The sequence below is a fragment of the Hyperoodon ampullatus genome (assembly GCF_949752795.1).
Source record: "Hyperoodon ampullatus genome assembly, chromosome: 18".
Classification (NCBI taxonomy): Eukaryota; Metazoa; Chordata; class Mammalia; order Artiodactyla; family Ziphiidae; genus Hyperoodon; species Hyperoodon ampullatus.
In genome coordinates this window covers 15,131,501-15,419,858 of record NC_136931.1, presented here as the reverse complement: position 1 = coordinate 15,419,858, position 288,358 = coordinate 15,131,501, and the positions used below count along the sequence as shown (strand labels likewise).

Sequence of the window (288,358 nt, the reverse complement as noted above, 5' to 3'; positions counted from 1 at the left end):
CTTTTACATGTCCCTGTCCAGTTTTCCCAGCACCACTTATTGAAGAGGCTGTCCTTTCTCCACTGTACATTCCTGCCTCCTTTATCAAAGAGAAGTTGGCCATATGTGCGTGGGTTTATCTCTGGGCTTTCTATCCTGATCCACTGATCTATCTTTCTGTTTTTATGCCAGTACCACACTGTCTTAATTACTGTAGCTTTGTAGTATAGTCTGAAGTCAGGCAGCCTGATTCCTCCAGCTCCGTTTTTCGTTCTCAAGATTGCTTTGGCTATTCGGGGTCTTTTGTTTTTCCAAACAAATTTTGAAATTTTTTGTTCTACTTCTGTGAAAAATGCCAGTGGTAGTTTGATAGGGATTGCATTGAATCTGTAGATTGCTTTGGGTAGTAGAGTCATTTTCACAATATTGATTCTTCCAATCCAGGAGCATGGTATATCTCTCCATCTATTTATATCATCTTTAATTTCTTTCATCAGTGTCTTATAATTTTCTGCATACAGGTCTTTTGTCTCCTTAGGTAGGTTTATTCCTAGATATTTTATTCTTTTTGTTGCAATGGTAAATGGGAGTGTTTTCTTGATTTCATTTTCAGATTTTTCATCATTAGTGTACAGGAATGCCAGAGATTTCTGTGCATTAATTTTGTATCCTGCTACTTTACCAAATTCATTGATTAGCTCTAGTAGTTTTTCGGTAGCATCTTTAGGATTCTCTATGTATAGTATCATGTCATCTGCAAACAGTGACAGCTTTACTTCTTCTTTTCCAATTTGGATTCCTTTTATTTCCTTTTCTTCTCTGATTGCTGTGGCTAAAACTTCCAAAACTATGTTGAATAAGAGTGGTGAGAGTGGGCAGCCTTGTCTTGTTCCTGATCTTAGTGGAAATGGTTTCAGTTTTTCACCATTGAGGACAATGTTGGCTGTGGGTTTGTCATATATGGCCTTTATTATGTTGAGGAAAGTTCCCTCTATGCCTACTTTCTGCAGGGTTTTTATCATAAATGGGTGTTGAATTTTGTCGAAAGCTTTCTCTGCATCTATTGAGATGATCATATGGTTTTTCTCCTTCAACTTGTTAATATGGTGTATCACACTGATTGATTTGCGTATATTGAAGAATCCTTGCATTCCTGGAATAAACCCCACTTGATCATGGTGTATGATCCTTTTAATGTGCTGTTGGATTCTGTTTGCTAGTATTTTGTTGAGGATTTTTGCATCTATGTTCATCAGTGATATTGGCCTGTAGTTTTCTTTCTTTGTGACATCCTTGCCTGGTTTTGGTATCAAGGTGATGGTGGCCTCGTAGAATGAGTTTGGGAGTGTTCCTTCCTCTGATATTGTTTGGAAGAGTTTGAGAAGGATGGGTGTTAGCTCTTCTCTAAATGTTTGATAGAATTCGCCTGTGAAGCCATCTGGTCCTGGGCTTTTGTTTGATGGAAGATTTTTAATCACAGTTTCAATTTCAGTGCTTGTGATTGGTCTATTCATATTTTCTATTTCTTCCTGAGTCAGTCTTGGTAGGTTGTGCATTTCTAAGAATTTGTCCATTTCTTCCAGGTTGTCCATTTTATTGGCATAGAGTTGCTTATAGTAATCTCTCATGATCTTTTGTATTTCTGCAGTGTCAGTTGTTACTTCTCCTTTTTCATTTCTAATTCTACTGATTTGAGTCTTCTCCCTTCTTTTCTTGATGAGTCTGGCTAATGGTTTGTCAATTTTGTTTATCTTCTCAAAGAACCAGCTTTTAGTTTGGTTGATCTTTGCTATCATTTCTTTCATTTCTTTTTCATTTATTTCTGATCTGATCTTTATGATTTCTTTCCTTCTGCTAACTTTGGGGGTTTTTTGTTCTTCTTTCTCTAATTGCTTTAGGTGCAGGGTCAGGTTGTTTACTCGAAATGTTTCCTGTTTCTTAAGGTGGGATTGTATTGCTATAAACTTCCCCCTTAGAACTGCTTTTGCTGCGTCCCATAGGTTTTGGGTCGTCGTGTCTCCATTGTCATTTGTTTCTAGGTATTTCTTAATTTCCTCTTTGATTTCTTCAGTGATCACTTCGTTATTGAATAGTGTATTGTTTAGCCTCCATGTGTTTGTATTTTTTACAGATCTTTTCCTGTAATTGATGTCTAGTCTCATAGCATTGTGGTCGGAAAAGATACTTGATACAATTTCAATTTTCTTAAATTTACCAAGGCTTGATTTGTGACCCAAGATATGATCTATCCTGGAGAATGTTCCATGAGCACTTGAGAAAAATGTGTATTCTGTTGTTTTTGGGTGGAATGTCCTATAAATATCAATTAAGTCCATCTTGTTTAATGTATCATTTAAAGCTTGTGTTTCCTTATTTATTTTCATTTTGGATGATCTGTCCATTGGTGAAAGTGGGGTGTTAAAGTCCCCTACTATGATTGTGTTACTGTCGATTTCCCCTTTTATGGCTGTTAGTATTTGCCTTATGTATTGAGGTGCTCCTACGTTGGGTGCATAAATATTTACAATTGTTATATCTTCTTCTTGGATCGATCCCTTTATCGTTATGTAGTGTCCTTCTTTGTCTCTTCTAATAGTCTTTATTTTAAAGTCTATTTTGTCTGATATAAGAATTGCTACTCCAGCTTTCTTTTGATTTCCATTTGCATGGAATATCTTTTTCCATCCCCTTACTTTCAATCTGTATGTGTCTCTAGGTCTGAAGTGGGTCTCTTGTAGACAGCATATATATGGGTCTTGTTTTTGTATCCATTCAGCCACTCTGTGTCTTTTGGTGGGAGCATTTAGTCCATTTACATTTAAGGTAATTATTGATATGTATGTTCCTATTCCCATTTCCTTAATGGCTTTGGGTTCGTTATTGTAGGTATAGTCCTTCTGTTGTGTTTCTTGCCTAGAGAAGTTCCTTTAGCATTTGTTGTAAAGCTGGGTTGGTGGTGCTGAACTCTCTCAACTTTTGCTTGTCTGTAAACGTTTTAATTTCTCCATCAAATCTGAATGAGATCCTTGCTGGGTAGAGTAATCTTGGTTGCAGGTTTCTCTCCTTCATCACTTTAATTATGTCCTGCCACTCCCTTCTGGCTTGTAGAGTTTCTGCTGAGAGATCAGCTGTTAACCTGATGGGGATTCCCTTGTGTGTTATTTGTTGTTTTTCCCTTGCTGCTTTTAATATGATTTCTTTGTGTTTAATTTTTGACAGTTTGATTAATATGTGTCTTGGCGTATTTCTTCTTGGATTTATTCTGTATGGGACTCTCTGTGCCTCCTGGACTTGATTAACTATTTCCTTTCCCATATTAGGGAAGTTTTCAACTATAATCTCTTCAAATATTTTCTCAGTCCCTTTCTTTTTCTCTTCTTCTTCTGGAACCCCTATAATTCGAATGTTGGTGCGTTTAATGTTGTCCCAGAGGTCTCTGAGACTGTCCTCTGTTCTTTTCATTCTTTTTTCTTTATTTTTCTCTGCATCAGTTATTTCCATTATTTTATCTTCCACCTCACTTATCCGTTCTTCTGCCTCAGTTATTCTGCTATTGATCCCATCTAGAGTATTTTTCATTTCATTTATTGTGTTTTTAATCGATGCTTGATTCATCTTTAGTTCTTCTAGGTCCTTGTTAACTGTTTCTTGCATATTGTCTATTCTATTTCCAAGATTTTGGATCTGGGAAATAGAATCTTGGATCAGCTTTACTATCATTATTCTGAATTCTTTTTCAGGTAGACTGCCTATTACGTCTTCATTTGTTAGGTCTGGTAGGTTTTTATCTTGCTCCTTCACCTGCTGTGTGTTTTTCTGCTTTCTCATTTTGCTTATGTTACTGTGTTTGGGGTCTCCTTTTTGCAGGGTGCAGATTCGTAGTTCCCGTTGTTTTTGGTGTCTGTCCCCCGTGGCTAAGGTTGTTTCAGTAAGTTGTGTAGGCTTCCTGGTGGGGGGGACTAATGCCTGTGTTCCGGTGGTTGAAGCTCGATCTTGTCTTTCTGGTGGACAGGTCCACGTCTGGTGGTGTGTTTTGGGGTGCCTGTGGCCTTATTATGTTTTTAGGTAGCCTCTCTGCTAATGGGTGGGGTTGTGTTCCTGCCTTGCTAGTTGCTTGGCATAGGGTGACCAGCACTGTAGCTTGCTGGTCGTTGACTGAAGCTGGGTGCTGGTGTTGAGATGGAGATCCCTGGGAGATTTTCGCTGCTTGATATTATGTGGAGCTGGGAGGTCTCTTGTGGACCCGTGTCCTGAAGTTGGCTCTCCCACTTCAGAGGCACAGCACTAACTCCTGGCTGCAGCACCAAGAGCCTTTCATCCACCCGGCTCAGAATAACAGTGAGAAAAAGTAGAGAGAAATAATTAGTAGAAGAAAGAAAGAGAGATTGAAAGAAAGGAAGAAGGGAAGAAAGGAAGGAAGAAAGAAAGAAAGGAGGGAGGGAGGAAGGATGGAAAGAAAGAAGGAAAGAAAGGAGGGAGGGAGGGAGGAATGAAAGCAAAAGGAAGAGTGAATGGAAGAAGAGAGGGAGGGAGGGAGGAAGGAAAGAAAGAAAGAAAGACAGGAGGGAGGGAGGGAGAGAGGAAGGAAAGAAAAAGAAAGTGGAAAGAAGAAGGGTGGGAGGGAGGGAGGGATGGAGGAAAGAAAAAGAAAGAAGGAAAGGAGGAGCGGAGGGAGGGAGGGAGGAAGGGAAGGGAGGAAAAAAAGAAAGAGCAGGTAAAGTAAAATAGAATAAAGTATGAAATATAGTAGCGTTATTAAAATTAAAAAGTAATTATTGAAAAAAAACACGGACCGATAGAACCCTGGGACATATGGTGGAAGCAAAGCTATACAGAGAGAATCTTACACAGATTACACATACACATTCACAAAAAGAGAGCAGGGGGAAAAATCAAAAATCTTGCTCTCCAAGTCCACCTCCTCGATTTGGGATAATTCGTTGTAAAAAGAGGAAAAGGGCGAAAAGTCTGAAATCTTGCTAAGTCCACCTCCTTAATTTGAGATAATTCGTTGTAAAAAGAGGAAAAAAAAGGGGGGGAAAGTCTTAAATCTTGTCCTCAAGGTCCACTTCCTCAATTTGGGATGATTCGCTGTCCATTCATGCACTCCACAGACGCAGGGCACATCAAATGGACCGTGGAGCTTTAATCCGCTGCCTCGGAGGCTGCACAGAGAGATTTCCCTGTCTCTGCTCTCACAGCTCCCGGGTCTCAGCCTTGGACCTGGCCCCGCCTCTGCGCGTAGGTCGCCGGAGGGCGTCCGTTCTTCGCTCAGACAGGACGGGTTTAAAGGGGCCGCTGATTCGGGGGCTCTGGCTCACTCAGGCAGAGGGGAGGGAGGGGAATGCCCTCTCCTCGCGCACCAGGCAACAAAAGGGAAAAAAGTCTCTTGCCTCTCCGGTAGCTCCAGACCCTTTCCCCGGACTCCCTCCGGGCTAGCACTAACCCCTTCAGGGTCTCTTCCTGCCGCCAGCCCCAGACCTCTCCCTGCGCTCCGACTGAAAGCCGATACCCGAGCCTCAGCTCCCAGCCCCGCCCGCCCTGGCGGCCGAGCAGACAAGTCTCTCGGGCTGGTGTGTGCCTGAGGGCACCGATCCTCTGTGCCAAAATCTCTCTGCTTTGCCCTCCGCACCCCTGTTGCTGTGCTCTCCTCCGCTACTCCGAAGCTTTCCCCCTCCGCCACCTGCAGTCTCCGCCCGCGAAGGGGCTTGTAGTGTGTAGAAACCTTCCCTCCTTCACGGCTCCCTCCCACTGGTGCAGGTCCCGTCCATATCCTATTGTCTCTGTTTATTCTTTTTTTCTTTTGACCTACCCAGGTATGTGGGGAGTTTCTTGCCTTTTGGGGGGTCTGAGGTCTTCTGTCAGCGTTCAGTAGGTGTTCTGTTGGAGTTGTTCCACGTGTAGATGAATTTCTGATGTATCTGTGGGGAGGAAGGTGATCTCCGTGTCTTACTCTTCCGCCATCTTCCTCCGGCTCCCACCTAGTCTTTTGGATAAGTACATAGACACCCCAATAAAATTATGGTTCTGTTACATGAACGATTAAAAGTATGGATATTGGAACAGGCAACTGACAGCCTCTGTGAAAAGTACCAAAAGAGATAGCCATGGGGAGAGATTTTCACCTGCAGCAGTGAGTCTGATAAATCCTGGGACCCCTTCTCTTGCTCCTTCTAGACAATTATTTCTTCTGCCATTCCAGAGTCTCCTTTAGGAAGACCCAACGGGCCCTGCTTCCTCTCCAGAAAAGCCTCAGTCCTGGGGTTGGACTATGACCCAGTCAGTAACCTTGGTATCAGGTTCCTATCACTAAGTTATGGTGCAGAGCCCCAAACCCTGGCAAAACCATCCCCTCCTACCACCTCCCCCATCAGATATGCACTACATGACCAGGGACTTTTTTCTTTTTGAACTGGATTTGGATCCAAAGAAGTAGATTGTTCATGCCAGGCCTCCACACAGTATGGCTCTGTCCATGCATTCTTGGCAGAAGTAATTTATTGTACAAGGAGCATCCTGTCAATTCATGGTGTTCACACATTTTTAAATGGAAGAAACATTGAACATCCTTTCATCATTTCAATAATTAAGACCCCTAGGACTCATCACCCTTTTCTCATTGGTAGGAGATGGAACATTGGAGAAAAATCTAAAACCTAGCAAAAGTAAAGAAAGACTCATGGCTAAGTGTAAGTAAACCTGTTATTTTGATTAATCCCCAAGGATAGCTTTAACTTTAAACTAAATAGCATCTCTTTCTGTGAAAACATAGAAACATGTTTTAGATGAGAAAAATAGGTCCTTGATATTCTTCCGTCTAGGTCATGAAGGAAAAGGAACAGATGGTGTGGCTTTAAGGCCAGTAGTCCCTCCACATACCCAAGCAGTTACCAGTTCCTTGGGGAGAGAGCTAGCATCAGTAATCTGTGATGATGGCATTTGTGTAACCTAACGAAGGTGAATGGTGTATGAAGTACTAACATGTGTTTCCCATCCTGCCCCTGTTCAACCTGTGTTTCACTGAACTGTTCACTTGTACTTTTTTCCTTCTTCCCCCACAAATAAACAAAGTCTCTCTGAGTTAAGAAAGGGGAGGGAGAGACGTCCCTGGTGGCACAGTGGTTAAGAATCCGCCTGCCAATACTGGGGACATGGGTTCAATCCCTGGTCGGGGAAGGTCCCACATGCCACAGAGCAACTAAGCCCATGCGCCACAACTACTGAGCCTGTGCTCTACAGCCCGCGAACCACAACTACTGAGCCTGCGTGCCACAGCTACTGAAGCCCGCGCGCCTAGAGCCCGTGCTCCGCAGCGAGAGAAGCCACCGCAGTGAGAAGCCCGCACCACAACAAAGAGTAGCCCCCACTCGCTGCAACTAGAGAAAGCCCACGTGCAGCAACGAAGACCCAACGCAGCCAAAAATAAAAATAAAAGAAAGAAAGGGAAAAAAAAGAGGAAGAAGAGAATTTGAACATAAGTAAGAGAATTTGACCCTGGTGAAATCAATGAAATGGGCACAAATGGGGAAAACAATAGGACCCCAGGTAGGTTTAGCAATCCAGGGGCAGAAAGGACTTTTGACAAATACCAGGAGTGGGGGACAGAGAAGTAAACAGAATCTTAAGATCCTATCCCCTTCCTCTCAACACCTTTCTAGAGAATGGTGGAAATGATGGTAGGTACAATGATGGTAGAGCAGGTCCAAGAGGAGAGGGCCTGAGACCAACCTCACGTGTGTGTGTGTCTCTCTCTCTCCTTCTGCATTAGGAGCTTCCTCAGAGGATGAAAAAGGGCCAGAAGACCCAAAGCCTACAGTAAGATGAAGATGCAATCTATGCAGCCTGATGACCAGGACACAGACATCTCAGCACACTTCAGCTGGGAGAGGTGCCCATGACTGTGGACCAGGAGCCACCCCTGATGCCAGGTTGCATCCTAGGACCTCAGAAATGAGGCACACTCTGGATAGACCTACATAGGTGGAAGGAATCATGAACTGCTTCATTTTTAACCTAAAAATGATGGACTTTTCTCAGAAATAACTAAGATTCTGTTTTCTGCCATTTGGGGGAAATGGGGTTTAACAAAGAGGTTGAGTAATAGAAAAATAGTTACCTTTTCTTTGCACACCTGAGTTCATACCTGCTACACTAGTCACCCATGTGAGATGCAGTGTTAGGTGTTTCTCAGGAATCTGTAAAGTGCTCTATGTGGGGGCTGAGGCCAACTTCAGGGGCACAAAACATCACTAGATCCCCTGACCAAGTTTTTGTTTTCACTACAGTTTTTTTTTTTTTTCCTGCTCACAACTTTCACCAAGAAAAAGCCTGCTAGAAAGGCAGATGGCAGAACTTTCGAATAAAAAAAGAGTAGTTTCCTGGGCGGTTGCAACAGAATTGGAGATGCTGGTGGAGGAGATGAGGCACAAGGATGTGAAGGTCTCAACAGTGATGCAGGAGACAGCAGCACAGAAGATGTAGAATCAGAGTTTGAGAAGAGAGAAGACATTCAAGTCCTGGGCCCAGAGATCAGTATCCACTGATCAGGTAGGGGGCCCCTCCCTCTGTGATGAGTTCTCTCCTCTACAAAATATTTGTCCAGCCACATTCCTCAGAGGGCATTGTGAAGGTTCCCGTGTTCATTTTATGAAGCATTTGAGGCTCCCTCAAAGCACTCTTCCTTATCCATCTGGCAAACATTACTGTCAAATGCTTCGAAAATTTATCATATAACCCTTCCCTTTTTTTCATTATAAACACTTCCAAATTGCCCACTGCTGTTGTTAATGACTCACAGGATTCCCATGTCTCCTTCATGGAACACAATTCAGCTCTCTATTTTTCCTCTGACTTATTTTACTTAGTAAATATATTTTCATGCAAATATGAGAGCCTGTGCCTGCCACTTTTCCTTCCAAATGCTCTTGGCCCTTGCAATGATAGCTGTGTAACTCCATAGTAGATGAAACCAGCACAAGTTAGACAATCATTTTTCTGTCTTTGAGACAAAATTTCATTTGATTTAAGAATCATTTCCTGACTATCCAGTAAGTCTACCTCTAGAGGAATATTGTTCTCAAGGATATGTTTACTCCATTCCAACTTTTGTGTGATGCTTGGGTTAAGTTCACGATTCCTATTAAAGAAGAATGTCCATCAAGGTAGAACCTGAACCAGTAAACTTTAGAGCTAAGAAAGAAAACAGTCATTTAGTACAGCTCCTCAGTTTACAGAGGGAGAAACAAAGGCTTGGAGAGGTAAGTGCCTTTCCAAAGGCTACTCCTTGACCTAGGTGCTGGGTCAGGATTAGCAGTTTACTGGCCTAGAGACCTATTCAGTGTTCTTTTAGGCCATGCTATTTTTAATCTTCTCATTTGCCTTACACTGTAGAGTAAATGTTTGCGTCCCCTCAAAATTCATGTGTTGAAATCCTAACCGCCAAGGTGGTAGTGTTAGAAGGTCGGGTCTTTGGGAGGTGCTTAGGTCATGCGGATGAAGCCATCATGAAAGAGATTAGTGCCCTTATAAAAGAGACCCCAGAGTTCTCCCTTATCCCTTCCACCATGTGAATTTACAGCAAAAAAAGAAACAACCATCTCTGAAGTGGGTCCTCACCAAACACCTAATCTGCTGGCACCTTGATCGTGAACTTCTCAACCTCCAGAACTGTGAGACAAAATTTTTTCTGTTGTTTATAACATATGCAGTCTGTGATATTTTGTTGCAGCAGCCCAACCAGCTAAGACACCTTGCATGGAAATGATTTGTAACATTCACCAATATTTCCTCTTGGGGGTAAAGGAAGAAGGTAGGCATAGCCATATGACTTGTTTTGGCCAGTGAAATGTGAGCAGAAGTGAAGTGTGTCACTTCTACTTTAAGAACCTGTATGTGATTCACCTAGTTCCCTTTCTGCTGGAATGGCAACAGGCAACATACTAGATGACAGAGGTTCTACTATCTGAGGACAATAAAGAGCAGAGCCCCAGCTGACTCATAAATGACATGTAGCACAAATGAAAAATAAACCTTCATGGTTTTAAGTCACTGAGATTTGTGGATTGTTTGTTACTGCAACATCACCTAGACTCTCTCTACTGGGTAAGCCCAAGCTACATCACCATTCCCATGATGCATCTCTCTGCATGAAGACATAAGAGGGTAAACAATGCAGATCAGAATACAACCCCATAAAACATTCCAAATTCTCACTGGCATTCTTTCTTCCTCTTGGCTTACATTAGGGATGGGGTATGTGGTTCATTACAAAGAATGAGTATTTTGATAGCTTCTCATTCTTGGAACTATTCTGCAGGTAAGTGCTTGGTGGAAACTTCCTCTGGTCTTAGAGTTTAAAACATAATGAATTAGATTGTTTTAGTAAGTTCAGTGCATTATGACCTCAAAGGCATCATCCTATACTTACACATATACATGTGCACAAATCTCTGGTTTTCCTTGAGGCTTTTTATTTAGATAATTCTCAGCACTTTACAAGTTTCCTAACTTTACAAGCACCAACATTACAGTAACTTGATGCTGCAAAAAATCACATTATCAGATATTTCCAAATTAATAGTTAGAAATTAATGGAAGGGAAGCTCCCCATGGAGTAGTAAGAGAGCCTGCCTGGCCTTGGGTAAGTCACTTAGCCTCTCTGGGCTTCAGTTTCCTCCTCTGTAAAATGGGGACAGTAATAGTATCTACCTACGAGGGTTATCATGAGAATGAAGTTGGTGTGCACATCCCATTTGATTCCTAATTAGTAATTAACTATATTTGAGCCATTGAATACTTAGAAATCTAGAAAGTAAAATAATTTCAGACCTTTTACTTTCCAAGAAGGATGTGTTCAGAAACTATTTAGCCTACCAAGTGGTGATTTTTTGGAAAAGATGTAAAACCACGGTCCTGTCTTCCTAGCAAAAGCTTTAACACACTTTTGAAAACACAAACAGATGGGTAGGCAAGTAGGTATTGCTAACAGTTCGGAAATTTTTCCAAACTCCCTGCTCAGAGCACACATCCAGGTGGGAAAATCTTTAAAGGGCCAGACTCATTTATGCTTTTTCCATCTTAAATTCTTGGACTTTTTCAGGTTTATAACAAAGCTCAGGAAATGCTAAAGCTTAAAGGAGAATTGAGAGATACCCAGGAAATGAAAGATGAGGTAAGCATCCTCACTCCTCTATGTACGTAGAGTTGAAACTTTGCTACAAGGGACATCTTTTCCAGTTTCATGATTCAAAATTCCAATAACAACATCCCAAAATGTCACAGACAGAGGTGGGCAGCAAAGCATAACATTTAAGAGCCCAGACTTGAGCTAGGTGAGTCTGGGTCCATACCTAATAGCGGTGTGATATTGGGCATGTTACTTACTCTCCGAGCTTCCTTTGCCTTACCTAGAAAATATGAATAATGAGCACCTATTTCAAAGGCTTGCTGTGAGGATTAAGTAAGATACTGCATGTAAAACACCAGTGCTTGGGACTTAAGCACTTATTAAATATTGTTGCTGACATTTTCTCTTTATCTGGAATGATATGGAAACGGAGTGCTCTGATGAGTCTATTATTTTGGTCAAACTGTGTTTATGTATTCCCTGACTTTTTCCAGAAAGGGCTTAAAGGGGATGTTTTGGTTAGTATAGGGTTGTCCCACATGACATATGCTTTTTAACAGACCTCCTACCAAGAGGTCAGCAGCTTCTAAAAGAGGTGTTTCAGCTCCTTTCCTGCTGGATTACTAGTGGGAGCCATTGAGGATTCACTGAAAGTTCTGCAGGGAACGAGGATCTGGTATGGATTTTCTAGAAGGGCATTTCTTCATTCAGCTGATATCTTTGGGGCACCTTCACTGTGCCAGGCATTGTTCTAGGGCCTGGGGATAAATCAGTGGACAAAATCGACATAGATCCCTGTTCTTGTGGAGGTTACTTTCTAGTGAAATAATTTCTCCAAGGATATGATGGAGAAAAGTATGTGGCAGTTGCCCAAGTACCAACAAGAATTGGCCCATATTCCAAAGGTGGTGGACCGCCTGCCATATGCCATGTGTATCCTAAGCCATATACTTTGTACAGTGTGCCAATTTTTAAAGAATTTAGAACACAGTGAAATATACTCAGTCTTCACTATATGAACATAATTGGCTCCAAAATTTTTGCTCACAGGCAAAACCTCATGTAAGTGCCCATTAATTCCCATCATAAGTAAACAAAAACTGTAATGTTTTTATAGATGGAAAAGTAAGCTCAGGAATCAAGTTAGTAATATCAATAACAATGTTTGAATTTACTGTAGATAACTTTAAACTCTTATTACACAAGTAAACTGTAAAAATTCCTGTAGCAATGTTCATTTTTAAGATTTCCTGCTCTTAATGTAAAATAGATAGCTAATGGGAAGCAGCCACATAGCACAGGGAGATCATCTTGGTGCTTTGTGACCACCTAGAGGGGTGGGATAGGGAGGGTGGGAGGGAGACGCAAGAGGGAGGAGATATGAGGATATATGTATATGTATAGCTGATTCACTTTTTTATAAAGCAGAAACTAACACACCATTGTAAAGCAATTATACTCCAATAAAGATGTTAAAAATAAATAAATTAAAAAACTAAAATTGTTGGTAGAACAAAGAAAAAAAAGATTTCCTGCTTTTTCTTTTTTTTAATTTACTTATTTATTTTTGGCCGCGTTGGGTCTTTGTTGCTGTGCACGGGCTTTCTCTAGTTGCGGCGAGAGGGGGCTACTCTTCGTTTCGGTGCATGGGCTTCTCACTGTCGTGGCTTCTCTTGTTCCGGAGCACGGGCTGTAGGCACACAGGCTTCAGTAGTTGTGGCTTGCGGGCTCCAGAGCACAGGCTCAGTAGTTGTGGTGCTCGGGCTCAGCTGCTCCACGGCATGTGGTATCTTCCTGGACCAGGGATCGAACCCGTGTCCCCTAGAAGTGGCAGGTGGATTCTTAACCACTGTGCCATGAGGGAAGCCCAGATTTCCTGCTTTTTAAAACATAAATCTCACTAGAAACTGATATATTTTGAATAGTAGTCATGGCTAAAAGTGGTTTTCCATTGTTTATTGAAGATTTGTCCTTATCCTCACAAAGGTAATTTCCCAAAGGTGATGAATTTTATGGGATTGTTGGTGGACTCCAGTATTACTCTTGAAAGTGCCACCAAGCTTTCTTGTTCAAGTGCCAAATCCTGGGAAATGCTGCCATCTTGAATCTTTGTAGTGCTCCTAGGGCCTGAGAGTGCTACTGAGTCACAAGCTTCAGTTTAACATCAGCTCCCCACAAGAAGAAGCATGAGACTATCAGTACTTTGAAGACTAGAGCAAAATTTCTTCCTGTCTTTTGAAATACATGTTCGAGAAGGCATGCTCTTTGAAAAAAGACCCTTTAATCAATACAGAAAATTTGCTTCAGTAAATAACCTATTTTCCAATCACTATCATGCATCTGGTAGCAACTGCAGCCTCAGCACTCACCATTTTGCCTGTGGTTGGTAGCTGCTGCAGAGGTTACGTGCCTTCAAATAAAGTGACCAGGTTCCAACCCCATATAAGCAAAACTGGGTACAGGCACACTTCATTGTATTGAGCTTCACTTTATTGCACTCCACAAATATTACGCTTTTTACAAATTGAAGATTTGTGGCAACCCTATGTCGAGCAAGTCTATCGACGCCATTTTCTTTTTTTTTTTTTTTTAACATCTTTATTGGAGTATAATTGCTTTACAATGGTGTGTTAGTTTCTGCTGTATAACAAAGTGAATCAGTTATACATATACATATGTTCCCATATCTCTTCCCTCTTGCGTCTCCCTCCCTCCCACCCTCCCTATCCCACCCCTCTAGGTGGTCACAGAGCACCCAGCTGATCTCCCTGTGCTATGTGGCTGCTTCCCACTAGCTATCTATTTTATGTTTGGTAGTGTATATATGTATTGACGCCATTTTCAATAGCATTTGCTCACTTTGTGTCTCTATGCCACATTTTAGTAATTCTTGCACCACTTCAAACTTTTTCATTATTATATTTGTTATGGTGATCTGTGATCAGTGACCTTTTTAAAATTTTTATTGGAGTATAGTTGCTTTACAATGTTGTTAATCAGTGATCTTTGATGTTACTTTTGCAAAAAGATTGCAACTCACTAAAGGTTCAGATGATGGTTACCATTTTTTAGCAATAAAGTATTTTTAAATTAAGGTATGTAATTTTTTAGCTATAATGCTTTTGCAAACTTAATAGACTACAGTATAGTGAAAACATAACTTCTATATGCACTGGGAAACCAGAAAATTTGTGTGACTTGATTTACTGTGATATTTGCTTTATCTCAGTGGTCTGGAAGCACACCCACAACATGGTCGAGGTATGCCTGTATCTAAGTGCACAGCTTATGTAAGTGAAACTCACCTAGCAGTGGAGGCTTGTGATTTCGGCCGTTGTTGAAGACTTCAGATCTAGGACAGGATCAGATGGTGCCTGAGGGTCAGCATTAGACTCTCAGTTCTTCTCATGCCCCAGTACTGGTTACAGAGCTTTGAATGATGAAATGTCAGATTAAATCAATTCCTACTGCATATTGATACTCAAAAGGCATCTGCCTGGAATTTAGCATTCATAAAGTACATAAGATTAGAAATAGTGTACACTGACCTCTGTGCACAATATTAGCAAGAAATTAAGTTTACTGGAACCTCAGAAACACTTGCCTTTATGGAGTTCTGAGGTGAGCACAGCCTCTTCTTACAACTACCTACAGTAAAAATAATACATGGTTCATGGAAATCACCTTATTACTCTCCCAGGATTTTCATTCTGTTCTGATGAATAAAAACCCTTGTGTAATTTGGCCTTCAGGAGTGAATGGTTAGGTTCTGCTTTCAAAAGCAAATTTCATTTGACATCCAGCAAAATACATTTGTTATTCAACTGGTTTAGGGCATCCTCAAAGAAAGGATTATTTATTCCAAACCTCAAAGAAATTGCCTCAGAGACTCTGAGTCAATGCTAATGTCCAAATTAGATGAGATCATCTACATTAAAGATCCAATCCTGAAACCCTAGTGGTGCAACAATATTGGGCTAGCAGGCCTTCTGCTCAGAGGACATCTAAAACTAGAAGGAGTAGGGTTTCTTTTAATTGGCCTGAGAGAGAGGGCATTGAGCTTTTAACATAGAGAGGCTCAAGTTGTATATCACTGGTACTTTGTTAATAAGTCCTCAGTGTGCCAGGCTTCATATGCAACAATCTGGTGACATGGCCCTCACCTTAGGATGCATATATTCAGCATCAAGGCAAGAGTATAGGGCATTTGACACTTCCATAGAGTAGGCATTGTATTGTCACCTAATCTGCTCATAGATGCGAAAGACAGTCCTGTGGCAAGCGGGGAGGGGATCCCTAGGGCCCCGCTCCCCAGTGAGTCTCCATACTCTATTCCCAGTATGGCAGCTATGAGAAAAGGGATTTAAAGCACTAGAATCAAACTGCTGCTCCTTGTCAGGTCAAGGATTTTGTTTTCTATTTAGAGAACAGTGTCTGTACACCATTTTTTAGCCGCTCTACACATATTCTCTTAAGAGAGTCCCTGGTAATTGTCTTAATGGTAATTACATGCTTGGGGCAGTTGACATGCACTGTTACTTTTCAGAAAGTGGGGAACAAGGGACAGGAGCAGGAGAGGAAGAGGGAGAGTTTTGAGATAATGAAATGCTTTTAATGACAGAGCCACACCGTTAACCTAATTAAACTGTAAAGTGGTTTTTTAAAAATCCAGGTACTAAATGGAAATGAAGGCATAAATCAGCTGAGACAGCGGCACTTCTGGGAAACCTTCTGAATTCCGAATACTCTGACATTGCCATGTCGGATTCTCGTGGTTATTCTCTGTCCAGCCCCCTCCCCGGCCTTGTGCAGAGGTCTCTTAAACTGACCTGTCCAGTAGGCTTGATTTATGATGTCCATATCAGGTCTCCGGCTCCCCCTGGGAGTGTGCGTTATACCACTCGTATATTTAAGAAGCCAGTGCAGTCAGTGGGACATGGTGGCAGAGCACTGGCTGCAGGGTCAGGACAGCAGAGCTCTCCTCATTCCGCTGCTAACCACCTGTGGGACTTTGGACACTGTCACTCGGATCACTTTGCCATTTCTGTGCACTCATGGCTTCTGTGTGCTTTTGCTCCTGCAACTCTCTTAGAAGAATTGCCCTTGGGCTTTTGGGTTCACTTTGCTCATAAGAGCAGAAAGCTGGAAGTCCTTGGGAGCTTACATCCCATGAGGCAGCCCTTAGCCATTGACTGGCTGACAGCCCAGCTTTCATTGCGTCTAATCAGGACAGACTCTGAGGTGTAACTTACACTCTGGAGTTTCTTGTGGAATTAGGCTGAAGCCACTCCCACAAAACTTTGTCTGAAATCGTGCCCTTGCTCAGTTTCTTCCCCTTCCCTGGCCTGCTTCCCCCACCTCCTTGATGATTTCTCTTGGGAGTGTTTCTTTAATAGATGCCATGAATCCTCACCAAAGAGCCTGCTCTGGGTAATTTAACATAAGCAAGCACCTACTATAAAAGCACCAGCCTCAGTTCCAATATCTAAAACTTGGAGGTGGTAGTGCTTGTCCTCAAGAGTCTTACAGAAGGTTTGCACAGTGATAGGACTAAAGCACTGGACAGGTTCACAGAGGGCTTCTTGCTAATTTCTTTTTACACCGTTGTCACCCACAACACTGGGAGTGGAAGGTGGCGTCCTCTATGACAGGGCACCCCCCCCTTCCCACAGCTGTACACCCTCAGCCCCACCCAAGCTGCTATGCTCCCCATTCTCTATTTTGATCTTGATCACTAATTTCCATGTGACCTAGCAGTAATTAACAAATCTTTTTCTCTCATAATCAAAGACAGGGATCTTATGCAATCAGCCCAGGGATTTTACTTGTATTCCCATTGGTGTACATCTCCAAAGAAAAGCACTAGGTTTATAGGTGAGGGAGGCCTTTGGTTTAGTGGGTAGAAGGGAAACTTAAGAGACTTTTCAGAAGCCACATCAACTCCATCACTGATTGACAGTAGTCTTGACAAGTCCATTTGACATCTCACTATGTTCATCTCATCAGTGACAGAGCATTAATATTTATAGACAGTCCACTAGGAACCTGAAATTATTCTAGGCACTGACTTTCTCTTGAAAAGCAGGGGAAGTGTCTATGATGCACCCACAGTAGTGGGTGAAGATTAATTAATGTAAATAAGTAATTGTCTGAATAATGCAGAACACCCAGACACCTCACAAATGGATACTGTGTAAACATTACACCGGATGAGTAATGACAGCTAAGGGTTGATGGACAAGTTTCCAGCAAATTTAAAGTAAATGAAAGGAAGCATTTTCTTGATAGTTCATAATTGATGCTTTTGTTTTTCTGACTGCTGAGGCGGGGGAGAGAGACAGAGAAGTGAGCAGCGTGAAGAGCGAGCTCTTGAGCCTGCAAGCTGACATCAAGAATCTACACGATGTCTGCAAGAGACAGGGGAAGACCTTGCAGGAGAATCAGCTCTGTGTGGAGGAGGAGATGATGAACAGCAGCCAGGTAAGGGATTCAACATCCGTTTCCCACCTCTGCCCCCTTGGGCAGGACCAATAATAGAAAGTTCTTCCACTGGTCATTCAAGAGCATTTATTGAGCAAGCAATGAGAAAGAATTAAACACATACACCCTAACACACACACACACACATACACACACACACACACACCCTAACACACACACACACAAGTGCCATCCCTGCCCTCAGGATTTTTCAATCTAGCTATCTCCAAGGTCATCTACATCTGAGCCTCTGTCTTTTCCTTATCTGGCCTTTCACACCTGGATTTGCAGCATCTGAGGCCCATTGCCCTGAAAAGACCAGATCATAGTTATATAAAGAGAGTAGCATCTCCTAATGGATTTTAGACAGACTTCTAAATCACCCATGAAAATAACAACCATCCCACTTGCTCCAAGGTGTCACTTCCTGTCAGTGCAGCAGGAGCTCTTTATTGCCACACCTGCAACTCTCTGCCTACAAGCTTTTCTTCTGGATGCAGGAACCCAATCGTAGGACAAGCTGAAGTACAGAAGAGTTAATACCCCTAGAAACAGCCCTCAACCAATGACTGATGGGGAGATGGTTGATTACATAACCTATCTCCCTTGCCCTATCTCACTGGAGATAACTCCATGCATGCTCTTTGCTCTGTCCCAGAGTTCCTCAGTGGGGCCCAGCATCAGTTGCCCAACAGTGGTAACTAGGTTGGTAACATTGGTAACACACCCTTTCACAGTTTCCTTCCCTGCCTTGTTCATTTCCCCGCTCCCCCTACCTGAGTTTCCCAAAATCACCTTCCACATAAACCACTACTTGACATCTGGTTCCTTGCCATAGGACTTGCTTCCAGAGGTGCCCAAGCCAAGATACTCAGTAACACCTGTCCTGAACAGGAGGACCTCCTGGCATGATCACCTTTCTTGAGACTGTGATTTTGAGCTAATACTTATCCATAGCCTAGGCAGTTCATCAGCTGAGGCAACTTCATTTCACCCTGAGGTTTTCTCCCTTGGAAACTCTAGCTCTAAGCTCTTTAATCCAGCCTCTAAATTTATCCACACAAGCTGGGGAGCCAGCTGGGAGATATTTTCCCATAGCTCTGTAAACACTTTGGGTTGCCAAGAACTCCTAACTTGCAGTCTTCATTTCTGCTTAGGGACTTGAGTCCTTGGCAAACATAAGGCAGGTACTTGTTACACAGACCTGTTGTTAGACCTCCAAGTTAGCCTCTTAGGTGCTGTGTAAACAATCACCATAATCTTCAACACTTGCAGTCAAGGACCTGGTCTCTCTTAATTGTGTCTGTTAGAGTTCTCCCAGGACTTACCACCTCCCTATAAGAACCACAGATTGTTCCTCTGCAATGCCCTAAAAATGCTAACAACAAAGTAATTCTACCTTGTCTTACTGAGTGAGCACTACTGTCCTTTCTGTAGGAAGTCACAAATATAGAAAAATCCATTGGTTTTCCTAAATGGATCCCAGGAAGAATATTACCATAATTTATTTTCTTTCAACGTTTTAAGATATTTTCACCATTGCTGTTGCAAGTTTATTTATTCCCCCAGTCAGGAAAAGCCAAGTGGCAAATAAATGTACCTGGCAACTTGGAGGGAGAAAGGTATCATCACATTTTTATTCTAATTGCCCAGAAGAAGGTCGAACAGCTTGAAGCAAGCTTTAAAACATGCTCTTTTTTCCCCAGCACTTAGTGCAGAATTTAAATTGCAGACTATGAATACAAATACATAATTAGATGTAGACTTAACACTCATCTACTCAGAAAATCATGCAAGATCTGCCTTCCACAAGGAATTATAATATGGGAACAAAGGGGGAACCCAAGACTTTCTGAAATTTTGACCAATATCTGACAAGGAGCTGGAGAAATAAGCAGGAGGTCATAGTTCAGGACACAGTTGTGTGAAAAAAATCAAAATATTATATCAGATGTTATGTGTAACTAAAGGAGTGGCAGGCAGAGGGTAGGTGACCTTGTAAATCAAGAATACGTTGTGCTCCAAATCCCACAAACAGAGAGAGCTGTGCCTAGGGAAAACCAAGTGAGGTGCCTAGGGTGCAAAAAGTGCCAAACCTGTACTTGCTCAACCCTGAGACTGAATGCCTCCTTTAAGTTTGCACATCACTTGCCTCACTCTAGTCCCAACCCTGCTCACGTATCAAAAGTGCCTCCATTAAAGTGAAAGGAGAAAAGGACAACAGAGATATCATAGTAAAACGATGATCAAACCAGAAAAAGAGCAGTTTCCCAGGCTCCTTTGGCCCTGGTGGTGGCATGGAGAGAATACCCTGATATTCAGTAGAGTTTGGATTGCCAAACTCATCTTTGCAGTGGACTGAGGAATTATTTTTAGCATAAAACTGTAAGAGGGCTTCCCTGGTGGCGCAGTGGTTGGGAGTCCGCCTGCCGATGCAGGGGATGCAGGTTCGTGACCCGGTCTGGGAGGATCCTGCATGCCGCGGGGCGGCTGGGCCTGTGGGCCATGGCCGCTGAGCCTGTGCTCCGCAACGGGAGAGGCCGCAGCAGTGAGAAGCCCACGTACTACAAAAAAAAAAAAAAAAAAAAAACTGTAAGAAATTTGATTTCTGCAGATAAAAGTAATTCATTGGATATATAAAGATTAATACACTCGATGGAAATTATCACACAAAGATATCATTTTGAATCATTGGGAATAAAAAAAATTTAAGAGAAATTGCTAAATGCAATGTGGGATCTAGGATTGGCTCCTGGAACAGAAAAAAAAAAATAGTAGAAGAACTGATAAAATCCAAATAAAGTATGTAGTATAGGTAATAGCAATTTACCAATGTTAACTTCCTAGTTGGACAAATGTACCATGGTTATGTAAAATGTTAACATTAGGGGAAGGTGAATGAAGAATATATGGGAACATTCTGTACTACTTTTGGAATTTTTCTGTAAATCTAAAATTATTCCAAAATAAAGAGGTTTTTTTTTTTTAAGTGAATATCTGGTAAATAGAGATCACTGATAAGAAAAATGTCTAAACCATGAAGATGTGTCCAAAAGAAATGGATGTCACTGAAACACATAGTTCTACACTCTACCAATATAAGAAAGTACAAGAAATGCAATTTGTAGAAGATATAAAAAGTAATAGGTGAACCTATCTAGTGATATAAGGCTAAACCAGGCTTACATGGGAAATATCTCACTTCCTACCTCAAAAATAGAGAAAGAAGTTCTGACAATGACTGGGAAAAGATGGGGCTTTTCCTCTTAAATGAAGAAAAATAAAAATTATCAGGGATTCAGTTTTCAGAGCAATGCTAACCTGAGCAGAAGAGTCAGCACAAGCTAGGAGAGAGAATAAAATGGTTTAAAAGTATTTTGAAAAGCCGGCTTTAGGTAAAGCAGCAGGGCCTGATGACATACTTTGAAGAGAAGCAGCCGCATAGCACAGGGAGATCAGCTAGGTGGTTTGTGACCACCTAGAGGGGTGGGATAGGGAGGGTGCGAGGGAGGGAGACGCAAGAGGGAAGAGATATGGGAACATATGTATATGTATAACTGATTCACTTTGTTATACAGCAGAAACTAACACACCATTGTAAAGCAATTATACTCCAATAAAGATGTTAAAAAAAAAAAGACCCAACGCAGCCCAAATAAATAAATAAATAAATAAATAAAGAGTACTTAAGGAATTGGCAGGTGTTATTACATAGCTGCTAGTGATTATTTTTGAGAACTCAAGGGAATAAAGAAAGTCCCTGTAGACTGAAAAAGGGTAAATGCAGTGCTCGTCTTTTTAAAAAGGGAAAAAGGACAATCCCAGTAATTATAGACCTGTCAGCTTAACTTCAATATCAGGGAAAATATAGAACTTAACATCAATCAATTAGCATCAACTTGAAAAGCACAAAGTATTGGGTGGAAACCAACATGACTTTTCAAACAGCGAATCATGCCAGGCCAATTAATTTCCTTCTGTGATCAAGTGGCCACATAGGCAAGGAGGGAGCAGTAGCTATAATCTCTTTGACCATAAGTAGGGCTGAAAAGTAGTCTAAATATGGCAACAGGTTCCTACAGGTGGCCAAGTCCTCTATCTTTTAAGACATCTGAGGCCTGGACAGAAATCTATGTGAGAAACACTGGTAGACCAGATGGCCTCCAGAATCATGTCCAACTCTGGATGGTCATTTTAGGAACTAATCTTACTTCCATGAGATTATTTCCAACTTGCTGATTTTCTCCAGATCTCAGTTTAAAGGTCAAAGCAGAATCTAGTAAAATATCTATGTCTTCACTCTAAAGAAATTTTTTTTTAAAAAAGAAGACAAAGAAGCAGTAGAAAATGCATTGATGCCTTTGTGACACTGCTTTTTGGTACAAATGTAAGTGAAATTCAGGCTTAATCCATAGTATGTCATTTTCTATTCATGTAGAATTAAGAAAAATAATCTTTTGAATACTTAAGGATAAATAAGTAGAAATTTAATAGGTCTCAGATAAGTCTAGGCATTTCTCCAAGTCTTTGAAATTTGATTCCTAAGCCCATAGGTATCTACAGTGTGCAAATGTTTAATTCTCATCCAAGAAAACTCTAGTTTCTCTGCAGGTATGAGCAGTTCTTGGATCTTTATAACCAGGCAAATTAGATCAGGTGCTACCTTTGCCCTGTACTGAAAGATTTTTGTGAATTCTCATCATCTGGTTGGTCTCTTATATTACCTCAAACCAAAATTAAAGCCAGAAGTTTTAACATGTCCTCTGAGGAAGAGATGATTAACAGTTCGCCAGTATCACTGCCAGGTTACTAAGCTTTATACTAGGAAAAGACATTCTTTACCCACAGGAGGCTTTAAAGTCAAAGAACAATTAGGAACACACCAAAGTATAGATGATGTACTTGGAGGGGAAGCCCTAAGGAAAGAGTTTGGCTTCTTTAAAAGAAGAGCATTTCTCTTATTCTTTTGGGTAATGAAGACACAGTGGGGACATGGAAATAAGGGGAAGCAGAGAAAGAATATAATGAGGAGACTAGTCAGTTTTCCACTGGGTCATACACATCCAGCAGTGGAGAGGCAGGTCAAAATCAATACTTGCACACAAGAACTAGAAGGACCAGGAATCCTGTTTCTTAATTTTCAGTGATCAAGTCACTGTCAATAAAGCCAAGAGAAACAGGATTGGAGCAAAATTTGGTAAGGATTTTATTGGGTATTAGCTTTACTAAAATAAGCCCTTCTGCAGTAACCATACACCAGATGTTCACTCTTTTTTTTTTTTTTTTTTTTTTTTTTTTTTTGCGTTACACGGGCTTCTCACTGCTGTGGCCTCTCCCATTGCGGAGCACAGGCTCCTGGATGCACAGGCTCAGCGGCCATGGCGCACGGACCCAGCCGCTCCGCGGCATGTGGGATCTTCCCAGACCGGGGCACGAACCCGCATCCCCTGCATCGGCAGGCGGACTCTCAACCACTGCGCCACCAGGGAAGCCCTCACTCTTTTGCTTGAGTTCTACCCACATTAAGTATTTATTCATGACCATGTCTTTTTCCAATTAGCTCCCCACCCCACAGTTTACCTGTATAGACAGAGGACTTGGGCTCTTGAGAACCTCCCCCATATATGTTTGTGTGTAGGCACACCTGAGCACACACACACACACACACCACTCCCAAGTCCCTTCTCTCTGAACCTCATTCACAGATGAGTTGTAAGAATAGCACAATTCTTATCTTGAAAAGAATGAAAGCACTTAGCTAAAAACATTTATTATAAATGTTGGCACTTGTAGCTACACAGAGTAAATACAAAATTCAGCTTTCTTGGGCCTAGGAAAGAATTCTCCCAGGCCAAGGGTTCAGCTTGTCTTTGCCTGGGATTTTTTTTGCCTGGTGACCATTGTGGTGCATTTTCTGTCTTCTCTTTCAGATTGAACTGACACAGTCAGCTGGTTGTCTTTCTGGCTCTGAACTGGGCTGAGCCTCCCTGATCTTATCTGTGCTGTCTCCACCCACTCTCACTACAGAAGATTTTCTCTCTTTTGGGTCCCAGCTCTTACTGAATTAATCTCTTTAACACTCCATCTCTCCAGTTACTCAGAGCAAAACCATGGAGTTATCCTGCCTTGTATGACCATTATCTCCCACCATCCCACATCTAATGCAGAAGCAAATCCTGTGGAGTCTACTTTCAAATATACATCTAAAATCCAGCCATTTCTCCCAACTCCTCCCTTGGTCCATGCCGCTGTCACTTCTCACCTGGATTCTTGCAGTAGCCTCCACGCTGGTCTCCCTGCTTCTATCTTTGGCTCCCTACAGTTCATTTTCAATCTAACAGCCAGTGTGTCCTTTGTGGCATCTACAGGAGATCACATCACTTCTCTGCTCAGTACACTCCAATGGCCTTTCACCTCCCTAAAAGGAAAAGTTAAATTTTTCAGAAAGGCCTACATGGTCCTAGAGGACCTCACCTCCCTTTCCTTTCTCACCTCATCTGGTACCATTCTCCCCCTTACTGTCTCTGCTCCAGCCAGAACAAAGTGGCTCCTCAAACACCGCCAGGCACCTCCCACCTCCAGGCCTTAGCGCCTGCTGTTACCTCTCACTGGAGTGTTCCTGTTGTAGATTCCCACCAGGCTCCTTCCCTGCCTCCTCCAAGTCTGGACTCAGATGTCACCTTCTCAAAGCGATCTTCCATGAGAACAAAATTAATTCAAAATTACTACTTCCTCCATCCTGGCATTCCTCATCTCCCTCCCCTGCTTTACTCTCCTCCACAGCACTTTTTCCTCTTAATAAACTATGTAATTTACTTCTGTAATTTGCTACCTCTCTCTCTCCTGTCATTCCCTCTCTCTGTCTCTCTCTCCCTCCACACACTCCCCCCAGTAGATGCAAAATTCTTGAAGGCAGAGATTCTGTTTTATATACTTCTGTATCCCCATTGCCTAGTAGAGTGCTTGGCACATAGCTGGTATTCCCTTAATATTTGCTAAACAAATTAACTAAATGAAAATATATTCACACAATAGCTACCATGTTAATGTTCATAGCAGCATTACTCATAATAGAAACCGAAACAATCCAGCTATCTATTAACTGGTGAACAGATAAACAAAATATGGTATATTCATACTATTCAGCAGTAAAAATCAGTATTCAGAACAGAATTCTGATTCTTGCTACAGCCTGGATGAACCTAAAAAACATTATGCTAAGTGAAAGAAGCCAGACACAAAATATGACATATTATACAATTCCACTTATATGAAATGTCTGGAAAGGGCAAATTCGTAGAGGCAGAAAGCAGATTAGTGGTTGCCTGGAGCTGGGGTAGAAATGGGAGTGACAAATGGGCATGAGGGAATTTTCAAGGTGATGGAAACATTCCAAAACTGGATTGCAATAATGGTTGCCCAACTCTATAAATTTGCTACAAATCATCGAATTGTACACTTACAGTAGTTGAATTTTATGATATATAGAGACTACTTCAATAAAACGATTAAAAAAAAGTTTATTTTAAAACAGTTTGGAATTACTCTGTTAATGAGGCCAAGGCCACAAGCTCAGATTCTTGGGAGCCAATGAGATTGCTTATTCTCTATTTAGTTTCTTTCTTTCCTTCAATACCTAGCTGTGTATGAATCTATAATCTAGGCCCTATAGGAGTAGACATAACCCCTGCCCTTTGGGAATTTATAATCTAATTAAAAGATAAGATGCACAGAGATCATTACAATGCAAGGCAGAATATGAAATGCCACATTAAGGACATGCCAGGAAAGTGTTAAGTAGGAAGACAATAAGCAGAGAAGGGAGCTAAGGAATGCCTACGGGCCACCCTCTTCACCCCCCCTCTTCCACATGTCACTATGTTACTGAAAGTGGGACCTGACTGCTCGCTACTCTAAAGCCAATACTCGAGAGGCAAGGTTGGTAAAAGGAAAGTTTGCTTTATTTCAGAGGCTGGCAACTGGGGAGGAGGGCAGACTCACATCCAAAGGCTGACTCCCCCCACTGACAATCAGTGGGCAAGAGCTTTTAAAGCGGAGTTTCAGGGGTGTATATGTGGAGGGAGGGGGTTGCATGCAGAAACAGCACAGTCAGCCCTGACAGTCATCTTGAAATTGGTCATCCGTGGGTCTGATCAGCGTCATCTTGATTGTTTTAAGTACAGTTAATCTTCAGTTCCAGGGTGGGTTTGTTCCCATTTCTTTGAGCTCATTTCTCAGAATTGTGGCAGCTTATGTCATGGCTACAGTCTGGTCATCATGTAATTAACTTCTTTCACATGGGGGTTTCAGTATCTACAAGACAGCTCAAGGGATATGGCTCAGAAGATTATCTATAGCCCTTGAGGAGGAACTAAAGGTCCTTGACTTTGTTTAATGACTAAACTATTATTAGTTGGTCTTGTTTGACTGCTTTACTTTGCTTCTGCATTTTCTCACTTCTCTGATTAAACTTATTCTTTGGCTAAAGTTTTTCTACAGACAAAAGGCAGGCAGAGCACGTGGAGGGGAGGACCATAGGGTCCTGCTCCATTTCAACCAGGAATATTGGGCAAGAAAATATAGAAGCATCAGTGCAAAGATCTCAATTGTACTAGAATAAACAACTCAGGGATGTGTCCTATTAGCAGAATACCTGATACAGTGTAGGTGTTCAACATATGCTTATTGAATGAATGAATGAAAATGTAGGTGGGGTGTGGCAGCATTTCAGGTTGATTGTAGACTGGCAGGGAGAGATCTCACACACACACATACACACGCACACACACACACACACTCAGCATCTGCAAGGTCACATCTGCCTTCAGAAGGAGACAGAGTCAGTGCCCAGATGTGCCTGAACAATATCTCTGCCTCCCGTTTCCCAGCATTCCAGAAAGCTATTTCCCCAAGAGTTTGTCCTTTTATCTGGGCATTTTTAATAATCAAGTTTAGTCCAAGAACCATAACCAGAAATTCATTCCCTTCCAGGTCAATTGTGTTATCTTTATACGTGAAGACAAAACATAAGCATATTATCGAGTGTATCTTTATACTACTCTCTAGGTTCTTTATGTGAATGTTTTTTCTTCTGACCTACATAATAGGAATGGTAGATCTAAATAGTAGGAAGGAACTATGGTTTTTTCCTTCTTTTAAATCCTTCCCATAGAGTGAAAGTGCAAAGTGTTGTTTAATTGTGAATAGAGTGAAATGTTTAATAAGTGCTCTGGAGATGAAAAGATAAATGGATGGATAGATGGATGTGAATGGTTGAACAAATGAAAAAAATCAAAGAATGAATGCCTGCTTGGTGACAATCTAAAGCCTTTCTTTATATTCGATCTCAATTACAGAATAAGAAGCAAGTGTCAGCATTTGAGGAGCCACACATGGAGTTTGAGCCGAATAAACAGTGTCATCTGAGACAACTCGAACAACCCAAGAAAAAGTTGCTGGCCATTCAGCAAGAACTGGAGTTTCACACCAAGGAGCTGCAGACTTCTTACTGTTCCCTCCTGCAGTGTCAGTCCATCCTGGAGAAGGAGACTTCCGACCTGGTTATTCTCCACCATCACTGCAAGATGAAAGAAGATGAGGTATAGATAAAGTAACTATGGAAATGTCCCATATGCCCATGTACCTACAGAAATCAGGCCAAAGCTACTAGAAAGCAGGCATTGGACTTAGAGAAGAGCTTCACAACATCTTGAGCAGGTTTTATCAACTTTCCCTCTTTAATTCTTGATTTTTTTTGAAGCTGCACAGAGGGAACTAAACAGAATGGCATAATTGGGTGAAAGCTCCAGTATTAATGCACATGGGGTATGTGTGTACATGTGTGGGAGGTGTGTGTGTGCACGCATATATATGTGTATATATATATATATATGTGTATGGTGTGCATGTAGGTTTATCATCTCCATTCTATTACCATGGCAGTTTAAATGCAAAAGACTCTGGTTCTCTGAGGGTTATGAAGAAGGTATAAGGTCCATTAAGTCAGTCATTTTTAGAAAAATCAGGTTTTGGTCATATATAAATTCCTGGCACTTGCACAGTTGATAAGATAACCAGACACTTAGTCTGAGTCAATCGCTGACAGTACCAGATCAGTCATGTTTTTCAGACTGGAGTTTTAGATCACGTAGACTTAGCTTAAGTACATTCTGGACATTCATTTCTATTCATGTCCGAGGATAGTATTTTTTTTTAAACCAGAGAGTATCATCCTTGTAGAATCCCAAGTAAATTCCAAAGAACAAAGCCATAGAAATAAAATCAGTTGGGAAGTGATAGCACTGGCAGTAGTAAAACCATGGGTTCAAAGGAATGGGACAGGGACTTCCCTGGTGGCACTATGGTTGAGAGTCCGCCTGCCGATGCAGGGGACATGGGTTCGTGCCCCAGTCCGGGAAGATCCCACATGCCGCTGAGTGGCTGGGCCCGTGAGCCATGGCCGCTGAGCCTGCGTGTCCGGAGCCTGTGCTCCGCAATGGGAGAGACCACAACAGTGAGAGGCCCCCATACCACAAAAAAATAAATAAAATAAATTAAAATTTAAAAATCAATAAAAAAAAGAAGATCACTGCTATGGGAAACTGGGGTTCAATCCCTCTGGAGAATTCTGGGAGATAATGTAGAACACACCTCAGATTGATCCCAGCCAACCACCCCAGTCATTGGTTGAGGGTTGCACCTGAGGGTATTAAACTCCCCAGTACTTGTCACTTGCCTTGTCTTGCTCCTCTGCTTGAGTGGACTCCTGGGGCCAGAGCAACGCTCAGGCAAAGAGTTGAAGATGCTTGTGGTTGGAATGGGGTTAGCATGCAAAGGGATGGTGAGTGTCAAGGGGATATGAGCTTCCGTTATAAACGTTTGAATATAAAATATTCCTTTCCTCTTTTCCTTACGAAATAAACACCTCAAACTAAATGATCTTTTCCCAAGATGAATCTCAAATGACAGGCAGCAAATATATTAGCTTAGACCAATAAAATGTGTTCTGTCTGAATTCTACTGAACTATTTGAACCCAAATGAAGCCTTCCTGATGACCCTCCTGCTCTTAACTTTTTCAGCACATATAATTCAAGCTATATAATTTAGCTCACTCAACAGTTGTTTGCTAATTTTAAATCGTATCTCTCCCCGATTTGTAAGAGTTTGTAAATTCTTTGAGGGAGGAGCCTATATTATATAGGTATACATACCCCTAAGCACCCAAAACAGTGCTCATGAGCATTCAATAAATATCTGTCAGTTGGTTGACTAATTAATTGATCAGGAAGAAAAAGAACCTAAATAAGGATGCTGCAAATCCCAGAGGAACTTCGGGTCATGTTTCCCCACTATTTCTAGGGAACTTTGCTGACATGGGCCTGTGTGCACGAGGGGCTCCACATTTTCTAAATTAGACCTCTAGAGAATACATAGGAAAGAAAGAATACTGGCATTTTAAGCCCTTAAAAAATGGAGCTATACATTCATTCTTATTAATCAACTAACAAGTCTTTATTGAATTAACTACATACCAGACAGAATGGGAAATAGATATGGTCCCTGGCTTTAAGAAGCTTACCATCTAAACAGGACAAACTTTAAAAAAAAATTTCTAATAATTAACATTCTGATTTTATGTATTGTAGTTTTTAGATCTGAGCTGGGCCTATTCTTTGCATCTGGGTTTCTAGTTAAGATATGAGGGGCTTCCCTGGTGGCACAGTGGTTGAGAGTCCGCCTGCCGATGCAGGGGACACGAGTTCATGCCCCCGTCTGGGAGGATCCCACATGCCACGGAGCGGCTGGGCCCGTGAGCCATGGCCGCTGAGCCTGCGCATCCGGAGCCTGTGCTCCGCGACGGGAGAGGCCACAACGGTGAGAGGCCCACGTACCGCTAAAAAAAAAAAAAAAAGATATGAGACTCCTCTGCAAGTGGTCTTATAGCAATATCCTTTCCTCGTTAGATGCTTCCACGGGTTCAGTGTTGTTTTTTCCTACACCAACAGGTGATTCTCTATGAGGAGGAAATGGGAAATCATGAGAACACAGGGGAGAAGCTCCGTTTGGCCCAGGAGCAACTCGCCTTGGCCGGGAACAAAATCCTCTCCCTAGAAAGGAGCTTAAACCTTTACGGGGATAAATACCAGACTTCCCTGAGCAACATCGAGTTACTGGAGTGCCAAGTGAAGATGTTGGAGGGGGAGCTCAGCAGGATCGTCAGTCAGGTAGGACTTAAACCAGACCACTCAGACCAGGAGCTCCCAGGTGGTCCCTGTAACAGTCCCAGCCTCTCTGCCAGAAACCCAAACCTTCAACCAGTTGTCATTCCTTCCCTTGAATTTTGTAGCCCTCAGCTTTGAACTTTCAGCCTTCACATCTCCTGTAAGATTGCTCCTTAGGAATTTTAAGGCTCCTTAATTAATTTAAGGAGCCACCACTTCAAATAAGGCAGAAAGTGAATTACCAAATGAGCTCTCAAATCTTCCATGTTGCCATGGGGGTCCAGCAGGGGGCTATTCCAGGTCACAGGACTCATGGAAACCATAGCTTCAGGATCAAATAGGAGGAGAAAGCCACAAAACATTGCAAAGAAGTGACTGAACTTGTTTCTTTTTTCTTTCAATTGCTTTTTAAAATTGCACAAGTAATACAACAATATAGGCTCTCTAGACAGAATTATGGAGGTTAAATGTAAAAGTCCACCTTCAGCCTTCTCCACCCCACTCTTCTCCCCCTAGGCAATTGCTCGAAATGTTCTGACAATCTTCCCCACCCTATTGCTATGTAAAAAGTTAGAGTTTTCTTTTTACATAAATGAGTCATTTTATAAATATGGTTCTACACTTTGCTTTTTAAATGTATAGCTTGATGATTTCTTCTAGTTACTACCTTGTGTTCTGTAGTATAACTGTACCCTGTACCATCTACTGACCTGTCTACTACAAACAAGCTGTAAATGAACATCCTTATCTCTACGGGGTTAATTCCTGAAGTGGGATTTTGCTGGGTCAAAGGAAATGCTTATTTTTAATGTTTAAAGATACTTCTAAATTGAACACCAAAAAGGTTCTACCAGTTTACACCTTTACCAACAATAATTTCCCTACACTCACAGGGTATGTTTTCAGTCTTTTTAAGTTGTGCTAAACTGATGGATGGGGAAAAAATAGATTTTCTCACTTTCTCAATTTTTATTTCCTTTAGTTCTAATAGCTGTGGGTTGGGTTCCCCAGGAAGCAGACTCTGAGACAGACTGGTATGCAGGACGTTTTTAGAGAAAGTTCTTGGCATCAACACCTGTGAAGGGGAAGGAAGCAGGGTTGGGCAGATGGAGAAGCTGGTCTCTGATGGTCCCAGCAAAGGCCTCAGCCAACCTCATGAGGAGCTCTGGGGCTGGAAGGACCTTTAGAGCGATTCTAAATTGGGAAGAAGGGAGCTGGCCTTTATAGCTCCATGTTGATCAGTGATTGGATGTGAGCTGTCTTCCTAGGGAGAGATATGACCTTGGACAAAAGCTTTCTTCAGCCCAGGCAATCCCCAAGAGGGCTTACAGCTGAGGCTATCTTAGGGCATCACCCCCAGCAGCTGGAGGAGTAAGTCCTTCACTGCTGAAGGGGATCTGGGAGGCCCATCACAGCGCCCACCTTGTGAATGAAGTAGTGAGCCTGTCATAAGTGTATCGGTCCTGTGGATTTCTGTTTTACGAATTGCTTTTAAATCCTTAACCAATTTTTTATTGGGTTGTTAGTCTTTTTTGTGTTGACTTATAGGAAGTTCTTGGGGCTTCCCTGGTGGCGCGGTGGTTGAGAGTCCGCCTGCCGATGCAGGGAACGCGGGTTCGTGCCGCGGTCCGGGAGGATCCCACATGCCACGGAGCGGCTGGGCCCGTGAGCCATGGCCGCTGAGCCTCCGCGTCCGGAGCCTGTGCTCCGCAACGGGAGAGGCCACAACAGTGAGAGGCCCACGTACCACAAAAAAAAAAAAAAAAAAAGAACTGAAACTGTATCTACTAAACACAAATTCTTCTTTAACACTCCATTTTTTAAAATGATACAGACTTCCTCAAGAAACAGAATCCACTTTCACCCACCATTTTGTATATCCTACCCAAAGCCTTCACATTATGTGAACATTCTATTCGGACTAGAACTACCCACATCACAGTTAGTGCCAGTCGTCCTCTCCTCCCTCAGCTGGCCTGGCACACACTGGGCCTTTGAATCGCTGTAGGGCCCACACCCAGGTCAGACGGTGATTGCCCTGCATTTCTCCAGCTGTCCCTCTGTCTTCATGCTGCAACCCTCCTTCATTGTCAACTGTGAAATCACATAACTATCTCCTCAGCATCCCCTGCTGCCCAGACAACTAGTCGTTCCTCCTTGGCCACATGTACATGTTCCTTCCTGCCTTCTCTGGTTACAGCCCCTTCCCCTCTCCTTCAGGGTAGAAGCCAAAGTTCTTGCTGAGGGACTAAGAGCCCTATGTGATGTGACTGCCCCCTAACTTCCTCACCTCCTCTCCTCCTCCTCCTCTCCCCATCACTCACTCCACTCTAACCACATGGCCTCCTCCATGTTCTCCCCCCAGGGCCTTGTCATCAGCTAGCACTGCCCCCTCCCCCATCTGCAGAGCTCGTCCCTCAGATACCTCAACTTGGCTCACGCCCTCACCTCCAGCAAGTGCCTGCTCAGAGGCCACCTTCTCAGTGAAGCCAACCCATCTATCCTATTTAAAACTGTAACCCACAGCCTCACCCCTGCCCGCCCCATACATCTCCATTCCCCTTTTGCCATTTTGTTTCTTCCATAGCACTTATCAACTTTTGTTTTCTGTAAGTCACTACTTTATGCTCTTTGCCTGTCTCATCCCACCAGAAGGTCAGCTCCCTGGGGTAAGAATTGGTGTCTGTGTTGTTTGCAGCACCTACGGTGCTGTACACAGTGCCTGGCACACTGTAGGTGCCTTATCCATGACACTGAGTGTTGCAGGGAGGAAGAGGTGGCTCCTTTTGTGCACATTCCATTCCGTGTGAGCATGAGAAGAAGTCTGCCATGTCCTTTCTTTTTTAACTCTCTTTTTACTTTTTTAAATTGAGATATAATTGACATACCAGAAAACTCACCATTTAAAGTGTACAATCAGAATGGACTTGAGGACAAGGGGAGGGGGAAGGGTAAGCTGGGACGAAGTGAGAGAGTGGCATGGACATATATACACTACCAAATGTAAAATAGATAGCTAGTGGGAAGCAGCCACAGAGCACAGGGAGATCAGCTCGGTGCTTTGTGACCACCTAGAGGGGTTGGATAGGGAGGGTGGGAGGGAGGCAGATGCAAGAGGGAAGAGATATGGGAACATATGTATATGTATAACTGATTCACTTTGTTATACAGCAGAAACTAACACACCATTGTAAAGCAATTATACTCCAATAAAGATGTTTTTAAAAATAAAATAAAATAAAAATAAAGTGTACAATCATTGGGTTTTAGTGTATTCACAAAGTTAGGCAACAGCACCACTAATTGCAAAACATTTTCATCACTCCAAAAAGAAACCCATATCCACGAGCAGTCACCCCCCCATCCTCCCTCCCCCAAACCCTGGCAACCACTATTCTACTTTCCGTCCCTACGAATTTGCCTGTTCTGGACACTCAGAATTCTATAACGCTTTCTTCCCTCATGTCCTCACCCTGCCCTGCTCTTCCATCTGCCCAGATACTGAAGCACCTGCAGGAGCAGAAAGACAGCCAGTGCTCGCATGTGGAGGAGTACCAGAACCTCGTGAAGGATTTGCGCACGGAGCTAGAAGCTGTGTCGGAACAGAAGAAAAACATCATGAAGGGTAAACCGCGGGCCAGCGGGCTGCGGCAGAGGGTAGGGAGCCAAGGAAGCCGGAGCCCCGCTCTGACAAGAAGCACTCTGTCTTGTCCCACTGCAGACATGTTGAAGCTGGAGTTGGACCTGCACGGGCTGCGGGAAGAGACATCTGCCCACGTGGAGAGGAAGGACAAGGAGGTCGGCATCCTGCAACAGCGACTGCAGGAGCTGCAGGTGCAGTTCACTGAGACCCAGAAGCTCGATTTGAAGAAAGACAAGGTAAGGCGAGGAGCTCCGTGGTTGGAACTGCCAGCAGGGCCCTGTGAGGCCAGGCCTCGGCAGGAGCGGGTTCTGTGGCCCTGCACTCGCTGTGATTGCTTGGGGAGCACCCACACATGCGCAGTGCTTCAGGCCCAGGGGCAATTCTGAGCTCTTCCTTGGAATTTCTCTTGGCACGTAATAAATAAACAAAACATCAGGGGCCTTAATAGAGATGTGGACTCTGTAAGAAAGGGGTTCTTCCCCAGCCCTGCAATAGTGAGTTTGGGACACACTCGTATTATTCCCTTATGCTTTTGTTTATGCCTGAGAGTAGAAAGAAATGCTATAAAATAATATGTAGCCTTATTCACAATTTCATGTGGATTTCAATTTTTTAATTACAAATAACTTACAAATATGCAAACCAGGCAGTTTGAAAATATTAGTGGAACTATGCCCTAGAAGATCTGTAGTTACCAACGTAAATCAAGCTCCTAGAAAAGCCTAAGAATGGAACCAAGGGCAGAAAGACTCTGAAACCAGCGCAAGTTTTTGTAGCCAGTACTGTTTCAACTCTAAACTTTTATCAGAGCTAGTAGAAATAATCCAATTGATTTGAGTGGCTGGTCATTCAAACTTCCTATTTCAAGGTCTGGAGGTGATTCACCAGTCAAAATGGAGGTATTTGGAGAGATGTTGAAGAAGAAGCAAGGAGTCTGGATAAGCAGCTTCGAGTCACTCATATATTCATCCAACGGATATTTTTGAGCTCCTATTATATGCCAAGCACTCTTCTAGGCATGAGAATATAATAAAACATGTGCTGTCCCTATTTTCATGGAGCTTACATTTCCAGTCTTTAGAGACAAACAAATAAAACTAATATACAATAAAATGTTAGGTACTAATGAATTCCTAAAACAGCTTGGTGGCTGTTTTCCCCAGAGTGGTCGGGGAAGGCCTCTTTGATAAGGTGACATTTGGGCAGACATTTGAATGAAGTAAGGGTGCCACCCAGGCCAAAGTCTTGAAGAATATTCCAGGCAGAGGCAACATCAAGGGCAAGGGCCCTCAGGTGGGAGTCAGCTCGGAAGCAGAGAGGGTGGGGCGGCAAGAGGTGAGGTCAGACTGGTAGCCAAGTACCAGATCATGAGCATCCCGGGACGTTGTTGTAAGGACTTTGGCCTTTTTCTAAGTGAGATGGACCCAGTAGAGGTTTTGAACAGAGACATAACAAGATCTGACTCGCATTTGTAAAATCCCATCTCTGACAGGGAGGCAGGGAGCCCAGGTGGAGGCTATTGCAACATCCAGGCGAGAGAAGATGGTGGCTGGAAGAGAATTCAATACAATCTCTAACTGACTTCGCCCTGCCGCTGCTCAGGCCTCTATCAGCATTAACACTTTGCTTTCCTCAGCTCCTCCAGGAGAAAGATGAGATGCTGCACAAGCTAGAGAAGGACCTGGCGCAGGTTAAGACCACCCTCGTAAAAAAGGAGATGGAGTTGGAGAAGCAGCAACACATGACAAGTGAACTCGAAATTGCCATCCAGGAGAGACAGGATAAGTGCAAGGCCAAGTATAGGCACCTGGGAGCTGAGATCAAGAAGCTGAAGGACTGTCTCAAAGATGCCAAACAGCAGCACAGGATGGCTGGTGAGGCCCCCGGGCAAGCACTGTCCCCACACACTCCAACCCATGGGGCCAGAGCAGCCCCTTCCTTTCCTCAAATGGCCGTGTCCCTCTCCCTCACCACTTTCTCACTCCGATCTCCTCATGATCTCATCTCATCTCACAGCAGTTAGGACCGCCCTCTAAGCTCCTTCCTTCACCCCAACCTTACCTTTTCTCTGAAGCCCCCATCACACAGCAGGTGCTCGGGTTGGGAAGGCAGACCGCTGCTCTCACACGTCCCCCATTTTCTCTGCAGCCTCAGCTGAAGGTCCTCTCCTTTCCTCACCACAGAGAGCACAGGGCTCTGTACCTTGCTTCTTTGCACCACATTCCTCTCCACCTTCTCTGGGACCTTTGTCACACCATTCATTTCTTCCTTCCCTGGTTTTTAACACTCTCCTTTTTTAGTCTCCACACACATTCTCTTGTAGTGTGGGTTGTGTCCTTGCTCCTCTGCCGAAAGTGCTTTCTCAGAGGTCACCAGTAACTTCTTGCCCTGGAAATGGGATTGCCTTTGAGTGATAAAAATGTCCTGGAATTAGATGTTGATGGTTGCACAACTTTGTGAGTCTACCAGAAACCACTGTACTGTACACTTTAAAAGGATAAATTTTATGTTATGTGAGTGATGTATCAATTTGGAAAAAAAAAAGAAGGTCCAAAGCACGTCTTCCTTCCTCACCCTCCTCTAACTCTCTGGGTGTCCACACTGTTGGTACCCCGCACCTCAACAGTTATTTATTAGCTTTGGAGACACAACAGGTCCCTTGTTCTTCCATAAATCTCACCATTGTTTCCTCTTTTCCCTCCTGCCCTGACAGTGGTCACCCGTCTCTAAGATTCTGCCCTCTCCTCTCCCTCTACACTCATTCCTTGATGAGCACCTCTGCTTCTTGTAGCTCATTTCTCTGCAGGTGACTCCAATGCCTAGAGCCCCACCCTGACTTGGCACCTGGTCAGTCTTGTCTTTAGAGACTAGCTCCACCTGACCAACCCCACTAACCCAATATTCCCAAAGCTGAACCTACTCTCTTCCCTATTAAAAAAAAATCCTCCTCCCTTCTTCCGGGTGTATAATTATTTCCGTAGTGAGACCATCTTTCTTCCAGTATCCCAAGCTTAAAAAAATGGAGAGAAAAGTGATATTTAAGTAGAAATGATAGGAGAAACTACAGGAAGTGGGGAGATATTTGGTGTAGAGAAACCCCAGTAAGCAACTTACTCCTTCATACCCAGTGGAGGCAAGGGCGTGGGCTAAAAGGATATTGTCAGAAGTCTTTCTCCAATTTTCCTAAAGCACTGTTTCCTTTATGGCAGAACCCACTAAATCATGTCTAAACATTTCTCTCAGGCTTTCAACGTCCTCCAAAACCCCCTCTAGCCCATGCACTTCCTCAATTCTGTCTCTCACCATTCCTTCCCACTTTCCTTTCCAGTTAAGCTGATATCTTCCCATCATCTTCCCACATGCCCTCCCCATTCCCTTCACTGTGCCCCCCACCCTGAGAATTCCCTTTCTTCTCCTTCTTCTAAGGCCCAGCTCAGCCTCTGTTCCTCCATAAGTCCATCTCCAACTGTACTTACCCACTTTGGCCTTGCTTCCTGAGTTCACAGTCAGTGTGAGTTTAACATTACTGTATTCTCCATGTCAGGTGAACCAATTACAGCTCTCTCACTAGACTCTAAACTCCATGAGGGTCAGGATTTGTCTGCAATGACAGGATGAGTCGCAGAAGAGATACCAAGCAATTTCGACCAATTTGTTTAATTTTAGTCAAGAAGGAGTTCACAGCTGGTGGGTAGTTGAAGACAGATAATTTATCAGAGCTCCTTAGGAGTGATAATGAAATAGAGAGAGATGAGGACAGACTGGAAATTGAAGTAAGCCACAGAATGAAGGAACAGACTTTTTTTTTTTTTTGGCTACATTGGGTCTTCGTTGCTTCACACAGGCTTTCTCTAGTTGCAGCGAGCGGGGGCTCCTCTTCGTTATGGTGCGCAGGCTTCTCACTGCAGTGGCTTCTCTTGTTGTGGAGCACGGGCTCTAGGTGCACAGGCTTCAGTAGTTGTGGCATGCAGGCTCAGTAGTTGTGGCACGCAGGCTCAGTAGTTGTGGCTCGCAGGCTCTAGAGCTCGGGCTCAGTAGTTGTGGTACACGGGCTTAGTTGCTCCACGGCATGTGGGATCTTCCCGGACCAGGGCTCAAACCCGTGTCCCCTACATTGGCAAGCAGATTCTTAACCACTGCACCACCAGGGAAGCCCCAAGGAACAGACTTTTTAACTGGTCTCATTTGAGAGTCTGATCTTCACACATAACTCCCTTCACACTTGGACATGCCCCGGGTTATCTCCTGTCTTCTGCAGCTCAGCAAGCGGCCCAATACAAAGAAGAGGCCATTCTGGCAAAGGGTAACCTGGAGGATTGCCATAGGAAACTGCAAAGCTGCGTTTGCCTGGAGAAGCAGAAGGCAGAGATCATCCAGGAGCTCCAGAGAGAACTTCAGAAGCTGCAGAAGGATTCCCTAATGGCTGAGGAGGAACTCGCACCCAGCAGGTACCACAGATTCCCCTCCAGACAGAGGCTCTGTCCCTCGTAAGCCAGTTGGGACCCTGTGGGCTGCTGCCCAGGAGTTGGGTAGCAAGCCCCGGGCAGCCAGCCCACAGTCCACCGACATGGACCCTGAAGTCCATCCACCTGTTTTTGCCATTTTGCTTTAGGAAACGGATAGAGGAGCTGACATCAGAATTATCTGAGTTTTCGAGAAAACTTGAAATTTCAGAGAAGGAAAAGAGGCAGCTTCAGAAGACAGTGACTGAGCAAGATGTAAAACTGAATGACCTGCTAGATCGTATAAATCACATTCAACACCAGGTATGGAGGGCAAGTAGGCAGCCAGCTCAAGCATTTGCTCTGTTTCAGATTAAATGCATTGCTCTTGGGAATTCCCTGGCGGTCCAGTGGTTAGGACTCCGAGCTCTCACTGCAAAGGGTCTGGGTCAATCCCTGGTCAGGAAACTAAAATCCCACAAGCTGAGCGGTGTGGCCAAAAAAAAAAAAAAAATTGCATTGCTCTTTATTTGGGAAGATGCCACCACCAATCCATTGCAAACTACTTGTCCAGAATTTGATTTAGAATGCTAAGCCAGCCAGTCAGCTCCAGTTCCCACAACCCATAATAGGCATTTTCAGGGGCTAAGCTTAAAAACAGTCAAAGGACAATATTATTTCTTTTTCTAGGACTCAAAAGCTATACTTCTCAGTTGATTTAAAGTTTTTTAACTTTGAATTATTCCTTTTGTGCTTTTCTAAGATTTTTTAAAATTTATTCAAAGAGTATTTTATGTGGAAAGACTTGGTAAGTAAGTGGGACCTAGATCTATAAATAAAATAAGTTGGTATTTCTAATTGAACAAAGAAAAACTGTTGCTGAACCTAAGAGGAAACTTTTTTATTAAACACGCTAAATAACCAAGGAGTTGTCCTCATATTTATTTCAGCCATCCCTGTGCACAGTTGTCTGGGCTGGGGTTTTTCTCCCCAAAAATATGGTGCCTGACTTTCAGTCCCGTGTTTGTTTTCTCAGAACAGGAAGCAAGCCTCCTCCAAATGCAGCCTAGAAGAACAGCTTCAGGAGGAAACCAGGTTGCTGGAGGAGAAACGGGAGCAGTTGAAAAAGAGTAAAGAGAAGGAGAAGGTACTGGAGCAAGAGCTCGAGATGTTCCGACAGGAAGAAAAAAAGAAAGAAAAGATGGTGAGGAGAATCTGGGAAGCCTCGGGAGTAAGAATCCAGGGCCAGACCTGAGCCCAGCTGGGCCTGGTGGGATACAGAGGCTGAGGGTGCTAAGACTTCAGGAGAGAAGGGAGGGAGAGTGAGAAAGACAAGTGAGGAGGGGAGAGAAGGCCTGAGATACATGGGGTGCAAAGTGGAGTTGTGCGTGAGGGCAGAAGGAGGGGCTTCTGCAGGAGTCTGAGATAACACCTCCGTCTGGGCTTTGTTTCCTTAATCGGGGAGCAGTCAAAGGAGAGTTTGAGAGAGTTGGAGGAGGAAAATGATCATCTCAAATCACAGTTAAAGCAATGTTCTGCACAACTGGATTCCTCTCTCTGCAAACAAAACAGCACCCAGCAGATCAACCAGGAGCTGACTCGTAAGGTGCGTAGACAGAAACCCCAAGGGGGTGAGAAATTTGAACCCTATGATCCTTGACCTGAAGTTGGCATCTAGCTCTCCTCCATCACAGAAATGCCACTAACTGCCCAGCCCATGTGCATTCTGGGGCACCAGAGCCCCCACTTCCCTCCTGAAGTGTCACCCACTTGCTGGCCGAGAAGTATTTCTTCCACATGTAGAAGGTCTTATTTAATATCTGGTGGAGCCCCAAACCATCTGGGCTTTGGCATCAAGTCTTCCAGAGTTGCATTTTAGACCAGAGTTGAGTGAGCCCATTGTTTGGGGCAATTTGCTAGGGAGCACTTCCAAAAATAGTCCCAAAGTACAAAAATGGGATGAAAGGGGACATGGTTACATTTCATTACACGAATAAAGACAAAAGGAGTAAATGGCATCTAATGTATGTGAGGCACTGTGCTCACATTCAGTCATCATTTATTGACTGTCTACTTAAGTCCTTGGCATGCCTTCCATCTGCTGGTTTACAGAGGAGAGAAAGGCTGAGGCTCAGACTGACTAATTGGTAAGTGATGGGATGGAGCAGTATTTAAACCTGGATCATCGGGCTCTTACACCTAACCTCTTTTCCCTTCATCATGAATGGCAATACTTGCCCCAAATGAATCCATTCCATATTTCTGGACAAGAAAAAAATACAGCATCTTGATTAGGTAGTCTCTTGAATTATAAATGAGAGACCAAGCAGCTCTGATTCCTTCATAATAAAGAGTTCATCTTAAAATACTATGACCATTCTAAGTGTAAGAATAGCACTACGCAATAGAACTCTCTGTGATGATGGAAAAGTTCTAAATTAGAGTTACCTGATACTATATGCACTAGCCACATATGGCTATTGAGTGCTCAAAATATGGCTTAGTATGACTAAGGAACTGAATTTATAAGTTTAATTTTAGTTTTATTGAAATGTAAATAATCTCATGTGGCTAGTGGCTGCCATATTAAACAGCAGAGGTCTGAGGCACTGATGTTTCTGGAGTTTTGTCACTCAGAGATATAAATCTCTCCTCTAGTGTGATCCAGAGCTGAGGTCTGAATCACTCAAATCCCCAAGGAACTGCTTTCAATATAAGGAATACTGCCTAAGTATTTAATATACGCCTGTTATCACATTTGCCAAAAGAAAGGTAGTTACGTAAATGTGCAACTAGAAGCACTAATTTCAGAATTCCTTTGATGGGAATCCAGAGGCTGGAGGAGTTTATGTGTGTGTAAGCATGTTCAATTTTTTAAAAGCATGCCCCACATATAACAGACTTTTTGAATCAGTGGAAACAGCCATTAGAAAGAGGCTTAGTTTTGCATTCTAAACTGCATTTCCTTTCATCAGTAGTCCATATTTCAATTTTAAACACACTCTGTCAGAACTATATGTCCAATTCATCCCTAGTATTGCCCAATGCACCATTTCATTCAGTCCAAGTAAATCATTTAGTATATTTAGTGAGCACCTATTATATGCCATGCTCTGAGCTACAGGTAGTGGGGATACAGCAATGAAGAAAGCACACACGGGCTTCCCTGGTGGCGCAGTGGTTGAGAGTCCGCCTGCCGATGCAGGGGACACGGGTTCATGCCCCGGTCTGGGAGGATCCCACATGCCGCGGAGCGGCTGGGCCCGTGAGCCATGGCTGCTGAGCCTGCGCGTGCGGAGCCTGTGCTCCACGATGGGAGAGGCCACAACAGTGAGAGGCCTGCGTACCGCAAAAAAAAAAAAAAAAAAAAAGAAACAGTCCTGCTTTCATGGTGCATCAAGTCTAGTGGATTATGTCAGGAGTTGAGGCATAATGCATACCACTGAAATGCTGCACCATATTTCCTAACCTAGAACTGGATTCCAGGTTAACACTAATCCTAACCCTAACCCTAACCATGAGACAGTTAACTATTAACAGAAACCATCCAGTTACAAATGTAGGACCCATGCTTGGCTGGCACACATCAAAGGCTGCGGAGTCTGTGAAAGGGACTTTTCGTGTATTTGACACATCATGGCCCAGTACTTCCAGTACTCTTTGTATTGGGAGGACATGCTATCTAGAAAGGAAGTAGAGGGGTGCAGAAGAACCTGGAAAGGCAGCTCTTCCTCTTCCAACAGTGAGGGGAAGTGGGCATTATCACAGGCTACTGGGCAGGTAGTTAGTGCAGAGAGGAGAGAGCCCAGTGCTTGTCCATCTTCTGTGGACACAGAGAATGCCTCTATGGCCATGAACTTTGACAGTGATGTTCCCCCTCCCTAAAGATAACCCTTCAGAAGGAGACCATGGCGAGTCTGCAGATTCAGCTGGACAAGGCTGCGGCAAAAGAGAAGCAATACCTCCAGACCACGGTCAGTAAAGAAGTCTATGAGGAGGTATGCCGGAAGTCAGCCTCCTGCCAAGACGACCTAACACAGGCCCTGGATAAGGTGGGCTACACCCTCTCATCTCCAGGGCTGTTTAATATCCAAGTTATCCCAGCAGCATGAAAGGTGAAGGAGTCGACTTCCTGCATAACTGGCTGTCACTAAGGCCATCTGCAAACCCTTGCATTGGCTGGGATGTCTGTCCAGAGAAGGCCTGCTTCTCCTTAGTGAGGCTTTGGGGAAGAGGGGGATAGAGGCTAAATCTGACAAGTCTTTTTGCCCATGGGTGACCCAGGGGCAAGGTTTGCCCAAGACCTGGATTTTTCAGGGAAATTCATGCCCCATCCCTGTGCTCATCATGCCTGGCTGATGAGCTCATAGCATTGGAAAGAGAGGAAACGGGAAAGGGGCAGAGGAGATGCAGAAGACTGACCGTTGTCACTTCTCACCCCTCCCTGGGACTCTAGGCGAGGTGACCAGGACCAGGTGTGTCTGTGCCACCCTGGGCAGAAGAGAGTAGGGGCTGTGGGACCGGTGGAACCCTTCTCCATTCAGGACTCAGCAGAGAGGCCCAAGCGCAATGACAGCCGTTCTCCCCCCAACCCTTTGTCTTTACCAAAGCTCAGTCATTCGACCTCAGAGACAAAGAGTCTTCACCAAAGTCTGACACAGGCCCAAGACAGGAAGATTCAGCTGGAAGAGGAAGTCATTGCTTACGAGGAGAGGATGAAAAAGCTGAATGTGGCGTTCAAAAAACTGCAGGGCCTCCAGCAGGAGAGTGAGCTAGAGGTGAGCGCCAGGGGCCCCGGCTGCTGTCCTGCCCAGGGCTCCGGCTGCCGCCCTGCCCAGGGCCCCAAGGCCTCTTCTTGCCCCACAGCTGTGTACTTCGCACTGAGCCAGTCCCTTCGGCTAACAGGTGCCCTCCCTTTTGCTGGGCTCTGGGAGCTTCAGGAAGGCGGCAACTATCAGAGCAGGGGCGCCCTCTGCTGGCCGCTGGAAATAAAACACGCCCTCATGAACCTCCCAGAGAAAGCGCCCTCCCGCCTTGTCATGGGTCCTCCAGGGTTAGGGTGGCAAGCCGGGGTCTCCCTCCTCACTGTGCGCTACCGAGCAGGTGCAGACCTTCAACGAAAAGCTGGAGATCATGAGCAACGAGGTGCTCCAGTGGCAGAAGCAGCACCAGAGCGACCTCAAGATGCTGGCCGCTAAAGAGGAGCAGCTCAGGGTGCTCCAGGAGGAAATGCGTGCCCTGAAGGAGAACCTCCTCGTGGACGAGAGGGAGGTGGGCACTCCTCAACTCCCAGTCGCTTCATCCCACTCCCCCCAGAACATCCCACGACCGTCTGGATGACAGACACCCTTTGGTGGGGGTAGGGGTGCCTGGGAACAAGGAAAGGGCATCCCCCTCTATTCAGTACAAAGCGGGGTCTGGGTGTTCCAGGCCCACAACGGCTGTCTCGACCCAGCCATCTTCCCGTGACTTAGTTGATAGAGATATTGAACAGAGCAAAGGTCCCAATCCAGAGGAGAGAGAATGCCATCTCCATGTCAGGTACACCAGCAGCCCAGACTTAGATAATCCACTGCTCAGTCACCCTCCAGAGCCCCTCCTGACACTTTCAATTACCCTGCAGTAGAATCGGCTAAGAGCTCTTAGGGTATGCCCAGCTCTCTGAGCAGTGAAGTTTGTAGCAGGAGGCTCCGGATATCCTTGGGGTGGCCACAGGGCCTTTGCCCAATTTAGAAAAAAAGTCCCCCCTTTCCACCAGATATTTTTTCTTTCAGCTGTTTTTAAAAAGGCTTAACATATTGCTGTTTTAGAATAGGTCACCTTGCTACCTTTGGCCTGAAAATCATTATTATAAATGTACAAACCTACTTTGTCTCTACTATAAGTGGTGTCTGCTCACAGATGTCACTTTTGTGATAATGCACTGCTGGAGGTGGAGGCCTGCAATGGCAATTCCAACTCTAGCCTCGGGGCTGGACAGCAGAGTCAATGTTTCTTCTCCCAGGAAGAGAGGAGACCTGGTTTAGGAGAAGGGAGGTGAAAGGCCTGTGCTCCCACCCCCTTACTATCTCATTTACTTCTTGTACCAAAGTCCTGTTGCCTGCACCAGTGGTCTGCGCCCAAAGATACCTGGAGGCTGCACCGAGAGAATGATCAGATTATGTCCAACTTGGAGCAATGGGCAAAAGAGCAGAAGTAAGTGCGGAAGAAAACAGTAAGGCGGGGTTCCAAGGGCTGGAATCACACATGTGCCAGAGAATAGTGTCATACACACACACACACAGCCCGCCAGGGAAACTGATCCAGTCGCAGCCCACACCCAGATGTTGGGAATAAGATGAAGGGGCCGCAACCCTTCAGGCAGGTTCAGAAAGCCCCACCCACTTGGAAATGGAGCAGCTTCCAGACAGAAGGGATGCTCCTGTGGGTCAGATTTCCTCTTCCCAGCCTGGTGTCGGGCTTCACTGCCTGGATCCCCTGAACTCACTTGGGATCACAGTGAGTTGGAGTGTAGAGAGTCCTCTTAATTGCCAGCTGCTAGGAGGGCTCTAGCTCTGGGGACTGGGGGATGAGCGGGGGGTCTGGGCCCAGAAGAGGCCTTGCCAAGAACACCCAATGTCCTTTTCAGCCAACTCATGCTCTTGCTCACAGGGGTCTGAGGAACTCTTTTCTTCTGTGAATTTTATTACAGGATCGCCAATGAGAAACTAAGAAACAAGCTCCATGAACAGGTCATATATATCGCCAAGCTGACTGGTGAAAAGGAGTAAGTCATCCCACGGCCCCCTGGCTGGAGCTTGGGCCCCGGGGAGAGGAGTCAGCCAGGAACCAGGGCTGGCTTTTTCACTGGATATGTGGAGAAAGACCCCGAGTCCCGAATCTGCATCTATGTGACCTTGGGCATACCACTTGACCTCTTTGGGCCTTAGTCCCCTCACCAACAATAAAAAAGGGGATTAATAGTCTCTATGTCCCTCTCCACTGTCACCTGCCACAGTTCTCAGAAGTCAGAATGCTGAGAAGGAAACAGGAACTGAAAAGCAGACTGTATTAGTTAGGGTAGTGGCTAAGCTGTGGTAACGGAGAGCTCTCCAAACAAAGGGACATAGAACATAGAAGGAACATCTCTATGAGGTGAGCAGTCAAGGTTGGTGGGGCCCTTCTGTCCCATGTGGTCATTTGGGTCCATCTACTGCTGTTCCATGTGGTCATTTGGGTCCATCTACTTGCAACCTTGGTTCACCCTCATGGTCAAACCTGGGTCAGCATAGAGTGTGGTACGGGAGGAGTGTTGGGAGTTTGGGAACAGAGGCAAAAGTATGGACGTCTAAAACTGAGATTTCAGAGGTGGCATAGTAGCAGGTAACGACACGCTCCAGGGCAGTGTTTCCCAACCTTTTGTCAGGGAACACTTAGAAAATGACCACCTTTTTTTGGCACACTGGGAGGGTCTTGGATGGGGTTGCTTATGGTAAAGGTGACCACCCAGCAGCTGTGCCAAACCCTGTTCCAAGGGCTGAGGTGTCGCAGCACACCTGGGACCTATTCATGCAGCCCCAGTTAGAAAGCTGTGTCCTGAGCTTGGACCATAGGAAAGCGTCTGGGTTGAAGGAGAGGAAACGATCACTGGAATAAGGAGGTCAAGGAACTGAGGGGCCAGGGCTTGGATGAAAAGTACAGGATGCTGAAAACATCAGGGATGCTGACAGGAGTGGGCCAGAGAGAGTGGCAGAGAGCCAGGGAATGAGGGCATTCGAGGACCCCACCTCCAGGCCCAGTGGCACAAGCAGCGTGGCAACAACGTGAAGAGCTACAAGGGAAGGGGTGTCTTCACTGCCAGCCAGATTTACACAGAGCAAGAGGGCAAAGAATACGCCCAGAGAAGCAGTTGAGGATGAATTCTCTATTTGATTTCCTCTAGAAAAGATCATAAAATATTTCACTAGGACAGAAACATTTTCTGAAAGGATTTAACTAAAGGAGAAATTGTCAGAATCTGAAGGTAGCCGGGCACCAGGCTTTTTCTTATATTGTGCCAAGTTCTGGCAAGGTTTTTGGTTTGTTTGTTTGTTTGTTTCACAAAGAACTCATTCTTGAGTTTGCTTGATCCTATTTGAAGGAACACCATCTTTTAATCATAATAACAAGAGCTCAACTAATATTTATTGCTTACGCATGAGGAGCACTGTTCCCAGTGCTTTACATGTGTTAACTTATTTAATCTTCATAAGGCCTCACACGTTCAGTGCACTTATAATCCCCATTTAAGGATGAAGAAAGGGAGAAACTCAGGCTACATAATTTGCCCATGGTCTCGTGACCAGTAAGTGGCAGAGTCAGAATACCAACTTGGGAAGCCTGGTTCCAGAGCCCACTGTCACTCACTTCTCTCAACACTGGTTTGGAGAAATAAGGCTGTTAGTGTTAACAGTTGCCATTTATTGAGCCACAGGAGGTATGCTCAGTTACCTTTCCCCTCACCTACATTGGAGCTGCCATTTCTTCCATAAAACAGGGACAAGTAACTTGCCCAAGCTCTCAACAGAGCCGGGATCCCCTGTGTTCTCAACCTTTCAGCAAAGGGAGGCAAAAGATCTTGGGCTTTGGCATCAGAACTGGATGTGAGTGTTTCCTAGGCATGGCTGTGAGAAACTGAGGACACGTGATCAGAGTTGTTCTGGCTCTTTGAATCAAATTTCTATCGTTTGTCAAACTGGATTTTTATATGAACCCCAGAAGGCAGATCAGACTCAATGGTCCCCATCTAACATATAAGAAAACTAGCCCAGAGCTGACATGACACAGTGGGTCAGGAGTGCTGATTCTGGGTCCACCCCAACCCCAGGCCTAGGCTTCTTCCCGGGGATGCACATAGGCCTCCATTTCCACAGAACATGTGTGAGAGCACCAGCTCTGGGAGGAACTGGGTGTCCATGGAACTGAAGCAGACCAAACACCCACCTGTCCTTCCTTCTCCTTCCCCAGCCACCTCCACAATGTAATGGTCCATCTGCAAAAGGAAAACAAGAAACTAAAGAATGAAATAGAGGAGAAGAAGCTGAAAGCTGGGCCCTCAAGCGTATATACCAAAGCCCTATGCCCAAGCAAAACAGACCCCACATCAAGGGGGAAAGTGTATGGCACCTTGGGCTGGAGGGGGATAACCCAAGATGTGAGCCAAAGAATGGACATCACCAAGTCTGTCGGGATGCCCCACTGCTCAGGTATGTCCACCATGTGACTTTTGCTACTTACTATGGTGCTGTCTTTCTTAGTCCATTGGGTCAAAAAAAAAAAAACATATTTTGAAGAGATCACTGGATTGGAAATTGAAATAGGTGAAAAAAACAAATCTTTTGCGTAGCTATTCTGGACCAGAGATCATTGTTTTCTCCTCTGTAAAGGGGGAGGCAAATGAATTAAGGCTCATCCTGATTTAAGAATCTTTGATGATACCCAAGTGCCTCCGATCTCAGACCTATCCCTTCCCCTGACCCAGTCCCTTTTAGGAGGTGTGAGGATAAGAAGGGAACAGGCAGAATAGGCATTTTTCTCCTCTAACGTGTTTTGGAAACCTCACAAGAATGCCCTGGTCTCCTCTACAGCCTGGGTCCAAGGCTACCTTTTCTGCCACCTGTAGACTCCATGGTACCCCCAAGGGAAGAAGTCACCTGCACCAGAGCTGCCTGGCCACGAGACTAGTCCTTGAGGAATCACTTCATTAATTTCTCCTCAAATCAAGATTGTCATTTCCTCCCTGTTCCCTCAGGTTCCTCATTTTGCTAGAATCAGCGCCTTGCCCTGAGCATCATTTCCATGCATGTTTTTCAGAGGGCAGTGAGTTCCTATTCGTCTCTCTTGACTTGGATCAGCTCTAACCGGAATATGTCAAGGTCCCAGCCTATTCTGCAAGATGCTAACATTTTATTGAGTTTTGTCTACTTCCTGCGGCAGAGTGAGCCTTGGAACCATACTACCATCTCTAGGCCCAAACTCTAAAATAAAGACATGAGCACAGCAGCCTCAGTGAGCTCGTGGCGTCTTGCAGACAATTCTGCCCCCTCAGGTCCCCAGCAATGTGTTCATCCCTATTTTCCCTAAATTCTAAAACATATAGTTCTCTTTGACATATATAGGGGAGCTGTAATTCCCAAAGCCAGCTTCTGGATTATCTGGATTAGTTTTTAAACCAACAAGAGATAATTAGTTCCTTTTTTATTCCTTCCATCTCTGTCTGGAATTTAAGAAGAAAAAGAAATATCTAAAAACCTCCAAAAGGAAAGTAATCCTGAGACCCAAAAGAGAGGAAGAGAAATAAATGATGCATTTTCCAAAGGCAGGAGGGAGAGATAGCCATCTGCTTTCTCCCTGGCTGCCATATTCCTTCTTTTAACAATTTTATTTTTCTCCCCAGCCAGCTCAGTACAAGAAAAATTCCATTATAACAAACTCCAAGGACAGCTAAACTATTTTATTGTGGCTGGATTTTGTTAAACTAAGTACATGTCTAGAATTTCTATTTCTAGTCTATAGAAAATTGAGAGAAATAGCTAAAGGTAAAGTAAGAGAAAGAAATGAAAGAGCTTGCATTTCTGGAAGAGGGGAAAGGAGAAGTGAAGGAAGAAACCCACTAGTTGATAGCAATTCTTAAATATCTTGCCTCCCTCCCCAGCCAAACAAAAGCCAAGGAAATTTTCTGCTAATAGCAGCAACGTGTTATATAGGATGCCCCTGCTAGGACTTGGGAAGGGCAAATTCTGGAAATGCAGTGTGAGGCAGGAGTGACGGGCATGTCTGGTGGTTTCTGTTGTGATGGTCATTGTCTGGTTTTTTATGCTCTTTTGACTGTGTTCCTTTATTTGGTTTAGAATAAGGATACGTCTTCTAGAGAAAACAAAGAATGAAGGGTCTGGTACTAATGAAATGGCTTCTAGTTCTAGCCTGTGGCCCATTTATTCAAGCAAAAGTTCAATGTCATTAAAATCCCCAGTACAGTCTACTAAAAAGGCATTTTGTCTCTTTAATTTACAAAAAGTTTTCATATATGTTGGCCAAAGGGACAATATCTGGGTACTTTGAAGGTTGTACTTTTTCCAACGTTGTCTTTCACTTCCTATGGGGTGATTACACCAGAGGAAAGCAGGGAGCACGCTATGGGGAGCAAAGGGGCAGCAGAGCCAGAACCATGTCAGTACATCACCCAGCCGTGTGGCCTTGCAAGCCCAGCCAGGTAGGAGACTCAGCTGAGTGGAGGGGCTGGGCTTGGAGAAATGCAGAAAGGTAGGAGAAAGGGCAGGGAGCCCGAATGTTGCCTGCCTCTAATGCTTTAAGAAATAACCAAAGAAGTGAGTTCTTTAAAAGTTGACATTAAAAAGACATGGTCTCTGTATGAAACTATAATGGTGGATGCATTTGTCCTAACCCATAGAATGTACAGACACCAAGGGTGACCCCTAATGTAAACTATGGACTTTAGGGGGTAATGATGTGTCAGCGCAGGCTCATCAGTTGTAACAGTTGAACCACTGCGGTGGGTGATGCGGGGAGGCTGTGCAGGTTTGGGGGCAGGGGAAGCAGGTATAGGAGAAATCTCTGTACCTCCTGCTCAATTTTGCTGTGCACCTAAAGCCACGCTAAAAAAAATAACAAAAAAGAAAAAAGAAACGATTATAAAGCTAGGACTTAGCCGAGGGGTTTATAAATAAAGTGCTTCAGCCACCGAGTCAGAGGGTGTCACTCAGATTCTGATACCTTGGGGGCCGCAGAATCCTTTGTGACAGATCCTCTTCTACCCACCTGGAGCATAATTCTTCTCCCCCTGAGCTAAAGGAACCCAGAACAAACCCCAGCCACTGCCTTACTAAAGGGAAGGGGGGGCTCCCTAGAACCACCATGTGGCCACGTACACCTGCCTTTGAGCCTCCTCTGCACAGCCCATATGAGGAAGCTTCCTGCCATAGGCAGGGGCCAGCAAGCTAGCCCTGGGATCCCCAGAATGAGCCCCCTATCTCAGCCTGAGACCCTCAACTGCTGATATTTCTAAGATGTCTAAAGTATCCTGTTCCTCTCAAGTAGGCATTAAAGGGTAGATGCACATGGCTGAGAGCAAGGCAGTGGACCCCTGTCCAGTTCAACAACCTTACTGTTCTCTCACACCAAATCTGAAAACCAGTCTCAGGAATCCACTTCCGGGTTGTTGCCAAGAAACGCTTTTGTACCTCTAGAAAAAGAATCAATTATCATCTGAGGAAGAGATGGTGAAAAGCAGAGTATTAAATCAGAATATTAAAGCTGGAAGGAACTTGAAGGTAGATCTGAATGGAAAGGGTCCATAGCTAAAAAGAAAGCATTGGAGACAGAAGTGCAGATTCTTGGGCAGAAGTCCAGAAGCCAAAACAGATTCGGGTACAGCTGCTGGGGGCGGGGAGCCTCCCCACTTATTTTGTGGCATCTGTGTATGCCACATGTGCCTCACTAGACGTCGCCTCAGCAGACTGTTGAGGCTGCTTAACAACAGAAAAGACTAGTGATTCTAGTGTAAGCATCATCTTTTACGTGAAAACCGATAAGCAACATTTTACACTATTTTCCATGAATACACAACACATAATGGTAGAAACTGGCCATTCTGAGCAATAGAGCAGCCAACCCGCCCACGGGAAAGGACAGAGGGTGCGCGGCTGCTCACCTTCCTCCCACTTCCCGGCCACCATGGCCAGCCTTGCCCCAGCCCTGCCAGGTGCTGGTGCCCCAGGCCATTCTCCTTCCCTGTCAGCTGAGTCCCACCCCATCAACCCTTCCTCTAAGAGGCACTGCCTGGAGAACAGAAATAAGGGCGAGGTAAGGTTCTAAAAGGATCCATCCAAGGAAAGTCAGCGTTCTGCCTGTTGTCTAATGTGTGATTTAGGGCAGTCAGGGGAAAAGAAGAGTCAGAAATACAATAACATTTTACAAACAATAAATTTATTTCCAAATCCTGAATTATAACCAAATTATAATTCCCCCTAGGTCTATTGTGCTGTTTTACACAAGAAATTTAAAAAACATAGTCACAGCCATGTCATTTATATATCAAGTGTCCCGGGGACAGTTTATTTGAATATGGTGGGTCCGGCCACCTCTCGTGGTCCTGGCAGCTGCTCTGCGGCCCCGCGCCTGCACCGAGAAACTCCCACCTCCTCCATGGCAGAGCCTGGCCTCAACAGGTGCCCCCAGGGCCATGATGTACACAAATGAAAGCACACAGATGAAACGGTTTTGTCGGCAGGCCTGGGCGCTCCAGCCACGGGGCTCAGGACTCAACACCTGGCCCCCTCCTCTCCAGGGACAGCCTCAGCTCAGAGGCCAAAGCGGGCTGGTGTGCGGCGAGGGGTCATGGGTTCCCCTTGCTCTTTCCGACCTGGGGTGTAGATCTTTGTAGACCTGGAGACACAGAAGAGGGGTTAGGAATCGCACTGCTGCTCACTCCGGCCAGGACACACAGGAGGATGAGCCTGAGGTCTTGCTGCTTCTGTGTGTGAGCAGGCTTTGGGGCTGCAGTGTCTCCTCCCCTAGCACACTTCCACTCCCCCTGCCTTCCCTATTTGTGATCGGGAGCAGGATGAGATAGCACCTCTTTCTGATATCCACTGAGGCAGGTTATGAGATTTTTTAACAATTCCATTCATATCCCCTAGGTGAGCTATGGAGGTAGTCTTCCTTCCACCTCACCAGGCCGCCACTCCAGCTGTGGCTGGGCTTTGTCCCCCGTTCCTGGAAGTATCTCTAGACCCTTGGAATTTCCCAAGGGACTGGAGTGTCTCTGTTATTCACAGTGGACCACATCTGATAGTTTATGCAAATGAGATGACTCAGGATGGTGGCTGCCCTGTGATTAGAGGGCTGTGCTTTGAGCCTCGTGCTATTAGCCGAGCCTCTGGGGAGGGAAAAGGGGTTGGAGACTAAGTCAACACATGGGTCCTGCCCAATAAAACTCTGGGCACCAAAGCTCGGGTGAGCTTCCCTGGTGACAATACTCTGTGTAATGTGCCAGGAGGGTAACATGACCCCAAGGACAATGGAAGACTTCACATCTAAGACCCTCTCAGACCTCACTTTATACATCTCTCCCTTTGGCTGGTTCTGTGTCCTTTTGCTATAATAAAACTGTAATATGTATAGTACTTTCCTGAGTTCTGTGAGGTGTTCTAGCAAATTATCAAACCTGAGGGAGCCCATGGGGATCCCCAAATTTGTAACAAGTTGGTGAGAAATGAGGGTGATCCTGGGTACCCCCCAACTTGCAGGTGGTGACTGAGGTGAGGGCAGTCTTGCAGGGACTGTGCCCTTCACCTGTGCGGTCTAACTCTAGGCACCAGGGCAGACGCAGGTGCCCAAGGCTCTCTCCGCCTTGCCTCTCCACTGTGGTGTCCAAGCCCTAGCCTGCTGGTAGAGCTGTGAGACCTACTCTGCCGCTCCAGCCCACCTTGGGCCCCATCACAACATAACAAACAATGACCAGGAGTTGCAGCTGTATTATCACCCCTTGAAAGTATGTCCGAAACCCCTCCCGTCTCCACGTGACCACAGTCAACTTGTCACCAATTCACCTCTGCACATTTAACCTCTCTTAAATTGCAACCCTGCCTCAGGGCCTGGTCAGTCCAGCTGGTGGGCTCCATCAGGACAAGAGTCCCGAGACCACAGCTCACCTGACACTACCCAGGGGGCTGCGCTTTTCCTGCTCCTGCCGGCGGGCCCGCAGCTGCTCCTCGGCCAGTGCCATCTCCTCCTCCATGGCAGAGGCTTCCTCTTTGGCCCGTCGGCGGTTCTCCTAGAGAAGGGAGAGGTACTGGGGTCACTGGGGATTGGCGGGTGAGGAGGGCCGGCCTGCACCCATCTCCCTGCTGCAAGCCAGGTGCTGGGTAGACCTTGCCAGCTCCCAAAGGCAGGGACACACAGCTCCCTGCCCCAGCACTGAGGCCTGCTTTTCTCACTGATCCAAGACAGACATTGGATGACTGAGTCCTCACCCTGTCATGCCTCAGCCTCCACTCAATTTTCTAAGTGCTTACATGCTCTAACCAAGTTCATAACCATGCCAGGAAGTAAGGGAAATAGAGAAGACATGACATCTGGCTGGAGGGGACGGACATAGGAAGATGTGTGCGGGCCCGGCGTGGGGAGGACTATGCTGAGAAGGGGGAAAGCTAAAGTCCACAGCATTCTGCAGCCCTACATCCAGCTGGTGGCCACCAGTGGACACCAAGAGTGTCAGGAGACCAAGAAGTAGGTAGAGAATTTATAACGGAGGGTCAGGTGGGACCACTGAGCAATCTTAGTGTCTTCGAAAGTGGCACCACCAGACCTTATGTGCCTCCTGACTGGATCTAGAAGGAGGTTCACAGCACCACATGCATTTATGCATCCTTACCCAAAACAGCTGAATCTGAATCTAACCAAGGCTTTAGATTAATGACTAGCTTACAGAAAGCACACGGGATAGAGGCAAAAGTTAAATACCTTGAGGAAGCAATCAGCTCAAAACAGAACGTGGAACATTCTACAAGATGACCAACCTGTTTTCTCCAATAAGTCAATGCCATAAAAAACAAGTGGGGGCAGAGCTTGTTCCAGAATAAAAGACTTAATATATATAATGACAAATTTCAACGCCTGGATCTGAATTCAAGCAAATCAATTATAAAAAATTATCTTCGGAATAAAAAAGGAAACATAAATAAGAACTGGAGACTTCAGCAACGTTAAGGATTAATTCTGTCGAGTAAGATTTGCATGGAGGTTATGTTTTAATTTTTGAAAGTCCTTTTAGAGACACACATATATTCAAGTATTTATGGGTGAAAAAATACAATGTCTGAGGTATGCTTTAAAATATTCCAGGAAAAAACTCAGTATGTATGGAGCGGGGTGGGAATAAGAGAAACAAGGTTGGGCAGAATGTTGATAATTATGGAAGCTAAGTGAGGAACTCGTGGCTCATTATACTGTTTTTGTCCACTTTTATGCGTATTTGGACTTTTCAATAATAAGTTGTCTTTTTTTTAAGGCTCAGCAGACTAAGCAAATGGAGTGGGTGGGGGGAGATCAGACAGACTCACCTGCCTGGATCACAACTTTTATGTTTGACAGAGAAGTGAAGGGAAGCCAGATGATGATGTGTCTTTAATACCAGGCTGAGGGGAAAGCGGATCCCAGAGACAAACATCCTCCATAGAAAAGCACAGGATCCTTACCTGCCGAGACTTTCCTGCCTGTTTCACGCTGTAGAACATGGGGCCCAGCTCTGCCAGCCACTCTCCATCCACAGCAGTCACACACTGCATGTACTCCTGCAGGCAGAAGGGCCACAAAGCGGTGGTCACAGAAGGACCAATGCTTTGAGCTGTCCCTCCCAGGGCAGTCCCACAATTAGGAGCTATGTGGAAAGGGGCTACCCCTAGCCCTGTGAGGCTGAAAAAGGCAAGGGAAAGCCACAGACACTGGGATTCTAATCCCTTCTCCCATCCAAATTCCTCCATGCTTGAGAAAAAGGCCCCTATTGTCCAACAGAAAAGGCCCAGCCCCTCAGAAAACCCTTCTAACAACACCAAAAGGGCTTGCTTGTCCCGGGCAGCAAGCAGGAAACAATCCTGCTGGCACAGCCGAGGCCACTGGAATCTAGAGGTTAACCGTGTATCTATATAAACTTCCCCAAACCCCCAACTGAAAACCAACCTCTATTTCCCTCCAAGCAACGCATGTAGCCTTAAGCCTCCCAAGCTCAAAACCCATCCCAGAAGGCGGCAAAGGGTTATTACAAAGGCCTGGCCCAGCCAAGTGGGCCTACAGTCACGCAAGCTGCCTTGGAAAAGACTCACCTTGGTGGTCATGACCAACTCATGATACACAATGTAGTCTGGGGTGTAGCCCATTCCAAAGAGGGAGCTGGTGGGGTGCAGGTGGCAGGGCATGCCTGTCCGGATATTCACATACTCCCCGATTCCCTAGGGAAGAGATGCAACAGGTGGCTACACAGCAAAACACTGCACATCTGGGCAGCTACCCAGTCCAATACTGTCTTGACACAGGCTTCTGGGGGAAGCCCAGATCTGCAGGACTGTACAATGAGACAGGAGACCTCTGCCCTCGAAAGAAGTATCAGGCTCAGAGGGGCCATAGCTCCACTGGGCTCACCTTGAGCTTGGCTGCCTGGTGGAAATAGGCAGCACAGATACACTTCCTGACAATGTCCCAGTCGGTGCCACACGAGGCCAGGCTCATCCGCTGCTGCACCATGATGTCCTTGAGCTGAGCCCGCACCTCCCGGACCTAGAGCAGGACACAGGTGGACAAGGACGGAGCCCTCCTTCCCTGCATCCCAACCCTCCTCCCAACATGCTGCTTGTCTCGGCCACCGCCCCCACCTTCCGCATGGCCTTGGCATGGATGAAATGATCGTTACACCAGATGGTAGAGTAATTGTTGTTCTTCCACTGCAGGTAGACGTTCAGGTAGGTCAGATGGTCACTCTCAGGGACTGCGAACTTCTCCCGGATTTGATCGCTCTCCTCCTCTCGGCCCTAGGAAGGAAAAGGGGAAGTCCAGGTCCAATGAGAGGAGCTATCTCACACTATCATCTACCCTCACCACACCTAAAAACACATCAACATAGTGCCCTGCCAATATAGGAAAAATAAATTAGTTTACAACAAAATATTTATTCTAAAATGTGAGGGCTCAGGCACAGCCATCCTAGAAAAAACTGCAAAACACTCCCTGAGAACCATGGATCTAGCCCATCCCTTCCCCTACCCCAACTGGCTTAACATAAAACAGCAAAACCACTCTTTGGAAACTGATTCCTGCCCCTCCCTCCACTCTGTCTTAACAACACAGAGAGAAACTACCCCCCTCCCTCAACCTTCCTTGAGCCCATAACCTCCCGAGATCCCTGGGAGGACAGGAGCCGGACAGCATCACCCACCTTGGGCCTGTAGAAGATGGCTGGGACCGAGAGCATGGACACGATGAGCAGGATCTCGGAGCTGCAGCCCATGTCACAGGACACGATGAGCATCTTGGACAGGGCCGGGTCCAGCGGGAACTCCACCATCAGCCGCCCGGTCGAGGTCAGACCGCCTGGGAGAGAGGAGTAAATCCGCACTGTCAGTGGACACAGTGCCGTAAGAGGGAGAACCCAGGCGCCAGAGCCCATGGGGCCCTGCCCGGCTCCCGGGGCCACAGCACCTGTGTTATCCAGGGCCCCGAGGATCCAGAGCTGATACATGGAGTTGAGCATGTTGTCCTCCGGGGGCGGGTCCATGAAGTGGAACTGCAGCAGGTCCTGCACCCCCAGGGACTTGAGCAGCAGCACCACGTTGGCCAGGTTGGTCCGCTGGATCTCAGGCACCGTGGTGGTCAAGAGCTCATTCTTGTAGGCGCTCTGGGTGTAGAGCCTGCGGGGGAGAAGACGCAGTCCTGCCGCACTTCCCACCATGCTGCCCGGCTGAGCCCCTCAAATATGCCGGGCTGTCTACACAGGGACCAACACTGGGCTTGTGCACCCAGAAGAGCCAGTGCAGATGAAAGCCACAGGTAAGGAGGAGAAGTCCTCATTTCTTCCCCCCACCTCCCCCTTTCCCTTACAATCACAAATCTCCACCTACTCAAAACTCAGTCCTGCCAATTCACCATTCTGCTGGAGTCTCCTATGTACTTGTTTCATTTCTGGAACCAATGAGCCTGGGACTAGAATTATGGCTGGGATTTTTTTTCTTTATATTTTTCTAGATTTTCTGAATTTCTATAGTTAATACATTATTTTTACAAATCGGAACAAAAAAGAGAGAGAGAGTAATTGGAGGAGGAAAAAAAGAACCGGTGCTGTAATTTGTTCACATTTATCTTCTGGGAGGAGGCCCACTGTAATCACTGGTCATCCACTGCAGATACCTTCAACACAGGTCCTCCTAAAACCCAAGGCTGCTCAGACTTCAGGGCTGACTGGGAAGGCAGCTTCTTCCACTCAGCAGCATGTGATGAGAGAACCAACAAGTGGCAGCCCCACCATTGGTTCCCGGCCTCAGGGATCACCTCTCTGAAGGATCACAGTCCAAGCCTTCCCACCCCAGCTGGGGCTCCACCCCAGAAAGCAGGCTAGCACAGGGCTCCTACCTGAAACACTGACCTGGGCCCGTCCTGCCGGCTCGCCCCGACCTCTGGTTGGCATTGGCCTGGCTGATGGGGTAGATCTGCAGAGCATCCATGCCAATCCTGGGGTTGAAGACCTAGGAGGGGACAGCAAAGACCTGACTAAGGACAGAGTGAGGGGGAAAAGGGAGGCAGGCTTGAGACAAACACAAACCCTGGTTGCTACACATCACAGAATGAAGCGATGTAAGCAGCTATCTTTCAGAACCAGGAACCTCAAGAAATTTCCCCTAAACACCAGCTCCGCAATCTCTATCGAGCTATGTAAACTGTCTACCTCGAGTTATCACAAGGATGGAATGAATCAAGCACATGGCAAAACCAGCACTCAATAAACACCACCACCACTTCCATGAGCAATCGTCGTTTGAGGGCCAAGGACCCAGGGCCTGCCTTCCCACCCCCTTGGCTGAGTCAGCTTTGGGTGAGGGCCCAGGGCCCCGGTGCCTGTGTCTCCTCTTACCTTTAATTTACAATAACCAGAATCGATAACAAACATGATGCCATCGACAGTCAGAGAGGTCTCAGCAATGTTGGTGGCGACAATACACTTCCGAACGCCATCCGGAGCCTGGAGCCGGACAGGACACTCATGGTGGGAAGGCTGTAGGCCTTCAGGTAGGAAAAACCCCACAAGGAGAAAAGTACACCCCACCCGTGCCAGAAAAGTAACACCCTCCCTCTTGCCCTCCTCTGGGGGAGTCTGGGGGAATCCCAAGGTGGGGACCAATCTCACCTTCTGGAAGATTTTGGCCTGGAGGTCAGAAGGCAGCTGGGAATAGATGGGCAGCACAGCCAAGGCGGGCGCGTTCTCCAGTTCTTCCAGATGCTCCACAATCTGGTCTGAGGTCACCTGAGGGCACAGAGAGGAGCTGTGAGACACCAGATCCCCCAGTTCTCACACGAAGGACACACCCGTTCATCCCAGTCATGACTGAGGCACGCACCTCGATGTCCTCTTGGCCAGGCATGAAGATAAGGATGTCCCCGGGGGCCCCCGACAGATGCACCTGCAGAGACTGCTTCACTGCAGCCTCCACATAATCCTCCTGGGGGGTCTGCAAACCAGTGAGGGACACCGTCAGAGGGAATGCAGGCCAAGCTCCCACTGGGAACTGGTGACCCAGTTCCTGGTCAGGGGCTAGAGCCGATGAACTCTCAGGGCTGCCGCACCTGCAGACGGGCCTGACGGCCCTCCCTGAGCCCTGCGCGTCCACTCCAAAGAAACAATCAAGCGAAACCTTCCCAGAGCACAGTCCTTCGCCTTCAAGCCCTATAGCTGCAGGCTCCCAGGGTCCCCACAAAACCTCTCCCGACTCAGTGTGCCACTCCACATCCCCCAACCAGCTCCTCATCAAAGGTCAGGTCAGTTCCAAAACAGGGCCTCAGTACCTTGCTGAAGAGGATGTCAACAGGGAAGGTACGACCAGGGATGTGGAAGATGGGGACATTCCCAAAAAAGGAAGCAAATTTCTCTGCATCCATGGTGGCCGATGTGACAATGAGCTTCAGGTCTGAGCGCCGAGCCACCACCTAATAGAAGAAGTCAGTCAGAGGCTTTCCCCACAGTTTTGGGACCCTTGGCTTCTGCCCTCTAGTCTCATCGGCATCACTACCAAATGAAACAGAAGTCAAAGCTGACGGATGGCTCATTAGATTCATAACAATCCTGAACTGAAGCCATGGAGCCACAGCCAGAACCATGAGTCACTCAGCTGAGCAAGAACAGAGTAAACCACCACCAGGTCTGAACCCGCAGCCAAGGGCCTCAGGGGCAACTCAGCCTGTCAAAGACCCCCTCAGCTTCCCCAGGCTAGACCCCAGCCCGCCTGGAGTGCCTCGCCACTAACTCCTGGCAGGGCGGTGGTCCAAGCCCCACAGGCACAGAGGCTGGGCCCGCAGCCCTCACCTCCCGGAGCAGCCCAAAGAGCACGTCGGTGTTGAGGGAGCGCTCGTGGGCCTCATCCATGATGATGGCGCTGTAGTGATCCAGGTCCGCTTCCCGGAGGGACTCTCGCAGCAGGATCCCATCAGTCATGTACTTGATCAAGGTGCTTTCTGAAGTGCAGTCTTCGAAACGGATGGCATAACCCACCTGGAGGCCAGAGAGACCACTCAGAAGCTCTGGGCGCCCAGTCGCCACTGCACACCCCGAGCTGGGTCCAGGCCTCAGCAGATCAGCCCAAATGACAGAAGCTACCGGGCAAGAACTACACAGCTCAGCCCTTGCGCCCACTCACCTCCTCACCAAGGTTGCCCCCCATCTCTTCACTGACTCTCTTGGCCACCGACATGGCAGCCACACGGCGGGGCTGGGTGCACCCGATCATCCCATAGTCCGTGTAACCGTCTTCGTGCAGGTACTGGGTCAGCTGAGTGGTCTTACCACTGCCTGTCTCCCCAACCACGATCACGATGCTATTATCTCTGCAAGGAAGAGAAGATAAAGGGTGAATCAGCCCGAGTGGAAGGCCACCTCCTACCCCCACCTGTGGCTATCCAAGGAGCGTGCCTGCGCAGGGAGGAGGATTTCCCTGGGAAAACGGTCTCATACTGAAACACCCTCTAAAAAGTCTGGAAGACAGTACGGTTTAAACAAATGAACTAAAACAAAACGATGCCATCTTGCTTACTTCAAGCAGGGTAGCCCAGGGCACCCAGGTGAAGGGAAAAAAATCCTTTCCCTTCTCCATCAGATGTCATACCCAAGAGAAAAAGAGCTACAGAGTACACACAGGAGAAAATGGGACACCTGATTCAACAGTGGAATCCCGACCCGGGGTGGACGCAGTTACCTGATAATCGTGAGCAGTTCCTGCTGCACAGCAAAGATGGGCAGGTACTGCCTCTGCTCCAGAATAGACTTCTTCTTTGCGAATTCACTGCTGGCTTCGCTCTTTTTCTTCATGTGGTCTGCAAACTTCTGCTCTGTCCTGAGGACACACAGCAGCCTAAGCGCCCTGCACCGTTTCCCACATTTTCTCTCCTGACTGGGTGACTGCCCCGCTTCCTACACCCAGAAGTGAGCACTGCTTCAAATATGCAGTATATCTGTGAGACGCTAGAGCTGCCAGGTGCTGCTCATCTCCTCTGGCCTAAGGGACCAGACTGCTGTCTGAGAATCCATCATCCAAAACCTGCTCAACGTCCCCAGGACAGACAGCTGCAGACGGCTCAGAGGAGCTACAGATTAGCCAGTGGCAAATCCTCTGCCCTGAAAGACTTCAGCCAGAAGAGGAGCTGAAATCCACAGGTCATTACCTTATATGGAACAACCCTGGGCAATGTCAGCACCACACTTAACAGGCTGAAAGGAGGAGTTGTGGTTACAGTCATGACCAAGGTCAGACTCCCTCCCACCTCTTGGTGGGACAGCAGAGTCCATAAGGCTTTATTTTTAAAGAACTGTGAGAACCATCCCACTTGATGTTTACCTACAGCTTCCACTGAAAGCGCTCAAGTATCCAACACAGGTACATCCCCAGGCTGCAGAGGGCAAAAGGAACCAGTCCTACCTTACCTACATTAGTCTACAGTCTCCACTCATCCCTTCCCCAAGAGACTTTTCCTCCAACAGATTGAGCCCACGCTCTGTCAAGCTTCCTGTTTCTAACATCCCAGTCACTCCCGGTCAGCTAACAATGAACACCTATGGGATTAAATTAACTAGAAACTAACAAGGGCTGATCAATAGCACCAACTTCTCACTTCTCACAGGGTTATAGAGAATTATTAACTCAGATGACAGTTTTGTAGGATTTCAGAGTGTTCACTGAGATTCAGAAGGGACATTTGAGTTCAGCCACCTACACAATGAGGAAAGCCCAATAAGCAGTTATCCAACATCTGCTTAAATACTTCTATGAGTGGGGAAGTCACTACCTGAGAAGACAACCCTTTCTACTTTCAAATCTCTGTTAAAAATAGTTCTTCCTTAGACTGAACTAAAATCTAAGGGTGCAAGGCACACTCTCCCACACTGAGCATCTGAAAGGCACTCTAGCAGAGTGGCTAAGAGTGTGGGCTCTGAAACGAGACTGTCTGGGTGCGATCCTCACTCCACCAGTTACTAGCTGGGTGACCTCAAACAAGTTACTTAACCTCCCTGGACCTCATCCTATGCACATGAAAAATGGGAAAGATTACACCTGTCCCATGGGACTGTCATGAGAATCCAATGACAATATCTGTTGAGTTCTGTGGTGCTGCCTGGCACAGAAGAAGCTCCTGCAGTATCAGGGGCGACAGTAGGAATGTTATCTCAGAAAAGTTGAAAAGACCAGGAGGAAGGGACCAGAGACTCAAAATGACATCATTTTCCTATTCGTGAGTGACGAATCCTATCGGACCCCTTGAGGCCCCATCTTCAGAGACACCCGCTGCTGGCGAGACTCCTACCTGTAGTCCACTTTACCGTCCTCTGTCAGAGCTTTATCCGGCTCTTCCTCTTTTTTGACACCCATTATATCTCCCAGTTTGGTTCCAGCCAGTTCCCAGTGTTTGTGTTGAGCCTGAAAAAGACACAAAAAGTCAACCTGCTCCATCCCGTGGCACAACTGTGGTCCACAGAAAATCAATCCCATCTGACAACAGGCTTCATCTAGCAGGCAGTAAGTTCCCACAAGGCAGCAGAGGCACCAAGCCGTGCCTCCCAATCTTATGCCTGAAGCTCCTGAGACACCAGGCCCCGGATTACCTTAACTGAGGCCCTGGAGGAGGAATGCAATACCCTCCCACAAGGGCTGTTTCTTGCTCTATGAGTTTCCTCTAACTGCCAATAGGAACCCTACCTGTGAGGTGGAACGTGATCTTTAAAAAGAAGAAAAACAAAAACAGAAAAATAGGCAGATACTCTCTGGTCCTAGAAGACGAGAAACCAACCTTCTTGCGTTCCTTTTGCTCCCTGTGCTTCCGCACTGTTTGACTGCCTTTTCTAGCGATAATGGCCAGGTCAGAAGTGGCGTCCTTGACTGGAATCACAGGCTCTGGCTGCAGGAGGTTGAGGAAAAAGAGAAATTCTGTGCCGACCATTAAACTCAACACAAAGGTCCACTTCGTACTGGCCCTAGTAAACGAAGGGTTGCTACCCTACCCCTATCATGATGGGGCTTTTTTCCTCTCCTTTCCTTTCCCTTTCTTTCTTTTCCCATTTCAGGCTTCTCTGAGCGTTCTTCTCTCTGACAACAGAGGACCCTCACCTGCTTGGTGAAGACGATGCGCCCGTCCAGAAAGGGAGGCACCAGGTTATGCACCATCAGATGGACCTTGGCTGCACTGTCCTCTTCAAAGTCGTCGTCCACCTCCAGCCGATGCACCACCCCGCTGGTGAGCATGCGGTTGGTCTCCCAGCGTTCGTTATCCTGTGAGGACACAGGGGAGGCCACGTTAAGGCTGCAACTGCAAGGCCATCCTGAAAGGTCCCAGGTGAGGCCACGCAGAGGGTCCTGACGGAAGGGCCAGAGGGGCTGCGGAGATGTCACGGGCCTCTCTACCCTGCAGCTCCTTAGACAGAAGAATCGCTGATCCCAAATCACCTGCAGTACTCTTCCCAGAAGCAACCCGTTATATCTAAGGCAGAACCTCTATATGGATACACAAACGGCGACTGTCTCTGGCCCCGCTCAGAGACACAAAGGACGCACCGCAGAGCCGGGGCCTGACCTCCCAGTTCCCATCAACAGCACCCCTCCAGGAACCACTGCAGAAGACGGAAGTCGTGATTTGGGTTGGGTTTTTCTTAAGTTACTGATAAGTTCGCTGCCCACCCCTCTGCCTCCAGAGGAATCGCTAAGTCTGTGACTTCAGCAGCGGGGAGACAAGCTGTGCCGTCGGCAGGTGCATGTGACCTGCCGCTTCTCCAGCTGAATCTGCTCCACCTGCTGTGGGCAGCCTCACCTCATTGATCTGCCTCCGCTGAGCCGAAATGCGCTTCTGCTTCTGTTTGTGCAGATGCTGCTCCCGCCTCCTCACGTAGTCCTCGGAGGAGTAGGCCAAGGGGTTGTGGAACTCATCATATCCCTCATCCATCATGTACCAGTCCCGGTCAGCTTGCTGCGGCACAAGAGACAAAGCAATAAGAACAAGGCGCAGATGGAGTTTCTGCGGAAGACGTGGCCAGAAGGGGAGGAGGTGTTTGGTGATAAGTCACTGGTGCAGCATAGCCATCCTTGGGAGAGGCGCAAGAGAGGCTGTAAGACGAGCCACCTAGAGAAGCACAGTTTACAGCGCAGCCCACCATGACAGCACTTCTTACATTTACCACACGGTGGCACCAGCACACAGCCGAAAAAGTTAAGTCTGACCTGCATTTGGTGAGAAGTTTCACCACAGAGCCTTTGCCTGGAGAGATATTCCAGGGTTTCGAGACTGAACGTGGCTCAACGTCCGGTTCCACTACAGTGTAACCCATGACGCTTGTGCTCAGACACCCCCGGTCACCCACTCACCGACAGATGGCCACCACCCCCCATTCAGTCCCTCGAAGATGTAGTTTTTACCCTCTGGTCATCCTCCCATTGCTGCCGCTCCTCTTCTGTGTCAAATGCAATTCCTTCTTCACCATCCTCACGTCTCCCTGCGGGAGAACACGTAGCAGGTCAGTCTGCACGGTCCCAGCTCATCCCCAGTGGCCTCACACAGACCTGCCAAGCAGCACAGCCCCAGCCTGGCTTTCTCCAGCCCCACCAGGAAGAGCGACCCTGCTTCCTGCTTCCCACTTCCACCCTGCCTTACCTCGGCCCCTGGACAGACGTGGGGTGGACCCCAGGTGTCTTCTGTCATCGGCCCACTCATTGTATTTGTAGGATGGGGTTGGCAGAGGTGTGTCGTCTGAGTACCTGCTCCTTACAGACCTGGGAAACAGTATAACCAGCCTCACTAAATAGTCACTAAGCTGAGATGTGTTCCCCAGCCACCATCTGCCCTCCCAGCCCCAATCACGCCCACCCTGTGCCGCCCACCCAGAGAACCTGGGCTGCTCCACCCAGGACGTCACCTGTCCCTATCTCGACTGGACAGCCGATGACTCCGCTCAGAATCCCGATAGGAAGGCGTTGGGGAGGGCGATTCCCACTGTGAGCGCTTGGAGGAGCCATAGCCACTGTCCTCTTCATCCCAGGTAGACCTCGAAGGGGTGGCTGCATCTGGGCCACAAAAGACACATCCACAGGAAACGTCTAAGACATGGCTATAGAGCCATTAGGTGAAAGTCAATTCACCAGATTTCTTTTACGATTTATAAACTTTGCACCTATTTGCAATGGATAAGATGGTTTTGACAGCTTTTAAAGATATCTGAATTCTAATGGTCCAGTTTTCATCTGTGCTCGTAACAGTTTAAGGAATGTCCCATGTATCTCTGCAAGCACATCCCTCTTGAACGTGCATATTTCTTTGTATTAAAACCTTCTTCTGCTCCTACCCCACCCACCCCCAGCTCCCTAGTCTTTCCTACCATTTGAAAAACTGGCCACTCAGCAAACTGGCAAATCATGTTAAGGGAGCATATCTGTCTCCACGGAGAAGTCCACGGCCTTCCCAACTGAATCAACTGACTCAGAACCAAGTATTCCCAGAAATTCATGGTGGAATCAGGAATTCCAACCCAGTTCCACTGAGGATGAGGGTCACTCACCCTGCCTCTCATACACTGGGCTCTCACAAACGACCACAAGCAACAGCTCAGACTACCTTTAGGCCGGTGTCGGGGGCTCTCGGGTTCGTTTCTTCTGCCGCCACGCTCTGACCCTCCATCTCGCTCCGACCTGCTGCCGTGCCTGTTTCTATCCCGCTCATCTGTGAGGAGTCACCGGCAGAGTTTAGAAAACAGGTGTCCCATCCTGACTTCCACCCATCTTCACCCTAGAGAAAGGACAGACCTCCCCACTCACTCACAGGTGCAACCTCACTGCTCTAATGCGATCCATGGGCTCCTGAAACTCACAAATCCCCATTCTTTCAAGGACAAAAATTAGTTACTGGCTAGAAAGTTTCAAACTCACAGTAACAGTTATTTTCCTGCAAGAATTCAAAAAAGAATAGTTACAAGTCTATAATCAATAGTTATTTAATAGTTACAAGCCTACCAGCTACAGAACTCAAACAACACTGAGGAAAGCCAGTACTGGATTTTATGTCTAGCTTTGCTCCACAGCACCGTCCTTTTTCTCTTGCCAACACTAGTGTCAACGGATTTCTCAAACATATTACCCATTTTCACCTTTATCACCAATTTTCAGGATAAAATGGGGACCACACACTCAAGCAAAGCAGCTATGTTGCAAGTAACAGCTCTTTTCTTAAACTGCCTGCTAATCCCAATACCAACAGGGTCAAAACCAACCAGGCTGACATGAAAATGGAGTTCCCTAATTAACGGGTGTTATAAAAACTCCCACAACAGGAAAAAGGCCGACGTGTTAATTCAGGTGCTTAGCAGGCACCAGGAACTCTGCTGGGCAGTTCACCTCTGTCTCTCCTGCGGTCACAGTCTCGATCCCTCGACCTCTCCTTCTTCCGATCCTTTTCTTCTTTGGACGAGGCGTAGACACCATGTTCCCGCCACTCCCGCTCTCTCTGCCGACTGCGTTCCCAAAACTCTTCACTCACACCACCAGGATGGGATGGAGTCTCTACCCGAGCAGATCGATAATGTCTGAAACAGGGAGGGTGGCTGGTAAAGGGCTTATCCATGGAAGAAAAACCTGCCCCAAACCTTTGGCCAGGCCAAACATGCGACCTGGCCTTTTCCACTTTATCTCCCTGGTACGGCAGGTTTGCATATGGCAACAACCATAAGCGCTTCTAATCTCCATCATCTACTCTTTAGGTGCCTTTGAGTCTTCCCCCAGATCTGAAGAAAATACCAATTCCTATCTAGCCTCAATGTTATAGAATCATAGTAAAATCATAAAGTCCTAAATGTCCAACAAGAAAACTGAGAGATAAACATGAGATGCTATTTTCTGGCCTCTGTTTTCATTCCCTCTGGGGCAGTCCACCCAAAGGCTCTTACCTGTCTTTTCGGCTACTGTGGCCAGCCTGGTCACTGCCCTCCTCCTCAGCATCCCTCTGGTCATCCTTGCTCTCTTCCCAGTCCTTATAGGAAGAGATTCTGGACTTCTTCTTGTCCTCCCCATCATCCTTCTCCTCTTTCTCCCTCCTTTTCAGGGAAGCCAACAAGTCTAGTCCCAGCAATGAAGGGCGGGGAGCAGGGGCCTTGAAGACATGCTGCTCACTAGATGCACTTTTGGTCCTGAAAATAAGACCGCCAACCTGGGAGTCCACATCAGTGCCTTCCAATCGATGGATCGAGGCATCCTCGCTGGTGTCCTCCATGACAGGCTCTGGGATTTCTCTGGAAGGAAAACAAACCATTTGATATCAGACATAAGAAGAGAAAAGGCTTGGCTCTGCTACATCCCAGAATAACTGTAGGTATATGGATCTCCGGGGGGTTGACCTCCCCCTCAAGATCAGAATTCCTTTAGTTACCTCTTACCAAGACCTGTCCATCAAGTCATCGACAATCTCAAAAGATCTTCCTACTTCCAGCCCAACACACGTCAGAAACAGATACACACACACACACCAGGATCCAAGAGGGTATCATCCAGGCAAGAACAGACCTCACTAAGGGACACTTACTAGAGCATTATGGCATCTATAAAGGGAGTTTAGGGAAAACACCACTAGATTTTAAATCAGAAACCTGTTAGAACCCAGGCTGTTGACATTTTCTACTTGTATGATTGTAAGCAAATAACTTAATCTTTGGTTAGGCATAATTTCTACACCTGCAAAATGGAAGTACTTTTTGCTCTATCTAATCCATGGAGTTACTGTGAGCATCAAACAAGAAAGTGTATGTGAAAGCACTCTGTAACCATGAAGAGTTACATAAATGTCATCGTTACATTATTTCACTTGCTGTGCTCCAAGGTACTGATTTGGGTCCCTCATTTTTTTACACAAGTTCTTCCTCCTCTCCCTTCCTTTAAACTACAGATATAGCAGAGTTGTTAATGTATAAGACTACCATCCATGTGATCCATACTTTAATGGATTGTGTTTTGTAGAAAACACTTCTCTCACAGCAGTCGAAATCTATTTAGTAACAATTCAAGTTAACCAAAAAAAAAAAAACAATTAATGAGAATCACCAGGATAGGAAATGATATTTCTGAAAAGTAGTTAACTGTAGGATTTTCTGGCACTCAACTTATAACAAATTCCTCTTTACCTCCCACTATACACAATCTACTTATAAACATATCCCATTCTGAGTGCTTGAATAATTTCCCTCATTCCAACAAGCCAGTAAAGCAAAGAACTGTCAAGGGATAGGGTACCACCAGAATCCAGAATGTTTCACCCAGCTCTAATTAACATATACAGTTCTATAGAAGAATATTGCTAAACAGACTGAACATATAGTATGAACAACAGTTGCATTTTTAAAAATTCCATCAGGCAGAAGAGAAAAGGGAAAGCTACCTATTGGTGACATCTATATTCATGTGAGGAAATCTAAACAGGAAGGTAGGATTTACATGCTCTGCTCAGTAGTCTGAACTAGAAAATATACTTCTAGAATGTCATTTTATGCAGGAGAGAGAACCTTGTCTGTCTTGTTGACTGCTTTGCCCAGTGCCTAGCAAAATAAACGTTTGAGGAATAAATGAATGAATGAGTTTAAACTGATTAAAGGAAACAGGGAGCCAGAAATTTCTAGGGACAACAAAGAAAGATGCCAGCAGCACAGGAAAAGGAGTCTGACAAACAGGACAACTAACAGCTGAGAAAAGTAAATAAGAAGCTAAGTGTTGGCTTGTGAAGAATAATTAGTGGCAAAGAAGCCACAAGAGGTACAAGAAAAATAATGAAGAAAAAACTTAATACATTCATTCAACAATTACTGAGAGCTTTCTGTGAGCCAATCGCTGTTCTGGGCATTAGAGATAAAGAAGAGAACAAATCAGACAAAAATCCCGAACTTTTTGGAGTTGATATTCTAGTAAAAGATATCACCTGGTAGAAATACCACTGTGAGAGAGAAGAGGAAAACAAAAGGAGCCCTGCTGGGGTCAGTGTCCGTCTGGGAGTGGGCTAATAGGAAGATCTAAGGAAGTGAGCAGGGTGACCCCCCGGGCAGCATCCCTGGACTTCTGCGAGGCCACGCCAGGAAGCTGGATCTGACCTGAGCAAGGAGAAAGGCCGGTCTTGCAGGACCTAGGCAGCATGCCTAAGGTGAGTAACGCAAGTTGGGTGACAGGGACAAGACTTTCCAAACCTGGGCCCGAACCTGAGCGAGGGGCCGAGATCTGCCGCTTGGAGCCGCCACGATTGGCGAAGAAAAGGTCGGAAAGGAAGAAGGGACACTCACCTCACCGAGACCGACTCTCGGGACCTTCTGTCCCGGATTCTGGGGCGCTGGCGCCGCCACTCCTCGCTCAGACTGCCTCAGAGAGCCAAAACCCGCACCTTGAAAGCGGCCATTCTTGTCCCATAAGACTTTGCGCGCCCCCCCTCTATCCGTCCAAAGATACCATCGAGAGCAGCCCGAAAAACGCCCGTTCCTAGTGCGGGATAGAAAGCTTACAAGGCTAGACTGTCTTTATCTGCGGCTCTGATCAGAGACACTTCCGAGTCTCCTGACGACCAATCACGCTTAGTCTAAGAGACGACGCCCCGCCTCTAGTTGGGATGTGGGAAGGAGAAGTTAAAGAGATCGGTCATATTTAATAAGGGCGGAAGTGACCCTAGGGCTTCCGGTCAGAGCCGGGGAAGGTGGGCGGTGACTACAATAGCCTCTTCCGCTTATTTGAGCGGGGCGTAATGCGAGTTCATCGCTGCGCCTGTGCGTGTTTTTCTGTTTCCGTCCCCTACAGTGGTCCGCCACAGTTGCTGGGCAACTCTAGCTCGTGGGTTACTTTTTGGGGTCGCAGCCGCGGTTGGGGAAGGAGGAAAGAGCCTCCCCAGTCGGCTTTTTGGAGAAAGGGTGGGGGTTGCCGACAACCCTGAAGTCGAAGAGAGGGAGCTGACGTGTACAAATAAGTAAGTATCGTTTTCTCTAGCAGTTGTGGGCCAGGAGTAGCCCAACCACTGGCATCATTAAAAGTATGTCGGACTTCCCTGGTGACGCAGTGGTTAAGAATCCGCCAGCCAATGCAGGGGACAAGGGTTCAAGCCCTGGTCCGGGAAGATCCCACATGCGCGGAGCAACTAAGCCCGTGCGCCACAACTACTGAGCCTGCGCTCTAGAGCCCGTGCTCCGCAACAAAAGAAGCCACCACCCCAAGGAGAAGCTCACACACCGCAACGAAGAATAGCCCCTGCGCGCCACAGTTAGAGAAAGCCCGCTCGCAGCAACGAAAACCCAACGCAGCCAAGAATAAATTTTTTTTAAAAGTATGTATGTCGGATATTTGGGGAAAATAAAGACGCGCACCCCAGTGCAAGTAAGTCACTCGTCTGTTCACACGCGGAGATAACCTCTGATGGTCTTTGGGGATATTCATTTCTAGTTATTTTTCTATGTGAATATGTACATGTGTATTATAGTTAGGTTTTGTACAAAAGTGGGACCACACTTTTTTTTTTTTTTTTTTTTTTTTTGCGGTACGCGCAGGCTCAGCGGCCATGGCTCACGGGCCCAGCCGCTCCGCGGCATGATCCTCCCGGACCAGGGCACGAACCCGTGTCCCCTGCATCGGCAGGCGGACTCTCAACCACTGCGCCACCAGGGAAGCCCGGGATCACACTTTATATACTGTTGTTTTATAACTTTTTTTATAACTTTTTTTATAACTTTTTTTTCCTTATCATGAGGATTTTTCAATTATTCATCTCTAACACGGTATATAATGACAGTGTGCTAGTACGTTGCAGTGGCTGTACTATCATTTATTTCCTCAGTCCCCTACTGATGGTTATTTAGGTTGTTTGCAGTTTTTCACCGTTATAAACGTACGTTGATCTTTGTGCATATGTCTATTTATTTACTAGGAATAAATTCTCAGAAGTGGAATTGTTGGTCAAAGAGTATTCAGGTTTCTTTCTAGAAAAGTTTTGCTTCTCTGCGTTCCAGCAGGGACTCTGAATGCCTGCCCCTTCACTCACACTTTTGCCGTTATCATTTAATCTTTGCCAAATTAATGGATTTGAAAATATATCGTTTAACTTGCTTTCCTTTGCTTACTGGTAAAGCTTAACTTTCCCAGTATATTTTTCCATTTTTACCTCTTCTTTTGTGAATTTTCTGTTGGTATCCTTTGCTGTGGACATTTTCTTAGGTGTGGTCTCAATTTCCCTCTCCTCTTTCCAACATTTATCCAGTCCCACCCTCTTACAGGCTTATCTCCCCACTCCCCGTTGACAGCTTTGCTCTCCCACCACTTCCTCCTCTTTATCAGTAACTTACAGAAGTTGCTGTTTGTTTGAATTCTAGTGGTGGGACAGATCCATCTTCTCTCTGACTTTCCTTTTCATCAGTAATTTGTTCTGCCACTCCGACTTGAAGAAGTCCCTTCTGGCAATCATCTTCTCTAAAGTATGACCTATTGGGACTTCCCTGGTGGCGCAGTGGTAACGAATCCACCTGCCAATGCAGGGGACACGGGTTTGAGCCCTGGTCTGGGAGGATTCCACATGCCGCAGAGCAACTAAGCCTGTGCGCCACAACTGCTGAGCCTGTGCTATAGAGCCCACAAGCCACAACTGCTGAAGCCTGCACACCTAGAACACGTGCTCCGCAACAAGAGAAGCCACTGCAATGAGAAGCCCGCACACCACAACGAAGAGTAGCCCCTGCTCGCCTCAACTAGAGAAAGCCCGCGTGCAGCAAGTGACCCAACACAGCCAAAAATTAATTAATTAATTAAAATAAATAAATTAAGTGTGACCTATTACTAGAACAATTTCATCTCCTATGTGAATTTTTAGTAATTCATATCTTAAAATGTGACTTGTCACCAAAAAAAGAGAGAGAGAGAAGGAAATCCTCCCTTTTCGTAGCATAAGACACATTTGGGACTGAATTCAAAATATTAAGTATCTCAATGGAGTCTCTCATGGATGGATCAAAAGTAAAGCTCCTTGATCATAGAGTTTCTCAATCATAAAAATAGGACTTATAGTAGAAGGAACACTGGACTAGAAATTTGATGGCGTGGATTCTAGTCCCTTTTTTTTGTAGCTAGAAGTGTAACTATGAGCAAACTAGTCTGAAAATGAGAGGCCCCTTCTATCTCAGTATTTTACTATTTGTTTTTTGTGTGTGTGTGTGTGTGGTTTTTACACACTCTTAATTGATCTGTTTGCCATGTGATGAGGTATACTCAGTAAGACATACACCAAGGATCTTTAAACCAGGACTCATGATAATAAAAATGTCCGTCAATAAAAGACTGTTTAAAAAAGGATGGAACGGGCATGAAATAGTATGGCATTGTGGCAAAAAATGGGTGAGTTTTCTACACAGAGATACGTGATGGTCTTCACATGTGAGGTAAAGTGCAAAGTGCAGAAGAGTGGGTAAAGTATGTGTGCTGGACGTCTGGCATTTACTCCAGCAATCTCAGCCACACGGTTCTGGTAGCTACTCCCTCCCATGGCTCCTTCAGGCCTGTGGGTGAGAACAGCGCCCTGTCCCGCTGCTACTAGCCCAGGGTCCTGCACTACACCCTGCTGTTTTCCTATACGTTTCCTTAATGAAAGTCTTCGGGTTACCAAATCTGAGGATGTCATCTCTTTCCTGCTGGAACACTGACTGAAAGAATACACTCTCTTGAGTAAAAAAGGGAGAAAACTTTGGAACGCATTTGTATATTCTTGTGAATGCATAACAAAACTCTGGAAGGTACGTGAGAAACTAATGAAAGTTGTTACCTTGTGACTACTTACAGGACACTGGGAACTAAGCCAGTTGAGGGGAGACAATATACCTTTCTATGTTGTTCCTTTTTAACTGGTGGACTTACTTGCCGCCAGTTTGTGCATTTAGTGTGTTCCTTTTACTTTGTTGTTACTGTGTTGTGTGAAACCTTTTTTCCTCTGGAAAAAAATATATATACACATTACCTACTACAAAAATTAAAAATGTTGTAAAATTAGGACTCATGCACTTAATGTCTTTAAACATTTCAACTTTCAGGACTGACAGTGAGGATTGATATTTGGATTATTTCAGCATGAGCTTCCTGTTACCCAAGCTGAGTAGCAAAAAAGAAGTGGACCAGGCGATAAAAAGTACTGCAGAGAAGGTGCTGGTTCTCAGGTTCGGGAGAGACGAGGATCCTGTCTGTCTGCAACTAGATGATATTGTAAGTGAATTTTTTAAGTAAATGGTTTTTATTAAAAAGCTATACATTCTCACTTCCACATCTGCAAAATGAATGAAAGGGAGCAGGCAGGGCCCGGGGATATAGCTGTTCATTTGTTAGCACACTTTCACTAAGAGCTAATCGTGTGCCTGCCCTGAGCTGAACCCCCAAAACTGTGATTGTGCTGAATCTGCCCTGGATGCCCTTCCCCAGTAGCAGCTGCCAAAGCTGTTTCACCAACAATTCAGTGGAAGACCAGGAACATTATTAACAAGAGTCTGTGAACATTGTCTTACTCAGTGCTCACAACACGGGGATAATTGCTATTACTGTTCCCAAGGGGGGAGATGAATGCCAGGAAGGTCAGGTGGTTTCCCACAGGCACAGCACCACTAAATTGCAGAGCTGGGATTTGAACTTTGTTTTCTCTGCCTGCAAATATGCTTTTCGAGTGTGCTGCCTCCAGTGTGTGCCTGTTGATAATCTCTGATTTCACAACAAATCTTCACAGTCTGATGAATAGGAAGGAGAGTATGGGACACAGTAAGTTTATCCTTGTCTCTGTTTATTGTGGAGAGAGACTTACCCAGGACTAAGACCTCACCCACCATTTCTACTGCTGCCACCCTCAGTGTGGATACAGTGTAGGAAACCCCACTTCTGTGGTTAAAAATGAGGGTGTGATGTGTTAATCTGGGGGGAAGGGGCCACAGCATTTTACCCTCAACTACAGAGGGTGTGGAATATCACAGAGGTCAAGAGTATAGACTCTGAAGCCAAGCTGTCCGAGTTCAAATCCTAACCTTACTGCGTACAGCCATGTGACCAGGGGCACATTACCTGCCCGTACCTCGGTTTCCTCGTCTGTGAAACGGTGACTGTAGCAGTGCATACCTCATAGGAATGTTGTAAAGATTAAAGGAGCCAACAAGTGTAAAGCACTTAGAACACGTAGCATATAACAAGTGCCATGTAAGTGTTTGCTATTTTTATCATAATTATCATCTATGGGGAGATTGGAAGGAAGAGATGTGGGGGAATTCCATTGTCTGTAGTACATATTTCTGAGTTGTTTTGTTTTTTATTTAAGTGAGTATGGATTTTATAAATCCATAAAAAGTTCATAAAAACTTTTTACAATCAAAAATAGAAGAAAAAAAAAAAGAAGAAACAGAAATATATTCACACAGTTTGCCTAGGGCCCTTTCATTACCCTGCCAACAGTGATTCAGACGCTGAATGATAAGGTTACACTGTATCTAACGTGGAACTCAAACAGGCTAGATTCTTGGCCCAGGAATTTTTTTCAAACAGAAAATTCTCTTCCAGTAAAAAGGTTCACAGGAGAAACGTTGCTGCCCTCAAGTTGTAACCCACATCTCTCTCTTCATTTGCAGCTTTCTAAGACCTCTTCTGACTTAAGTAAAATGGCTGCTATATATCTGGTAGACGTGGACCAAACCCCAGTTTATACACACTATTTTGACATCAGTTATATTCCATCTACTGTGTTTTTCTTCAATGGGCAGCATATGAAAGTGGATTATGGGTAAGTTATACTGACATGAAGTTATTATAGTCTTAAAAGTTTCTTTTATCTAGGCAGTTTCAGTAGCTCCCCTACTTGCATGTGATGGGGGCTTTGTGAGTCTTATGCTGGTACTGTTTCCTGAGTTGATGCACTCTCTAATTTTTTTATGTGGAACTTTGGTGCAAAATGAGAGTGTTTCCAGTATGAGTGGTGAATTTTAACTTACTAAGTGTGAGAGAATAGTACAGTTTGTGAAGCGCTCGCCATCTTTCAGTGTAGAAATACAGAACAGGTTTTTTAAAAGATTCCCAGGAATTTTATTTAGAACAAAGTAGGTCATTTGTTCTTAACCTTTTGAAACTCATAGGCTGCATCTATAAAAGAAGTAATCCTTCAGCAAATTAAGACATGCTTTTCTCTTGCCAAGTTTCCTGTCTTCTTGCACTCAGAGAATTTTGAAGTCATTCTTCAACAAAGTCTGTCAAGAATAAGTAACATGAGGGACTTCCCTGGTGGTCCAACGCAGGGGGTGCAGGTTCGATCCCTGGTCAGGGAGCTAAGATCCCACATGCCTCGAGGCCAAAAAACCAAAACATAAAACAGAAGCGATATTGTAACAAATTCAGTAAAGACTTTAAAAATGGTCCATATCAAAAAAAAAAAAACTTTAAAAAAAAAAGAATAACTAACATGAAATCTTTAATGCCTTCCCCTCCATCCAGTCGGCATCCCAATACTTATTAATTTTGAATGTATCCGTAATATTCCTATCATTTCTTACTGTGGTCAAGGAGTCCACTTGTCTAGATCTGTGTGCCTGCTTTGTCATCATTTATTTGAAAGTGTATTAAATATAATCTGTTTTAAGTGTTTTATAGCTATTTATTCTCCTAGAATACAGTTGATATATATATTAGTTTGGTGAATATTTTCAGAGGGTGATTTATGATACTACTTACCACCTTAAAATGTATACAATTTTTAACCCAGCAATTGCATTTCCAGGAATTTATCTGAAGGAAAATAGTCATGAAAGTGGCCAGAATTGGCTACATAGATGTTCATTCATCCCACCATTATTTAGAAGACAAAATACTTAGAAAGAAGCTAGATGTCCAGAGAAGGATACTAGAAATTAATTTAATATGGTATGGGAGATGCATGTTTAATGACTTTGAAAGAACTATGTTATATGTTCGTTGAAAAAAGCACCTTACAAGATAGTTTACATGACATGATTCCCGTGACTGTGAAAAAAAGAAATGCATACACACACACACACACACACACAAGCTTGAAAGGGTATATACCAAAATGTGCCGTCTGGCCTCTTTTTTTTTTTTCCTAAACTGTTTCTACAGTAAACATACTTGATACTTGAAAAGTAAAAAAAAAAAAAAAAAAAGGTAATATTGCACCTACCCCTCAGAAGTATAAGTGAGTAAAACTCAGAGACAACGACAAGTTAATGGACTTTGCACAGTGTCTAGTCAACAACAGCAACAACAAACTAAGCCCATGCTAACACCCAGGGAATACTACTTGATGATGAGTTGAGAAGTGATTAAATAGGTTTTGAAGCAGAAGCTTTGCACCTGGTAGGGCTTACATGCTCTCCCAGTGGCCCACAGCACTGGTTTTAGTCGTATATCAAATGGGGCCTGTAATCGCAAAGGGAAAATCAGTGTCAGGCTTTGTGTCTAAAGGCTCCCTGATCAGAAGAAAATAACAGAGCTGCTATTTATTTTGTTTATCCTGAAGATCTGACAAGTAATTATGAAAAGTTTTGAGCGAGGTTGTTTCTCTCCTATGCTATTTAGGTCTCCAGATCACACTAAGTTCGTGGGAAGTTTCAAAACCAAACAAGACTTCATAGATTTGATTGAAGTAATTTATCGAGGCGCAATGAGGGGAAAACTTATTGTTCAAAGTCCTATTGATCCCAAGAATATTCCCAAATATGACCTCCTCTATCAAGACATTTAGCACTTTCACTACTGTCAAAGTTGAAGAGACAGGCCCATCGTGAAACAGTGCCTGACTCCAGCTGGGCTGTTTTCCTGGGGTCTTTTGGAAATGTGGTCAGCATCCCGGCGGAGAAGAGGTTTGACGTGTATAGAAAATACCGGCCCCCAAGTAGAAGACCACACTGGTGCTGTGACAATTGGGAATGCCCAAGTGTCTACTCCCTGCAGACCTCAGAGCAGTCAAGTCAGCCATGGTCAATTTCCCCAGTGTGGTTATTTTAATTTCTCTTTATATTATAGTTTTCTTTATTTAAGATAATACAGAATCCTTCTAAACCTTGGCTAGTACAAGTTGATTTAACTATGTTTATTTGATACACAAGTAAAATAGAAAGTCAATTCCCATAAGAGCAAAAATACTCCTTTTCTACCCTATGTGTACACACCCACCCCTTCCATCTTCCTCAGCCTCGCCACTCCTCCACTCGTGTATTTATCTCGTGCTCAGCTATTATCCCAGTTCTTTTGGAATAAATCATTCTTTACTGAGAGCAGGCAAGTTTGTTTTATCTTCGAGCCTTCTGGCTCAGACTTTTAAAGGTATCCTGGCTTGCTCATTTTATCAGCTTTTCTATTATTAAATTGCCCAAGAAGTGAGAACTTGAACCTTTATCATCCAGCACCCAATTTGAGCTAAACAAAGAATTAACTATCCTTAGTAAGTAGGAGCTGATCTCTCCCAGAGCTCCATCTCTTTCTGAGGAGAAAACTGTACTTCAAGGACTCAAGACTGGAAAGAGGTCTCAGAATTGCTAGAAAGAAGTATCATGTTTATAGGACTTGCCTGTGTTAACAACGTTATGAAGAATTCCCCCAGGGTCCTCTGGCACAGCCTGCCACCACTTGGGCAAGTTCCTGCTCCTCTCAAAACCTCGTGGGGCTAAGGGTACTGACTTTCTAGAATAAGAGAATAGATGCAGAGCCAGAGGGCAGTGTGCCAGGCAGCACGTGACCTGCTTGGCAGCTTTTTGCCACCTTGATGACAGAAACCCAGTTCTGTGCAGGGCAGCACTGTCACTGCAAGTCTGTCCCCCTTTGCCAGGTGCTTCCTGTCCAAGCCTTTTCTGACAAATGTGGCATAAAAGGAAGGCTGCTGGGCACCTTTGTGGCCTTCATTGATAAAGGAGAGAGCCACTCCAGGAAGGAGACAACAAAACCCTTTCAGCACCACCTCCGTCTTCTCCTGGCCCCCACTTCGTGCTTTCATGGTGATCGTGATGCATGGAACTACAGCAGCTGTCTTAGGACCACGAGGCAACCAGCACTGGGATGAAAAATGAACATGCTGAGAAGACCGGTGAAGAGAGCCTGGGTCCCTGATAACGATACTGAGCTATTGAGTGGACTCTAGACGTGCCTCCCTTAAGACTACTTCTATGAAGGAATAAAATGTCTTCACTGCCTGTCAGTGTTAGTTGGATTTTCTGTCCCTCATAGCCTAAGTCACACAGCATTTGAGGTGTGGGAGGTGCTCAGATAACAGCAAAACTTCGGAACTTTCACGCGTAAGATTCTCATATCTTTCCTCCTGAGGGCTTTAGGGAATGCTTCTCTGAAGTCCTGGTTTATATTTTTGTTGCCATCTTGGTTGCTGTCCATTCCGCAAGTATTTATTAAGTACATACTGTGTGCCCCGTCCTGTGCCAGATGCTACATAAAAACGAATGACTCCTGGATGGAAGAAAGGCTGCTTAGAAGAGACAGTGCCTGAGCCTTAAAGGAGAGTAGGAGGTACTCATGGAGAAAGGGGAGGGCTTTTCAGGAGAGGGCACCGTGGGAGGAAGGCCCGGGGGCTGGAGACAGCACGCATGTTGAGAAGGCTCCATGGAGTCCATTGTCACTGGAACCCGAGGGGGAGGCCAGGCGGGTGAGAGGTGCCGCTGGGAGGAAGGCAGAGGAGGTAAGGGAATTGGGAAATTGCCAAAGGTTTTCTTTTATGTTCCTCCTGAGGGGTGAGCAGGAGCCACTTAATCAGATTGCTCTTCAAGAAAACTTAGTGCTGAAGGTACGATTAGAAGAAATAGGTGCTTCCTGAGAGGCATCATTTCATGTGTTGGTATTACTTTTCAGTTTCTAGCGATCATCTCTTCCACACGCTCTAGAATACAGGTCTAAGTCCTTCATTTGGCCTATGAGCTGTAACCTGTCGAAAATTATTGACGGATCTGGAGAGTGCATGTGAGGAGGACGTCACAGGGAAGGGCAGAACCCTAGTGAGGAACAGTGACATTTTAAGCCATGAGCAGGAGAGGCCCTATTTGGGGATGACAGGACGGTATATTGGTGAAGGGCCAGCATATTGAATAAAGGCTTATCGCTTACTTAGAACTTTTCTTCTTCAGTTAGAAGAGCTTCACGTGCTGGGTTCTAGAACCCTTTTTCTGGGAAACCCTTAATAACGAGACCCTTATCTTTGTGAAATGAAAGACTCAGATGGCTTGCGTTTGACTCCTGGTAAAGGGTGGGTTTCTTCCAAGTGGGAAAAGCAGCCCCTCCTAAGGAAGAGACTTGTAACTTTGCCCGGCCCCAGAATGTTATTACTGATGGACACTTCAGAGATGGTCTGGGTTAAGCCCCTCATAGGAGAGACCTGGGGACTCATGGGCAGGGAGCTTAAGGAACTTGGCAAATTTATCCTCGAGCTGTGATTTGGACCCAGCAAGTCCAGAAATCCTGCCTTTATACCATCTTACTTTGCCACCTGAAGCACTGTGTGTTGGAGCACAAACAATGAAGTACTGTCTGTGTTAAAGCACTTGTTTTCATGCCACTGTGAGCTAGTATCTTCCTCACCAGCCTCCACTCTTTCTCCTCCTTTACTCTGAAGAAGCAAAAGGATGCAGTGAAAAGAGCTCGGGCTTTGTATATAGACAGACCTAGGTTAAAGGTTCAGCTTCACTATTTGTAGCTATGTAACCTTAAGCAAATCACTTAACTTCTCTGAGTCTCTATTTCCTTGTCTGTAAAACAAGGATAACAGTGACCTCTCTGAGGCCTGCCGTTGGATAGGCGCTCATTCAGTGATCATGAGCCCCGCAGTGGGGCAGTTTGTACCACTTCAGGGATTTCCAGTTGCCCTGGGGGTTTTTCTGCCACACTCCCAGTAAACTCTAGAGCACTTGGCTGCTGCCTACTATAAATGAGAGAATTTTAAAAGGCCCAAGGCTAAAAACACAGAAATGAGTCAAAGGAAGCTCTTTATTGATCAACTCAGCAATGCAAGGCTGGAACCCATCAGCTTCATAGTTTTCCCTCGGCCTTTCAGGCAAAGGCTTCCAGCCAGCCTTGCATTAGTTGTCAGCTATGGTTTTCTGAACCCAGTCCAGAATGGAGGACATCTTCACATACACACCATACTCGGCAGTAGCACAGCTCTTGTCAAAGCTCAGGATCCCAGCCGCATACCAGGTGTCATCAGCCTCATCGTGAATGGCAAAGGCGCTGCCGGCATCGCCATAGCAGGTGTCTTCCTGATGCTTGGACAAGCCAGCACAGAAGGTGTGCTCATTCAGTATCGGCTGCACCCCTACAGGGCTCTTTGGTGTCTTCTTTTCGGGTACTGTGCTGCCTTCGTAGTGCTGTACACACTTGTCTTGGTCCGCCACTGGCAGCATGACGTACTTCAGATGCTCAGTAAAAATGAAGTTGGCATTTCGCCCCCAGCCAGACACATAACCCACACGCCCCACTTCCACATAATCTTTTGAAGGTAGGCAGATGGGCATTACTGTCTCATCAGTGGGCACCTTCTCTCTGAGTTTGATGAGCGCAATGTCTACCTCGGAGTAGTCAGGGTGGAGAAGCACCTTCTCAATCTCCACAAGCTGCGTTCTCCCCACATAGAGTCTTAAAGTAGGAGCAATGTCTTTTGCTTTTGTTTTATTGTCATGACCCAAGAAGAGATTTTTAGCTGTGGTCAGCAGCCATTGTTCATTGATCAGCGTGGCCCCCGAGGTGAGATTATTGTGGGAGACCATCTTAGCCTGCCAGGGAAAGCTGCCTTTGGCATCCAGTGAGCCACCAATGATCCTTTGCACCTGAACCACTGGATGCTTGGGCTTTCCGCATGCTGTTGAGGAGAGTAAGAAAATTATGAGCAGAATGTGACCACCTGCCAGTCTTTCCCAGGGAAGGATAAAAGGATCGACCCTTACTGCTGTCTGAACGGTCACTGTTCATTTCTTCAGAGCTGGAAATGTTTGCATGCTTTGCCCTTACCTCTGCTCCTCTTGTTCCCAGTGTTTACAGTTTAAAATGATTCTTTTTTTCTTTTTAATGTTTACGTCACTAAAGCAGAGTTCTATTTCCTGCTTTTCTAACTCACAAAGAAACAAGTAGCCCTGAAGTTTTCAAACTCTGGCTGCTGAACTCTATGTATATTTATAAACAGTCTATCACAGCAAGATGTCCACCGTTCCCTTGAATTCATTGTAAGGACAAGGAGCTACCATGATTCATTCTCTCTGAATAAAGAAGGATGTGATATTGCATTTAATAACAGGCAGGTTAGCAGTTTTGCATCCCTAGTAGCAGAAGACGGTAGGCAAGAGCCTCTTGTTCCAAGAGGGAAAAGGAGAGAGCGTCAGCTCTTCCTAGTAACAGCAGAGCCCTAACCCATCTCCAGCCTCTTGTATCATGTTCCTGCAGATTAAGGTTTTGTTGTGCCCTCCCTTGACCCGTTCTTCCTGGAGCTTGCTTTACTCTTGGCCCAGGGCTCTCTAGCTGGGCTATATGTACACACAGAGTTTCCTGATCCTCTGTGGGCAGTGCAGACAGTGGATTCAGTCAATGCCCCACAGGCCAAACGAACAAATCCTTAGTGAACTTCATGGGGAAGTATTACCTGCCTGTGCACTTCTCTGCCCAGCCACCTGTGGTTCTCCCTGGTCCCTCCCCTCGGCTCTTGTGTGCCCAGAGGAAACCACACAGGGAGGATATGCCTCTAGGACATTTCAATCCCTGCTGGTGCACCAACCCCTCAATACCCACTTTTCCGTCTGCTTCCCAGGGCCCGTGATTTCCTACCTGCTTCACACTCGGGGAGGTTCTCTCCAAGGTCCTTATTTATCCACTGCTTCTCCCCGTTTAAGGTGTACACTCCTGAAACAGAGAAAAAACATGAGCCAAAAGGGAAATTGTATCTGGACCTAGCGTGGGGAGAGAAGGTATTTAAAGAGCAGAATCAGAGAAGCAGGAAGGGGGAGGGCGGGGGAGAGGAGGAAGGGAGGAGCGCTGTGCTAGAAGCGAAGTGCTGGGGGCCGCAGTGCAGCCCAGCAGGGCAAAACAGTGGTCACGGTGACCGTGGCGATCACAGTGATCGTGGCAAGGCGGTACGGGGTCGGAATCGGCATTCAAATCCTGACTCTCCCTCTTACAGGCTACCTGAACTTGGGCAAATTACTCGACCTTTCTGTGCCTCAGTTTCAGCAGCAGCAAAGTGAGAGTAATAACAGTATCTCTTGGGAATCCCCTGGCGGTCCAGTGGTTAGGACTCCGCACGTCCAACGCAGGGAGCATGGGTTCGATCGCTGGTCGGGGAACTCAGGTCCCACAAGCAGTGCAGGGCGGCCAAAATAAATAATAGTATCTCTGCGGAGGGGTGTTGTGAGGACCTAGTGAGCAAGTCCATGTGAAGTACTTAGAACAGTTCCAGGAGTGCAGTGCTCGCTAGGTAAGGGCTCCCTGCCATCATCACCGTCACCGTCATTTTGTCCACGTAGATGTCACTCCTGAGAGGGTAGGCTACATGGCGTCACCTCCCTCCCCTTAACAAAGGAGAAAACTTGAGGCTGAGAAAAGTTAATTTGCCCAAAAGGCCACAGCTACTGGTGACAAAACCCTTGTTAGAATCTAAATCTCCTGGCTCCAGAGAACACGTGCACTTTCTGGACAGTCACCCTGGCTCCACCCCTTGTGGAAATGGTGGGACAGAGGAGGGCCCGGAGACATTCGTCCCGGCCTTACCATCTCCAGCGCGTAGTTTGTAGTTGGTTTTACACCGATAGCGAACCAAGTGTTCCAGGTAGCCATTGGCAATCTCGGGGGGCTTCAAGCAGCTGTCATCTGCAAAGAAAACCAGGGAGAGAAGGTTCGTAGTCAGAAGCTGCCCCTAGAGACCCAAAAAGTCAGAGGAGATGAAGCCGCTTTGCACATCAACCTCCGTCCACCCCAAATGGAAGCCCTGGGGAGGGCAATCTCCCCTTATTTCTGGCTGGCTCCCCAATTTTCTTCATGATACTGAAAGACCAGAGATTAGGGTGAGAAGGAGCAATTGGATCTTCCCCAGGAGAGGGTGCAGGTCTGATGGGGCAAAAGTGGATGCAGCAGTGCTGGGAGGTACAGCTCTTGTCCAAACACAGAGACCTACCTGTGGCAGTTATGCCGATTTCCACCGCGAAAAGCTGCCCGCAGAGCAGGAGGGCGACAACAGCTTGCAGGGCACTGCAGAGAAGATGGAAAGGGGTGCGCAGCTCGTCTGCCCGCCTCACCACACACACACACGCACACGCGCGCACACACACACACACACACACCCCACACCACCCCCACCCCCCCACCCCCCATTAGGCAGCCAGAAAAAATAGATACGGAAGTGCTAGGACCTAGAAGCCCTTCACCCACCCACATGCATGGTTTAGCAGCTTCCCAGTCACCCAGGTTCCAGCATGTTCTGTGCTGCAGGGAATTCTACAGAAGCTTCAGAGAAGAACAACCAAGATAGGAAGGCACATGGGGATTGGGCCTCAGTTTCTGGCAGCATTCAGGAAACATTAAATTGTTAATATATGAGCTCTCCAGCAAAGAGAAATCTCACTTGGGCACCCTAAGGTGCTGGGCTACAAGGATACTACTAATGAAATGTGGATAACTGGAAGATGGGGAAGTGGGGATTTATTATGCTCTTCTCTCTACTTTTTGAAATTTTCCATAATAAGAGGTTTTTTTAAATATATAATTTAAAACACTGATACAGTTTTTTCTATTATTTTATAATTTGACTTCAGGAAATGGTATAGCAAACCCCAGGATTCCAGCTTACCTGGAAGATAACTGGCTCCCTGAAAGATCGACTGTGCACATGGGCATCAATGCACAGGCCATACTCACCAGTTAACCATCTCCCTGAAAGATGTCAGCTACTCAAATATTGCTTGGTTAAGTTTCTAGTCTCGTTATTTCAACATTTCAAAAAAAATTTTTTTTATTTTTTTAAAATCTGAGTGCCTGAATTGTGTCACTCAAATGTGTCACTATTGATCTTTCTTATTATACATTTTTAAAAAGAAAAAAAAATCTGCTAATAGGCATATTCAAAATGCCAGGGGGAATTCCCTGGCGGTCCAGTGGTTAAAACTCAGCACTCTCATTACCAAGGGCCCAGGTTCAATCCCTGGTTGGGGAACTAAGATCCCACAAGCCGTGTGGCATGGCCCCAAAGAGAAAATGCCAGGAGGCCTACCACAGGAGCTGCTGGCATCCCGCATGAAAACTTCATAACCTCGAGGAAAAAAGCTATTCCTTAGGGGCTTCCCTGGTGGCGCAGTGGTTGAGAATCTGCCTGCCAGTGCAGGGGACACGGGTTCAAGCCCTGGTCTGGGAAGATCCCACATGCCGCGGAGCAACTAGGCCTGTGAGCCACAACTACTGAGCCTGCGCGTCTGGAGCCTGTGCTCCGCAACAAGAGAGGCCACTATAGTGAGAGGCCCGCGCACCATGATGAAGAGGGGCCCCCGCTTGCCGCAACTGGAGAAAGCCCTCGCACAGAAACGAAGACCCAACACAGCCAAAAATAATTAATTAATTAATTAATTAATCAATTAAAAATGAATATCTGCTTATAAAAAATTTGTTAAAAAAAAAAGCTATTCCTTAGAGAAAGTCACGTCTCATGGGAAAGATGGCACCATCTGAAAGCATTACCCTTTATGGACACGGAAAAGCAGAGGATTTAACACAGAAAACACTTTATTCACTATAATTTAGCCCATTTGCCTTATTCCTTTGTTATATTTTTGCACCTCTCCTGTAGGCCTCTCCTGTACCTGGGCTGTCATGTAGATAAAAGATATATACAAAGAAGGATGAAATAATCCAGAGGAAAGGGAGGACAGGGCTGAACTGTGGACTCACCTCATCTTTGGTGTGTCTGCCTCTGAAAGAGCAGTGCTGTGGGGCACCTTCTGATGCTTTTATGCCTCCGGTATCTCACTCCACCCCCTCCTTGATTTCATAATCCCTGTGTCTACACACTTTGGCCTTGCTAAGGTCACTCGCATTTTCCAGTAACAAAGCCACAAACAACATCTCTGTTAAGAGTCGAGCTCTTGCTTCACGCTTGAGTTTCCCAGGTGTTCTTCATGCTTGAGCCAGAGAAACCTGGCCACATCATGACCCCATGTAGCTGCCAAAGTGTTTCCCAAAATCAGCCACTGTGCAGGACTGGGGGAGGAACCATCAATCTGTGTCTCTTTGTTTTGGATGATTTTCAGCACTGAACAGAGCCTTTCTTGGGGTTATTTCAGATCCCTTAGAGACACTCCTGCAACCTGGCTGAGATAGGGCTCTAAAGTAAGCATGTCCTTTTCAGAATCATTTTCCACACTCTGTGTTGCCATCTCCTTATTGCTGCAAAGCTCTCCAACCTGAAATCAGTAAAATGTATTTATTGTGCCTTCTCTGATCTCTTTTTCCAAGAAATCACACAAAATCGTTAAAGCTGTAGTGTAGACGCAAACTATACTCAATGGCAATGGTTATCGTGGTTTTATAGTCCAGTAATCAATCCAAATAGGCAGGCGAGAAAAATAGATGTGCTTTAGTCAGATGCGTGCAGCTGTGTACCCCAAGTACTGTTCAACTGAAATTTAATATCAACTCATTTATAAAAAGCCAGTGGTTCTTAAATTAGAGTGTGCAGAAGAATCCCTTTGGGACGCTTAAGGTGGCACTGATGTAATAGCAAAATAACTGGAAACAGCACAAATGTCTATCACTAGGAGAATGGCTAAATAATGGTGGTATATTTGTATAACAGGACATTATACAGCCATGAGAATGAATGAACTATGAAAGAACATGGATAGCGTTATAAACATAATTTTTAAAGAGAACTTCAAGTTTCAGGAGATTATATTAAGAATGATACCACTTCTATAGAGCTCAAAATCAGACAAACTCAGTAATGGATTCTAAGATATGATACCAAAATCACAAGCAACGAAAGGAAAAATGGATAAATTGAGCTTCATCAAAATTAAAAACTTCTGTGCATCAAAGGATAGTATCAAGAAAGTGAAAAGATAATCTATGAATAGGAGAAAATATTTACAAATCATATATCTGATAAGGATTTAATATCCAGAATATATAAAGAACTCTTACAGCAACAAAATAAAAAACAAACAACCAATTAAACTTGGGCAAATGATGTGAATAAACATTTTTCCAAAGAAGATATACAAAAATGGTCAACAAGTACATGAAAAGATGATCAGCATTGCTGGAAAATGTCATTAGGGAAATGCAAGTCAAAACCGCAAGACATCACCTTACACCTACAAGTATGACTACAATTACAAGAAAAAATATATATAATAAGTCTTGGCAAGGATGTGGAGAAATTGGAACTCCCATACATTGCTGGTGGGAATGTAAAATGGAGTAGTGTCTGCAAAACAGTATGATGGTTCCTCATAAAGCTAAACTAGAATTGCCATATGACCCAGCAATTCCGCTTCTAGGTATTTAACCCATAATAATTGAAAAGGGACTCAAACAGATTCTTTTACTTTTTAATAAATTTATTTATTTACTTTTGGCTGTGTTGGGTCTTCGTTGCTGCGCATGCGGCCGTTCTCTAGTTGTGGCGAGCGGGGGCTACTCTTCGTTGTGGTGCATGGGCTTCTCATTGCAGTGGCTTCTCTTGTTGCAGAGCATGGGCTCAGTAGTTGTGGCGCACAGGCTTAGTTGCTCCACAGCATGTGGGATCTTCCTGGACCAGGGCTCAAACCTGTGTTCCCTGCATTGGCAGGTGGATTCTTAACCACTGTGCCACCAGGGAAGTCCTCAAACAGATTCTTGTACACCAATGTTCATTGCAGCATTATTCACAATACCCAAAGGTAGAAACAACCCAAATGTCCTTCAACAGATGAGTGGATAAAAATACATACAGTGGAATATTATTCACCTATAAGAAGTTCTGATACATGCTGCAACATGAAACTTAGAAAACATTATGCTAAGTGAAAGAAACCAGAAACAAAGAGACAAATATTATGTGGTTCCACTTGTATGAAATGTTTAGACAGAAAGTAGAATAGAGGCTCCCTGGGGCCGGGGGAAGGGAGGAAAGGGGAGTTATTGCTTAATGGGTGCAGAGTTTCTGCTTGGAATGATGAAAAAGTTTTGCAAACAGTGGTGATGGTTGCACAATATTGCAAATATAATTAATGTCACTGAGTTGTATACTTTAAAATTGTTAAAATCAGAAATTTCGTGTTATATATATTTTATCACAATAAAATAATTCAAAAAAAATAAACTTCTTTTTCTTAGCCAAAGAAAACTTCTTAAAAACAAGCAAGACTGAACAATATAATGTATAGGCATAGATGCCAAGAAGACAAAACCTTTATTTAAAAAAATTTTAATAGAACGGAAAACACAAAATGTAAAATGTTACCTCTCATAGGGAGGCAGAAGGCAGGCATGAGAGAGAAGCACATAGGTAAATATAAACATAAATAAATTATTGTTAATGATCCAACTTTTGGGCTGGGTAATAGGTTCATGAAAGTACACTTTATTGTGCTTTATTTTTAAAAAGACATCACACATATACATATATATATCAAATATAATATTTATAGGTATCAAATAACATTTAAAAATATGAAGGAGGGGGAAATCACGTGATAGACTTATTAAGAAGCAAAGCCCAGGCCCCTCCTTCCAGAGATTTTGATTCGATAGGTCTGTCAGGGTCTACAAATCTGCGTTTTAAATGACCATAACTTCTCCCAGCCCCGTACTGCACGACAGTGCAGCTCCATGGTCCTATGAAATGGAGGGGGAGGCTTTCTTTTTGGGCTGCAGCTACCCCTCCTAAGGGATCTAAAATGAAACATTTCTGGGGACATCTCTGGTGGCGCGGTGGTTAAGACTCCTCATTCCCAATGCAGGGGGCCAGGGTTCAATCCCTGATCAGGGAACTAGATCCCACATGCATGCTGCAACTAAGAGTTCGCATGCCACAACTAAGGAGCCCGCAAGCTGCAACTAAGACCCAGCGCAACTAAATAAATAAAAACTTTAAAAAAATAAAATAAAATGAAACATTTCTGACCACCACTATAGAATAAAAATTCAGGTGCACAAAAATTCGCATTTCTCTTTCCAGCATAACCTGAACTCTATTACACCAACCCCTGCTCTTGGGCAACAAGGGAAATTTACAGGCTCCCTGCCCTGGGCATCGTTTATTAGCTTGACAATACAATAAAGAGTGTCCAGCCCAAAGGCCTTCGCTCTTAATTGGGAATCACGATGGGTCAAGATGAGGAGCTGGAAAGTGAGAAGCCTCCGTGTAGCCGGCCATAGGAAGTAGTGAATACATTTTATAGGGAGAACAGAAAGCAGAAAAGTTTAAAAGATCAATAAGTCAGAACAGCAGTTAGTGGAGGAGCTCAAAGGGCAAAGTTTTGACTTTGGAAGAAAAAAATATTTTTAAAAGTTTGTTCTGTCAATATGGAAGTCTTAAAATTTTGTAAGCTACAGAAAAATAAAAATAAGAAAAAGTCCTCCCATTATTTCACCACCCCAAGACCCAAGACAGCCAGTAACTAACCACTATTAACACTTTAGTGTCACTTCCTTCCAGGCTTTTCTCTGTACACATTTTTACATAGTTTTGATAATTCTTTATACAGAATTTTTGCGTGGTGTGCCTCTTTCACCCAATGTTATAGGCATTTTCCACCTTGCAGCAAATCTCTCTGAACCATTTTTAATGCCATATTATATTTCCAACTTAAATATCCCCTCATTGTTGCAAATTTAAGGTGATTCTAATTTGTCTTTTATAAATATCTTCTATAAACACAGGGAAGTGAGGTAGGAGGCCAGGCTCACTTTATTCCATATGGACATACAATTGATTCCGGCATCATTTACTAAAAATCTTAAGTGTTCAGCTTGATGAATCTTTATATAACTCCTGTGTAATCAATACTCAGATCAAGATTTAGAATATTTCCAGCCCCCAAGAAGCCTACTTTGGGTTTCTTCCAGTCAACGCCCAACCCCCCAAAAGTAACCATTGTTCTGAGTTCTCTATCTTGATAGAATAAGTTTGCCTGTTCTTGAACTTCATATAAATAAAATCAAATAGTAGTCATTCTTTGTTTCTGGCTTCTTTTGCCCATCATTATGTCTGTGAGAATCATCCATGTTGTCATATTAGTTTACTTCTTTCTTTATTTTTCTTTCATTGCTGAGAAGTATTCCACTGTATGAATAAACCACAATTGATTTATCCATTCTCCTGTTTATGGATGTTTGAATTTATTCCAGTTCAGGGCTATTATAAATAAAGCTGCTTTGAACATTCTTGCATGTCTTTTGGTGGATGCACGCACTCATTTCTCTTGGATAAATACTTTGTTGTGTCAACGGTAGGCATATATTTAGCTTTGATAGATACTACCAAATGGTTCTCCAATATACACTCCCAGCAGCAATATGGCAAAGTTCCAGTTGATCCATATCCTCGCCAATGCATTATAATTTTAGCCATTCTGGTGCATATGCAGTAAAATATAATAATGACTTTAATTTGCATTTCCCAGACATCAAATGATATGTAGAACACTTTTTATATCCTGTTGGTCCATTTAGATATTCTATGAAATGTCTTTTCCTTGTTGATTTGTTAGGAGCTGGGTTTTTTTTTTTTTTAAGATATTTTGAACACTAATCTTTTGTTAGGTAAATGTATTGTCAACATCTCGCATTCTAAGGCTTGTCTTTCACTCTCTTAATCGTGTATTTTGATGAACAGAAGTACAGTATTTTTTATTTATTTATTTATTTTGTTTATTTTTTAGTTTTGGCTGCACTGGGTCTTCGTTGCTGCGCATGGGCTTTCTCTAGTTGCAGCGAGCGGGGGCTACTCTTCGTTGCGGTGCGCGGGCTTCTCATTGCCGTTGCTTCACTTGTTGTGGAGCACAGGCTCTAGGCGCGCAGGCTTCAGTAGCTGTGGTGCATGGGCCTAGTTGCTCCACGGCATGTGGGATCTTCCTGGACCAGGGCTCGAATCCATGTCCCCTGCGTTGACAGGCTGATTCTTAACCACTGCGCCACCAGGGAAGCCCTGAATTACAATAGTTCTGAATTTTAATGTCCTAATTTATCAGCTTTTTAAATCTTATGGTTAGTGTTTTTTGTCCTGATTAAGAAATCTTTGCCTATACGATTATGACAACATTCTCTTAAATTTTATTCTAGAATTCTATCTTCACATTTAGGTCTATGATCCATATGGAATTAGTGTTCATGTATGATGTGAGATAAAAGTCCAGGTTCATTGTCTTCCATAGAGATAAGCAGTTGCTCCAGTGTCATTTACTGCAGTGATCATCCTTTGCTCCTAATTTGCAGTGGTATCTTTGTCAGAAGTTAGATGACCATATATGTGTTGGTCTATTTCTGTATTCTTTATTCTGTTCCATGAATCTATTTGTTTAATCTTAGGCCAATGCCACAGTCTCAATAAGGAGTAGTTAATAGTAAATCTTGCTATCTGGTACTTCAGGTGTTCCAAATATATTCTTCTTCCTCAAGATTGGTCTGACTGACTACTCTAGGTCCTTTGCATTTCATCCTCATATAAATTTTATTTTTTAATTAATTTTATTGGAGTATAGTTGATTTACAGTGTTGTGTTATTTTCTGCTGTACAGCAAAGTGAATCAGTTATACATACACATATATCCACTCTTTTTTAGATTCTTTTCCCATATAGGCCATTACAGAGTATTGAGTAGAGTTCCCTGTGCTATACAGTAGGTCCTCATTAGTTATCTATTTTATATATAGTAGTGTGTATATTTCAGTCCCAATCTCCTAATTCATCCCTCCCACCCCTTACCCCCTGGTAACCATAAGTTTGTTTTCTACATCTGTAACTCTGTTTTTGTCTTGTAGGTAAGTTCATTTGTACCCTTTTTTTTAGATTCCACATATAAGCAATATCATATGATATTTGTCTTTCTCTGGCTTATTTCACTCAGTATGACAGTCTCTAGGTCCATGCATGTTGCTGCAAATGGCATTATTTCATTTTTTATGTCCGAGTAATATTCCATTGTGTGTGTGTATATATATGTCTATATATATATATATATATATACACCACATCTTCTTTATCCATTCCTCTGTTGATGGACATTTAGGTTGCTTCCATGTCCTGGCTGTTGTAAATAGTGCTGCAATAAACATTGGGGTGCATGTATCTTTTTGAATTATGGTTTTCTCTGGATATATGCCCAGGAGTGGGATTGCTGGATCATATGGTATCTCTGTTTTCAGTTTTTTAAGGAACCTCTATACTGTACCAACTTACATCCCCACCAACAGTGTAGAAGGGTTCCTTTTTCTCCGCATCCTTTCCAGCATTTATTGTTTCTAGATTTTTTGATGATGGCCATTCTGACTGGTGTGAGGTAATATTTCATTGTAGTTTTGATTTGCATTTCTCTAATAATTCATCATGTTGAACCTCTTTTCATGTGCCTCTTGGCCATCTGTATGTCTTCTTTGGAGAAATGTCTATTTAGATCTTCTGCCCATTTATTGATTGGGTTGTTTGTTTTGTTTTGTTTTGTTTTTTTGATATTGAGCTGCATGAGCTGTTTGTATATTTTAGAGATTAATCCTTTGTTGTTCTCTTTGTTTGCAAGTACTTTCTCCCATTCTGTGGGTTGTCTTTTCATTGTGTTTATGGTTTCCTTTGCTGTGCAAAAGTTTTAAGTTTAATTAGATCCCGTTTATTTTTGTTTTTATTTTCACTACTCTAGGAGATGGATCAAAAAAGATCTTGCTGCGATTTCTTGTAACTCTTTCATTAGATTTATTCCCAAGTATTTGATTTTTATGCTATTGTAAATGATATTTTAATTTAATGTGCTAATTGTTTATTACTAATATAAGAAAGTACAATTAATTTTCATATATTGACCTTGTATCCAGCAATCTTGGTAAATTCACTAACCAAATCTAATACTTTGATTAATGTTCTACATTTTTAGGTACACAGTCATGCCATTTGCAAATAATGGCTCTTTTACCTCTTCTTTTCCAGTCTTTAACTTTTATACCTTATTTCTTTTTCTCACTTTATTGCACTAACTAGGATTTTCATTACGGTGTTAAATGGAAGTAGGGAGTGGACATCCTTGTCTTGTTCCCAAACTCAAGAAGGCAGAAAACATTCAAAATTTAACTCTTAAGTTAGTTGTAGGCTTGTTTCATTTTGTGTTGTTTTGAGGTTTTTTTTTTTTTTTTTTTTAAGTATCCTTTATAAGATTAAGGAAGTTTCTTTCTATTCTTAGTTTGTTGAAGTTTTTTTTTTAACATAAAGAGATGTCAAATGCTTTTTCTTTATCCTCTAAAATTTTCTCTTTATTGTGTTAATGTGGTGAATTACATTGATTGATTTTTGAATGTTAAACCACCCTTGCAGTTCTGAAATTAACTTCAATTTCTCATAATGTAGTAGAATTTTTAAATATTGCTGGGTTTCATTTGCTGATTTTTCTAATGGATTTTTCCATCTGAGTTCATGGTAAATATTGGCCTATGATTTTCCTTTCTTGTAATGTCCTTATCAAGATTTCATATTAAGGTTATGTTGATCTCATAACACAAGTTGGGCAGTGTTCCTTATTTCTCTATTCCATGAAAGAGCTTATGTAGGATTGACACTATTTCTTCCTTAATTGTTTGGAGGAGTTTGCCAATGAAGGCCTACAGGCCTATAGTTTCCTGTGGGAAAACTTAAAATTTCAGATTGTTTCTTGAATAGATAAGGGACTGTTCAGAGTTTCTGTTTTTTCTAGTGGTAGGTTGTGTTTGTCTAGAAATTTACCCATTTCAGCAAAGTTGTCAAATTTATTGGCATAAAGCTGTTCCTAACATCACTCTATTATATTTGTAATATCAGTAGGATTAGTAGTGATGCCCTGTCCTGATATTGGTAATTTGTGGGGGCTTTTTCCCTTTTTTCTTGAAAAATCTTGCTAAGGATTTATCGATTTTATTAATCTTTTCAAAATTCAAACTTTTGCTTTAGTTGATTTTTTTCTATTGTTTGCCTCTTTTTCTTTCAATGATTCCCACTCTTAACTTTATTATTTCCTCTTTTTTTCTTACTTTAATTTTTTAATTTTCTTTTTTGAACTTCTTAAAGCAGAAACTTTTATCAATTTTAACTTTTCATTTCTAATGCATGTATTTAAAACGATAATATTTCCCCTACATGCTGCTTTACCTATATCCCATAAGTGGTTTTTTTGGGTTTTTTTGTTTTTTTTTGTTTTTTTTGCGGTACACGGGCGTCTCACTGTTGTGGCCTCTCCCACCGCAGAGCACAGGCTCCGGACGCGCAGGCTCAGCGGCCATGGCTCGTGGGCCCAGCCGCTCCGCGGCATGTGGGATCCTCCCGGACCGGGGCACGAACCCGTGTCCCCTGCATTGTCAGGCGGACTCTCAATCACTGCGCCACCTGGGAAGCCCTATCCCATAAGTTTTAATATAATTTTTATCAATCAGTTTTAAATATTTTCTAATTTCCATTTTATGTCTTGTTCATTCCATGATTATTTTAAAAAGTATGCTTTTAACTGGCAAACATTTGGAGATTTTAAAATTATTTTTCCACTGTTGATTTCTAGTTTAATTCCATAGTGGTCAGAGAATATACTCCATATGATTTTTTTTTAATTATTTATTTATTATTTATTTTTGGCTGTGTTGGGTCTTCGTTGCTGCACGCCGGCTTTCTCTAGTTGTGGCGAGCGGGGGCTACTCTTCATTGCAGTGTGCAGCTTCTCACTGCTGTGGCTTCTCTTGCTGCAGAGTACAGGTTCTAGGCACTCGGTAGTTGTGGCACGTGGGCTCAGTAGTTGTGACACTCGGGCTCAGTAGTTGTGGATCGTGGGCTTTAGAGCTCAGGCTCAGTAGTTGTGGTGCACGGGCTTAGTTGCTTCGCGGCATGTGGGATCTTCCCAGACCAGGGCTCGAACCCGTGTCCCCTGCATTGGCAGGCGGATTCTTAACCACTGCACCACCAGGGAAGTACCCTCCATATGATTTTGATCCTTTGAAATTTATTGAGACTTGCTTTATGGCCTAGCATATGACCTGTTTGGATAAATGTTCCATGTGTAGTTAAGAAGACAGCAGTTCTTGGGTATAGTGTTCTAAAAGTGTCAATTAGGTCAAGTTTGTTAATTGTGCTGTTCAAGTCTTCTATAGCCTCACTGAGTTGTTTCCTGCTTTTTGTGTTAGTTACTGAAAGAAAGATTATAAATTTGTCTATTTTTTCTTTAAGTTCTGTTATTAGGTACATACACATTTAGGTTTGTTATGTCTTCCTTTTTTTTTTTTTTTTTGCCTTATGCGGGCCTCTCACTGTTGTGGCCTCTCCCGCTGCGGAGCACAGGCTCCGGACGCACAGGCCCAGCGGCCATGGCTCACGGGCCCAGCCGCTCCGCGGCATGTGGGATCCTCCCAGACCGGGGCACGAACCCGTGTCCCCTGCATCGGCAGGCGGACTCTCAACCACTGTGCCACCAGGGAAGCCCCTATGTCTTCCTTTTAAGTTGACTTTTTTTTTTTTTTTGGCTGCATTGGGTCTTAGTTGTGGCGCACGGACTCTCTCGTTGAGGTGCACGAGCTCAGTAGTTGTGGCGCGTGGGCTTAGCTGCCCCGCCCCGCAGCATGTGGGAACCTAGTTCCCCAACCAGGGATTGAACCCATGTCCCCTGCATTGGAAGGCAGATTCTTTACCACTTCACCACCAGGGAAGTCCCTAAATTGACTCTTTATTGTTATGAAATGTCCTTGTTTATCTCTAGAATTTTTCTTGCCATAAAGTCTATTGATCTGATGTTACTAACTTTTGGTTAGTGTTTTCGTGGTATATTTTTTCTATCTATATGCCATATAATTGGTATTTGATTTTTTAATCAATTCTGACAATCTGCCTTTTAATTGGAATGTTTAGTTTATTTACCTTTAATGTAATTAATAGAATTGGTTTCATCTACCATCATGCTATTTTATATTTAATCCTTAAGTTCTTTTCTCTTTATTTCTCCTTTCCTGCCTTTCTTTTCTTTGTATTACTCAGTTTTAAAAAATATCCTCTATTAGCATATTTTGTTGTATATTCTTGTATTATTTTTCTAGTGGTTACCCCAAAGATTTCAAGGTATGCATCCTTGACTTACTATAATCTACTTTAAATTAATGCCTTTACCACTCCCCAAATAATACAAGAACTTTACAATTTAAATCTCTTTACCTTCTCCCATTCTTTATGCTACATATTATAACTCCCATATTCATTTTTTAAAAACAGTTGCTAGCAGGTAGATATGATATAATTTGAAATGTGAGTAAATAAAAGCCAAGAAGACAAATTCACTGTTGTGGAAATTAAAAGCAAGGGATAAAATCAAGAGAATTTTCAGAAAAACAAATTGTAAAACTCAGTGAGTGATCAAATATGGGGAGGGCAAAGGAAAGACAAGGCTTGAAAATGACTCAAGGTTATAACCTTGAGACTCAGGGTCTCAAGTGGATAGATACGGGAAGACTAGGACTGGGATTTTGGGGTGTGTATGGGAAGAGAGAACACTGAGCTCAAGTTTTGAAATGAACGTTATGGAAAATTGGGGTGTGAAACATGAAGCAGAGGACCAGGTTTGGAAATCATCTAAATAGATAACAATTTTACTAGAAATTGCGTGAGGAATGAGTTTATCAGGGCACCAAATATAAAAGGAGGCATATTTATTCATTCATTCATTCATTCATTCATCAAACATTTATCAAGTGTCTACAATGTGCCTACATGTCCTAAGTGCTGAGGACATAACAGAGAACAAATCAAACAAAACCCCTGCCCTCCTGGAGCTGACATTCTAATGGGAATATAATGGATGATTAGTGGTTGGAGTTAAAAATACATCATTAATTGAGACAGAGGAGTATGCAGTATATAAGCAGAATCTGTAAAGATGCTGTCCATGAAACCTAGGAGTTGAAGAAAAGCTTGAATAAGGCAGAAATACTGTACTTCAATGGCTCCCAAACTTTGCTGTACTTTAGAATCTCCTGGGGAGCTTTTAAAAATCCTGATGCCGGGGCTTCCCTGGTGGCGCAGTGTTTGAGAGTCTGCCTGCTGACACAGGGGACACCGGTTCGTGCCCCGGTCCGGGAAGATCCCACATGCCGCGGAGCGGCTGGGCCCGTGAGCCATGGCCACTGAGCCTGCACGTCCGGAGCCTGTGCTCCACAACGGGAGAGGCCACAACAGTGAGAGGCCCACGTACCGGAAAAAAAAAAAAAAAAATCCTGATGCCCAGGTCATACCCCATCCCTATTACATCTGAATGCATGGGGGTAGGTGCCAGGCACGAGCATTTTTTAAAGATAGCCAGGTGATTCCAAATGCAGCGAAGCTTGGGAACCACTGACATATTTCATCGAATTTAATATGCTATGAATTGTAAGAAAGAGAAAATTCTGCCAATTAAACTCTGACAAAATGCTTAAGATACCATCAATGCAAGATGCATCTCAATTTCAGAGGTGTTATGATGGAACAATAATCAGCATCTTAGAATTGATGAGACTCTCTGGTCACAAGTGCATGGTCAGCCATGGAATGAGACCATTGGATTTTCCCAGGAGTACACATGACCTTAGAACAGAATGACTAGTTGGGTGTTGAATTCAGAACAGCACATGTTGTTCAAAATTTCAGTTTGTCTTGATAAGAAAATTAAACAAAGACGTTCCTGCTATTATGCCTCTTTCTAAGTTATCTCCCTTTTCCTCAGGGACCAGGAACTACGAAATCCTAGTATGCCCAGAACATGGACATTGGTTCCCAGAGATACTTCCTTAGTGCCAGCAATTCTCTCTGCAAAAACTGGGCCACTGGCAGACATACAAACAGATATTTTAAGCCTTTTAAAAAGCTTCTTAAACTAGCACCAACCCTGACACTTTATAAATGAGGAACTTCCAAGTTTCAGACTTCTAAATCAAATATTATCCTCAGACCAGCTTCCTATCAGTAAAGACAGCCAACCAGAGGTGGTAAACCCACAGTCTGTCAAAACTTCAAACATAATCTGCCTTCCCCAGGATGAAATTGGTCAGAAGTCAGAGCGTAAGGATCTTAGGATAAGTTAAAAAAACTATATTCCAAAGAGTTCATATAAACTTTCCTCAGTTTCTGCAACTGCATTCGTAGGACAAAAAGCAAGGACTTCTAGGTCCCAGGAAACAGGTAGGGGCTAGGTTGGCATTTATTTTTCACCTTAATCACTACACCCAGCAGTGCCCGACACACACACACACACACACACACACACACACACACACACTCAGTTCAGTTTGCTGAATTGAACGGGTGATAAACAGAGCCTCTGCCCTCAAAGAGTTCAGAGTGGCAGAGAAATGAGTATACAGCATAATTAAATGCTGCCTGTCACATCAGCTTCTATCTGCAGTAACGAGCAGGCCCTCAGGGGCGTGAAAGCTCTTGGTAGAACCAGCCCTCCAAGTACCTCAGGAGAGTGGGCATCCACCTCATAACAATAACAGCTAACACTGTCAGAGTCCTTCCTGTGTGCCAGGCACTGTTGGGTGAGCTTTCTGTGTGTTTGTTCATTTAATTCTTCAACAGCACCTAAGCAATAGATCCTTTTATTATCTAATAACCCCATTTTTACAACTGGGTACAGAGAAGAGAAGGAACTTGCTCGAGGCAACACAGCTACCTTGAGGCAGTATTCAAACCTGGGCGGAGCCCTCGGCCACCTTAAGGTACTCCCTCCCCTACACGAGGGACCTTACTGGATTTTCAAGGCCCCTCACATATCCAGCCTTGAGTTCTCACAATTAGAGTCACTTTTAAGGGTCGACTAGGGACAAATCCTGTACTGAATTAAGACATTATTACCTGGAAGGGATAACAAACTTGCTAGCTAACCTCACTAGTCAGGGTAAGGATATCAGTTCTGAGTGGCTATCAAAGCCCATTAAGAACCGTGTGTATCATTAAAACCAGGACCCTGGCAGTGATACCCAGCAGAGAGGACAAGGAAGACCCTAAAACACTGGAACCCAAAGCTGGAGAAGCCTGATGCTGCAAAGAAGTGAGCCCCTGTCCAGGCCCTGAGAGCACCACAGCGGGGAAGCAGGAAGAACCACGTGGGCCTTGGCTGCAAAACGCATTAGGAAATAGACCAAGGAAACTGCCTGGCAAGGATTTGGGAACAGTCATCCCTGGGTGCCAGCCACATTCTGGGTGGAGTTGAGCCATCCACCCCAGTCCCATGACAGATCTCTCTAGATGGAACGTGGTTGAAATGGAGCTCTGCTTTTGAATCAGTTCAAGAAATCAGGAATTTGCGTAATTATGGCTCCAGGAAATAGTATGAAATTAGTCCTGGCCACAGAGAAGTCAGCGTAGCTGTAACCTGCTAAGCCCCCAGGTGGCCTCCTCTCTGCTGGGGAAGCCCTGGGCTCCTTCCTCTGTTGTTAGGTGTAACCCAGTGGATTCTGGCCAGTTGTGTTTTGTACAGTTGACCCTTGAATAAGGGTTTGAACAGTGTGGGTACACTTATATACAGATTTTTTTCAATAAACACGTACTACAGTACTGCACGATCTGTGGTTGGTCGAACCGGGGGCCATAACGTTATACACAGAGTTTTGACTGCACAGAGGTCAGTGCCCCAACCCCTGCATTGTTCAAGGGTCAACGGAATTTGTGTCTTCTGAGATTTGGAAAGGTGGTGGAAAACTCAGCTATCTTCATCCCCAACACATGACATGGCCACCAGCAGGAAGTAGGATCTCAATAAATGATTCTTGGAAGAATGAGTGAGTGAAAGAACAGATGAATAAGGGGCAGCTGTATTCACACACACATATGTGTATACATACATGTGTGTATGTGTGCATATAAATATATATTTGTGTGGTTGTGTGTTTGTTTTTTAATGGTTATGTTAGAGTCTCAACTGTCGTTGAAATTCTCATCTAACCAGAGTGAATTTTTTAGGATCCAAGACATGGATCCCACACTTTTTGCTCTGCTGAGGTAGGAAGGTGTCACTAGATCCAGTAACCCTACAAACTCCACATCCAATAGAATGGACGAAGCTCAGCAGGCTAGCCAGCTTCTCACATAACCAAGGGCTGAAATGGCAGCACCTCAGTTATAGCTTGCGCTTGTCTGGGCAGGAAAGGGGTTGTGCTGCCCCAGGAGGCCTTCTGACCCTCCAGGCACAGCTTTGTTCCTGGATCCAACCAAGTGGACCCTAGTGATTAAAGGGGTGGCAGGTGGTGCGGGCAGGTTGCCTTCACCTGCTGTAACTCTTTCTGTTTCCTGTGGGACACTTGCCAAATGTGGCTTTCAACACCCAGGAAACCTCTCCCTGGCTGGCAAGAATGTGGGGAGTTTTCGTGTTAATTGCATTTCCTCCCCAAAAGGCCCTGCCCCTCGGAGCCTGGCCCCTGTGTTGCTGCCCAGGTATTTCACAAACACCCCCTGCCTGCTGGTGCTGGGTCATTCCCACCCTGCCCCTGCACACACACCTCTCGGCCCTGCCCACCGGTGTCCTCTTAGCTGTGACAGCTACACTAACTTCATTTCCCACATTTACAACCACAAGTTTCTTAAAAAAAATTTCCCTGACTGCCAAGATTCCACAGGTAACATGATAGTCTGATTCCACAGGTAACATTCTCACACTGTGCTAACACCAGAGATCTGCACCTGGAGGAAAGAGAAATCTTGACATGGGTCTTAGCCAAGTAGAAAGCAGATAACATATCTTCCAGGTAAGTACAAGATTACAGTAAGTAGGGCTTCCCTGGTGGCGCAGTGGTTGAGAGTCTGCCTGCCGATGCAGGGGACACGGGTTTGTGCCCCGGTCCAGGAAGATCCCACATTCTGCGGAGCGGCTGGGCCCGTGAGCCATGGCCGCTGAGCCTGCGCGTCCGGAGCCTGTGCTCCACGACGGGAGAGGCCACAACAGTGAGAGGCCCGCGTACCGGAAAAAAAAAAAAAAAAAAAAAAAAGATTACAGTAAGTCTCAATCTGGCTTCTTTATTAGCTGGGATTAAATTTGGCTAAATATGAGGGAAAACCCCAACTGACAGTGGCTTAAGCACACAAGGTTTTATTTTCTCAAATAAATGAGGTAGGGAAATAAGCAGACAGAGCTGGTATGAAGCCCTTTCCAGCTTATGTCTCTGGGATGACCTTGATCCTCAGGTCTAAAAAGGCTGCCAAAGCTCCAGACATCATGATCCGGGCAGCGGCAGACTTCCCAGAAGTTGCACACAGTACTTTCATACGTATCTCACTGAGTAGCATATATCCACATGAAGCTACAGCAGAGATCAAAGGCTAAAGGAAATATAGCCTTTATTCTGGGAATCCAGAATGTAGAACCGTTTATAAGACAACTCGCCTGATGTCTTCAGAGGTGACGGATTTAGATTTTAAAAGACTAAAGAAACATACAGGTGAGCCTTGATTGACTCTAGAACTTATTTTTAGGGCAGTGGGGAAACTTGGAATATGGACTAAATGTTAGATGATATTAGGAAATCTTGGCTGTTTTCTTAGGTGAGATCATAGAGTTATGTTTTCATGGGAACATATCCTTATTTTTAGCAGATGCAGGCTATGAAGTACTTAGGAGTGAAGTGTCCTGACATCCACCGTTTCCTTCAGAATAGTTCATCAAAATACTGTATATAAATAGATTAAAAAGATTGATAAGAAAAGCATGGAAAAGATAGAAAGAATTAATGAGTCTAGGTGGAGGGTGTATAGATGTTTGTTACACTGTTTCAACTTTTCTTATGTCTAAATGTCTTATAATAAAAATTGGGGGAGAGTAATTTTTTACACTATTCTTTCAACTTTTCTTATGTCTAAATGCCTTATAATAAAAATTGGGGGAGAGTAATTCTCTATTTGGTTTGGCTGTTCCACAGTCTTTTTCACATAAGGTTGACTACCTCCTGATGAACAGGAATGCTGTTCCTGTCGGCACTCTGGAGCCAGTCAGTTCAGAGGGTCTGTGGGTAGTGGGTTGAATCCTGAGTCTTAGCCAGGGTGGATCTCAGAGTTTGTGGGTGTGGAGAGGGAAGATGGCATCTTGGCCCTCAGCTTCTCCAAGGGTATCCCCTATCCCCGAGATTGCAGCACAGCAGCAAGGATCCACAAGTCCCATCACCCATCTGAGATATCAAATAGATAGAAAATGAATCCAAGGCACCTTGTATAGCAGAGGGCGCAGTGGTGTATCAGGATACTCCTGCTGGACTTGAAATTAGGAGACTGTCCTCCCTCTGCCATTTCTGCCCGCATCATCTTGGGGCAGGCACTGAACTTCAGTCTCCTCATCTGTAAAATGCAGATCATAATCTCTACTTCACCTACCTCACACAAAGCTGTCTGAAGATCAAAGAAGACACTGTGTGTGATTTGCTGTAAATTTACCAATGTACAAGATAATTAGGAAGATGACCTTGCTTGTCTGAGAACTACTTCATCCTATTAGGCTGCCACGCAGTTACCACAGACACTAGGACCAAATGAACTTTTCAAAATTCTGCTCATGGTGGTTTAGAAATATCTCCACAAATTCTTTTGACATTCCTCCCTTCAAAAATGGAAACTAATTTCCCTCCCGTTGTATTGATATGTGTGCTGGACTTAGTGTCTTGCTTCTAACATAGAGTTGCCAGGTAAATTACATTATGCCCAGTTAAACTTGGATTTCAGAAAAACAACAAGTAAATTTTTGCCTAAGTATGTCTCAACTATTGCATGGAATGTACTTATACTTAAAAGCATATCCATTGTTTATCTGGAATTCAAATTTAACTGGGTATCCCGTTGTTTTTGTTTGTTTTACTAAAACTGGCAACTCTATTCTAATGAAGAGAACGAAAGTGACATAAGTAATGGTGTATGACCACCAAGACGAGGTTATAAAAGGCATCGGAGCTTCCACCCTGCTGTAGGTCACTGGCTCTGGGAGAAGCTGGGTGCCCTGGCATGAGGACACTCAGGCAGCCCTTCCAGCCAACAGCCAGCACCAGCTCCCAGGCCATCTTAGAAGTGGGTGCCCCAGCCCCAGTGAAGCCTTAGATGACTGCAGCCCTGGCCAACCTCCTGAGAGACCCTGAGCCAGAACCACCAACTAATTTGCTCCTGAATTCCTGACCCAACACTGTGTGGAAGAGTAAATGATTGTTGTTTCAAGCTGCTATGTTTTGGATCCTCAGGCTCAGCCCTGGTTGGCACTGTGATCCCTACAGAATGTCCCCCACTTCTACGGGGCTCTGAGCTTTGATCACTAGATCCCATTTGACCACCTTATTTCAGACCAATCAAGTGCCCAGGGCAAGTATCTATGAAAGCTTTTTTGTAAAAAGTAATTGCACACAGGAAGTCTATATGTTAAAAGAAGATGAACTTTTGAGGGAGAAGAGAAGGGAAAAGGGACTAATAATACTTTTCAGAGGTCCTGTAAGGACCTTTACCTTCATCAGAAGGAGATACTCAGGCCCTGGGGCCCAGTTCTGCTGATTCCCAGCTGCCTGGTTTAGGGAGGTTATTTAATCTCTCAAAGCCCTCATTTTATCTGTGAATACAAGCATAGTAATACCTACTTGCAGGACTTTTTTGATGATTAGAAACATTGAAAATATTGTTTATTAAGAGATTAGGATGTGCTGAGCCATATTGCCCTTAGTATTTAATCCTCAGAACAGCCCTTTGAGATGGGTCTGTCCTTCTCCCCATTTTACACATTAGGAGACTGAGGCCCACAAAAGTTACATGATGCCCACAGCAGGAGGAAAGACATGCAGGGTCGCCTGAAACAAGTGAGAATGGGTGAACCCAGGGAAAGCTACACCCCTTCTGTTACCCTTCCCTGCGGGTTTTGTTTTTTTTTTACATTTATTTATTTGGCTGCGTCGGGTCTTAGTTGCGACACGCGGGATCTAGTTACCTAACCAGGGATCGAACCCTGGCACCCTGCAGTGGGAGTGCGGAGTCTTAGCCACTGGACCACCAGGGAAGTGCCCCTGTGGGTCTTATTTGAAGTCGCTTCTCTCTCTCTCCCAGATACACAAACACACACACACAAATAGATGTGGCAATCACACTGGCTGCAGCCCAAAGTGGCTTGCTAAACCCACAATTCCTTTTTTCTTTTTCCACCAAGGAAGAGACATAATGGAAGCTATCTCCAGTGAGAAAGTGGAGAAGGAACAAGTTTATTCCAGGGTAGTACTTGAAAATTCCAGTGTGGAGCAGCCTAAGAGGAAAGGGGCCCTCTCTTACAAAGTTGTAGAGAAAGTATAAACTGAACAACCCCCTCTAATGGCAATCTAGCGGTAACTGTCAACATTTTAAGTGCACATAACCTTTGCCTGAGCGATACCATTTCTGGGAATCTATTCCACAGAAATTCTACTGGAAGAGCACAAAGATACATAAACCAAGAGACTCGCTGATGTACTGTTTGTGATGTGAAAAACAAACAGCCTACATGTCTAGCCATAAGCAAATACTGATATATCTGAGCTGCGGAAAATCAAAGAGCTGTTAGAAAGAGCAAGATAGATTGAAGGGATGGACATTGAAAGACTCCATGATTATATGGGGAAAAAAAGCAAGTTTGAAATAAGATTTAACTTACTACTTATATTTAACTAATGTGAAATTGGCAGGGGATGCACACAACACAAAATGCAAGAGTCAATAATGTAAATCATATTAGCAATTCTGCACACTAATCCACCCAACAATCCTGGGCCTCACGGGGAATTGGCAACCTGGGCCTCCTCCCACGTGTCTCCCAGCATTGAGCTTCTCTGGGCTGAGTGTAGTTTCCAGCGTTAAGAAAACAGGTACTCCTTACACCACAGGGCCCCTGAACGCAAGCCAACTACTTAGGCTGGTGCTCAAGAGAAACAGCAGTCCGTTAAAGCTGTGCTAAAAGAGAGATTATCAGTCTCCAACAGAGAATCTTCCAAAGGGTAACTCTTCCCCTTTCTTTCCCCCTTTCCCTGAACAGTCAGTCATAAAGCCATTAGTTGGCACAGAGCAAGGTAGGTGCCTGCAATGGCAGCAAAAGAGGAGCAAGGGGCTCACAGTAGAATATCAATACCCATACAGAACAAAGAGGGTGCCCACAAAGTGTGTGTGTGTGTGTGTAAGCATTTGGTGCGGAGCATCAGAGTCCTAGCTTATAAGGAAAGTGACCATGCAGGGGGACAGGCCAGCAAAAAAGTCAGAGCCTAAATGAGGTGAGGGGGATGTCTGCCCCCGGGAGCAGCCTGGAGCAGGTATCAGAGCTGTACAAAGTGAGGAGAGTGCCCAAGGGGTAAGGGATGGTGAAAGATGTCAGGACCCAAGCAAGAAAAAAGGATGCCAGCACATGGTAGGGGGTGGAAACCAGAGATTACTTACATATGAGAGGACTGATCAAATAAGAAAATAGAGTAAGTATAAAGGTAGTCAGGGTTTCCACAGAGAAGAGAGTTACAAGTATGGGAAGGGAAGAAACTAGAATGAAACTTATGGTTTGGGATTGGAATTGAAGGTATCAGTCTGAACTCATGGTTTTCAATACAGAGAGATATAGAAATATAGATGTATGTGTACATGTATATTCCCTAGCTCTGTCCCTGGTCAGGGCACTAAGATCCTGCAAGCTGCGCGGTGTGGCCAAAAAAAAAAAATAGTTCTTTGTACTATTCTTCTTGAAACACTTTTATATGTGTGTGTGATAGATTTTTTTAAAAAGACAGAATAGCTATGGGTATGTGCTTGCATATACAAAGAAAACTGACTGGAAAAATCTAGATGGATACAAAAGTTAACTGTGACTACCTCTGATATGTGGGATTGTTTGAGGGGGGAAGGAGGTAGACAACATTTATTTGGGGGCTATACTGTTTAATTCATGAGTAGGTATTATTTTCATACTAAGATTCTTTTTTTTAAGAGATTATTACCTCTATTTTTTATTATTTATTTATTTGTTTGTTTATTTATTTATTTATTTATGGTTGCACCAGGTCTTAGTTGCTGCACGTGGACTCCTTAGTTGCGGCTCCAGGGCTCTGTAGTTGTGGCTCACCAGCTCCTTAGTTGTGGCATGTGGGCTCCCTAGCTGCGGCACGTGGGCTCCTTAGTTGTGGCATGCAAACTCTTAGTTGCAGCATGCATGTGGAATCTAGTTCCCTGACCAGGGATCGAACCCGGGCCCCCTGCATTGGGAGCACAGAGTCTTATCCACTGCACCACGAAGGAAGTCCCTAAGATTCTTTTTTAAGAAACAGGAAAAAGATCTTTGTAAAAGACGGCAGGAGACTGACTGTTGGCTTCTTGGCAGAGACAGTGGGCAGAGGCTGAGGGCTGAGGCCGAGATTCAACGATGAGACAAGGACACATTACCTCTACAGCAGCTACAGGCCTCTCCACAGAGCTCCCAAGAAATTTAAAATCAAACCTGCACTGAGGTGAAGGGAATAAAGGTAATTTCCTGTTGGCTGCGAAGGCGTACTGACATCCACAGCACTTCTCAGCCGAGGTTTTCAACCTCCCATCACCATTTACTTTTCAGTTTTGAAACGGTTAGCGTTTCTGTTTCTTTAGTTAATGACTAGACCTCTTGAGCCTCTTTGTCTAGTGTCTTCAAGCTCCTCGAGAACCTGCCTGCCCAATGGCCCACACGTCACAGATTTTTAAAGCAGGGGGACAAGCCCATCTTCTGAACTCTGTCTCTCCCAAATTGCCATGTTGAAATCCAGCCTGGCAGTATCTCAAAATGTGACCTTGTTTGGAGACAGGGCCTTTACAGAAGTAATCAAGTTACAATGACCAGCATGACCAGTGTCCCTCTCCACACAGAGGGAAGACCATGTGCAGACACGGAGAGGACGGCCATCCACAGCCCTATTCTTGCAACTTTTATCTAAGTTTGAAATATTTTCAAAATACAGTTAAAATTTTAAATAAAAATAAAGATAGAATGAAAGAGAGTCAAGCTCCTGGGAAGCCCACTACAAATCCCGGGGGAGCAGAGGCCTGGAAGGACCTACAGGATCTGGGCAAGAGGGCTGAGATGTAAATCCAGTTTTTAAATGACTTTATTTTACCATGATTTTCCCTCCAAATGTCTAATGTCCTTGTAATATTAAAGGATCCTGGGATTTGAATCTAGAAAGAATCATGGATGCAGTTCCTGTCCAACAAGTGGTTGAACAAAGCCTTGCATTGCTTCTGGTGACCCTCATGCTTGGCTTTTACAGTCCAGCCAGTGGGGGGGCCCCTGTGGTTTGGGGATGTGGTCTCCTCTCTCCATCAGCCACAAAGGCTCGCTTGATTTAGCGGGACGGTTCCAGGTCAGGCTTCCCCCGTCCTCACCTCCGATGATCTGCTCCAGTGGCATCTGTGACTCTGGTAAAACCCTGCTCCCTAGAGAAAGAAAACAAAGCAATTTCAGCAAATGGTAAAGGCCTGGCTCTTACTGGAAGCCCACATTCAACCAGGCTCTGTCTAGTCCATAACTGCACCTGCCTCGCCCTCCCAAACGCATGCTCATGCCCTGTACAGTGTCTTCACCCTGGAATCTACCCAGGTCTTCAGGCCAGGGAGGGAATCAATTTTAAGTACTGACAGCTCCTGACATCAAGCCAGTGTTACTGGATTAACAGGAATGCCACCAGAACTCCTGGGGCCTATAAACACCATTGCTTTGGAAGTTAATCTTGAATTCCTTGGCACTGTTTGACCTTTGTCAAAAGAGCAACAGGGTAAGTTTCCCCTGCGTTTGGGGTGTACCCCTCAAATGCATTTTCAATGAAGAATAAAGACTGATGAATAGCATCCCCTTGATTTGAGTCATTCTGAGTTGATACCACATTAACTTTGCCTGGTTCAAGCCACAGGTGGCCCCACTCACTTCAAAAGGGCCTCCAGCTCCCGCTTGACTCTGCCCACCAGGGGCGGCCCCTGGTAGGTGAGGGCTGTGTACAGCTGCACCAGGGAGGCCCCCGCCCGGATCTTCTCCAGCGCGTCCTGCCCGCTGCTGACACCGCCAACCCCGATGATGGGAACTCTACCTGCAGAGAAGCACACAGCACACTGTGAGGAAGGCTGGGCGACAGGAGAGCCAGGAGCTGTTTGGCTGCAGCCCCGGCCCCCTGCTGAGTGCGGCAGTTCAGGAACCCCGACCGGGCGCCTGAGCCACAGATCTGAAGATAGGGACACCAAATTCTTGCCTTGGGTGAGTGCATACATCTCCCTGATGGTTTGCGTTGATAAATCTCGGAGGGGCTTCCCGCTCAGCCCTCCCATTTCAGAGCGCAGGGCCCCCTGGAGGCTGGCAGGGCGACTCACTGTGGTGTTCGTGACAATCAGTCCATCGATGCCCAACTGCAGTGTGAGACACAGAAAGAGCCCCTCAGTCAGGGCATGACGGACTTGGAGAAGCTTCCCTGGGGGTCTGAGAGAGCAGCCGGGCTGGGCACCCACACCTAAGGCCCCAGAAGCAAGAGCTAGACCAGGCCTCACTCACTATGCTTTCTGGGCAAGTATCAGAGTGAGCCTCAACATGATAGTAGCAGCCATCGCGTACCAACCACCCGTACGGTTCCCCCAGGACACGGTTTAATCCTTAGAACAACTCAATCTAGAGTGTCCTGTCCAAAGCCTCCAGGTAGTAAGTGGTGGAACCAGGATTTCAACCCCGGACTGCCGGGCTCAGTCTGTGTTTGCGCTACTCTCCTAGGACACAGAGACCCAGGGTTAGACTGGAGAAAGACAGAACACTGCAGTCTGACCAAGACTGAAGGATGCACAGCCTTAAAGCCCTTGCTGAAGGAAGAGGAGGGAAGAGGCAGGAGAAAAGGACCCATTCAAACATTTATTGAAACATTTACTTTTTATTTCAGGCATACCTCATTTTATTGCACTTCACTTTATTGTGCTTCACAGGTACTGGTTTTTTTTTTTTTTACAAGTTTCTGGCAACCCTGCACTGTCAGATGATGGTGAGCATATTTTCAGTAATAAAGTTTTTTTTTCAATCTGGATTATTATACCTCAAATGTTTTAATAAAACAGAAAATAAGAATAAAGTATTTTTAAATTAAGGTATGTACATTTTTTTTAGATGTAATGCTATTGTGCACTGAACAGACTACAGTATAGTGTAAACGTAACTTTTATTGCACTGGGAAACCAAAAAGTTCATGTGACTTGCTTTATTGCAGTGGTCTGGAACTGAACCTGCAATATCTCCAAGGTCTACCTGTATATGATAAATTACAACCCGACAGCCCTCGATATAACAGAAAGGAAACCACAAAGACCGCCGTCTGGGCTAACCCAGCTGGCCAGGTGGCCTCTACAGGCAATAAAGGCGTCCCCCAGGCACCGACCCTCACCTCTCTCACCACACTGGCAATATCCTCCTTGTCCTGGGCCGTGAGGTCAGGAGCGATCTTCACCAGCACGGCTGGCTTGTGCACTACCTTCAGGGCATCCCTCTGCTGCAGCACCTAGAGCAACATGGGGCCAGAGATCGGGACCCCCGAGACTGCAGTTGACAGTATAACCGTGACCTGCAGCCGCAGATCAGTGTGTTTTCACACTAGCTGTCAGAATAAAACACCAGCAATTTCTCCTTTTCAGGAAACACCGCTCTCAATTATGCAAAAGACCCCATCAAGTCAGAGCTGATTCCACTCTCTTGAACCAAGGGATCCCCAAGAGTGAGTCCTTAATGTCATTGGCATTGGCTAATATATCAAGGTTTATTTAGACTTTTGTTCCTAAAAGACACAGCAAATACTGTCACAAGCACGGTTTAATGAAAAGTCATTCTATCATTCATTCAATGTGCTAGATGCTAGGGACGGGGTGGTAAATGAGAGATGTGGTCCCTGCTCTCACCGGACGCTGTGGGTTAACAGCAGGGATAGATAACTGAGCAGCTGACTAATACTGAGCACAATCAGTGTTATATAGGGAATCAGAGGGAAGCAAGGGGTCCTAACTGGTCCAGGTCTTAAGGACAACTCCTCGATAGTGGATAGCAACGCTGAAGCTTTGCCGTAGAAGATGAGCAGGTAGGACAGGCTGGTGGAGCAGGATGTAATTGCCCACCTTGGTCAGCAGGCGGCGCAGCTCGGCCTTTCCCTGAAGGCTCCTCAGCCCAGCCGTGTTGGGACTGGACACATTGACTACCAGGTAGTCAGCCAAGGGGCCCAGGACTCGAACCCCCTCTGCGTAGTCCGAGGCAGCGTCCACCGAGGTCTTATTCTTCCCCAGGTTTATTCCCAGTGGCAGCCCATCTGTAAATATCACTGGTCAGGATTTTGTCCCCACTCACCGTTTCCTGTGCAACATTTTGAAGCCGTCCTTGACCGAGGAGCCCACGAACAGCCTCACAGGCTTTCCAACTCCAAATGTGACCTTTCCCGCGCCAGCTGACAAACGCTGACCTATGCACTGCGCTGTTGCCTGCGGGCCAAGAACCGCGCCCTCCACCTTCATCTGCGCAGCCGTGTTTGGGCAGCTCCTAGGATGTTTTACCGCTTTGTGCCCTTTTTCTTTTTAAAAATTTAATGGAAAATGGAGAAATTAGGAGTGCAAATACTAGTGTTTAAAAAGGTAGAGCTCGGGGCTTCCCTGGTGGCGCAGTGGTTGAGAGTCCGCCTGCCGATGCAGGGGACACGGGTTCGTGCCCCGGTCTGGGACGATTGCACATGCCGCGGAGCGGCTGGGCCCGTGAGCCATGGCCGCTGAGCCTGCGCGTCCGGAGCCTGTGCTCCACAACGGGAGAGGCCACAATAGTGAGAAGCCCGCGTACCGCACCCCCCCCCCCAAAAAAGTAGGGCTCGTAAATGAAATATGACTGAGAAGAGACAGAAGTCAATAGCATGCCACAGGGGCAACTGTTTACTCTCCAGGGCTGCCTGTCAGACTTGGGTCACGTGACTGGGTGTGCAGTCGTGAAGAAAAAGCAAAATTAAAGGATATGTATAAAATACTGGAAAATATTTTCGATTCTCATGCCTAAAATGTAGAGGCATAACGGTTTTATAATTTCCATTCTCTGAGAAGGGACTCCCCCTTGTAACTAGGGTGACCACACATCCCAGTGCTCCCAGGGCAGCCCTGAATACTCCTGTAGCCTGGGCATAATTATTCATGCCTGCATCCCTTCCACTCTCAAAAGTGTTGTCTCAGTTTGCACAGTAAGTAATATGGTCACCTTACTTTAAAATCCAGGGAATTATCACCTGACTTGTATTTTCGACTTTCAGTGTGTTTCTGAAATGTATTTTTCTATGTGTGAAAGCAAGGGCTTGTCTGTACTTGACTTCTCCTAAGATACTACCTTATCTGCAAAGGCTAAAGTATATCCATGGTACCACCTGCTTTTTCCAGCTAACTGGGACGTCCAGTTAGCTCACAAAATGTATGTCAGGTCAGGGAGGATCACAGAACAACACCCAGTACTGCTAACTACCTTCTCATACCATAACTGCAGTCACCTGTTTTATCATCAACGTGAAAGTAAATGAGATTCGTGTCACTCACTCCATGGGTGGAAGGGAGGGGAGGGGTTTAGCATCCAATTAGACAAATTATATATCAAGGTCTCCAAGCCTCCCAAATCAAGTGAAGATGGTTTGGAAACTGTAATTCTTTTCCACACAGGTAAACTGGCTTAATAGAGAATATCACTTTCATGTAGCCAGTGGATCTTTCATTAGTAGTCATTTGCCCCAAATGACAAGATTTTGGAGTTAGACAAAAATTGCTGAGTTACTCTATCCGCGAAGGGCACCGTAGCTCATAACACAACTCATGTTGCTTGGCATGATGCTAGCAATAAGCTGTCTTCAAGGATTCCAGCTGCCGGTGAACGCTATGTGCAGAGCTCTGCTATGGGATTTTGTCTCACTCCAACAAATGTTACACCACAGTGGGGGGTGAGGGACGGACAAGGGAGAACAGGGGAGAAAAGTGGTATAAGGGGCACTGTGAACAGTTAAAAGAAGGAAAGGGAGACAAGAAGGCAGGAGAGTATCACAAACCATGAAAGTCCTATCATGACCTTCAAAGCCCACAAGTGGCAAGGTCTACAGTATAGCAGGGTCTGGTTCTGCCAAAGCCAGGGAATTCCAAACAAGGTCAGTTCCTACTCCCCAAATCAGAGATTGCTAACTGCCCCGGCCCTTTCAATCTCGCGTTCAGAAATGAATCCAGTACCGCAGGTTTTTCTCATCTCACCACCAGGACATCCAATGAGGCTAAACTCCTGGAAGGAGTTCCAGAAAGGCCCACCAAGGAAGATGGCCGCAACCCCACGCAACCCTAGAGGACACCTGGGAAGGTACAGAGAGGATGGCCTGGTGCCAAGACCACTATGTTCACCCCAAGGGACAGCAAGGCAGAGAGCCCCAGGGAAGGAGAATCAGCACCTCCAAAGGCAGCCTTCAGAAATGCATGGTGTGGACTTCCCTGGTGGCACAGTGGTTAAGAATCTGCCTGCTAATGCAGGGGACACCGGTTCGAGCCCTGGTCCAGGAAGATCCCACAGGCCGCAGAGCAACTAAGCCCGTGCACCATGACTACTGAGCCTGCGTGCTGTACCTACTGAAGCCCACGCGCCTAGAGCCGGTGCTCCGCAACAAGAGAAGCCACTGCAATGAGAAACCCATGCAATGCAACAAAGAGTAGCCCCTGCTCGCTGCAACTAGAGAAAGCCCTAATGCAGCAACAAAGACCCAATGCAGACAAAAATAATGAATTTTTAAAAAATGCATGGTGTTTCCAAATAAGTCATGAAGGATATTTTCCCCAATGCCAGGAGTAGTTATCTCTGAGTAGGGAAGAGTGTGAGTAATTTTAATGTTCTTCTTTATGCTTCCCTGCATTTACTAACACTTCTACAATTAGCATTCATTATTTATATAATGGGCAAAAGGACAACAGAGCAGGATGTACGAAGATGGCGCCCAAGCCCTGCTCTCATCTTAACTGCCTACGTGATCACAGAGCAGCCACTCTGCACTGCTTACTTCCAAGCTGTCCCAGTTTGACACAGGTTACATAACGAGGCAGGAACTAAGTGTATCTTTGCTCAATTGCGAAATTCAGTTAAGAGCTTGGAGGGTGTGATGGAGCCAGGAACATTCCTCTAGCAGAGGAGCCCTGAGTTCCATACTGTTTTTTCCTATTGTTCAATCATGTTCATTTCACTAGGAATGTTCCTGACTTTCTCCCACAAGTTTCCTTCCAACAGCTGAAGAACAGCCCTCTGAGGCAGGCCCCCTTTACCTTCTGTGAGCCTGGCCTGCATCTGCTGTCTGGCCCGTAACCTGTGTTCCACCGCTGAGAGTCCATGACTGTTGAATCCGTACCTGTAGCACAGAAGAGCGTTAGGGAGGAGATAAGGTTAGAGCCCTCAGGCAGAAAGCAAAGCCTCTGGAGGGGTGGCTCCATGGCCATTTTCAACATATACTTATGATGTAAAAACCAAAGAAAAAACTCAGAGTCAGTTCTTAGACTTCTAAAGTCTAAACACCCCTGGAAGTCCTAGAGAACTTGCCAGAACACCATCAAATACAAAGGGAAAGATTAAAATTTGCCAACAAGCCACTTAGCCAACTAGCACTGTAAACAGCCCAGACCTGTCTGGACCCAGCCCACTCCTCCTTCCCACCCACTGCTCCCACCCAGCGGGGCCCTCACCGCTCTGATGACCCATCTTCCCACCTCCTGCCTGTGCCCCACGAACACGCCTCCTGGAACCCATCCTGCCGCTCCATTCCCCCATCCTTCCTACCTATTAAATCACCCTCTTCCCGGCCCAAGTCAAATGCACCCTCTCCTCCTCGCATAAAGCTCCCAGCCACAAATGATCCCTCACCTCCTGGCATTCATGGAGCACTCTGTACCTATCTTTCTCCTAGCTTGGGATGTATGTATATGCTTCAGTTCCCCTACTGGGTTACAGTCTTCTCAAGGACAAGGGACACACCTCCTCCCTCACCTGCCACTAGACACTCCACAAAGGCTGGGCCTCGTCCCTCTTGCTCATCTCTACATCCCCAGCCCCACTGTGGGTTGTTGGCCTAACGGCCATCCCCACTCCCTTCCTCCTTGCCTGTGGAACCCAGCTCCCTTGACACAGGGTGAAAATGCCAATGACTCCTTTTCCAGCCTCGCTGGCAACTCAAGCATGAACTTGAGATGGAGCTTGGTCACTGAGACACAAGGTGATGCCTACCAGGGAGCTTCTGGGAAAATATCCCCCGCCCCATATCCACACTTCCTTTCCCTTTCTGCTCTCTGATGTCCTCATGCGAGGACGTATGCTTGCAGCTGGGGTAGGCATCTTAAAGACGAGAAGGGAAGGCCCACAGAGGTTGGCCCAGAGTACTGACGCCACCCTGCTGCTCAACCAACCCTAAAACTGCCGACTTCACCCGTTATGAGAAGAAAATAATAACAAACGCCTATTGTTTAAGCCACTTCGTTACTTGCGGCCAAAAACACCTAACAGGTACATGTAGTTGTTGACTCATGTTCATTCAGCACCCACCCTGTGCCAGGCAGAGCAGGGAGCCTGGGCACACAAGTGCTTGGAGCTCAGGCCCAGCTCTCTTGTGCCACTTCTCACCCACGGGACTCTGCCAGGCACTGTCAGCCTGGGACCTGCAGTTACTTGTGGCAGCCGAATCATAAATATTTTTTGCCCCAACATTCTGAAGATATTGCTCCCAGCCTACAGGGGAAAGGTCAATAACTCGATGTCTAATGCTGGAAATTTTCCCCGAAACAAGCACGATAAAGCAGGACGTGCAGCCAAATAAACCTTCCACACGTCAGTCTCCCAGGAGGCCCTTCATGATCCCAAAGGTGCTACCAACGCCCCCAACGAGGTTCTCAAAATTCTGTTACCGAAAAGAAGGAACTTCACTCTCTGGGTTAGCTGTAGTGAAAACTGCCCAGGGCTTACAAAGAGAAGGGCTTCACACGGTCTAGAAGGACCTCTCTTCCTAAAAGCAGCTGTCTATGTTGATTATTAAATTTCCCAGTTACTAAAGGCTGGAGCTGTGCTGTCAGGTGCAAGAGCCACTAGCCATGTGTGGCCACTGAGAGTGAAGCCTGGCCAGTCCAAAGCAAGAGTGCTGTAAGGAAAACATGCTGGATTTCGAAGACTTGGTACAAGTGAAAGAAGGTAAATAGCCCGTCATTTTTATATTGCTTATATATTAAAATTATGATAGAGTATATTAAGTATTTATAATTAAGTAGTATAATAAATAACTATTACAAATAATAATTAAATAGAATATATTATTAAAGTTAATTTCACCTGTTTCTTTTTGCTATTTTATTGTGGCTACTAGAATATTTTACATTACATATAGGGCTCATATGATATTTCTACTGGACAGAGCTGGGCAAGGACACTGGAGTAACAATGTGGAAAAAGCACAAACTCTAAAGTCAGATAAGCCAACATCCGTTCCCAAGTTCTCCCGCTTCTGATCTCGTGACTGTAGCTAAGTCGTGTAGCTCTCTTAACCTCATCGTGTATACGCGTTAAACTGAAATCATAAAACCTGCTTTTACGCCCCCACAGAGTAGATGCTCAACATGGTTCCAGAACATTCCAAATGACAGAAAAATGTCCACACTGTATGGCAGGAAAAACACCCTGAGTGTCCTGCTGGGAAGAAGGCTGCTCACCTACCTGTTAATGACGGCTTGGTCCTCAGGGAGGCGGAAGACCCTGGGTCTGGGGTTTCCTTCCTGAGGTTTTGGGGTAACACTGCCTATCTCAACAAAACCAAAGCCCATCTTGTAAAGTCCATCCACAGCTTCCCCGTGCTTGTCAAATCCTGCAGCAATTCCTACTGGATTTCGGAATTTATGGCCCAGGACTCTCACTTCCTAGGGAGAAGGAGACAAAGTCACAGGCACACAAGGCTATGTTGGTGTTTCTCAAAGCGTGGTCCACGGCACACCTACATCAGAATCACCTGCTTGTTAAACATCAGATCCCAGGGCCCATCCCCGGACTAAGGAATCAGAAACTTTGGGGGAGGGTGGGGAAGAATGGAACTCTGAGGGAATCTGTTTTTAAGAGTGCTCTCCAGGTGATTCTGATGCCAGCCAGAGTTTGAGAACCATCGGGTTTTATCATCACTGAGGAGAAAAACAGTGTTTCCACCATGGGTTGAGCAGGAGGTAGGTGCTGCCTTTCCCAATTACGGTGAAGAACTGTACCTTCTTATCCACTATTTAGCCCCTAGATGGTGCTATTCTGAAACAGGCAGCAAAATCCTTTAATCTTAGTAAGTCAGCCCCCGCTGTGTCCCTCCTCAGCCGGGTAATACCAAGGCCCAGCAGTGTCCTCGCGACTCCAGTGCTCGACCGAGCAGCACTGATTGCTGGGCCCCAGAACGAGGCTGGGCTGGAAGCAGGTTCTTCCCTGGCAGACATGGGGCGGATTCCTGATTGTTCTCTATGATGAAAGTGACTGGGGCCTAATTACTGTCAGGTCTAGCCTAACTCCTGAGTGACTTAGTATTCGCACCCTGATCTAGCCAACAAATCTAGAAGCAAGACAAATACGTTAAAATGTGGGAAAGGAATCGGGATATCATAAAGTCAGCAGTTGCCAACAGAACCGTCACTGTCAGCTGATATGGCAGGAAAGCCTTTGCCAGGACTAGCAAGGACCTCCAAGGGTGGCACCATCTGGCGTTGGAAGCAGGAGGAAGCAAGGCTGCCCCAAGGAGGGGAAGAAGAGATGGCAGTGAGTGTGTGCATGCGGTGCCTCGGGGACTGGGAGGCTGGGAGGGTGGCCACACTGGGGGCCCTGGGGGCCGTGCTCCAGGACGGGTCTCTCGGCCCCGGCTGCTCAACAGGCTCCCTGGGCAGCCTTCAGTCCTCAGGCCCAGAGAAGACAGTCAAATGGGGCTGGCACCAAACCAGAGCATCTGCGTACAGGTCTCCCCCACTTTTCCGAAGTTCTCTTTATGCCACTTTGCTTTTACGAAAGACCTACATTTGTACACGTTTTCTCTAACCAATAGGAATCCAAAGAGGATTTTCACTTTTACAGAAAAAGGTGCCACATGTGCTCAAAACTGCAGGATGGGAAGTGAAAGGGATTCTAAGACAAAAACGGAAAATGTAGAGAAGGCCCCTTTGATTGATAGCAGTGACCCTTCCCCAAAAAGGTCTGAGTGCTTCTTGTTTGTGTTTTCTTCATGTTCACATCATTCTAATGTTCCCCATTTGGTAAGAAGTCTCCTAAATGGAAACTGTCTGGGCTTGCACGAGGATGTAGATTCTAGGAGGATGTGGATTCTTGCACTTTGTTCACTGCAGAAACCCCAGCACACAGAAGAGTAAGGGGACACGGTGGGGCCCCTGTGTTGAATGCAGGACTGAATGAGGTTGGGACAGGAGTTGTATGCTTTCCTCAAAGGGCTTGGCTAGACATGCCTACATCACATTAGATGTTAGTGACGCTGGCATGCTTCCCTTTTCAGCAGAGGTGAACACTGAGCTACCCGAGACCTCCGCGAGGCAGGATGGCAGCTAACGGACGGATGCTGAGCCAGACTCCATGGGTTTGATTCCTGGCTCAGCCACTTCCTAGCTGTGTGCATTTGGGTAAGTCACTTAACTACTCTGCACTTCAGCGTTCCTGATCTGTAGATGGGGATGACGGTTTGGGGTGGGGGGCTAATTTGGGACTCTGGTTTTCAAAAGGATCAGCCCCAGCTAAATAAATTAGGGAACTTTGACCTTGGCCCTCGTATCTATCGCACAAGGTGTTACAGGAGTACCTACCAGCATGTCAGAGTCTTGAAACGTGGCACGAGGAAGGAGCCCCAGGGAGGTGACGTGAACAGCCAGCCTGTGGGCTGCCTCGGGGTCCAGAAGCCCCTGCAGAGCTGGCATCAAGTGGTCCGCGTAGAAACGTTCATCCCCTGTGGCCGTCAGGTAGGAGGCAAAGAGAAGTCCTCCGCCCCCCAGGATCACCATGGCATCCTGGGCCCGCTTCTGGAAAAAAGAGCCAATGGGGCCCCCTCAAGGCTAGGCTGTAGCACCTTCTCTGAACCCTTTACACGATTTACACACACACAGAGGACATAACATGCAATGATGTCCATGGCCTTCTGCTAACGCTGGTCTCCTTGGGTTCTTGCTCACGTATTGCCTCTACAGTCAGAGGCTGTATCTGCACTTCTGCTGACACGCACTCCTCTAGCCCTGAAGAACTCCAGGTCAGGGATTTCAAGAGGGCCAAGGCTTCCCTGGTGGCGCAGTGGTTAAGAATCTACCTGCCAATGCAGGGGACATGGGTTCAATCCCTGGTGCGGGAAGATCCCACATGTCGCGGAGCAACTACTGAAGCCCGCACGCCTAGAGCCTGTGCCCTGCAACGAGAAGCCACCGCAATGAGAAGCTCGCGCACCGCAACGAAGAGTAGGCCCCACTCGCCGCAACTAGAGAAAACCCGCGTGCAGCAACGAAGACCCAACGCAGCCAAAAATAAATAAATTAGATATTAAAATTTTTTAAAAAATCTTTAAGACGGGCAGTATTGCCCCCTAGGGACATGTGGTGGGCACCCGGAGGAGAATGTTAATAGATTTGGTGAGCAGGAAGTCAGTAAGTCAGAACTATCCCTATCATGTGTGACTTTTGAACATCCTATTGACATTCACTAGGTAAAAATATCTGTTCATATTATCTGAGCCTAGAAAGGCAAACTCTATTTCCCCACATAAACACAATCTCCTGTGTGGTTTTCATCTGTATTGACTTTCCAGGAACGCAATTACCTTGTAGATTGAGGGATGACTATACTGTTTTGCACAGAACATTACCAAGAATCACTCAGGGTTTCAGAAAATCCATGTGGAATGGTTCAGTGCTTTGCTTAGAAGTTTGACAATAAAACATTCCTGTGGCACTAGAATTTCTAAGTAGAGGCTTAAACACCTGACTCAATACCTAGGTGACTCACGCCCTAATATTTATGGGTTGAAATACATATTATTTTATTATAAATTTATTTCTCCTTTATATTCCAGTTAGGACATTATGTTGACTTTTTAAAATTATATATAGAAAGATTACATTATACATAAATTCCACTTCAGGATAATAAAGAGGGTTGCAAAAAAAAATTTTTTTTTTAAAGGAGCATCAGGTCTTTTTAAAAAATTTTATTAAAGTATCATTGATTGGGCTTCCCTGGTGGCGCAGTGGTTGAGAGTCCGCCTGCCGATGCAGGGGACATGGGTTCGTGCCCTGGTCTGGGAAGATCCCACATGCCGCGGAGCGGCTAGGCCCATGAGCCATGGCCGCTGAGCCTGCGTGTCTGGAGCCTGTGCTCCGCAACGGGGGAGAGGCCACAACAGTGAGAGGCCCACGTACCGCAAAAAAAAAAAAAAAAAAAAAAATCATTGATTTACAATGTTGTGTTAATTTCTGCTGTACAGCAAAGTGTACAGTTATACATGTATATATTCTTTTTCATATTCTTTTCCATTATGGTTTATCACTGGATATTGAATATAGTTCCCTGTGCTATACAGCAGGACCTTGCTGTCTATCCATTCTACATATAATAGTTTGCATCTGCTAGTCCCAAACTCCTAATCTTTCCCTCCCCCACCCCCCTCCCCCTTGGCAACCACAGGCCTGTTCTCTAGAGAGCATCAGGTCTTCTTGGATCAAGCTCAAACATCGCTCATAATATTTTTCTCTAATTATCACTGCCCAGTGCTGAGTCCCTCACTCATTCATTCATTCAATCATTCAGCACATAGTGACTGTGCACTCAAGGATGGGCTACAGACCGAGTCCCTGCCTTTACGAGGAGTACAACCTCAGGAGGAAACAGAAATCAATGATCATGCAAACATATAACTGTGACAAAGCTATGAAGAAAAAAGTAAGAGAAGAACCTAACTTAATCAAAGAGGTAGAGAAAGCCTTCCTTGACCAAGTGCCTTAAAGCTGATATTCAAAGGATAAATAGAAGTTAATTAGGCGGCAGGGCGGGGCGGTGTAAATGCTCTCTCCACTCTTGGCGGCAGAGGAGAATGAGATGCACCCAGGTGATTTGAGTTTTGTTCCCTGAACAAGGAAGTGACCTGATCGGATTTGCCTTTAGGGTCACTCCTAGCCGTCAACATAGATCTAGTTTTCATTTTTCTCGCTTCTCCTCCAGGATATTGTAGGAATGCCCCTTATGTTGATCAACAGATTTCTGAGCGCCGTTACAAAGACCCTGCCCTAAACTTTTATCTAAAAGGGTTGGCACCATGTTTTACTGTAATTTCATTCCAGGTTGGATGCTGCACACACTGCTAGGCGATCCTGTGTTCACTAAGCGCCCTGTGCCTGGCTCAATAAAGGCCCACGTGCGCTGACACAGATCGGCATCTACTCCGTTTACACGTGCCGTTTACACAGTGACCACGTACATGTGTGAATGCACACGCATGATCATTTGCAGGTGTCCCCAAAGACACACAAACGTGCCAAAGAGGCCCACCCACTCGGAGCCGCCTCCCGTCCACACCTCGCCCAGGCTAGCCCTCCCTCCATCCTCCCCCCGCCTGCCTTCCCGCAAGTTCTCTCCTCGCAGCTGCAGGGCCGCACCAGCTGAACTCACTTTGAGCTGTCTCCACGCCATGCTCCTTCCGCCACTGGGCCCGCCTCTGTCTCGTTTCCATTGGAGAAGATGGCGGTGACTCCTCTAGTCTCCGCCCCTCCAGCTTCCGACTCACCAATCGCTGGGCAGGAGGGTGGGGCGGGGCCCTCTCCGCGGAGGGAAAGGCCCCGCTCCGCCCCGGGAGTCTGGTTGGGCGCTCACGCGCCGGCGCAATCCTGGTGTGCAAGCCTCTTTAGCCCGTCAGCCAGCCAGCCAGCCCGCCCGCTTGCCTCCTGGCGTCTTCGCTGCGCTTTGCAGAGGCTCAAACGAATCTGGTTGGGTCGCTGCGCAGAGCTTTCCTGCATCCTGCAATTTGGAGAAAAGACTAACTGTATGTTGATTCTTCGATTCTAAGCAACACTCACCAGTTTTTTTAATCATTTAAGTTAAACATGCTATTGATAGTGTTTGTGCTCTAGATAAGGCATGGATTGAGTATATACCGGGCACTAAAAAGGGTTGAAATGATTTACAGCGCTGTGTAAGATACCTGAGTTGACTTTAAAAGAAGATTCCTTGAACATCAGGTTTCACTTTTTTAAAATGCCTAAAACATATGTATGTATGTTTGTAAGGATATTGGGAAATTAAGACTGTGAACTTCGAAAAGTGAAAGTGTCCTGCACCCAAACAGTTCCATTGCAGCCCAGACTTGGACTCCTCTACCCAGAAATCTTCCCCCCAAATTGCAAACTCTTATTTTCTTGGCGTTTGAAACAATTCAGTTTTCTAGTTTCAGTTCCCACTACTGTCCTTCTAGCCCCCACACACAGAGAGCATTATTTCTTTCTCTGTATAAATGCCTTCCACCGTCTCACCTCCATGCATTTACTCTTGTGGACGCTTCTGCCAAGATGCCTGTTCCGTCTTCCTAGACATGGACACCCTTATATTTTCAAGTGCTGGAAATACATCTGCTTCATCTGAACCTTCACAGATTTAAGCTATACCTGTGTAGTGGAACTTTATTAACTACACCTGTTATGTCTTTTCTCCCCTAATTAGACTGTAAACTGTTTGAAAGTAGGGACCATACTATATTTCATTGTACCAGTCGTTTGATTATGGCAGTGGTTTTCAAACTGAGGGATGTGTTCTTGGGGTTTACACTTAAGAGAATTTTTGATTTTGGTGTCCACTTCCACAGTGATTTTTTAAAGTAATGTAAGCATCATTTGGACCATTTGGATAACCAACTGAACCCTGAAAGCTGCCAGGCAATTTCAGTGCCCACATTTATTTGTATTTGTGGTCTCATTTTGGTGCCAAGAAAGAGAACTGGCTAAAATACGTTGATGATGGATGTGCTACAGGTGAAGATCAAATGACATGCTCTATGAACAAAGTTTGGTTTTTTTTCTTTTATTTTATGTATTTATTTTTGGCTATGTTGGGTCTTCGTTGCTGCATGCAGGCTTTCTCTAGTTGCTGTGAGTGGGGGCTACTCCTCGTTGTGGTGCGCAGGCTTCTCATTGTGGTGGCTTCTCTTGTTGCGGAGCACGGACTTCAGCCGCACAGGCTTCAGTAGTTGTGGCTCGCGGGCTCTAGAGCGCACGCTCAGTAGTTGTGGTGCACGGGCTTAGTTGCTCCGCGGCATGTGGGATCTTCCCGGACCAAGGCTCGAACCCATTTCCCCTACATTGGCAGGCGGATTCTTAACCACTGCTCCACCAGGGAAGCCCTGAACAAAGGTTTTTCAGCAAATTAATTAAAGAAAAGTGGTGAGAGGATTGATTCTTCCCTACAGTACGAAGTAGCGTGAATGACAAAATCAAAAGAACCTGTGCAGTCGTAGGCCAGAACTGTGTTCATCTGCTAAGTGGCTATTTAGTTTGGCAAAATTTGAATTTCATTGGTTTTCAGTTTTGTTTATATTTAATTTCTATTCATTCTTTCATCAAATATTTATTCTTTGGCTTTTATGATAATGTAAGAGCTTTAGGAGAGAGATTACGCCTAGTGTTGTGTATAAATGTATTTAAGAAACAATACAGTAATTTAAATCCATCGTAGGGTCTGCAAGAATGGTTTTCTTTAAAAAAAAAATACATTACTCAATTTTTAGCAACACTGACTTAGCTATTTATCGTCCTCTATCCCCTTACAGCTTAGACTTAGCAAATAAAGATCTATTATAAAACTAAAGGCATTGCCGGTTGTGTAGACACAGGTGGTGCTGCCTTAGCTATGAAGGCCCATTGCTTTACTGATCTCTGGCATTTGTTTTCAGCTTATAGGAACTCCACCTGGGTCCTTAAAACAAAACCTTTTGTCTCCTTGACAAATTATTACCAATTTCTAAAAGAATATTACTAATAAGATAAACCCACCAAGAATGTATTTAAAGGACCAGGCAGCCGCTGAGCCCCAACACGTTTTTTTAATTTATTTTATTTATTTGTTATTTTTGGCTGCGTTGGGCCTTCGTTGCCGCGCGCAGGCTTTCTCTAGTTCCGGCGAGCAGGGGGCTACTCTTCGTCGCGGAGCACGGGCTCTAGGCAAGCGGGCTTCAGTAGCTGTGTGAGCCTCTACACTTTTCATGCTCACAGGGCACAGAAAATGTTCTTCAGAGGAAGAACCTGGCTTTGGTTATACATCACAACAGTTATCGTTCTAGGAAGTGAGCTGGATAGCCCAGAGCAACATGGAGAACATAATTGTTATCAGCTGAACAGGTTTCATTGCAGCTTTCAGGAAGCAGATGACTGTCGTGCTCAGAGAGGACACCCTGCTTTCACTTGGAACCAGGAGGTTCAAGACCTCCTCCGGGACTTTCTGGAAGAAGGAAAGAAGTGGTGGGTTGGGGAAATTTTAATGCTGCTGGGAAAACATCAAGATAAAAACAACCCAGGTAAGGCTCTGAGGTTTAGTGTTTATGAAGGAAACTTCCTTACTTTTACTCTGAGACAAGAGAAGGAAAAAAATTTAAATCTTTCTCCTTTTGTGTACAGAAAAAGCAATCACTTCACTTTGTTACCATCATTCCTCTGAAATATCTCCACTTTTGTGCTACAGACTTTGATTTGTCTGTGTCAGAAAAATGATGAGATTTTTCTCAGAGCCTCTCAAAAGTTAACTTAGCTGCTATTTCACTAAAAGTGTTGTGCCAGATTCTGAAATGGGAATCCTTTTACGGTCACTTTTTTTTCCTGGTAAATATCTCTTTATCATTCTCTGCCCCACGTTTCCTAACAGAACCTTGGAGAGAAATTATTTTTTTTTTTTTTTTTTTTTTTTTTTTTTTGTGGTACGCGGGCCTCTCACTGCTGTGGCCTCTCCCGTTGAGGAGCACAGGCTCCGGATGCGCAGGCTCAGCAGCCATGGCTCACGGGCCCAGCCGCTCCGCGGCATATGGGATCCTCCCAGACCGGGGCACGAACCTGTATCCCCTGCATCGGCAGGCGGACTCTCAACCACTGCGCCACCAGGGAGGCCCGGAGAGAAATTATTTGCCTCTTGTCTTTCTTACACAGATATTTTCAAAATTATGCACCATAATCCTGTGGTCTTAGAGAAAAATCCAAGGCATTATTATATCATCATCATCTTCATTGAAGTCTAGGTAAATTAATACTAAGCCTTGTGATAATGCATAATATGAAAAAATAAACAATCTATAATTTGTTGGGGGGGGCAGTCCTAAATTTCCATTTATTGGAAGCTAGCAGGATTTGGTCTTCATATTTATATGTTTGTAAATGTTCGACTTTTGAGTATGAGCCTCATCTGGGTCTGGTCTCCCTGCAGCAGATGCTGCCAAAGACCTAACTGTCACAAACTGATTGTAAACAAGAAGAACGTGTGAGAGCAGTAGGTAAAGAGTCTGTGAGTGGTGGACGGTAGTGGCTTCCTCCTGCAGCCCCTCTGGTAGTTGGGCAGAGCCATTCCTTGATGTTCCCTTCACTTCCTGACTTGGTGGACTGTGGGAGAAAGTGTACTGATAAACCCCATTTCCCACATGTACCCCTCCAGTCCTTTTAGCACTTGGGCTTTAGAGGGAAGAACAGGAAGCGAAGGAGGAAAACAGAATACAGTGGAATATAGGGGAGCTTGTTATTTAGAGGTTTGCTTCTTCAGAGGTAGGAGGTGAGAATTAAGCGGAGGTGTGCGTAGTTGGGGTTTTTTTTTCAATTAACGTTCTTCATGCAGTAGTCACATAAAGCACTTGTTCATAGCTCAGTGAGTTGACAGAGAATTCTGAGAATTCTCAATGATCTCTCAGACTGTTGAGGTAAAAATTTTGTTGCACTTAAAAAAAAAATCACAAATACATTCTTATTAAAATATACAGCAGCTGTGGATGCTTCATAAAACAGAATACATTGCAATATTTCTCTATTACAAGAAAAAAAAAAGATCACCTTCCTCAAATACTGGCTATTGAAAGGACCCAGTATTTCAAAGTAATATATTTCTAGCTTCAGACCTCTCCTTCGTCACCCTTTCAAGCTCTTTGTGATATCTTTGTCCCTTTTGCCATGATAACGTGCATGCTATTTTTAAAATTAATTTGTATTGGAGTATAGTGGCTTTACAAAGTTGTGTTAGTTTCTGCTGTAAGCATGCTATTGTTAATGAGGCCAAGGCTGTGAGCCTAATCTCTGCACAAGTCGAGTGCCCAGGTGTTTTGTTTTTACAAACTGCATCCCTAGAACTGGCAGCCATCTTACAACTGTGTGCTTTTCTCATCATCACAGTAGTTTATTTCGCCAGACCCATCTCCAGGATTGGAAAAACAACCCCTAATGTAGTCTAAATAGTGTTGATTATCCATCCGTTTTTCACTCTCCAAGAGTTGAGCTTTTAGACTTCCACAGTTACTCTTGGTTTTGGAGTGAATATGCATTTCCCGATATTATTTTTCATGTACTGGCAAGAGATTTCTGCTATAGAACATAGAATGTTTGTGCAGAAGAAAATCTTGGACAAAAAGAATTCTGTTCAATTTACCCAAGCCAGTTCTGTAAATTCTGAGTCTATGTTCTGATAATGAGAGGAAGTAGGTCACTGCGGTGAAGAGCTGGAGCTGTGGAGTCGGGCTTCCTGGGGTCCCATCTTGTTTCTGCGACCCTGGGCAAGCAGCTTAACCTCCCTGCAGCCCAGTGTCCTTCCAAGGATTGTTATGAGGATTAAGTAAGACAATACAAATAAGGTATTAGAACAATTTGTGGCATACTATAGCAATTATTACTGTTGTTATTGTGCAATTTCAATTTTTTGTTCAAAGTTTACCTTCTGCTTCTAGATAGCTTCACATTCATGTCAAAGGTGAAAACACTTTTGGAGATCCAATATTGGTATTAACCATTATTGTCAGTGTTTATACATCTTATTATGAATTTAAGAAATGCCTCTTCCAAAATAGCATGCCGGTAGGAGAAGTATTTGTAAATGTTCAAATACTTAACGTTCAAAAAAGAAGTCTGGGGCTTGCCTGGTGGCACAGTGGTTGAGAGTCTGCCTGCCGATGCAGGGGACACGGGTTCGTGCCCCGGTCCGGGAGGATCCCACATGCCACGGAGCAGCTGGGCCCGTGAGCCATGGCCTCTGGGCCTGCGCGTCCAGAGCCTGTGCTCCAGAACGGGAGAGGCCACAACAGTGAGAGGCCCGCGTATCGGGAAAACAAACAAACAAAAAAACACTTAAAGCTCACATGTAAGAGCATTAAGAAATTGGAACAGTAGACAAGTTGGAATAAAAAGTAACAGTTTGTGTTAAAAGTGGTGTTGTAATAGGGTTAATATTCCTCTTGTAAGTGCCAAGACAGCCGTACTGGTTGTGAAAACTTTGAAATACTTCCATGCCACTGGCAAAGTAATATTATAAACTCATTACTTCAAACTAACGATCATAGGATGATATGACAGCCATTGATAAATAGAGATCTATCCTAGGGACATCTGAAAAAAAAAAAATATATATATATATATATATTTTTTTTTTTCTGATATGCGGGCCTCTCACTGTTGTGGCCTCTCCCGTTGCAGAGCACAGGCTCCGGACGTGCAGGCCCAGCGGCCATAGCTTACAGGCCCAGCCGCTCTGCAGCATGTGGGATCTTCCCGGACCGGGGCACGAACCCGTGTCCCCTGCATCGGCAGGCGGACTCTTAACCACTGCACCACCAGGGAAGCCCTGAAAAGTATTTTTAGACCTATCTGCCATGCTGGCTAAGGTCACAGTGTTGCACATCCCTTGAAACACTCTGTGCTTTAGGAGAAGCATCAGCATATCATTGGCTCAAATTACATACTTGCTACTACTTCTGAATAATTTAGCTTTGACTTTGGTTTTGTTGTTAGTGTGTTATAGCTCTTGTTTAAGTAGTACATGCGTGATGTTTTGATATTTATAAATTCAATAGTTTGTAATAAAATATGAAACACAAGTTCCCACAATCCCTAATGAAAAAATGGATCTAGGGAATAATCACCAATGGCTGCTAGACTAATAAAGATAGTTATTAGTTGTCACACAGACAGACATTATGTGACTCCTGATGGAAGTACTTGACACTACCTCCTAAGTATTCTTATAGAAAGTAGAACTTGAATCTGATTAAGCCTCTAGAGCCAACCAGTTTATAAAAAGTCAGAGAACTGAGAACATGTGAGATGGCACCATGGGAATGCAGTCATCAAAATCCAGAATTGGGAAGCTTTACAGGATAAACAACTCAGGTTTTACAATAAAGACATGGCAAGATTGAGGGGAGAGAATGAGGAGGAAGTGGGAAAAGGCCACCCAGGAGAGTGGAAGTGAGAATAGACTAGGGAAATACTTTGATTACCAGGCAGGGTGAAGGCAGGCCCCTCGTGGTTCATGATTCTGAATTTAAGCTGAGATGTAGTCAACAGGGTTGTATGATTTCTCCAGCCACGTTCAGCAGCGTGATAAGAAACAGCAAATATACACAGGGAGGCACATTCAAGAATGCTGTTGCCCACCTCCTGAACTCTTTAATCTCTACCAATAAGAATTATCGAATACAAAGGAGAATCTTATGCTTAGAATGTAATTTCCTAAAGTAAACTTAATTCTGTCTTCTCACTGTTGACCCAATTGGTGGACCTAATTTTGAGATGTTGTGACTGTGCTCCAGAGCAAAAGACCTACTTCAGAATTCCTACATTGTTGTTCTTTTTAAAAAACAACTGGATAGTTATCTTTAATTTGTTTTCTTTAACATATGTGTTTTAATTATCACATATGTGCATGTAGTGATTATTTGATAGACTTCCACCTAGCGTTTTATCCTATAAGTTAACTTTTGCATTGGCCTCCAAATAGATGCCTTTTCAGACCAAGATGCCAGTTATGAAAGAAATGGGAATAATTCTCATTCACATAGGAAACCCAAGAGGACCAAAAGAGAAGTCACAATACCGAGAAACAAAATGACCTCAGGTAATGTGTAGTGAAATCAATTCCACCCTTAAAGGATGCACAAGACTTAATAAATGCCGAAATGTGTCATCATCACGGGTACTCAGTAAATATTCTTTACGTTCTATTTTGTCTGATCTTAATATTGCAGTGTTTGCTTTCATTTTTTTAAAATTTATTTATTTGTTTTTATTTTTGGCTGCATTGGGTCATCGTTGCTGTGCGCGGGCTTTCTCTAGTTGTGACGAGTGGGGGCTACTCTTCATTGTGGTGCGCGGGCTTCTCATTGCGGTGGCTTCTCATTGCACAGCATGGGCTCTAGGCACGCGGGCTTCAGTAGTTGTGGCTTGCAGGCTCTAGAGCACAGGCTCAGTAGTTGTGGCACACGGGCTTAGTTGCTCCTCAGCATGTGGGATCTTCCTGGACCAGGGATCGATCCCGTGTCCCCTGCATTGGCAGGCGGACTCTTAACCACTGCGCCACCAGGGAAGCCCTAAGACAAGTTTTTTTCCCACAAAAGTTTCCATCAAAAAAGAGTCGTGTTAAAGCCCTTGCAAAGTCTTTCATATCGTGGTATTCTCCCTTTTTTTTTTAAATTTTGAAAAACAAATACTATTTGGGGAAACTGCATGAGTATGAAATGACTCAATATCAGTGTTGGCTAATTATAGAGATCACCTGACAGAATGGGTGAAAAAAGAGACAAATTTAAAGTGGATCTAGGGTTTCCCTGGTGGCGCAGTGGTTAAGAATCCACCTGCCAGTGCAGGGGACATGGGTTCGAGCCCTGGTCCAAGAAGATCCCACATGCCGCGGAGCAACTAAGCCCGTGCACCACAACTACTGAGCCTGTGCTCTAGAGCCCGCGAACCACAGCTACTGACCCCACGTGCCACAACTATTGAGCCTGTGGACCACAACTACTGAAGCCTGCAGTGCTCCACAACAGGAGAAGCCACTGCAATGAAGCCCGTGCACCACAACGAAGAGTAGCCCCGGCTCGCCGCAACTAGAGAAAAGCCTGCACGCAGCAACGAAAACCCAACACAGCCAAAAATAAATAAAATAAATAAATTTTTTTAAAAACCCTTTAAAAAATAAAATAATAAAAATAAAGTGGATCTAGTGATATTCTTAGGGGTGGCAGCTCACAACTTCAAGGGTTGGGTGTCCTTGTCAACAAGCCCCTTAAGTATCCTTTAAAAAAGCAATTTAGAAAGTGTTATTGTTGCAGAGACATTCTCTCATCTAGAGAGAATATATATCTAAAGAACAAATGTAAAAATCAGCTTTTCTGAATGCTTTGTAAATGAGTACTTGTGAGTTGGGAAAAAAGATAGTGATAGAATTAGATGGAAGTAAAGATGAGATATTTTGGAAAACCTAAATAATTCAGAAATTTCTTCTGGTTATAATGAAAGCAGTGATGTTGAAGATGCATTTGAAAAGTTTGAATAAAGCTATGTCATGAAATTGAGTTTCAGAAGAGCAAAGCTTCTAAATTAAGATACTACTTTGTATAACGTGATTTTAATTATGCCTTTGTAAAACTAAATTACTGAAATAAGTAGACATTTGTTTCACATACATCCTTCAGGTTTATATAGTCAAATTTGCTCAAAAATAACTTTTAAAAAATCTCATTGAGAAAGGAGGTCACCTTATATTTATGTATGTGTGGTCCTTTAAAAAATTTTGTGTCACTTTGCTTTAGGTGTGTGCCTACTAAATTTCATGTAAATGCATCTAATTATGTCACTCACTCTGAGAATATTTTTATAGTAGAGTTTATCATATTCAACTTTATTTTAATAACATGTCATTCCTTGCCCTGTTCTGTGCTTTCTGGTTCTAATGCTTCCTTGCTTTTGTCTTTTGTTGAAATTTTGTTCTTCAGTAGTCTTGTGTTAATTATTTACCTTCAAGAAGTTTTTTTTTTTTTAAACACATTCTTATACCTATGTTTTTCTAGTTGTCGGGCTCAGGAATGAAACAGCCTCTCTTGAAATCCCCTCATCTGGTTATAGAATTATAGCACAGGTTGGTTTTTTCACCTCCCCACCCTCACTTGCTAGATCTTGTTAGTATATTCTGTGGGTTTTATTCAGGTTATTGTTATAGTAAATAATTATTTTTATACTATATAACTTCTCTTAAGAATACTTTTTTCATGCTTTTATCAAAACCAGTTTCCAACAATAATTTAGAATTTATTTCTGTTTTAACTGGTTTTGTATTTATCACCAACCACTTTGTACCATAACTTCCCACTTCCGAGTTCTTAATTTCGTTTCATCTCTATTCCAATTGTTTTTTCAAGAAAGATCTATTGGTGGAAATATTTTGGGAGCTTGTGAATAATCAAAAGGGGTCTTTCTTGTCCCTTCCTAATGTTGAAGGAAAACTTTCCCCAGACAATTTACTGATCTAGTAAGCTTTTTTTTTTTTTTTTTTGCGATACACGGGCCTCTCACTGTTGTGGCCTCTCCTGTTGCGAAGCACAGGCTCCGGACGCGCAGGCTCAGTGGCCATGGCTCACGGGCCCAGCCGCTCCGCGGCATGTGGGATCCTCCTGGACCGGGGCACGAACCCGTGTCCCCTGCATCGGCAGGCGGACTCTCAACCACTGCGCCACCAGGGAAGCCCTGATCTAGTAAGCTTTTATGCAGTGACTCATGAGTTGGGCAACATCCATTCTAGCAGACAGAAAGGATCTTTTAAGAGCTGTACAAGGGGAGAGATTTTTATAGACAGAGATGAGCAGGAGCAAGGAGATTATACTGGGCATTTACTAAGTGGTTAAAGCAAGGTTACTTAAAAGGAGCAAAGGGAAGTGATGGAGCTGGGTTATGTAACTTGTACTGGGCAGGCAGGCACTGACGGTTGACTTTGGCCTTCCTTTCCTGGAAGAGCCGTTTGCTGATGCGGGACTTAGCATGAGTGACTCCATCTTGGGCCTGATCTGGTTACTTTAACACCAGTGAGGTATATGTTAGCAGGGTGTACAGTTAAAAGGTAGGATTAGTTGCTGTAACAAAGGCCAAAATGGTAGCTTAAACAAAATAGAAGTTCATTTCTCTTTTACATAACAGTCTGAGTAAGAGGTCTAAGGCTGACAGGATAGATCAGTGGTTTACAGGACCCAAGCTCTTCCTTGTTCTGACCTCATCAACTTGTAGCATCCATCTCAGGTCTATACAAACTGTTTTACCACCCTGCACTCTATGTTCACATTCCAGCAAGTGAGGAGGAGAGAGGGGTGGGGTGGGGACTGATCTTTTTTTTTTTTTAAGGGCACAGCCTGTAAATTGCATCTATTACTTCTCATATCCCATTGGCCAGGACCTGGTCACATGTCCACACCACTGCAAGCAAGGAGGACTGGGAAATGTAGTCCTTAGCTGGGCTGCCATGTTCTCATGGAAGGAAGGGAGAACGTAGAGAATAACCAACACTCTGTACAATGAAAGTGATGCAATTCTTTCCTCATGGTCTTCCCCCTCAAAACTCTGTAGACATCATTTTTTTTTGGGGCACTTAATGCTATAGTGGAAAAGATTAAGGCTAGCTACCCACCCTTTTTTTTCTGGTAGCCTTTTTTTCCATATCAGATTGCTTGGAGAATTTTTTAATCCTTGTGCTACAGAAACTTTTTTTTAGCATGCATCTAGGTTACTTTTCACTGATTTTGCCTAGAATGTGATGTGGCATATATACATCTTTCTTGGCTTATGAAAGTTTTATTTCTATTCTACCCATTTATCCCTTCTATTTCATTTGCTTTGGTTTTGTCCCTGAGAAATACCAGTTATCTATGTGCTCTCCTATTGGCTTCTGTCCTCCATATCTTTCCTGTCATTCTTTTAAGTGAAACGATGGTTTCCTATTTATCACTCTTTCTGTTACATTCTGAAAGAACTGACATTTATCCTGCGTACCACTGATTTGACTTTTCTACCTCAGTTCTGTTTTGTATTACCTCCAACATAGATCTTAATTTTTCTGTAGCATTTTTCGTTTTCTTGAAATCCTCTAATATCATTTATTTCTCTTTTAATCTATCTCATTCTTATGCATATTAGCTTCAGTTGGTTTATCTTTAAGATTCTTTGTTTCGTGGTACAGCCAAAAAAAAAAAAAAAAAGACTGTTTCAATTAAGGATGTTAAACAGCTTTCTGAAATATTCTTCTGGATTTTGCTGTTGATGATTTTCAGAGCTACACTTTCCTCTGTGTCCTTTGGAGTCAATTCCCAGGTTCTAAAGTGCTATTCATAGGCTCCATTTTATTCTTTGTTTTTTTCCTTATCTTTTAAGGCAAAATCTGTCAAAACACATTTGTCTAAGACTAAGAAATTGTATCACCCTAAATTCAGCAGCCTGTTGGCTTATTTAGTGGTCATAACCCCTTCTCAGATCCACAGTTGAAGTTCTGGGTTAGTTTCCTGTTCTCAGCAAGCTGTCAACCTAATGACCCTAATCTGAGGTGAGGTTTTACTCAGCTCTACCTACATTGCTTTAATTTTCACATCATTGGATATTATTACACCAGTTCTCAAGATGAGAAAACTAAGAGGTTAAGTCATTTTGCTCAGGGCTTCATAGTTACAGTGAAAGGCAAACCAGCTCTGGACCCCAGATTTTTGACTTTCAGAATCCAGTTTCTGTTTTCAGTCCTCCATCCTGTTAGTCTTCTGGCTTGTCTACAGATGTATCAACAGTGGGAAATGATCACTTTGGTTTCCTATATAAAACAATTTGTGTTGTTTTTAGCCGTGAATAATCCTCAAGTAAAATAGAAAGAAATATTTCTATCCTAAAACTTTTCCTTGAGCTTCATTGACTTTCTTTTTCCTATAGGAGCCACTCATCTTTCAACCACATGCCACCAACCTGCTCATGCTAGTCTTGTAAGCACTGACCTTCACAGTGCACATCTTGGAATATTATTCTTTTTGTCGTTCTTGGTGGGTCCTGGCAGAACTCTACTCTGTCTCGTAGAAGGCTCTGGATATAATTTTTGAAGAAGGAAAGGAAAGTACTTAAGTGCAGGAAAGAATCAGGTTTGGTGGATGCTTTATTAAAGAAAATTTTAAAGCCTCTGTTTGGCTTTCATGTTGGTATAATTAGCATTTGTTGGTTGGTTGTTGGTTTACTCCCTGCTTCATCCCAAAAAAGGACTTGTGGCATCTTACCAAAATATGTGCAATGCAATAAAATTTAATAATTTTTTTAAACAGGGAAAAAGAAATCTGAGTGAAAGAAAAATAAGGGTAGGAGCTCTGCATAATCTATAAATTTCACCTTCAAGGGAATTCCCTGGCACACCAGTGGTTAGGGCTCCATGCTTCCACTGTAGGGGGCACGGGTTCAATCCCTGGTCAGGGAATTAAAATCCCGCAAAGCCACTCAGCATGGCAAAAAAAAAAAAAAAAAAAATTTCACATTCAAGAAATTCCTCAGCCTTCTTGCCTCTGTGTCCTGCATAGAAACCTTTCAGTGGATGTCTAAATATAGATGCACATTTATTTGATCCAACATTAACTGCAAAATGTAAGTTTTCTAGCAACATAAAAGAGAACAGGGGTGAAATAAATACCCCTTAAAGCAGCATTTCCCAAGTGATATTCTGTAAGATAACAACCAACATTCTTAAAATGTTGCCAGAAGGGAGGAAAACAAAGGTTTTTGACCTTAGGACTTCTCAGAGCCTCTCGTGTGCCGAAGCCTAACCACTGCGCACCGTCCCCGAGCGACCGTCATCTCCCATCTACGCTGTGCGTGTGCCGCCTCCTGATCTCTCTGCTTCCAGGCCTGGCCCCTTCCTGTCCCTTCTCAACCCAGCAGAGTCCGAGGGGTCCTTCACAGCACAAGCAGATCATGCAGCTGCTCCTCAAAGCCCCCAAGTATCTTCCCATCTCATGCAGAGTAACATCATACTCTTCTTGATTGCCTGACATGACATGCTCTCTCCACCCCCGTCCCTTCCTCCCACCCCACTCCAGGATCTTCCTGGTCTCCCCCAATTCCCCCTTTTGCTCATGTACCCTCCTTGTTCCTCAAACAAAGCCAGCAGGCTGTGGCCTCAGGGCCTTTGCACCCCTCAAATGTCCATCTCCAATGTATTGGCAGAGCTTTCTCTCTCCCTATATCCAACTGTCAGCAAAAATGCCCTCTCCTGATAGCTGAGCACCCTTTCTCTTCATCTGCTTACCTTTCTTTTTTTGTTTTTTACTTTACTCTATTCAGTACACGATATAATTTGTGTATCTGTCACCACCACAAAAATGGAGGCTCCATGAGGACAAGAACTTGGCTTATCTTGTTCATTGCTGTATCCTGAGTTCCCCAGAACATTGCTTCACATAGTAGATGTTTAATTATAATTTAGTGAATGGTTGACAGTAAGCACAATAATATAAATTGTGAATTTTAAAGAGGGTGCTATGGTATGCCACTTTCTCAAAACTCTTGGTGCACAGGATCTTTTTGAGGGAAATGCCTATTACTACCTCACAGGGCATGGGGGTTCTAGAACAATTTTAGAAATACTGCCTTAATTATTCATCATTTGGTAAAATCATATTCAGCCTTTTCCTTTGCATATCTTAATCTTTTAGTCCAAGACCCCACGCCATTCCATCAGCCCATTTCCTTCAATACCACCTGGAGTCACACAGCAGGGAATATCAGTCATGCCTGTACCTACCAGCCATCCTCTCCCTGTGCCACCAGAGCTCACCAGGCCTGGATCTGTAACACATGCTGGAAAAGCTCCAGAAGAAATAACTTCAAGCCCCAAAGAGGTCTCACATTCCAGGTGTCTTCACCACTCATCCACAAGCATCATTTCAGAACACATCTGATCAGGTAAATATGGAAAATTGAAGTCACAACTTGGGTACCCTTGTGACCCTGAAAAAACACTTTTACTCTTCTAATACGGTGATGTTTCAAGAAAATGATGCTGGGAAGGAGCCGGGTTCACCCTTTACCTCTGAGCGGAACCTAAGAATGCCTGACAGATGATGGGGTTCAGGGCAGGCTGCCCCAGCATTTGCCACTGTGGCATGAGGATTAGTTCAAGCCGAAGATAATGAAGGCCCAACAAACTCAAGAAGAGCTTTTTACCTCCCTCTTAATTGCCGAAAAGAAATTAGGTAGGGAGCCTGTACCAGGAAGAGAGCTATTACCGAAGATAACTTTTCTTACATTAGAAACACATCTCTGCATGGTGTGGCAAACATTTGTTTACCAGACCTTTCCTCTTCTCATCTTCTGTGAAATGTCTTCCTCCCCTTTGATGTCCCAGACCCCTACCCCCTTCTCCTTAGCTCAGGATGGCAGCTAAACCTCAATAGCCTGTCTTTGAGTCTCCCCTCTTTGGGACTCCCATACATACGTAATTAAATTTGTTTTTCTCTTGTTAATCTGCCTTATGTCACCTTAAAAATTATTAGACCAGCCAAAGGACCTGGAAGGGAAGAAGGGAGAAGTGTTCCTCCCTTAACAGACAAGCCTATATCCCAATTAAAAGCAAAAACTAAACAAGTCCATGAAAATATTCCACAATGGGTTTCATACCCATTTCAGGACTTAATGTCTTCTTTTTTTTAAATTTAATTTTATTTATTTATTTTATACAGCAGATCCTTATTAGTCATCAATTTTATACACATCAGTGTATACATGTCAATCCCAATCGCCCAATTCATCACATCACCACCACCACCACCCCGCGGCTTTCCCCGCTTGATGTCCATACTTTTGTTCTCTACATCTGTGTCTCAATTTCTGCCCTACAAATCGGTTCATCTGTACCATTTTTCTAGGTTCCACATATATGCATTAATATACGATGTTTGTTTTTCTCTTTCTGACTTAGTTCACTCTGTATGACAGTCTCTAGATCCATCCACGTCTCTACAAATGACCCAATTTCGTTCCTTTTTATGGCTGAGTAATATTCCATTGTATGTATGTACCACATCTTCCTTATCCATTCATCTGTCGATGGGCATTTAGGTTGCTTCCATGACCTGGCTATTGTAAATAGTGCTGCAATGAACATTGGGGTGCATGTGTCTTTTCGAATTATGGTTTTCTCTGGGTATATGCCTAGTAGTGGGATTGCTGGATCATATGGTAATTCTATTTTTAGTTTTTTAAGGAACCTCCATACTGTTCTCCATAGTGGCTGTATCAGTTTACATTCCCACCAACAGTGCAAGAGGATTCCCTTTTCTCCACACCCTCTCCAGCATTTGTCGTTTGTAGATTTTCTGATGATGCCCATTCTAACTGGTGTGAGGTGACACCTCATTGTAGTTTTGATTTGCATTTCTCTAATAATTAGTGATGTTGAGCAGCTTTTCATATGTTTCTCGGCCATCTGTGTGTCTTCTTTGGAGAAATATCTGTTTAGGTCTTCTGCCCATTTTTGGACTGGGTTGTTTGTTTTTTTAATATTGAGCCGCATGAGCTGTTTATATATTTTGGAGATTAATCCTTTGTCCATTGATTCATTTGCAAATATTTTCTCCCGTTCTGAGGGTTCTTTTCATCTTGTTTATGGTTTCCTTTGCTGTACAAAAGCTTTGAAGTTTCTTTAGGTTCCATTTGTTTATTTTTGTTTTTATTTCCATTACTCTAGGAGGTGGATCAAAAAAGATCTTGCTGTGATTTATGTCAAAGAGTGTTCTTCCTGTTTTCCTCTAAGAGTTTTATAGTGTCTGATCTTACCTTTAGGTCTTGAATCCATTTTGAGTTTATTTTTGTGTATGGTGTTAGATAGTGTTCTAATTTCATTCTTTTACATGTAGCTGTCCAGTTTTCCCAGCACCATTTATTGAAGAAACTGTCTTTTCTCCATTGTATATCCTTGCCTTCTTTGTCATAGATTAGTTGACCATAGGTGTGTGGGTTTATCTCTGGTCTTTCTATCTTGTTCCATTGATCTTTGTTTCTGTTTTTGTGCCAGTACCATATTTTCTTGACTAGTGTACCTTTGTAGTATAGTCTGAAGTCAGGGAGTCTGATTCCTCCAGCTCTGTTTTTTTCCCTCAAGACTGCTTTGGCTATTCAAGGTCTTTTGTGTCTCCATACAAATTTTAAGATTTTTTGTTCTAGTTCTGTAAAAAGTGCCATTGGTAATTTGATAGGGATTGCATTAAATCTGTAGATTGCTTTGCGTAATACAGTCATTTTCACAATATTGATTCTTCCAATCCAGGAACATGGTATATCTCTCCATCTGTTGGTATCATCTTTCATTTCTTTCATCAGTGTCTTATAGTTTTCTGTGTACAGGTCTTTTGTCTCCCTAGGTAGGTTTATTCCTAGGTATTTGATTCTTTTTGTTGCAGTGGTAAATGGGAGTGTTTCCTTAATTTCTCTTTCAGATATTTCACCATTAGTGTATAGGAATGCAAGAGATTTCTGTGCATTAATTTTGTATCCTGCTACTTTGCCAAATTCATTGATTAGCTCAAGTAGTTTTCTGGTAGCATCTTTAGGATTCTCTATGTATAGTATCATATCGTCTGCAAACAGTGACAGTTTTACTTCTTCTTTTCTGATTTGGATTCCTTTTATTTCTTTTTCTTCTCTGATTGCCGTGGCTAAAACTTCCAAAACTATGTTGAATAATAGTGGTGAGAGTGGGCAACCTTGTCTTGTTCCTGATTTTAGAGGAAATGCTTTCAGTCTTTCACCATTGAGAATGATGTTGGCTGTGGATTTGTCATATATGGACTTTATTATGTTGAGGTAGGGTCCCTCTGTGCCTACTTTCTGGAGAGTTTTTATCATAAATGGGTGTTGAATTTTGTCAAAAGCTTTTTCTTCATCTATTGAGATTATCATATGGTTTTTATCCTTCAATTTGTTAATGTGGTATAGTATATTGATTGATTTGCATATATTGAAGAATCCTTGCATTCCTGGGATAAACTCCACTTGATCATGGTGTATGATCCTTTTAATGTGCTGTTGGATTCTGTTTCCTAGTATTTTGTTGAGGATTTTTGCATCTATTTTTACCAGAGATATTGGCCTGTAGTTTTCTTTTTTTGTGACATCTTCATCTGGTTTTGGTATCAGGGTGATGGTGGCCTCATAGAATGAGTTTGGGAGTGTTCCTCCCTCTGTATTTTGGAAGAGTTTGAGAAGGATAGGTGTTAGCTCTTCTCTAAATGTTTGATAGAATTCACCTGTGAAGCCAACTGGTCCTGGGCTTTTGTTTGTTGGAAGATTTTTTAATCACAGTTTCAATTTCAGTGCTTGTGATTGGTCTGTTTATATTTTCTATTTCTTCCTGGTTCAGTCTCGGAAGGTTGTACTTTTCTAAGAATTTCTCCATTTCTTCCAGGTTGTCCATTTTATTGACATATAGTTGCTTGTAGTAATCGCTCATGATCTTTTGTATTTCTTCAGTGTCAGTTGTTACTTCTCCGTTTTCATTTCTAATTCTGTTGATTTGAGTCTTCTCCCTTTTTTTCTTGATGAGTCTGGCTAACGGTTTATCAATTTTGTTTATCTTCTCAAAGAACCAGCTTTTAATTTTATTGATCTTTGCTATTGTTTCCTTCATTTCTTTTTCATTTATTTCTGATCTGATCTTTATGGTTTCTTTCCTTCTACTAACTTTGGGGTTTTTTGTTCTTCTTTCTCTAATTCCTTTAGGTGTAAGGTTAGGTTGTTTACTTGAGATTTTTCTTGTTTCTTGAGGTAGGATTGTATGCTATAAACTTCCCTCTTAGGGCTGCTTTTACTGCATCCCATAGGTTTGGGGTCATCGTGTTTTCATTGTCATTTGTTTCTAGGTATTTTTTAATTTCCTCTTTGACTTCTTCAGTGATCTCTTGGATATTTAGTAGCATATTGTTTAGCCTCCATGTGTTTGTATTTTTCACAGATTTTTTTTCCTGTAACTGTTATCTAGTCTCATAGCTTTGAGGTCGGAAAAGATACTTGATACGATTTCAATTTTTTTAAATTTACCAAGCTTGATTTGTGACCCAAGATATGATCTATCCTGGAAAATGTTCCATGAGCACTTGAGAAGAAAGTGTATTCTGTTGTTTTTGGATGGAATGTCCTATAAATATCAATTAAGTTCATCTTGTTTAATGTGTCATTTAAAGCTTGTGTTTCCATATTTATTTTCATTTTGGTGATCTGTCCATTGATGAAAGTGGGGTGTTAAAGTCCCCTACTCTGAATGTGTTACTGTCTATTTCCCCTTTTATGGCTGTTAACATTTGCCTTATGTATTGAGGTGCTCCTATGTTGGGTGCATAAGTATTTACAATTTTTATGTCTTTTTCTTGGATTGATCCCTTGATCATTCTGTAGTGTCCTTCTTTGTCTCTTGTAATAGTCTTTATTTTAAAGTCTATTTTGTCTGATTTGAGAATTGCTACTCCAGCTTTCTTTTGATTTCCATTTGCATGGAATATCTTTTTCCATCCCCTCACTTTCAGTCTGTATGTGTCTCTAGGTCTGAAGTGGGTCTCTTGTAGACAGCATATGTACAGGTCTTGTTTTTGTATCCATTCAGCTAGTCTGTGTCTTTTGGTTGGAACATTTAATCCATTTACATTTAAGGTAATTATTGATATATATGTTCCTATGACCATTTTCTTAAGTGTTTTGGGTTTGTTTTTGTAGGTCTTTTCCTTCTGTTGTGTTTCCTGCCTAGAGAAGTTCCGTTAGCATTTCTTGTAAAGTTGGTTTGGTGGTGCTGAATTCTCTTAACTTTTGCTTGTCTGTAAAGGTTTTAATTTCTCCATCGAATCTGAATGAGATCCTTGCTGGGTAGAGTAATCTTGGTTGTAGGTTTTTCCCTTTCATCACTTTAAATATGTCCTGGCCGGCCGATTCTTAACCACTGCACCACCAGGGAAGTCCCAGGATTAGTAAGAATTTTAATTTCCATTTTTTCATTTCCTATATCTTCAGATATTTTGCTACAGCATATAGGTGCAATCTGGGTTCATTTATTTGGACTTTTTAGTCACAGAAATAATACATGCTTCTTATTCGAAAATCAGAACAAAAGCGTATAAAGTAAGAACAGAAGCCCTCACCAGCTTGGTCCTTCTTGCCAATCCCATTCTCTAGGTATAATCACTGTTATTAATTTATTCTTAATTTGCTGTGCATAACCCTCCAGACTTTTTTCTATACACACACAAGTTTGTTGTTTTGTGTTAACAAAAATCGGGTTAAATTACACAAATTTTTCTGCTACTTGATATTTTTTACTTAATCCTGTGTCATAGATATCTTCTCATGGTAGTACACAGACATGAGCTCACTCTTCTTTAGTGTTCATTTGAATTTTTTTCATGTGTTTACTCTTGCAAACATCATTCATGAGCATCCATGTACCTACATCTTTGAGTACTTACACAGATATTCCTGTGGGAAAGAGAGGTAGAAATAGAATTGATGGGCTCTTAAATTTTTAATCAATGGAAAAATTACCTTCCTAAAAGGCACTATTTTACATTCCCACCAACCACTTCCTCACCCTCTCACTTTTGCCAATTTCAAAAGCAAGAAAAGAGGGCTTCCCTGGTGGCGCAGTGGTTGAGAGTCCGCCTGCCGATGCAGGGGACACGGGTTCGTGCCCCGGTCTGGGAGGATCCCACATGCCGCGGAGCGGCTTGGCCCATGAGCCATGGCCATTGAGCCTGCGTGTCCGGAGCCTGTGCTCCGCAACGGGAGAGGCCACAACAGTGAGAGGCCCACATACCGCAAAAAAAAAAAAAAAAAGCAAGAAAAGAAAAGCATTTTATTGATCATTAAAGAGGTCAAACATCATTTTATATATTTATTGACCATTTTTGTTTGTCTTATGAATTGCTTGTATATATCCATCATTCATTTCTCCCCCTTGGGTTTTTTGGTCATTTTCTTATTTGTAAGACAGCTTTATTTATTATTGATGTTAACTTTTTGTTATATATGTTGCTAATACTTTGTGCCCGTGTCTTTTTAACTTTGTTTTTTGTATCTTTTATTTTGCAGAGGTTTTTAACACATGTAACTTTGAAAATAACATTTCAAAACAAAAATAGTTGTAACTGCAGTGGATATTCACTAAATATCTGTCAAGTGGCTTCACCTTCTATTTCGACTTGTTTTACTTGCGAACAACCCACAGAAAGGAGACTTGGTGTTTTCTGTTTCATGTAGAACTTCTCCTTGATCTTTCTTTTTAGTCTATCTTGAATAATTTTGGGGCCCTAAATATAAAAGGATAGTCCACTCAGTATTTCAGTCAGCATTGCTCTTTTCCTTAGCACTCCTTTTTTTTTTTTTAGCTTAGTTCTGTTAATTAGATTTTTGATCTGCTTATCACTCAAAAAGGGTCATTGTCAGTTCCTTAGAATAACCTGAACCGCATCCTCCCCATAAGTAATGTGTAACAATATATGTTCCTTCCCTGCCAAGTGGTAATATTGCTTCTTATAAAAATGCATAAGACCTACTAGAGAATGGACTTGAGGATATGGGGAGGGGGAAGGGTAAGATGGGACAAAGTGAGAGAGTGGCATGGACATATATACACTAGCAAATGTAAAACAGATAGCTAGTGGCAAGCAGCTGCATAGCACAGGGAGATCAGCTCCGTGCTTTGTGACCACCTAGAGGGGTGGGATAGGGAGGGTGGGAGGGAGGCAGATGCAAGAGGGAAGAGATATGGTGACATATGTATATGTATAACTGATTCACTTTGTTATGAAGCAGAAACTAACACACCATTGTAAAGCAATTATGCTCCAATAAAGGTGTTTAAAAAATGCATGAAGAATAGATACATGTATATGTATAACTGAGTCACTTTGTTGTACACCTGAAACTAACAGGACATTGTTAATCAACTATACCCCACTATAAAATTAAAAGTTTTAAAAGATGCATTTGAAGTGTGTAAAGAACACAGAACTGCTTATGAGAAGAACACAAATTTAAAGCAGGCTTAAGCAGGAAATTCCCTGGCAGTCCAGTGGTTAAGACTCCATGCTTCCAATGCAGGGAGCTCAGGTTCAATCCCTGGCCAGGGAACTAAGATACTATGTGCCACGCGGCCAAAAAAAAAAAAAACAAGCAGTCGTAAGCAGTTCAGGGATGTGTGTTTGCTCTCTAAAATTCCAGGTGGGTGTCATCGATGCACTTATTGACCTGAATGAGCAGCTACTGCAGAGCTCATTTCCGAACAGCAGCAACCTGGGCTCCAGAATTCCTGTGACTGTCTGCCTCTTTCACTCCCTCAACAACATAACGAAAACTAGTGAAGCAAGTCGGCAAAGACCCAAGGACAACACTGAGCAGGTAGGTACAGTATGTGCTGGTAGCCAACTCCATTCGGAGACATTTTCCTCTTGACAGATCAGGTATCATACAGCCTCTCCCTAGACCTCTAGAGAACCCAGCAAAGTAGGCACCACGGAGGAGACCCCTCTGTCAAGCCTGCTCCAGGCTCTTCCTCTCAACCCCATCTGTGAGCCGAGACCACCTGTTGCTGAAATCCAGTAAAAAGAATTCAGTAACGTGGTAGGTACATAATAAATACTCCACTAAATGAATTATATTTACTATTCACATGGAAAGATGTTCAACATCACTAGTCACTAGGGAAGTGCAAGTCAAACTACCATGAGATCCCACTTCACATCCAAAAAGACAGACAATAACAAGTGTTGGCAAGGAGACAGAGAAACTGGAACACTCGTACGTTGTTGGATTGTAAAATGATGATACAGCCACTTTGGAAAAGAGTTTGACAGTTTTGCAAAATGTTAAAAATGGAATTACCATGAGGCCTAGCCATTCCACTCCTTGGTATATACCCACATATGTCCACGCAAAAGCTTGTACACTTATGTTCATAGCAACATTATTCAAACAGTCAAATAGCCAAAAAGTAGAAACAATGCAGGTATCCATGATCAGATGAATGAATAAGTAAAGTGTAGTATGTCCTTATGATGGAATATTATTTGGCAAGAAAAAAAGAATGAAGTGCTATACAAGCTACAACATGGATGAACCTTGAAAACACTATGCTAGGTGAAAGAAGCCAAACGTAAAAGACCATATATTATGATTCCGTTTATATGAAATGTCCAGAAGAGGCAAATCTGTTGACACAGAATGTAGATTAGTAGTTGCCTAGGACTGGGGACAAGAGAATGGACAGTGACTGCTACTGGTTTCTGGGTTTATTTTAGGGAAGATGAAAATGTTCTAAAATTAGATCATGGTGATAGTAGCACAACCCTGTGAATATACTAAAAAACACTGAATTGTATACTCTAAACGTGTGAATTGTATGTGTGAGTTGCATTGCAAAAAAGCTGTTTTTAAAAAAACATTCGTCGTAAGCAGGTCTAGGGCAGCTTATATCATGGGGCAAAGAAATATTTCCCTGGGGGGCAGCTTAGTTGATACAAAGGATAAGGAGTCTTTAGCCAGACTGCAAGTACTTTCCATGGATCCTTGCAATGAATGTCACCTTTCGTTACATCACTGTCAAGATCCTTGTCCCCTTTTCTGCCCTCTCAAACCATGATTTCACTAACAATACCCTGAGGTTACACAGTCAGCTGCTATTTCCTTCTAAATGCAGGTAGAAAATACACTGGAAATGTCCTTGCTGAGCCTCAGGAGGATCCAGGAAGCATTTCTACAGCAGAATTGGTGTTCTGAGCCCACAGTGACTCTGACCTCTTTCGCTGCTACCCTGTTGCTGAGCAGGTAACAGGAGGAAGGAACGGGGAGAGTTTTGTTTTAGATTTTTGATCTTTAGAGAACACACAGAAATTGATTTTCATTTAACTTCTTTTTCATTAGGCAAAACATATCAACTTTGCCTCTGAGCTCTTACACCTTCGGTTCCCCAGCACCTGTGAAGTTAGGCTTTCCATCAGCGTCAGTTTTGGAGCAGCTCTTGAATAAACACCCAGGAGTTAACATCCAAGTGAGTGTGAAATTGATTCTGATCAGAATGAACATGGGATTTGATGGCTGTAGGCATTTGGGCGAAAATGTAAGCTGACCAGACCCAATGAGAGAAGGTTGTGTGCGTTTAGTTCTGTTTCACACTGGCAGGAATGGAGGCCTCTTAAAAATGACCCACTATAGAGGTTGGGAGTATTAACAGACTTCGAGGTATAACTAAGCTTCTGGCTTATGATTTGGTCTCAATTCTTCACTATTTATACAAAGCTGGAAATCTCTGAATAATCATCAACTCAATATACCAACCTGGTTACATCAGTATATTTAATTTCTTTCAGCAACTACCTAACAAATAGAAGTAAGATTGTTGCCTTATCCTGGAGAACAGAATTCTTACTTCCTAGTAAAATGAATCCTCCAGGTATAAAAATATAAAAAATAATAATTCTGAGGGTCATAAGTAAATGACTCATCTTTCTTTTTTATTTTTTAATTATTTATTTATTTTTGGCTGCAGTGGGTATCACAATTTTTATTTTTTATTTTTAAATTTTTTGTATATTTCGTCTTTCATTAACCAATTCTTCCTTGTATGATGTTATAATGAGAAATATTATTTCATTTAAAATATTAGTGGAGAATTTGCTGGCAGTCCAATGATTAGGACTCCATGCTTCCACTGCAGGGGGCACGAGCTCGATCCCTGGTCTTAGAACTAAGATCCTACATGCCTCACAGCGTGGCCAAAAAAATATGTGTACGTATTAGCAAGGGGAAATCCCAACATTTACTGTATGATATCTGATACCTTATTACCTATTAGGGTGTTATTTATAAATATTTTGGCAATTGATGAAACTAGAGTGTTCTTGTCTCTAAGTAACAGGACTAGCTTTCAATCCCTTCAGAGATTTTGATGACAGGAAGTTTGTTGGAAGCATCGGAAGTGTGTTACTAAGCTCTAATCATAAATTGCTCCAAGTCCATGATTTAATGGAAGATATCAGTGTATGACTTGATTATTAGGGAATAAAATAGAAGGACATAGGAATTCCTGGAGAATAGGATGGAAGTCTGCAACAACTTGAAAGAAATCCTTTTAGATTTATGGGCGTGCCATTGTTTTGTTACTCACGTCATTACTTAGGAACTCTACAAAGAGATCTACCTTACCCCTAGAAGAACGTTTTAGGTCTGAAACTATATTCTCTCCCTTAGCGCCTGGCACTGCTAACATTCACAGAGGAAGACCTAGCAAGTTGCATTCCATTATCACTAAAAGGAGACTGAAAGGCATCAATAGATGGACCACCTTAAACTTGAAGATTGACGAATTCTCTCTTATTCTAGATCGTGCTGTGGAGAAACGTGAGCACGGGCACCCATCCCACCAGCCTCAACGTGAGTGCAGACTATTTTACTATCACAGTGAATGTCACTTCCCTGGAGAAATCCCTCATAGTGTGCGTGGAGCCTGAAAGCCCCCTTTCAGTGACGCTGTACCTGGGGTTCCAGCACCAGCCTAACCACACACACTTCCACCTGGACCTCTCCCTGCCAAAGGAGAAGGTGTCACAGAAAGGTAAACACCAACAAGATGTCCTAAACTTACTTTAAAATGCATGCTTTTCTTTTCTTTTTTAACTTTTTATTTTGAGATAATCGTGCTATTGTAAATTCACATGAAATTGTAAAAAGCAAAACACAGAGCTCTCACAAACCTTCCACCAGGTCTCCCCTAATCTTGCATAACTATAGTACAGTGTCACAACCAGGAAGTGAAACTGACACAATGCACTGATCTTACTCGGATTTCACCAATTTTACAAGCTCTCTTGTAATCACTTTTTAAGTGATTCTTCCTGTTTAGCAAAGCTACTGAGACAGCAGCTGTCACTGCTGGGCTGCCAGCTACGAATTCTGTCTGCCTCACCGGCAGGCTCCTTCCTGATTCAGAACATGCACCCTGTCCTACCTACTGATCTTGGCAATAAAGTCATGTCATTTGGAGCTGGAAGGGATCTTAGAGGTCGTTTGGTCCAGATTTTGTGTTTGAGAGATGAGAAAACTACATCGATTGGGTGACTTGCCTCAGCCCTCAGCAGCTACCTGACAGAGCTGGGCCTGAAACCAGGCCTCTGACACGCAGACCAGGTCTCTCTCCCTGGAACCACTCTGTGCCTGCCCCTGCATCACTCTTGGGTTTCTTTTGGTACCTAGGTCTTCTAGCTACTCTGTTTTTTGTTTTTTTTTTTTTTGCGGTACATGGGCCTCTCACTGTTGTGGCCTCTCCCGTAGCAGAGCACGGGCTCCAGACGCGCAGGCTCAGCGGCCATGGCTCACAGGCCCAGCCGCTCCGCAGCATGTGGGATCTTCCCGGACCGGGGCACGAACCCGTGTCCCCTGCATTGGCAGGCGGACTCTCAACCACTGCACCAGGGAAGCCCTAGCTACTCATTTTGATGTGTGATTATTTCGTTTTTCTAAAACTCATAATACATTCTAATTCATTAGCCCTAAGTCTTCATTTATGAAAAGCATATGATTTTTCTTTTTACTGGAACAGGAGTCATCCAAAGCCCCAGACTATATCACCAGTCATTTTCTTTAAAACCATTTGTGATTCTAGGCTTATCATTTCCCCATTTGTAAAATAAAATAATGATAATAATAGACCCTTCTGAAGAAAGGTTCTAATGCTATTTTTACCCCCTTTGAAAGGCAGCTAAGTACTCTTGTTTGTTCTCAAATGAGCAATATACACGGGTGCTGACTCCAGAGAGCCTGCAGTATGGGGTTGGCACCTACTACATAACAGCCCTGTTGAATAGAAGTAAGGAGGGTGCCCAGCAGACGCCCGCCCTCTTCCCGGTGGTCACTGCCATCACCCAGTCTTATTTCTGGGACAGCGGCAACCACGTGGAGGAGCAGCGGATGCCAGGTCAGAAGCTGCCCACTTGTGCCTCTCTCCCACCTCGGCTGGCAGTAAACCCAGTGCTGTGTCATCTCATTTGGGGCGGCCCAGAAAGGAAAAGCATTGGAAGGGAAATAAATCAGCCTGGTTAAAAGGAGGAGGCGTGTGTATGGTGGGCTGAGAGAACGTGTCTCTTTGGAGCAGCCTTCTGCTTTAGATTTGTCATTTTTTCCCCAAACATTAGTCCAGGGTGAATCTGACAATCTACATAAAGTAAGGCAAGTGGCATATGGAAGCTGATCAATTCTACAAGTACTAAATATGCGGAGGGTAAAATGAGGCCGACTTTCTGCTACATAAAAGAGAACTTTTATTGCTTCTCGGCCTTTTGGCTAAGATCAAGTGTAGTATCTATTTATATCAATTTAATATCTGATACATCCTCTATTCAAGGACAATATAGCAACTGGATTTTTGGAGCAGGGAGTTGGAATAGGAGCTTGCTCCATTCACTCCAAAAAAAAAAAGAGAGAGAACGTGTGTACTTAAAAATAAGCTAACAGATTCCTGTACATTCTAAGCCAGGTGGGGACAGACTGTCACTTCTGCAATTACTGCCTTGTTCCAGGTGTCTCACCACTTTAAAAGGGCGCTATACATTTTCACACTAGTGACCCTGTGAGATCCTGTCTGGTTTCATGTGCACAAAGAATGTGCTGTAAGCGTCTGGAAATCCTGAGGCAGCTCTTCCTAAAAGATCTGATAGGGCTTCCCTGGTGGCGCAGTGGTTAAGAATCCGCCTCCCAATGCAGGGGACACGGGTTTGATCCCTGGCGGGGGAAGATCCCACATGCCACGGAGCAGCTAAGCCTGTGCACCACAGCTACTACGCCTGCGCTCTAGAGCCCGCGAGCCACAACTACTGAAGCCTGCATGCCTAGAGCCCGTGCTCCGCAACAAAAGAAGCCACCGCAATGAGAAGCCTGCGCACCACAACAAAGAGTAGCCCCTGCTCGCCGCAACTAGAGAAAGCCTGTGCATAGCAATGAAGACCAAACATAGCCAAAAATAAAAATAAATAAATAAATAAATTTTATTTTTTTAAAAAATGTGAGAGAGTGTTATCCAGATTGAGAACAGAAGGAAAGAGGATTCCCTGGAAGGCTTCTGCACCATTCATGCAACCCCTCAGACTGGGAGCTTGTTAAAATGCAGTCTGTGGCAGTAAGTTGGGGCGGGCCGAAGAGTCTGCCTTCTGACAAGTGTCCAGTGCTGCTCGGCAGGGAAGCCCCACGGAGTAGCGAGGTGGGGGAGATTTTCTTCTCTCCCAGCAGTGGCCACTGACTGCAAAAGGCATCAGGACATTTCCTGCCTCCTTGAAGCCTTTGTTATTTGGACTCCATGAAAGTATCAGAGCTCAGAGTGCACGATGAGAATTCCTCCAACGGCCAAAAGTGGACTGGGCAACCAGAACTTAACCTTGTTCTGTGGAAGGAAGTCAGTTATCCTGACAGCATTTTTGACTTTTCATCTACAAAATCAGGTGTGGAATTGGTACCTTCCATTCATTTGCTTAGTGACATTTTAAAAGATATTTTTTATAAAGGAATGTTACAATATATGAAAAGTTATAGGGAATAATATGGTTAAAAAATTAAAGACACTACTCAGCTTTATCACAAAGTTTGTATTTTGCTGTATTTAGTTCAAGTATTTTAAAATTTAAAAAAACACTGGGATAATGGAAGACCTGGGTCTATCCCTCTCCAACCTCATCTCCTCGCTCTTACCAAAGGGTCACCCCTGTCCGGAATTTGGTATATGTGTTCATTCTTTTTTTTTTTTTTTTAAAGGATCAATCTTTTTTTTTTAATGTATTTATTTGGCTGCATTGGGTCTTCGTTGCTGCACGCGGGCTTTCTCTGGTTGCGGCAAGCGGGGGCTAATCTTCGTTGCGGTGCACAGGCCTCTTGTTGCGGGAGGTTCTCGCTGCATAGCACTGGTTCTAGGCATGCGGGCTTCAGTAGTTGTTGCACGCAGGCTCAGTAGTTGTGGCAAACAGGCTTAGTTGCTCCGCAGCATGTGGGATCTTCCTGGACCAGGGCTCAAACCTATGTCCCCTGCACTGGCAAGCAGATTCTTAACCGCTGCACCACCAGGGAAGTCCTATGTGTTCATTCTTTCAACAGATATTTATTGAGATCTAATACATTCCAGACCCACATATAGGAACTAGTGTTGAACAAGAATGTCCTCATGAGCTTACTTTCCAGTGAGGGAGGCTGACAAACTGGATTCATGAATGGTGGTTTGCACACTTTGGGTCTTTGTGTAAATGGTACAATACTATTCTTTTTTTTCTTTTTAAGTTTATTTATTTATTTTTTGGCTGTGCCTCATGGCATGCAGGATCTTAGTTCCCTGACCAGGGATCGAACGCGTGCCCCCAGCAGTGGAAGCACAGAGTTTTAACCACTGGACCACCAGACAAGTCCCTATTATATCCTTTTTTAACTTGCTTTGTTCGTTCATCATTCATCCAAGTTGATGAATCCAGCTTCAATTCACTCATTTTTAACTGCTGTATAGCAGTCCATCAGTTGTGGGGTTTTTTAATTATTTTATTTATTTTATATTTGGCTGCGTTGGGTCTTCATTGCTGCACGTGGGCTTTCTCTAGTTGCGGCGAGCAGGGGTTACTCTTCGTTGCGGTGCAAGGGCTTCTCATTGCGGTAGCTTCTCTTTTTGCGGAGCATGGGCTCTAGGCACCTGGGCTTCAGTAGTTGTGGCATACGGGTGCAGTAGTTGTGGCTCGCGGGCTCTAAAGCACAGGCTCAGTAGATGTGGTGCACGGGCTTAGTTGCTCCACGGCATGTGGGATCTTCCCTGACCAGGGATCTAACCCGTGTCCCCTGCATTGGCAAGCGGATTCTTAACCACTGTGCCGCCAGGGAAATCCAGCAGTACATTAGTTTGCCTCTGCTTACTTATTTGTTTGTATGTTCTGCTGTTACTGGACACACAGGTTGTTCTGATTTCTCCTAGTTGTAAACAGTGTTGACAGAGACATCCTTTTTCACATTTCCTTGTGCACATGTGCAAAATTCCCCCAGGATATACATTCAGAACTGGAATCACAGGATTCAAGGAGTTTTGCTTCTTCAGTTTTACTAGATGTTGCCGAGCTGCTGTGCCCATCAGTTGTCCCAGTTTACACCAGCAGAGAATAAGCGATCAGACCTTTTTTCCCAAATCTAAATGCCTGTGTTTGTTTTACATGTGTCCCTTCCTTAGCATGCCAGTTAGAATCAATGTCTTGACTGTTGGGCCAGGTTGGGCCACAGAGCCCACTTTTGAGGACACAGTGTCTATGTAACCACCTGACCTACTTTGGCGGCGGTTTCTTCATTGTGCCTCGGACAGTGAATGTGGAAGACAGAGCTGAGCTGTTCCTTCGCGTGACCAGCAACACCGTCGGGGTGTCCCTGCTGGCCAGCCTTATTGGAGTCTATATGCTCATATTTGTGTGGACTTGGAGAAAGGACCAAGCAGATATGCAGAAGGTGATGAGACTTTGATTCCAAAAGCTTTGCCACAATGTCTTAAATATGTGGAACAAGATGAAAAAAGAAACAAAAACTCTTCATCAAAAGAGGCAGGTGGGGGCTTCCCTGGTGGCACAGTGGTTGAGAGTCCGCCTGCCGATGCAGGGGACACAGGTTCGTGCCCCGGTCCAGGAAGATCCCACAAGCCGCGGAAGCGGCTGGGCCCATGAGCCATGGCCGCTGAGCCTGCGCGTCTGGAGCCTGTGCTCCGCAACGGGAGAGGCCACAACAGTGAGAGGCCCGTGTACCGCAAAAAAAAAAAAAAAAAAAAAAGGCAGGTAGAGACTTCCCTGGTGGCGCAGTGGTTAAGAACCCGCCTGCCAATGCAGGGGACACGGGCTCGATCCCTGGTCCGGGAAGATCCCACATACCACAGAGCAACTAAGCCCATGCGCCACAACTACTGAGCCTGCGCTGTAGAGCCCGTGAGCCACAACTACTGCAGCCCGTGTGCCTAGAGCTTGTGCTCTGCAACAAGAGAAGCCACCACAATGAGAAGCCCGCGCACTGCAACGAAGAGTAGCCCCTGCTCACCGCAACTCAAGAGAAGCCCGCCCACGCACAGCAACGAAGACCCAATGCAGCAAAAAATAAATTAATTAAATTAATTAAAAAAAAAAAAGAGGCAGGTAGCATGGTGCTTGGTAGTGTAAGAATTCAAGTGAGGCTTCTCTTAAATTTCTCTTCATATCTTCTGGCTCAAGGCCCAGGGACTTAACTCTTTATCTCCATTATTTTTTCTTTTAGCCAAGGTTGAACCCTCATATGATTCATTTAGGTTGAGAATAAGCCAAAAGAAAACACCCAGAGAACTTAACTATAATCAAATGCAAGTTTATCTCACTTAATACATTGGATATGAAAATTATGTGTAAGTCAAGTTATAATTTAATGTAATGGCAATATATAGGAAGCCTATATATATATTATTTTTTTTTAACTTATTTATTTTTGGCTGCGTTGGGTCCTCGTTGCTGCGCGCAGGCTTCCTCTAGTTGTGGCGAGTGGGGGCTACTCTTCATGGTGGTGTGAGGGCTTCTCATTGTGGTGGCTTCTCTCGTGGCGGAGCACGGGCTCTAGGTGCGCGGGCTCAGTAGTTGTGGCACGCGGGTTTCAGTAGTCGTGGCACGTGGGCTTCAGTAGTCGTGGCACGCGGGCTCAGCTCAGTAGTTGTGGCCCGCGGGCTCTAGAGTGCAGGCTCAGTAGTTGTGGCGAACAGGCTTAGTTGCTCCGCAGCATGTGGGATCTTCCAGAATCATGGCTCGAACCCATGTCCCCTGCATTGGCAGGCAGATTCTTAACCACTGCACCACCAGGGAAGCCCAGAATCTTTATTTTGAAACAAAAAAAATCCATTGATGACAGCTTCTTTCTAATTTCTGTTCTATATCTTTCTTATTCTTATATTTTCCTACATGTGGAAATTCTAGAATACACAAAGTATCCATTTCTTTATGGCTGTTGGTCTAGAATTACCATTTTTAGTAAATAAAAATACAACAGTTAAATTTGAATTTCCAATAAATAGTGAATGCATTTTTAGTATTATAAGTATGACCCCAAATTATTCATCATTTGTCTGAAATTCACAGTTAACTGCGTGTCCTGTATGTTATCTGATAACCCTTTCTGGGTGGGTGGGAGGTGGAGATATTTAGAGCTCCAAGACCCGATCAGTTGATTCCATGAATATTTCATTTTAGAGACATAAACCCTGGACTGTCAGCCCTTATTCCCCTCTTTTGTCACTTAACTTAGGTCTGCTTATCTGTACATCTTCTCCCCACACCTCACCCTCTCTTTCCACAGAGCTGCCAAAGCTGCCGCAGTGCATCCTCCTCTTTCTAACTGGAGGATGCAGGGATCTATACTAAGTGAAGATCTGCTAGTTTTCTTGGTTCTGCTTTTTCCTGCAGGTGAGGGTCACTGTCCTGGCTGATAATGACCCCAGCTCTCAGTTCCACTACCTTATTGAGGTCTCCACGGGCTATCGAAGAAGGGCTGCTACAACAGCTAACGTTAGTGAACTACATGTTCCTCATTTGTTACCTGGTGTCTTCTGCCACGTGAGGTACAGTCTGACTTGGTAATATCCCTGTGTCCAGTTGTCCTTTACAAGGATCCCAGGCAGTGATCTTTCCTGGTTCTAGACTGTACACCTGAAGAGCTCCTTATGCTTGTCTCAGACCCCAAGACTTCGTTTACTTGCAGTGTTCTCTGTCCTCATCCTTCTCCTTAGAGATAAACCAGAAGAATCACGTTATAACGTCCTAAACTGTATCTTCCGTTGTCACGTTTTAGGTGGTTGTCACCCTTTATGGGTCAGAGGAGCAGAGCGAGCCCCACCATCTTTGTGATTCCCGGAAAGCAGTCTCTGAACGAGGGGGACTGGATGGCTTCCTCCTGGGCACTGCGTCTTCTCTGCGGGAATTACACAGCCTGCAGCTCTGGCATGACAGTTCTGCCGTCAGCCCTTCTCGGTAAGTACCCGTATCCGGCTGGCATGTTGCTTCTTCTCTGTGGATCTTTAGCATTCTGGGGAAAGACCTGCATGGCTTTATGATAAATAACTATAATGCTTTGGGCCAAATAGTAACAAATGACTGTTAGATTTTACTTTCAGAGCTGTCTACACAGAAGAAACCCTGGAAGGAAATATGGAAAATTAACGACACGATGTTTTACGGGTGGTAGAATGATAGATTTTTTTTTTCCATTAAATGTTGTCGGGGCTTCCCTGGTGGCGCAGTGGTTGATAGTCCGCCTGCCGATGCAGGGGACACGGGTTTGTGCCCCAGTCTGGGAAGATCCCACATGCCGCGGAGCAGCTGGGCCCGTGAGCCATGGCCGCTGAGCCTGCGCGTCCAGAGCCTGTGCTCCACAACGGGAGAGGCCACAACAGTGAGAGGCCCGCGTACCGCAAAAAAAAAAAAAAAAAAAAAAAATGTTGTCATGATGGTGAACAGCAAATAATAACAATGAAATAGTGCCCGAAAGTACCATAAATTGAAAGTATCTCTAAATATGAAAACTATCTTCAAAGAGTAAATTTAGTAAATGACTATATACTGAGTATACTTTGGGTCAAAATGAAGAGCTTAAGGAGAGGGGAAGGAACGGAATTACAGTGTGAGATGTGCCTAGAGAGCTAGAGAGAGAAGCGGTCAGTGATGGGTGCGTGCACCTGCCCGGTGCTAGATCCAGATGGTTCTGCATCTTCCTTCAGCAGCACTCTAAGAATTAGGAGAGGTGGGTGGAGAAATTATTGAATAGATGATGAAAATTAATTAAGGTTGAGGATTATTGGCTTGTTGGGATTAGGAAAAAAGAAGGGAATGAAGTCAAAGATCTCAGGCGGTATTCAAACAAGTCAGTTGCTGAATATCGGCCACCTGAAAAGAGGGTGCTGCTTGCCTAAAATTGATAGCAAAAGAAGTCCTTCCCTGCTAGGCTAGATACACCAACCACTAGGCCAGGATAACCTGATAATTTGCTTGCTGCTTCCATTCTGTTCAGGTATCTACAAAGCAGTTTGTTGCACTATCACTCCACTTTCATTTATAAAGGTAAGTAATGTATAACAAGCACTTGAAAGATACTCAGCATCATTAGTCATCAGGAAATGCAAATTAAAACCACAGTGATAGCACTAAACACCCACCAGAATGACTGAAATTAAAAAGTCTAACAAAACCAGGATTTGGTGAGGGTGGGGAGCAGTTAGAGCTCTCACACACCGCTGGTGGGATGTAAAATGGTACAGCTGTGGTGGAGGACAGTTTGGCAGCTTCTTGTAAGGTTAAACATACATTGACCATATGACCCAGAAATTCCACTCCTAGTTATTTACCCAAGGTAAATGAAAACATATCTCCATTCTGACACATATGTTTATAGCAGCTTTATGAATAATGGCCCCAAACTGGAAACAACACAAATGTCCATCAGGTGAATGAATAAACAAATGTTAGTATGTTCATTCAATGGAATACTACTCACGACAAAAAAGAGCAATCTGCTGAGACACACAGCAATGTGGATGCATCTCAAAAAACATTATGCTGAGCAAAAGAAGCCAGACACAGAAGGAGACATACTGTACAATTCCACATATATGAAATTCTAAAAAAAGCAAATTATAGAGACAGAAAGCAGATCAGTGGTCACCTGAAGCCAAGGGTGAGCCTGAGGGGGGCTGACTGGAAAAGGCACGAGGGAACTTTTCAGGGTGATGGTGGTGGTGCTTAGTACACAAGTGTATACATTTGTCAAAATGCATAGAATTTTGTACATTTTAAAGGGGTGCCCTTTATCATATGTAAATTATACCACAACAAAGTTGATTTTTTTTTAAAGTATATGTATAGGAAAAAGTCTAGCGCTATATACACTAAATTATTACCAATAGTTATTGCTGGGTAGTAGGATTATGAATTTTTAAGTTTTTCTTCAGGGTACTTTTAGGTATTTCCAAAAGTTTTTAACAATAAATTTGTATTATTTTATAATTATTGGAAGTACATTTTTAAATTTAAGTAGCTATTTCTTGTGTGTGGTGCCATATAATTCTGTCAAGAGAGTTGTAAACAGGTGCCACATGGTTGCTTTGTCGTTCTGAGTCTCTAAGTAACTGCAATGAGCAGAACCACACCATCAAAAACCCCTCCCACCGCCAATTAACCCATGATATGCATGTAACATGAAGATATAAACCTTTGTTTTTTTAAAAAATAAAGCTATTTCTCTTAGAGGAAACACTTAAAGGAATTCACACCTATATAATATTTTCCACTTTTCTTACTCTTATCACTGGTTTATATCAATTCTAATTTTATATGTGGTCTTTAATTATAATATTTTTTTAACTCATAATGACTTTATGCTCCTAGGGATAGAGATGCTGTCTTATTCATATTTGTATTCTCAAAAGCTCATACAGTGCCAAAATTATAGTAGGACTCAATAAATATTTGTTACAATTGATAATTACAGTCAATATTGTAACAATAAATATTTGTTACAATTAAATTATCAGAGTTACCTGTTCACCTCTAGAGCTTCATATCAGCTTTTTATTAAGGCTCTTTTGAAAACTTCCTTTAGTCAACATTTTTCTTTCTGTAATTGCAAAAGTAATAGCTGTTTGAACGCAAAAAACTTGGAAAACACAGAAAAGCAAAAGAACTACCCACCCCCAATAAAAAACAGATGGCCAGCATTTTTTCGTAGGAAATGACAATGCTTTCTATATCTTTCTACTAGTCATACTGAATGCATTAACTAGATTTTTCTAACACACATTAGAGTCTCTGTTTCTCTTCTGTATGAAAGACTAAGAGAGTAAAAGCACAAAAAACCCGTGACTAGTTTCTCACCAATCAGAAAATGAGTATTTTCTCCTTTTTTATACTTTGCTCTTAAATGAAAGCTTTAATAGTAGCTAAATTTATCTTTCTGTGAATGTGGTTTTCCTTCCACAGGCTTCAGGATTGTAGTTCTTCTTGCTTCTGCTGTCTGCCCTCTGGTGGATGAGGCTATCTAGGAGGCTTGTGCAAGTTTCCTGATGGGAGGGACTGGTGGTGGGTAGAGCTGGCTGTTGCTCTGGTGGGCAGAGCTCAGTAAAACTTTATCCACTTGTCTGCTGATGGGTGGGGCTGGGTTCCCTCCCTGTTGGTTGTTTGGCCTGAGGCGACCCAACACTGGACCCTATCTGGGGTCTTTGGTGGGGCTAATGGCGGACTCTGGGAAGGCTCACGCCAAGGAGTACTTCCCAGAACTTCTGCTGCCAGTGTCCTCGTCGTCACGGTGAGACACAGCCACCCTCCGCCTCTGCAGGAGGCCCTCCAACACTAGCAATTAGGTCTGGTTCAGTCTCCTCTGGGGTCACTGCGTCTTCCCCTCGGTCCCTATGCACAGACTACTTTGTGTGTGCCCTCCAAGAGTGGAGTCTCTGTTTCCCCCAGACCTGTCAAAGTCCTGCAATCAAATCCCACTAGGCTTCAAAGTCTGATACTCTAGGAATTCCTCCTCCTGTTTCCAGACCCCCAGGTTGGGAAGCCTGACGTGAGGCTCAGAACCTTCCCTCCAGTGGGTGGACTTCTGTGGTATAAGTGTTCTCCAGTTTGTGAGTCACCCACCCAGCAGTTACGGGTTTTGATTTTATTGTGATTGCGCCCCTCCTACTGTCTCGCTGTGGCTTCTCCTTTGTCTTTGGATGTGGGGTATGTTTTTTGGTGAGTTCCAGGGTCTTCCTGTCGATGACTGTTCAGCAGTTAGTTGTGATTCCTGTGCTCTCGCAAGAGAGAGTGAGCGCACATCCTTCTACTCCGCCATCCAGCAGTAGCTAACTTTATTTTTTTTTTTTTTTTTTTTTGCGTTATGTGGGCCTCTCACTGTTGTGGCCTCTCCCGTTGCGGAGCACAGGCTCCGGACGCACAGGCCCAGCGGCCATGGCTCACGGGCCCAGCCGCTCCGCGGCATGTGGGATCTTCCCAGACCGGGGCACGAACCCGTGTCCCCTGCATCGGCAGGCGGACTCTCAACCACTGCGCCACCAGGGAAGCCCAGTAGCTAACTTTAAATCAAATGCAACTTAGTCACCTGTGATTTTATAAACTGCCTCAGTAAGAGATTCCCAGAAATATTTTAGCTTTAAAGCAATCTGTACTCCTTGCACAGAAAATAATTTCCAACTAAAATTAAGCAAGACTTTTGACCAGAGAGATTTGAATGGTTTCATATAGACTCTTGGGGAAGTAGCATCCTTACAGTAAAAGAGGAGATTAGCTGACTAGGTACAGATGAAGTCAAACAGGCTGAACAACTAGGGGTCCCCGAGGACAAGTTTGTTGATGGTTGAAATTAGGGGAGAAGGTAGACACATGGTAAAACTCTGTGGTTGGAAAGAGGATGCAATTTCAGGGCCTGTGGCTCTGAAGCCAAGACGAAGCCACAGCCCCAAATAGGACAAGTCATTAATGTAAACATTAAAGACCACTCCCCACCTCACCTCCCAAAGACACCCCCTCAGACCCTGGTAATTAAAGATAGAGGCAGATAGGATGCTTACAGAGGTGGCAGGGCACTGTCGTCACATGTGGAACAAGAAAACTTAAGGAATACAAACACACGCTGAACTATTCCTAGGTTATGGAAGTCTGCATTCTGGTGTTTGGTACATGAACTCCCTTAGAGGTTGGGAAGGAAAAAATGGGATCAGCTCTGGTTTCTTTCTTTAGTTCTTGCCCCATGATGAAACAGAATCCATTTACTTGGACACTCACTGTCAGTGAAAAATTACTTCTTTTTTAAATTAATTTTTGTTGCAGTATAATTGACATACAACTTTATATTAGTTTCAGGTCTACAACATAATAATTCGATGTTTGTATATATTGTGAAATGACCACCACCATAAGTCTAGTTAACAACTGTCACCATACATACTTAACAAAATTTTGTTTTTCTTGTGCTGAAAGCTCTTAAGATCTACTCTTGTAGCAACTTTCAAATATGCAACACAATATTATTAACTATAGTCACCATGCTGTACATTACATCCCCATGACTTGATAATTTTATAACTGGAAGTTTGTACCTTTTGACTCCCTTCCCCTGGTTCACCCAGCCCTCCACCCCACCCCCCCACCTCTGGCAACCACTAATCTGTTCTCTATCTATGAGCTCGGTTCTGGTTTTTTTTTTCTTTTTCTTTAAGCCTATTTGATGAACTCTGGTGTTTTGTTTATTTATTTAGTTTTGGCTGCACCGGTTCTTAGTTGCAGTATGCAGACTTCTTAGTTGCGGCACATGGGATCTAGTTCCCCAACCGGGGATTGAACCTGGGCCCCCTGCATCTTACCCACTGGACCACCAGGGATGTCTCTGGTTTGGGTTTTTCGTTTGTGTTTTGCTTTGCTTTTACATTCTACATATAAGATCATACAGTATTTATTTGTCTTTCTCTGACTTATTTCACTTAGCTTAATGCCCTCTATTCACGTTGTCACAAATGGCGAAATGTCATTCTTTTTTATGGCTGAATGATATTCCATTTGTACATATACCACATTTTCTTTATCCATTCAGCCATCAGTGGACATTTAGGTTGTTTCCCTAAGATTACTTCTTATTACAGCAACTGATTCGTGCCCACCTCCCTAACATGATTGTCTTTATTTTACTATAGGTGTGTAAATTGTCACTGACATGGCAGGTAAAAGGAAATGGCATTTCCTGTGCAATTGTTGGCTGGCCATGGACCTTGGAGACTGTGAGCGTGACTGGATCTTCATACCGGTCTCAAAGAAGGAGCTCTTTTCCTTTAGGTACTCTTGAGAAATTATGGTGCGCTACATGTCTCTGAGGCTCTGTTCATTTTCTTCACTCCTTTTTCTTTCTGTTCCTCAGACAAGATAATTTCAATTGATCTATCTTCATGTTTGCTGATTCTTTCTCCTGCCTGCTCACATCTGCTGCTGGGCCTCTAGTGAATTTTTCATTTCACTTATTGTATTTTTCAGCTGCAGTCTTTTTATTTTTCCAGCTGCAGACTTTCTATTTGGTTCTTTTTTTCTTTTTTGTGGTATGCAGGCCTCTCACCGTTGTGGCCTCTCCCATTGCGGAGTGCAGGACGCGCAGGCTCAGCGGCCATGGCTCACAGGCCCAGCCACTCCGCGGCATGTGGGATCCTTCCGGACCGGGGCACGAACCCGCATCCCCTGCATTGGCAGGCAGACTCTCAACCACTGCGCCACCAGGGAAGCCCTCTATTTGGTTCTTTTTTTTTTTTTTTTTTTTTTTTTTTTTTTTTTTTTTTTTTGTGGTATGCGGGCCTCTCACTGTTGTGGCCTCTCCCGTTGCGGAGCACAGGCTCCGGATGCGCAGGCTCAGCAGCCATGGCTCACGGGCCCAGCCGCTCCGCGGCATATGGGATCCTCCCAGACCGGGGCACGAACCCGTATCCCCTGCATCGGCAGGCGGACTCTCAACCACTGCGCCACCAGGGAGGCCCTATTTGGTTCTTTTAAAAAATAATTTCTGTATCTTCATTAATACTCTCTGTTTAGCATTCTCATTTACTTTCCTTTAGTTCCTTGATATGATTTCCTTTATAGTTCTTTGAAGATATTTAAAATAGCTGATTTGAAATCTTTATCTAGTAAACCCAGTGTCTTGGCTTCCTCAGCAGTAATCTGTTGACTTGGGTTGGGGGGGGGTGTGACAGAGAGAGAGATACTTTCTTGTTTCTTTTCATGTCTTGTGATCTTCTGTTGAAAACTGGACATTTTAAATAAGAGAATGTGGCAACTCTGAAGATCAGATTTCCTTCCTCTCCCCCAGTATTTGTTGTTCTTAGTGTTTGTTGTTGTGTAGTGTCTAACTAATTCTGTAACGTCTGTGTTCTTTGTCATGTGTGAAAACTGAAGTTTCTGCTCAGTTAGCTTAGTGGTCAGCTAATAACTAAGACAGAGACTTCTTTAAATGCCTGAACCAGTAAGTCTCCCAGTCTTTGCTGAGGGGTTTTGCATGCATGTTGTGCCGTGCCTTTAGCACTCAGCAAGGCAACTGACAGCTCTGCCTCAGCCTTCACTTCCTGCTTGCTGAGAGCTTCAGGGTCATCCAGGGGTAAAAGCTTAGGGCCTTCTCAGGTATTTCCTGAGCATGCATACAGCCCTGGGCATGCATGTGGCCTTCTAGGTTCCCAGGACTGTGTCAGAGCTTTTCAAAACTCCTGTGGACTTCTCATTTTCCAGCTTTTCCATTTAAGCTTTTTGGTTAGCCTATTGTTTGCCTACCATATCAGGCAGCTGTGACGGTAAACAATCGCCTCTGAATACTTTTGACAGTGCCCTCAGGGAAAAAGCATTTTTCACTGGATGAGCCTCCAGTCACATCAGATAAGGACAGCCTTGCAAGTGGAGTTTTCCAAGGAACTACCAGACAAATCAAATAATGACAGTTCTCTGGGAAAGGAGGCTTTTAAGGAGCTCCAACCCCATTCTCCTCCGTCTAGTGACTGCCAGGCTGATGGATTTCACTGTGATCGAAGGCTGTTGGTTTTCAAGGTTACCATGGAGCTAGAGAAAGGGAGCTGGGAAAATAGGGCAATTTAAAATGCCACAGGGCTTCCCTGGTGGCGCAGTGGTTGAGAGTCCGCCTGCCGATGCAGGAGACATGGGTTCGTGCCCCGGTCCGGGAAGATCCCACATGCCGCGGAGCGGCTGGGCCCATGAGCCATGGCCGCTGAGCCTGCGCTTCCGGAGCCTGTGCTCTGCAACGGGGAGGCCACAACAGTGAGAGGCCCGCGTACCACAAAAAGAAAAAAAAAATGCCACAAAATTCACTGTTCTTACTAATATTCAGCCATTTTTCTTGAGTAAACACTCCCAGGTTAATACAAACCTTTGGTTATTTACCTGAGTTCTGAAAATTTTGATTCTGGCTTTTTAAGAGAAGAAGTTTTATCATTGCTTTTATGGAGGAATTTTCAGAGGTCTTTACTCCACCGTTTCCACTGACCCAAATGGATTTAGACAATTTACTACTTATAGCAGTAGTAGCAACCAGAGCAATATTTTGTGTCAGTTCCCGGATTCGACAGGGTGATGTAATGAGAGCCAGGTGTTAGCTGCACATGCAATGGAGGTGCATCACAAAAGAGGAACCTCAAGATTAGGAGACTCTGATCTGATATACTAGCTGCCAGAAAACCTGCCTATCCTTCCCTGTAGAATGAGACATTTTCTTCATTAGCCTGGAATGTAGGGAAATCTCTCAAGGGGTGAGAAGAGGGCATTTCTATCTTTGTTACCCTAGAATGTCTCTGGGGAGTAGGATGTCTCTATCTTTACAATCTGGAAATGCAAATAAGTTGGCTCCAAAAAGAGTTCCTGACTGTCTGTTTTCAGGGCTGTCTGCTTATACAAAGATACTTGAAAAGATAGTCCAGGACACAGTTTTTATTAATGCCTAAATGGGAAGCATTCATGGAGAATTGCCTTCCAACACTGCCTCTGTTATGTCAGTCTAGCTGTCATTCTTCTAAAGTATGTTGTCTTTTCTCTTTTTAATATTTTCTCTTTATCCTTGATGTTCCAAATTTTACCATAATTCTTTTCAATGTAGATTCACTGTTTATACTATTTAGTACTCAGAATGTACTTAAATTTTTTTTTGTTGTGGTAAAATACACATAACATAAAATGTAGTGTTGATATACAGAATCATGTCTTAAATTCGCAGAAATTCTCAGATGTCACTTCTGAAAATATTGCTCCTCTGACATTGCTTTACTCTATGCTGGAGCCTCTCAAACTATCCTCCATGTTTTTAAGCCGCTCTTGCGTGCATATCTTTTTTGTCTCTCTGTGATGTGTTCTGGGTGAATTCTTTCATACTACATTTCAGTTCACTAATTTTCTCTTTATCCAGGTCCCTTTCTCCTAATTTTTTTTGTTTTGAGGACCATATTTTTCAGTTTCAAGAGTTCTAATTTATTTCTGTTTTTCATAATTTTTTATTATTTTAAAGTGAACATTATTCCTTTACTTGTATCTTTGAGCAACCTGAAATACTTAAAGTCTTTGTCAGACTGTCCCATGAAATTAATTTCTTCTGGACTGAATTACTGATTGTGTTGGCTGCCTTTCTTAGCATTAGATTTCTTCATGTGTTTAGGAATTTGGGGTTGTAGGTTGGTTTCATTTTTAAATCTCAACCTCTCTCTTTTTCTCCACACATCCCTGACTAGTACTTTTTTGATGTTTTCATCCAACCCTTCACATCACTAATCTAGAGCTAGGTCTTATTATATTATACCATTTTGGAGCTCCTATTCCTCCGTGAAATTAATGAAACCAGATCTGTTGCACGTCTTGTCATGAGCCAGTGGATCTGTTGGCTCAATTCCTGGTCCTGGGGCTGTCCACTCTCACCCACCTCCCTACTTATAAATGTGTAGCCCTGTGGCAGTTTTTTGTTCTGCAGAATTCTTCCATGAGCTCCAGCCTCAACCCTGGCTTCAGGCAGTGAAGTTGGCTTTACTCTCCCTTTCCCCACTCCATGAATCACTTTCAGTTCCAGTTACTCTATGGAAATCAAACTTTGACCTGTGTATGCCTTCTTCCAGACCTGGAGCACAGAATCCTGTGGCTTCTTCCCCACCTACCATCTTGTTTCTCATTCCAGTCCTCTTTCTCAGAGACTTTTATTTTGTTTTTAAGCCCAGCCAATGTTTTGGGTTCTTTCTTTTTATATCATATTTATAGTTCCTTTTGGAGTAGAGAAGGTGCTCCAAGTATGAATTTACCCGACTATCTTGAGTGGACGCTTAATGCAAACTTTCTAAGAGTAAAAGATTCATCGAAACTCTGATAAAGCTAAAACGAGTTTTGGTTTTAAAATCTCATGCAATAAAATTACCCTTATCTTCAAAAACCTTTTACCCCAAAATAACAAAAAAATCGTATCATCAGGTCATCTGAAAGCTTCTTCACGGAGGTGTTGAACAGTGGCCGAGTTGTTGCTGTGCAGCTTGCTGCCAGGCAAACCGCATTCTAGACTAGGGCACTTTCAGAATGAAATCTCATGCCTTATCCGGTTCTAATTTATCTTGTTAAACACCTGTTCTCCTCCATGATTGTAGAAGATTTCACCCAGGATTGTCTGTGGCTCTCAGTCACAACTTGACATCCCTGGACCCAGTTTACGAGAGTCCAGCGGCTCACCTGCTGTATGACCCTCCTTCTCTGCAACATGGTCACCTATGTCATGTTCTAGAAGATGAACGGCACCACCACCAAGAGACATGAGCAAGCTGTGGGTGAGCCCTGATGTGTGCTGTTTGTGGCACGTAGTCCTTTGACGACTCCACTCTCCTTCCTTCCAAAGTTAGAAACAGAATCAGTATGTGCCTTCATTTTTCCTCTGCTGCCCTCACATTAGAATACTCATTTAATTCTACTCTTAAAGGAGAATAATCATTTATTCTAACATTAGAGTACACAGATCTCATTTATTAACAAATGATCAGGATCTTTACTGCCATGATAACTTTCTATCCTTAGATAATCATAGTTAAATTGCTAATTAAATACTTAAACCTGGGAGAGGAATGCCTTGGAGATGATTTTAATTGTTGAGGATGAGGGTTGTATGTCATGGTTTGCTTTCATGGGCCCATTTGCTGTGACCTGGTCAGAACTGCTCGTCAGCAGCCAAACTGCTGTCATCCTTTTCCCCGTCAGTCTTGGGATTGGGCGGCTTTTCCCGTTGATTCAACCACAGGAACCTCTACCTCTCTTTCCTCCCATCCAGGCCTCCTGCCTCTCAGATGCTTCTTTTGAGCCTCTCTCTCTCTCACAGAGATAGTTGAGGTAAGCTTGGTATCAAATTTTACAGGTAAACGTCATGCTCCCTCCCCCATGTAGTGGAAAAGGTCAGTAGAAAGGATCTCCTGCAAGGCTCCTGAGGTCCTGTTAAACTTAATAGTTTTTCTCTAATTCCTGTCCCCCGAGTCATCCCTGTGCCTCTGTTTTTTTTTTTCTCTTCATTATGCAGTGATGTGAGCACTGATGTGAGTGCAGAATGTACTACTCTGGAGGTGTTTTAGTTTTCGACGTTTGATCAAACGGTCTCTTCTTTCATCCTAGATTCTCTTATAAAACTAGTTCTGAAGCTACTGTGAGGTGACTTCTTTCTGAAAAAGGAGAGAGAAAGTGAAAAACTGAGGTTCTTTACACTAAGCATATGCCCCTCCAAGTAGAGAAACAGCCTTCTTACCATCTGTAATTGCTACCAGTCCTGGGTTTAATGTAAAACTAACTTTTCTCATCTTGGTTCTACATTCAGAAATTAAAGGAAACTGGGGGATTCCTGCTCAGAAGAAATACGTACCTACTCTGAGTGTGAACAGTCTTCATGGAGTTCTTTCTTACAACATTAACCAGCTGGTGAAGCTTTTATCCAGCCTCGTCTGTTCTTACTTAGGACCCTACTGGGCAAATGGTAAAGTTCAGTAAGTTTCCGTATCTAATCTTTTATCTGCCTCCCACTCTCTTACTTTGTATTCATTCTTACCTCTCAGCATAACCAACAGGCATGGTACGACCTTCTGCTTGTTTTAATTTCCTTAAACTTCCAGTATGGAGCTGATAGCTTTGATCCCTCTGATGGCTTCTGAGACAATATATCTGGTCTTACAAAGTAAAGGATTAAGGAGAATCCACAAAAAATGTCCTCTGTCTCAGACCCCCATATTTCATCTACTTTGTCGGGGGCTATTGAAACTTGTCCTTCTTTTTCTTCTATGGAATGATGAGATTATGCGATTTATGGATTCTTGAATATAGTCTGGGCCTTCTGAGCACTTATAGTTTACATGTACTGCAGTTCTGATGAAAAAGTACAATTAACTTTACAAGTTTTTCGATTCTGTATCAAAGTATAGAATTTTACAAATTGTTGTGAATTCACCAGAGTGCTCAGAGAAGACAGTAATTCTGCAGGTGTTGGGTCCAGTCTCCAGTGACTGGGAAAATTTAACCTCATCATCAGTTAACGAGTTGCTAATTTCTACCAGGAATTACTATTTATTGAAATCTTCCACTTGTCCAAGTGTCAACCTGGAATGTACTTTCAGTGGTTCCTGAAAATCACCATCATTTCCACAGTTACCTGCTCAGAGTTGTGCGAGGCTCCAGTCTCACTTAGGCACACTGGGTCCCGCCCAGGCCCATCAGCCCTGTGACTTCCTGGATGCAGTCAGCCAACTGCAAGAACTCCAGGAACTGTTGGAAATGTGTATTCTTCCCACAGAGCAAGGGCCATCCAGGTAATGCATCGCACCAGGCTCTCTTTATCACCTGTACTTCCTAAACCTGTCTCTCAGCTGTTGGCTATGAGATTATTCCTTTAACTTCTATTCCTAAGGGACGCAGCCAGAGCCTTCCCCATCCTGAGCCCAGACGGGAAGCAGCCCATCTCTAATGGCCGGCTCAGATGGTTGACTTACTTCTGCTGGCTCCTTCTGGTGTCACTAGCCTGGCCTCAGCCTTTTTTTACAGCACTTTATAGCCTGGAACTGAACAAAGACCAAGCCACCAGCTGCGTTATTTCGATATTATCATTGCTTCAGAACATCTTCATCACCAGTAAAGGTACGTGAGAAACAGTGACACCGGCATGGGAGGAAACATTGTAGTTGCAGGAAGCTTGGGAATCCGAGGTCTGTGGGTGTCAATCCAGGGTGTCTAATGATTCTTACAACTTGACAAAAACAAAAAAACAAAACAGAAATTGGCAGAGTGAAATTTGTTAGGGGTACGTGTGCAGTAGTCACAGAAAAAACTAATAAGAACTGATGGACTAGTAGAAGTTTAGCAAAAAAGGATTGGGAAGTTACGAGGGACAAGTAAAAAATCAACACTAAACTACCTTAAAAAAAAAAGAAAACTTACTTTTTAAAAATCGTCCCTTTTCTGGGCTTCCCTGGTGGCACAGTGGTTAAGAATCCGCCTGCCAGTGCAGGGGACACGAGTTCGAGCCCTGGTCCGGGAAGATCCCACATGTCGCGGAGCAACTAAGCCCTGCGCCACAACTACTGAGCCTGTGCTTTAGAGCCCACGAGCCACAACTACTGAGCCCCGTGCCACAACTATTGAAGCCCGCATGCCTAGAGCCCGTGCTCCACAACAAGAGAAGCCACAGCAATGAGAAGCCCACACACCACAATGAAGAGTAGCCCCCGCTCACTGCAACTAGAGAAAGCCCACGCACAGCAGTGAAGACCCAATACAGTGAAAAATTAATTAATTAATTAATTTTAAAAGATGGTGGGTTTTTGTTTTTTTTTTTGCGGTATGCGGGCCTCTCACTGTTGTGGCCTCTCCCATTGCGGAGCACAGGTTCCGGACTCGCAGGCTCAGCAGCCATGGCCCACAGGCCCAGCCGCTCCGTGGCATGCGGGATCCTCCCGGACCAGGGCACGAACCCGTGTCCCCTGCATCGGCAGGCGGACTCTCAACCACTGCGCCACCAGGGAAGCCCAAAAAGATGTTTTTTTGTTATGTGTATTTTACTACAATTTTAAAAAATCCAATCAGTGTTCACATTTTCCCAGTTGTCTTATAAGCATTTATAGTTGTTTTGTTCAAATCAAGATCTAAATAAGGTCCATGTGTTGCAATGAGTTTGTCTCAAGTATTTTTAATATTTATCTATAGATTCTCCCTCCTTTTTTCTCTTTCTGTCACTCTCTATTCCTGCTATTTTTCTTAAAATATATGTATTGAAGAAACCAAGTTGTTTGTCGTATAGAGTTTCCAACATTCTGGATTTTGGTGACAGGATTACTTCTGCTTTAAGAACCTACAAGCACACTTGGGGAGCTTTTAAAACTCTTGGTGCCCAGGCCTCTCTCGAGACCAATCAAATTGTAATCCCTGGAGATGGGATCCAAGGCCCAACGTGTCGAAAGCTTCCCAGGTGTTTCCATTGTGCAGCTCCATTTGAGACCCACTGATCCTAGAAGAGGGACAGAGTACAAGGAGTAGGTAAACCTTAAATAGAAAGAACTGCTGGAGGAGACAAACCAAAAAATAGCAAGGGCTCTTAAGGAGATTCCATTACATCAGACACACAGTCAAAGGCTTTTAGGAAATGAAAAACCTGATTTACAGATTTTAAAAATTCAGAAGTTGAATTGAAGATGTCATTACTGGGGACTTCCCTGATGGTCCAGTGGTAAAGAATCTGCCTTCCAATGCAGGGAACACGGGTTCGATCCCTCATTGGGGAACTAAGATCCCACATGCCACACACGGGGCAACTAAGCCCACGTGCCACAACTACTGAGCCTGCGCACCTCAACTAGAGAGCCTGCGTGCTGCAAACTACAGAGCCCATGCACTCTGGATCCCATGCGCCACAACTAGAGAGAAGCCCAAGGCCCACAACAAAGAGCCTGCACTGCAATGAAAGATCCCACATGTCTCAACGAAGATCCCACATTAAGACCCGATGCAGCCAAAAATAATAAGAAAAAAAATATGTATAAAAAAAGATGTCATTATTGAGACTCAAATTAATGGATCAGAAAGATCAAACTAAAATGCAAAACATAAGACATGTAAGAAAAAGACTTAAACAGTAGATCCAGGGGACTTAACATGCAGTTAAGATGAGTGGTAATAATAAAACAGTTGAAAAAATTCCACTGTTGCAAAGAAATACTGAATTTGTTGGCAGGCCTCAACTAGTTCCAGGCATAGTTAAGTTAAAAAGACACACTGAAGGCTTCCCTGATGGAGCAGTGGTTGGGAGTCCGCCTGCCGATGCAGGGGACACGGGTTTGTGCCCCGGTCTGGGAGGATCCCACATGCCGCAGAGCGGCTGGGCCCGTGAGCCATGGCCGCTGAGCCTGCGCATCCGGAGCCTGTGCTCCACAACGGGAGAGGCCACAGCAGTGAGAGGCCTGCGTACCGCAAAAAAAAGACACACTGAAATGGAGAATAGTAGTTCTGGAACAGGGCCCAAGATTCTGCATTCCTAACAAGTTCCTAGGTGATGCTGCTGCTGATCTGTGGATCACACTTCAAGTAGTATCACTATGAATACAAACCTAGTTCCTCTGAAAAGTCAGTATCACGAGAGAAAAATTAATGGGTGAGCACTGTTCTATATCCTTTGAATAAATGAGCCATTTTTAATATGGATCAGATAGTATACTAGGAAATTATTGATCATTTCCTTAAGTATGATAATATGAAAATAGCCTGATTTTTAGGAGACACATGCTTGAAAACAGGAAGCCCTTGCTTTCCACTGTTTCAGTTTGTACATGAATTTCATTTACTCTGGTTCAGTTGAATAACACCAGTTTCCCAGCAACACAGTTCAAATCTGTTACCGGGACTTCCCTGGTGGTACAGTGGTTAAGAATCCACCTGCCAATGCAGGGGACACGGGTTCAGTCCGAGTTCGGGAAGATCCCACCTGCCACCGAGCAACTAAGCTCTCGTGCCACAACTACTGAGCCTGCACTCTAGGGCCAACAAGCCACAACTACTGAGCCCGCGCCCTAGAGCCCAAGCTCCACAACAAGAGAAGCCACCGCAATGAGAAGACCGCGCACCGCAACGAAGAGTAGCCCCTGCTCGCCACAACTAGAGAAACCCGCATGAAGCGATGAAGACCCAATGCGGCCAAAAATAAAAATAAAATTAATTAATCTAATTAAATTGATAACCAATAAGAACCTATTGTATAGCAAAAAAAAAAATCTCAGTTGTCATGGTATATCGACTGTGAGTGATTGCATAAAGTACCAACTGCTGCTAGCCCTTTAGCCCATAATTCACTACGTAAATTAACAGGTGCACATCATGATCAGTGACCAATCATGTCACTTCTCAAAGTGTGGGTGATTGGTCACCTGTTATCCTGTTTATGTACAGACAGCAAATTGTGTAGTTGTGTTATTTCTTTGTCTCCCAGTCATAAACTCTGTGACATTTACCATGAAATGGATAATTGAAAGAGGACCTTGGCCAACAAAGATGAAAATGCAGCAAATTAACAAAATAACACTGAAAGTGAAATTTGAATAGACTGTAAATGGAGTTATACAAGAAGCCGCTGTCCATGGGAAGGTGGCCTGTGTTCAGGAAACTGTAGATATACACCCAGGTGAACTTAGTAAAGTCAAACATACCAACATAAACGGAGAAATTGGTTATGAAGAAAAGGATGATGATGTCCCAAAGGAAGTAACACTGACAAAAAACTAACATTAAAGCGACTCTCGGAGATGTTTCACAGCATTGAAAGCATAAAGGATAAGATGCTGGAAGCCAATGCAAACTTAGAACAGTATGACAGTTCACCAAAGGCACAGACAAAATGCTCTCCCTGTATCCTATGTTATACAACAAGAGGAAGGCCAGCACTGTTCAAATTATTCTTGGTAAATTTTCTACAAAGAAGTAACTTTAATTCTCAATGTTTCTAATGTTTTAAATTACACATTAGTTTTACTATTTCTAAATTTTTCCTTGTACCTTTATAATGAACAATAAGATATTTTAATGTTTTGACACAAATATTTAAATGTCACAGAATGATCATAATATTTCCCCACTGATGATTAAGATCACTTTGCACAGTTTCAGCTTGCTAGGTCATTTGTATGATCCCACACTACCATGTAAAGTGAGAATGACCTTTAATTAGGTGTGAAATGTCATGTCTGTTATTTTCAAGTGCTTCAGAAAAAGAAGCAAAACAAATACGGTGAAAAGTTAACTTTTGTATCTTCCAATTTTTATGTATGTTTTTAAAATTTAATAATAAAATGTCAGATAAAAATAACTCAATGGGGACTTCCCTGGTGGTCCAGTGGTTAAGATTCCACACTCCCAATGCAGGGGGCCTGGGTTTGATCCCTGGTCGGGGAACTAGATCCCACATGCTGCAGCTAAGAGTTCACATGCTGCGATTAAATATCCCGTGTGCCGCAACTAAGACCCGGTGCAGCCAAACAAATGAATAAACAAAATAAATAAATATTTTAAAAAAACAGTAACTCGGTGGATCATATACTCAAATGTAAAATTACAAATCTTTTAGAAGGAAACATAGGTGAAAATCTTTGAAACCTTAGGCTAGGCAAAGAGTTCTTATATACATACGTTACCAAAAGCACAATCCAGGAAAGAAAAAATAGATAAATTGGACTTCATCAAAATTAAACATTTTGCTCTATGATAGACACTTTTTTTTATTGAAATGTAGTTGATTTACAATGTTGTGTTTCTGGTGTACAGCAAATGATTGAGTTATATGTATTCATATTCTTTTTCATATTCTTTTCCATTATGGTTTATTAGGGAACACTGAATATCCCTGGGCTATATAGTAGGACCTTATTGTTTGTTTTTTATATAGTAGTTTGTATCTACTAATCCCAAAGTCCTAATTTATCCCTTCCCCACCTCCTTTCCGCTTTGGTAACCATAAGTTTGTTTTCTGTCTATGAGTGTGTTTCCGTTTTGCAGATAAGTTCATTTGTATTGTTTTTTAGATTCCACATATAAGTGATATAATGGTATTTGTCTTTCTCTTTCTTACTTACTGCACTTAGTATGGTAATCTCTAAGTCCATCCATGTTGCTGCAAATGGCATTGTTTCATTCTTTTTTATGGCTAAGTAGCATTCCATGGTATATACGTACCACATCTTCTTTATCCATTCATCTGTTGATGGACATTTAGGTTGTTTCCATGTCTTGGCTATTGTAAATAGTGACACCCCTATGACATAGGGGTGCATGTATCTTTTCAAATTACAGTTTTGTCTGGATATATGCTTAGGAGTGGTATTGCTGGATCATATGGCAACTCTCTTTTTAGTTTTATGAGGAACCTCCATACTGTTTTCCATAGTGGCTGCACCAATTTACATTCCCACCAACAGTGTAGGAGGGTTCCCTTTTCTCCACACCCTCTAGAGCGTTTGTTATTTGTAGACTTTTTAATGATGGCCATTCTGACCGGTGTGAGGTGATACCTCATTGTAGTTTTGATTTTCATTTCTCTAATAATTAACAGTGATGAACATCTTTTCATGTGCCTGTTGGCCATCTGTATGTCTTCTTTGGAGAAATGTCTATGAAGGTCTTCTGCCCATTTTTTGATTGGGTTGTTTGTTTTTTTGTTATTGAGTTGTATGAGCTGCTTGTATATTTTGGAAATTAAGCCCTTGTCAGTTGTATCATTTGCAAATATTATCTCCCAATCCGTAGATTGTCTTTTCATTTGACTTATGGTTTCCTTTGCTGTGCAAAAGCGTGTAAGTTTGATTAAGTCCCATTTGTTTTTGGTTTTGTTTTTGTTTTTTGCTTTTATTTCTTTCCTTGGGAGAGTGACCTAAGAAAACATTGGTATGATTGATGTCAGATAATGTTTTGTTTATGTTCTCTTCTAGGAGTTTTATGGTGTCATGTTTTATTTTTAAGTTTTTAAGCCATTTTGAGCTTATTTTTGTGTAAGGGTGTGTTCTAACTCATTGATTTACATGCTACAGTCCAACTTTCCCAGCACCACTTGCTGAAGAGACTGTCTTTTCTCCATTGGATATTCTTGCCACTTTTGTGAGAGCTTAATCGACCATAGGTGTGTGGATTTATTTCTGGGCTCTCTATTCTGTTCTATTAAGCCATATGTCTGTTTTTGTGCCAATACCATGCTGTTTTGATTACTGTAGCTTTGTAGTATTGTCTGAAGTAGAATGACTAAAATATCGATAATACTAAATGCTGGTGAGGACGCAGAGTAACTGGGAACTCTCATTCATTTGTGGTAGAAATGAAAAAATGGCATAGCCACTTTGGAAAGCAGTTTACCAGTTTCATACAGAGTTATACAGTTACCACGTAACTTAGTAATTGCACTCCCAGGTGTTTACCCAAAAGAAATAAAAACCGGGACTTCCCTGGTGGTCCCAGTGGTAAAGAATATGCCTTCTAATGCAGGGGACGTGGGTTCAGTCCCTGGTCAGGGAACTAAGATTCCCACATGCTGCAGGGCAGCTAAGCCCATGAGCCACAACTACTGAGCTCATGCGCCTCAACGAGAGAGCCTGTGTGCTGCAAATTACAGAGCTCATGCGCCCTGTAGCCTGCGCGCCACAACTAGAGAAGAAAAAACCCTCACACCACAACTAGAGAGAAGCCCACGTGCCTCAACAAAGACCTGACACAGCCAAAAATAAATAAGTAAATAAGTAGAAATAAAAACCTATGTTCACACAGAATTGTGTGAATATTTGTGGCAGCTTTATTCATAATTGCCAAGGATGGGACTTCCCTGGCAGTCCAGTGGTTAAGACTCTGCGCTTCCACTGCAGGGGGCACGGGTTTGATGCCTGGTCAGGGAACTAAGATCCCACATGCCACATGGTGTGGCCAATAATAATAATTATAATAATAATAATTGTCAAGGATGGAACCAACCCAAATGCCCATCAGCTGGTGAATGGATAAGCTGTGGTACATCCATACAGTAGACTACTCAGCAATGAAAAAAAACAAACTACTGGTATATGTAGTGACATGGATGAATCTCAGATGTATTATTGTAAGTGAAAGAAGCCAGTTCCAAAAGCATACTTTATGATTCCATTTATATGACATTCTGCAAAAAACAAAAACTACATGGATGAAGAATCTATCAGTGGTTCCCAGAGATGGAGGTAGTAAAAAGGGCTGATCACAAAAGGGCAGCATCAGGGAATTTTTTGGGGTGATGAAACTGTAAGGTATCTTGATTATAGTGGTGGATACTCTATGTATTTGTCAATACATAGAATTATACACCAAAAAGAGTGTGTTTTTTTAATGTGTGTAAATACATTTTTTTAAAGCTAAAAAAACCTTTGTTATTACAATGGCTAAAAACTGTAAAAAGTTCCTCTTCACTGGTCAAATAACTTAGAACAGTAAGATTCAATTTTGCTTTTAAAAATGGCAAAGGAAAACAAATGATAATACACAGTGATGCCAGGGAAAATGGGCACTTAATGCCGGTTGAGGAAAATCTGGCAGTATACAGTAAAAGCCTTCAAATTCTGCATCCCTTTGCCAAGTAAGTTTCATTTCTAAGGATCTATTCTGAGAAAATTCAGAGTGGTTTATAATAATAAAATGGCAACAATTTAAATGTTCAAAAATAGGATATTGCTTAATATAAGACAGCCATATCTGTGTAATGGGATACCGAGCAGCCATTTAAAATGTTATAGAAAATGTAAGGATGTGGAAAACTGGTCCAGATATATTAAGACAAAAATGATTAATGGATGTATTCCAAACTTTTAAAGTTTCTTAAAAATCTCTAATTTTTTTGAAAATTTTTATAATAAATGTATATAAGTTTTAAAAAGTTGGAAAGTATAAAAAGAGGAACAGAAGAGATGGAAACCAATGTGTTAGCTTAGCTATCGGTATTGCTAAAGTGCGGTTTGGTTGGACTCATGGCCAAGTGAACTTTTTAGCAATTTCCCCTGAAATGTAATCCTCGGGACAATCCACTAGAGGGCGACTTTAGGTCTGCAGAGCAGATGCACCTGGAATTGCCACATCACAATAGGGGTGTGTGGCAACAGGCTGGAAATACTACTCTTGTCCTTTGTTCTCCGAGGACTGGAGCACTTTCCTCCCCTCCAAGGAAATTTCAGGAGCGGGGGATACTTGTTTCCCCTAACAGAGGCTTAAGGTCTTACTCAATTCTAAGATTCCATGCCTGCTTCAGCAAAACTGGCACTTTCAAAAATGTAGCTTCTTCAGTCTAGCATATCAAAGTTGTTCCAAAAACAGGTGTTAGTGAACACCTTATACAGATCATCACAAATCATTTAATAGTTTAAACTTTCCTAGCCAAGCAGATTAAGGACTACAAGCAAAAATACAAAGATTAACATTATATCAACCACATCCTCATGGTTATTTAAAAATAATTATGAATTTACTTAATTCTCAGTTTTCCATAAAAATAAAGGGCCAAGTCACTGAAATGTATTAATCATACCCACCTTCACCTTTACCTAATGGCGCCACCTTCTTGGTTCCTGTAATATCTGCTCATTAAGTTTCTCCTCTGACTTTCCTGTCTAGGTGATCTTCCTCACATTGTTTTACTCACTGCGGCTGAACGCTGTGGCTTCACAAAGAGAAGGAACATCAAACCAAGAGGATCTTGGCAGTCTTGGGTAATTCAAGTAGTTCTAACTAATATCTACTTTTGCAAATAGCAAATTGTATCAGAACAGTGGGCTCCTAGCCACCTCACTGGCTCAGAGGAATCTATCCATTCAGGATCTTGTCTCTGACCAGCTGTTGCACCTTCTTCCCAGCCCAAGACTAACCAGTGCGTCACCAACACTCTTTATGATCCATCCCTCCCTAGATCTCTCAATGCTTCTACTCTTCCCTATATTCTAGATTCCTTCCTAGTGTTTCTAGCTTTGAGCCCCAAGTGCTGTTTGCAACTGCTCACCCTCTGTATCTGAATGCCTGCATCTCAGATTAAACATGCCCCAAGCAGAATTATTTGCCTGCCCCACAAATTCACTTCTTTACTGTTTTCTCATTTCAATTAATAGCATCACCATTCTCTAAAAACATAAGAATAATCCTAAATCCCACCCCCCATTCAGTCACCAAACCTGAGGGAGTCTACCCTCTAAATAACTGACTAGAGCCACTCATATTACATGGATGAAACTCACAAAGATGGCTGAAAAGCAAACTGCAGAAAAATTAACACGTTTTTAAAACATCTTTATTGGAGTATAATTGCTTTACAATGGTGTGTTAGTTTCTGCTTTATAACAAAGTGAATCAGTTATACATATACATATGTCACCATATCTCTTCCCTCTTGCATCTGCCTCCCTCCCACCCTCCCTATCCCACCCCTCTAGGTGGTCACAAAGCACAGAGCTGACCTCCCTGTGCTATGCGGCTGCTTCCCACTAGCTATCTATTTTACATTTGGTAGTGTATATATGTCCATGCCACTCTCTCACTTCGTCCCAGCTTACCCTTCCCCCTCCCCATGTCCTCAAGTCCATTCTCTATGTCTGCGTCTTTATTCCCATCCTGCCCCTAGGTTCTTCATGACCATTTGTTTTTTTTAACACAGCATTTTAATCATGCAAAACAATGCATGTCTTGCTTAGAGACATATTTTTTAATGAAGAAATGCATAGGATGATACACTCCAAAATTTAGGCGAGGATTAGCTCTCTGAAGAAGGGATACCATCACAGAGGAACACAGCGGATTTATCTTGGCACTCACTTATTTCTTAAACTGAGTGGTGGGCACGCTGCTAAGGGGTTGGCATCTTATTCCTTATGAGATTAAAAAATTAGTAATCTGACTTCAAACTGCCTTCCTAGCCCTCATTTCATCTGTCTCTTGAATTGCTGTTCCCTCTGCTAAAATGACTTTTTTCTTGTCCTTATCCTTGTCCATCTAGAGAATTCTTTCTGACTCATCATTCAAAACAGATGTTGCATGTCACTGCCTCTGGGCCACCTTCTCTGAGTTCCTCAGGGAGGTTTTTCTTTTCAGTGATCCCTCAGCATTTGGTTCCTACAGGCTGACAAGTTTTAGGTCATATTCTAACTCCGTTTCTCTCTCTGTCTTGATTTACGTGTCTCTAGATTCTTCTGCTTACAGTGTGGTCTGGAGACCAGCAGCACTGGCATCTCCTGGAACTGTCAGATATGCAGAATCTTAGGCCTCACCCCAGAAACTGCATTTTAACAAAATTCCAGGTGATCCCCTTGCACATTAAACTTTGAGAAACACCACTCCGGAACAGTGCTCCCACTGGGTGGTCCACTGACTAAAACTGTGTTTCTAGTCCAAGGTAAGTACAGAAATTGAGAATAAGCATTTAGAAACTTTTAGAGCAGTTGGGCAGACTAATTTTAGGCCTATTGAATCTAATTTTCAAAATGGGGCTTGTATGTTGTAAGGCTCTGTTCTATGTCATTTTCCTAGTAATTCGTTTTTACTGTATTTTTACAAAAGTATCAGTCCCTGATGGATTGGAAAAAATTTTTTTAAGTCTTTCATGATAGTTTGGGAAGGGCTGCTTAGATAGCTTTATTCTCTATTTCAACATTTAACAGGAAATACTCATAGAAGATGCTCGACAAATGTTGATGAATAACTACTTAATGAAATATACCCTTTTTTGGCCTATATTTGAATTTTTGACAGCAAGATGTCCTTCATCATTACCCGGTTCAAGAGATGAAAACAACCCCATCTACGTAGCCCCAGCTACGAATGGTCCAGTTAAGCACCCAGAAAGAACCTTGAAAGAGAAGAAATTCTTCAAGTTGACAGGAGATATTTTGGGTATGGAGAGAATAATGGTAACCTGTTGATACAGCAGCACATTTCCCAGCAAGGAAAGGGGGAATGAGAATAAAATGGAAAATATAGAAGAAGGGTGGAAAACTATTTTAAAATATTCACCTTGAAAAATTCTGGATTCCCTTAAGCAAGGCTGTAAAGTGAATGGAAGGACTCCTAAAATTGGAATCTTGAGATCTAATTGTGTGTTTCAGTACGTCACTTCCTCTACCTGCAGAATGTAATAATGAAACTTGATCTACATCGCATGGTGGAGGGAAAATGAATATGCTTTGAAAAATAGATGTCCTGAGAATTCCCTGGTGGTCCAGTGGTTAGGACTCCCCGCTTCCACGGCAGGGGGCACGGGTTCGATCCCTGATGGGGGAACTAAGATCCCACATGTCACGCAGCATGGCCAGAAAAAAAAAACAAACTGCTGTCCTGTAAGTGCAAGGTAACTGGTCCAACACATCTAGTGTTTGGGTTATTGGATTCTCTGGACCAAAGAAGACAATTTATTCTGTTTTTATCATGCCTTCCCTTCTTGTGAACACAGACAATCTATAGATAACTGGGGAGGGGAAGGGGAGGAGATGAAAGGAGTGGTCTGGGGGGACATTTAGACCTAAGAACTAAAATACAACACTTGTGTGAGATTTTATGTATCTTATTTTTAAGTAAAATTTCTGATCAGTGGCAGAATAATTCTGGGAAGGAATATGTAGATATCTATAGATGTATATAGGTATCAGTAAGAACCAAATGCTTTTGCTTATCTGTTTACAATTAGGTAGAATCATATCAAATTGCCAACTTTTGACTGTTTTTGACCTGTAAAAGTCTGTAAGCTTAGGAAAAAATGAAGAAAAACAGAGGATTTCTAAGCTAACTACTCACCTATGATTTTCTCTTCTAATACTAGTACAAATACTTTTCCTTATCCTGTTGATGACTGCAGTCTACTCAGCACACAACTCCAATAGATTTTACCTCCGTCAAGCTATCCACAAGAGCTTTCCTTACCGCTTCTCAGAGATCAAACTTCTCAAGCATTTCCACCCCTGGGCCAGTAGCACCCTCCTTCCTAACCTGTACAGGGATTACAGAGGTAAGAACACAGTCCTGGGGCCCAGCCCTGCAACAAACACCCCTGCAGTAACCCATTAGAACACTGGAGAAAGGTCCACTGGCTTTTTCAAAATGACTGCACATCTGTGGGCACCCAAAGGTCCGCTCCCAGGGCCCCATCTAAGCAGGTTCAGGTTTATGTCTGTTCACCCAAGGGTGATCAGGCCCATGAAGGCTGATTCCCACTGATGAGTTTCACAAGAGGCTGATAAACAAAATTGAGAATTTATTCACTAACAACATGAAAATAACTGGAGTGATCTCTGGGACTGGTTGCCTCCTTGTGAAGGAGGGAACCACATGTAGCTGAGAAGTTTGTTCTGTAAGCGCAGAACCACGAAAACAGTGTAACCAGAAAGATCTCCACCCCAGGTGATATTTTGATATATTGCCTGATGTGCAGTCATTCCCAAGTCTGTGATGTATCTGTGTAACTTTTCTTGGATGGTTATCCAGTTCAGTTCCACGAATATGTAGTGAACACCTAGTATGCTGGGAACTGTCCTAGGAGCTAATAAAATGATGGACATTATATGGTTTGTACCCTCAAAGAACCTCACCATCAAGAGTAGTTAGTATGGGGACTTCCGTGGTGGCACAGTGGTGGTGAATCCTCCTGCCAGTGCAGGGGACACAGGTTCAAGCCCTGTTCCGGGAAGATCCCACATGCCGCGGAGCAACTAAGCCCATGTGCCACAACTACTGAGCCTGTGCTCTAGAGCCTGCCAGCCACAACTACTGAGCCCACATGCCACAACTACTGAAGCCCGTGCACCTAGAGCCTGTGCTTCACAACAGGAGAAGCCACTGCAATGAGAAGCCCATGCACCACTGCGAAGAGTAGCCTCCGCTCACCACAGCTAAAGAAAGCCTGTGCGCAGCAATGAAAACCCAAACGCGGTCAAAAAAAAAAAAAAAGAGGAGTTAGTATGAATGCTTGTTTTTTTTAGATAATTTTTTATTTTTTTCATTTGGCTTCATCGGGTCTTAGTTGCAGCACGCAGGATCTTTTCATTGCAGTGCACGGGCTCTTCATTGCAACGCGTAGGCTTCTCTCTAGGTGTGGCGCATGGGCTCCAGAGCACGTGGGCTCAGTAATTGCGTCCACAGGCTCTCTCTTGTTGTGGCGCGCGGGCTCAGTAGTTGCCACGCTCGGGCTTAGTTGCCCCACGGCATGTGGGATCTTTGTTCCCTGACCAGGGATCGAACCCACGTCCCTTGCTTTGGAAGGCGGATTCTTAACCACTGAACCACCAGGGAAGTCCCAGTATGAATGCTTCTTGTTCAGTATCTTTCACCAGTTACCAACACCTTGCCATATTATAACTTTATATCTTATTAAGCTGTATTCTGGAAATTGTTACATTCATTAATCTCAGGATTGGTGGCTTTCTGTTGGGATTTGGAACATCTCCTAGGTTCCTGAAAAAAATCTGAATGATATGTTTATCTCAGCAAACATGTATAGTCCTTTTTTAGAAATTTTTATTGGAGTATAGTTGATTTACAATGTTGTGTTAGTTTCTGCTGTACAGCAAAGTAAATCAGCTACACATATACATATATCCACTCTTTTTTAGCATCTATTCCCATATAGGTCATTACAGAGTATTGAGTTCCCCGTGCTATATAGCAGGTTCTTATTAGTTATCTATTTTATATATAATTGTGTGTATATACAATCCCAATCTTCCAATTTATCCTTCCCCCACTTTCCCCCTTGGTAGGCATAATTTTGTTTTCTACATCTGTATAATCTTTTCTTAAACGTGTACTTGTTGCATTTAAGAGTTTTAACAGATGGCAACTTCTGTACATTGCATGTTGATTCTTTCTAGTTGAGTTTTAAACGGTGACAGTTCTAGGTTGAGGGCATATTCTGTTTAGAGTCAGTAACTGTCTATACTGACTTAAATAAAAAGTGAATCAGACCCTGGGTGGCTAAGGCTAGTGCCATCACAGTAGGCATGTTCTCCTCTTAGACTCCTTCGCTTTACAGTATAGTGTCGTGGTCCAAAGGCGCAGACTCAGAAGGCTGCCCAGACTGCCCAGGTTCACATCCTTGCTCTCCACTTACCAGCAGTGTGTTCTTGGGTAAATTACTCAACCTCCTGTGCCTCAGTTTCCCCATCTGTACAATGGGGATAATCTTAGGACCTACCCTGTAAGATTGATGTGAAGATTAAAACCTTAGTAGATCTAAGTGCTTAGAACAGTGTCGGGCACATACTGTTCAGTCGATGGGTGTTAGCTATTGTTATTAACTGGGGCAGTTGGAGCTCTGGTTGTACTAGAACCACAGAGTTTACATGAGTTACCTGGACATACTAAGGAAGAGCAACAGCAATCTGTAGATGTAGATAATGAAATAAAATTAAGTAGATATGGGGTAAACAGCAGTAAAAATTGTAACATTTTTTAACTCCTCAACTGCTAAAAAATTTTTGCTTTCAGAATTGATGTAGCCCAGTCCCATTAGTCCACTTGTTTTCAGGAATATTGAAGCCCAAGCCATTCATGGCAGATAATCTGTATCCTGTAAATAAATCTGTATCCTATAAATACAGAACTTTCCTAAATAGCCTAGTCCAATGTTGAAACACATTTAGGGAAGAATTTTTTTTGTAGGATTTAATTCAAATTCCTCTTGCAGCAATTCAAACTTGCTTTATCTCTTTTGACTTTCTCCTGAGGTGAAAAAACACTAATCACAATTCTACAATTGCACAGTTTTTATTTAAGAAATATAAAGTAAGGCCATCTTTGAAGGTTAAGTCTGCAGGACCCTAGGTCCTTTAATAACCTACTGCAAACCTCTCCCTGCCAAATTTTGTAACATAATCTTTTTCTTTCATGTTAAAACATTTTTTCATAATTAAAACATGAGTATGTAGAAAATCCATATGTACCACGATGTATATTGTGCAACTCGCCTTTTCCCCTGGTCCCCCTTCTCTCTTTCCTAGAGGCAACTACATTCCCAATTGATTATACAGACATACCTCACTTTACTGCATTTCACTTTACTGCACTTCGTAGATACTGCATGTTTTCTTTAACAAATTGAAGATGTGGCAGCCCTGTGTCAAGCAAATTCATTGGTGCCACTTCTCCAACAGCATTTGCTCACTTCGTGTCTCTGTGTCACATTTTGGTAACTCTCGAAATATTTCAAACTTTTTCATTATTATATTTGTTAGGGTGACTTGTGATCAGTGATCTTGGATGTTACTATTGCTAAAAGAAGGCTCAGATGATGATTAGCATTTTTTAGCAATAAAGTATTTTTTTTAGCAATAAAGTATTTTTAATTTAGGTGTATGTACATTGTTTGTTTAGACATAATGGTATTGTACACTTAATAGACTATAATACAATGTAAACGTAACTTTTTTTTGTTTTTGGCCACACCGCATGGCCTGCAGGATCTTAGTTCCCCAACCAGGGATTGAACCCGGGCCCCAGTAGTGAAAGCGCCGAGTCCTAACGACTGGATAGCCAGGGAATTCCCTAAACATAACTTTTATATGCACTGGGAAACCAAAAAATTCATGTGACTTGCTTTATGGCAGTGGTCTAGAACCGAACCCATAGTATCTCCAAGGTATACTTGTAAATTCTTTCAGAGGTAATCTATACATTTGCAAATACATTTGATGATAAATAGCAGCATACTATAAACATTGTCATGCCTTTTTGCCTTTTCCCCTTAATTTGCCTGGAGATTGTTCCATCAGCACATATAAAGCTGTCCCTTTTTATGTTTTATTCATTTACTATATAGTATGCCATTGCGTGGATGTACCATAAGTTATATAACCAGTTCCCTATTAATAGACATTTAGATTGTTTCCACTCTTATACTGTTAACAATAATACTACCATTTATACCCTTTTACATATGTAATTTCACTCATCTGCAAATATATCTGTAAGATAAGTACCTTGAAAAGACTTGCTAAAAATGTATATCCATTTTTCATTTAGAAAGATACTGCCAAATTGTTCTCCTCAATTGTACCAATTAATGTTCCCATGAACAGTGTATTATTAGATCTGCCCACATTGCCAACAGTTCAGTGAACATTGGTGTTTTCATACAATACAGGTAACTCTGAAATATACAAAAGGTTTGCAACTGCACTCATGAGAAAATACAAGTTTAAACTAAGGAACCATTTTTCACCTCTCATATGGACAAAACTTGCCTCTGCTCTTGCCCTTCTTCATTCCTTCTTCCCCATATTATTTTTTACAACGTAAATGTGTTTTGTCCCTGTTCAAAACCTCCCAATGGATTCCATCATACTTAAAATAAAACCCCAAACCCTTTCTAAAGCTTACTCTAGGGCCTTCCCTGTCCGGAGCTGTAGCTACATCTGTTACTCCTCCTACCCTCATTCTGACCCTCATTCACTCTAATTCAGCCACACAAGCTTCTGTGCTCTCCTTAAACACGATGCGCATGCTCTTGCCTTGGCCTTGGAACTTGCTGTTGCCCTGACGTTTGCATTGGGAGCTCCAAACTTTATTAGGGTCTCTCTCATAAGCCATCTCCTGAGAAACCTCTAATCATCCTGTAAATAAATAGCACTGCTCCCTCCTCACAGAACACTCTCTATCCCCTCTTCCTACTCAGTTTTTTTTTAAATTAATTTTTTATTTATTCATTCTTTTTTGGCTGCGTTGGGTCTTCGTTGCTGTGCGTGGGCTTTCCCTAGCTGCGGTGAGTGGGGGCAACTCTTCTTCGTTGTGGTGCGCGGGCTTCTCACTGCGGTGGCTTCTCTTATTGCCGGAGCACGGGCTCTAGGCGTGCAGGCTTCAGTAGTTGTGGCACACGGGCTTAGTTGCTCCGCGGCTCAGTTTTTCTTCATAGCACTATTATTACCTGAATATTGTTTGGTTATTGCCTGTCTCCCTCCCTCCTCAAATATGAATGCTCTGTGGACAGGGACTCTTGTCCACTGCTGTGTTCCCAGCACCTAGAACAGGACCTGGTGTATGCGAGCACTCAATACATCCTGATTGAGAGAAAGAATGAATGAATGTCATTCTATAATTTTTGCCCATTTTTCATTGGGCTGCTTGGTTTTGTTTGCTTGTTTTGATAAATGGGAGCTTTTTATGTATTAAGAGCTTGTTCAGTTGTAGAGATTTAGATATTTATACAGAAACAAAATAAGGATTTATAAAAATTAATTTAGGGAATTGGTAGCTTATGATGTTCTATCTGGCAGTGTGGTATGCTTTTTCTATTCTCATCTGCATTTGTATCCCTCAGTAATATTAAATTCTCTTCATATAATTCTTACACATCTCTTGTTAGGTTTATCTTTTGTGGTCTATTGTGAATGAGATTTTATTTCACTATAGTTTCTAAGTAAATATTGTTTGAATATATGAAGGCTATTGATTTTATTATATTTAGTACCCAGCCAGCTTGCTGAATTTTTTTGTTAATAGTTTTTAGGTTGATTCTCTTTTCTCCCCAGCTTTATTGAGGTACAATGGAGAAATTAAAATTGTATATATTTAAGGTATAATGTGCTGTTTTGATATATGAATATATTGTGAAATGTTTACCACAATCAAACTCATTAACATATCCATCACCTCACATGGTTACATGTTTTGATAAGAACGCTTATTCTCTAAGCAAATTTCAAGTATACAATATATTACTATTAACTATAATCTATAAACTATAATCATGCTATACATTAGATCTCCAGGACTTACTGATTTTAAAACTAAAAGTTTGTATACTCTGACTGACATCCACCCATCCCCCTCCCCAGCCCAGCCCCTGGTAACCACCATTCTACCCTCTGGTTCTGTAAGTTTGACTTTTTAAAATTGCACTTATAAGAGATCATACATGTTTCTTTGTTTGGCTTATTTCATAACTTCACTTTTGTGAATAATCCTGCTATGAACATGGGAGTGCAGATATCTCTTCAAGATGCTGATTTCCTTTCCTTTCAATATATAGCCAGTAGTAGGATTACTGGATCATCTAGTAGCTCTATTTTTAATTTTCTGAGGAACCTCCATGCTGTTTTCCATAATGGCTGTACCAATTTACATTCCCACCAACAGGGCTCCTTTCTCCAAACCCTCACCAACATTTGTTATTTCTTGTCTTCTTGATAATAGCCATCCTAACAGCCGTGAGGTGATATCACATTGCAGTTTCGGTTTGTTATTTCCTTGATGATTAGTGATTTTTACATATACCTGTTGGTCATTGTATTTCTTTAGAAAAATGTGTATTCAGGTCCTTTGCCCATTTTTTAATCAGGATGACTTTTTTTTTTTTTTTTTGGGTATTGAGTTGTATGAGTTCTTTATGGATTTTGGATTTTAACCCCTTATCAGATATACATAGTTTGCAAATATTTTCTCCCATTTCATAGGTTGCCTTTTCATTTTGTTTACTGTTTCCTTTGCTGTGCAGAAACTTTTTAGTTTGATGTAGTCCCACTTGTTTTAGCTTTTGTTGCCTGTGCATTTAGCGTCATATCCAAAAAACTGCCAAGACCAGTGTCAAGAAGCTTTTTCTGTTTTCTCATAGGAATTTTGCAGTTTCAGGTCTAAGGTTTAAGTTGTTAATCCATTTGGAGTTGATTTTTTGAATATGGCAAAATAAAAGTGTCCAACTGCATTCTTTCGCATGTGGAAATCCAGTTTTCCTAGCATTATTTGTTGAAGAGACTAGCCCCATTGTGTATTCTTGGCACCCTTGTCATAGATTAGTTGGCCGAATCTATGGGTGTGGGTTTAATTCTGGGTTCTCTATTCAGTTCCATTGTTCTATGTATCTGTTTTTATCCCAATACCATAGTATTTTGATTACTATAGTTTTGCAATATAGTTTGAAATCAGGAAGTGTGATGCTTCCAGCTTTGTTCATCTTTCTCAAGATTATTTTGGCTATTCATGATGTTTTTGTGGTTCCATACAAATTTTAGGATTTTCTCTATTTCTGGGGAAAATGCCACTGGAATTTTGATAGAGATTGCATTGAATCTGTAGATCACTTTGTGTAGTATGGACATTTTAACAATATTAACTCTTCCAATCCATGAATGTGGGAAATCTTCCCATTTACTTTTGTCTTTTTCATATCTTTCATCAATCTCTTATAGTTTTCATTGGACAGATTTTTCACCTCGGTTAAATTTATTCCTAAGTGTATTATTCTTTTTGATGTTATTGTAAATGAGATTGTTTTCTTAATTTTTCAGCTAGTTGTTAGTATAACAAAATGCAACTGATTTTTGTATTTTGATTTTTTATTCTGTAGCATTACTGAATTCATTTTTTTAACAGGTTTTTGGTGGAGTCTTTAGGGTTTCTATATGTAAGACCATGTCATCTGCAAAGACAGTTTTACTTCCTCCTTTCTTATTTGGATGCCTTTTATTTTTCTTACCTAACTTCTCTGGCTAGGACTTCCAGTACTGTGTTGAATAGATGTGGTGAGAGTTGGCATCCTTGTCTTGTTCCTTATCTTAGAGGAAGAGCTTTTAGCTTTTCACAATTATGATGTTAGCTGTGAGCGTAACATATATGGCCTTTATTATGTTGAAGTACATTCCTTCTTGCCTAATTTGTTGTGAGTTTTTATCATTAAAGGTTGTTAAATTTTGTTGAATGCTCTTTCTGCATCTGTTGAGATGTTTTTTGTTTTGTTTTGTTTTTTTAACATCTTTATTGGAGTATAATTGCTTTACAATGGTGCATGTTTCTATGGTGCCTTCAGAAATGCTAGTTTCTGCTTTATAACAAAGTGAATCAGTTATATACCTACATATGTTCCCATGTCTCTTCCCTCTTGCATCTCCCTCCCTTCCACCCTCCCTATCCCACCCCTCTAGGTGGTCACAAAGCACCGAGCTGATCTCCCTGTGCTATGCGGCTGCTTCCCACTAGATATCTATTTTACGTTTGGTAGTGTATATATGTCCATGCCACTCTCTCACTTTGTCACAGCTTACCCTCCCCCACCCCCATATCCTCAAGTCCATTCTCTAGTAGGTCTGTGTCTTTATTCCCGTCTTACCCCTAGGTTCTTCATGACCTTTTTTTTTTTTTAGATTCCATATATATGTGTTAGCATACGGTATTTGTTTTTCTCTTTCTGACTTACTTCACTCTGTATGACAGACTCTAGGTCCATCCACCTCACTACAAATAACTCAATTTCGTTTCTTTTTATGGCTAATATTCCATTGTATATATGTACAATGGAGATCATATGTTTTTAATCCTTCATTCTTTTAATATGGTGTATCACATTTATTGACTTACATGGCATCTTAGTTTCTTGACCAGGGATCGAACCCACACCCCCCTGCAGTGGAAATACAGAGTCCTAACCACTGGACCACCAGGGAAGTCTGAGAATTTTATGGTTTAAATGTTCACCCATGAAGCTATCTGGTCCTGGGCTTTTCTTTGTTGAGAGGTTTTTGATTACTGCTTCAGTCTCCTTACTTATACTTCATATGTTCAGGTTTTCTGTTTATTCATTATTCAGTTGTATGTTTCTAGGAATTTATCCATTTTTTCTAGGTTATCCAGTTTGTTGGTGTGTAATTATTCCTAGTAGTCTCTTATGATCCTTTGTATTTTTGTGATATCAGTTGTAATGTCTCCTCTTTCGTTTATGTAATTTTATTTATTAGAATCCTCTTTTTATTCTTGGTTAGTCTAGCTAAAGGCTTGTCACTTTTGTTGTTCAAAAAAGCTAACTTTTTTTTCTATTGTCTTTCTAGTCTCTATTTCTGCTCTAATCTTTATTACTTCATTTCTTCTTGTAACTTTAGGCTCAGTTCTTTACTAGTTCCTTGAGCAGTAAAGCTAGGTTTTTTGAGATCTTTTTTATTAATGTAAGCATTTATTGCTATAAACTTCCCTCTTAGAACTGCTTTTGCTGCATCTAGTGTCTGTCTTTTCCTAAGTGCTGTAGTCTTGGAATCACATTGCTTCCCTTGGAAAAGGTCACTAAATGGAAAACCATCAGTTCAAGTTGGCGATGAGTTTTGGAGAAGACAGTGGAGCTGGTTTTAGTTGTACAGGTCCATAGTTAACTAGCAGTATGATAAACTCAAGACATTTGTTTCATCTCTAAAATGGGGATAACATTTAGTTCACAGGATGAACTATATGGAAGTCAAATTTATATGAAAACACTGTAATTACAGAAGAATTCTATATAGTTTTTAGGCATAGCAATTTGAATGGCCACTAAGGAACTTCCTTAATTTCCATTCCATTGGTTCTACCTTAACCTCACCATTATCAAGCACCTCAGGACCCAAAGAAGTGTAGTCCCCTCTACTGCTCTCCACCCCCATCTGACAGTTCTCTCTTTTTCAGTTTAACCTGCTGCTTGGATGGAGCATCGCTGACTACCGAACTTTTCTCAGTTCAGCACTGACTGTTGTTGGTCTCCTGATGGGACTCTCTCATCACAAGGAGGTAAAAACCCTATTCCTGGTTTCCCTGCAGAATTCTATTTGGTTTAATGTATCAAACAAGGGGAGAATTGCTTACAAAAGCAGCCCCTACTGTACCACTGCATACTGGAAAAGGGAGAAACTTAGTTCCTTTGCCATTATTTTATGGTATTACCTATAGATACTGTATAGCTTTTGAGTGGCTGTCACCTTCAGAAATCCTTCCTTTCCTAAGGACATAGTCCCACCTTTCTCACTTCTTCTATCCTTAATCTTATTGCCAAAGACACTAGGCCTGAACTTGTGTTCTCATACCTGGCCAGATAAACATGATTGCTGCTGCTTTCTCAACGGCCCTTTGAGGGGTACAATTGGAAGTGACTTTAAAGAAAAATTAGGAAGGTACAATTCCAGAAAGAACTGCAGTTACTTCTGTTTATAAATACTAATTTCAGAGAGGCTGTTATTTTCTCCCAGGAACTACCTACACAAACCCCTTTCTACTCAACATAAAAAATAAAGTAGGAAACCCAGGTGAGGTTTTGGGTCCCAAACACTAGCATATATAGATTTGATAAGAAAAAAACTGCAATTCAAATTAGTGAAACTGGCAAGATTTTCATCAAAGCTCATCATTCTGATACTCTAGAAATCAAAGGTTACTAATTAAAATGGGTAAATTAACATAGTTTCTAATGTGGAAAGTTACCACCACCTTCCTAAAATCTAAGAAAGATTAACATAACTGCTATTTTGGGTGGACTCTTTTGTTGTGGTTCCAGCCCCAATCACTAGGGAATGAAGTCCTCACCCCTGGAACACTTTATATACTAAAGCACTTAAAGAAGTAAGAATCATAATAAACTTTTACTGACACCTACTTTTTGACTTAAAAGGGAAAATGGAGTATACTTACTGGGAATAGTCTTGCATCACAAACTCAGCGTTTGCCCACACTGTTCGGTTGACCTGGAGTTATGATTAAGCTCTTTTAAAATAAGTAGATATAAGCTGGCAGCCATTATAATATCTGTCCCAGAGATTTCCATCACAATAGTATTTATTGCAAGTATTCATCCTCTAAGTTGTTGGGTGTTTTTTTTAAAACAGTGCCCAGTGGCAATAATGAATGAGCCAATACCAAAGGAAAATAATCATTTTTAAAAGGAACACCTAAATTAAAGAATTTAGAAACCAAATTTTACTGGAAACCATTCTAGTAAGCCCTACATTTGAGAAAGATCTCTTTGTGCTGAAAAGGCAAGAATGGCAAAACTCAGTAAGTATACTTTTAAAGACAATGATTAAAAAAAAATCTAAAAAAAGCATTAAAAGCCAGTTTTCTATGGCTAACCTTTTAAACTGCATTGGAACACTCCTATGTTCAGAGTAGAAAGTGCTTGGAACGGCAGAGACAGTTTTCATTATCACTGCTGGTATCTATGTATTCTTTCAACACACTTTTGCTATTCCTTGAAGCTTCCATTTAGAAATATTCTCCGCAATTGCCAACAACTCACAAGAGCTTTGAGTCACGTATAATTCCATTACAACTCACCTGTTTTCTTCTTGTGAAAGCCCTGAAGGCACAATTATTTACACTCTTAGAGTCAGTCACTCTTACTTTTCTGTCCACTCAAAAGTATTTTAATATTTTTGCTTTTCTAGTTTCCACCAGACATAAGTGTTTCCTCATGTGAATATATCCCAAATGTTAGCATATATCTTACATTTTTAAAGTAGATATTAAACGCTCAGTGTTTAAACTCGAAGTGTCCTATTGTCTTTCCAGGTTATTGCTTTAAACCCAGTCCTGGGCTCCTTTCTTATCCTCCTAACCAGTGTTGTTTTGATGGTACTTGTGATCATTAACCTTTTTGTTTCTGCCATTTTAATGGCCTTCGGTACAGAAAAAAAGTCCTTTAAGCTAAGTAACTCTGACTCAGTAACTGAAATATAAACCGTATCATGATTTTATCACTGGAAAAGCTCAATTTTAGCTGCTCTTAAGATTACAGACTGACATAACGCACAGTATCAGCATACTCCCTTTATTAGTCTCCACAGCTCTGCCAACCATTTTCCTAGGAAACCCAATTTACCAAAAGTACATTATGTTCTACATCCACTGTCCTATAAACAGCTGGCCCTCCACTGTTAAGTAGCAGAAACACTCCAAGGCCTGACAGTAAACCATTAAAGGAAACAGTATCTTTACACTTTATATCTACTTTTTCAAAAATATATCTTTGGTACTTTTTCCCTCCACCATTAGCAGCAATTTCAATTTCCTTGCTTTTCTTTTTGTCTTCCAACAGACTCAGAAAGAAGCTGCACTGATGGATATGCTGCTACTGAAGCTCTCAAGTTCGTTAGGAAAACAGTGGCACCAGAACACATGTAAGTAAGCAAACAGCTATAACAGCAATGGCCACTGACAAATGAAGTTTCAAAAGATTAATCCTGTTACCTCCTCGCTTGGCTTATTCTTAGTATATTAATACTGATCACTACATGGTGTACTTTAGAAAATTATAGATGTTTATAATATACTTAGTTAATTTTGTTAGTCAGTGAGGAATCAATCCCCTTGGCTGCAGATTCTTATGTTTATGGAATTTGACACTATCAGAGGGTTAACACTGCAAGAGTGGTGCAGGATAAACCAGCTCTGCTGCCAAACAAACACCAAGTAACATCATTCATGTTCCAGGATGACTGGGAAATATGAGTCAGAACTAAGCTCACTGCAACTTTAATTAAAGATACAAGCATGAGATCCGGCTAAGGGGGAGCCCTGTCACAGAGAAGTAACCAAGCCAACTCACAGGTAACAATCTGGGCTTAAATACTGAGATCGAAATGGGCCCCTTACTCCCCAGGCATCCATCCACATTACCCAGGGAGCCAATAAGGTCTGGCTTGTGCCCAGTATGGGTCACTTGCTTAAATACTCTCCACTAAAATCTTGCCCCTCGTCATTTGACCAAAACAATGGAGAAAGCGGGGCACAAAATTTTTAACTTTATTAGCAGCTACTGAGCCATGACATACAAATCAATCAAAAACATTAAAGAAAAGTTGCTTGAAACAAGTGTGTACAGATACACCACACAGAAGCCGAAGTCTTATTTTCCGATCCCAAAGCCATCCTTGTGGGGAAGGATGGCCTTAGCCAGGGGGCAAAACAGTAAGAGTCTCATCCGTCAAGGGAAGGAGCAAAACACCTACAGCCACATGGGCACCAAAAATCTATCTGAGATCAGCTTTTAAAGGTTCTCTTGATCATAACGTTTTCAAATGAAAACAGGAACCCCTCTTCACCTGTAGGCTTTCCAGCTCACTACCCAAGAGACTTGAATATTTCTATTAAGGCTACTGGAAGCCCACCTTAGCCTTGAATGGTGACTTCTGCCCAGTATGTGGCCAGCAATGCAAGCCAACAGAACATGCCATGGGGAAAAACAGGAATTTATATACAGTGCTGCCCTCTATTAAAAGGGAAACACAGCACTCAAAATAAAGCAAAAGGCCACAGAGGGCTCCCTGAGAATCCAGTAGAACTAAGAGAGGCCTTCAACTTTCCAAAGTTTGCAACTGGATCCAGGTGGAACAGTGCCCTGCAGCAAGGAGTAGTGTATATGTCAATGAGAAGACCCAGCTTCTAAGAATTGTTACAATGGCTTCCTGAGCCATTTTCTCTCTCCTATTCATATTAGAGCAAGAAAATAGACAACTTGGCCTTGAATCTCACTCACCACCAGTCCCTCTGTATGGAGGGGTTTGTTTCTAAGTCTAGAACCTCAGCACAGAGCTGAGACACTTCATGAAGTACTCTCCTCCACCATCCGGCCATCTTTGACAGCTCTCCCCTGTGGAGGGATGGTGGGACAGGAAGGAGAGAAATGGGGTCACACTGACAGGAAACAGACAAGCAAGGCTGCCAGGAGCCACAGCTGCTCCAACCTCACCATCTCCAGCTGTTAGTCTCTCAGGAGCAATGGAGAACCGGAAAGCAGCAGAGTGTGGAAGAGAGCAGGAAGAGAGCCCAGAGGAAGAGTGTACTCAGTGATGGTTAACAGATGAAGCAGAATTTCATGGAGATTCTTTGTTACAAGGAGAAACTGCTCAGTCTCAATTCCCAGAACTTGGACCTTGCCTGGTTTAGGAAGCCTATGTTTTCTTTTTCAGCTCTTCAAATCTCCGGGAAAGATCATCAAAGTCAATGTCTTCAGAGGCTGAGGTGTTGGCACCAGCAGATGCAGTTGGTAGTGTGTCTGGCACAGATGGCAATTCTGGCAGTACAAAGTTGTCATAGGTATCCATGGGTCTGGAAGGGGGCTTTGCAGAAGCTTCTGGCTTGGGTCCAGGACCTAATTAAATTAGAGTAAGGAGCACAGTGTTAAAAATGCCAGTGGCTCAGATCCTCAAACCCCACAATCCCCCCTGGCAGAAACAATAAAATAATCAAAATACTGGAGAAAACATTGTTTTCTAAAAAATAATTCTAAAGGTCAATAAAATTTTCAGGACAATTAACAGCTACGTTTTCTAATTATGGTTGAATATATGTTTTACTTCCCTACAGTGAGAAAAAAGTTTAAAGGAAAGTCAAAGTGTGGTGCATGGGGCTTAGGTACACAGCATTCATTTAAATGGACTGTATGGTCTACTCCCATAATAAGAAAGTCCAAGAAATGGTACTAGAATTCTATTGGGATGAGCTACTCTTTAAGGCCTATGGGAAAAAAAATTTTACATGGAATGTTAACATCCATACCGTTTGATGTAATAGAATGTGATCTGTATTTCTAGTCTTCCGTTTTGTATCTTACAAGTTAAAATCATCGCCCTCTCTACCTACTGTATGTTTCCATTTGTATCTAAGTTCTAGAACAGGCAACGTAAACCGTAGTTTTAGGAAATAAGAACAGTGCTTGCCTCTGGGATGGAACTGACTAGAAAGGAACACAAGGTAACTTTCTGGGGTGATAGAAATGTTTTGTATCTTTACTGAGGTGGTGGTTACATAATTTATGCGTGTGGAGATACACATCAAAACATCACAATATACACTTCTGTGTATTTTTTGTATGTAAATTATACCTCAATGAAACTGTCCCAATTTTTTAAAATATTCCCCTCTGGGTTTCTGGAGTGCTGGTAGTGTTTTAATTTTTCAGTGAATGGCTACATGAGCATGCTTGCTTTGTGAAAAGTCGCTGAGCTATACACTTATGATTTATGTCTGTTTCCCCCTCTTTAATGCCCAAATTAAAAAAAAAATTTGGTATTTCCAGGCACAGTGGAAATGGAAGCAGCAGGAACATACCGAACTTGAGGATGACTGAAAACTACAAGGTGAAAAAGAATAATGATACCACTAACAGAAACAGGGAACTTGGGAGATTCTTTGGAGCCACGAAAGATCTTTTCTTTTTGGAAGTGGGAAATCTGAGTTGTTTCCAACCATACTGCATTTGGGGAGAGAACGGGGCATGTGGGTAGAATGCCACAAGCATAAAACCAATCTGAGGGAGGAACAGCGATGAGAAAACAGCAAAGGCTTCAGTACTAAGAAACTCTCAAGAGGGTTTCTGACTCACCAACGATCTGTGCAGAAGAGACATTCTTATCAGCATTAATGTCATCAACCTGAAACACAAAGATCATGACCAGAGGAGAAAGCAATGGCATCACTGGTGAAAGTAATGGTATAAGCCCATGTGTGTTGCAAAAGCTAAGCTGCTCAGCAAAAGCAACAGAAACTGCTCCAAAGAAACTGCCGCTCCGCCCCCTATACTCCTTTCCTGATCATCTTCCAACCAGATAGATACCATGTTGAACTCATAACTGCCAAGCAGAGAAAAAGAAAATTCTTACCACACCATAACATCTCTCTTTAATCTGTTACCTTCACCTTCCAGGCAGAGAGAAAGCATTCTAAACCACCGCATTCATCTCCAAGAACCAAGTCCTCAAATACTAACAAAGATCTTCTACCCCATTCCTAGAAACAGCTGTGGGCAATGCTTCAATGCGTGCAAAACCAAAACATAAAAATTCAGGCCCAATGTAAAAATCAAAGGAAAGAACACTAAGCAAGCTCAGGAACAGGGCAATCTCCCTAGATGAGGAAACAAGGCTGGCAGAAAAGTCATCTAATTCTGAACCAAAACCGTTACAACCACCTACAGTTCAAGGCATCATTACCATATTAACAATAATAGCAAGCTTTAACTATAAGACTAAAATATAAAATTAATGCTATAGGCTGAAATTTACTAGACACTTACCTGTTTAAGACAAAAATCTGGTTCTTATTCCTTTACAGTGTTGAGAATTTATAAAATTGGTATTTTAATTATTCTAGCACCAAGACTGTACCAGCTCAATATGGTTCTCTGCCTAGTCTAAAAAAAAGTCTGATCAAGTGCCCTACCAGAACTTTCCAGGATCTGCAGCTCCTTCCTGATTCCTGGCTTAACTGCAGACAAAGCATTGCCACCAACAATGCTGCCACCACCACCACCACCACTCCCCGTTTCCAGGGTAATGTTAAAGCAACACAAGAATCCAAAGCATAGAGCAATGCCAGTACTAGGAGTTGATCAAAACTTTGCCTTTCCTGTGGCCATTATTTTGCTCTCTCTTCATGGGATTCACTCCTGCTGCTTATAAAAGAGGCTCAGGCACTTACAGATTCATACGATGGGGGAGTTGCTGGTATCTGAGGTGGATGAATATTGGGAAAGGCCTGATAAGTTCCCATTGGTAATCCATTGAAATCCGACTGCAAGAGGAGAAAGGCAACATCAGAGACATTGCCCCTGATCTGCAATTTCTGAAGTGTGTAAATAGGAAGGGAGAAATAAATATATGTGTGTGTATACAACTATTTTCTCAATGTGAATATATTCACATTGAACACATATATATATTCAAGATATATATTTAATACATGTATTCAAGAGCCCCAAAAGAAAAAAAGGTGCCTAAAAGGACCACGTGTGATCAGGAAGAATCCAGATTTTTAAAGATCTGTACCCAAAGGCTATTCTTCAAATTACTAAACTGCCTCAATGTCTACAAGGGAAGCTTCTTACCAGACTTTCTTTTTTGGGGGAGAGGAGATGACCGCACTGCACAACACGTGGGATCTTAGTCCCCTGACCAGGGATCGAACTCACGCCCCATGCAGTGGGAGCATGGAGTCTTAACCACTGGACTGCCAGGGAAGTCCCCAGACTTTCTTACTAGCAATGACTTTCATCTTCTTATCTACAAAGGAGGCAGACCTGGTAATAAGTATTGGTTATTCATTTTTGGAAAAAGCTACTAGTATACCTACAAGTCCCAAAGGTTCAAGAAACCTACATGAAAAGGAGTTTTTCTAGTACCATCTCTCTAGATTTTCCCACTTCATTACCTACAGGTGAACCAAAAGACTTTCTCCAAATCCCCATGCTATTTTTTCCACAATATGATCAATAAACTAATACCAAATATTCTTACTGCTAAATCCTCTTGATAACCTACAATTCCTGAGTATTCACAGAGCCAACTTGTCATCTTCTGGAACATTTTCTAGAGTTTATATCCATATTTATTTGTATCTGTACTTACTGGTCCCTTTGGAAGAGGGTATGAGAAAGGAGTGTTTGGAGATGGCATGGGCATGGGCATTGGCATTGGCACTGTTCCATCAGGTCCACCAGCTGGTGCTGTGAATCCGCCCCCACCTCCTCTTCCAGGGCCCCCTTTCTTCACATCATCTGTGAATCCAACATCAATAAGATCTGTATCTACTCCAGGAGGAGCTTCTGCCTAAGAAAAAGAGAGAAACCCGTATCATTAGGCCAGCTAGGTTCCCCAGGAAGCTGACTCTGAGATGGAGATTAGCGTGATGGAAGTTTACTGGAGAGGTCTCTTGGGATAGACACTTGTGGGGACATGAAGGAAGCAGGGCTGGGCAAAGGAAGAAGGTGGGCTGCCATGCATTCACAACAAAGGGGTCAGCTAATTCCCCCAGGGAGTTCTGGAGCTAGGCTGGGCCTACAGCGGGTGCTCCCAACTGGGGACAAAGGGGCAGAGTCTTTAATCCCCTGCAATGACCAGTTACCAAATACAAGCTGCCCCCAGGAAAGACCCTGGGTAAGGAAGCTGTCTTCTGAGGGCCATTGCTGGAGGGACACTCAGCTGTGTGAGCCACCAGTCATCAATACTCTCAAGAGCTGGGAGAGGGGCTTCCCTGCTGGCACAGTGGTTAAGAATCTGCCTGCCAGCGCAGGGGACACGGGTTCAAGCCCTGGTCCAGGAAGATCCCACATGCCGCAGAGCAACTAAGCCCGCGCGCCACAACTAAAGCCCGTGCACCTACAGCCCATGCTCCGCAACAAGAAAAGCCACTGCAATGAGAAGCCCACATACCGCAACGAAGACCCAATGCAGCCAAAAGTAAAATTTTTTTTTTTTTTTAAAAAGAGCTGGCGGAATAGACGCTTCTGTCCTGAAATGTGTACTTTGGGCAGGGAGAGGGATGTCTGAGCAGCACACCAAAACATATACTATACCCGGTCAACATTAACTGCTGATTTACTGTTTGCATATCTGCCCTTCTTTCACTGTAAGCCTCTTTAGGACAGGGACCTGGTTTATATATTTTCTGTATTCTCAGCTTTCTGGGGCACATGGCAGGCACACAACAGATGTTTTCAGGATCTGTTCTGGGTCTTGGGGCTTTTCTTCCTACCCATAGGGGCCTCTCAATTCCTTGAACTTCACTGAAAAGTAGCAATAATGCCACTTTATATTTGTATTGAAGTTTGTACCTTTTCAAAGTGTTTTCAGTCATTCATCTCATCTGATCCCTAAATACTCTGAGAGATGCAGGCATATTTATTGTTACCCCAGAGGCATTAACTGGACAAAGGCTTAAACTCCCACATGCAAACTTGAGTGCAAAGAAAATGGTTATTCTTCAAAGACAGTGATATCGAGACTCATTTTCCTTTGTATTCTAAAAGACTCTAAACGTACCATGACCACAGAGTCAGGCTCATAGGGCACACTGTAGTTCTTGGCAATTTCAATCAGGTATCTCTCCACCAGGATTTTGGGTGGGGCCTCCACACTCAGTTTGTGCATTAGCTGTAAGTAAAAGATCAGGGTTAAGATGCATCTGCATCAACCAGCCTCAGCCTAACCTGTATCAATTTTAAACTTTGTTCCTCACATTTCAAATTGAGAGGAAAAAAAGAAGCTCCATCCAGTTAAATTATTTTTTTCAATCACAAAGCACAAGACCCGTGTATCCCTCACATTCTCTGGTTACATATGCCTCAAAGACTGATACTGCTGCCTTCCACATTTGAAATCATCTACCCTTCTCCCCACCTCACTTCTACCTCCATAAATCACAAGTGGCACAAAGGATAAGGTACAAAACCAGGAATGACACAGATGATGGAAGGCTTCACAGTCAGAGGTGTAGGACAGGGGTAAGGAGCTGACTGCCCTGCCAGACAGCATTCTTCTCTCTCTTACTATGAAATGTGCAATCCCAGATTAACCCTACATTACAGTGCTACCCACTGGACTCACTGCAGGCAATAAAAATAACCTGCCCCCACCCCACTCACTGCTTCATGTTTAACAATTATGTTCATTACCCGGTCATTCACAGTTCCAATCTGGTTGGTCCTACATAACTTGCCATATTCCTTGCTATACTTGGCACAGAGTTGATCAGCAACCTACAAAGAAAAAGAACAGTAAATAAAAATGGGAACCACTCCTACAGAGGGCTTCAAGCTTCCTCCTATTAACAGTGAACAGGATTTCCAAAAGACTAGGTCTGTAAAGCCTTAAGGGGCACATATTAATTCATTTAGTTATTTGTTTATCCAGCCATCCACTGAGCTGCAACTATATGCCACACTCTACTATAAGCATTATGTTACACACTACAAATGATGGAGAAAAACAGACATTGTTCCTACTCTTATAAAATCTTACAGTCTCTGGGTAAAAACAATCATTACTCAAATAATCACAAAGATAAAGGTACAAATGCAGCTGTGATAAGGGGAAAGGAAAAGTACACTAAACTATCTGCTTACAACAGTAGAATCAGCCCTGATCAGAAAAGTCAGATCAAGTGATGCTTCACTGAGATGTAAAGGATGATCAGGAGTTAACTAAACATGGAGGGAAGGAAGAACATTCCAGGAAAAGAAAACAGCATGTGCAAAAGGCCTCTCTGCTGGAAAAACAGGGCCAATCCTCCAGCCAAAATAAAATCAGTGAGCCTCTTGTGCAAGGCCCAAAGGAAGAGCATGGTAGGAAATGAAGAAAGGCAGACGGGGGCCAGACAGTGCAGGGCCGTGTAGGCTTTATTAGTTTTGTTTCTATCACAAGAACAACAGGAAACTACTAAAGGACTTTAAAGCAAGGGGTAGTGACAGGATCAGATCAGTGTTTTGAACAGAACCCTTAGTTGTTCTGATGGAATGGTGAACAGACTAAAGGAAGCCAAAGTAGATGTAGAAAAAATTTTCAAGAAGTTACTACAATAGTACAGGCAGGAGATGACAGTGCTATTGGACCAGAGTGGTCCCAATACCTGGAAGTTCAGTGAGGGGGCACTCAGTGTTAGGTAGACTTTCAGTGGTACTGGGTACTTATAAGTTTGTTATTTGTCTTTTAACAATGGTTTTTGTTCTGCTTTATACTATACAGAAATCTTTAATTTTTACTTATCACTCTTTGTTTATGGCTTTTAGGTTTTGTGGCATGTTTATGCCTTTTCCACTATGACATTTTTTTTTTAATGCCTAACTTTGTTTCTTTAAGGTTTCATTTTTTTTTTAATGTAAATCTTTGTTTCGTCTGGAATCTTGATATAAAGGAGGAGTATAAGAGAGGCTATAAACAAGATTTACATTAAAAGTAGAAGCAGTTGCCTCTACTCTCCCATTCCCCTACCCACAAAACTGTATAACCACCCTCCCTACCTTATCAGAATACAGGAGGCTTACTCTCTGGGGACGTTAAACTAAAGGAACTCTGGGCTCCATGCACAGCAGAGGGCAGAGATACTAGCAACAAGAGAATTACGTGTAAATCTTCTCTAAGAGAGGAATGATACCTTTGGCTTCCTTCTCCCTGTGCTCTCAAAAATGCTGCCAGCTTATACCTTCCAGGTAGAAGACAGAACTCCTCTCTGAGGAAAATGACCAATCCAAGGAAAGAAAACTAGTTCCTGACAGTCTGGAGTTCCCTCAAGAAAGGGCTTAGTCAGATCTTTTAACAATGAGTTGGTGCTGGAGGTACCATGCTCCTTGATTTCAAGCTATACTAAAACAGCTGCAGTCATCAAAACAGTATGGTACTGGCATAAAAACAGACAAATCAATGAAACAGAATAGAGAGCCCAAAAATGAACCCATAGTTATATGGCAATTATTCTACAACAAAGGAAGCAAGAATATACAATGGGGAAAAGATAGCCTCTTCAATAAATGGTGTTGGGAAAATTGGACTACTCTCTCAACACATACACAAAAATAAATTCAAAACGGATTAAAGGCTTAAATGTAAGATCTGAAACCATAAAACTTCTAGGAAAAAATATAGGCAGTACACTCTTTGACACTCGTCTTAGTAATACTCTTTTGGGTATGTCTCAGGCACGGGAAACAAAAGCAACAATAAACAAATGGGACTACATCCAACTAAAAAGCTTTTGTATGGTGAAGGAAACTATCAACAAAATGAAAAGGCCACCTACTGAATGGGAGAAGATATTTGCAAACAATATATCTGATAAGGGGTCAATATCCAAAATATACAAAAAACTCATACAACTCAACACCAAAAAACAATCCAATTAGAAAACGGGCAGAAGATCTGGACATTTTACCAAAGATGACAAACACATGGCCAACAGGCACATGAAAAGATGCTCAATATCACTAATTAAGGAACTGCAAATCAAACCAGAATGAGATATCATAGTCAGAATGGCTATCATAAAAAAAAAAGACCACGAATAACAAGTGTTGGTGATGATATGGAGAAAAAGAAACACTAGTGTACTGTTAGTGGGAATGTAAATTGGTGTAGCCACTATGGAAAACAGTATGGAGATTCCTCAAAAGATTAAAAACAGAACTAACATCTGATCCAGCAATTCCACTCCTGGGTATTTATCCAAAGAAAACAAAAACACTAATTAGAAAAAACATATATATGCACGCCTATTCTCACTGAAGCACTGTTTACAACCACCAAGATATGGAAGCAACCCAAGTGCCCATCAGTAGATGAATGAAAATGCAGTACATATATATAATGGAATATTACCCATAAAAAAGAATGAAATCTTGCCATTTGCAACATGGATAGACCTAGAGGGCATTATGCTAAGTGAAATAAATCAGACAGAGAAAGAAAAATATCATATGATCTCACTTATATGTGGAATCTAGAAAATAAAACATATAAACAAACAGAATTACAGATACAGAGAACAATCAGGTGGTTGCAAGAGGTGGGTGGGAGGAGGAAATAGGTGAGGGAGATTAAGAGGTACAAAGTTCCAGCTGCAAAATAAATGAGTCACAAGTATGAAATGTACAGTGTGAAGAATATAGTCAATAACTAAGTAATGTGTTTGTATGGTGACATATCATAACTAGGCTTATCGTGATCATTTTGAAATGTATAGAAAAAAATCACTATGTTGTGTAACAGGAACAACATAATGTTGTAGGTCAATTACACTTCAAAAACAAACAAACATGCAACAAACTCATAGAAAAAGAGATCAGATTTGTGGTTACCAGAGGCAGGGAGTGGGAGGGAAGGGGGAATTGGATGAAGGCACTCAAAAGGTACTACAAATTTCCAGTTGTAAGTAAGTAAGTACTAGAGATGTAATGCACAACATGATAAATATAATTAACACTGCTGTATGTTATATATGAAAACTGCTGAGAGTAAATCGAAAGAGTTCTCATTACAAAAATGAATTTTTCTATTTCTTTAATATTGTATCTATATGAGGTGATGGATGTTCACTAAAATTACTGTGATAATCATTTCATGATGTATGTAAGTCAAGTCATTATGCTGTACATCTTATACAGTGCTGTATGTCAATTACATCTCAATGAAACTGGAAGGAAAAAAGAGAAAAAAACAAACAATGAATTGGCATCTGGCAATAAGCCCACCCAAGCAAGCACACAAGAGGTTCCAATCCACTTTTTAGTACCTCACTCTTAAACATGAACAGCCAAGGGCCATGAAACCTTTCAGAAAAGCCTCTATTATAAAAATAGTTTAAATCTAAGAAATAGATAGAAGGAAACAATACAGAAACAAGGAAAGTTAAAAAGGGACTATAATATTCTCAGAAAGTTAGAAGACACTGTAGCCATGAAACAAAAATATGACTATTAAAAAAAACACATATTCAGAGACTTAAAAAGAGCTCTTAAAAAGTAAAAACAGGGCTTCCCTGGTGGCGCAGTGGTTGAGAGTCCGCCTGCCGATGCAGGGGACATGGGTTTGTGCCCCAGTCCGGGAAGATCCCACGTGCCGCAGAGCGGCTGGGCCCGTAAGCCATGGCCGCTGAGCCTGCGTGTCCGGAGCCTGTGCTCCGCAACGGGAGAGGCCACAACAGTGAGAGGTCCGCGTACCACAAAAAAATAAAAAAATAAAATAAAAACATACAGAAGACAAGGAAATCTCCTAAGATAGGCTGGGAGGTAAGACTGAGACAATCTCCTAGCGAATAACTAGCAAAGATGTAGAAAATAGGAGAGAAAACAACTTGACTGAATTTGTACCTGAGCAGTCAGTACCATATCCACGTTGTGGCAGGCAATTTCTCAGTGAATTTTCCTGTCTCTTCTACCAGACTCTAAGCTACAAGAGTAGGGCTGGTGCCATACTTTGCTTACCACTGTGCTGTCAGTACCCACCCAACTCACAACATCTGCTCAATAAATATTTGTGGAATGAATCAATGAAGCAAAACATCCATTCCCTTTCATTAATGTTATTTTAACTTTACGGGTTTACAGTTGTATAAAAACTCTTCTATTTTTACATACTTAAATAACGTTACAATAAAAATAATTTAAGACAAAACTGGGGGGTATTTGTAACTTTGCCCCTTAGAAAAATTACTCAAGTTTGGAAAACACTGTTCTGGTCCATGATATAAGGCCTGAAAAGGAGGAAGAAACAAGTTTACAAAGCCTTTTTCAAAGGCAGCACGAGAAGGGTACAAAAATACGTGGTCAAAAAAGCAGAAGTGACTTATGTTAACCAACCTTTCTAATAGGAAAAACTTCGTGCATCACTGAAACTGGTTGTACTCACAATTTTCAACTCAGCCACTTCTGACTGGAGTCGAGGAGCAGCCCAAATCAGTGTAGACACAGATTCAGCCAGACCAGAATCTAACTCCCTAATGAAGGGAAAAATTAATAAATAAAATTGAACATTCTTTCAAATAAACAAAACCCCCTCATCTGTATCCCATACTTGACAGCCTCTAAGGCAATTTCACAAATCTCACTGGATTCTCACAATAACTCTAGGCTTCAAGCCATCTCTGTCATCCTATTTTGGAGGGGGAAACACTAAGTAACAAGCCCAAGGTCACAAAGTCAGGAAATGGCTGAGCCAAGACGCAAACTTAGGCCTCTTGATTTCAGATTCCAAATTTTCTTTTCAACAGTTGTCTACATCGAGATCAGGCCTTCAAGTGAAGAGCAGGAAGAATGCTGTTGGGTATGTGAAGTGGTAGTTAGTCCCTTAGTGCTATCGCCCTACGTGTAGGAAGAGACCAGCATTACTACTCCTTTCTCAAATTCCAGAGGTGATCTGACTTAGGTCTTCAAATTAAAATACCTTTCTTCATTACAGTTATACAAGATGAAAAAGTTCTAGAGGTGTGCTGAACAACACTGTGTCTACAGTTAAACAATACTGTATTGAGTGCTTTAAAATGTTTAAGGCAGGTCTCATGTTAAGTGTTCTTATCAAAAAAAAAGGGGGATACAAGGAAATTTCTGGAGGTGATGACTGTTTTCTAACTTGATTGTGATGATGGTGTACAGGTGTATGCCTATGTCCAAACTCGTCAAATTGTACACATTAAATATGTGAAGTTTTTCCCTAAATAACTATACCTCAATGAAGCTTAAAAAAAAAAAAAAGACAAACCAGCTTACTTCATCGACTGAATGAGGCCAAACCGAGCCAGCAGCAGGTCACAGTACAGCTCCAGGATCTCCATGGCCTCCACAAGGTAGTCTTCTCGAATAATGTGCTCCACTCGGATTCGAGCTCGTTCATCTTTCCCAGCAGCCAGATAGTCAGCAATCTCTTTCCTTGCTTTCTGGGCCAGTTCCGCTAAAGCACAAATCCCACTCCAGTCACAAAGTAGTAGTATACTGGGCCCTGGCCTGCAGGCAGACATCCACCCCAAAACAGAAAAGTGGGTGTTTCTACTATATCCTAGCTCACCGTCCCTTAGCAAATTTAGTCTCATCTCATCTAGTCTAGAATTTGCTACCTCGTCTAGATGAGAATATTGTTTGTGTAGCCAGAAATATCCACCTATGGAGTCACATTACGTATTCCATAGCAAGAGTATGTTCCTTTCCCTGCAACAAAGTGATTCAGTCTAACTAGTCACAAAGGACAGCAGAAATGTATCCAAAACCTAAAGGATATGGGATCCTTAAGACTTCATAGTGCTAGCCTGAAAGAGCCAATATTGAGGTGCTAGGACTCAGTGGTATATTTTGGGAAAGAAAATATAATGCAATCATGCATAACTCACTTTTTTTTTTCTCCAATAGTTTAAGACGGTTTATGACTAATCTCAAATTGACTCGTAAACGCTCAGCTTTAAATCCAGAGCCCAGCATGCTGTGCTGTTTCTCCTGGAAAAAGATAAGAAGCACAGTGACTACTTTCAAGTTAAAATTAGTTCAGGAACTAAGACCAGTTAGAGGGTGGATTATTTGACATTATAAACCAGAGTAGTTTTCTAATACAGGTAAATAAATAACATGATCTGACTCACATTTTTTAAAGGTCATTTGGCTGTTGGGTGGAGAACTGATTGGGGGAGGATAATAATGGAAGCAAGAGAACCAAGAACAAGGCTATTACAACAGTCCAAACAAAAAATGAAAATAGCTTAGACTGGGATAGTTAACAGTGGTGATGGTAGAAGTGATTGGATTTGAGATCTGTTTTGAGCACAGAGATGAAAGAACCTGGTGATGGATAAAATGAATATCTATCTCTGTACTGGTATAGGAGTGGGGTGATAAAAACAAAGAAACAGGAAGGCCTCCTATTTCTCCCCCAAAAAAGATAAGAGATAGTGATAAGAAAAGATTATCAAATTTAGAACTAAATTCAAAAATATTATCACCTTAATTCCTCAAATCCTCCTACTAAGTCTTAGCCTTTGGAAAAAGCTACTGCCCAAGATCACAGAAATATTATTAACATCTACCCACCTACAAAGAAATATACAAAGAGGAAAAAAGTTTTAAAAAATGCTCTATAAAATTCGACAACAGGGATAAACAACAAGGTCCTACTGTACAGCACAAAGAACTAAATTCAATATACTATGATAAACCATAATGAAAAAAATATTTAAAATAAAAGAATGTATACATATATACAACTGAATCACATTGCTCTCCGTAAGAAATGAACACAACACTGTAAACAACTATACTTCAGTAAAAAAAAATTAAGAACAAAAAGCAAAATAAAATTCGACAACAGAAGGCTATTATTTACTAAGACTTTTACTGAACAGCAAAGTTATAGTCAACAAAACCACTCCCTCCACCCATAAGACTTTAGGGTATAACACTGTGCATTGACCACTGTGCACTCTGTATCAAGACAGCACTATTTCTCTCTATTAATTATGGACCTGAACTTCAAAACATGTAATATCCAAACAAAAGGTAGGCCTAACAAAGTAACCGAAGGACAGACAAACCAAAAAACATACCCAATGTAAGGACAAACATTAGGAATAGTATGTCTGCCTGTGCATAAACCACTAATAGAAAACATCAGATGTATTTTCCTTTTGTGAAACTGCCTGCAGAATCCTTTATACTTCATTTAATAATTAACCCAAGTCCCAGTTTACAATGGTAAATATCTGGGATCCATGATAATACTAAATTATGTTCAATCCATTTAACAAATATTTGCTGATTATCTCTATGACAGACAATGGCTAGATGCTGGAGATAAAAAAATTTAGAAGGCACAGTCCTTGTGATCAAAAGAACTTAAATTCTATTGGAAAAAAAACAGCTAAGAATATCAGGCAACTACATTACTATTTGCTAAGAACCAGAATTCTAGAGTAGTACTCAACTGGAAGTGATTTTGTCTAGAGAGGACATTTGGGAGTGACTGGAGACATTTTGGTTTGTCATGATTTCAGGAGATGCTACTAGCATATATAGTAGGCATACAAGGATGCTGCCTACATCCTACAATGAACAGGACAACACCCCCACCCCAAACAAAAAAAAATCCAGCCCAAAATGTCAATAGTGTCAAGATTAAAAAACCTATTCTAGAGAAAAGACATGCAACCTGCTCAGGGATGTTACAGAATTCTTTCTAGGAGAAGGAAAAGCCTAAGCCAAGTCCAGAAGGCCAAGCAAGATATTCGTAAGGTAAAAAGAGGGTGTGACTATCCTGGGCAGAGGGAGTGATGTGTGTAAAATCCAGGTACCAGAGAGAACAAGTAGTTTTGTGAGAAACACAAGTTCAGTACAGCTGAAGCATGGCATTAATTACAGCTTATGCCACATGTCTCATAATCCTAAATTTAAAACTTCAATTCAAAAATTATTTAGATGACGTCAGGTGCTATAGTAGGTGCTGACTAGATCCATACAGTATTCCTGTTCTGAAGGCATTCATAACCAGAGATAGATGGGAATTAAAAAAACAGCCAGGAAAACAGTAACTAGTACTAACATTTACTCTACCAGGCACTTGCCCAAGATCATCCAGCAACCAAGTGGTAGAGCTAAGGATAAAACCTAAGTGCGGGGGGAAGCTTCGGAGCCTCGGAGGAGAGCACAGCAACAGGGGTGCGGAGGGCAAAGTGGAGAGATTCCCACACAGAGGATCGGAGCCAACCAGCCCGAGAAACTTGTCTGCTCACCCACGGGGCGGGCGGGGCTGGGAGCTGAGGCTCTGGTCAGAGTACAGGGAGAGGACTGGGGTTGGCTGCGTGAACACAGCCTGAAGGGGTTAGTGCACCACGCCTAGCCGGGAGGGAGTCCGGGGAAGAGTCTGGACCTGCCGAAGAGGCAAGAGACTTTTTCTTCCCTTTGTTTCCTGGTGCACGAAGAGAGCGGATTAAGAGCGCTGCTTAAAAGAGCTCCAGAGACGGGCGCGAGCCTCAGCTAACAGCGCGGACCCCAGAGACGGGCATGAGATGCTAAGGCTGCTGCTGCCGCCACCAAGAAGCCTGTGTGCGAGCACAGGTCACTGACCACACCTCCCCTCACGGGAGCCTGTGCAGCCCGCCACTGCCAGGGTCCCGGGATCCAGGGACAACTTCCCCGGGAGAACGCACAGGCACGCCTCAGGCTGGTGCAACGTCACAATGACCTCTGCCGCTGCAGGCTCACTCCGCATCGTGCCCCTCCCTCTCCCCGCCTGAGTGAGCCAGAGCCCCCGAATCAGCGGCTCCTTTAACCCCATCCTGTCTGAGCGAAGAACAGACGCCCTCCAGCGACCTACACGCAGGGGTGGGGCCAAATCCAAAGCTGAGCCCCGGGAGCTGTGAGAACAAAGAAGAGAAAGGGAAATCTCTCCCAACAGCCTCAGGAGCAGCGGATTAAATCTCCACAATCAACTTGATGTACCCTGCATCTGTGGAATACCTGAATAGACAACGAATCATCCCAAATTGAGGAGGTGGGCTTTGAGAGCAAGATTATTTTTCCCCTTTTCCTCTTTTTGTGAGTGTGTACGTGTATGCTTCTGTGTGAGACTTTGTCTGTATAGCTTCGCTTTCACCATTTGTCCTAGGGTTCTATCCGTCCGTTTTTTTGTGTGTTTTTTACTTAAAAAAATTTTTTTCTTAAAAATTATTTTTTATTTTAATAACTTTATTTTATCTTACTTTATTTTATTTTATCCTCTTTCTTTCTTTCTACTTTTTCTCCCTTTTATTCTGAGCCATGTGGATGAAAGGCTCTTGATGCTGCAGCCAGGAGTCAGTGCTGTGCCTCTGAGGTGGGAGAGCCAACTTCAGGACACTGGTCCACAAGAGACCTCCCAGCTCCACATAATATCAAACGGCAAAAATCTCCGAGAGATCTCCATCTCAACACCAACACCCAGCGTTACTCAACGACCAGCAAGCTACAGTGCTGGACAACCCTATGCCAAACAACTAGCAAGACAGGAACACAACCCCACCCATTAGCAGAGAGGCTGCCTAAAATCATACTAAGTCCACAGAGACCCCAAAACACACCACCAGACGTGGACCTGCCCACCAGAAAGACAAGATCCAGCCTCATCCACCAGAACACAGGCACTAGTCCCCTCCACCAGGAAGCCTACACAACCCACTGAACCAACTTTAGCCACTGGGGACAGACACCAAAAACAATGGGAATTACGAACCTGCAGCCTGCAAAAAGGAGAACCCAAACACAGTAAGATAAGCAAAATGAGAAGACAGAAAAACAGCAGATGAAGGAGCAAAATGAAAACCCACCAGACCTAACAAATGAAGAGGAAATAGGCAGTCTCCCTGAAAAAGAATTCAGAATAATGATAGTAAAGATGATCCAAAATCTTGGAAATAGAATAGAGAAAATGCAAGAAACATTTAACAAGAACCTAGAAGAACTAAAGATGAAACAAACAACGATGAACAACACAATAAATGAAATTAAAAATACTCTAGAAGGGATCCATAGCAGAATAACTGAGGCAGAAGAACGGATAAGTGACCTAGAAGATAAAATAGTGGAAATAACTACTGCAGAGCAGAATAAAGAAAACAGAATGAAAAGAACTGAGGACAGTCTCAGAGACCTCTGGGACCACATTAAATGCACCAACATTCGAATTATAGGGGTTCCAGAAGAAGAAGAGAAAAAGAAAGCGACTGAGAAAATATTTGAAGAGATTACAGTTGAAAACTTCCCTATTATGGGAAAGGAAATAGTTAATCAAATCCAGGAAGCACAGAGAGTCCTATACAGGATAAATCCACGGAGAAACACGTCAAGACACATATTAATCAAAGTAAAAAATTGAATAAAAAGAAAACATATTAAAAGCAGCAAGGGAGGGCTTCCCTGGTGGCGCAGTGGTTGAGAGTCCGCCTGCCGATGCAAGGGATGCGGGTTCGTGCCCCGTCCGGGAAGATCCCCACATGCCGCGGAGCAGCAGGGCCCGTGAGCCATGGCCTCTGAGCCTGCGCATCTGGAGCCTGTTCTCCTCAACAGGAGAGGCCACAGCAGTGAGAGGCCTGCGTACCACAAAAAACAAGAATGTAAAAGCAGCAAGGGAAAAACAACAAATAACACACAAGGGAATCCCCATAAGGTTAACACCTGATCTTTCAGCAGAAACTCTGCAAGCCAGAAGGGACTGGCAGGACATATTTAAAGTGATGAAGGAGAAAAACCTACAACCAAGATTACTCTACCCAGAAAGGATCTCATTCAGATTTGATGGAGAAATTAAAACCTTTACAGACAAGCAAAAGCTGAGAGAGTTCAGCACCACCAAACCAGCTTTACAACAAATGCTAAAGGATCTTCTCTAGGCAGGAAACACAAGAGAAGGAAAAGACCTACAAAAACAAACCCAAAACAATTAAGGAAATGGGAATGGGAACATACATATTGATAATTACCTTAAATGTAAACAGATTAAATGCTCCCAACAAAAGAAACAGACTGGCTGAATGGATACAGAAACAAGACCCATATATATGCTGTCTACAAGAGACCCACTTCAGACCTAGAGACACATACAGACTGAAAGTGAGGGGCTGGAAAAAGATATTCCATGCAAATGGAAACCAAAAGAAAGCTGGAGTAGCAATTCTCATATCAGACAAAATAGACTTTAAAATAAAGAGTACTAGAAGAGACAAAGAAGGACACTACATAGTGATCAAGGGATCAATCCAAGAAGAAGATATAACAATTGTAAATATTTATGCACCCAACATAGGAGCACCACAATACTTAAGGCAAATACTAACAGCCATAAAAGGGGAAATCGACAGTAACACATTCATAGTAGGGGACTTTAACACCCCACTTTCACCAATGGACAGATCATCCAAAATGAAAATAAACAAGGAAACACAAGCTTTAAATGATACATTAAACAAGATGGACTTAATTGATATTTACAGGACATTCCATCCAAAAACAACAGAATACACATTTTTTTCTCAAGTGCTCATGGAACATTCTCCAGGACAGATCATATCTTGGGTCACAAATCAAGCCTTGGTAAATTTAAGAAAACTGAAATTGTATCAAGTATCTTTTCCGACCACAATGCTATGAGACTAGGTATCAATTACAGGAAAAGATCTATAAAAAATACAAACACATGGAGGCTAAACAATACACTACTTAATAACGAAGTGATCACTGAAGAAATCAAAGAGGAAATTAAAAAATACCTAGAAACAAATGACAATGGAGACACGACGACCCAAAACCTATGGGATGCAGCAAAAGCAGTTCTAAGAGGGAAGTTTATAGCAATACAATCCTGCCTTAAGAAACAGGAAACATCTCGAATAAACCACCTAACCTTGCACCTAAAGCAATTAGAGAAAGAAGAACAAAAAACCCCCAAAGTTAGCAGAAGGAAAGAAATCATAAAAATCAGATCAGAAATAAATGAAAAAGAAATGAAGGAAACGATAGCAAAGATCAATAAAACTAAAAGCTGGTTCTTTGAGAAGATAAACAAAATTGATAAACCATTAGCCAGACTCATCAAGAAAAAAAGGGAGAAGACTCAAATCAATAGAATTAGAAATGTAAAAGGAGAAGTAACAACTGACACTGCAGAAATACAAAGGATCATGAGAGATTACTACAAGCAACTCTATGCCAATAAAATGGACAACCTGGAAGAAATGGACAAATTCTTAGAAAAGCACAATCTTCTGAGAATGAACCAGGAAGAAAGAGAAAATATAGGCAGACCAATCAAAAGCACTGAAATTGAGACTGTGATTAAAAATCTTCCAACAAACAAAAGCCCAGGACCAGATGGCTTCACAGGCAAATTCAATCAAACATTTAGAGAAGAGCTAACACCTATCCTTCTCAAACTCTTCCAAAATATAGCAGAGGGAGGAACACTCCCAAACTCATTCTAAGAGGCCACCATCACCCTGATACCAAAATCAGACAAGGATGTCACAAAGAAAAAAAAACTACAGGCCAATATCACTGATGAACACAGATGCAAAAAATCCTCAACAAAATACTAGCAAACAGAATACAACAGCACATTAAGAGGATCATACACCATGATCAACTGGGGTTTATTCCAGGAATGCAAGGATTCTTCAATATACGCAAATCAATCAATGTGATACACCATATTAACAAACTGTAGGAAAAAAACCACATGGTCATCTCAATAGATGCAGAGAAAGCTTTCTACAAAATTCAACACCCATTTATGATAAAAACCCTCCAGAAACTAGGCATAGAGGGAACTTTCCTCAACATAATAAAGGCCATATATGACAAACCCACAGCCAACATCATTCTCAATGGTGAAAGACTGAAACCATTTCCTCTAAGATCAGGAAGAAGACAAGGATGCCCACTCTCACCACTATTATTCAACATAGTTTTGGAAGTTTTAGCCACAGCAATCAGAGAAAAAAAGGAAATAAAAGGAATCCAAATCGGAAAAGAAGTAAAGCTGTCACTGTTTGCAGATGACATGATACTATACATACAGAATCCTTAAAATGCTACCAGAAAACTACTAGAGCTAATCAATGAATCTGGTAAAGTAGCAGGATACAAAATTAATGCACAGAAATCTCTGGCATTCCTATACACTAATGATGAAAAATCTGAAAGTGAAATCAAGAAAACACTCCCATGTACCATTGCAACAAAAAGAATAAAATATCTAGGAATAAACCTACCTAAGGAGACAAAAGACCTGTATGCAGAAAATTATAAGACACTGATGAAAAAAATTAAAGATGATACAAATAGGTGGAGAGATATACCATGTTCTTGGATTGGAAGAATCAACATTGTGAAAATGACTCTACTACCCAAAGCAATCTACAGATTCAATGCAATCCCTATCAAACTACCACTGGCATTTTTCACAGAACTAGAACAAAAAAGTTCACAATTTGTATGGAAACACCAAAGACCTCGAATAGCCAAAGCAATCTTGAGAACGAAAAACAGAGCTGGAGGGATCAGGCTCCCTGACTTCAGACTATACTACAAAGCTACAGTAATCAAGACAGCATGGTACCGGCACAAAAACAGAAATATAGATCAATGGAACAGGATAGAAAGCCCAGAGATAAACCCACACACATATGGTAACCTTATCTTTGATAAAGGAGGCAGGAATGTACAGTGGAGAAAGGACAGCCTCTTCAATAAGTGGTGCTGGGAAAACTGGACAGGGACGTGTAAAAGTATGAGATTACATCACTCTCTAACACCATACACAAAAATAAGGTCAAAATGGATTAAAGACCTAAATGTAAAGCCAGAAACTATCAAACTCTTAGAGGAAAACACAGGCAGAACACTCTATGACATAAATCACAGCAAGATCCTTTTGGACCCACCTCCTAGAGAAATGGAAATAAAAACAAAAATAAACAAATGGGACCTAATGAAACTTCAAAGCTTTTGCACGGCAAAGGAAACCATAACAAGACCAAAAGACAACCCTCAGAATGGGAGAAAATATTTGCAAATGAAGCAACTGACAAAGGATTAATCTCCAAAATTTATAAACAGCTCATGCAGCTCAATAGCAAAAAAACAAACAACCCAATCCAAAAATGGGCAGAAGACTTAAATAGGCATTTCTCCAAAGAAGATATACAGACTGCCAACAAACACATGAAAGAATGCTCAACATCATTAATCATTAGAGAAATGCAAATCAAAACTACAATGAGATATCATCTCACACCAGTCAGAATGGCCATCATCAAGAAATCTAGAAACAATAAATGCTGGAGGGGGTGTGGAGAAAAGGGAACACTCTTGCACTGCTGGTGGGAATGTGAATTGGTACAGCCACTATGGAGAACAGTATGGAGGTTCCTTAAAAAACTAAAAATAGAACCACCATATGACCCAGCAATCCCACTACTGGGCATATACCCTGAGAAAACCATAATTCAAAAAGAGTCATGTACCAAAATGTTCATTGCAGCTCTATTTACAATAGCCCAGAGATGGAAACAACCTAAATGTCCATCATCCGATGAATGGATAAAGAAGATGTGGCACATATATACAATGGAATATTACTCAGCCATAAAGAGAAACGAAATTGAGCTATTTGTAGTGAGGTGGATAGACCTAGAGTCTGTCATACAGAGTGAAGTCAGTCAGAAAGAGAAAAACAAATACCGTATGCTAACACATATATATGGAATTTAAGAAAAAAAAAATGTCATGAAGAACCTAGGGGTAAAACAGGAATAAAGACACAGACCTACTAGAGAAGGGACTTGAGGATACGGGGAGGGGGAAGGGTAAGCTGTGACAAAGTGAGAGAGTGGCATGGACATATATACACTACCAAACGTAAAATAGATACCTAGTGGGAAGCAGCCGCATAGCACAGAGAGATCAGCTCGGTGCTTTGTGACCACCTAGAGGGGTGGGATAGGGAGGGTGGGAGGGAGGGAGACGCAAGAGGGAAGAGAAATGGGAACATATGTATAACTGATTCACTTTGTTATAAAGCAGAACCTAACACACCATTGTAAAGCAATTATACTCCAATAAAGATGTTTAAATAAATAAATAAATAAATAAAAAATAAATAAAACCTAAGTGCATCTGAATTCAAAATCCAATTAAACAATCCTAATCATACAGTACTACATCATTTTTGGTACTAAGAATTGTGATACAATATGTATTTTTAATCCCCTTCAACAAATATTTATTGAATGCCTACTATACTGTGACAGGCCCTGGAGATAATATTGTTAAGGAAAAACAGACATGGTTACTGCCCTTATGGAAGTTTATAGTCTAGTTAGAGAAACTTATCACATCAGTAACTAAAATAACAACTGCAGTAAGGGCCACAAAGCAATAATGGTTCTCTGGAGTTTATTATTATGGGATTTGAATTCTTCAGTGGATACTGTCTCATAGATAAAAGATAACAATACTGGGGGTCTGATACAGTTATAAGGTATGACAGAAAAACGTCAAGATTTCTCGGTGGTTCTCAAGCAGTCTATAATCATCAGATGCCGTCAACACTTGCAAACAAAATTTTAGTCATATCTGTACTTTATTTTCAGGAGACTTAAAAACACACATTTTGACCTAGTAATTCTACTCCTAGAAACTTAACCTAAGGAAATAATCAGAGCTTCATGCACAGAATTTTATACAAAAATATTTATCAGCACATTTTAAGACCAAAAAATTGAAATAATGAACCATATGAATAATGAAATACTGTTCTTACTAGTTAAACAAATTATATATATTTATGATGGAATTTTAAGTAGCCACTAAAATATTTTTTAAAAAGCATTTGCTGGGACTTCCCTGCTGGCACAGTGGTTAAGAATCTGCCTGCCAATTCAGGGGACATGGATTCAATCCCTGGTCCAGGAAGATGCCACATGCCACGGAGCAACTAAGGCTCTGCACCACAACTGCTAAGCCTGTGCTCTAGAGCCCACGTGCGGCAACTACTGAGCCCATGCACCGCAACTACTGAAGCCCATGCGCTCTAGGGCCTGTGTGCCGCAACTACTGAGCCCACGTGCTGCAACTACTGAAGACTGCAAGCCTAGAGCCCATGCTCTGCAACGAGAAGCCATCGCGATGAGAAGCCTGTGCACCACAACGAAGAGTAACCCCCGCTCACCGCATACAGAGAAAGCCCGCACACAGCAACGAAGACCCAACGCAGCCAAATAAATAAATACATAAACAGCATTTATTAACATATTTATTAATGATATTAGTTTAAAAAGCATGACTATATATGCAGCATGACTCCAAATTCTGAGTTTTAAAAAAAGCACATAAGTAAAGACAAAGGCTAGACTAAAAAAACAAACAAAAACAGATTTAGTTTTTCCTATATGTAAAACTCTTTTCAAATCCAAGGAATTTGGACTAACATTAAAGCTAACACTAAACACGAAATCTACCTCAGAAAGTATATAATTCGGAATTTCTATCAAAAAACAAAGAATAATATAAATAAATTCATTTGCCTCCTTAGAAAAGCAGAATGTTAACTCATCAGTAAACATTAAGATCAACTTATCAGAATAGGTATCTAAAGTGGCTAGACACTGAAAGACACAAAAGTGTTAATTGAAGAAACAGGTAATAAGGGGGTAGTAGCTTTAGCAACATGAAGAAACTCTGGAGGGTGTAAAGACATCTCTATTTCACATATTTGCCTAAAATGGGTCAGCATCCACAAATGCTAGTTTGGGACCATAATGAAACAACTTGGAAAAGAAAGGAACCCAAACAATCATAAGAATAGGGACTCTGGGGCTTCCCTGGTGGCGCAAGTGGTTGAGAGTCTGCCTGCTGATGCAGGGGACATGGGTTCGTGCCCCGGTCTGGGAAGATCCCACATGTCGCGGAGTGGCTAGGCCCGTGAGCCATGGCCGCTGAGCCTGCGCGCCCGGAGCCTGTGCTCCACAACGGGAGAGGCCACCAGAGTGAGAGGCCCACGTACCACAAAAAAAAAAAAAAAAAAAAGAATAGGGACTCTGAAGAAGAAAGTGCTAAAATTCTCTGAAAGAGGAGCTTAAAAATATTTTATGCTGCAAATATAAATCGAATTCTGTCAAGGAAGTTGAAAATACTGAAGTGAGGTCTATATTTCACTGTTAATCTTTTAGCTGGGAATATGTGGGGGAGTTTCTCTCCCCCCAAAACCCTACTGTAAACCTACTGTAGAAAGCAGATAAAAATAAACCTAAATTACAAATCTTACGATTCAGTTAACAGTATTTGTTCAAATTTACAAAAGTAAGTAAAATCACAGTGCCCCTTTAAAGGAGTCTAACAATCAGGGTGCCAGCTGGAAACACATAGTATCCACACCTGGGTAATGTGAGACTTTAATAAAGAGACTACTTACAGGACTTCCCTGGTGGTCCAGGGGTTAAGACTCCAAGCTCCCAATGCAGGGGGCCCGGGTTCAATCCTGGTCGGGGAACTAGATCCCGCATGCATGCTGCAACCAGGAGTCCGCATGCCCCAAGTAAAGATCCCACGTGCCGCAACGAAGATCCCACATGCCACAACTAAGACCCAGTGCAGCCAAATAAATAAATAAATATTTTTAAAAAGAGAGACTACTTACAAAGGTGTGGGTAAGATTTAGAGAAGCCAACAAAGGACAGTGAATTGCCCCAGAACCATTAACACATCTAGGCCTGAAGGGGCAAGATGACGAAGTAGAACCTGGAGAGAGTAGCTATATGGGAAGGGCCACCAGACAGGAATCACTGGTAGAGGTATGCAGACCACTTGCAGCAACCTGAAAGGGAAGGAGCAGGGGAATAAATACCTAGCCCTCATTCCTCCTGCTGATCCATCTACCCTTCAACTGGAAGCCAGAAAGCAAAGGGGCCCACAGACACGGTACACGTGAATGAGCCTCCAGGGATGTAGATCAGAGGGAAAAGGATGGCATGTAGCTCTGGAGGAGGAAACAGAAGGTATCCAGCCCAAAGACTATTATTTTTCCACAAGACCAAAGAAGCCAGAACCTACATCTACCAAAGCAACCTCAAATTTACACTGTACTAAGACTTCAGTTAACCAAGCTAGAAAATTGAAGCTAAATGGTCTTTCTACAATAATAAGTATGGTATAGTGAATATAATTTAAGTTCTTACAATATAATCTCTGAAGTCCGTTTCAACCCTATGATTCTGCAGGACACTAAATATCCCACTGTACTGAATTATATGAAATAGACAAAAAGGCATAGACAATTGAGATTAATCCTCAAGACATCTCTTGCAAATCTTACTTCTTAAAAGTAACAATCTGCACACCCATGTTCATAGCAGCATTATTCACTATAGCCAAGTGGTGGAAACAATCTGTCCATTGACAGATGAATGGATAAACAAAATGTATATACATATGTGTATGTATACACACACAATGGAGTACTAATATTAGTATACTCCAATAGTCCATGTTGTAGCACATGAGTTTTCTTCCATTTGAAGGTTAAATAATACTCTATTCATCTATCAGTATTCTAGCAGTATTAGTCTATCAGTATTTAATAATATATATATCTTAATGGTAAATATATGCATATACCTTCGGATCCAGCAATCCCATTCCTGGACATATACCCCGAAAGAAATCTGTACAGAAGACCATGAAGACACATGTATACAGATTCTGTGATAGTAAGGAGGTGGAGGAATGCTAAGTGTCCATTACAAGAAGACAGATAAAATGTTAACAGAAACGTGACAGAATACTATCCAGAAATCAGAATTAATGAACTAGCTATACTTAGAAAAACATGAAAAGTCCTTAAAAAACAGAAGAACAGGGTTCTAGGTTCAGCACTCCTTTCACTGAATGAAGCTATAAATCCTGAAGAGCATGTATGGAGCAGCTCTTTGAGGATTCTGAAAAGTAAATAATAGAAGCTGGATGGAGACCAGAATTTGACATGCCAATAAAGTGGCAGTGAGTTTATCACTTTTTTTCCTCTTACATTCCCTGGCCTAGATGCAAAGCAGCCTGAAACCCAGAAGTGAACACTGATAGAGAAAGGAAGAATATAAAGAGAAGCTCTCTAGTCCTGCCTTGAGAAGCCAGAAAGGAGACCCCTGGTGTGGACAGAGTGGGTGAAATACACCAAACCAGGAAAGTCAACTCACGGAAAAGACAATCAACATACATCAATGCTGAGATTATACAGATGTTGGAATTAACTGACAAAGACTTTAAAGCAGCTACTATAAAAATGTTGCAACAATTCAACTATACTTCAATAAAACAAAATTTTTTTAAAAACGTTGCAACAGGCTTCCCTGGTGGCGCAGTGGTTGAGAGTCCGCCTGCTGATGCAGGGAACACGGGTTCGTGCCCTGGTCTGGGAGGATCCCACATGCCGTGGAGCGGCTGGGCCCGTGAGCCATGGCCGCTGAGCCTGCGCGTCCGGAGCCTGTGCTCCGCAGCGGGAGAGGCCGCAACAGTGAGAGGCCCGCGTACCGCAAAAAAAAAAAATAATAAATAAAAAATAAAATAAAATAAAATAAAATATAAAAATAAAAACGTTGCAACAGGGGGCTTCCCTTGTGGTGCAGTGGTTAAGAATCTGCCTGCCAATGCAGGGAACATGGGTTCGAGCCCTGGTCCAGGAAGACCCCACATGCCACGGAGCAACGAAGCCCATGCGCCACAACTACTGAGCCTGCGCTCTAGAGCCCACGAGCCACAACTACTAAAGCCTGTGCACCTAGAGCCCGTGCTCTGCAACAAGAGAAGCCACTGCAACGAGAAGCCTGCGCACCACAACGAAGAGTAGCCCCCACTCGCCACAACCAGAGAAAGCCAGCGTGCAGCAACAAAGACCCAACACAGCCAAAATAAATACATAAATAAATTTATTAAAAAAACAAAAACAGAGAAAAACGTTGCAACAGGTAAGGCCAAATACTCTTGAAATGAATAACAGAAAGTCTCAGTAAAGAAACAAAAGACATAAAGAGGAAACAAACTTTTTTTTGGGGGGGTGCGTGGAACCCGCAGTGAAAGCACCGAGTCCTAACCACTGGACCACCAAGGAATTCCAGAGGAAACAAACTTTAGAACTGAAAAATACATCAAAAGTAAGAAACTCACTGTGTGAGCTGGATAGCAGAAAGCAAATGACAGAAGAAAAAGCCAATGCACTTCAAGACAGATCAATACTATGTATCCAATCTGAAAATAAAAAGCATTGAAAAAAGTGATCAAAGCCTCAGATAACAAACAGCAAAGGATCTAATGTTTGCACTGTCAGAATCCCAGAAAGATGGGAGAGACGGTTTGGTACCAAAAAACTTTGGAAAAAACACTGGCTGAAAACTCCCCAAATTTAGCAAAAAACATAAATCTACAGACTGAAAGATGAAAGAGCTCAGAGAGCTCCAAAGAAATGTATGCCTGGACTCATCTTAATCAAATTGAAAACTAAAGACAAATTTTTTAAATACTGAAAGCAGTCAGAGAGAAACATGTTACCAATAGATGACCTATTCAAATAATAGATTTCACATCAGAAACAATGGAGGCCAAAAAGAAGTGCCAAAAGAGAAGAACTGTCAACCCAGAATTCTATATCCAGAGACGATATCCTTCAGAAATAAAGGTGAAATAAGTCATTCTCAGATGAGGGAAAATTAATAAGAAAACTTGGAAAACTAAAAAAAAAAGAAGAAATGGTAAATATTTATATCTTATATTACAGAAATGGCAAATATCTGGGTAAATATAATAGATGGTTCTTCTCTTGAGTCTCTTAAAACGTATTTGAGGGACACTTCCCTGGTGGTCCAGTGGTTGGGATTCCGTGCTTCCACTGCAGGGGGCGTTGTTCGATCCCTGGATGGGGATACTGCATGCCAAGTGGCATGGCCAAAATAAAAAAATTTGTATTTGACAGTTAAAAGCAAAACTAATAACATTGTCTGACGGGTTTTTTTTCAAGGTATGTAGATGTAATACATAAGATAACCACAACATAATAGTATAAAGGGGGGCAGGGCAAAGGGACCTATATGTTTCTATATTCCACAATAAGTGATAAAATACTGATTCTAAGTAGATTGTGAAAAGTTAAGTACATCCACTGCAATCCCTAGAGTGACCAGTAAAACATACTATATCAAAAAATAGACTAAAAAACTCGACAGATTTTAAATTTGATACTAAAGTGTTCAAATAACCCAAGAGAAAGCAGGAAAGCAGAAACAGAAATGAAAAACAGAAAACAAATAATAAAATGGTAGACCTAAAGTCAAACATACTAATAATTACATAATTAAATAGAAATGATCTAAACACAAAACACAGAGAACTGTAACTATGTATGGTGACAGATGTTAACTAGACTTTCTAGAATGGTTCAAAAAATGATCTAACTATATACTGCCAAGAAGAATCTCACGTCAATACAATCATGCAGGTAGGTTAAAAGTAAAGGATGAGGGCTTCCCTGGTGGCACAGTGGCTGAGAGTCCGCCTGCCGATGCAGGGGATGCGGGTTCATGCCCCGGTCCGGGAGGATCCCACATGCCGCGGAGCGGCTGGGCCCGTGGGCCATGGCCGCTGAGCCTTAGCGTCCGGAGCCTGTGCTCTGGAACGGGAGAGGCCACAACCATGAGAGGCCCTCATACCGCAAAAAAAAAAAAAAAAAAAAAGTAAAGGATGAAAAAAACTAGATCACGCAAACACTAATCAAAAGAAAGCTGGAAGTTGTACCTTTCGACCCCCTCTACCCATTTCGTTACAAACTTCCAGTTATAAAATAAATGAGTCATGGGATGTAATGTACAATGTGGTGTAGTGACTACGGTTAATACTGTACTGCATATTCGAAAGTTGCTAAGAGAATAAATCTTTTTTATTTTTTAATTTTCTGTCTGTGCTGCATGGCATGTGGGATGTGGGATCTTAGTTCCCTGACCAGGGATTGAACCCACACTTCCTGCAGTGGAAGCGTGGAGTCTTAATCACTGGACTGCAAGGGAACTCCCAAGAGAATAAATCTTGAAAGTTCTCATCAGAAGAGAAAGAATTGTAACTCTGTATGGTGATAGGTGGTAACTAGACTTCCTTTTGTGATCATTTCCCAATACATACAAATAGCAAATCATGTTGTATACCTGAAACTAATAAAATGTTATAGATCAATTATCTCAACTTAAAAAAAAAAAAGCTGAAGGGGCTATAGTGTTAAAGTAGACTTCAGCAAGGAAAACCAGGGATACAAAGGAATATTATATAATCATTAAAGGGTGAATTCACCAAGAAAATGTAACAATACTAATAGTGAATTCACTGAACAACAGAGCTTCAAAATACAAGACAGGACAGGACAAAGAAACAAATCCCTAATTGTAGTTGGAGACTTCAACTGTACTCCCCTCTGTAATTCATCAAACTAGTAGACAGAATAGCAGGATACAGAAGAACTGAACACCAACTGTATCTTACTGACGTTTACATAGAACACTCCACTCAACACAGCAAAGCACAGGGAACATTCATGAATATAGACCGTATCCTGAGGTACAAAACAAACCTTAACAAATTAAACAGAACTTAAGTCACCCAAAGTATGTTCTTTAACTGCAATGGAAATTAACCAAAAATCAGTAACAAGAAAAATAACAGAAAATCTCCAAACACTTGGAAATTAAACACCATTACTTCTAAATAATCCATGTTAAAGAGGAAGTTTCAAGTGTAAATTATTTTTAAAGGTTTAAACTGCAAGAAAATTAAAATTAAAATATAACACCAAAATTTGTAGATGAAGCTAAAACAGTGCTTAGGGCAAAATTTACAACTCTAAATGCTTACATTAGGAAAGAAGAAAGTCTCGGGACTTCCCTGGCGGTGCAGTGATTAAGAATTCGCCTGCCAATGCAAGGGACATGGGTTCGAGCCCTGGTCCAGGAAGATCCCACATGCCGCGGAGCAACTACTGAGCCTGCACTCTAGAGCCCGCGTGCCACGACTACTGAAGCCTGCACGCCTAGAGCCGGTGCTCCGCAACAAGAGAAGCCACCACCATGAGAAGCCCGCGCACCGCAACTAGAGCAAGTCCGAGCACAGCGACGAAGACCCAACACAGCCAAAAATAAATAAATTTAAATTAAAAAAAAAGAAGGTAGGTCTCAAATTAGTAATCTAAGCTTCCACCACAAGTAACGATAAAAAGAGCAAAATTAACCCAAAGCAAGCAGAAGGAAACAATAAAAACAAGGCAAAAACCAATGAAACAGAAAAGAGGAAAATCAATGAAACCAAATGCAGGTTCTTTTGAAAAGAGGAAGGAGGGAGAGAGGGGGAGGAAGAGAGAGAAAAAGAGGAGACGCAGATTACCAGTATCAGGACGGAAAGAGACGGATATCATTACAGAGCCTACAAACATTAAAAGGGGACATTATTACTAATCCACACCTATAAATTCAACCATGAGACAAAATGGACAAATCTGTTAGAAACGCAATTTACCAAAATTGACACAAAGAGAAACTATATTCAACATCTTGTAATAATCACCTATAACGGAAAAGAATCCGAAAAAGAAGAGATATACATGTATAACTTAATCACTTTGCTGTACACCCAAAGCTAACACAACACTGTAAATCAACTATACTTCAATTTAAAAAAAAAAAAAACTGACACAAAGAAATCGAAAATGTAATTGCCCCTAAACATTACAAAAATTGAATATAAAATTAGGAACCATTCCAGAAGAAAATCCAGGCCCAGGTAGCTTCTCTGTTAAACACTTAAGGAAAATTAGCACAAATATGTACATAACCCTCACACCTCAAAAGGCTGGTATGAGGATTAACTGAAAATCTGTGGAGTTTAGGGAATTCTCTGGTTGTCCAGTGGTTAGGACTCTGTGCTTTCACTGGCGAGGGCCTGGGATCTATCCCTGGTTGGGGAACTAATATCCCGCAAGCTTTCCGGTATGGCCAAAAAAAAAAAATTGTGGCGTTTAGAGCAGTGCCTAGAACATATGTACACAATAAGCACCATAAAAACGTTTGTTAAAATAAACTCTAGGGAGTTCCCTGATGGCCCAGTGGCTAGGATTCCGGACTTTCACTGCTGTGACCCAGGTTCGATGCCTGGTTGGGGAACTGAGATCCTGCAAGCCAAGGGGTGCAGCCAAAAAATAAACAAATAAAATAAAGTAAAATAAACTCTAGTCAACAGACCCATACTCTGGGCTTCTCTGGCGACGCAGTGGTTAAGAATCCGCCTGCCAATGCAGGAGACACGGGTGCGAGCCCTGGTCCGGGAAGATCCCACATGGCGCGGAGCAACTGGGCCTGTGCACCACAACTACCGAGCCTGCGCTCTAGAGCCTGCGAGCCACAACTACTGAGCTTGCATGCTACAACTAGTGAAGCCTGCACGCCTAGAGCTGGTGCTCCGCAACAGGAGAAGCCACCGCAATGAGAAGTCCGCACACCGCATCGAGGAGTGGCCCCCACTCGCCGCCAACTAGAGAAGGCCCGAGCGCAGCAACAAAGACCCAACGCAGCCAGAAATTAAAAAAAAAAAAAAAAAAAAGACCCATACTCAAAGAAAAGGTCTAATAATCTAAAGATCAGCTGATAAATAAAATTTAAAAACTGAATAGTTGATGCACAATATTATATGTTACAGATATACAATACAGTGATTCACAATTTTTAAAGGTTACACTCCATTATTAAATGGAATTTTGTATGTGTCTTAGGTTAAAATAAAATGTTAAAGGTATGCTTTGTATCTTTTTTCCCCTGTTTTAACTTTTTTGTGTGTGTGTGGTACGCGGGCCTCTCAATGTTGTGGCCTCTCCCGTTGCGGAGCACAGGCTCCGGACGCGCAGGCTCAGCAGCCATGGCTCACAGGCCCAGCCGCTCCACGGCATGTGGGATCTTCCCGGACTGGGGCACGAACCCGTGTCCCCTGCATCGGCAGGCAGACTCTCAACCACTGTGCCACCAGGGAAGCCCTGTTTTAACTTTTTTGATTAACTGTTTTGACCTCATTGGAGGATTTCAACTGTATATAATCAGTATAGCTCTTCTTGAAGGCAAACACTATTTCTGAGGTTCCACTGTTATCCTCACACCGCCTTACAGTACTTAGTACAAAGCTGTCACTCACTCATCATGTTAATTAGTGGAAATTTAACTAAAAACAACATTGATTTTTAGGGGCTTCTCTGGTGGCGCAGTGGTTGGGAGCTCGCCTGCCAATGCGGGGGACACAGGTTCGACCCCTGGTCCGGGAGGATCCCGCATGCCGCGGAGCAGCTGGGCCCGCAAGCCACGGCTTGAGGTCTGCACGCCTGGAGCCCGTGCTCCACAGCGGGGGAGGCCATCGCAGTGAGAAGCCCGTGCGCCGCAGCGGGACCCAATGCAGCCAAAAATAAATAATAAAAATTAACGAAAAATAATAATAACATTGATTTTTGAATATCACAAACTTACAGAATCTAGTTGTTTTAGATTTAAGGAAAGGAAAATAATTTGCCAAAACACTTTGTCAACTTGAGTTCTGAGGATTTTCAACTTTCAGGAATTAGATTCCTGGACTTCCCTGGTTGCCCAGTGGTTAAGACTCCGTGCTTCCAATGCAGGCGGCACAGGTCCTAAATAATTACCAATATATTTTAAAAATCATCAGACCCAAAACTTATCTAATACAAAAGATCAATTTAATTACCATTTCAGGATTTTTTTTGGGGGGGGGGGGGCATGCAGCACAGCTTGCAGGGATCTTAGTTCCCCGACCAGGGACTGAACCTGGGCCTCAGCAGTGAACGTGCCAAGTCCTAACCACTGGACCTCCAGGGAATTCCCACATTTTAAGATTTGAACCTGCGTTTCCAAAGCTAACTACCATAAACTTTGTATCTTACATGATTAGGAATATTAATTTTAGGAATAACCTAAAAGTTAATAAACTTCTGGTAAACAGTTACTGTTTTATACATATACAAACATTTATACACATAAAACAAACATATATACGTTACCACATACTAATATTGTCCAATACCTAATTTAAAATTCTCTTCTGATTTAGAGGTTATTCTGAGATCATTTTGTGTCTCAACATTTTTACTGTCATTCATCCACTCACCAAACATTTGTTGAGTGCTATTCTATCAAGTACTGTGCTAAGCCAACAGAGACAAGAGACATTTAAGTAAGATGTGACCCTGGTGTTTCAAGGAGATCACAATCTAATGGGGACAACTGACACAAAAACAACTATAAGATACGTAAACAACTATAACATAAACCTTATAAAAGGATTATGAACTAGTGACTGCAAATCTACTTCTCAGTATTCTAACTACTATTTTTATTAGTGTAACACCATTATGTCACACACTGGTCAGCAACCTCATGTTCCCTTCTTGGCTCTTTCCGATCGCTCACTTTACCCCAGACCTTAACATTGGAACAACAAACTGATCTAGTCCCTCTTTTATCACTCAGCTCCAGGAGCCTTTTAAAACTGGATAATCTCTCCATCTTGAATAAAGGAAAATGTAAAACCATGGACTGGCTCATTCCTCATGTTACTTGGGGAGAGAAGGGAAAGACTGCTGCAGCTCAGAACAGCTACCCAAATTAGTGAAGCTGCCCAGAAGCAGTAATCCTGAAAACTTTAGCTAAGTGTCCTAAGAAACCAACTTTAGAGTCTTGTAGCTCCAAAAGAACCAAGCTGGGAAAGGAGGCAACAGAGTCAATAGTGGATAGAATGATATTTTGTAGTACATAGGAAAACTTCTGTATTTGAAATGTATGATTTTATTTATCCTGAATACTTCTTTCTTATAAGTGATGTAAACAGATTTAGGTATGATTTAGGTATTGCCGACATGAAGATGCGACATAAAAGTACAAGCAAGCTAGAAGGCAAATCCAAGATAATATAGCCCAATTCTTAAAACCATTTCATTTACAGAATGCCAAGTTTACTGTATTTTCACACTACAATCAAATCTCCAGTGACCAAACTAATCAAGATTGACATTTTAATAAAATAAAGGACCACAAAACCAGTAGCATCATGTATAACTCACAACAAAAGTACAGGCTTCAGAATTCAGAGACCATCAAGATTTTCTGGAAGGAACTATAAATACTGAAATGTGTAGGCATTATAAAAGGATCTTTATCTTGTTTCTCAATAAAAGTAACATTAAAAAAATTACAAAAAATTCTTTGGGTATACTTTTACCAAGAGTTTCTCTTAAGGCATATTTTTACAAAGTTGTTAATGATGGACTCTGGTCACTAGTGAATCCTTTTATCACTTAACAGCATATCTGCTACAGCCCACAGAACCTTATTTTAATGGCTGCCTAATACCACACTGAGTAATCATTTTTAATTAATTCCCCAACCTTTTTATATTTTCCATATAAAATAATGCTGAAATTAGAATTCATGTGCATACTACTTTTCCTGTATTTTAAATTACCTCATTAGACTACACTCTTTTCTACTTTTATTTTTAAATCAAAAGAGACGACACATCATTGGGACTTGATTCTGATTTTAAAGGAATGAGAGCTTAAACTAAGTAGACTAGAGTTGGGGATTCTGGAGCTCCTATCATTGAGAAGCCAGAGGCACAGGAAGAGAGGAAGAAAGAGAACAATTTGGACAGAACAATAACACTACTTTAAAAATGAGAAAACTTGAGAAACTGGGTGGCTTTAAAATGTAATACTAACATTGAGATTTCAAAACAATCTTTTATCCTCTAATAAAAGGATATTACTAAGTCCTCCTATCCCAGAAGATGAGGTTCTGAGGAAGCTGTAAAAACAAAATTTCCCGTGGAAATTTCTGCGTAGGTAAAGGAGTCAAAGGGGGGGGAGGGGGAGGAAACATATATATATCAACTATTACTTTATTAAATACATACACAACGGGGGTATAAACGAAACAAGACTGGACATGAACTGATCGTTGTTGAAGCTGGATTAGGAGGGAATTCATTACAGTCTTTACCTTTGTCTGTTTGCAATGTTCGTAATAAAAAATAATGAATACGCAAGCATAATAGAAAAACTATGACCAGCTCTTCATTTCAATCTTACTACTTCAGAGAGTGGAAGTGGCTGTCTCTCCTATTACCTAATCATTAAACCGGACGCTCTTCGGTCCCGATCCCGGCAAAACTTTATGCAGGTAGAGTTTCAAGTCCTCTCACCTCCAGCACCGCGGAAGAGGAGCGATGAGAACAGAAAGAGGAAGGGGGGCAAGGACAGGGCTACAGGCTCCTCACAAGATTGCTCATCAGACAGGCATGGGTCTGAGAAAGGGGGTCAGAGGTCGCTTTTTTGCTTCCGCTAAAGAAAAACGCAGTTTCTTCCGGGGCCCCCAGGTACCTTCCCAGGAGGCCGCCCCGCCCGGGGGGAGGCTGCCGGGCTCGGAGGCGAACAGACTCCCGCAGGCACCGGGGACACAACCTTACCGAAGTCTCCCTGGGCCAGAAGGGACCGGGTAAGGGAGTCCCCGAGAGCGCCGGCCCGGCCCTGTCCCTGTCGGGTGCCGAAGCCCAGGTCGCGGCGTTTCCGCCCCGGGGAAGTGACGCCACGGAGCAGGGAGGACAACAAACTTTGGCGGTGTCAAGTATTCGGGACCAACGGTCTCCAAGTTGCCCGCGGCCCTGCCACGCCCCCGGGCCCGGCCTTGGGCGGCCTTCCGCGCCACAGCCCTTCCGGCCCGACCTCCAGCCTGACCCTCACATCCAGGATCCTTTTCTCCTCACCTGCCACCTCAGGGTCCTCTGAATCCTGGGCTAGGGACTTCTAAATCCGGAGCGCAGTGTGAGGAGGAAAACAAAGATCCTTGACGCTGAAGAAGCCACACTCACCTGAAAACGGAAGAGACAGACTTGGGGAAGAAGGCTCAGCATCCAAAATGGCGGCTAACAAGTCCTCGGCACGGTGAGCACGGGCGGAGGGATCCGCGGGGCCGAGCTAGCCACGCCCCCTTTCCAGGGATTGGCTGAGCGCCCTCCGCTCGGGACTCAACGCCCCGAGGGCGTACGGGCTCCCCCACCCAGCTCCCTTCGGAGCTGGCGCGGCCGGGGACTACTTCCAGAGGCGGAGGCACGGACAGCAGCGGGATACACGTCACGTCTCCAGAGTCACCTGCTGGGGCGCTCCTTGTATTTCGCAGGTGTTGCCCCGGGTGCAGGGAGGCTGGCGGAGGAGGCTTGTTTTCCGAGTCCGCGCCCAGTGCCATGTTCAGCGTTGTTCCAGTCTCTGGATAAACCGGCTTCAGCACCGCCTCCCAAACTCCCTGAATTAGTCTCTGAGATTTGCTCCCGTCCCTCGCTCGACCACTAGCCATGAAGGCTTTCCTCCTACGTTTCGGTTTCTTTCATCAAATGACCTGCTGAGCAGGATTCCACCTTTCTCTGGCAGCACACCGCTAAGCACTCCTCCCTTAGGCCACCCACTCTGTCTCCTAACCACTCTGAATACTCCTGCCCCGCTTTTTTTTTTTTTTTTCCCGGTACGCGGGCCTCTCACTGTTGTGGCCTCTCCCTTTGCGGACGCGCAGGCCATGGCTCACGGGCCCAGCCGCTCCGCGGCATGCGGAATCCTCCCGGACCGGGGCACGAACCTGCGTCCCCTACATCGGCAGGCAGACCCTCAACCACTGCGCCACCAGGGAAGCCCCTCCTGCCGCCCCCCCCGCCCCCCCCCCCCCGCTTTTAAAATGTTTCCTCAGCACCACATTCTCTGGGAATTTATCTCTGGATTCAGAGGAAACTTTTTCATTTAGTTATCCTTGTGTTCAACTTGAAAACCATTCTCTCTGCTTAACGTTGGAAGGGGATTCCTGAGCTTTGGCTTCCAGAAGGAGGTAATCCTGCCCCCTGCTGTACAGGCTGCATCTACCAAGACCAAAATTGTGGTTTGCTAAATTGTGATGCGGTCATATGACAAGGATGGAACTACGTGTATCCATAAGAGGGTCATATGGATTTAGAAATAACGTGTCTGTATAACCACTTGCAGTATTTCTAAATTAAAACCAGCTTTCAGAACCTCAAAATATACTGTGCTTTTTTCATTTACTATGTGGTGGATTTTTTTTTTTTTTTTTTTTTTGGTAAATGAGTGCATATATGAATTGAGTCCATTTTGCAATAAAGTGATAGCATCTTAAAAAGAGAGCAAATTGCTCGAATTTAAAGAGCCTTAGAAACACAACAACCGAATGTTACTTGTGTGGACCTTGTTTAGATACTGATTCAATCCAATTTATAGTCTTTTTTTTTTTTTTTTTGGCCTCACCTAGCGGCAAGCGGGATCTTAGTTCCCCCACCAGGGAAGAAACCCGTGTCCCCTGCGTTGGGAGCTCAGAGTCTTAACCACTGGACTGCAAGGGAAGTCCGCCTATAGTCTTTTATAAAGATATTATTTTAGACAATTGGGAAAATTAGATGATGGACCAGGTATTATATAGTACCAACTAACCAAAGAATTATTACTTTCTTAAGCATGAAAATAGCATTGCGATTTTGTAAGAAGAGGTCCTTTTTTTAAAATAAATTTATTTATTTTGTTTATTTATTTATTTTTGGCTGCGTTGGGTCTTCGTTGCAGCACACGGGCTTTCTCTAGTGTGGCATGTGGGGAGGGGCTACTTTTCGTTGTGGTGCCCGGGCTTCTCGTTGCTGTGGCTTCTCTTGTTCCGGAGCACCGGCTTTTAGCACATGGGCTTCAGTAGTTGTGGCTCACGGGCTCTAGAGCGCAGGCTCAGTAGTTGTGGCGCACAGGTTTAGTTGCTTCGTGGCATGCGGGTTCTTCCCAGACCAGGGCTTGAACTCGTGTCACCCTGCGTTGGCAGGCGGATTCTTAACCACTGCGCCACCAGGGAAGCCCAAGAAGAGATCCTTTTTAAATTGTTTAAGAAATGCATACTGGGAGGGACTTCCCTGGTGGTGCAGTGGTTGAGAGTCCACCTGCCAATGCAGTGGAACACGGGTTAGAGCGCTGGTCCAGGAAGAGCCCGCATGCCACGGAGCAACTAAGCCTGTGCGCCACAACTACTGAGCCCGCGTGCCACAACTCCTGAAGCCTGCGCACCTAGAGCTCGTGCTCTGCAACAAGAGAAGCCCGCGCACCACAACGAAGAGTAGCCCCTGCTCACCACAACTAGAGAAAGCCCACACACAGCAAAAAAGACCCAACGCAGCCAAAAACAAATAAATTTTTTTTAAAAAAATGCATACTGAAGGTAGGGGCAAAATTTTTGATAATTATTTAATTGGATGACAGTTATTATTTTACTATCTTCTCTATATATTTTTTTACCTTTACTGACTTTATTTCAGCATAACCAGTTAGTTAAAAAGGAAAATTTTTCGTTTTTTTTAAATTGAAGTATAGTTGATTCACAATATTGTGTTAGTTTTCGGTGTACAACATAGCAATTCAGGTGTTTTTTTGCAGGTAACATTCCATTATAGGTTATTACAAGATATTGGGTATAATTCCCTGTGCTAGTAGTTTGTATCTGTTAATCCCATATCCCTAATTTGTCCCACCCCCTGCCCCGCCCCGTCCCTCTCCCCTTTGGTAACCGTAAGTTTGTTTTCTACATCTGTGCGTCTGTTTCTGATTTGTATATACATTCATTTGTATTATTTTTTATATTCCACTTATAAGTGATATCATATGGTATTTGTTTTTCTCTGTCTGACTTATTTCACTAAGCATAATACTCTCCAGGTCCATCCACATTGCTGCAATATTTCATCCTTTTTATAGCTGAATGATATTCCTGTGTGTGTGTCACATCTCTTTTTTTTTTTTTTTTTTTTTGGTTGCGCCGTGAGGCATGTGGGATCTTAGTTCCCTGACCAGGGATTGAACCTGCACCACTCCCTGCATTGGAAGCACAGAGTCTTTTTTTTTTTTTTTTTTTTTTTTTTGGGCTGCGTCAGGTCTTAGTTGCACCATGCGGGATCTTCGTTGAGGCACACAGGCTTCTCTCTCTAGTTGTGGCTCGTGTGCTCAGTAGTTGCGGCATGTGGGATCCTAGTTCACTGACCAGAGGTCGAATCCACATCCCCTGCATTGGAAGGCGGATTCCTAACCACTGGACCACCAGGGAAGTCCCCAGAAGCACGGAGTCTTAACCACTGGACCACCAGGGAAGTTCTCACATTTTCTTAATCCAGTTGTCTGTTGATTGGCACTTCGGTTGCTTCCATGTCTTGGCTATTGTAAATAGTACTGTTGTGAACATTGGGGTGCATGTATCTTTTCAAATTAGTGTTTCATTTTCTCTGGATATATACCCAGAAGTGTAATTGCTGGATTATATGGTAATTCTATTTTTAGTTTTTTAAGGAAGCTTCATAGTGTTTTCCATAGTGGCTGCACCAATTTACCTTCCCACCAACAGTGCAGGAGGGTTCCCTTTTCTCCACATCCTGTCTGACATTTATTGTTTGTAGACTTTTTGATGATACCATTCTGACAGGTATGAGGTGATACCTCATTGATTTGCACTTCTCTGATAATTAGTGGTGTTGAGCATTTTTTCATGTGCCTGTTAGCCATATGTTTGTCTTCTTTAGAAAAATGACTATTCAAGTCTTCTGCCCATGTTTTGATTGGGTTGTTTTTTGGGGTTTTTGTTTTGTTTTGTTTTGGTTTTTGAGTTATGTGAGCTGTTGGTATGTTTTGGATATTAACCTCTTGCCAGTCGCATCATTTGCAAGTATTTTCTCCCATTACATAGGTTGTCTTTTTGTTTTGTTGATGGTTTCCTTTGCTATGCAAAAGGTTTTAAGTTTAATTAGGTCCCTTTTATTTCTTTTGCCTTGGGAGACTGATCTAAGAAAATATTGCTGCGATTTATGTCAAAGATTTATGTTCTGCCTATGTTTTCCTCTAGGAGTTTTATAGTATCTGGTCTTATATTTAGCTCTTTAATCCATTTTGTTTTTGTTTTCATTTATTTATTTATTTGGCTGCATCGGGTCTTAGTTGTGGCATGTGGGCTCTTTGTTGCAGTGCATGGGCTTCTCTCTAGTTGTGGAATGAGGGTTTTCTCTCTCTAGTTGTGGCACGCGGGCTCCAGAGCGCGTGGGCTCTGTAGTTTCTGACACGTGGGCTGTCTCATTGAGGTGCGAAAGCTCAGCAGTTGTGGCGTGCGGGCTTAGTTGCCTCGTGGCATGTGGAATCCTAGTTCCCCAACCAGGGTTTGAACCTGCATCCCATGCATTGGAAGGCAGACTCCCCACCACTGGACCACCAGAGAAGTCCCTCTTTAATCTGACAGGTATGAGGTGATACCTCATTTATTGTATGGTGGGTACCTCATATTTTTGTGTATGGTATTAGAGAATTTTCTAATTTCATTCTTTTACATGTAGCTGTCCAGTTTTCCCAGTACCACTTGTTGAAGAAACTGTCTTTTCTCCATTGTATATTCTTGCCTCCTTTGTCAAAGATTAATTAACCATAGGTGTGTGGGCTTGTTTCTAGGCTCTCTATTCTCTTCCCTTGATCTATGTGTCTGTTTTTGTGCCAATACCATGCTGTTTTGATTATTGTAGCTTTGTAGTATAATCTAAGGTCTGGGAGGGTTATCCAGCTTTGTTCTTTTTTCTCAGGATTGCTTTGGCAATTCGGGGTCTTTTGTGGTTCCACATAAATTTTAGGATTATTTGTTCTATTTCTGTGGAAAATGTCCTGGGTATTTTGATAGGGATTAAATTAAATCTGTAGATTGCTTTAGGTAATATGGCCATTTTAATAGAATTGATTCTTCCAATCCAAGAGCATGGGATATCTTTCCATTTCTTTGAATCACCTTTAATTTCCTTTATCAGTGTTTTATAGTTTTCATAAGTATGTTTTAAAATGTTCATAGTCAGGGATCTTCCTCAGTGGCGCAGTGATTAAGAATCCGCCTGCCAATGCAGGGGACACGGGTTCGAACCCTGGTCCGGGAAGATCCCATATGTCACAGAGCAACTAAGCCCATGTGCTACAACTACTGAGCCTGCACTCTAGAGCCTGTGAGACACAAATACTGAGCCCACATGCCACAACTACTGAAGCCTGCATGCTTAGAGCCTGCACTCTGCAAAAAGAGAAGCCACCACAATGAGAAGCCCGTGCACCACAATGAAGAGTAGCCCCCACTCGTTACAACTAGAGAGAGCCCATGCGCAGCAACAAAGACCCAATGCAGCCAAAACTAAATAAAATAAAATTTTAAAAAGGTAGTAATAAAATGAAGGAAATTCTGACACATGCTACAATGTGGATGAACATTGAAGACATTATGGTAAGTGAAATAAACCAGTCACCAAAACACATGTACTGCAGGATTCCAGTTCTATGAGATACTTAGAGGTCAAATTCAGAGAGAGAAAGTAGAATGGTGGTTGCCAGGGGGCTGGGGGAAGGGAGAGTGGGGAGTTATTGTTTAATGGGCACAGAATTTCAGTTTGGGAAGATGGAATATGTTCTGGTGTTGGGTGGTGATGATGGCTACACAACAATGTGACTGTACTTAATGCCACTGAACTGTACAACTAAAAATTATTAAAATGGTAGCTTTTGGGCTTCCCTGGTGGCGCAGTGGTTGAGAGTCCGCCTGCCGATGCAGGGGACGCAGGTTCGTGCCCCGGTCTGGGAAGATCCCACATACCACGGAGCGGCTGGGCCCGTGAGCCATGGCCACTGAGCCTGCGCGTCCAGAGCCTGTGCTCCGCAACGGGAGAGGCCACACAGTGAGAGGCCCGCGTACCGAAAAAAAAAAAAAGGTAGCTTCTATATTATGTGTATTTTACCACAATAAAAAAAATGTTAACAGTAAAAATTTTCAAATTAAGTCTATGTCATGGGGGAGAATTAAATAAACAGTATATATACTAATAATTAAATGCAAAATGTGGAATCTTCTACAAGAAAACTGGCTCTACATTAAAAGAGACTTAAGAGATATAATAACCAAATGAAATTCAATTGGATCCTGATTAGAAAAAATAGATATTTGGGGGAACAACTTGGGAAATTTGAATATGCACTAGATATTAGATACTATGGAATTATTGTTAATTTTCATTGGTGTAATAACATAGCTGAGTAAGAGAATGCCCTTATTCTTAGAAGATGCATGCTGAACTGTGTAGAACTGAAGGATCATGGTGTCTGCAACTTACTTTCATATAGTTCAGAAAACAAAAAGTGTGTGTGTGCATACTAGGCTATTATATATCTCAATGGGAAGTGGTAGTTTTCCCCCAGAAACTACCAGACTAAGCCAAGATCCCAGCAGTTAAGTATATTCTGATTCTGTTCTGCATTGAGTTTAAAAGCAAAATAAAAGGGACTGAGTTCAATACCTTTTTGTTTTTTGAGGAGAGAAAAATGTTTATTGTTTTTACTAATTTGAGAATATATATATGTAGAGTATAATGAAAGAAAAGCCTATGTAACACTCCCCATGCCATTATTAATTTTTAGAATATATTATTCCAAAATTTTATTTATTTAAAATTTAACACAAATAGGATAATATACACTCTGTTCAGTAAACCTGCTTTTTATACTTTATATATTCTGTGTAACTTTTTATGTCAATACATATAGATCCACATTATCTTTAACAATGGAAGAAGTTATATCATTATTTAGCCAATCTTTTATTGATATTTAAATAGATTCCAATATATTCTGTAATATGCCATTGTGAATATCCTTCTAAGAATGTCTATGCATATTTTCAGATTATTTCTTAAGGACAGATTCCCACAAGTGGTATTGCAAGTTTAGGGAGTATGCATGTATGAAATTTTTTTTTTTTAGATGTTGGGGGTAGGAATTTATTAATTAATTTGTTTATTTTTGCTGTGTTGCATCTTCATTTCTGTGCGAGGGCTTTCTCTAGTTGTGGCAAGTGGGGGCCACTCTTCATCGCGGTGCGCGGGCCTCTCACTATGGCGGCCTCTCTTGTTGTGGAGCACAGGCTCCAGACGCGCAGGCTCAGTAGTTGTGGCTCAGGGGCCCAGCCGCTCCGCGGCATGTGGGATCCTCCCAGACCAGGGCTCGAACCCGTGTCCCCTGCATTAGCCGGCAGATTCTCAACCACTGCACCACCAGGGAAGACCCCATGTATGAAATTTTGATACCCATGTTATTTATGGGTTGAATTGTACCCCACAGATACATGCGTTGAAGTTCTAACCCCCAGTGTCTCAGAATGTGACTTTATTTGGAGACTTTGTTATGGCAGCACATGCAAACTAGCAAAACCCATCACCAGACTTCTCTCCCAGAATGTTCTACGACTTTATCCTCCTAGTGTCCAGCTCCTCATACTCCCTAACTGCAGGCATTATCAACCTTTCTAATCCTTTTGAAACTAAGCAGTTATTTTAATTTGTATATCTTTCAAAATTAGTAAGATTTGCATATCTTTGAAAATTAGTAAGATTGACTCTCTTGTAAATAGCGCTCATGATAGTCTTTTGCCCATTTTCCTAATGGTGCAGATAAACTTTTAAAAATAATTTTTAAAGTAAGGCATAAATATGGTAAAACACACACACACACACACACACACACACATACACACAACTGAAAAAGATGTACAATGAAAATTAAGTCTCCTCCCTCAGACCCTTAGTCCTTCAGTCCCTTGCTCTAGAAGTAAAATAACCATTGCTACCAGATTCTCGTGCCTTTGAGCAAGTTACTTAATCTCTCTGTGCTTCAGTTTCTTCATTTGTAAAATGGGAATAATATCACCTACCTTAATAAAGTTGTTAGGATGATTAAATGTGTTAATTATGAAAAACTCTTAGAACAGGGTCTGACAATGTTTAATGCTATCAAAATCCTTCCAGTGATATTATCTGCATGTATAACTATATGTATAAATATGCATTTTTTTACACATATAGTAGCATACTATACATACTACAGTTGTCTCTCAGTATCAGCAAGGGATTGGTTCCAGGATCCCCCAAGGATACCAAAATCTCAAGTCCCTTGCATAAAATGCTGTAGTATTTGTGTATAACCTATGCACATTCTCCAGTATACTTCAGATCATCCCAATACAACGTAAATGCTATGTAAATAGTTGCCAGTGAGCAGAAAATTCAATTTTTGCTTTTTGGAACTTTCTGGAATTTTCCTTCCCAGTGGTTTCAATCCGAGGTTGATTGAATCCATGGATGTAGAACTGTCCGACATGGGAGGCTGAACATATACTGTAACTTGTCTAGTACTATAACTTGCTTTAAGATACATATCTTGGAGACTGTTCCATATCAGTAGTTATCAATAACTCTCATTCTTTTAAAGAGCTGCATAATATTCCATTGTATATGTGTACCATAGTTTTAAAGTACTGCTCTATTGATGGCATTTAGGTTATTTCCAGTATTTTGCCTATATAAACAATGCTGCAATGACTAGATTTTTGCCTATATGGATTGTACGAATTGGGTATAAATTCCCAGAAGCAGAAGAACTGGTGAAAGGGTAGGTATATCTTTAATGCTGATAGATATTTCCAAATCACCCTACAACGAGGAAGTATTGTTTTACACCACCACCACCAATGTATGAGAGTTTCTATTTCCCCATGCGCTCAGTAACACAGTGTGTTTAGATAACTTTTGGAATCCTTGACATTATTGCACCCTTGAACAAACCATGAAAGTAAAGATGAGTGAAAAGTGTCATTGAGTCCATGTCTTGCTAAAAATGACATGATTCATTTAGAAAAATTGCTTCCAACTCAGTAGTTTATTGGATTCAGCAATCATCACCTGTGTCCTGGCCCATCTAGTTATTTAGATCTGATAACATATCAATGTGAATTGTACCACAACCAGCCAATTATTCAAAACAGTATCTCTATCCCTGGCTGAACAGACCAGTTTCAATCAGAGCTAAACATAATCCAAAGAAACAAACTGACTCACACTGTTTCACTTGAAAATCCTGTTTTGCTGTTAGGATAAAAATTAACACAAAACATTCTTTGGTTAACTAACCAGTAACTGTTTTTTATGTACACAATTATAATTAGTGGCTGTAACTAAAACCTGATATAACACTTAAACCCAATAATATAAGAGTCTTACAAGCCTGTAGGACATAATTAGTCAGGCCTGTTTTTGTACAGCCCTTCCAGATAAGAATGTTTTTTTTTACATTGTTAACAGGTTGTAAAGAAACAAAACCAAAAAAGGGAAGAACATGTGACAGAACCCTTATATTGTCCACAAAGCCTATTTGTAAAGGGCCAAATATTTGCTATTGGACCCCTTACAGGAAAAGTTTGCTGACTCCTGCAATAGAAGAAAGTACTACACATTGTGTGAGAGAGAAGGGAAAGATGATGGGCATTGAGTAATTTGCCTTTTTTTTTTTTTAAAGTACTAACATTTAGAAAGGGGAAAGTCTCAGAAAGCTGTTAGGCTAGAAATTATAAAACGAAATAGAAACTGCTCTGGATATCTTCCTAAGGCCTAGAAAAAAATCAAGAGCATTTTTTAGAGCACCTATGAAATGATTCCTCAGAGAACTTATTAACATCAATAACTAGGGCTATACACAAATATTAAATATCTCCATGGCATTTTGCAATTTACAGGGCACCTACAAGCACATGACCTCAGTCAGGCTCACAACATTCCTGTGAAGCAGCTGTAGGTCAGAAATGTCTATTCGTTTTTACAGGAAGAAAGTGAAGCTTAGAGCTGTAAAGTGAGCAATCCAAGATCAACAGCAATAAGTGCCAGCATCAGATCTTGAACCCAGATCTTGAGACTTGATATAATTTTCATATGTCCATATTTCCATAATAATTTGCATCCTGGTTTTACCTTCAATTTGTGTATATTGAATTTATCAACAAATAAAAATGCATTAAATCACAGTTATAAACTGTGATTTGATCTGATATGGGTTCACATATCAGATCAAAAGAGAGTTCTCAAATCAGATTTTTTTTCATGACATTTATCATGATTGCAATCATCCTAGAAAACGTAATTTTTCCTTAAATGAATTCAAAGAAATGAAAACATATAACTCTAGATTCTAAATATAAACTCAAAAGTTTAAACTATCTCCTTAAAATATGAGGTTCCTATCAAGACCATACAAATCTGGCATAAGGATACACATACAGGTCAATAAAATATAACTCAGAATCTAGAAATAAACCAATATATTTATGGTCACTTGCTTTTGAACAGGGATAACAAGACAGTTCAATGGTGAAAGAATAGACTTTCAACAAACAGTACTGAGAAAACTGGATATCTGCATGCAAAAGAATAAATTTGAACTTCCCTGCCTAATACCTATACAAAAATTAACTCAAAATTAATCAAGGAGTAAAATATAAGAGCTAAAACTCTAAAACTCTTAGAAGAAAATATAGGTGTAAATCCTCATGACTGTGGACTAGGAGATGGTTTCTTAGATATGACACCTAAATCACAAGCAACCAAAGAAAAAATATATAAAAACTTTGGTGCTTCAAAGGACACTATCAAGAAAGTGAAAACACAGCCTACAGAACAGAAGAAAATTTTTGCAAATCATATATGCTATAACAGTCTAGTACCCAGAATATTTTTTAAAAACAACACTTATAAAACAACAATAGAAAGACAAATAACCCAATTCAAAAATGGACAAAGGATTTGTATAGACATTCTCCAAATGGTCAATAATAAGCACACGAGAAGATGTTCAACATCCTTAGTCGTCAGGGAAATGCAAATCAAATCCACAGTGAGATATCACTTCACACCCACTACAATATCTATAATAAAAAAGACAAACAATAACAAGTGTAGCACAAGATGTGGAGAAATTGGAACTCTCATACATTGCTGGTAGGAATATAAAATGATGCAAACTCTTTGGGCAAAAGTTTGACAGTTCTTTCAAAATGTTAAACACAGAGTTACCATATGAACCAACAATTCCACTCCTAGGTGTATGCTTGAGAGAACTGAAAACATGATCACACAAAAATTGTACACAAATGTTCACAGCAACATTATTCAGAAGAGCCAAAAAGTGGAAACAACAGAAATATCCATCAACTGGTGAATGGAAGTAAAATGTGGTATATCCATACAATGGAATATTATTTGGCCATAAAAAGGAATGAAGTACTGACACACACTGAAACATTCTTGAACCTTGAAAACATCATGCTAAGTGAAAGGAGCCAGACACAAAGGCCCCATATTGTATGATTCCATTTATGTGAAATGTTCAGAACAGGTAAATGCATAGATACAGAAAGATTAATGATTCCCAGGGGCTGGAAGGAGGAAGAATGGGAAGTGACTGCTAATGGGTATGGAATTTCTTTTCAAGGTGATAAAAATGTTTTGGAATTAGATACTTGTGATGTTGCACAACCTTGTGAATATATTGTACTAAAAACCAATGTGTTATACCCTTTAAAAGGGTGAATTTCGGGCTTCCCTGGTGGTGCAGTGGTTGAGAGTCCGCCTGCTGATGCAGGGGACACGGGTTCGTGCCCCAGTCTGGGAAGATCCCACATGCCACGGAGCAGCTAGGCCGCTGAGCCATGGCCGCTCAGCCTGTGCATCCGGGGCCTGTGCTTGGCAACGGGGGAGGCCACAACAGTGAGAGGCCCGCGTACCGCAAAAAAAAAAAAGGTGAATTTCATGGTAAGTGAATTATATCATAATAAATTTTTAAGTGGAGTTCTTTAAATTACCCTACCAATACTGTTGTAATGTAAAGCCCTAACAGGGTCTTGGTAGGAGCCAATAAATATAAACCAGAGGATATTTCAAGGGAAAGTTAATATACTTAAAATGGCAAAATAATTGCATAAATCCATGAGTAGACCGGAAAAGTAGAAACAAAAAATGAAGCTGAAAAAAATCCATGATTAAAGAAAAAGTCTTGCAGCTCCAGAACAAGTTTAGGTGAGTGCAAAAATAAACTAATTCCTTATTTAATAATTTTTGCCTTATTTGACTATAACCCTGAATCACAACACCTCAGAGGCATTTCTAGGACACATGAAGGTTTTAAGAATAGCATTATTATGATCCCATTTTATTTGCAGCTCAAGGAGATGAAACAAGACGCCCAGTATTACACATTATTATTTGATGAAGCCAAGAAATTTCACTGGAGGCTCTCTCCTAATACTTTACCTGCTAGCTCTTTTCATGTTGAAAATGTCAACTACATCAACTTTAAAGTGACATAATGCCATCTTTGTATCCCTCAGTCTAAACTCATTAAGAATTACTGTTAAGTACAAAAGCCAGTGCTTATTCCAGCTTGCATTCTTACACTGACTAAAAACCTTCTGATTGGTTGAGAATATTCCATTTTCTGGCTACCTACCCAAGAATTAAAATTTTAAATGAAATTTAAAAGTTTCCTTAACTGAACTGAAGTTAAATAATAATAATTCCTACCTTGGGCTTCCCTGGTGTCGCAGTGGTTGAGAGTCCACCTGCCAATGCAGGGGACACGGGTTAGAGACCTGGTCCGGGAGGATCCCACATGCCACGGAGTGGCTAGGCCAGTGCGCCACAACTACTGAGCCTGCGCTCTAGAGCCCGCGAGCCACAACTACTGAAGCCCGTGCGCCTATAGCCTGTGCTTCACAACAAGAGAAGCCACCGCAGTGAGAAGCCTGTGCACTGCAACGAAGAGTAGCCCCCGCTCACCGCAACTAGAGAAAGCCCGTGCACAGCAATGAAGACCCAACGCAGCCAAAGTTAAATAAATAAAATAAATAAATTTATTAAAAAAAGAATAATTCCTACCTCATATCCCAGCCACAAAGAATGAATGAATGAGCCATTTACCACAGAATTGTGAAGGACCAAGATCCTCTCACATTAAACACAAGATGCAGACAATGATATCATCTCGTTAGAGATTTCTGGAAAGGACATTTTGCAAGAGCGCTTTATGCAAATACCGAGACTTGTTGCTTTATAAGCAATGATCAGCATCCTCATTAGCTCCACCTTTGTGGGGCCAGTGATCATAAGGGATATTTACATAACTCTTTCATATATTCATTTTACTTAATCAGCACAACAACCCTATGAGAGTAGAGACAAGGAATTATTACATTATTAACCATTTTACATTTTTAGGAAGCAGGGATTCAGAATAGGGAAGTGACTTGCCCAAAGTAACCAGGCTGGTCAGCAGCAGACTCAAAGCTGGATCTTCTAATGTCAGATCCCATCTTTCCACCGCATGCCCTACTGCTCCAAGTGAGCTATGTCAAAGGCAGGCTTAGGCATTCTACAAGACGAGAGAATTAGAGGAAAGGAAGGAAAGCGGTGAGGAAATAGAAGGGGACGATGAGAGGGGAAGGAGGTGTTTTATTAGGAAGTGAGTCTAACCACTTTCAATTGCCCCAAATGCCCCTTAAGTGGCAACAGTGCCACAAGTTACCCCTCTCTAAATTAATTCTATGCCCCAGGGTCTACAGCTACTGTTGTTTTATTAGTTGAGAATCATGTTGGAGACTTAAATGTCTAAAACGAAGCTAAAGATTTCTCTCCTCTGAGGTTCTGACAGCTGAACTTAGCCCCTCCCACAAAGGTCCGTGGCCCCTAGATTTCGATCACATTAAACGCCGTGGGGACCGAAGAAACCGTGAGATGTGGGGAAATGAAGGGAAGAGGGTTTGGGTTGGGGAAAGGGGGAGACTAAGGTTGAGCTAAGGAGAGGGGGAGCCTGCGGTGGAGCTGTGGTTGGGGGATGTGGGCTTTTGTGGCTGAACTCGAAGGTGGGTTAGCAAACCAGGATCAGAGCTGACAGTCAGGGTAGAGTTTAAAGGTTCAGGAGAGCATAGGGGAGCTGAGGAGTTGACAGGACCAGAAAAAGACCTAGGAGGGTGCGAGGCTGGGTGGTCTCCAGGGCGCGAGAACCGAGGCGAGGCCCCTCTCGAATGTCTGTGATTGGATGCTCCCGTAAGTCCTGCCTCCCCGGACCCCTCTCCCCTTAAGCCCCGCCCATGCCTCCGGGCGCGCGCCTGGGGAGCGGGGAGGGGGACGAAGCTTGCGAAGGGGGGAGGGGGGATAGGAGAGACTCGTGCACGCGCCCCACTCGCTGCGGGTGCGCGAGCAGCGCGCTCCCGCCGCCCGCGTCGCCATCTTTTCCCCCTCCGTCTGTCTGTCTGCCGTTGGCTTTGTCTGTCTGCAGCGCCGCCCCTCGGCTCCCCGCCACCAGCTCGGCCTGGAGCTGCCCTCTGCCCGCCGGGGCCCAGTCCCGGAGAGCCCCGGCCCGGCCGGCCCGAGCTGCGGCCCAGGGCCCATTGTCCGGCGGTCCGTCTGTCCGGAGGCGGGGCCCAGGGACCCGGAGCGCCGCGGAGCGCCGAGGCGCCGGGTAAAAAGACCCCCGACTCTTTCCCTCCGGGACCAGGCTGAGGATGCAGGGGCTCCTCGCCCCCTCCCTTGGTCGCCGGCTGTCGGTCCTTTTGTCAGTCTGTGTCTGGGGAGGGGAACAGGGGCTCGCTCTGGCCTGGGGGGCGGGGGCCGCCTTGGCTCTGACCCTCCCCCTGCCCCGGGTTCCAGCGACGAGGCCGGACCGGGCTGGCTCCCCACAGCGGCTGTTTCACTTTCCGTCCCTCTGGAGGTCTCGGGCGCGGTAGGGGCGTCCGCGTCGCCGCCCTCCCCGCGTGGGCCCAGGTCGGGCTCAGTCGGGCAGCGCCGGGACGGCCCGGGCGTCTGACAGGCTGGGCTGGAGCTGGGGGAGGGGGAGAATGAGCGTGGGGGCGCCGACCCGGGTGTCAGTCCCGAGTCGCCTTCTCGCAGAAGGGCTTCTAAATTTAGATTTCTGAGAAGACTGTATTGTGTGAGGGTTTGTCTGAGCCGCCTCAGAAGACCTCTGGCTCTTGTCTGATAATTCCCGGGAATCTACCTGTGCTCATGCTTCAGGAAGCCAAAGGGACCGTCTCGGCTGGTTATACACACGCTCCAGACCGAGCAGAAGCGGGAACAGGGTGAACTGTGAGGCGGCTACGTGACCAGCTTTCTTGTCCTCTCCTTTTTGGCAGATACAGATACCTGGGATTCAGGCGAGTTTACTTTGCTCCGTGGGAACTGCACCAGAGCTGGAGGTGGGAGTGCACCCTCTTTTCTTAAAGCTTGGACTTCACCCGTGTTTTCTTGCTAAAGTCTGTGGTGTGTCCTGGAAGCTGCAACCTAACACCTGTGGGAGAGCAGGGACAGTGTTAAGGGGAGACGTTGGCCCCCCTCCCAAGTATTCTTAACCGCATTCTAAAGATGGACAAAACTGCCTCCCTTTTTAAATAGAATCCCTTGTAGACCTGAATCTCACCGGTTACCTTTCTTCCCATCCTGTTTTTCTTCCAGATGGTGATGTTCAGGCTATCCATTTACATTTTTGTATCGGTTTCAGATTCAGGCTTGGGAACTGAGGCAGCGTTGAAAGTTAAACTGAGTTAGTGAACTTGACGGCCATGTGTCTATGGATTTTATCAGATTTTACTGCTATAAAACAATTGTTTAACCTCTGAGATCTTGTTGTGCAGTCAAGAATGTTATCTGCTAGTGCTAGTTTTTTATTGTTAATTAATTACATAATTAATTAACTTAGTTATTTTCAAGAGTCCACGACCCCACAAGTTTTCTTTTTTTGAGGGAGGAAGAGTATTTGCTTATGTTTTCCCCTTAATCCCTCAGGTGTGAAGTCCCATTGGGTACCATCTGGTTGGTTCCCCATTTGGCCACTAGGAGGATTGTGAGATGCAGTGGACACTGGTGATTTAAATATGCCAGATGTTGATTTCTGTTTCTGACTTGTAGCTTTAGTATTGAGCTGTTGCCTCACCAAGATGATCTGAACAGAGCCTGTGTCATATTATTTGGCCTTCATTCAGAAGGATCTTTATTACCTTTATCTCACGGTTTCAATTTCTGATCTTAATAGGAAGAAAATTTAAAGATTAAGGTTTCATTTTCTTCCTTATACAATAGAGAGCTATAGCTCTGCAAGTTTTAGAAAAAAACATGATAGGCAACCTGCATTTCATTCAACTTTCTACTTTGTGATTCCACAGACTTATAGGAAAAGATCCAAAGTGTAATATTCATTCACTGCTTCAATTTGTAAAATAACTACTTGATTAGAAAGAAATGATCTACACAAACAAAACTTAGAGAACACGTTTCATTAGCATTAGCACTCAACATACTACCTTAAAATTGATTTTTACTGTATACATTTGGAGTTTTTTTTTTTTTTTTTAATTAAAGGTCTGAAAAAGAACTGTGTTTGATATGCAGATATGATAGAAGACTGCCTGAAAGCTGCTTCCTTTGCCACTTCCTGTGGAGGCCTGTCTTTACCATTTGCGGTTTCTTTCTTCTTTTGGTAAGGGGAGGCAGGATCTGATTACAGGTCTGAGGTCCTTTCTAGCTACATAGAGGAGTTAGTTGGCATAACAGGAGGTGAGTCTTCACTAACTGGAGTGCAAAGTGTAGATGGTAGTAAGTAGCCTCTCATAATGCCTCTTAAGGCAATAAACTACAATTTTATATTTGCTTATTAGTGTGAGTATAATTTGAGAAGGCAGGGACTGAAAGAAAAGTTAGAGGGTGACCACATCCACATTCTCATCTTTGGTAGGAAAGAGAATATCTCCTTTTAATCTACGTCTGTTTATTCACTCTGTCTTTCAAAGAAAATTCACAGCTTCCACTACTAATCCATTTCAGACTCTCTAACAACACTTAATGCTAGGAAAGCCTTTCTTATAACTAACCAGGAAGCTCTAGGCTTAAGTATCTGTTCTCTCCCATTTCAGGGAAGCAGGTGCATGTCTCTGCAGCACTTCTCATTTGGGGACCTTTGTTCTTCCCACTCTTTGCTACAAGAGGCTGGATTGAGAAGAGGCACTAAAGTTATTAACTTTGACCACCACTCGGGAGCATGTGAGCAGGGCCAGGTTGATGTTCCACATTGAGGTATTGAATTAGTACCCAGCAATGTGTATGGCACCTGGCTCTTCTGGTAAAAGCCCATCTTCAACACGAAGTCTGATTTGCTTTAGTGCCCTGTCATCCACAGTCCCTAGCACTGTGCCTGCATCCCTAGGTAGAGGCTCTATTTCCCATGTTTCATTTACAGATGCCCAGGAGTTTTGAGATATTTCCTGTCTCACAGGGATGTGGTGCCTTCGTCACCTCCAGGAGAGATAACTTCTTGAAAAAAACATCTGGAGGCTCTCACTGGTGCAGATTTCAGGGCTTGACTTCCAGAGGGCATGTGACATATGAGCTGCCACCCTCTTTAGCTTCCTTTGCTTCCTTTTACAATTCATGAGGGTTATCTCTTTGAGCCCATGGTGCTTCTAACTCTGGTTGCCTGAGTTTTTTTGCTTCCTTCTCTACCCTCTGAGCTTGATCATGATCACTTAACAGTATTGTGGATTCCAGAGTTGGATTTAGAGTGGAATTCTCTAAATCCTTTGGAATTCTCTCTGAAACTTCTTGGGACCTTAAAGTTGTGCTAGAGATTTCTTTCTTTCTTTCTTTAAGAAGTTCAATGATTTATAACTGGTGAATTTTATATATGCTCAAAAACTATTTTAAAAAGTCTCTCATCTTTTAATTGTGAATAATTTATGAGCAAAATGACATGTGCTAACATTATCCTTTTTTTTGTAGGTCAGCACCTTGCAAGGAGGTAGTAACATCCAGTCGTGAAACTGGGAAAAGCCAGAGCTCTTGGATCAGGGAAACATGTCCCGTCGGAAACAGACAAATCCAAATAAAGTTCACTGTGAGTACTGGGCTTTTTATTCTGGAACCTGAGAACGCTGAGGGTTGGAAAGGAAGAGTAATCTGAATTTAGGTGATCGACTCACACTAATTTGTGAAGAAAAAAGGGTTAAAGGTGTCGAACATGATGGATTTAAAGTGTTTCTATGCTGGAGGAGGTCTTAGAAACCTGTCTTAGGAATAGGTGCTCTTGATTCATCTTTAGTATTCACATTAACAAACATTTATAGGATTCCTACTCTGTGCAAAGCCTTGTGCTAGATGCCAAGGCCGTAAAACAATATAAAAATGTATAAGACTATAACGTAGCCACAGATATATAGATAGATGAGCATATAGCAAGATAATATATGCTAAGTGCCAGATAGGGATGCTGCAGACTGTGTGTACTACAGAAATTAAGAGGAGGGAAAGGGACTTCCCTTGCGGTCCAGCGGGTAAGACTGTATTTCCACTGCAGGGGCCACGGATTTGAGCCATGGGTTTGATCCATAGGTGGGGAACTAAAATCCCATGTGCCCTGAGGCCAAAAAAAAAAAAAAAGAGGAGGGAGAGAGCTCCATGGACTGAGATAGCCAGGGAATGCTTGATGGAAGAGGCCTTAGACTATGAACTTGAACTGGACCTTGGAAGGTAGAAAGTGGATTCTTTAAAGAAAGAGGAAAGGAGAGGTAAAATCAGGTAGGGGAAAGCAAAGAAACAAAGAGGGAATGCACGTGGTATGTTCAGGGGACAAGGAGACTCTGTATGAAGCAGAAGTTGCATTTGTCCAGAAGCCATAGAACATGACGTTGGAGATGTTTAACTCTGCATTGTAGAGGCCTGAAGGCCAGGCCAAGTTCACGCTTCATCCTGACTGCAAGGAGCTACTGAAGGTTTTTAAGCAGGGAGAATGGAGTGACATTCAGAATACAGTGTTTTGGGACTACAAAATAGTGTGTGGGATGGATCACATGAAGAAGAGACTGGTAACAAGAGCCAGCTATGCACTATTGCCTTGCATTATTTCTCAGCAGGTTCATATATATGTTTTATTTTAGTAATTGGATTGTAAACTTCTGGAAGGCAGACACTATGTCCCATATATAATTCCTGCTATCTCTCTACTTCTAGCACTGCTCATAGTGGGTTTTCAAAAGTGCCTTATTAAATTAACACTAATATATCTATGTAGATTTGAGACAATTAACCAGTTTCCTGTGATCTGGGGAGATAAGCATCCTCATTCAAATGTAAAAAAGAGACAAATAGCTCCATGTTCTTATGGAGGACTGACTAAAGTACAGCAACATTTGAAGGGAATTCAGTGGTATAACATATGAAAGTTTTTTGTTTTTTTTAAGGAAAAAAACCTACATTTGAGAGGATAGATCAGTCATGGAGTTAAGATAAGAGGACTAAAATTTATTAAAAACATACTGTATGCCAGACAGTATGTACCTTATTTTATTTTATTGGGAAATTTCAAAAGTAGGAGAGAAAACAGTAGGTTCAGAGGAATTAAGAGGACTTCAGCATTTTATGGATTAAATGAGATTAGGGTAGCAAACTTTCATATACAATTCTTCAAGAAAAGTTTTATAAGACAGCACAAGTTGGATACTTCTAGGAGTGTATTCTGGAGTAGGTGGATATGGAAGGCTGCCTAATATAAAGGCGAGTGGTTCAGGATTTAGAAACTGGTGCTAAAACAGTGAAATTTAGTGGGCCTGAATGTGAGGATTTTCAAGAGAGATAAAATGAAGTATCTCTACCATAGGTAATACAACACAGAGGTTCAGAAGGTTTGTCTTCTCCTCTCTGGTGGAAGGTGGATATTGAGAAAAGACACAGATGTGACCCCAAGAAGGCAGGGCAGGAAAGGAACTCTTAGTAGAGTGATGGGTTTACAAATAAGGCAATCACTGGAGTTGGGCATTTACCTCTAAAAGCCACCTGTCCAAAGAGACTTTGAGGAAAGTAGCTGGTGGGGATGATAGTATGATCAAGTACAGGGAAGCCAGTAAATGCTTGTGTGGCCAATGCCTGCGCCCACATAGCATAAGTCCATAGCTGCATCTCCTCCCACCGTAATCAGTCAAAGCCAAGATGAGCTGGTACTGGAGTTGGAAAACAGATGGACAAACAGACCACAGAGAAGGAGGGAATATCGTATCCACAGCTGCAGAAATGCAGTTTCTAGAGTTGAGCTAGTGAAGCTTGTAGTAGTGTGGTGGAGCGGGTGGGACTTTGCAGTGATGACCATTAAGAGGGCTGTGAATGGAAATGTTCGGGTGCAACTAAAAAGTGGACCCACAGGGAGGGGCTGTTTTCAGTGATGCATTTGGGCAGGGAATTGTGAAGGCATATCACATGATGGACTAAGAAAGAAGAAAGACACTGAGATTTGCTGGTCTCTGAGGACCTTCTACTTATTTACTATTTGGGGACTGAAGCTGGTCCTACAGTTTTGGAAGGTCATCTTCTCATTGCCCACAATAATGCCAAGTAGAAATAGGTAATTTCAGTCTTCTGACCAGGTGCGTCTCCTAACCCCTTGCAGTGAAATAGAACCAATCAAATGTATTGAATTTAATGCTGCTCATCTATTTAAAGTAAACAGAATGAATTCAAGGTCTGGGAGGCAGGAAGGTCTGCAGAAGCTTTGCTTAAATGTCAAAGCCAATGGCATTTGAGCAGAGTAATGGCTGAGCTCCATTAGATCTGCCTTCTGGGAACAAGAGGATTGTGTAGCAGGCAGCTCCTAAAAGAATATATTAAGAAGCCCTCCTAAAAGAATATATTAAGAATCCCATTGCTGTTCCCTGGCAGCATCTGTCTGATCCACTTTAGAAGTCAATGGGCAGGCCGCTCTGGCATATACTTGGCTTTCCTCAGGATTGTCTCTGTATCTAAATTACCATCATGATCTCTCCTTTACCCAGAAACGTCCAGGCAGGCTCCTGTGTTTTGCCCAGTTCCTTAATAGACTTGATGCAGAGCTTTTGGAATAAAAGTCCAGAATTGTTGTTAGTCACAGAGGAACTGCATATGGGTTGAAATCTCTGTAGACCTCTTCCTTCCCTCCTTCCTCATCTCACCCCCTCTGAATACAAATTTCTGTAAACTGTTTCTAGAGAGGTTGAAAATACAATCATTTGCACACTTTCATTTGGTGCTTTTGTACCAAGCAAACCACTAAGTAAAGGAAAACTTCCATTTCTTAAGAGACTTTTGTTTTCAGATTATATATGAGACTAAAAACTTTCAACTTCAATTAAAGTTTTCAGCTTTTACAGAGAAGAAGGAAAAAGAAGCCTTCAAAGTCTTTTCTCTTCTAAAAAGTGCAGTTTGTTTTGTCTTCATTCATTGTCAGCATCCTTGTGAGGTAAATGGTTCTGTTCCCAATATGTGATAGCACCTCGGATTACGGAGACTGTCAGCTAGGAAAGGAATACTAAGTGCCCCACTCCCAGTACTAACTCATTTTATTCTGAATTTGACATCTGCTCTCTTAGAATATGTCTCAGCTGCTTCACTTAATTTAAGTCAGCCAGACATTGCATTTATTTAACTGCACCAAAGACTCAAGAAAGAGAATTGTAAAATCTTTGTCTTCCAGTAACTTTCATCTCAGGCTTCTCATCTGTTCTACAGGCTTGTTTGCATGGCTTTGTTCTTATCTGGTCTAAAAAACCTTAGCCAAATCAGACCAACAGTATCTTGATTTCATACCACAAAAAGGAGAGGTAGTACCTTGCTTTTTACTGTTGAACTTAGATGACTTTTTCTCAACTATTAATAGACAAATAAATACCATGTTAAAGAAGATGGTTGCCCTACATTAATATCTAGAAGCCAGAGGATTTTTTTTAACCTACTCCAACAGTCTCAAGATAGAAGGAAATAATAATGCTACATTGTAAAAGCAGGCAACTGTATAACACTTCTTAATCACTAGTATCTGTATGGATCACATTATACTTGAGTTAATATGACATACTTTAAGCAATTATCACTACCTTCTTATGAAAGGATAATTCTGGACAGTCAGATTTAGGGATTAGGTAAATAATGACTACTGGGAGATCATTCACATATCTTTTTCTGTGAGGTCTGCCAGAATCCCTCTTTATGGTTTTTATATATTTTGCTTTATGTTGGTATTTAAATAAGAATAGCCCTAAAGAGTAAAGTTTACCTTAGCCTTTTTCCCAAGTCAGGAATGGAAAAAAATAGAGGAGCATAGCTTTTCTTTCCAAACTGCCAAAAAAGGAATAGCCCAACTATCCTAGGTGAGAATGCTCCCAAAAGTCCTAGATAGGGCAGCTGTATTGAACAGACTCTTCTCTGTTCTGTGAAGGTTGAAATATTTAGACAACTTCAATAGGAATAAATTTTTAGCTCAAGTTTGATAGAGACTAGACTGAATTACTAGCTGATCTTGAAAATTACATATCCTTATAGATGTCCTCTAATACAGTGGTGATTCCCCATTAAGAAAGGGGGGGGGACTTACCTGGTGGCACAGTGGTTAAGAATCCACCTGCCAGTGCAGGGGACACGGGTTTGATCCCTGGTCTGGGAAGATCCCACCTGCCCCGGAGCAAATTAAGCCCGTGCACCACAACTACTGAAGCCCAAGTGCCACAACTACTGAGCCTGCGCTGTAGAACCCGTGAGCCACAACTACTGAAGCCCGTGCACCTAGAGCCCATGCTCCGCAACAAGAGAAGCCACCGCAATGAGAAGCACGTGCACCGCAACAAAGAGTAGCCCCCGCTAGCCACAACTAGAGAAAGCCCGCGCACAGCAACGAAGACCCAACACAGCCAAAAATAAAATAAATTAATTAAAAAAAAAATAAGAAAGGGGGGGGAAGTGTAGATTCTTAGTATGTTATAAACCTAGCTGGTTTCTGGATGGGTTTCTTTAGAGATGTCATTGATGAGAATGGTCTGCCATTGATAATTATATGCTGGTACATAACTTGTTCCTTAGTGTCATATCTGCCCACGGCCACCAGGTCCAAAAACATGCATTTACCCAGAAGAATTCAGTAACTATTCCAGTTAGCCATGGTCTGTGGTTACAGAGGAACCAACGTGGAGAAATTAAATATTTTACTCCTGCAAAGAGGGAAGAGGAGGCGCTATAACACAGAACTCATTTTTTGCTCTCCCTAGCGGTAATTTATATCCAGTGTGTCATCCTGAATATTATGAAAGTGGACTTAAAGCAGGTTATTTTTCATTTACTTGAGGGCTGTGTGGCTAGAAGTACACTTGGAATCTTAGCACCTCTATTCCCACTCATAGTGTCAGTCAGAATAGCCATAATATTTTTTTTCAGGCTTTTAAATAATTTCTGATGTAAAGTTTAACACTTAAAATTATGTTTGCCCCCCCCAGCCATAATATTCTAACCCAGGCATGGTAACTCATCACATGGAATCAGAAGCATAAAAATGATGGTTCCTTCCGTCAGTCCTGGCCTTGAGAACATTATTTTGGTATTTGAGTTGTATATATCAGTTTCTGATGGTAGGAAGGTAACACTAACACTAGGATCAGAGCTATTCTTGTCACACAGAGACAAGCGTTTGTTTTCAGTAAAATTGCTCTAATGAACCTCTTAAAATTCTGTTTACAACTCTGCTAGAAAGCAACTGAAAAATACGGTAATTAAGGGTTGGACAGACCGGGGTCTGAATACTTAGTTCCACCATAGACCTTAGTTTTCTCCTAAGTAAAATATGGATAGTAATACCTACCACATAAGAGTTTTGCAGAGAATCAAGGTGAGGTAGCAACTATAATGCACTTAACGTAGAGCCTGGAACAAGAAGTGCCAAATAATCACTATTATTAGCATTTGGCACTTAGCATATAGTAGATGTTCAATGAATATTTGCTGAACAAATACCTAAATGAATCACATGAAGCCTACTTCACATCAGTTCTTTCATTGCCCAAGGACTAGTTGTACAGGTCAACCGACCAGTTCATTCCTCCTACATCATTGTATCAGCCTCGGAATCTGAGCCTGTTTAATTTCCTCTCTCTCTTCATTAAGAAAGCGCCTGGTCTATTGTCAGACATTTCACTAGGGCTTTTTATTATTCTCTCTTGGTGGCTGGAGAATGGGGACTGTAGTTTCCACTCTGACTGAGATAATGGAAACCTCGAGAAACCCAATTCTCTTTTCTCCTTATGCCTGGCCTCTTGGAAATAAAAGAGCACTTAAATGTTAACTCTTCAATAACCACACAGATCCCAGGCAGAGTTCCTCACAGTAAATGCATAATCAGGATGGGTTTGGGGCTTTTGGATACTGCATACAAAGAAGAAAAAAAAAAGACCACACTAAACCAAGGAGACTAGATGAAATATTACCTGTTGCAAATTGGTTGGCATGTTTCAGGAAGTTTGTTCCTCAGCAGAAATGAGTTCACATATTATCTGTTTTCCTTTTAATCCATTATTTTTGATTTGCTCGTGGCTAATTCTAATAGATGTGAGAGAGTAAAGGAAGAACTTCTAGAGTATGTCTTGTAAGGAGAATGGATGAAAGATGGGGTCATAGATACTGTTTCAGATGGATTATTTGAAGCACTTGTTTATAATCAGAGGCAGACAGAATCAGGACCATATTGCTAATACACTGAGATTCAGAGATTGTGCCCAGATTTTTTGCCCCATCTTCATTCCATCACTTTGCCGCTTGCCTCTGTCTCCCCAGTCCTGATGGAAGGTTATAAATAGAATTGAGATTTTGATATTAAATTGGTAAAGTAGCAATTGATCACCTTTAAAAGGAGTCAATATTAGGAGGATTTAAGAGAAGCAAATGATGCTTTCTAGAGCATCTGGCTTGTTTCCCAAGAAGAGTAGCTGTGCCCGGAAACCACTGGAGGCAACAAGCTGACTTGGAGATGAATGACCCCACCACAGGGTACCTGCCTGTCTCCTACCTTTGAATGGTCTGACTTTCCAACCAGCTTGCCTGGGGATGTACTGCCCAGCTGGTGGCCTGACTATTTTTCCTTGTGACCACCAGGGGATCAAGTATTTGCTGGGCTAGAAGAGCAAGCCCGCCAGGCGATGATGAAAACTGATTTTCCTGGAGACCTTGGCAGTCAGCGACAAGCTATCCAACAACTAAGAGATCAGGACTCCAGTAGCAGTGAGTTCTGCACCTTCTGGTAATGACTCAGGGCAATGGGAGAAGCATTATCAGAGTGTGTGTGCTCTGGGGATTATGCATGGGGGTTGGGAGGAAGACATGAAGAAGGAGATTTGTGGATCCTCAGTGTTCCCAAAGGTGTTCTAAGGTGTATGGGCATATGCTTGTCCAGAGAGAGAACAGGTTTTTTTAACTCAAGGACTGCAGTACTTGGCATAGTGCCATACACAGATAGATTTGTGATGACTGTGACAGACAGGGGCATAGGAATAATGAGTGCTCAAGCAGCCCCTGGGCTAGGTCAAATGAAAAGAAAAAAATCCCTGTCTCCTAGGATCTGTTTATTCATAATTAATAAAATGTAAGAGTGGTATTAATGAAAGTTTTGCTTGAGGACCCAGTTTTAATGTTTTATAAGAGGACTTGCTTACCAGTGAGATTATGCAGCATGTAAAATGCTAATGTCGAGGTCTTCCCACACCAAGTCCTGAGTAGATCCCTTTGGTTAAGAGATTGAAAAGACAGTGGCTGGTAACTGGTTGAGCCTCATGGATTGTCTGTTCTGTGACTTGCTTGAACAAATACACTTTGAGATGTGTTATTTCCTAGGATGATTTCCACATCTGATCCATCTGATATTGGTTATTATTAGTGTCAATTCATATGACATTTCTGATTTTTCTCCACGTTCGGGGTTGGAAAAGAAAGAAGAGGGAGAGAGTTCTGTACCTTCCAGGAACTACATTTTCTATTTAAACTAATACTCTAGCAATAAAAATAATAATTTAGCAAGTAATTGGTGAGGTACAGAAAAGTGAACCAAATATTTCTAGAAAATCTGTGGGAGCCACCAGTTTGAGTAATAGGTAGGAATGGCAATATCTATAGAAGTCTGATAGGTTTCCATTCTGGAAAAGTTGCATCATCCCTCTGCATGGCATACTTATTCTTTTTTTAATCTTTCTAGTAGAGAGATATATTTGGATTTTTGATGAATTACAAAAAGTGTTTGATACAGTGTTGTCTTAGACTACAAGTATTCCAAATAAGCTCATGAGAAAATATAGTATGATTTAATCTGTGCCAACCCTTATTACTGAGATGGATTCACACTAAAGCTTTGGACCAAGGAATAAGGCATACTGTAGATCTTTCCAGGGCCCAAATCCAGTCCACCAACCAAGTGAAGTATCTAACAGAGACACATGTATCTACTAGCAGATGATTTGGTTAGATTTTCTTTTGAAGAAAGGGAATGTAACCAGTTTTGCCCAGTTCTTGGTAGATTTAGAAATTATGTAAGGGATAGTACAGAGAAGATAAGAAGCACGCTGTTAGCTAGGAAAGCTGAGTCTCACTGCTGATGCTGAGAGCCTGGTGAAACTCTATCCTGTATTTCTCTTGCTGACAGTCAGGCCCAGGAGTCTAGGATCTAGGTGGTGTTAGGATGGGACTGGAGTCTGACAGCTTCCCTAGGTTTGGCTTCCTCTTGTGATCTTCAAAGTACTAGCACTTTTTTTTCCTTTCAGAAAGAACTCCCTATGTTATTGTGTTTTTTAAGAATCATTTCTTTTCCAATTTTATAAGTAATAGAGGAAAAAAATCAGCTCACACAAACCTTGCAGATCCCCTAGCCACAGGCAGACCTCTGCACGGCCACATCTTGCACCCTGAACTAAAACAAATCAATTCTTACTTTAGCCACAAGAAATTATATTTCATCCTAAAGTAAAGAATATCCTGTTCCCTCCACTTGATGCATTCAATAATCCATCAGATAATCCATAGAACCACCAGAAATAATGGACTTATTTAACGTAGAATGCTGAGTTACTAGCAGGGTAAGGACACTGTGAGTCAAATACCACTACAGAATGCCCGAGGTTGGTTGCTTAACGTTTCCACTGTACTGAGCAGCTTTTTCCCTATAAAGTGACATTTTTACCTAATTTCCTACTGCCTCCTTTATTGATAAGAGGAAAGAAAAACTTGTTGGTGTTTCTGTAATCATGCCTTGGGGTTTGTTGGGAGAACAGATTAGTGGATCTCAGAATAGAATAGTGTATGCGACACCATGGAGGAATTGTGCGGGGAGGTTATGGAGAAAAGTAAGTAATAAAATCAGTGATAAGCATTGGTAAGTCAGAAGTGGTGTGTTGGAATGAGCATGGTGTGAGGTGCATGGGAGGTGTGATTTGAACGTGTGAGATATTTGGGAACCCTGTGTAAGAAGTTATCATTTTTATGATAATATACAGGACCTAATAACCATTTTCCAATACAGTTTTGCCTTTGATTTTCTCTTTAGTGTGTATATGGCAATATAAACAATTATAGCTGGCTTCCACTTAACGTGATTTGTACCCAAATAAGCACTGATACAAACTATATTATGGAAGATCTGAGAATGTTTTCCATTTTAGCTGCAAACTTTAGGGTGGAAAGCAGCGTAAGATGTATTCACGCAAAAATCAGAACAAGTGACCAGTTTGTGTGTTCCAGGTGACAGTGAGGGTGATGAAGAGGAGACCACACAAGATGAAGTCTCTTCCCATACATCAGAGGAAGACGGAGGGGTGGTCAAAGTGGAAAAAGAGTTAGAAAATGCAGAACAGCCTGTTGGTGGGAACAGTGTGGTAGAGCATGAGGCAAGTGACAAATGGCTGCTGAGTCCGGGAACCTCCTTACCCTTCTACTCTGCCCAAGATGCCTGTCTTCCACATGTAACACTCTTGCCTCTGAGGGTCTCCTGGGCTTCATATGAAGCCTCTCTTCTTTCCCACCATGAGTTACCCAAACCTCAGACACTCAGTTCTCTTCACACCCAGCTTTCCTTTTCCACCCACATATCACTTCACTCCCACACAGCTCTTCTTCCTAAAGCTCCCCACTTCTTCCCAGCAGAACATCCGTCTTTGCAAAACTATTAGTTGACTTCCTCAGGTGTACTCTTGAATATGCTTGCAAATTTCAGTCAAAGTGTTAAGTGAGGTGCCATCTTTTCACTAAACTGTTTCCTAAGGATTCCTGCAAGAGGCATGGCAGTAGGGAAAGCTGATCTTCTCTCTACAGAGTTTACCTTAGGGGAAAAAGAAATAGATAAGCTCTCTCTGGAGTAATACTATGTCTTCATGGCAGGAAGCCTTGGAGAAAATGAAGATGGGAGCAAATTTAATTCCCTTTCCCCTATCACTTTTTCCTTCGACCCACACTGGGAACCTAGTAATAACATATGATAAGAGGTTGTGTTCCTTTTAACAGGATACCCTTTTAAAAGAAGCAGGGGCAGGGAAGAGACTGGTAAACTGTGTTCATGAATCACCTACTTGTTAAATTGCAGGTCACGGAGAATTTGAATTCTGACCCCTTACTTGGACTCTGCCAGTGTCCCCTCTGCCAGCTGGACTGTGGGAGTCGGGGGCAGCTGATTGCGCATGTGTACCAGGTATGGCCTGCGGAGCCGCATGCTCCAGAACACGGGTGCCAACAACTTGTGTAGCCTTTGCCTCCAACCCCGGAAAGAACCTTGGGTTGTTGCTTCCACCGAGACTCCACTCCAATCCTCAGAAAATTGTAGAGAATAAGTGGGATATGTTGAGTGAATATGTTCTGGGTTCCCAGGCAGACACACTGTGAAAATTAAGTATCATTTTTTTTCTAAATTACTTAAGGCATATTTTAAATAGTGAAATAGAAACTGGGCTTTGTTTTAAAGAAGAAAAAATGAGTTAACATAGGTGTTTCTGAAGTATTGGAGAAAGATAGTGTAAACCAGGGGATCAGAACTAGACAAACTTTTGTTTCCTTTTTTTTTTCCTGATCCAGTCGCAGAACATGTGCCTTATGCTCTGTATTGAACAGGCATTAGTACACATGGCAGCCTGAGTTTTACCATAAAGATAATTGGTTCATGAGGAGAAGCATTTCTTCAGAAGACTGATTTTAAAAGACTGAAGAAAAGGCAGTGCATTTAAATACCTTTTGGATATCAGTCTTTCCATCCAGCTTCTAGACTTGACCTTCAGTTCTCCTTTGAAATGCACCTGTGGGCTTCCCTGGTGGCACAGTGGTTGAGAGTCCGCCTGCCGATGCAGGGGACACGGGTTCGTGCCCCGGTCTGGGAAGATCCTACATGCTGCAGAGCGGCTGGGCCTGTGAGCCATGGCCGCTGAGCCTGCGCGTCCAGAGCCTGTGCTCCTCAATGGGAGAGGCCACAACAGTGAGAGGCCCGCATACCGCAAAAAAAAAAAAAAATGCAGTTGTACCTACACAGCATGTGACAAGCAGGCCGTGAGAAATTATCCTGAGCAAGAATTCCTCTCAGGCTCTGGAGTCCCATTGTCCCCCAGGCCAGCCATGTCCCAGTACGTAGTCAGAACTCAAACTAATGAAATCTGAGCGATGGTCTGGATGGCCTTGCCCTTCTGAAGGCCCTTTAACACAAGAGACTCTTACTTTTCCAGGTGCTAGATAGGGAGAATAGTTGCAAGTCCTTGTTCTAAGACTAAGGAAAGGGGACATTTCCCAGAAAGTAGTTCCTAAGTGGGTACAGATTGTCCTGGAGCTGGTGTGAGTTGACAGATTAAGGCTCTCTTTTACAGCACACTGCAGCAGTGGTGAGCGCCAAGAGCTACATGTGTCCTGTCTGTGGCCGGGCCCTTAGCTCCCCCGGGTCATTGGGTCGCCACCTCTTAATCCACTCGGAGGACCAGCGGTCTAACTGTGCTGTGTGTGGAGCCCGTTTTACTAGCCATGCCACGTTTAACAGGTTAGCCGGGCAACTGACCCTCTGTGCTGGGAACAAATTACTGGGTGTGGGTTCTGCTTTCCCAAGTCAAAGTGAAGGTTAGAGACGGGCAATGCAAAGGGAACTGACTCTTGACTCTTTGGAAATATGAGTAATGAGGCTAGTAAATATGTCCATTCCATTAGACATCCTCAAAGGGAAATGAATTCTCATTTCTTTCCTCGATCAGAATATCTTCAACTAGAAAGAGATGTGGGAAAGACCAAGACCATTCATGATAAAGCATGGAGAAAGAAGTTACAGGGTGCTGAGAGGACCCTAATGTGAGGACAGAGTCTCCACTGTGTCCCAGGAAGACTGGAACTGTGTAAATTGTGTCTGAGTCCCATTTGCTAGTGTACAACACAGGGTCGGCTGGGGGGAGGTGGAGCCAGTGGACTGGACCTCCCCTGAAGGCAGCCTCCACCTCAAGGAGGACTGCCCTGCACAGTTCCTACAAACACCATCAGTCCGGCTTGAATGGAACTGCACATTGTAAGGGCTCATCTGATTTCTGGTGGCTTGCTATGGCGGTTGGCTCAGCCCCAAACTCCAGGTGGGCTTTAAGACTTGGTAGACAACCTAGCCCAAAGAAGGGCAAGGATGGAAAGGTAGAGGAGGTCTCCCAAGCACTCATACTGACCCCTAGTGGTGAACTTGGAGCAACTGGCCTGGTAGGACAGAGTAAGTCAGGGCTGGATACCTGAGCCTTGTTAGACCGTGGCATTAACCATCTAAAATTTTTGCTTTCCAGTGAGAAACTTCCTGAAGTCCTTAATATGGAATCCCTACCGCCAGCCCACAGTGAGGGCCCCTCCAGTGCTGAGGGGAAGGACATTGCCTTTAGTCCTCCAGTGTACCCTGCTGGAATTCTGCTTGTGTGCAACAACTGTGCTGCCTACCGGAAACTGCTAGAAGCCCAGACCCCCAGTGTACGCAAGTGGGCCCTGCGTCGACAGAACGAGCCTTTGGAAGTCCGGCTGCAGCGGCTGGAACGAGAGCGCACAGCCAAGAAGAGCCGGCGGGACAATGAGACCCCCGAGGAGCGGGAGGTAAGGCGCATGAGGGACCGAGAAGCCAAGCGCCTGCAGCGCATGCAGGAGACAGACGAGCAGCGGGCACGCCGGCTGCAGCGAGATCGGGAGGCCATGAGGCTGAAGCGGGCCAATGAAACCCCGGAGAAGCGGCAGGCCCGGCTCATCCGGGAGCGGGAGGCCAAGCGGCTCAAGAGGAGGCTGGAGAAAATGGACATGATGTTGCGAGCTCAGTTTGGCCAGGACCCTTCTGCCATGGCAGCCTTAGCAGCCGAAATGAACTTCTTCCAGCTACCTGTGAGTGGGGTGGAGTTGGACAGCCAGCTCCTGGGCAAGATGGCCTTTGAAGAGCAGAACAGCAGCTCTCTGCACTGAACCACACCCTCCTGCCTGCCTTCCCACTCAGCCGTCCCCAGGGTCCTGTCCTTGCTGCTGGAGGCAGGCCCGAGTTTGTTGCAGGTGGACCTGTGTACCCCTTGCATATGGGAGCAGGATGATGGGGTCAGGAGGGACCCAGCTCAAGGCAGCTCTGGATGAGGGAGCAGGCACTCCAGACACCTCGACTCCCCGGCCCACTGCTGCAGGGCATGCGCATAGGACTCTGGGGCCCTAGTGTGGCCCACGCCCACCCCACGGAGTTGTGAGGGCTAATAAATTAATTTTATCTTTACTGGCCCTTTCCTGCTTTTCTCTCGATTTCATTCTAGCAAATCTAGGAGAGACGTGGATGGAAGTTTTCAGGCAGGGACGTCTAGCCATTGCCTTTTTCCGAGGGAGGGTGCTCCTCAACAAAGGCTCTCCCAGCAGAGATCCCTTATCTGGCCCTTCACAAGTTAATGACATTAAGGAAGAACCGCTGCTGACTTTGTGAGGGTGCAGGCCCACAACACTAATGAAGATCACCTGTGGTCCCAAGAGCTATTTCAACCCAGCTTACCTTTTCCAAACTCGGAAGTAGACGCCTTTCCTCGTAACTGGCATTTGCTAAAGAGGATGAAGTATCTAGACCAGGTACCAGCTACTTTTCCCAGCAGAATTCAGTCTGCCAAACTTTTAAAAATTCTACCCGAGACAGCACTCAGTTGCATTCAGGAATACGTTCATAGAAATAGCTGCAATATTAAGGTTCACAGTGCCGAGGAACTCATGTTTGAGAGAAGAGGTAAAAACCCATCTTTTTATTTATTCCTCAGAGCCAAGGTAGGATAATAAAACCCACTGAGGAAAATCCAGAATTAAGGTGCCATGAGAGCTCAAGTCCGTAGCGGTCAAGGCCAGAGCAAAATGACTACTCTGGCAGTTTGTATGGCTGCCAAACCATGGAGGAGACAAGAGCTGAGGTCATTTCTAAAAAGCTTCTGTGATGGTACACAGCAAGCACAGAACTTTCCTTAGCCTGCACCAAAGGTTGTATACAGTTTAGATAATTACAGATCTTGAAGTCCAGAAGGAAGTGCCCTAGTTAAGCTGTAGCCAGAAAAATAACTATGCCAGGAATCTGGACCTCTTCCAATATCGTAACAAGGAAACTTGGACTCCTCTCTGACCTCCACAGGTTCAAGGCTATTTAAGAGTGTTAATTGACCCCCCACCAAACCAGGGTTAATTCCCACCAGGCAGGCCGAAATATTTGTCTTGAAAAATACAAAAATATTAATAAGCTTATTACAAAATACTGGACATTTAAAAGAAACTATTTAATTGAGCCAAATGGCTTTTTCTCACAGAGCCCCACATGGAAGTCCTACTTTGGGATGTTTCAAAATGGTTGAGCACTCATTATGTGTCAAAGATTGTTCTGAGCACTTTCGTGGATTATCTCATTTAATTTTTACAACGAACTGTGAGTTAACGCAAACTCAGGAATTAGGTGCCTGGATTTAACATTCTTTACTGCTAATTAATAGCTGTGTAACTTTGGGTAAGTTACTTAAACCTCTTGGTTTCCCAACCCACAAAATGAAAATAATAGTACTAGCAACAAATGGTTGTTAATATATAATGCACCTAGGCTATTCTGTGGCATGTAGCAAGTGCTCAATAAATGTATGAGTAACTATCATGTATCTGAGTGCTTCACCTCTTACTAGTGGCAAGCTAAGTTCAGGAGCTGACTTATTCCAGAAATTTCTGGCAGTATTCCTGAGAAAAGAATTGGAGAAAAGGCCAGCAGTGAGGGCAGCTACAGGTCCTTGTGACTAATTGTGCTAGAACAGTATCTGAGTCTACAGGTAGATTTCTGGGTCCCTGAAATACACACAACAGAACACACAGACCATGCTTCAGGACTAGCTCATGCAATCTGCCCCCAGCCCACCACATGAAGATGGGCACCATTTGCTCTCTATGACAAGCTCTGCCGCATAGGCCTTCTATCCCCTACCCCATGGCCACCATCTAAGGCTGGGATACGAAGAAGGCGCAAACACCAAAAGGAAAAGCTAGTAGTTTATATAGATAGATATATAGATATATAGATATTGATATATATTGTGTTTACATAGTCCACAAGTTAAATGCAGGTATCCATAAGAAGAGCATTAACAATAAAAATACAATCTGTGTGTAGCCAAGTACAGAGACTTAAAATGGTAAAACAGCAAAAAGGATCTCACAAAAGTACAAATATACAGTACAAATTGATTTATTTAAAACAGTTACAAAAAAGCACAACAAAATAGAGATTATCCTTAGAATTATTAATGCTTTGTTAAAGATCAGGTAGGATTAGAGGGTAAGAAATGGTATCGGGTGGGGGGAGCACCTGACTAGTTCTAAGGCTTTAGATACAATGCAGTTGATTACATATTAATTTAGCCATTACATACTGGGGATAGTAGTTGGGGGATCAGTAATTTATCTACAGGGAACTCCTACACAAATCAGATCCATCCATCAGACCTCCCCAGTGCCGTCCTTCTCTACTACTCCTGAGGACCCTAAAGCCACCTGGATGACAACATTTCCATCCTTTCTCCACCCCATTCCCTATCCATATATTCTTCCCTCCCCTAAGGTGCTGTGCAAGCCGAGAGCAGTCTGCTCTCTGCAGCTGGAACATATACTGTTTTGGCTACAGGGATCCTGTGTGTGACTAGGAAGGTTGTAGGGGGACAGCCTTATTTTTAATACTTCAAGTTTGCCACGAGTCTCTTCCCCGACACAAGCTTCTCTTGAATGCGAGTGTCACGCAATGAGGGATGAACCCTGCCTTCAGCAACATCAGCAATGCACTAACCACTCACAGCTCACAACCATGTGCATACTCCCTGTCTGGGGAGTGGGTGTAAAACCACTGTGTCATCAGCTTGCTCACACTCGCGCGCTCTCTCTCTCTGAAGAACCTCAGTCCCCATGACAGTCATAAAGACAGAAATAAATGCTTGAAAGTTTGACAATAGGTAAAGGCACATGGGCTGCCACCACACACACTGTAGACAGGAACCCAGTTTGAGGCCATCTTCACTGCTGGGCATTTGCAGCAGAATGGCTTGGGGGATCACACAGACTTTGAATTTGCAGTCTACCAGGGGAGGATCTAGGCTTAACAGGAGAACGAATAAAGAAACCTTAGTGTGAAAAGTGCATTTATTACTACTGTTCCTGCTGGGGAGGCTCAGCAGGGTAAACCGCACCACCTCTCCTCCTTCCGCCCCAGGCACTGTGCATAGTCTGCAGGTAAGGAGAGAGTGCAGTCAACTCTAGCATCTCAAGGGCCAGTGTCATCCTAGGCCCAGACCAGGATTCTGGCCCAAAGATGGATCCTAGAGTTAGAGCAACTGACAGCTGCAAGGACCCAGATGCTTATTTTATTATTGCATAATGTGGGAGGCCTTCCCTCTCCCAGGGATGCTGGAGGGTGAAGGCTTCCCGGCAAAGGGCTAACAGGTTCCTGGTCAACATCCAACCTAACACGATTCAGCTCTTCAACTGTAGTGTACACTTTTTCCCATCTGGAAAGTATTGTAGCTTCAGTGTGGTTTAGTAAACTTAGCCCTAGGAGGCCAAGAAGTCTCCCTAAAACTTGGCCTCTGCCCTATTTGCTTTGCTTTTAAGACTGTGACTTAATCTCCCATGGCCAATTCAACCAATCTGGTTATCTTTACTCCAATGGACCCAAGCCCTTGCCCAGTGAACCCACGTCCACCCTTTATCTCCAGTGTGATCACTCAACTCTTCAACATGCCTGCTTGTTGCAGGTTTAAATCATACCACCACCCTGTGCATCTTCTATGGCGCCCAGTGGTAAAAATAAAACTAAACCCCACCCAAGGGTCTATTTCAAACTTCAAACGCTCCCCCAACCCCAGAATCCATTGAACTGGAGCCAGATGAACCTCCCTGGGATGCTGACACAGGCCCTAATCTGGTTCCCCATCATTTAATTTTTAAAACAGGACACAAGATATCATAAAGGAAAGAAGTTAATACAAAGAAAACACCCACTTATAGGACCTGCTTGTCTCTCCCTCAAGAGAGTCAGATATTTGGAGCCAAAGGGCTCCCAACAAGCACTGAAGCCATATCCCTTTGGATTCACCAGCCCACCAGCAGCATTTCATACTATCCCTACTCAAGATGACTTTGTTATAAAGTAACCCTTGCACATGTAAGGATGGACAGGATGCCTGGATTTCACCTATATGGCCAAAGACACAGAAAGACAGAGAGCTATAAAGGGCAGCAAGCAGGACAGTGAGTAGACAGCAGCAGTGGCAAAGCAGCACAGACCAAAGCCCTTGGTGTTATGACCAACTGGGACCAAGAGTGTAGAAGGGTCAGTCCAGATCTACTGGGGTCCCTCCCCCTTGGGTACGAGTGCTCAGCTCTGACCTCCCAGTCTCCCCTTCCCCCATGCCACTCCCCCTCCTCTGTGTACACTAATCTTGATAGGAGTGATGATCCAAGACTTGGATGTATTACCATCCTTCACCTGGTTCCCCTACTCCCCAACTGGTATAGGCATTGGTTTTTTGTTTTTTGTTTTTTTTTTGCGGTACATGGGCCTCTCACTGTTGTGGCCTCTCCCGTTGTGGAGCACAGGCTCCAGATGCGTGGGCTCAGCGGCCATGGCTCACGTGCCCAGCAGCTCCGCGGCATGTGGGATCTTCCCGGACTGGGGCACGAACCCGTGTCCCCTGCATCGGCAGGTGGACTCTCAACCACTGTGCCACCAGGGAAGCCCCAGCATCTCTGTTTAATGCCAGAGTTAGCCATCTTCCTTTCTACCCCTAAGATCTGGGACTGTCCTACTAATGACATTGGCCTTCTTTAACTGCCCGTTCCCCCAAAAGCTGACAGCTTCCCACCAAAATGCTGTCTCAAGACTGCTCTTAGGTCTCTTGTAAGACTATGAAATCTTTAAAAGGAAGAATGGACACACCATAGGTTACTCTCATTCCTCATGCCTGGAAGAAAAGACTGAAACAGAGGGAAAAGGTAAGGGGAACGCCTCAGCTCTGACCAAGATTTAGAGCACAGAGCTTTTTCCCTGGGAGACTATACTTTACAAAAGACACCTCTGCAGCTCAACAAAATCATGTATTAATATATTACATATGCATGGCACAGTATTAGAGGAAGTGCCGGTGCTGCTTCACCAGCAAGAGACAGAAGAGGAACAGCAGCAGAAAGTTCAGGGCCCAACTTGACAAGGTACACAAGATTTTCTCTTTCCAGGATTAAGGGGAAGTTACCAGGCTGGGCAGTGAGGGTTTCTTGTATTTAAACTACTTGGCCTGTATCTGGTTAGATATAGGTTTGTTCCCATAAGGAGGAAGCTCGGTTGGTACCCTTGGTGGATATTTCTTTAGTGTCCACTGTGTGCCTGTCGCTATATTCAGTTGATGAGCCTTCCTAATGAGGAAGGATGTTTCTGAGAAACCCGTGCATGAGAAACTAGGAATGAGTTGCTCATGGAACAGCCAGAAACAAGGCCTTCTCCGAGGGCCGTCCTCTGAGAGGACTCCTCGAGACTCAGCCCCACAGGCCCCCAACTGTGGGAAACAAGCCAGAGAAAGCAGCATTCAGAGAGAAAGGGGACAGAGAAGGGAAAAGACATGATCCCAAATGTGTACAAGGTTGAGTGTTCACCAGACATGGTTGGTATTTGGTTCTGAGGTGAACTGGAGACTTACATACTTGTGGTCAGGTCAGCAGCTTCCTCTGGACGGGCCTCCAAAAGCTGACTGACCAGGTAACTGCTCTCAAGGAATGAAACAGTGGAGTGTAGGGCTTGCAGCGAACAAGCCAGTCTCAGTCACTTTGTTCCCCCAGGAGAACAACCTTTAGCACCTGAACACTAAGAAGGACTCCATTCTCAGAACTCCCCCTCCCCCCAGGAGGTAGGTAAGATTATTTATCCCCATTTGGCAGCTGGGGAGGAAGTGAAAAAGCGAGAGGTCACAAGACTTGCCTAAAGTCTCTGACAGAGCAGAGATCAGACCTCAGAGGTTTGGGACTCCTGACAACAGGCTAGGCCTTGGCCAGTCCATCTTGAAAGGAAATGCCAGGGTCATACCCCAGGAGAAGCCTCATAAAAGAGCTGAGTGGACAATACCCTGAGTTGTTCAAGAGTCTAAAGACCCCGAAAAAACAAACAAAAAACCCACCCACCCACCTGAAAGCTGATGGGGGAAGTCTAATTCTCAACACCCACTGGAATCCCACAGTCCGAGGTGATGCTCAAAGTCGTGAAGAAGAAGTGAGCTTAAGACACAGGGGGCAAATGCAACTAAGATTGAAAATACTCTTTGCAGAGGAATACTCCACCATGAAATGGAATCTAGGAGACTTTTCAGGTATTGAAACATTACCAAGACTATTCCAGGGAATTCCCTGGTGGTCCAGTGGTTAGGACTCTGCGCTTTCACTGCTGAGGGCCCAGGTTCAGTCCCTGGTCGGGGAACTAAGATCCCACATGCCACATGGTGTGGCCAAAATTTACAAAAAAAAAGAGTATCCCAAAACCTTAGAGCTGGCTATGGGAGGAGACAGCCTGGAGAAGCCTGAATGCTGGGAGAAGGAGTGGAGTAAGATGGGAGGGACTCTGTAAAAACGCAAGGATGGGCACTGCCCAGCTAGCTGTACTGGTCCCACCCCAGGGCATAGTTCCATTCGTTTCTCCACCAACTGGTTCAGCTGCAGAAGAGGAGAGGACATGATTCTGAGTTTTTAAGAATAGAGAATAGAACTGAAAGGGAAACCAGAGAGACCCCTACACACCAAAAACTAGAGGTCTTGGTCAGAGTGGGCAAAACCAGTTTTGCAGAAGGGGAAAGGCAGTGCAGCTACAAATAGGCCCAGGTCAAGACACCATGCAGACAGGTTAGGTCAGCGGAAGGGTGGGAGCAGTGCAGGCACTTAGGCACAACATAGACAGACAGAGGACCGGGTGTAGGGGCCTAGGGAAAAGGGTCCACTGGTTCTTTCAAAAGTCACCATTACCAACTAGAGATTCAGTACAGTTTCAAAGTGGGTCTGGCATGCTGAGTAGGAGGAGCCTTGTTAGGTCAGCTACCTTTCCAGAAGCCCTGCCTAGAGCCCGGTCAGTCTGGCCATCAGGTCTTTCTCCCAAAGTCCCGTGACTGGGTCCCCGCCAAGGCAGTACTTCACTCTGAACCCTGGAGCGGCTTCTCTCCCCTAATGCTAGAAGCCTTGTGGGAGGAATGATGGGGAGAGATGGGAAAGGGCTGAAGCAGAGGACGAAGCAGAGTCCCCTGCACACCCAGCCTTGGACATCTGTAACGAAACTACCCTTTAAAGTGCACAGCTCTCAAAATAAGAGTTCTGGGTGGGAACCCTCTTATTTCCAAGCATGGGGCCTCCTGCCCTCCCATCAAAAAAAAGAAAGGAAAAAAAAAAAAAAAAAAAAACTTCAGATAGCTGAACTGCTACTATAAGCTGTGGATCATCATTTTTGGCTCTTTCTTTGCTCCCTCCCTCTGCACCTGCTCCCAAAGCCTGACTCTCTCCTTGCAGGAGCTAGGGATGAGGAGGAAAGAACAGGGAGGCCCTGATATTTGGAATGTTTCTTATCCTGCGTGCACCCCCTTCCTTCCTTGGCCCGGGCCCGCTGCTCCCCATCACAGCACCCTCTGGGGCTGTTCTGAAAAGATGCCATGGGGGTAATGGGCAACAGACCCTGCCTTGGGAGGCTGCCTTCACGCCTTCTCTTCCCCACTAACCTCACTGCCAAGAGAGCCATCCCCTGCTCGGCATGTGCAAATCCTCTGCTTGCTCACGGTGAGGCCCAGCTCTGGGGTAGCATCCCAGTCCGGGTCTGGGAGAGGTTCATTTTCCTGCATTGGAACGCCCTTCAATGGACAGCTTTACCTCCTGTGGAATGAAAGAGGGACGGAGCAGCGCAGCCCGTGCCTCCTCCCCTTGCATGCCGTATCTTTGGAAGCTCGGGGCTGGCCAGCAGGCCTGAGCACCAGGCTCTGGCTGCAAGGGCTCTACCATTCGGGAGCCCTCGCCTAACGGCTGGCTTTTCCCATCACTGTCACATTGCTCTCGGGGTCCCAAGACTGTCCTCTCAGGCCTTTCTCGGGGAGGAGCCAGCTGGCCTGGGGGAGCACAGCTGGACTGAGAAACTGAGTGACTGTTCAAGCTCTGTAAACTGATAGAGATGCAGACATCTCCCACCTGTAGCCGATGGCAGGGCAGAGAGAAGAGCTGTGCAGTCCGCCCAGGGCTGCAGGAGGACCAACCCTGGCCATATACAAAGAAGGGGTGCTCGGGGGGCACCTCGATGCTCACTTTGCTCTGCTGCTCACCCACCACGAAATGCAGCATGACAAATCCAGGCCACTGGCTCTCCTGAATGTCCACGACTGTGCTAGAGTCAATCTTCAGCCCCCCGCTCACTTCGGCACTGCGCACAAAATCCTGGGTCTGGAGGTCCTCCACCCGCTTCAGCTCCCCTGTAGCCAGCTGGATGATGGCGCCTTTCATGAAATGGGAGGGCAAGTGGGAAGAGGTAAAGGGGGGTGGCGTTGACTCCTTGTCTGGGAAGGCGGCTCTGGCCTGCATGTCCAAACTTGACGCCACCAGGATCTCCGAGCCCATGGGTAGCGGGCCTGGGTCAGTTCCAGTGGGCACCAGGTTGCCGTTGGCTACAACCATTGCTTTGGGTAAAGGTCTATGTTTCAGGGGCTCCTGATGGGATTGAGGGTAGAACCCTCGGGCCCGATTTTTCTCGGCCGTCTCCGCTGCGTTCCTGGCTGACCCTCGCCCCTCACCCTGATGGTCGGGGTTATGATGGGACAGGTTGAGGGGGCTGGGCTCACCCGTCCTCTGAGCTGCCGCCACACGATAGTCCTGAGAAGCTAAAGCACCAACCACCCGCTGGACCTCGAGGTCGGTGTCTGGGGTCCCTCGGTGTGCTGGCACTGCCACCTCTACCCGCGCAGTCTGAGAACCTGAAAACAACTGTCCATCCACCACACATTCTACCACTGGCACCAGTCCCTGGCCCTCACCCTTGCTGTTGGGGGAGTCGAGGGCTTCGCTTTCCCGTCTCACTAAATTTCGCTCTCGTTGTCTCTGTCCATTGGCAGCGGCTGCTTCCAGAGCAGACTGGCCCTCCTGAGGGGTAAGAACTGGGCTGGCACCTGCTGGAGGGGTTTCATGCATGGTGTACCCAGCAGGCAGCCTGGACATCTGATAATAAATGGGCATCCGGCCTGGAGCGAGGTCCAGTGGCTGAGTACTCGAGTGATGTGGCAACTGCCCAGGTGGGGAGGTGGCAGAGGGGGCTTTGTTGAATGAACGGGCCGGGGATGAAGCCTGGGGGGGAGGAGTGGCTCCTTCTGCCAGGAGTGAGGCATATGGCACAAAGTGTGGAAGGTGAGAGGTGGCAAGGTTGGCAGAAGGAGAAAGGAGGGGACTCGGTAGGAAATTAGGTGGCACAGCATAGGGAAGGCTATAAGGAGACCCGATAAACTGCAGAGAGGTGGACGGGAGCTGAGCATAGTGGATTGGGGGATAGTGGATTCCTGGATGTTGAATCAGTGAAGACGCTACATTAAATGTGGGGGGCAAGGGGCTCATGTTCACCACAGACGGGAGGCCAGTTGGGGAGAAGGTGGCAGGTGGCACAGCCACCTTATACAGCATGCCATACTGGTCCACCGTCAGACCGGTGATGGCCTCGGCTCCATCACCCCCCAGGCTGACTCTAGCTCCTGCCTGGCTCTGCCCGGCCACCACCACCCCTCGGGACCATTCAGAGGCATCACTGGAGGGTGTGTGGTTAGTTGAGCAGCTGGTAGTTCTCCCCATATCCTCGCTGGTCACGGGGAGGTCTCGTTTCTTTGGTGGAAGGCATTCCTGACTCCTCTCATGAACAGGTTTCATATTGCTTTGTGGTGTTCCTGGAGCCTGGAAGGGGTCGGCTTGCTCCTTGGGGCATCAGAAGGGGCTTCTTTGTGGCTCCCCTGCACCCCTCTCTGCTGCTGGCTGGGGCGCCCACATCTGCTAGGGAACAAATCAGAGGCAAAGAAAAGTAACCTAGGGGTAAACCAAGTCAAAGGAAAGAGCAGGAACTGTGTCCACGGAGGAAGATGTAACAAAGGGGACTGCTGGAAAAAAAGAGGAATGAGAAAGGAGCAGACGAAGAGGCTACCCTTCTCGCTCATCCAGACTAGGACACGAAAGAAACAATCACGGAAACCACAAAGAGCTACAAGGACAAGCATCCAACGATGCATAAATAACCTGTGGGCTCCACAACCCCAGGGAAACCAACAGCTTCATGATTAGCTGTTCCTCTGATGGGGACCTTGACTAGTCTAAGCCTTTTCCCTTACGGGGGATTTGAACACATGGTCTTTGCTGCTGGCTCCTTTTCCTAAGTTTCTCCTTTTGCCAAACACTACCGTGCTATCTTCTTTCCTGAACATATGACCTCATCCTTGCCTCCTTTCCCCGGCCTAATTTGGGTTATTATCTCACCTAGCCCCATCTCCTCACCCCGGGCCTGCCTGAACTCTCATCCTCCTTTGCCTCATATCGCCACTACCCCAAGGACCCAGGGGTCAGTCAATAGGTCCTGAGGTCTGCACATCTTGGTTTTTTTTTTAAAACGTTGTTCCCTAAACATGTTATGAAAGTATCTTCTTCACCCCATGAAATACTACATTCAAACTTGGGCCCTACGGGGAGGGTGATTGTACTGGTGTTTTCTACAGTTTATTTATTTCTCCTCTCCAAAGGGCAACAAAACTCTTCTGACCTCACATAGACTTTGTGTTCCCTAGTTTGGCAAGACTTCTTTTCTTCCCATTGACCACCTTCAATTTACCTTCTTCATGCATTCCCTTTCTTTTTTCTTTTGCCAATGGCTCCTTTTCCATCGTAGGTCTGCTCTAGGCACCACTTCTTAAAATTATGGTTCTATTCCTCCAAACATGCCTGTTTATTGCTATCTCAGGTCTATATGATTCATAAGAAAGTTCTCTCTCCCCTTTCTCTATCACCTTTCACACATGCTTTTGTCCATTTTCATAAAGTATCTTTTTGGTCTAACATTTCAACACATACGAAATTTGTCACCTATTTCTTCCTATCAGGCTTCGGTTCTTTGGATCTGAAATGAGATTTCTATGATATTACACTCTGTTCTGTTTTTCCACTGCTGAATTCCAGATGTTTTTCCACAACAAGGTATCCAAAGCGCCTGTATTACCTGAGCTCCCAGTGGTGCTTCTGAGCAGCTGTAATAAGAAGCAGTGTCCTCCCCACTGGCTTGGGAGCCTAGGAGACAGAAATAGGAATAGAGTAAGCAGGAACCTAGCCTCTGATCCTCCCCAGGATCATCAAGAAAGGTAATTCCAAAACCACAAAGACATTAAAGTCCAGGAGCCCCTGCCTCCTACTCTTCTCCCGAGGTAACAGCACATTCAATTCTAATTTGTAGGATGACATCTCTGGAAAAAAATTTCCATGTGTCAAGCTTCATTGTTTTCCTTAACATCATATTCTTCGTTCTCTACCTGTACCTGTTCCCCAAAGGTTAAATTTACTTCCAATCCCAATTTCAGGTAAATGTACAAATAAAAGTGGAAGACTCAACATTGTCCCCATGTGAACAAAGGGAAGCAGGAAAAATCAGCCTCACATATTTCACTTTTATTCAGGGCTGATGAAAACACATATGTGGAGGTTATTTAAATGAGATAAGAGGCACTAGAGGAAAAAGAACAATTATTTATGTTTCTGGGGCAGAAAAAGAGGTCAAGGGGGAGTCACTCAAAGGGAAGCCTTATTAGCAGATTTCCAGGGTAAAAAAACAGGCTCCTGTGTGTGTGTGTGTTTGTGTGTGTGTGTAAAATTTTCTAAGTGACAACTTTGTACCACATGCTGAATCGGGTGTAACAGAAACTGAAAACATTCCCTTCGTCCTCATGTAGCCTACCAGTGGGAAACAAAACTCATGCTAAACTGTCAGTATCTGAATCTACACATGCCAGAAACGTTAAGCACTGAAGAACAGAGCCTTAATCTCTAAAAACAGAGAAAGTATTACTGACCAGTACTCAGAGAAACTACTACCCACTGTGCTGTCCAAGTCCTAAAGAACACTGCACGCCTCAAACCAAACTGAAGACACTTCTCTCTTATTTTATTTTTATTTTTATTTTTTTGCGGTACGCGGGCCTCTCACTGTTGTGGCCTCTCCCGTTGCGGAGCACAGGCTCCGGACGCGCAGGCTCAGCGGCCATGGCTCACGGGCCCAGCCGCTCCGCGGCATGTGGGATCTTCCCGGACCGGGGCACGAACCCGTGTCCCCTGCATCGGCAGGTGGACTCTCAACCACTGCACCACCAGGGAAGCCCCGACACTTCCCTCTTAAGATCAGCAAGGTGCAGATGTACAAAAAGAAAAAAGTGACAAGATAGGAAAACAAGGTGGAAAGACAAATTCTTGGTTCCAAAAACACAAGTTTACACAGTGGGCACAAGTCTTGCATCCCTTCTTTGCCAGCAGTTCCACTGACTGAAAAGCAGTTAGATTTCTCTCTCATTCCCAACAGAAAATAGGGTCACAACTTCAATTTCAGAATGATACTTGCTTCTCACAACTAAAGCATTAAAGAAAACCTGCCTCTAGGTCACAGAGGGGTTAGCCAAACACAGGCTAATAAAAGGACTGAAAGAGGCAAAAGGTCTGCAGGAATAACAAAGAGCCAAGCCTGTGCACTAAGTTCCCACAACGCAAAACACATTTCGGAATCTGAAACTTCGGCCTCTGAAGAGGCTCAATGAGGATTTCTCCAGGAGAAGACGCAGCTTGTGACCCCAACCGAGCTAACGGGAAAGGAGGACCATTCCGGAGAGCTGCCAGCGCTGGCAGCACAGCCCGGAATCAAGAGGGTGAACCCAGCCTCAGACTCGAATTCGCTGAGGGCGAGAGGTGCGCCCGCCAGAAAGACAGGAGCTTAGAAGAGACAGGGGTTATGGCTTCCCTTGATCCCGCAATTCTTGCCCCAAAAGGGGTAGGGCCCGAAATTGGAAACTCTGTATTTAGAGAGTGGGGGGTCGACCTTTCAAGCAGAGGGCTAAGGGCGAGGCCCCGCAGGCGCTGCTTCCTTGTTTGGGGGCCCCTTCCCGCCCCGAGGACTCGGACACCCCGGCCCGCCAGGACACAATCGCGGGGGAGCAGGAACCTGAGGCCTCTCTCTGGGCCGGGCCGGTGAGAAGCGATCGGGGGTCTAGGCGCGGCCTCTTTCGCTCCCTCGGTCCGCGGGGCAACGGGCTCTGGGGGGCCACTTCCTCCAGAGCTCTGAGTCCGGGCCTGCTTGGCCCCAGTGAGGCCGACTCGGCGTCCTCCACTCCCGGCGACACTCACCGGCCCATCTCACGGCGCTCCCCGGGCTCCTCCCGCTGGTCCCGGAGCCGCCGCAACGGCGGCCGCTGCCATCCCCGGCCCCGGAGCCGCCCCACACCCAACGCCCCCCCAGACGGGCGCCCGAAGATGGCGTCAAGCGCGTACCGCCCCCGGCGCGGGGAGATTGCGTCACGGCCCCGGGCCGGAGAGCGACGCCCAGGAGTACCCGGGAGAGGACTGTGCAGGCTGTCCGACCCTCGCCCCCAGCGCCCCCCTCTGGTGGGAAAACGAACTCCTCTCCCTGGGGCCGGGTCACGTAAATACGACTGGGCCCGGCCCCCTCGCCCTGACCCCAAAAAGACCCTGATATCTGTCTACTCCAGTAAATTCTGGGGGTTCCCAAACGCAGCCCTGAGGCGTGGCCATCATTTCCTGGACTTCGGGACCTGACTTTGTGAAGACTTCTTTTGGGAACCTCGGAGAGCTCCGAGGCGACCCCGGCCCAGGAGGGTAATGAGATCCCCCTAGAGACCCAGGATGGAGATGGAGCTCTTTAAGAGTTGAGAAATGGCTCTGAGGGGGATGAGAATGGGCCGGAACCAGGATCTAGGGGAAAGTGAAGCTAGTGTCTTGAAAGTCTTTGAGGAATGAGAGGATGGGGATTAGTACAGTGGGAAGCAGCTTAGTTTAGAGGGAAGAGGGCTTGATGAACTAGGAGGTCACCATTCATTGCCAATAAACTAGTTGACTTTATAGTAATATGAACATCTGATTAACTTAAATGAAAAAAGGGAATTCCCTGGTGGTCCAGTGGTTAGGACCCGGCGCTTTCACTGTTGGTGCCAGGTTCAATCCCTGATCAGGGAACTAAAATTCCACATCCCTGCAAGCCCCACAGCTCAGCCAAAATAGAAGGAAAAAAAAAAAAAACTAAGTGAAAAAAAAAGAACAATTGAATGTATGCTTTGATTACAACTATGTAAAAAAGTAGTTCTGCATACAGACAAAAACTGAACTGAGAAAAAAGTAACTAACTATTGGAGAGATTGGATTCTGAGCAGATTTTTCCCTTTTCAGTTTCTGCAAACTTTGTTCAATAAATAATCATTGATTTTTGTTTGATTTTGAAAGTACTACTGGCTGGGCTCTAGCTATCCAGCCTTTGGAAAATTGTTTTACTACTTTATACTTGGGTTTCCACTTCTGTGAAATGAGGAACTTGAACTGAATGAAGGGGTGGGGGTGAAATCTAGATAGGAGAGCTCTCAAAACATTTTAAGTGAAAAAATAAGCAGATATATACAGTGTGAGATCACGTATTTGTTGTTAAAAGACATGTAATATTACAGTTGCATATATTTATGTATTTGTACAGAAAAGGAGTGGAAGGATATGTAACAGCTAGCTAACATTTGTTATCTCGGGAGAGGAAAGTGGAATTGGGTGGTGGCCAAGAGGAACAAAAGGGACTTATGTTACTGTTTGGATTTTTTTAATGAAAATATTACCTTAGAAATACTAAAATGAGTAAGTTAAAATACAAATAAAGTATATGATCTCTAAGATTCTTTCTAGAGAACCCTTAGACCTCAACTTTGATATTTTCTCACTTGGGTGGGAACAGAGAATTATCAAAATTATTGAACACACAGACACACACACCTTGCACCAGTGGGTAAAATATAGTGACACTACTGATTTGTAGCCATCTAAATCAACAGAGAACTTTGCTTTGTGAATATTAATATTATTCATAACAGTTGTCTTCTCAGTTCGGCCAAGAAGGAAGTCCTGTGGTCGCCCAGTGGCCCCATTTTAGTACTAACTGGCAGAATGGTTTCTAGTTCATTGCTTAGCTCACTAAACTGGCATTAAAACTGCCAAGATGGAGACCATCCAGGTGTATTCAAGGATAACCAATTTCTCCCAGATCAAGATATACCCTCAGAGAGCTGGTTTTCAGGCAAAGTTGAAAGAGCAGACGCTGGTAGATGGAAACAAAAAGTTTTTTGGCTACCAGACATTAACATAATCACTTGGTGCAAAGGTGTGTCTAATTTTTTTTTAAAAAGGATGTTCTGATTGGTGAAGCACTGGTGATTTCCTGGTTTGGTGCTGCAGTCCCAAAAGGGGGGGTCATATCTTCTGTATCCTCTTCTAGAACTCTTTACTCCAAGCCATCCGCATTTCTTTGGTTGTACATATTGATGGTAGGAAGCCCCATAGCGACAGTTTGACAGGAATGTTTCTGATAAGTAAACTAATACAGTTTTAAATTTAAGATACTTAAATAACCCAAAGTTACCTCACTTCTCTAAAAATCTGTATTATTCTCTGGAATCTGGACAATTCCCTATTAAAGTTTTTTATATTAAGTCAACCTAGGGTTTTAAAAACTGTAATTGGCTCAATAAATAGTCGTTGAATGAAATTTCACAAAGGTATCCCCAAATGGGAGACTTCCCTTGCTAATTCTTTTGCTCTCATTTCCTCATTTCTATTCTCATCTATTTTGCCTATTGGCTGTTTTCAGTCTCATCTGAAAATCCTTCATTTTCTTTCACAGCTTTTTTTTCTTAAATTTCCACAGAATTTTAAGAACTGATGAAGTGAAAAGAGATTTTTTTTAAGGTATTTGGGACATTTGGGGACTGAAAAATTAAACTTTAGTCTGCTTTGTCCACCTCTTCCATTTCCCTGGATTCCTATTAAATTTCTTTGATGTGTATAGGTTGAATTTGTATGATGAGAGAGCTTGAGCTACTCTGCTGGACAGAAAATAACAAGGACAAAACCCTGCCATGCTAGTTACTCTGCCTAAAAGCAAGCAGGAGTTTCAAACCAGCTCTATGTTTGCTTAGTTCCTAGTTGGTGATTTTTCTAGACATGTAGTACAGGCAGGGTAAGCACAGACAACTATCCCAACTTTTTTTGACATTAAGGGATCAAACCAGAGAGAAGTGCTGTTAACTTGGGAAACCATGTGTGTCATAAGAGGAGTAGGTGGCTTTTTTCATAGTCATGCTTCCTGCTTTAGCATGCCAAGGTGTCATTTTAGGAAAGGAACTTTTATCTTTATATTAATATTTTTTAAAATTTTATTATTATTTATTTTTGTCCGTGTTGGGTCTTTGCTGCTGTGCGCGGGCTTTCTCTAATTACAGTGAGCGGGGGCTACTCTTCGTTGCGGTGCGCGGGCTTCTCATTGTGGTGGCTTCTCTTGTTGCAGAGCACGGGCTCTAGGCGCCAGGGCTTCAGGAGTTGTGGCGCACGGGCTTAGTTGCTCCGCGGCATGTGGGATCTTCCCGGACCAGGGCTCAAACCCGTGTCCCCTGCACTGGCAGGCGGATTCTTAACCACTGCGCCACCAGGGAAGCCCCTGGAACTTTTATCTTTAGATCCAATTACAGAAACAACAACTAATCTCAAGCATACATTGAAATTATAGAAATCCTTAGCAGATTTAGCTTTCCCTAGAAACGTGTTGGTTCCTGGTATTAAAATATTTTTCAAAAGTTTTCTAGCTGGCCAAATGTAGGAATGTGCAATTTTCAAGCTTCTGTTTTATCTACTTCTCTGTGTTCTCATTTGCACATGCTTTTAACGTTATGCAACCTCTCCAGATTCCAATGGGGATTTCCCTTTCAAATTCATAAATATTTTATTTAGAAGGAGGTTTTGTAATTTCTCTGTAAGTGACTATTATGTTCGTTGGGGAGGGGAATCTCCCTCTGTTGTCTACTTCCTCAGACACTTGCCAAAGACTTTCATTTTTGTCAGAAACTTCCTGCAGAACTCTCAAAAGTGGCAGTAAAAATACTGACAATTGGAATAAACTGAAGGAGATCTAACCCTTATTTGAATCACAAGAGTTGTATCTGGGGAACTGGTCCACAGAGAAACAAGTGCATTAAGGCCAGTACTAAGCAGCCAGGAATTCCTTACACGGGATTTGTTGAATAAATAACGTGGATGTGGAAAAATTAGAGCCTCTGATAACTCTCTCTTTGGCTGGGGAACTTCTCAGGAAGGTGATTTGCGAGCTGCTGTGCCTTGTGGTGAAATCATTTCAGCTCTTCCTTCAAAGCTGATCCCCTTTGCGTCAACTTGCCACTGGTTGTCAATCGCTTAAAATTCCTGGAAAAAAAAGATAAGTGAGTAAATTCTCCAGGCAGCACAGCAAGCTGCCTCTCAGATTCCTGTGCAGTCCTCTGTGCCACCACCTCCCAGCCCCATGACATATCTCCTAAGACCTTACTTAGCAACTCTGGAATTTAAAGGAGTGTTTCTGAATTGTGGGAATGATTATTATAGTGATCAAATCATTTAAAAGTTTCCAAACACAGTTCTGTATCTTGACATTCTGTATCTTGACAGTTCTGTGTCAATACCAATATCTTGGTTTTGCAAGATATTACCACCAGGGAAAACTGGGTAAAGGGTACCCTGGGTTGTTCTGTATTACTTCTTACAAACTGCATGTGAATCTACAATTATCTCAAAATAAAAAGTTTAATTTAAAAAGAGGTTTCTAGGGCTTCCCTGGTGGCGCAGTGGTTGAGAGTCCGCCTGCCGAGGCAGGGGACGCGAGTTCGTGCCCCGGTCCGGGAGGATCCCACATGCCGCAGAGCGGCTGGGCCCGTGAGCCATGGCTGCTGAGCCTGCGCGTCTGGAGCCCGTGCTCCGCAACGGGAGAGGCCACAACAGTGAGAGGCCCGCGTACCGAAAAAAAAAAAAAAAAAAAAAAAAAAAAAAAAAAAAAAAAAAAAAAGAGGTTTCTAGGGAATTCCCTGGTGGTCCAATGGTTAGGACTCCATGCTTCCACTGCAGGGAGCACGGGTTCTATCCCTGTTCAGGGAACTAAGATCCCAAGTGCTGCCTGGTGTGGACAAAAAAAAAAAAGAAAGAAAAAGTTTCCAAAGGTTTAAAATGTAGTATTATGTCCAAATTACTGGACTTCTCTCCACCAAAGCATAGAACTTTATCTAGCCAAGCCTTTTTAGATGTGCAGTAGCTATTAAGTTTGAGCTCCCGGGCAAATTTTTCTGAAAGAGCTTCCTTAGCTTTTTTCAAACACACACAAAACATGCTATTTCTTCGATCACATGACAGCTCAAATAGTGTTATACCCATGAGCAGGAGTAGTGCTGATGCCTGTTGTCTTCTTTCTGTAAGTCCAACTTATTTTATGTTGCCTTTTTCTCTTTCCTTATTCCAATGGATCACATGTGCGATGGACCCCTCAATAAACTGAGAAACATGATCTCTGATTATGAGGAGGGTTCAGGTGAAATAAGTATTGCATGTAAACACAGTTTTCCTAGTGCTCCGTAAATAGCACTATTTATTATTGAATTACTATAGCCTATTAGATTATAGTAGTAGAGAGGCAGATGTTACCCAAACTTCCAAACTGATTTTTGGTCATTCTTTAGCCAAATCTTGCAGAGGGTGTTTGTGCATTACTTAGATAACAGGAGCCTAAGGAAAGTACCCAAAACAAATGAAATTTAGGGAAAACCAGTGGTACCCATTATGGTTACCATGAACAAAGAGGATGACATTGATGGTGTACATAGAACTTGTGAATTTTAAACTGCATGCCCAGGTGTTCTTTTATTCGATTTTGACCATCAGTGATACATATTATTATTCAGATACATTTTATCCTCTTCTTAGAAATAGAGAAATTTAAACATGGAATGCCTGAGTGATTTGAGATAAATAAACTTAACGAGTGCTCTCTTACCTAAATATATTCTTTTTTAAAGGGAGATAATAATCTTGACCTTCTATCACTCCAGGGTTCTATTTGTAATACAGACTATAACCTGGGCACCCAATAAATGTTTGCCAGTATTAGCACTTGTGTAACAACAGTTCAGCATTTATCTGAAACAGTCCAGTTTTACTGTGATTTCTCTTCTCTGTGATGTCCAGGGCAAAGGCCATTTTTGTCCTTTGAACTTAGCTAAGCAACCTTCCAAGTACTGAGCTTTGCATTTATTTCAGATTCAAATACAGTCTCACGTCAAGATTTTTTGCAAGGAAAGAGTAGCTCTTTCTAATCATGATTAGAAGGTGAGCATCACTTTTAGGGTATGGCAGACAGGCAGAGTGTATGATTTGCAGACTCAGGTTTCCCCGACTCATGAAAAGCCTATTTCCCCAGGCTCAGTCATCAGTTGATAGCTCAAGGTAGTAAGACTTCCCTTATCGCAGTGGATTAATCTGGGACAGGTTACATTTGTTACATCTCCAACATGACTCGACTTGTTCATTCTATGGCATAATGTGGTGGAAAAGCATAGGAATTTGCAGCCTGAAGGTTTAGTTTTGAGTTCCAATTTGACCAGTTGCTCCTAGTCATGTGAACATGGGCAAGCCATTTAATCTCTCAGAATCCCAATTTTTCTCAGGTGTAAAATGCAGATAACATGCAAACCTCACATAGGTGTTACTCAGATCAAATGGAACTGTATATAAGAAAACATTTTTTTAAATGCAAACCATGACATGCACTCTCATTTTGAAAATAACTACTCTTTTTATTACAAAAATAATAAATGTTCAGTATGGAACATTTTAGAACATAAAAGTAACCTGGGGCTTCCCTGGTGGCGCAGTGGTTGAGAGTCTGCCTGCCGATGCAGGGGACACGGGTTCGTGCCCCATTCCGGGAAGATCCCACATGCCGCGGAGCGGCTGGGCCCGTGAGCCATGGCCGCTGAGCCTGCGTGTCCAGAGCCTGTGCTCTGCAACGGGAGAGGCCACAACAGTGAGAGGCCCGCATACCGAAAAAAAAAAAAAGTAACCTGAAAGGATAAAATAAAGATCACCTGTTGAAGGCCCATCCCCCCACCCCACCCCCCCGCCAGAGCAGTGGTTCACAACCTGTAACAGGTGTCAGAATCTGGAGGGCTTCTTCAAACATAGATCGCTGGGCTCCACTTTCAGTTTCTGATTTAGTATTTATTTCTGGGGTGGGTCCAAGACTGTTTCTGACAGGTTCCCAGGTGATGCCGATGTTGCTGATCTAGGGCTGACGCTTTGATAAAGACGAATCTAGAACTTCCCTGGCAGTCCAGTGGTTAAGACTCTTCGCTCCCAATGCAGGGGGCACGGGTTTGATCCCTGGTTGCAGAAGATACTGCATGCCAAAAAAAAAAAAAAAAGATAATGACAAGCCTAGTTCAAAACACTGATAACTTTATGCACATATGGTATATTTTTTAAAATTATTTATTTATTAAAAAAAATTTTTTTTTGGCTGCATTGTGCGACTTGTGGGATCTCAGTTCCCCGACCAGGGATTCAACCTGGGCCACGGCAGTGAAAGCCCGGAATCCTAACCACTAGGCCACCAGGGAATCCCCTGTCTTTTTAAAATAAAAACATTATTTCACACTATTGTGTAACCTGCCCAATTTATTCAACAAACTCCTCTTTGCCCATTCATTTTTCTATATGCATGCTTTGTGCTGCAGCTGAGCAGGCCCAGAAAACAAGGAAGGAAGTGGCTGACCAACTGGCTGCTGTGAAAGATGAACGAGCTGGGATCTGAGTGGAACACGTTATTGGAGAAGACTACCTCGTGGAGGCCATGGAGATCCTGGATCTGTACCGTGACCTGCTGCTGGCTCAGTTTAGCTTGATCCAGGCCACAAAGTGAGACCTATTGAACTTGCATCATTTTCAGGCTCAAAGGAATGACAAGACATCCCTGCCACCTAGTGAGGGAGGGGGTGGGCTCTAACTTGTTGGGACTGTGTCAAAGAACAGTCTCTACTTAATAGAGAACTAGTCCTGCTTGACAAGAATAGGTCAGTCCAGGGCTTCCCCGGTGGCGCAGTGGTTGAGAGTCTGCCTGCCGATGCAGGGGACATGGGTTCGTGCCCCGGTCTGGGAAGATCCCACATGCCGCGGAGTGGCTGGGCCCGTGAGCCGTGGCCACTGAGCCTGCGTGTCCGGAGCCTGTGCTCCGCAACGGGAGAGGCCACAACAGTGAGAGCCCCGCATACTGCAAAAAAAAAAAAAAAGGATATGTCAATCCACAGAGCCATTTTTAAAACCAAATAGTTGTATTTTTCCCCCTGAGCTGTAAAGACGTAGTATAAATGTGTAGAAAAGTTGGGAAATACAAAAAAGAGTCCATAATCACCAAATCTGGAGATAAGAATTTTAATATATTCCTTTCAGTCTATATGTCTGTATGTATCTATGTGTGTGTATATATACATATAGGTTTGTATTCTAATTTAAGTTTTAAAAAAATTTTTATTTAACATTATATTTTGAGTATTGTCCGTGGGGAAAGAGGGAAACATAAAGCCCTGAGATTTTTATGTTTCCTTTAGGGAACTGGATTCTGGTCCGTCTGAATCTGTATCTACACTAATCTGGGTAGCTTCTCACCTCCAGTCAGAGGTGCCTGAGTTGAAAATAGTTGTTTAATTGTTTTTAACTCCCTGTGTCATGACGTAGGTGAGGGTATCACTAGTGTTACTTGCTTGGTGTTTTAGGATTAATTGGAGGATCCTTTTTTCTCCTAAGGGTTAACCAAAGAAATATTTTCTTCTGTTGGTCTTTAAGTGAAAAATACTTTAAAAAATGGCAATGGCAACAAATAAAACAAAACTTGAAACTGGGGGGGCTTCCCTGGTGGTGCACTGGTTAAGAATCCACCTGCCAATGCAGGGGACACAGGTTCAAGCCCTGGTCTCGAAAGATCCTACATGCATGGAGCAACTAAGCTCGTGCACCACAACTACTGAGCCCGCGTGCCACAACTACTGAAGCCCACGCGCCTAGAGCTTGTGCTCTGCAACAAGAGAAGCCACCGCAATAAGAAGCCCACTCACCGCAACGAAGAGTAGCCCCCGCTCGCCACAACTAGAGGAAGCCCGCGCCCAGCAGCGAAGACCCAACGCAGCCAAAAATAGGTAAATAAATAAATTTATAAAAAAACAAAAACTTGAGACTGGGTTTCTTTTGTGAGGGTTGGGGTGTTATAATTTATCAGGTGTTTAGAAATAGAGGTTTTAAGTTTCACATTTATCAGATACTTAAAAGCAAAGCACTTGTTTTATTGTTATTGTTGTTTTGAAGCTAAAAGAACATAATTCCAATGAGGTAACATGAAATTAGTTTTGCTATTTTGGTGGTTCTTCATCTAAAGCAAATTTGCCATAACTTGATGAATTTTGCCTTTATTTCTTTCTTGGTGATGGTTTTCTGCAGGTATCTAATTGGCTGTGTAAAAAGTACAGCTGAGAATCATGGTCAGCTGTGTCAAAGCAATGAGATTGGAACTGTCGGCTCTTGGGTAGTACCCAAGACACACAGAGACACACATTATTTTTTAAACCAAGAAATCTGGGAAAAGCAAATATGAGCAAACTCAGAACGTATAATTTTGTGCAGACTGAAAGATGTTTAGAAATAAGTTTTGCATTAGAGGCAGCACAACTTTGAATAAAGCTTTTGGAATAGAAAACTCAGATCTTTATCAAAAAGCTAGAGTCAAGAAAACTGAGCTGATTTCTTTATTAAGAAAGCATACATTTTCCTAAATGTAACTGGCCTAGTAATATGAAGGAAGTTAATCCAACTTAGAAGTTTCAACTTTTGAACATCTTAATCATGATCACATACATAATTCAGACAGACATTCAGCTGGGACACGGGGATGTGACCACAGTACTTGTTTCAGGCTGGTGGACACTCTCATCATTCAGGGTGGCCATTCTGATTGGATAGTGCCTTGTTGAATATGTTGACTATTACCTCTGACATAATTCAAAATGTTTATCACGAAATCAGAATTCTTACCTCAAAATATTTTTTCTTGTGTGTGTGTGTTTTTTTTTTTTGTGGTACGCGGATCTCTCACTGTTGTGGCCTCTCCTGTTGCGGAGCACAGGTTCTGGACGCGCAGGCTCAGCGGCCATGGCTCACGGGCCCAGCCGCTCCATGGCCTGTGGGATCCTCCCAGACCGGAGCATGAACTCGTGTCCCCTGCATCGGCAGGCGGACTCTCAACCACTGCGCCACCAGGGAAACCCCTTTTCTTGTGTTTATATTCTTCCTCTTATTCTACTTGGTTCCTTTGCCCTAGGATAGGCTGTCTTATGATACAAGCAGGGTCCCTCCTTGTTGTTGCTAAATTATACATCATTTAAAAATTATACATCTTGGGACTTCCCTGGTGGTTAAGAATCTGCCTTCCAACGCAGGGGACACGGATTTGATCCCTGGTCAGGGAACTAAGATCCCACATGCCACAGGGCAACTAAGCCTGCGCACCACAACTATTGAGCCCGCGTGCTCTGGAGGCTGCGCCACAACTAGAGAGAAGGCCGGGTGCCACAACAAAAGACCCCACATGCCACAACTAAGACCGACACAGCCAAATAAATAATAAATAAAAAATAAAAACAAAAATTATACATCTTACATAACAGAGACTAGAAAAATGAAGTACTATGATTCAGAAGTGAAAGGCCACTTAAACTCTTTTTGTTTCTTATGCTCTTTATTTTGCAGCTAATGTGTAAATTGAATGCGAACACTCTACCCCAGGTTCCAGTGGAACAGTACCTAATAGAAATGGCTAAGAACTATAATGGCCCATATAAATCCAAAGCAACCTTTATGGTCAGTACTTTCAAGAAGAGAGAATTGACTTAAAGCAGAGATTCTTACTGTGCACCAGAAGATTTTTTTTTAACTTAGGTATGTGGCTTCCACAGTAGCTCTGGCAGGATTGTAAACAGGTGACATCCGCACCTTTTCTCCACCCACATACTTTTTCTAGCAGAGCTGGACTTCTGTGGTCAGATGACCCTTTTAAGTTGTTAGCAATAGAGTGGAAAACAAAGATGAAGTTACCTAGTGTTATACCTAGAAGCGTATAAAATGTTTTTAGTTCTTAAGATCTCAGCTTTATCCGAGGGTTATTTTGCATTTTAATAAAGAGCTCTTGGAATAAAGGCTACAAGATCCAAAGATACAAGACACCATTATTTAGCCTTGTTTCACAGTTTGAGTTCAGTAGTGAAACAACCCATATTCAGATCCTAGCTCCACCATTTATTAACTGTGAGACTTCAGGCAAGTGACTTACCCTCTCAAAGACTCAGTTCTCTGGACTGTAAGAAGGGGGATAATAACAGTTAAGAGTTATTAAAAAATCTCATAAATTTGTTGAGATGATTAAATGAGCTAATACGTATAAGGAATTCATATGCAGTACCTGGCACATAGCAAACATAATCAAGTTTTGCTTTTCATCCTCATGATTATCACAGAGGATGGATGAAGCTTCCAAAAGTGGTCATGAATTGTTTTAGGGCAAAATAAATTTCTTCCTAATGCCCTCAAATTGGCAGCATGTACCATGTTGGACTGTGATTAAAGGGCACACCTGTCTTTTCTGATGCTTTGCTCTTGATGGTTTCCTGAAAGGGACTCTTTTTTTCTTTTCCAAAGAGTATGTGGTTTGTTGAAAAATGACATGTTGTAAAAAAAAATTTAGACAATACCAAAAGGGACTAAGAAGAAGTAAAAGCCACATGAAATGCCACCAGAGTTGTACCTAAGAGCTCAGCCTCTGGACTACTTCTTCCCTATTCTCTAGGTGATTTCATCCAACATTGTAGTTTTTAATCCCATCTTTGTGGTGAGGACTTCCACATGTTTATCACTAGCTAAGGCCTCTAGGCTGATATGAACTCCAGGCTGATGCATTCACCTGCCTTTTTTCTTCTTCTTCATCTTTTTGGCCATGCAGCACGGCCCGCGGGATCTTAGTTCCCCGACCAGGGCTGGAAGCCGCGCCCCCTGCATTGGAAGTGCGGGAGTCTTAACCACTGGCCCGCCAAGGAAGTCCCTTGCCTGCCTTCTTGATATCTTCACTAGGATGTTTCAGATGCATCTCAAACTTACCATGTCCAAAAGTGCTCTCACCCTTTCCAAGAATGTACTCACTCTATAGTGAGTGGTCATTCTATGCTAGGGGAAAATCTTGATATCTTCCCTTTCTCTCAACCCCTAGCCCAACCAGTCTTCAACACATCCTGGTTACTCTACCTTCCAGAATTCTGTCACTTCTCACCATCTCCACTGACAGCACCACGATCTAACCTGCAACAGTCTCTGGTCTGAATGACTGCAGTACCCTCTTAACTGGTTTTTCTGCTTCTACCCCTTTTCCCCATTAACTGATGTTCAACGCAGCAGTCAGAGATCTGGTTAGTACCTAGGTCAGATCATGTAACTCCTCTGCTTTTAAAACCCTCCAATGGCTTTTTATTTCACTTAGGATAACAGGCAACGGCTTTCCTATGACTGAGGAGGCCACCCACAACTACCGTCACCTCTTCTCTCTCGCCTCATTCCCTCTACTCTCCGCTTGTTTACTCTGCCTCAGCCACGCTGGCCTCCTCGTGCTTCTTCAAACACACACCCGCTCCCTCCTCAGGACCTTTGTACTTTGGGACTCTGTGTTCTCTAGCTCTCCGCCTGGTCCCTCCCTCACTTTCTTCAGGTCTGTATTTGAGTGTTCTCTTCTCTGCAAAGCCCTTCCCGGCTACCTTCTCTTCCCTCTTCACTGTTTTATATTTTTTTTCTATCTTATCTCTATCTAACACACTATTATCGTTCACTTAGTGATCTTGTTTCTTATCTATCTCTCCCCCTGCAATATCAGATCCACGAGGACAGGGACTTTTGTCTGTTTTGTTCACTGTGGCATTCCCAGCACTATGCCTGGTTTACATTACAAGGTCAATAGATTTTGTCAAAGGATTGGATACATCCAGAATTTACCACTTCTTCAAGTATGATAAACTTTCTTGTAGACATATCTATGCATATTGACATCTAGGTCTTTTTTTTGACATCTAGCTCTTAATCACTAGTGTACCACAGTGTCTGACCTCATAAGCACTCAAAACACAGCCATTGAAACAGAGAGAAAGAAGAAGTATGTGGGCCAGAAAGCCTGAAGTTTGCTGTAACTGTCATTGACTTACCCTGGACTCTAAACTTCATGAGGGCAGAAACCATGTGTCCTTGCTCACTGTTTCTTCCCCCGGATTTCCAAGAGTGCTTGGAGTGTAGTAGGTATGCAGTGAACAAATGTGTAGTAAATTGAGAAGCCAATGTGATTCTTGCCTCAGGCTGAAGCCCCAGCAGGCCTGGTTAATACTGAATTCACCGAGGATGTCAAGAAAAGTGCTCTTTGCAGAGGAGGTGGAACTGTAGCAGGAACGGGTGATCCATTTGGAGCATCACCAGTATTAGCAGCAGGGCCCTCACCTGTGTCATCTCCAGCCCCTTATTTCTCATCCCTTCCTCCTGAAATATAGGTCAGTATGGTTAGAGAAACTTAATCTGGAATGGGACTCCAAGCGGCGCTAGAACATATTTCTAAATGGGCTTTTGAATAGTAAAATGATGATCTTTGTGAAATTTTTCTTAAGGCCAGGGAGCATATTTGCAATCATTTAGCTGATATTTGATGTGTTTTTATGATGAATTCATGAGAAAATAGGGCTATAGTCTTTTTTTTTTTTTTAATTTTCATTACGCGGGCCTCTCACTGCTGTGGCCTCTCCCGTTGCAGAGCACAGGCTCCGGACGCGCAGACTGAGTGGCCATGGCTCACAGGCCCAGCTGCTCCACGGCATGTGGGGTCTTCCTGGACTGGGGCATGAACCCACGTCGCCTGCATCGGCAGGCGGACTCTTAACCACTGCGCCACCAGGGAAACCCTAGACTATAATCTTATATCTACCTCTTGACAATACCACAGTATAGACTGCAAAGAACATTTTTAAGAGCTGGTCAATTTTGAAAGTCTTTAATGTGTAGTGATTTAGAGTAGATATATTTAATTACTGTGTAGTGATTTTGAGTAGATATATTTAATTACTATGTAGTGAAAACAATTTTCTCTTATGTTGAAATTAGTATAAAAATCTCATAACTTTGTGTACATAATTCTGGAGAAGTCAAAAAAAACCTAATGACTATGCATTAATTATTTTTACTCTTTGTTCCTTCAGTATGAAGTAAAGAGAAATTGTTTCATTCTTTTCGCCTTCCTAAGCATTTCTGACCTCGTGAAGCTCTTTTTTAAAAGATTTTATATTTCAGAAATTTATTTTTGGCTGCGTTGGGTCTTCGTTGCTTTGCGCGGACTTTCTCTAGTTCCGGCGAGCGGGAGCTACTCTTCGTTGCGGTGCGCGGGCTTCTCATTGCGGTGGCTTCTCTTGTTGCGGAGCATGGGCTCTAGGCACGCGGGGTTCAGTAGTTGTGACACGTGGGGTCAGTAGTTGTGGTTCGCGGGCTCTAGAGCGCAGGCTCAGTAGTTGTGGCTCACGGGCTTAGTTGCTCCGCTGCATGTGGGATCTTCCCGGACCAGGGCTCCAACCCACGTCCCCTGCATTGGCAGGCAGATTCTTAACCACTGTGCCACCAGGGAAGCCCTCAGACATAATTTGACTCTGATTTTCCTTGCTGAAATTTTTGTCTGAACCACATTGTGTATTGCTCAGCTTCTAGGAATTCAAGTCCCCTGCTTAAAAATAAAACAAAGAAAACTTTATTATGAAAAATTTAAACATATACAAAATTAGAACGAATAATAGAATGAACTTTCATGTACCCATCCCTCAGTTTCAACAGTTATCAGTATTGTGCTGCTTTTATTTCATCTACCTATCTGTTCCTCTTTTTTTTTTTGACAGAGAAGGAATTTAAAGTAAATCTCAAACATTATGCCTATAAGTTCATCTGTAAATACTTCAGTATATATGTGTAACACATACCCTTTACTTTCATAATATAAAACAATGTCATTATGGTTTTGAGGAAGTCGATTTTGAAGCTCTTAACCGAGACTTGAAATGCTGATGAAGCCACCTAATTCCTTAGTCCTGGATTGACTATTTGTTTGGGAATCAGGGCTCCTGGGCACAAATTTTAATATGGCCACCTGTGTGTGGGTCTGTAGTTTTCTCATTTACAATCTCTTCCATCTCTTAAACTTTATGGTTCTCTGTCTGCCTCTTCTTGGGATAAGGCACCTCACCTTGGCACCTGGTCAAGTCCTAGATCATCCTCTGGCATGTGTGAATAGCTTGGCAGAGGAGTTTCGTGTTCCCTGAACTGGGTACCAGGAACTGGCTGCCCCAGTTACTGTGGATGTCCCAACACTTCTTGGACTTCCCAGGCTAATTTTAAAGCAACTTGTAGGACTGACTGATTTTAAAAGAACAAGGATGAGTCTCTGCCCTTAAAGGAAAAGTAAACCATTTTACCATGAATCCTTCCAGGGAAATGACAGTGCCCATACTAAGGAAATAAAACAACTTGAGTAGGAAACAATGAGTCAGAAGCCCTGCTCTGTTTCTGGATGGTTCATCCTTCTCTGGTAGCCTCAGTTGTTCTTTTTCTTCCAGTTTATTGAGATATAATTGACACACAGCACTGTATAAGAATAAAGTATACAGCATAATGATTTGACTTACATCATGAAGTGATTATCACAAGTTTAGTGAACACCCATCATCTCAAATAGGTACAAAATTAAATTTTTTTTTCTTGCGATGAGAACTTTTAGGATTTATTCTCTTAGCAACTCTCATTATCATGTTGTACATAACATCCCTAGTACTTATTTATCTTATAACTGTAAGTTTGTACCTTTCGACTGCCTCCATTCCCCCCCTCCCCTAAGTCCCCCTCCTCAGTTTTGTCTTCCTAAACAGGAAACTGGCACCATTTCCTCAGGTTGGGGTTTGAGGTGGTTGCAGTCTCACATCTGGTAAGATTTTTCACTCCAAAGGTGCCAGCATAGTATAGAATCATTTACACATGAAGTACAGCTACTCTAGAAAAAACAAAATATTGTGACATAGGGACTTCCCTGGTGGTGCAGTGGTTAAGAATCCGCCTGCCAAAGCAGGGGACACGGGTTCGAGCCCTGATCTGTGCAGATCCCACATGCTGTGGAGCAACTAAGCCCATGAGTCACAACTACTGAGCCTGCACTCTAGAGCCCGTGAGCCACAACTACTGAGCCTGCATGCCACAACTACTGAAGCCCGCGTGCCTAGAGTCTGTGCTCCGCACCAAGAGAAGCCACCACAATAGAGTACTCCCTGCCCGCCACAACTAGAGAAAGCCCGCGTGCAACAACGAAGACCCAACGCAGCCAAAACTCTAATTAATTAATTAATTAATTTAAAAAATATTGTGACATAAAACATCTCAGGTGGCACTTTGGGTTGCCTCTTTTTTTTTCTTTTTCTTTTTCAAATACAGCAAGTTCTTATTAGTTATGGGTTTCCTCTTTTTAAAAAGTATTTAAAAAGCTAAGAGGAAGCTTGTCAGAGCCTCCTATCCTCTGGGCTTTGGTCTTTACTTTGAAGGAACATATAGCAGATTTCTAATGCTCTTGGCAGGAGGTCAAAGAGTGTATGGAGTTAGCTGTTGAAATATTAATTTTTACATCATTTCTGGGTTTTTTTATAACTATAGAATTGATTCCTAAAACCTTTTCTCAGGCCAGGGTAAATTGTACTTGGGGGCCACCCTTAAAAGAATTGTAAAAATGCTTTTTGTGAAAACATTACCTAGACAACAGAGGGACTAATTTTACCCTGTCTCTCAGGCTTATTTATAGATTCAGGTGACTCAAAGGATAGCAAAACAGGCCAGTGGAACTGCCTCTTTGACTCACGTCAGTGTATTTCCTCCAGGGTTGCATCCCCTCTTTCCTTTCCTTTCTAGGCTGAGGGCTCTGGCACGTGGAGAAGCAGAAAGAGTTCCTTGTGAAAGACGCTGACCACGTTTCTGTAGTGAGAGCTTTCCCCATGCGCTGCAAAGGTCATATGGCTTCAGCTGCCGATACCGAGTCACTTAAGAATCCTGCTGCATCCAGGCCCAAGAGAACAGGTCCCCTTCTAGTACCACAGATTCCAACTGACATGCCATGTCTTTCAAAAACCATCTTTCACTGCTCTGGCGCCCAGTGACCTCTCATATTTCTGATTTTGGGGAACTAGGACTTATCTGCTGAGTAATAATATCACTGATATTTTTCTGGATTAAAAAAAATCCAGTTTTCCTCAATGAGATTATAATTATCTGCAGGGTAGGGACTGTCTCTTTTGCATTGTCTGTTACATATTCTGTGCACCCAGGGCAGTGTGGTGTAGCAGAAAGACTCAGGCAGCACATTCATTGAATGATTACTGTATGGACACATCCAAAGTTGGACGATCTAGATTTGAATCTGATCTCTGCTGTTTGAAGCTGTGACAAATCATTTAATTTCCCTGATCTTCTGTTTCCTTGTATCTAAAATAGGGATGATAAGATTTATCCTAAAGAGAGCTAATATCTATTGAGCCCTTACTTAGTGCCACCTGCTGTTTCTAAATACTTTAAATGTATCAGCTCATTTAATGATCATATCAGCCTTAAGATGCTGATGATACTTTTTTTTTGGCCATGCCACATGGCATGTGGGACCTTAGTTCCCCAACCAGGGATCAACCCCATGCCCTCTGCAGTGAAAATGTGGAGTTGTAACCACTGGACCGTCAGGGAAGTCCCAAGATGCTGGTGCTACTATTAACTCCATTTTACAGACGGGCACACTGAGGTTCAGAAATGCTCAGAGATGTTAGGTAACTTGCTGAAGGCCACACAATGAAGAGAGGAAGAGTAAGTTTAAATCCAGGCAGTCTAGCACCAGAAAACAACACTTTTAACTACTATGCTATAGTGCCTGCATGGTTTACAAGCTCATGGTGGGTGAGGAGCAAATGAATCAATATATATGAAAACATTTTTGTAAATTGTAAGACAGAACACACTACTGCACCAGTAGTAGGCAATCAGTAAATGCTTTGGTTGAATTGTGAGGTGGCACAAAAAGTGTTTATACTTATATTCTCATGATGCCTGATACTTTTCAAAGTGCTTTCACACATTTGATCCCTCTGGATAATAAGCCACTTAGAATCCATTTTGGAATAAAGCAAGTCATAAATAAGTATTGGACAGCTGAGGAAACAGGTTCAGAGATATTAAACACTTTGCTCAGGGCACAAAGTCAGTTAAACCCAGCCAGGACTGACATCTGAGTGGTCTGACTCCTGAAGATGCCTCTTCAGTTTTGTTTTTGGTTTTTGTTGTTATTATTTGTTAAATTGAAGCATACTAATTATCAATAATAAACAAAACCATAAAAACAATGATCTTTTTTTCCCCAGCCATTATCTATTGCTAGAAGTTTGTTGAATCCTTTCTGGCTGTTGCTGTTTTCAAAACAAAAATCTGGGACTTCCCTCGTGATGCAGTGGTTAAGAATCACTTGCCAATGCAGAGGACACGGGTTCAAGCCCTAGTCTGGGAAGATCCCACATGCCGCAGAGCAACTAAGCCCGTGAGCCACAACTACTGAGCCTGTGCTCTAGAGCCCACGAGCCACAACTACTGAGCCCATGTGCCACAACTACTGGGCCCATGCGCCTGGAGCCTGTGCTCCGCAACGGGAGAAGCTGCCACAATGAGAGGCCCGCGAACCGCAACAAGGAGTGGCCCCCACTCGCCACAACTAGGGAAAGCCCACGCGCAGCAACAAAGACCCAACACAGCCAAAAATAAATAAAGTAAAAAAAATTAAAACAAATAAAAACAAAAATCTCCCTTAGTATTTGGATCCATAAAACTACATTATCTTATAAGGACACTTTTCCCCCCAAAATGTGAAAGTCTTTTTTTTCCAAATAAAAATACAGTATACTTATTGCAAAAAACAAAACGTAAAAAAGAAAATAAAAGTCCTCTATAATCCCACCATCCAAAGATAATCATTTTTACATTTTAGTTTTATCCTTCAACATTTTTTCTGTGTATATATACACTTTTTACAAGCTCATTTTATAAAACTATATATATTTTTTTCGGTACGCGGGCCTCTCACTGTTGTGGCCTCTCCCGTTGCGGAGCACAGGCTCTGGACGCGCAGGCTCAGCAGCCTTGGCTCACGGGCCTAGCCGCTCCGCGGCATGTGGGATCCTCCC

General features: G+C 43.2%; 9 protein-coding genes, 1 long non-coding RNA gene and 1 pseudogene across 16 annotated transcripts; 5 read left to right on the top strand and 6 right to left on the bottom strand.

Annotated features, from left to right (window-relative positions):
* Window positions 1-11,098: 11,098 nt before the first annotated feature.
* PMFBP1 (polyamine modulated factor 1 binding protein 1) lies at window positions 11,099-47,770 on the top strand (the record flags this gene model as incomplete). The annotated part of the gene is given in 20 exon segments (XM_079724032.1): window positions 11,099-11,149; window positions 17,429-17,584; window positions 26,941-27,183; window positions 29,592-29,810; window positions 33,306-33,432; window positions 33,529-33,686; window positions 35,087-35,324; window positions 37,709-37,898; window positions 38,063-38,216; window positions 38,929-39,096; window positions 39,361-39,498; window positions 41,780-41,944; window positions 42,503-42,670; window positions 42,996-43,163; window positions 43,984-44,087; window positions 44,584-44,658; window positions 46,878-47,116; window positions 47,533-47,562; window positions 47,565-47,614; window positions 47,618-47,770. Coding segments are annotated over 20 exon segments (2,994 nt in total).
* Window positions 47,771-50,836: 3,066 nt separating this feature from the next.
* On the bottom strand, window positions 50,837-68,526 carry DHX38 (DEAH-box helicase 38). Its single transcript, XM_079723499.1, has 27 exons — window positions 68,467-68,526; window positions 66,097-66,438; window positions 65,549-65,736; window positions 64,773-64,877; window positions 64,078-64,225; window positions 63,816-63,934; window positions 63,581-63,657; window positions 62,979-63,134; window positions 62,282-62,443; window positions 61,965-62,072; window positions 61,482-61,594; window positions 59,879-60,016; window positions 59,324-59,510; window positions 58,993-59,178; window positions 58,476-58,616; window positions 58,031-58,141; window positions 57,820-57,936; window positions 57,547-57,654; window positions 57,048-57,160; window positions 56,121-56,329; window positions 55,858-56,012; window positions 55,298-55,453; window positions 55,068-55,202; window positions 54,752-54,877; window positions 54,128-54,223; window positions 52,583-52,704; window positions 50,837-51,314 (listed from the first exon to the last, which is right to left on the bottom strand). The coding sequence occupies exons 2-27, from the start codon at window positions 66,417-66,419 to the stop codon at window positions 51,230-51,232; spliced, it is 3,684 nt and encodes a 1,227-aa protein (XP_079579625.1). The 5' UTR covers window positions 66,420-66,438; window positions 68,467-68,526; the 3' UTR covers window positions 50,837-51,229.
* Window positions 68,527-72,271: 3,745 nt separating this feature from the next.
* Window positions 72,272-76,452, top strand: TXNL4B (thioredoxin like 4B; the record flags this gene model as incomplete). The annotated part of the gene is made up of 3 exons (XM_079723243.1): window positions 72,272-72,403; window positions 73,801-73,952; window positions 75,755-76,452. 3 exons carry the CDS (start codon window positions 72,272-72,274, stop codon window positions 75,918-75,920), a joined length of 450 nt encoding a protein of 149 aa, XP_079579369.1. The 3' UTR covers window positions 75,921-76,452.
* Window positions 76,453-79,143: 2,691 nt separating this feature from the next.
* Window positions 79,144-83,062, bottom strand: LOC307065940 (haptoglobin-like; the record flags this gene model as incomplete). Its single annotated transcript, XM_079722960.1, has 5 exons — window positions 79,144-80,030; window positions 80,987-81,061; window positions 81,926-82,024; window positions 82,329-82,402; window positions 83,001-83,062. 5 exons carry the CDS (start codon window positions 83,060-83,062, stop codon window positions 79,252-79,254), a joined length of 1,089 nt encoding a protein of 362 aa, XP_079579086.1. The 3' UTR covers window positions 79,144-79,251.
* Window positions 83,063-105,439: 22,377 nt separating this feature from the next.
* On the bottom strand, window positions 105,440-119,067 carry DHODH (dihydroorotate dehydrogenase (quinone); the record flags this gene model as incomplete). Of its 2 annotated transcripts, none has more annotated exons than XM_079723791.1 (9): window positions 105,440-105,785; window positions 106,273-106,428; window positions 106,561-106,745; window positions 107,759-107,872; window positions 108,480-108,667; window positions 111,666-111,748; window positions 114,091-114,290; window positions 116,205-116,417; window positions 119,047-119,067. In XM_079723791.1, 9 exons carry the CDS (start codon window positions 119,065-119,067, stop codon window positions 105,731-105,733), a joined length of 1,215 nt encoding a protein of 404 aa, XP_079579917.1. In that variant the 3' UTR covers window positions 105,440-105,730. The 2 variants fall into 2 exon arrangements, with proteins under 2 accessions (XP_079579917.1, XP_079579918.1); XM_079723792.1 differs by having other exon boundaries at window positions 106,273-106,432; window positions 106,592-106,745.
* A 2,577-nt stretch (window positions 119,068-121,644) lies between these two features.
* Window positions 121,645-187,986, top strand: PKD1L3 (polycystin 1 like 3, transient receptor potential channel interacting; the record flags this gene model as incomplete). Its single annotated transcript, XM_079724031.1, is given in 32 exon segments — window positions 121,645-121,936; window positions 132,283-132,398; window positions 140,637-140,813; window positions 142,111-142,238; window positions 142,335-142,465; window positions 143,323-143,450; window positions 143,793-144,024; window positions 145,168-145,357; window positions 145,359-145,383; window positions 148,689-148,919; window positions 150,878-150,979; window positions 151,263-151,441; window positions 157,150-157,158; window positions 157,160-157,288; window positions 161,582-161,648; window positions 161,652-161,738; window positions 161,742-161,780; window positions 162,138-162,323; window positions 162,326-162,337; window positions 162,813-162,859; window positions 162,861-162,891; window positions 162,893-162,968; window positions 163,603-163,650; window positions 163,653-163,794; window positions 163,905-164,105; window positions 164,107-164,119; window positions 172,668-172,725; window positions 174,752-174,892; window positions 175,815-176,047; window positions 185,405-185,506; window positions 187,277-187,411; window positions 187,803-187,986. Coding segments are annotated over 32 exon segments (3,777 nt in total). The 3' UTR covers window positions 187,893-187,986.
* A 1,671-nt stretch (window positions 187,987-189,657) lies between these two features.
* Window positions 189,658-201,440, bottom strand: IST1 (IST1 factor associated with ESCRT-III; the record flags this gene model as incomplete). Of its 4 annotated transcripts, none has more annotated exons than XM_079722863.1 (9): window positions 189,658-189,857; window positions 191,091-191,139; window positions 192,185-192,277; window positions 193,111-193,311; window positions 194,524-194,634; window positions 195,156-195,239; window positions 199,879-199,966; window positions 200,736-200,916; window positions 201,350-201,440. In XM_079722863.1, the coding sequence occupies 9 exons, from the start codon at window positions 201,435-201,437 to the stop codon at window positions 189,658-189,660; spliced, it is 1,095 nt and encodes a 364-aa protein (XP_079578989.1). The 4 variants fall into 4 exon arrangements, with proteins under 4 accessions (XP_079578989.1, XP_079578987.1, XP_079578988.1 ...); XM_079722860.1 differs by having other exon boundaries at window positions 189,672-189,857; window positions 191,091-191,135; window positions 201,350-201,437; XM_079722861.1 differs by lacking the exon at window positions 191,091-191,139 and having other exon boundaries at window positions 192,181-192,277; window positions 201,350-201,437.
* Window positions 201,441-242,402: 40,962 nt separating this feature from the next.
* Window positions 242,403-256,064, top strand: ZNF821 (zinc finger protein 821; the record flags this gene model as incomplete). Of its 2 annotated transcripts, XM_079723333.1 has the most annotated exons (6): window positions 242,403-242,442; window positions 249,480-249,605; window positions 252,108-252,253; window positions 252,946-253,050; window positions 254,207-254,373; window positions 255,146-256,064. In XM_079723333.1, the coding sequence occupies 6 exons, from the start codon at window positions 242,403-242,405 to the stop codon at window positions 255,798-255,800; spliced, it is 1,239 nt and encodes a 412-aa protein (XP_079579459.1). In that variant the 3' UTR covers window positions 255,801-256,064. The 2 variants fall into 2 exon arrangements, with proteins under 2 accessions (XP_079579459.1, XP_079579460.1); XM_079723334.1 differs by lacking the exon at window positions 249,480-249,605.
* A 7,653-nt stretch (window positions 256,065-263,717) lies between these two features.
* ATXN1L (ataxin 1 like) lies at window positions 263,718-265,784 on the bottom strand (the record flags this gene model as incomplete). Its single annotated transcript, XM_079724392.1, has 1 exon — window positions 263,718-265,784. The coding sequence occupies one exon, from the start codon at window positions 265,782-265,784 to the stop codon at window positions 263,718-263,720; it is 2,067 nt and encodes a 688-aa protein (XP_079580518.1).
* Window positions 265,785-265,814: 30 nt separating this feature from the next.
* On the bottom strand, window positions 265,815-269,359 carry LOC307066286. Its single transcript, XR_013811369.1, has 3 exons — window positions 269,277-269,359; window positions 267,115-267,182; window positions 265,815-265,901 (listed from the first exon to the last, which is right to left on the bottom strand). It is a non-coding gene; the product is annotated as an uncharacterized lncRNA (long non-coding RNA).
* A 1,781-nt stretch (window positions 269,360-271,140) lies between these two features.
* On the top strand, window positions 271,141-282,625 carry LOC307066788 (IST1 homolog; annotated as a pseudogene). The gene is made up of 7 exons: window positions 271,141-271,242; window positions 273,283-273,409; window positions 276,743-276,923; window positions 277,613-277,700; window positions 278,496-278,580; window positions 279,801-279,911; window positions 282,437-282,625. The product of its transcript is annotated as an IST1 homolog (transcript).
* Window positions 282,626-288,358: the final 5,733 nt, after the last annotated feature.

Coding starts and splice junctions, on each gene's coding strand:
- DHX38 (XM_079723499.1), bottom strand. CDS start 66,419: ATGGAGGACACCAGCGAGGATGCCTCGATCCATCGATTGGAAGGCACT. Junction 58,142..58,475: donor TTGACATCCTCTTCAGCAAG/GTACTGAGGCCC, acceptor ACTGGTTTGCAG/ACCCCCCAGGAGGATTATGT. Junction 55,203..55,297: donor ATGCCAAGGCCATGCGGAAG/GTGGGGGCGGTG, acceptor GTCCTGCTCTAG/GTCCGGGAGGTGCGGGCTCA.